Here is a 267,030-nt window from a genome sequence, read left to right on the forward strand (position 1 = left end):
GTATTCCCATCTCCTTAAGTGTGTGTGTGAGTCACTCAGTTGTGTCTCACATGTGTTTGAGACCCCATGGACCATAGCTTATCAGGCTCCTCTGTCCATGGAATTCTCTAGGCAAGAGTACTGGAGTGGGCGCCATTCCCTTTTCCAGGGGATCTTTCCGACCCAGGGATTGAACCTGGGTCTCCCGCATTGTGGGCAGATTCCTTACTGTCTAAGCCACCAGGGAAACATTTTCCACAATTTGTTGTGATCCCCACAGTCAACAAAAAGCAGACTGGTGGCACCAGTAGTAAAGAACCCGCCTGCCAATGCAGGAGACATAGAGATGTGGATTCAACCCGTGGGTTGGGAAGATCCCCTGGAGGAGGAAATGGTAACCCACTTTGATATCTTTTCCTGGAAAATCCCATGGACAGAGGAGCCTGGCAGGCTACAGCTCATGGGGTCACAAAGAGTCGGACATGACTGAAGTGACTTAGTACCAAGACTTTAGTGTAGTCAATGAAGCAAAAGTTTATGCTTTTCTGGAATTCTGTTGCTTTTTCTATGATCCAGTGCATGTTGGCAATTTGATCTCTGGTTCCTCTGCCTTTTCTAAACCCAGCTTGTACATCTGGAAGTTTTTGGTTCATGTACTGCTGAGGCCTAGCTTGAGGGATTTGAGCATAGCCTTACTAGCATGGGAAATGAGCACAGCTGTACAGTAGTTTGAACATTCTTTGGCATTGCCTTTCTTTGGGATTGGAATGAAAACTGACCTTTTCCAGTCCGGTGGCCACTGCTGAGCTTTCCAAATTTGCTGACATATTGAGTGCAGCACTTCAACAGCATCATCTTTTAGGTTTTTAAATAGCTCAGCTGGAATTCTATCACCTCCACTGTCTTTGTTTGCAGTAATGCTTCCTAAGGCCCACTTGACTTCACACTCCAGAATGTTTGGCTCTAGATAAGTGACCACAACATTGTAGTTACCCGTGTCATTAAGACTCTTTTTGTATAGTTCTGTCTATTCTTTCCACCTCTTCTTAATCTCTTCTGCTTCTGTGAGGTCTTTACTCTTCCTGTCCTATTTATATTTAAATACACTGACATTTAAACATAAATACTCTAAATAGAATTAAACTTTTTCAGAAATAGTGATTTTCATTTTTGAGAAAAATATATTTAGTAAATTTGCAGTTATACTTTTAATACTATTTGCATTTTTGAGAAAAATATATTGAGTAAATTTGCATCAATACTTTTAATATTACTGGTTAAACAATTGTTTCACTGATGAAAAGGAAAATATCTTATAAAATTCGTTTTGAAACTCAAAGTAAATATACAAAAATGAAAGTATTTATAATAGTGGAATAACTTTTTATTTTCTAAAGATTCCAATATTTTGTGATAAAATTTTCTTCTAAAGTGTTTCCTCCATCCATAATTTTAAACTTGAATTTTTGTTTACTGCTAATTTTTCCATACTTCCTTTTAACTATTTCTCCAAAGAATCTTAGTTAAAAAGTTGATCCTTCTAAAGGTTTTGTACCTTCTCTATGAGAGTGTAGCACTGGGGGAAATTTTTTTTTATAGAACATTTGTAACTTACATTTAGATATGATCTAACTTAACATATGACAGAGTGGCTTCACTTATCTTCCCTGGTGGCTCAGAGGTTAAAGTGTCTGCCTCTAATCTGGGAGACCTGGATTTGATCCCTGGGTCAGGAAGATCCCCTGGAGAAGGAAATGGTAACCCACTCCAGTATTCTTTCCTGGAGAATCCCATGGACAGAGAAGTGTGGTAGGCTACAGTCCACCGGCTCGCAAAGAGTTAGACACGACTGAGCGGCTTCACTTACTTACTCACTTAACTTAACTCAAGTGAGACTGAACAATAAGTGAAACTGAAAGTCTCTCAGTCGTGTCCGACTGTTTGCGACCCCATGGACTATATAGTCCATGGAATTCTCCGGGTCAGAATACTGGAGTGGGTAGCCTTTCCCTTCTCTAGGGAATCTTCCAAACCCAGGGATCATACCTGGATCTCCTGCATTGCAGGCAGATTCTTCACCAGCTGAGCCACAAGGGAAGCCCAAACAATAGGTAAGTAACTATTAAACATATTAAAAATACATGATTCTTATTTCAAGAAATTCAACTATGCTTGGTATTATCCAAACCATACACCTGAGGGCAACTTAGTAGTTTTCCTTTTTCTCTTAATCACCCACCAAGTCCTGTGCCATTCTACTTCCTAATAGAAGTAGAAACTTGTCATCTTTTTTTTGCTTTACCCCCTACCACTATTGCCTTAGATAAGACTTCCATCATTTCTCTCAAGATTATAGACTCTTATCTACTCCAGTTCATTTTCTCTACTCTTCTTGACTGAACATAAAAAACACAGGTTTGATAATGCCTCATGCTGCTTAACAGAGAAGGCAATGGCACCACACTCCAGTACTCTTGCTTGGAATATCCCATGGACAGAGGAGCCTGGTAGGCTACAGTCCATGGGGTCACTAAGAGTCGGACACGACTGAGCGACTTCACTTTCACTTTTCACTTTCGTGCATTGGAGAAGGAAATGGCAACCCACTCCAATGTTCTTGCCTGGAGAATCCCAGGGATGAGGGAGCCCAGTGGGCTGCCGTCTATGGGTTCACACTTAGTCGGACACTACTGAAGTGACTTAGCAGCAGTATGCTGCTTAAAATCTCTGATACATTTAGATCTTTTGATAGAGGACTATGTAAAAATGAAAAGCCATGTTTTTAACATATTTAGGATATGAGGTAATGCTGACTATGTTGTAAGTGGAAAAAAATTCAATTATTAAAATGAAATAAGAGGCTATCCCAGAACTTATCTTCAGGTTGAAAGGCCCAACAAGAGTGTCAAGTGTAATGACAATAATAAGACCGCCCAACTTTTTCAATGGTCAAAGGATCTGAATAGACATTTCTCCAAAGAAACTATACAAGTGGTCAATAAACACACAAAAAAAGATGCTTAATATCATTAGTCAGTAGGGAAATGCAAATTGAAACCACAGTGAGATACCATTTCACACTCACTAGGATGGCTATAATTAAAAAAAAAAAAGTATTGGTGAGAGTGTAGAGAAAGCTTCACACACTGCTATTAGGAATATAAAATGGTACAGCTGCAGTCTGACAACTCTTCAAACAGTTGCTATTTGATGCAACAGTTTCACTCCTAGGTATATGCTGAAGAGAATTGAAGACAAATCCACACAAAAACTTGTATATGAATATTCATAACAGTTATTCACAATAACCAAAAGTGGGAAATTCAAATGTCCATCAGTTGATGAATGGATAAAAGTATGCATATGGTGGAATATTATTCATCCATGAAAAGGAAAGAAATATTCATCCATGTACTAATGTATGCTACAACTCTGATGAATCTTGAAAACACACTAAGTAAAGATAGTCACAAAAGACTACATATGTATGATTCCATTTACATCAAATTTTCAGAATAGTCAAATCTATAAAGAGAACATATATACATTATTTGCCTGGGGCTGGGAGGTGGGGGGAAAATGGAAGGGTTGATGGTTGATTGCTGATAGGATTTCTTTGGGGGATGATGAAAATATTCAAAAATTGATTGTGGTTATGGTTGCATAACTCTGGGCATATTAAAAACTATTAAGTTGTACACTTCAAATAAATGAATTATATGTGAAGTACATCTGAATAAAGCTGTTGCAAAAAAAAAAAAGATACACCAAACAAATATGAACCAAAAAGCTAGGTGGCAGTCTTAATTATTGACAAATGGAATTTACAAATGTAATTATTGACAAATGTAGCATTGGTTCCAAAATCAGATGAAAATTAAGAAAAAGGCTTATTTTGCTTGTTATGAATATATATTCACAGTTTAAAATATTAGCTACCAAATCTAATGGTGTATTTTTTAAAAACATGACAAATAGGGTTTATCTCAGGGATACTAGGGTGACTCAACATCAGAAAATCTATCAGAGTGATAGACAAAGAATGACATAGAAAAACATGTGGTAAGGCTTCATACCTATTTATGAAAAATCTAAACCTCAAGCTATCAATAGAATAATTTTAACTTGGTTAAAATTCATATATAAAAAATATGCACTAAATGTAATTCTTAGTGGAGAAATGTTGGATTAAAATACATTTTCTTTGAGAAATTGAGACCGGAATGCAATGAGGAAGCCTAGTGTAGTAGTACAGATTCTGGCTAATACTATAAGGAATGATTAAAAAAAACTATAATGTATAAGGATTGGAAGAGAAGAGGGAAAAAAACTCCTTTGCAAATAAAAAATACCTGAAAAATCCAACAGTTAGCAAACTATTCGAACTATAAAGCGGTTCAGCGAAGTTGCCAGAGGACGGTCAGTCTACAAAAATGCAAACATCATTTAACAAAAGCAAAAGTTAAAAACTATCCCAGAATTGACCAAGATTACAGGATATCTATTTGAAAGTGAAAGTGAAGGTCGTTCAGTGGTGTCTGATTCTTTGTGACCCCATGAAATTTTCCAGGCCAGAATATTGGAATGGGTAGCCTTTCCCTTCTCCAGGGAATCTTCCCGACCCAAGGATCGAACCCAGGTCTCTCGCATCACAGGCAGATTCTTTACCAGCTGAGCTACAAGGAAAGCCCAAGAATGCTGGGATGGGTAGCCTATCTCTTCTCCAGTGGATCTTCCTGAACCAGGAATCGAACAGGGTCTCCTGCATTGTAGGTGGATTCTTCATCAGCTACCAGGGAAGCTACTATATGGCCAGAGAACAATGCAAATAAATAGAACTCAGAGATAAAGCATGGATTGCCAACATCCACTGGATCATGGAAAAAGCAAGAGAGTTCCAGAAAAACATCTATTTCTGCTTTATTGACTATGCCAAAGCCTTTGACTGTGTGGATCACAATCAACTGTGGAAAATTCTGAAAGAGATGGGAATACCAGACCACCTAACCTGCCTCTTGAGAAATCTGTATGCAGGTCAGGAAGCAACAGTTAGAACTGGACATGGAACAACAGACTGGTTCCAAATAGGAAAAGGAGTACGTCAAGGCTGTATATTGTCACCCTGCTTATTTAACTTCTATGCAGAGTACATCGTCAGAAACGCTGGGCTGGAAGAAACACAAGCTAGAATCAAGATTGCTGGGAGAAATATCAATCACCTCAGATATGCAGATGACACCACCCTTATGGCAGAAAGTGAAGAGGAACTAAAAAGCCTCTTGATGAAAGTGAAAGAGGAGAGCGAAACAGTTGGCTTAAAGCTCAGCATTCAGAAAATTAAGATCATGGCATCCGGTCCCATCACTTCATGGGAAATAGATGGGGAAACAGTGGAAACAGTGTCAGACTTTATTTTTGGGGGGCTCCAAAATCACTGCAGATGGTGACTGCAGCCATGAAATTAAAAGACGCTTACTCCTTGGAAGAAAAGTTATGACCAACCTAGATAGTATATTCAAAAGCAGAGACATTACTTTGCCGACTAAGGTCCGTCTAGTCAAGGCTATGGTTTTTCCAATGGTCATGTATGGATGTGAGAGTTGGACTGTGAAGAAGGCAGAGCGCTGAAGAATTGATGCTTTTGAACTGTGGTGTTGGAGAAGACTCTTGCAAGTCCCTTGGACTGCAAGGAAATCCAACCAGTCCATTCTGAAGGAGATCAGCCCTGGGATTTCTTTGGAAGGAACGATGCTAAAGCTGCAACTCCAGTACTTTGGCCACCTCACGCGAAGAGTTGACTCGTTGGAAAAGACTCTGATGCTGGGAGGGATTGGGGGCAGGAGCAGAAGGGGATGACAGAGGATGAGATGGCTGGATGGCATCACGGACTCCATGGACATGAGTCTGAGTGAACTCTGGGAGATGGTGATGGACAGGGAGGCCTGGTGTGCTGCGATTCATGGGGTCGCAAAGAGTCAGACACGACTGAGCGACTGAACTGAACTGATTGATATGGCAACTTAATATTTTATAAAGGTGACATAATGAAAAAGGAAAGTTTCTTCATTAAGTTATTTAAAGGATTCTAGCTAACTATATTTGAGAAGGAAATGACAACCCACTCTAGTACTCTTGCCTGGAAAATCCCATGGACGGAGGAGCCTGGTGGGCTACAGTCCATGGGGTCGCGAAGAGTCGGACACGACTGAGTGACTTCACTTTCACTTTTCACCTTCATGCATTGGAAAAGGAAATGGCAACCCACTCCAGTGTTCCTGCCTGGAGAATCCCAGGGACGGCGGAGCCTGGTGGTCTGCTGTCTATGGGGTCACACAGAGTGAGACACGACTGAAGTGACTTGGCAGCAGCAGCAGCTTACTATATACAGAAAAACAAAACTAGATTTCTTAAATGATAAATGTCATTCAGTTGATAAGCCTTGTCTAACTCTTGTGACCCTGTGAATTGCAGCATGCCAGGCTTACCTGTCCTTCACCATCTTTCTGAGTTTGCTCAGACTCATGTCCATTGGGTCAGTGATGCCATCCAACCATCTCATCCTCTATTGTCCCCTTCTCCACTTGCCCTCAATCTTTCCCAGAATCAGGGTCTTTTCCAATGAGTCAGCTTTTCACATCAGGTGCCTAAGGTATTGGAGCATCAGTCCTTCCAATGAATATTCAGGGTCAATTTCCTTTAAGATTGACAGGCTTGATCTCCTTACTCTCCAAGGGACTTTCAAGAGTCTTCTCCAACACCACAGTTTGAAAGCATCAATTCTTTGGTATTCAGCCTTTACAGTCCAACTCTCACATCTGTGCATGACTCCTGGAAAAACCGTAGCTTTGACTATATGGACTTTGCTGGCAAAGTGATGTCTCTGCTTTTTAATACACTGTCTTGGTTTGTCATAGCTATTCTTTCAAGGAGCAAGTGTCTTTTAATTTCATGGCTGCTGGGACTGTCTGCCTTGATTTTGAAGCCCAAGAAAATGAAATCTGGCACTGTTGCCACATTTTCCCCATCTATTTGCCATGAAGTGATAGGACCAGATGCCATGATCTTAAATGAGACTAGCTCTAATTTAGAGATGGTAAATGGCTTCTTAAACTTCAAAAGTATACAGTATAAGGCATTCTGGTCACAAAAGATCTATAGATAAATGACAGACGGAAGAAAAAATACTTGGAATCAATGAGTGGGTAAATAGACTATAGAAGGAATTCTGCAAATCAATAAGGGAAAATACCAATGGAAAAATTAGCAATAAATATATAAAGGCAAATTTCAGATGAAACCCACAAAAATTGTCAAACTTCTTAGCAATCAGAAAAATGAAGACTTAATCACCTTTTAGAATTAAAAACCTTTTTGGACTTAATCATATCTTTTAGAATTAAAAAAATTAGGAAATTAAATGATACCAAAATGTTGGAGACACGTGGGCACAGAGGAACCCTACTACACTGCTGATGGCAGTGTAGACACACAGATACAGCTATTCTGGAGAGCAAAAGCACGTGTTCATGTACCCTCTGACCTAGCCATTACACTCTGCGATGTGATAGCCCAAAGATATTTGCATCCAGGTTCATTGTTGGGCATTGTTTGTGCTGTCATAGAGTAGTAGGCAAATCTGGATATGCATCCCTGGGAAACAGGTAAAAATGTGATGGATGTACACCATGAAGTATTCTGCAATACTTAACAAACCACCAACTAGATCTATATACTTCAGACATATGGCTTAATCATAAAAATAAAGTACCCAATGAAAATAGTAAGAAATGGAATGCATGTGTGGGAAAACCATTTATATAAATTTAAAATATACAAAAAGCAATTCCCATTTTGCAAGCACATACAGATGATTATATGTGTTAATCACCATAGGGTGGTTGCCTAGTATGGAAGGAGAAAGTAATGGAAGAGGGTTCAGAAACAGGGAGAATGAGAGAGGGAGAAGAGAAAGCAAAGACAATCATTTTAACAGGAAAGAAAAGATCACATTGATGGGATATTACAACCCCATTTCTGCAGTTTGTGGGTCATCTGCTTGGCAGCTATATGGTGGGTGGGGTTAATGACGACCTCCTCCAAAGGGGTTACGCCACAGGCTGTGTCACCCAGGTAGCTGCAGCTTTCCTTCCAAGGACACTCCTATTCCATACCTATGCCCCTCATGACTTTCAGAGCTTCAGGCTCCGGTCCTTTCATCAATCTCTAGCTCCATCACAACTTCATTCTTTGCAATGAAGCCCCATCCAAGCCCAGAAATGCAACTGCAACCCACACAACAAACCACACACGTGTAAGTGTTCTGTCTACTGCCCCAGACTTCCACGACCTCTGCCTCACCTTCCTGATAACAACCACACCGTGAACCAAAGACCCCTGCAACAGATAGCCATGGCTCCTGCTACCACACTGATTATATTCTTTGCAGCCGAAGATGGAGAAGCTCTATACAGTCAGCACAAACAAGACCAGGAGTTGACTGTGGCTCAGATCGTGAACTCCTTATTGCAAACTTCAGACTTAAATTGAAGAAAGGAGGGAAAACCACTAGACCATTCAGGTGTGACCTAAATCAAATCCCTTACGATTGTAAGTGGAAGTGACAAATAGGGTCAAGGGATTAGATCTGATGGAGTACCTGAAGAACTGTGGACAGTTTCTTGACATTGTACAGGAGGCAGTGATCAAGACCATCCCCAAGAAAAAGAAACGCAAAAGGCAAAATGGTTGTCTGAGGAGACCTTACAAATAACGGAAAAGAAGAGAAGCGAAAGGCAAAGGAGAAAAGGAAAGATATACTCATCTGAATGCAGAGTTTCAAAGAATAGCGAAGAGAGATAAGAAAGCCTTCCTAAGTGATCAATCCAAAGAAACAGAGGAGAACAATAGAATGGTAAAGACTAGAGATCTCTTCAAGAAAATCAGGGAAAACAAGTGAACATTTCATGCAAAGATGGGCACAATAAAGGACAGAAGCAGTATGAACCTAACAAAAGCAGAAGATATTAAGAAGAAGTGGCAACAACACACAGAAGAACTATGGAAAAACAATCTTCATGACCCAGATAACACGATGCTGTGATCACTCACCTAGAGCCAGACATCCTGGAATGCGAAGTCAAGTGGGCCTTAGGAAGCATTGCCATGAACAAAGCTAGTGGGGGTGATGGAATTCCAGTTGAGCTATTTCAAATCCTAAAAGATGAGGCTGTGAAAGTGCTGCACTCAATATGCCAGCAAATTTGGAAAACTCAGCAGTGGCCACCAGACTGGAAAAGGTCAGTTTTCATTCCAATCCCAAAGAAAGGCAATGTCAGAGAATGCTCAAACTACTGCACAATTGCACTCATCTCACACACTAGCAAAGGAATGCTCAAAATTCTCCAAACCAGGCTTCAACAGTACATGAACCATGAAATTCCAGATGTTCAAGCTTTATTTAGAAAAGGCAGAGGAACCAGAAGATCAAATTGCCAACATCTGCTGGATCGTAGAAAAAGCAAGAGAATTTCAGAAATACGTCTACTTCTGTATTGATTACACCAAAGCCTTTGTGTGATCACAACAAACTGGAAATTTCTGAAAGAGATGGGAATACCAGACCACCTTACCTGCATCCTGAGAAATCTGTATGCAGGTCAAGAAGCAAGAGTTAGAACTGGACATGGAACAACAGACTGATCCCAAATAGGGAAAGGAGTACTTCAGGGCTGTATATTGTCACCCTGCGTATTTAACTCACATGCAGAGTATATCATGTGAAATGCCAGGCTAGATGAAGCAGAAGCTGGAATCAAGATTGCTGGGAGAAATATCAATAACCTCAGATATGCAGATGACACAACCCTAATGGCAGAAAGTGAAGAGGAACTAAAGAGCCTCTTGATGAAAATGAAAGAGGAGAGTGAAAAAGCTGGCTTAAAACTCAACACTAATATACTAAGATCATGGCATCCGGTCCCATTTCTTCATGGCAAATAAATGAGGAAACAATGGAAACAGTGACAGATTTGATTTTGGGGGGCTACAAAATCACTGCAGATGGTGACTGCAGCCACAAAATTAAAAGACACTTGCTCCTTGGAAGAAAAGCTATGACCAACCTAGACAGAATGTTAAAAACTAGAGACATTACTTTACCAACAAAGGTCTGTCTAGTCAAAGCTATGGTTTGTCCAGTAGTCACGTATGGATGTGAGAGTTGAACTATAAAGAAAGCTGAGCACTGAAGAATTGATGGTTTTGAACTGTGGTGTTGGAGAAGACTCTTGAGAGTCTCTTGGACTGCAAGGAAATCAAGCAAATCAATCCTAAAGGAAATCAGTCCTGATTATTCTTTGGAAGGACTGATGCTTAAGCTGAAACTCCAATAATTTGGCCACCTGTTGTAAAGAGCTGACTCACTGGAAAAGACCCTGATGCTGGGAAAAATTGAAGACAGGAGGAGAAGAGGACGCAGAGGATGAGATGGTTAGATGGCATCACCAACTCGATGGGCATGAGTTTGAGCAAGCCCTGGGAGGTGGTGATGGATAGGGAAGCCCGCATGCTGCAGTCCATAGGGTCGCAAAGAGTCAGACACGACTGAGCAACTGAACTGAACTGAACAGGCCCATTGGAGGGTTTGAGAACTAATCATAGGCACATGGAAAACTATGCAATTAAAAGAGGTGGGGGGTGATTTTTAACTCTAAGGGGGAAAATTGTATGAGAAAAGAAATGGAATTATAGTATACTGTTTGACCCAGTGGTGAATAATATTTATGAAGTCATCATGGAGGTACAATATTGATCTAATCAAAAGTTGTAAAACTATGTTAACATCAGGGAAGGGAAGTGGAAGGGGTGTGCAAATGCTTAGCTTCCTTTTCCACAGTAAAAAGTTGGCATTCTTTCTATGGAAAAATCAAGAAAATAGCAAGGTAAGCATATTATCAATATTTAGAAGTATGTAAGTAAATCACCTGCCAAAACAGTTAAAAGCTGAAAGTGATCTCCTCTAGAGAAGAAAAGTAGAAGAGAAAGGAAAAGAGATTTCTGTTTTTATTGTTGATTTTTGTTATATGTGGGCTTCCTTGATAGCTCATTTAGTAAAGAAGCCACCCGCAATGGGGGAGACTGGGTTTGATACCTGGTTTGGGAAGATCCCCTGGAGAAGGGAAAAGCTACTCACTCCTGGAGAATCCCGTGGACTGTGTAGTACATGGGGTTGCAAAGAGTCGGACATGACTGAGTAATCTTCACTCACACCTTGTGGTAGAATATCAGGATAGTTTTGGCTGCAAATAACAGCTCAATTCAAATTAACCAAATGAGGAACATACTACCTGGCATAAGTTCAGAAGTAAAGCATTGCCAGGGTTGCTAGCAAGAATGCAAATTCTTTCCATTTTTCTGCTCTGCCAGTTTTCATCTTGTCAGGTTCAAGTTCACAAGATGACTACAATCAGCCAATAAGAACATCCATACTCAACAATGTTTAATGGGAGAGCAGCTTCTGATACTTTTTACTTTGCTTCTGATACTTGATACTTTGCTTTTGATACTTTTTATTAATGTTTACATATATATACTGAGAAGCCTTGTAGCAAGTGTCATTGGCTGAAATTTCATTGTGTGCCCAAACCAAAAACAATCACTAACAAGAGGAATGCCATCACCACCAACTGGCCCAGTCGTGATTCATTGCCTTTGGGGCTGAAGATAGCACATGCTCCTCGGAAGCACATGGGTTCAGAGAAGGGTGTGAAAAAGTAGGTTGGGGTTGATGAATAGTTGTTCTTCAACAGAAAGACTACTTCAATTCTGTGTATGTGTTATTTCAAAACAATTTTCGTTTTATCACTGAGTCAATATTTGTGAGGGAAGGATTAACTTGCATGGTTTAATCAACATGCATTAAATGCAAATTATTACATCTTTATCGGACTGTTGTTTAGAGGGGAGGTAGACACTCAAAAATTAAAAGGAAAACTACTACATATAAAACAGACAATGTCCAACTACATAGCACAGGGAACTATATTCAGTACTTTCTAATAAACCATAATGGAAAAGATTGTGAAAAAGAATATGTATGTAAAACAGTCATTTTCCTATACACCATAAACTGACAAAACACTGTAAATCAACTACGTGTGTGTGCTTGATAAGTCGCTTCAGTTGTATCCAACTCTTTCTGACCCTATGAACAATAGCCTGCCAGGCTTCTCTGTACATGGGATTCTCCAGGCAAGAGTGCTGAAGTGGGTTGCCATGCCCTCCTCTGGGGATCTTCTCGAGCCAGGGATCGAGCCCTCATCCCTTATGTCTCCTGCTTTGGCAAGTGGATTCTTTAACACTAGCACCACCTGGGGAGCCCATAATACTTAAATAAAATAAAATTTTAAAGAGAAACTGAAAAATGTGTCAGATGAGTTTTGTGGTCTTTTTGGCCAAGTTTGCAACACTGATTGCTTCTGAAGTTGGTAATATTATTTGAATTAATTTATTATTCAATTTACTGACTCATTAGTAAATACATCTCTCAGATCCACAAGCTAACTCTCAGTTATCTAGCTTTGAGGTTACTCATCTTATGTCTTCTGCACTTTAGTGCTGCCTGGGTTTTGTGCTTTTCACTAGCCATTACCTTTTTGATCATGTGACATGTCAGAATTAAAATCATACAACTTTGCCGCCTCATCACCTTTCATTCCTCCCACTTTTACACTTGTGCATCAGCCAAAAGAAACTGCTTGAAATCCCTGAATGCACCATGAAAATAATGTAACCACACTTTGCATCAGTTTTGTTATATGTAAAATGAAGATCAGTTCAGTCCCTCAGACGTGTCCAACTCTTTGCAACCCCATGAGCCGCAGCACGCCAGGCCTCCCTGTCCATCACCAACTCCCGGAGTCCACCCAAACCCATGTCCATTGAGTCAGTGATGCCATCCAACCATCTCATCCTCTGTCGTCCCCTTCTCCTCCTGCCCTCAATGTTTCCCAGCATCAGGGTCTTTTCAAATGAGTCAGCTCTGCGCATCAGGTGGCCTAAGTATTGGAGTTTCAGCTTCAACATCAGTCCTTCCAATGAACACCCAAGACTGATCTCCTTTAGGATGGACTGGTTGGATCTCCTTGCAGTCCAAGGGACTCTCAAGAGTCTTCTCCAACGCCACAGTTCAAAAGCGTCAATTCTTCAGTGCTCAGCTTTCTTTCTAGTCCAACTCTCACATCCATACATGACCACTGGAAAAACCAAAGCCTTGACTAGATGGACCTTTGTTGACAAAGTAATGTCTCTGCTTTTTAATATGCTGTCTAGGTTGGTCGTAACTTTCCTTCCAGTGTGATAAAAACTTCATTGTCTGCCATTATCTGTTCTCCCTTTCCATAGTATGGAACCCCTACATTTTAGGATGGGGATGTAATGTCCAGAATAAAGATTGTATTTTCCAGAGTATTCCTTAACTGTTTGAGGTTATAAGATTTCGTTGAGGGACTTCCCTGGTGGTTCAGTGGCTATGACTCCCAGTGCAGGGGGCCCACGTTCAATCCCGTGCCGGTGCCCTAGATCTCACACGCCACAACTAAGAGTTTGCATGCTACAACAGAGATCAAAGATCCCATGTGCCGCAACTGAGACCAATGCAGCCAAATAAATAAGAAAGAAAAATAAATATTAAAAAAAAAAAGACTAGTTTGGGTTGGGAGTTCCCTGGTGGGCTGGTGGTTAAGATTCCAGGCTTTCACTACTGTGGTCCAGGTTCAGTCCCTGGTGAGGGAACTGAGATCCCACAAGCCATGTGTGGCATGGCCAGAAAAAAAGACTAAATTGGGTTAATGAAACATATGTAGAACTTCCACAAAACGACAGTTGAGTTCCTTTGCTCCCTTCGGTCATCTGGAATGTGGTGTGATGGCTGGAGCTCTAGCCAACATCTTGGACCAGGAGGATGAAGGCCTAGAGTAGTTGGCTAAAAGAAACCTGGGACCCTGAGGTTTTATGGAGAAAGGACCTATTAAACTATCATTTAAGCCACTGTTATTTTAGGTCTCTGTTATAAGCAGTGGAACCTGATAACGCTGTATAAACTTTTTAAGATTGTTCAAAACATTACATGAACTGACATATGTCAAAGCTTTTAAGGCAGTGTCTGAGAATAGAGTGAGTGCAAAGTAATATAATGTTATAGACTGCAAGGAGATCAAACCAGTCAATCTTAAAGGAAATCAACCCTGAATATTCACTGAAAGGACTGATACTGAAGCTGAAGCTCCAGTACTTTGGCCACCGGATGTGAAGAGCTGACTCACTGGAAAACACCCTGATGCTGGAAAAGATTGAGGGCAAGAGAAGATGTGGGCAACAGAGGGTGAGATGATTAGATAGCATCACCAACTCAATGGATATGAATCTGAGCAAACTCCCAGAAATAGTGGAGGACAGAGGAGTTTGGCGTGCTGCAGTCCATGGGGTTACAGAGTCTAAGGGGACTGAGTGACTGAACAACAGTGAAACTATTTCCATGATATGGTAAGGTTGTTCTACCTGCCTGGGGGTTTATTTGGCAAACTTGTATTTGTTCTTAAGCCCCAGATCAATCATTTCTCCTCTCTGAAACTTTCTGATCCCCACCCCGGGAGGTAATCATTCCTTTGCTTTATACCGGTTCTTAATCTTTTTTTTCTCAATACTTTTATAGCAGGTTGACATTTCAGTTTACAAATTTGTCTCCATACTAAATCACTTTTTCTCATTCAAAACAAAACAAAAACAATTGGAATCCTCTCTCAATAAACATAAAAATCTCATGGCTCATGTGAATTCCAATACTGCCCCTAAACTTATTACTGCCCCTAAAGCTTTCCTGGTGGCTCAGACAATAAAGAATCTGCCTGCAATTCAGCAGAACTGGGTTTGATCCCTGGGTTGGGAAGATCCCCCAGAGAAGGGAATGGCTACCCACTCCAGTATTCTTGCCTGGAGAATTCCATGGACAGAGGAGCCTAGCAGGCCCCAGGCCAAGGGGTCAAGAAGAGTCAGACACGACTGAGAGACTTTCAATTGCACTTTCAAATTTATTACGTATTACTATGCTAATCCTGCAACCCCCTCCCCACTCCCCGCCCTGCTGCCTAAAGACCCTGATGCACCACTCTTAAAGGAGACATACTCCTCCTCCCCTCTCCTGGCTGACTCAACTGATGAGTTAAGATGAATGCCTATTGAACTGGACACTGTGGCAGATGATGCTGGAGGAAGAGATTTGGTCTCATCCTTATAGGGCTTGCACTGTGCTAGATGAGACAGGGTCTCTAATAAAAATAATAAATGTACAGAGTGAACAAGTAGGCGGGAGGAGAGTGTGATTCATTCTTTTCTCAGGCACAGGTTAAGAAAAGATGATGCCTGGACTGTGTTTGGAAAGAAAAATAGTTTACCCGATAGACTGGAGATCAGGGAGAGAACAGCAAGGAAGATATATCAGGCAGAAGGAATAACATGTGCACAGGCGCAGAGGCATAAAATTCATGGTTAATTTTAGTCATGAGCATTGGACTAGGGGCTTTCTGAGATTCTATGCAAACGCATTCACAAAATATTTCAAGGGGTGAGCTACCTCTGCAGATGGTTCATCACACATCTTCTGTCTTGATTTTTCACTGCTTTAGTCTGAGGGCTGTGTTTCCCTGAGCCTCTTTTCTGGACTCAATAACACGATATAATAGCTGAAATTGTTAATTTCTCTTCTGGAGAAATATCCCTTGATATTTTCTGGAGAAAATCAGGGCCTCACTGTTGATTCACCCTGCAATTGTGCATATTCAGAAGCTCTTCATTCTAAGGCTCATGCTCTTCTCTGACATTCAGAGCATTTGCAAGATTACTTTGTAGAAACTTAGCGGTTAGTGCTTAGCTTTCCTTTTCTAGTTAAGAGCAGGTTGGTTAGTTTTCTACCCTCTGTCTTTAGTCCCTAGCCTAGGGACAATGCCCTGCTCATTTAGCCTTAGTCATCCTGTGTTTGTTTTTTTGATTCCTATAGCCTCCTCATTGATTAAACTAGACTGTATTTATAAAGTTCCTCTCTGTGCTTAGATTTCTCTTCTCTTGGCGGGAACAAAGGCTGCATATTTCCTTGCTGCTGCTGCTGCTGCTAAGTGGCTTCAGTCGTGTGCAACTCTGTGCGACCCCATAGACGGCAGCCCATCAAGCTCCTCCATCCCTGGGATTCTCCGGGCAAGAATACTGGAGTGGGTTGCCATTTTCCTCTCCAATGCATGCATGCATGCATGCTAAGTCACTTCAGTTGTGTCCGATTCTGTGCGACCCCATAGACGGCAGCCCACCAGGCTCCCCTGTCCTTAGGATTCTCTGGGCAAGAACAGTGGAGTGGGTTGCCGTTTCCTTCCGGGCTTTGCAAATAATGCAGTTTGGCTCAGATGTTGAATGAGCTCCTAGAAAGAGGTTTAACCCAGTACTCTCTCCTTGGAGACCTTCAGTGGCTATGAGTCTCACAGTGCACTGGACCTGGCATGATTTTACTGGCACCTGACTGGATAGAGCTGCCACACCCCACCTGGCAACTCCTTTTAAATTTGGATTGAGTTTTGTGAGCCCTGAAGGCTATTTTGGATCCAGGCACCAACTGTAAGCGCCTGCCAGTACGGGGCTCTCTCTGCTTCCTTTGTAGTTTGCTCACACACCTCAGCTGTTACATATAGATTACAGTTTACATTTCTAACTGTACTATTAACTGCCGCTACCATTTGTATTGGCCAGAGCCAAAGAACTGAATTATTAAGAAGAGAGTCTTGGGATTTCCCTGGCAGCCTGGTGGTTTAGACTCCGAGCTTCCACTGCAGGGGGCACGAGTTGAATCCCTGATTGGCGAACTATGATCCCACCTGCTGAGCAGAGTGGACAAATAAAAGAAAAAGAAAAAAAAGGGGTGCGTTTTGTGAATGCTCTCTCCTCTTCACCAAGCCTGCTCACTTGGCATGGAGTCTTTGATAAGGTGCAACTTTGAGTGCTGTGTCCTTGGCATCATCAGAACCACACACATGTAGCCAACAATAGATCTTTAGCTCCTCCTAGATTCGGAGTACTTATTCCCTGCAGGAGTGTGGTCCCTTTGCTTCTCTTTCCTGCCACACCTGTTTTGATACAATCAACCACTTGCTCTAGGATCTAGGTCTGATCCCCGACCCTTCAGAGAGACCTATGCTCTCTGAAGCAGTTTTAGGAAGAATCCTCCAGGCAACTTTGTGCAATAGCAACCATTAATCCCAAGAGGAAACAGAGGACACAGGAGAAAACAGAGATTTGCAGAAGTAAAGTTACTTATGGTTCCAACATTAAGAACGGGAAGTAGCTGGCTTCTGTTCTGACCTGCTGACATTCTCAGAATTGTAGGTAGGAGGCTGTAATGTGATCTATGTGGTTAACAGTGTGGACTCAGATGTCAGATTGCCTGGGGTTAAGTCCTGGCTGTATTAGTTGTTGCCTCTGTGGTTTGAGGGACAAGTCACATAATCTCTCTGTGTCTTGGCTTCCTCATCTGAAAAAAAAAAAAAAAAATGGAGCAATTAATAGCCTTTACCTTTTCGGTTGTTCTAAAATTTAATGAGGATACAACTGAAGCAAGTAGCAGAGTGCTTGGGACATGAAAAGTCCTTGATAAATGTTAGTTATCATCATCATCATTGTCATCAGTGGAACTGAGTTTGTCAGGTAGTAGAAGTCAGATAAAATGAGGCCCACGATCGTTCGTCACTGATCACACAAATTTGTTGCTTCCACGGTGTTTTTCAGTGTTCACAGAACTTTCACATTTATTATCCTGTGTGATTCCATCACTCTATTGGCTGGTGTAGTCAGTTATGCCATCTTCATTTTATGGAGATATTCAACCGTACTTAGTGAGAGTTATGTGCCAGGCACTGTTATGTTCTGTAAACTCAAAGATAGAAAGATAGCATGGTTCCTGCTCTAGGTCAGTAAGAGCTATCTTTGGGAGTGGGTTTTGAGAGGCCTTTTCTGTTTCTACACTTTGTTTAAATTTATATGATAAAAATATATTAACTTTATGGTCAGAAAAGTACAAGGTGTGGCATGGGGGATGTGTCTAATGGGGAGACAGGGGTGCAAATTACTAATTATAGTACAATTGTCACAGCAGAGGTGCAGATAAGGGTCAATGGACATGTAGGAGTTTCAGGAGGAAAGTCGGAGGAGTGGCATTTAACCAGGGACAGGAACTTTAGGAAGTTTGCAAATGAAGAGAGGAAGATATTCAAGCAGAGGAAGCATGAATGACTGTATTATAGCTTGAGGAAATTATGAACCATTCAGTGTTGCTTGACACAAAGTGAACAGCAAATGATATAAATGGCAGTGTGGGGCTTCCCAGGTTGCTCAGTGGTAAAGAATCTGCCTGCCAAGCAGGAGACGCAGATTGGATCCCTGTGTTGGGAAGGTCCCCTGGAAGAGGAAATAGCAACTCACTCTAGTATTCTTACCTAGGAAATCCCATGGACAGAGAAGCCTGGTGGGCTACAGTTCATGGGGTCACAAAGAGTCAGACACGACTTAGTGACTAAATAGCAGCAGCAGCAACAGTTGGCAGTGTAGACATGGGGGCGATTATATTCTAAAAGGCTAAAATTGTCAAACCAATACCAATATCAGATCTTAAGTCTTTTGACCCAAGTTTAGCATATTTTCCATTAAACCATGCTGACCCTTCTACAGAGCAGTTTATCAAAGGTCCCACTCTTTATTGATTTGCTAGTGTGAATTTAAATTCTGAACTAAGAGAATGGGAAAAAATTTCATATAGTCACTAAACAACTCAACTCTGTCTTTCCTCTCTTTGGGGAGACGTGCCTATTAGAAGATAATTTTCTCCTGAATTCCATCTCTTCATTTGACAATGAAAAGAGCTATGAAATTTGGAAAAGAGCTACAGTTCATTCATTCTTCAGATATGCACAGAGCATAGATTCTACCAAGCAATTTGTTCTAGTGCAGATATCCTTTATAAATTCACAAAATTTTTAAAAGTCTAAATTTAATTTTCTTTGATACAGTGTAATCCCACTTCTCCTTTCATAAGATATATAAAATCCAAAGATGTATGGACAGCAGCCTTTCACAGTTAAAAGCTTGCTTTCTCCATGTGACAATAACTACCTTCAGTGTGTTTAACACTCTTTGCTTCTACACCCCTGTCCCCAACAGAGGGCATCAGTCAGCCTAATGCACAGCAAACTGGTCATCACGGATTCTTCCATTTGGGGTGACAATGCTTTTGCTTCTGATGCTCTCTACCCAGGGCTCCTGCTGTCTGGCAGAAGAGAAGGGAAAACACACTATTACCTACACTGCACTACACTATTAGCGCCCTCTCTCGGCTTTTCCTACCTAAAGCACTATCCTGTCAATTTGGCAGGACTTTATTAGTATTCCAAGGGCTTCCCTGTTTGCTCAGATGGTAAAGAATCTCCCTACAATGTAGGAGATCCGGGTTTGATCCCTGGATCAGAAAGATCCGCTGGAGAAGGGAATGGCTACCCACTCCAGTATTCTTGCCTGGAGAATTCCATGGACAGAGGAGCCTGGTGGGCTATAGTCTGTAGGGTTGCAAAGAGTAGGACATGACTTAGTGGCTAACATTTTCACTAATTTTATTAGACTACCAAGGGTTTTCTGAGCTCCCCAAATCCTCGTCGTTAATATGATCCTATGTTACCAGCAGAGATTTAGTCTGAATTCATCCTAGGGATGTTATCATCGTTCTGGCAAAATTCACGTCATTGAGTGTTTCTTTGCCATCTGTGTTCTACTTCCTGCTTGTTGGAACAAGAAGTGCTAAACTATTCTTTCTCATCAGTGACAACACCCACTTCTGGGGTTAAGTTCAATCTTTTAAACTATAGCCAGAAGCATGGTCTTTTACTCATATACTCATTCATTTATCCATTTTTTGCCTGTTTATTCAATGCCAGCCACTGGCAGCCTTAAGTAACTACCTGAGGCACAGTGCTGGACAAAACAGAAAGACCCTTCCATCATGAATCTTCTGACCTAGTGACCCTGATGGGGGGTGGTAGTAAAAGTGAAGAACAGATTATTAATTGAGAATGGGAGGAAATGGAAGCATTTACACTTGCCATCATTGTAACTGATGCATTTTAAGTAAAAAGTTTAAACACATTTTAATTGTTATAGAGGAGCGTGGATTGCTATTTTCAATTTTATTAGAGGGAAGGCAATTTACTGTCTCTTAACAAATTGCAGGAGAGTCCATGAGAATGGGGCTAGTTGTTTAAAGGATAACTTGTTCCTTAAAACACTAAATATGGTCCATATGATCCAGCAATCCCACTTCTGGGTATATGCTGTTGTTCAGTTGCCCAGTTGCGTCTGACTCTTTGCGACCCCACGGACTGTAGCATGCCAGGCCTCCCTGTCCCTTCAGTTCAGTTCAGTTGCTCAGTCGTGTCCGACTCTTTGTGACCCCATGAATCACAGCACGCCAGGCCTCCCTGTCCATCACCAACTCCCAGAGTTCACTCAGATTCATGTCCATCGAGTCAGTGATGCCATCCAGCCATCTCATCCTCTGTCGTCCCCTTCTCCTCCTGCCCCCAATCCCTCCCAGCATCAGAGTCTTTTCCAATGAGTCAACTCTTCGCATGAGGTGGCCAAAGTACTGGAGTTTCAGCTTTAGCATCATTCCTTCCAAAGAAATCCCAGGGCTGATCTCCTTCAGAATGGACTGGTTGGATCTCCTTGCAGTCCAAGGGACTCACAAGAGTCTTCTCCAACACCACAGTTCAAAAGCATCAATTCTTCAGCGCTCAGCCTTCTTCACAGTCCAACTCTCACATCCATACATGACCACAGGAAAAACCATAGCCTTGACTAGACGGATCTTAGTCAGCAAAGTAATGTCTCTGCTTTTGAATGTGCTGTCTAGGTTGGTCATAACTTTTCTTCCAAGGAGTAAGCGTCTTTTAATTTCATGGCTGCAGTCACCATCTGCAGTGATACCATTTCCCAAAGTTTGCCCAAGTTCATGTCCATTGCATTGGAGATGCCATCCAGCCATCTCATCCTCTGATGCCCTCTTCTCCTGCTGTCTTCAGTCTTTCCCAGCATCAGGGACTTTTCCAATAAGTCAGCTGTTCGCCTTAGATGACCAAAATACTGAAGTTTCAGTTTCAGTATCAGTCCTTCCAACAAGTATTTAGGGTTGATTTCCTTTAAGATTGACTGGTGTGATCTCCTTTTTGTCCAAGAGACTCTCAGGCATCTTCTCCAGAACCACAGTTCAAAGGCATCAATTCTTCAGTGCTCTGCCTTCTTTACAGTTCAGCTCTGACAGCTGTGCATGACCACTGGGAAGACCAGAGTCTTCTTGACTATACGGACTTTTGTCAGCAGAGTTATGTCTCTGCTTTTCAACACACTGTCAGGTTTGTCATAGCTTTCCTGCCAAGACAAACACCTTCTGATTTCATGGTGACAGTCACCATCCGCAGTGATTTTAGAGCCAGAGAAGAGGAAATCTGTCACTGCTTCCACCTTTCCCCCTTCTATTTGCCATGAATAATGGGGCCATCTCACACGCTAGTAAAGTAATGCTCAAAATTCTCCAAGCCAGGCTTCAGCAAAACGTGAACCATGAACTTCCAGATGTTCAAGCTGCTTTTAGAAAAGGCAGAGGAACCAGAGATCAAATTGCCAGCATCTGCTAGATCATGGAAAAAAGCAAGAGAGTTCCAGAAAAACATCTATTTCTGCTTTATTGACTATACCAAAGCCTTTGACTGTGTGGATCACAATCAACTATGGAAAATTCTGAAAGAGATGGGAATACCAGACCACCTGACCTGCCTCTTGAGAAACCTATGTGCAGGTCAGGAAGCAACAGTGAGAACTGGACATGGAACAACAGACTGGTTCCAAATAGGAAAAGAAGTACGTCAGGGCTGTATATTGTCACCTTGCTTATTTAACTTGTATGCAGAATACATCATGAGAAACGCCGGGCTGGAAGAAGCACAGCTAGAATCAAGATTGCCGGGAGAAATATCAATAACCTCAGATATGCAGATGACACCACCCTTATGGCAGAAAGTGAAGAGGAACTAAAGAGACTCTTGATGAAAGTGAAAGAAGAGAGTGAAAAATTTGGCTTAAAGCTCAACATTCAGAAAAAGAAGATCATGGCATCTGGTCCCATCACTTCGTGGGAAATAGATGGGGAAACAGTGGAAACAGTGTCAGATTTTATTTTTGGGGGCTCCAAAATCACTGCAGATGGTGATTGCAGCCATGAAATGAAAAAGACGCTTGCTCCTTGGAAGAAAAGTTATGACCAAACTAAACGGTATATTCAAAAGCAGAGACATTACTTTGCTGACTAAGGTCCATCTAGTCAAGGCTATGGTTTTTCCTGTGGTCATGTATGGATGTGAGAGTTGGACTGTGAAGAAAGCTGAGCGCCAAAGAATTGATGCTTTTGAACTGTGATATTGGACTGCAAGGAGATCCAACCAGTCCATCCTAAAGGAGATCAGCCCTGGGCAATCTTTGGAAGGACTGATGCTAAAGCTGAAACTCCAGTGCTTTGGCCACCTCATGTGAAGAGTTGACTCATTGGAAAAGACTGATGCTGGGAGGGATTGGGGGCAGGAGGAGAAGGGGACGACCGAGGATGAGATGGCTGGATGGCATCACCGACTCAATGGACATGAGTTTGAGTGAACTCCTGGAGTTGGTGATGGACAGGGAGGCCTGGCGTGCTGCAATTCATGGGGTCACAAAGAGTTGGACACGACTGAGCAACTGAAATGAACTGAACTGAAATGAATGGGGTCGGATGCCATGATCTTAGTTTTTTTAATATTTAGTTTTAAGTCAGCTCTTACATTCTCCTCCTTCACTGTCATCAAGAGGCTGTTAAGTTCCTTGCTTTCTGCCATTTAAGTGGTATCATCTGCATATCTGAGGCTGTTGATGTTTCTCCCACCTTATCTCGATTCCAGCTTGTAACTCATTCAGACTGGCATTTCTCACAATGGCCTCAGCATATAGAATAAAAAAACAGGGTGACAGCTGACAACCCTGTTGTACACCTTTCTCAATCTTGAACCAATCAGTTGTTCCATACAGGATTCTAACTGTTGCTTCTTTACCCACATACAGGTTTCTCAGGAGACAGGTAAGATGGTCTGGTCTTCCCATCTCTTTAAGAATTTTCCAGTTTGTTGTGATCCACACAAAGGCTTTACTGTAGTCAATGAAGCAGAAGTAGATATTTTTTGGAATTCCCTAGCTTTCTCTATCAGAGAAGGCAATGGCAACCCACTCCAGTACTCTTGCCTGGAAAATCCCATGGATGGAGGAGCCTGGAAGGCTGCAGTCCATGAGTTTGCTGAGGGTCAGACACGACTGAGCGACTTCACTTTCACTTTTCACTTTCCTGCACTGGAGAAGGAAATGACAACCCACTCCAGTGTTCTTGCCTGGAGAATCCCAGGGACAGGGGAGCCTGGTGGGCTGCCATCTATGGGGTCGCACAGAGTCGGACACGACTGAAGTGACTTAGCAGTAGGAGTAGCTTTCTCTATGATTCAGTGAATATTGGCAGTTTGATCTCTGGTTGCTGTTCCTCTCTAAACCCAGCTTGGACATCTAGAAGTTCTTGGTTCTCATAATGCTGAAGCCTAGCATCCAAGATTTTAAGCATTGCCTTAGTAGCACGGGAGATGAGTGCAATGTCTGATAGTTAGCACATTCTTTGGTACTACCCTTCTAGGGAATTGGTAGTACTAAGCTCCCAAGTCCTGTGGCCACTGCTGGATCTTCCAGATTTGCTGACATATTGAATGCAACATCTAGATGGCATCATCCTTTAGGGTTTTGAATAGTTCTACTGGCATTCCATCACATCCGCTAGCTTTATTAACAGCAGTCCTTCCTAAGGCCCACTTGATTTCACTCTGCAGAATCTGGCTCTGGGTGGCTGACCACACCATCATAGTAATCTGGTTAATTAAGATCTTTTTTGCGCAGTTCTTTTGTACAGTTCTTCCATGTATTCTCTCCATCTCTTCTTGATCTCTTCAGCATCTACTAGGTCTCTACCATTTATGTCCTTTATTGTGTGCGTCTTTGTGTAAAATGTTCCCTTGATATCACCCATTTTCCTGAAGAGATCTCTAGTCTTTTCCCTTCTGTTGTTTTCTTCTAGTTTTATACACTGTTCATTGAAGAAGGCCTTCTTGTCTCTCCATGCTGTTCTTTGGAAATCTGCATTTAGTTGGATATACCTCTCTCTTTCTCCCTTGCTTTTTGCTTCTCTTCTTTCTTTAGCTATATGTAAACCTCCTCAGAGGGAAGGGCTTCCCTGATAGCTCAGTTGGTAAAGAATCTGCCTGTAATGCAGGAGACCCTGGTTTGATTCCTATGTCGGGAAGATTCACTGGAGAAGGGAAAGGCTACCCACTCCAGTATTGTGGCCTGGAGAATTCCATGGACTGTATAGTCCATGGGGTTGCAAAGAGTCGGAGACGACTGAGCGACTTTCCCTTTTAGAGAACCACTTTGCCTTCTTTTGTTTTTCTTCAGGATGGTTTTATTTGCTGCCTTCTGTAAATTATTACAAACTTCCATCCGTAGTTCTTCAGGCATGCTGCTTACAAGTTCCAACCCCTTGGATCTATTCATTACCTCAACTGCAAATTCATAGGGGATTTGAATTATGTCATACCTGGCTGGTCTAGTGGTTTTCCCTGCTTTCTTTAGTTTAAGCCCATATTTTGCTATGAGATGCTGATGATCAGAGAGAGCCACAGTCAGCTTTAGGTCATGTTTTTGCTGACTGTATAAAGCTTCTCCATCTTTAGCTATAAGAATGTAATCTATTGGATTTCAGTATTGACCATTTGGTGATGCTCATGTGTGAAATCGTCTCTGGTGTTGTTGAAAAAGGGTATTTGCTATGACCAGTACATTCTCTTGGCAGAATCAGTTAGCCTTTGTCCTGCTTCATTTTGTTCTCTCAGGCCAAACTTGCCTGTTACTCCAGGTATCTCTTGACTTTCTATGTTTGCATTCCAATCCCCAATGATGAATAGAACATCTTTTTTTGGTGTTAGTTCTAGGAGGTCTTCTAGATCTTCATAGAACTGATCAACTTCAGCTTCTTCAGCATCAGTGGTAGGGGCATAGACTTGAATTACTGTGATGTTGAACAGTTTGCCTTGGAAATGAACCGAGATCATTCTGTCATTTTTGAGGTTGCATCCAAATACTTCATTTCAGACTCTTTTGTTGATTATGATGGTTACTCCATTTCTTCCATGGGATTCTTGCCCGTAGTAGTAGATATAATAGTCATCTAAATTAAATTTGCCCATTCCTGTCCATTTTAGTTTATTGATTCCTAAGATGTCGAAGTTTATTCCTATCATCTCCTGCTTGATCATGTCCAGTTTACCTTGATTCATAGACCTAACATTCTAGGTTCCTATGCAATACTGTTCTTTGCAGCATCGGATTTTACTTTCATCACCAGATACGTTCACAACTGAGCATCGTTTCCGCTTTGGCCCAGCTGCTTCTTTCTTTCTGGGGCTGGTCGGAGTTCTCCTCTGCTCTTCCCAAGTAGCATATTGGACACCTTCAGACCTGAGAACTCATTTTTCAGTGTCATATCCTTTTGTCCTTTTATACAGTTCATGAGATTCTCATGGCAAGTATACCAGGGTGGTTTGCCATTCCCTCCTTCAGTGGATCACATTTTGTCAGAACTCTCCGCTATGAGCCATCCATCTTGGGTGGCCCTATACAACATGGCTTATAGCTTCATCAAGTTATGCAAGCCCCTGCTCCATGACAAGGCAGTGATCCATGAAGGAGATATATTCCAGAAGAATCAGAAGCAGGATCTTGAAGAGATATTGGCACCTCTGTTTGTCACAGCATTATGCAGTTGCCAAGAGGTGGAAGCAGTCCACCATTCAGCTGTAGACCAATGAATGAATAAAGGAAATATGATATAAACATACAGTGGGACTTCCCTGGTGGTCCAGTGGCTGAGAATCCACCTGCTGATGCGGAGATCACGGGTTCGATCCTTGGTCTGGGAAGACTCCACATACTTTGGGACAACTAAGCCTGGGGCACCACAACCACCGAGTCAGTGCACCCTCAAACCTGTGCTCTACAACAAGGGAAGCCACTGAAATAAGAAGCCCATGCGCCACAGCAGAGTAGCCCTGCTTTCTGGAACTGAGAAAGCCCTCACATAGCAATGAAGACCCAGCGCAGCCAAAATTAAGGAAACAAATAAATAAAAATTTAAAAAAGATCCTGCTTCTATCCTCCAAATACATTAAAGAAAATACCATACAATGGGATATTATTCAGCCTTAACAAAGACGGAAATCCCATCATATGCTACAACATGGACAAACTTTGAGGATATTATATTGAGTGAAATAAGCCAGTCAGAAAAGGACAAATACTGTATGATTTCTCTTATATGAAACATCTAGAACAGTCAAAGTCATGGAAACAGAAAGTAAAACGGTGGTTGCCAGGAACTCAGGGGAAGGAGAAATGAGTTGTTTGATGGCTAAAGAATTTCAGTTTTACAAGATAAAAAAATTTTAGAGATCCATTACAGAATAATGTGATCATGGTTAATATATTGAACTGTACACTTAAAAATAGTTGAGGAAAAGTTTTGTATTATGTCAGTTTTTTGCCACAATTAAAAATTTTAAGAGGAAATTTTAAAAAGTTAACATGGTTACCATGGAAACAACTATGGGTATGATAGAAGCAGTCGTGAGTTGGGGTCAGCTGGAAGACTGAAGTTATAAACCTAGCCTTGCCAGTTCCTAGCTGTGTGACTATGACCTTGGACTTGCATTTAACCTCTAAGTCACAGTGTCCTCCCTGATAAAATGGAAATCATGTCACTGCTTCGAAGAGTTTTGCAGGTAATCATCTTACAATTTAAAAAATTGCACTATTTAATTTTTAGTGTTTATAAAAAGGTGAGTTTTTCCCAAAAAACTCAAGGAAAAAAAAAGTTCTGTGGGGGTTAAGTGATATAGTGAGATGATGTCTGTGCAAGTTGGCAGACCTAAAGCACTCACTGTTAGTTGGTATGAGATGGGTTTCTCTATTATCTGGCTTCCCCACTGTGGCATCTGGCCATACCTGGACTTGGAAGGATGTTGAGGCACTGTGTGAGATAACTGAGCATCTCTTTTCCATTTGTCCTGCTATTTTCTTCAATTCCAGGTTACAGATTTTAAGAATAGAGCGCCTAACCTGGTTGCTGATCCTGTTACCAGCAACCATTTTTTTTCCTTGGCTGCACCAGGAAAAATCTTTGTTCCCCAATCAGGGATTGAACCTCCACTCTCTGCAGAGGAAACACAGAGTCTTAACCACTGGAACACCAAGGAAGTCACTCAGCAACTGTTCTTCTGACTTCTCTCCAGGCAAGTTCTACTTGCCTCCCTTTTCTTATTTTAGTTAATCCAATCATCGAGCTGGAGAGATTAAATACAAGCATGAGGAAATAGAATTGCAATGCAAGATAGTGGGATAACTACTAAGACTCTTAGAGTACTGGGACTCCTTCTTTGGGGAATGGAAGGAAGGGTTGGCCTTTCTGATGGGAGGAAACCTCACTGAGCAAAGTTGGGAGATAAAAATAGATGAGAAAAGTTTAACGGACAAAGAGCATACAAGTCTCCTTGAATTAATGAGCTTGAATGATGAGAAAGAGGTACAGATAATGGGAGGGACTTCAGTAGAAGCTAAGGGTACTGGATTTTGTGCAGTGAAGAGTTTAGTCATTTCAGTTTGAGAGTGGAAGTTTGATCTGTTTAGTGTGGGTTTTAGATTAAAATGATTCTTGGACCTAATGCAATTACAATAAAATCTCGATAAGCTATTTAGGAGAGCTATAACATGATTCCAAAATTCAACTATGCAAGTCATCAGGTGAGAATAAGGAAGAAAAAGACTTAAAAGTCTAATGAAAATGGACTTGTCATGACAATAAATGATGGTGGGAAAATTGGTGATTTATAACAAATCAATTTAGGTTCTTATTTTATACCATATGCCAAAATTAATTCAAGCTCAATTAAAGGATATAGTATAAGAGAGGAATAAAAATTAGAAGATAATGTTGATAAATGTCTACTTTCTGAATGAGAAAGGATATTTTTGGACATCAGAATCTCCTGTATACTGCTGGTGAGATTGTAAATTGGTACACACATTTAGGAAAGCAGTATGCCCCTATCTGGTTGAAGTTGAAGAGGACATACCCTTTGACCTGATGCCTCTTCCAGATATGCACACTGGAGAAACCACAGTACACAAGGAGATGTGCCCAGGAATGTTCACAGCACCTCTGTTCAAGATATAAAATGCTGGGAAACAATCCAAACATCACAAAATACGAGGATGAATAAATGGCAGAACATGTGTAAGTAGAATGCTATATAGCAGGGAAAGTGAATGATTCAAAGCATCTCTATCAACATGGTTAATATCATGTTGAGTGGATAGTTACGTTACAGAAGATAAAGTACAGTGTAATACCAATTATATGCAATCCTAAAATATGAAAACTAAAGAGCCTCTTGATGAAAGTGAAAGAGGAGAGTGAAAAAGCTGGTTTAAACAACATTCAAAAAACGAAGATCATGGCATCTGGTCCCATCACTTCATGGCAAATAGATGAGGAAACAATGGAAACAGTCACAGACTGTATTTTCTGGGGCTCCAAAATCACTACAGATAGTGACTGCAGCCATGAAATTAAAAGATGGTTGCTCCTTGGAAGAAAAGCTATGACCAACCTAGACAGCAGAGACGTTACTTTGCCAACAAAAGTCTGTCTAGTCAAAGCTATGGTTTTTCCAGTAGTAATGTATGGATGTGAGAGTTGTACCATAAAAAGGCTGAGTGCTGAAGAATTGATTCTTTTGAACTTGGTATTGGATGAGACTCTCGAGAGTCTCTTGGACTTCAAGGAGATCAATCTTAAATCAATCCTAAAGGAAATCAGTCTTGAATAGTCATCGGAAGGACTGATGCTGAAGCTGAAGTGCCAATACTTGGGCCACCTGATGTGAAGAACTGACTCTTTGGAAAAGACTCTTATGCTGGGAAAAATTGAAGGCAGGAGGAAAAGGGGACGACAGAGGATGAGATGGTTGGATAGCATCACTGACTCGATGGACATGAGTTTGAGCAAGCTCCTGGAGTTGGTGATGGACAGGGAAGCCTGGTGTGCTGCAGTCCATGGGGTCTCAAAGAGTTGGACACATCTGAGTGACTGAACAGAATCGAAAATATGAAAAAAGTACTATGTGATGTTTAGGGACATGTACTTAAATATGACATCATGAGAATAAAAGCCTCCCAGACTCAGGGTCATGATAACCTTTGAAAAGAAAGGACATGTTGGGAGACCATTACATAAGAGACTTCCACCGTAATTTTTTTTTTTTTTGACCAAGTCATGAGGCATGTAGGATTTCAGTTCCTTGACCAGGAATTGAAACTGGACCCTCAGCAGTGAAAGCTTGGAGTCCTAACAACTGGACCACTGTTTAAGGGAATTCCCTAAAATGTTTTGTTAAATAAAATGTAAGATGATGCCTATTCTTTATAAAAATTAAAACAATATCTCAATATATAATTTAAGCTTTATCATCTTCCTCTGAGCCATGCCCTCAAATATTCCCTGTTAATGGTTCCAGGTATATTCTTCCATATCTTTTCTAGATATCTATATACCTATCTATACATCAGGTTTCTCCTAATATAAATGGGGGGCTACCTTATCTAAAAAATTTTATGATTCTTGCTTTTTTCACTTACTGCCATAGACACCTTACCATATGAGTGCATATACATCTCCCTTATATTTAATAGCTACATAGTATTCCATAGTGCTTCCCTGGTGGCTCAGAGGTTAAAGCGTCTGCCTGCAACATGGGAGACCTGAGTTCGATCTCTGGGTCAGGAAGATCCCCTGGAGAAGGAAATGGCAACCCACTCCAGTGTTCTTGCCTAGAGAATTCCAGTATGAATGTACCATAATTTATTTTACTATCCCTCAACTGATACATATTTAGTTGTTTATATATTTTTGCCATTAAAATTCTGCAATGAGTATCCCTGGTAAACCTTAGGAGTGATTTTGTTTGAATTATTTCCAGAGGGAGGAATTTTTAAGGCAAAGACTTTTTAAGAATTTATGCTTAGCAATGAAAGAAATCCCAAAGGAAACCTGGTATATTCCTGTATGTAAATCAATATATAAAAAATTCATATAAGTAGATCATAAAAGCATTAAAAACTGTAATAGAAAAATAAGCAATGAACACTAACAAACCATTTGCAGGAAAATAAATATAAATGACTACTAAATATGGAAAATATTTTAACTATTCTAGCTCTATAATTAAAGAGATGAAAGTTATAATTAGTTTCAAATTTGGGACCTATCAACTTAGACAAGATGAGAAAGGGAGTAATAGTTTTGGCAATGTGGCAGAACTTAATCAAGGACTTAGCAAATACTCTTCTCCCCAGACCATTAATTCCACTATTATAAATTTAATTTGAGGAAAGAAAATCAAAGATGTCATAAGCAGATAGTCATTGCATGTATCCTGGGGTAACGGCTCCTTTTCTTTTTTTCTTTCTCAGCACACATGGAGACAACAGAAAGCCTCATCGCTCATTTTGTGCAACAATCCTCTGATGTCCTGGCCACAGCTGACAGGACCAGCCGTGGGGAGGACCTAGGTTGGACCAGAGTCCCCTCCCCAGGGAGTCTAGCCTAACTTCTGGATACTGTCTTAAATGGAGACAGTGAAAGCGTGAGAGCTTGATCTGCCTTTTTGCACCATGTAGCCTGGTCTTCAAAGAAAGTGCCTCTTTAATGAGAGAAAAAAATAGAGTACAATCACAGCAAGGGACAGAAACAAAAAAAGACCTCAGGCTTTCCAGTCCTGCTGCTAGTCCCTGTCTGCTGAGGCTCTGTGTTCCCGCCCAGAATTTTAATAACAATTCATCCCCTTTCACACCAGCTAAATCCCTGATAAGGCTCCTGCTGCTCTTTTATTGTTATTATTTATTTTTATTGCAGTATACACTTTGCTGTACAGTAAAGTGAATCAGTTATACGTGTACATATATCCACTCTTGTATTTTAAAAAGATTTATTGTTTGATTTTATTTTTTTGACTGTAGTGGGTCTTCGTTGCCGCATGTGGGCTTTCTCTAACTGGCAGAAAAACGGAGACTAGCTGTGATGCATGGGCTTAGTTGCTCCGCTGCATGTGGCTTCCTCCCAGACCAGAGATTGAATTGGTGTCCCTTGCATTGCAAGGCGAATTCTTAACCAGACCACCATGGAAGCCCATATCCACTTTTCTTTAGATTTCCCTCCCATTTAGGTCATCACAGAGCATTGAACAGAGTTCCCTATGTTATGTAGTAAGTTCTCATTAGTTATCTATTTTATACATAGTAGCATGTACACATCAATCTTAATCTCCCAGTTCATCCCACCCTCCAGGCCCCTGCTGCTCTGACTCAAGAGAGAACCTAGATTCTACCTTGTTCTGCAATATCCCAGCACACAGACAGTGAAGGGAAATGAGCATCCTAATTCCTAACTCTGAAGGTGGACTGGGGAAGAGGATAAGGAATGGAAGGAAGAATTCAACATCAGTTGAGCACTTATTAATACAATGAAAATAATTTATATGACTCATTTGGATATTTCCTGGCTATAGTAACGAATACTTTAAACAAACAAGCAAACAAATAAGATGCCGAGCCAGGAATGGATGAGAGTTCTGAGTGTCACAAGGTTTAGCTTATATACCACGCCCTCTTTTTCCTGTATTATTTTTCCATTTCCTAGTCACATGGTTTTACACTGGACTCAGATGGTAAAGAATCTGCCTCCAATGAAGGAGACCTGGGTTTGGTCCCTGGGTCGGGAAGATCCCCTGAAGAAGGAAATGGCACCCACTCCAGTATTCTTGCCTGGGAAATCCCATGGAGAGTGCAGCCTGTCCATGGTGGACCACAGTCCATGGGGTTGCAGACAATCCAACAAGATTGAGTGAGTAAAACTTCCCTTTTCACTTCACTGGGCTCCCATAATAATTAACTCTTGATCATAACTTCCTATAATACACTAGAGTAATATTACTTACTACATCTTATTCATATTTGAATTCCCTTTGAGCACAGAGTAGTTACTTAAATATTTGGAATGAACGCACAAAGGAATGATTAAGTAAAATGATGGAAATTTGGTTAGGAACGTTCTCTGATATTAAGTGTTTGAAAGGCTTATTGAAATGTACTGACTTTGATGATGATAATGATTTCTCTTGAAGCTAAGCATTTGCTCCCATCTGCCTCCAAAGCCAGTGAATTTTAGTTAATTTTAACTTTTCCTCTCTAAAGGTCAACACAGCTGGAATTTTATATTCTGAATGAGTCTCTTCCAATGCTTGTTCTTCAAAAATACTTTTTCATAAATAGTTTGTTCCAGTTGCCAACTGATTTGTTAAGCAGGTCACTAACCATCCAAATCTGAGAATATAAGCTTTACTGACTTTGAAACCCATCAGACAGAACTTTTTCAAATATTAGAGGTGGTTGCTGCCATTGTCCCTGTTTCAAAGCTCTTTAAGACTAAGGTCTCCAAAGCAGATCTCTTCAATAAGAAGGTTGATTTGGAGCCACACTGCAACCTAACTCCACCAGCAAAGTGCGCTTCTCACCAAAGACAGAATGGAGCTTCTTTGTTGTTTTGGAAAAAGGCTTGACTATCAAGGGAAATGAGTGAGAAAGTTTTCATGTTTTCTATATATTCTATAAAGCACTATATACAAACCAGATTGTATAGACCATTTCCCAGGGGAGACAGGCAGTAAAACAATGAATTTCAGTGCCTGTCTTCTAGTCTTAACTCCTGCCCAAATTCTGCCACTTACTAGTTGCATGATTTTTGAAATAAACGTTTCTGTGCCTTAATTTCTGTATCTGTAGAATAGGATAAAAGTACTTGCATTAAAAGGTTATTTTAAGAATTAAGAGAATACATGTAAAATGTCTGCTCTGATTCCTCACTTATAGAGTGGGAGTTCACATTGATGATGATGATGGAAGACTTGATCCATTGTTCATACCATTTCTTTCTATATGACACTGTATAGGATATTTAATCTCTGTGTCTTATTAGTCTTTCCTTCTGTAAGATGGAGAAAATAGTAGCCTTGTATTCAATTACTTGGCCATATCATTAGCAAACAAGGATTTAAAAATAGAGGTAACTTGGTACAGTGTGAAAAGGCCTGGCCCCTGGAAGAACTGGATACAAATTGCGGTTCTACTAGCTACTAGCTATGTGGAACTGGACAACTTCCCCATCTCATCTTTCTTATTTATAAAATGGAAATAATATACATCTACAGAGATAGGATTCAAATTAAGTAGTGCACAGGAAAGTGAGCTAAATTGCTATGCATGTGTTTGCAGTTATTATTACCAGTATCATACAAGATTGAGTATATTGTCCTTATTGTTGTTTGTTTTGATAACAGTGTTTTCAGATTTAAGTTCTCACCCTGTTAGTTGTCTTGTCCATAGATAACATTTTAGCAGTGATTAGGGCTTCCCTGGTGGCTCAGAGGTTAAAGAGTCTGCCTGCAATGCAGGAGACCTGGGTTCAATCCCTGGGTCGGGAAGATTCCCCTGGAGAAGGAAATGGCAACCCACTCCAGTATTCTTGCCTGGAGAATCCCATGGATGGAGGAATCTGATGGGCTACAATCCACGGGGCTGCAAAGAGTCGGACACGACTGAGCGACTTCATTTTCACTTTTCACTTTTACCTCCTGTTCATAGGTTTTACCCAATTTTATTGATATCTCGGAAGCAATGCTTGCTCTCTATGATAGGTAAGAATCCTGGATGCAATATTCAAACATAGGCTACACTTCCTAAAATATGGCCTGGTGTCTTCAGTGATACAGTAAAAAATAACCTACTGAAAAGCAGCAGTTTGCTAAGAATAAAGCTTATTTTCGTGTTTGGTAGGTCACTGCATTTTCTCATGTAGGTGTATTCTAAGGAAACTTAACTCTATAGGTGTAGTTCTTAAAGATATCTGCTTTGAATTTAAAAAATTAAACCCAACAAATAAATTTCACTTGGTAAATTACATTATGAAAGAATTTCTGGCAAGTTCACTTTAAATAATTTCCTCTCATGCATTGGATCAGAGTTCACCTAAAGATTTCATCCCATAGAAAACCCCAGATTCAGGGCCTAAGGAGTAAATTGAGGCTTGGAGAGGGTAAATAACTTGGCCTTGCATTATTAGTCAGGATTCTTTTGGGTGTAAGTTATAGAAATTCAATATCAAAGTAGCTTAAACAAAAGATAGACTTCACTGAATCATACAACAGAAATTAGTTTCTGACATAGCTGAATTTAGCAGCTCCAATCAGGTGGTTAAAACTCAGCATTTGCCAATGTTTTCCCCACAGTATTGGCTCCCTCCAGGATGGAGGAGAGGAAGGGAGATGGTCAGAAGTAGCTCCAACTTACATAATTTCTATGGTTTATGATCCTAAAGAAAAAGAGGCATTACTTTCAGTTTTCACAGAGTAAATCTTGCGGAAGATCCAGGTGATCCCCTTGGGTTGTGTACCCATCTCTCATGGTTAACAGTTCCACCAAGACCACATGAAGTGAGGAGTGTAGTTCTCAAAGGAAAAGTGGGTATGGATGGGAAGCCAATATCCACCACACCAAGGCTAGGCCATTACTAGAAACAGGCCTAGGACCTCAGTCTTAGTGCTGTTCTGAAGGTTACAAGGAGAAAGAGAAATAGGTAAGCTTAGAGAAAAATAGCAGAGAAGGCAATGGCACCCCACTCCAGTACTCTTGCCTGGAAAATCCCATGGATGGAGGAGCCTGGTGGGCTACAGTCCATGGGGTTGCTAAGAGTCGGACATGACTGAGCCACTTCACTTTCACTTTTATGCATTGGAGAAGGAAGTGGCAACCCACTCCAGTGTTCTTGCCTGGAGAATCCCAGGGACGGGGGAGCCTGGTGGGCTGCCGTCTGTGGGGTCGCACAGAGTCAGACATGACTGAAGCGACTTAGCAGCAGCAGCAGCAGCAGCAGAGCAAAATAGTCTACACCTCTTTTAAAGGTATATAAATTAGAAATGAACATAAAGCTCTGAAATGATGTTAAATCAAATGATTAGTTTTTATTACTTTCAAAAGTATGCAGATATTGTACAATGCAAATCCCTGTTATTGCTAATGAAAGCTGCCAAACGTACATGATAATTTAGTGTGGAAATGGTTGAAAAGCATGTGGCTCATTTCCTTGTTCCTTGTATTCTTTTTATCCCAGAAGGGTATTTCAGAATATAATTTTAGCGGGAAAAAAGACAAAACCTCTTAAAGGAAAATTTCCAAATGGATAAAAAGTATTGAAATGCGAAGACAGTGGATGATTATGGTAATAACTAGTTTTTATTGAACAGTTAACATGTGTCAGGCACTATAGTAAGTGCACACATGAATGCATGCCAAGTCACTTTAGTTGTGGTCTCACTCTTTGCCGTCCTGTGGACTATAGCCTGCCAGGCTTCTCTGTCCCTGGAATTCTCCAGGTAAGAATACTGTAGTGGGTTGCCATGCCCCTCTCCAGAGGATCTTCCCAACCCAGGGATCGAATCCATGACTCTTAAGTGTCCTGCGCTGGCAGCCGGGTTCTTTACAATAGTGACACCAGGGAAGCCCATAGTAAGTGCATCATTGTTGTTCAGCCCCTCAATCGTGTCTGACTCTTTAAGACCGTCTAGACTGTAGCACCCCAGGCTTCCCTGTCCTTTACCATCCCCAAGTTTGCTCAAACTCATGTCCACTGAGTCAGTAATGCCATCCAACCGTCTCATCCTCTGTTGCCCCCTTCTTCTTTCAATCTTTTCCAGCATCAGGGTCTTTTCCAATGAGTCAGCTCTTTGCACCTGGTGGCCAAAGTATTGGAGCTTCATCTTCAGCATCAGACCTTCCAATGAATATTTAGGGTTGATTTCCTTTAGGATTGACTGGTCTGATCTCCTTGCAGTCCAAGGGACTTTCAAGAGTTTTCTCCAACACCACAGTTTGAAAGCGTCAATTCTTTGGTACTCAACCTTCTTTATGGTCCAACTCTCACATCCATACATGAATGACTACTGGAAAAATCATAGCTTTGACTATATGGATATTTGTTGGCAAAGTGATGTCTCTGTTTTTTTAATACACTGTCTAGGTTTGTCATAGATTTTCTTCCAAGGAGCAAGTGTCTTTTAATTTCAAGGCTATAGTCACCATCCACAGTGATTTTGGAGCCCAAGAAAATAAAGTCTCTCAATGTTTCCATTGTTTCTCTATCTATTTGCCATGAAGTGATGGGACCGGATGCCATGATCTTTGTTTTTAGAAAAGTGAACATGAAAATCACTCAGTCATGTCCAGCTCTTTGCAACCCCATGGACTATACAGTCCGTGGAATTCTCCAGGCCAGAATACTGGAGTAGGTAGCCTTTCCCATCTCCAGGGGATCTTCCCAACCCAGGAATGGAACCCAAGTTTCCTGCATTGCAGGCGGATTCTTTACCAGTTGAGCCACAAGGAAACCCATCCTGAGCTTTAAGCCAGCTTTTTCACTCTCCTCCTTCATCAAGAGGCTCCTTAGTTTCTCTTTGCTTTCTGCCATTAGGGTAGAGTCATTTGCATACCTGAGGTTATTGATATTTCTCCCGGCAATCTTGATTCCAGCTTGTGTTTCATCCTGCCCAGCATTTTGCATGATGTACTTTGCATATAAGTTAAAAGAGCAGGGTGACAATATACAGCCTGATGTACTCCTTTCCCAATTTTGAACCAGTCTGTTGTTCCATGTCTGGTTCTAACTGTTGCTTCTTGACCTGCATACAGGTTTCTCAGTAGGCAGGTAAGGTGGTCTGGTATTCCCTTCTCTTGAAGAATTTTCCACACTGTTGTGATCTACACAGTCAGGTGCTTTAGCATAGTCAATGAAGCAGAAGTAGATGGTTTTCTGGAATTTTCTTGCTTTTTCTATGATCCGGTGGATGTTAGCAATTTGATCTCTGGTTCCTCTGCCTTTTTTAAATCCAGCTTGAACATCTGGAAGTTCTTGGTTCATGTACTGTTGAAGCCTAGCTTGGAGGATTTTGAGCATGATCTTGCTAGCATGTGAAATGAGTGCAATTGTGTGGTAGTTTGAACATTCTTTGGCATTACCCTTCTTTGGGGTTGGAATGAAAACTGACCTTTTCCAGTCCTGTGGCCACTGCTGAGTTTTCCAAATTTGCTGGCATATTGAGTGCAGCACTTTAACCTTTGAAATAGCTCAGCTGGAATTCCATCACCTCCACTAGCTTTGTTCCTAGTGATGCTTCCTAATGCCAACTTAACTTCACATTCCAGGATGTCTGGCTCTAGGTGAGTGATCACACCATCATGGTTATCTGGGTCGTTGAAATCTCTTTTGCATAACTTTATTTAAATCTGATGACTATCCTGAGTTAGGAAGTATTCTGTTCATTTACAGGCCAGGAAACCCAAGCTGTGAAGAGTGAGAAATCTGGCCCAATTGCTGGCTCTTGGCACTGGAATTCTGCCTTGAGTATAGTATCTGATTCCAGAGTCTGTGTTCTCATCATTATAATTATAATTAGTTACAACTTTGGTCCATTTTTTTTGTGGCTTCCTCTGTAGCTCAGATGGTAAAGAAACTGCCTGCCATGCAAGAGACATGGGATTGATGCCTGGGTAGGGAAGATCCCCTGGGGAAGGGAATGGCAACCCACTCCAGTATTCTGCCTGGAGAATTCCATGGACAGAGGAGCCTGGCAGGCTATACAGTCCATGGGGTTGCAAAGAATCAGAGGCAACTGAGCAGGCACACACATTAGCCCATTTAATTGTATATAAGTTGACTATTTTACCAGCAAAATTGCATTAATTTGTCTTTTAGCCTATGTGAAAGAAAATGCACTTGAAGCATAGGCTTTCTCGTTCCCTGTTTTTTCCCCCTTTTTTGTTAAATTTCCTTCCCCATCAGCAACATAGGGTCCCTCTTCCTGTTTGATGCATTAGTGACCAAGGACCTCTCACTGCTAGGGATGGAACTGGAACAGCTAAATGTTTTAAATCTCAAGCTATAATTATACACATTAATCACATGAAAAGCCATGCATAACCTATGACTTTTGAGGTATATCTGAAAATGCAACTGCACTGTTTAAATTGTGACCCAAGAAAATGTCACTGCTGAGGGTGTTTCCTGTGGAGGTAAATGTTGTTGAAACAAATATAGCACCAAATTTTCTTGTCTATGTAGCTGTGTATATAATCCTTTTATTGCTTTCTTAAGACAGCAGCTCTTGTCTCAGGCTTTTCCACTATTCTTCCCTTTTAGCTCACAACCAGCTTCATGTACCCTCTATCCCCACTCACAAATTGGGCTCGTGTACCTCTGATGGTACTTATGCTAAGATGACACCTCTGATGGTGTCATCTTATCAGCATAAGTCTTTGTCTCCTGTGGTAGTAGTTTAGTCATTCAGTCGTGTCTGATTCTTTGGGACCCATAGACTGTAGCCCTACAGGTTCCTCTGTCCATGGGATTCTCCCAGCAAGAATACTGGAGTGGGTTGCCATTTCCTTCTCCAGGGGGTCTTCCTGACCCAGTGATCGAACCTGAGGACACGTGTTTCCTGCAATTGGCAGTAGGGTTCTTTACCGCTGAGCCACCATGGAAGCCCTTTCCTCCTATACTTGTTGATAATTGTTTTGATGATACTTCTGCTTATTATCTTAACGCTTCTTTAGTTCACTAGTCAGTCTGGTGAACTTCTCTAGTTCACCAGAAGATGATAGTCTACATCTTCCAGTCTCATCACATGGTCAGCTCACTAGTAGATTCATGATAAGCTCAGCCTTGGTCTGGGAACTGAATGCTTTCATCTGATACAATGAACAGTGTTTTGTCACTTGATGATGGCTTCCCAGACAATTATAATGTATTTCTTTGTTGTTGTTTTTATATTTTTGTGTAAATGTCTCCAAACTTTTTTGATCATTCATTTCCATCAGCATATTTTGGGGGAGCAATTATTAACCACATATATGTATATTTATTTATAAAGTATATACATATGCTACCAGCATTAGCTAATAACTCAATTATACTATATGTTCGGGATGAAGTTCACTGTTAATGACAGTGGATATAAATCCACATTCAGAATCTTCTTGATGAGTTTGGTATTTTTTCAAGCCAAAATTTGGTTGAATTTATTATATTAATTTTGAAATGTAGCTGCCAAAAAACTTGATACTATAAGATGTGTCAGTTCTTCCATTTGCTTGTTTTCCTGTGGTTTCACTGCAAAGAACCCTGTAAAGCAACTTGGATATTTTCTGTGGATTAGTTAGGAAATGACAACCCACTCCAGTATTCTTGCCTGGGAAATCCCATGGACAGAAGCAGGCTACAGTCTTTGGGGTCACAACGAGTCAGACACGACTGAGCAGCTGAGCTCAATCATGAGTTTCATTAAACCTAGGTAATATATTCAGTAACTTCTCTTAACTGAACCGAGCAAACCGCAATAAGTCATTACATGTTGACAGAGATTGACTGAGTGGGACTACCAACTGCCAACCCCTGAAAATGGGTAACTCCCACCTTTCCTTGAGGACATCTGTGCTGTTCTAGGCCAAGAGATCATTCCATGGACTGGGTGCAGGATCACTCATTATATATATAAAATATGTAGAATATTAGTTTTTCTTTTTTGATTAGAACTAGGCATAAAGAGGGAGAAGGCAATGGCACCCCACTCCAGTACTCTTGCCTGGAAAATCCCATGGACGGAGGAACCTGGTAGGCTGCAGTCCATGGGGTCACGAAGAGTTGGACACGACTGAGCGACTTCCCTTTCACTTTTGACTTTCATGCATTGGAAAAGGAAATGGCAACCCACTCCAGTGTTCTTGCCTGGAGAATCCCAGGGATGGCGAAGCCTGGTGGGCTGCTGTCTATGGGGTGGCACAGAGTCGGACACGACTGAAGCGACTTAGCAGCAGGCATAAGAGATGTCCCCACACTTTTTACTCCTGCAGCCCAAATGGACTGGGTTGACTTTAAATATAGTCACAACCTAAAAGTTGAGAGTCATATTTTATTTGGTGGGAATTTTTAGGACTTTAAGCCCGGGGAAACAGCATCTCAAGTGACCCTGAGAGAACTGCTCCGAGGGTGGGGGGGGAGGAGTCAGGTTATATAGAAGTTTCCAACAATGAGCAGGTGGTTTAAACATCAAAAGATTATTAATTAAGGAAAACCAGATAGCTCATGAGTTTGAGCAAACTCTGGGAGTTGGTAATGTACACAGAGGCCTGGCGTGCTGCAGTCCATGGGGTGGCAGAGTTGGACACGACTGAGCAACTGAACTGAACTGAGGATATCTCAAGTTAAGGAATTTAGTGCTTTTCTATATATAGGAAGATGCAAGAGTCTGGGTTCACTGAAATCACTTCTTTCATTTACATCTCAGTTATCTGGGGCCAGTATCCTGCATTTTTCGCATCTCCCCCCTCCCCCATCTGCTCCGCCCCCCCCCCCCCCCCCCCCCAGCTCCTCAGTGCTCATCTAGGGAATGACTGCAGCCTGAGGGCTTCCTGGGGGCCCTCCCGGCTTAGAAATTCACATTTGGAGAGCCAAAATAGCTGATGGTTGTGACTCCACGGTTTATTGATATGGCAGGAAATACTCCATTTCTCAACTGCTTTGTACTCTCCTGGAATATACATACCCCTTGGATGCCTGGACCTCCTTTAGAAACTATCAGTTCAAGGAACAATCTCACATAGGCAAGGATTTTTCCATTTAAAAAAACCTACTCATTTCAGTTACTCAGCCATTTTATAGAAAGTGAAAGAGTTTTGAAATGAATTGTCTTTATAGAGATCCATAATTTGCAAGCAAAATCCCCACTCTACAAAATGTGAAATATTCTAAGCAACAGCTGTGAGCATTTCAAACAAGCACTACTCTTTGACAGTTCAATTGTTGCCAAGGGAAACTGAGTTGGTTTAAAAATCTTCCCTGGTTTAAATTCTGCATTTACCCTAAATCAGAAATTGAGCAAAGAAGTACTGCATGGCTGGGACACTGAATTTTTCATGAAGACTGGTATGGGAAATTTAGATGTGGAAATGCAAGTTTCTTGAAGGTGGGAGGGAGACTGGTATTCTAGCCAGTTTTATAATGCTTAGGGGAGATGGAACTTTTCAGAGCAAACACAGACACTATAGTGGCCAATCATCTGGAGCCAGTAGGGGAAACCAGCTTCCATCTAAGAGCACCAACTTTTTCCGCTTCCTATATTTTTAATGACAAATAATTTTTTTCATTCAAGACTCATTTTTGGGGATATGCATAGAAATTTGCAACACTTGAGTGTTAACACAAACAAGAGAAATAAAAGCATTTGTTTTTCCTGCTGTTAGTTGTATGCATGGGACAGTTTTACTTACATGGAAAACATGATATAATGCCAAGCGGAAAAGTTCAAAGTCTACAGAAAGGAATACACAATCAGGAACTTCCCTGATGGTCCAGTGGCTAAGACTCTGTGCTTCCAATGCAGAGGGCCTGAGTTTGATCCCTGATCAGGGAAAGATTCCACATACCACAACTAAGAGTGTGCATGCCACAATTAAAGATCCTGCATTCTGCAACTAAGAACTGGCACAGTCAAATAAATAAAAATAATTAAAAAAAAAAAAAAAAGGAATACACAATCAATTTTAAAGAAGAAAATGCTGGAGGGAAGTACACCAAAATGCTAACGGTAGTTGTCTCTGGGTTGAATGATTATAAATGCTTGCTTTTTTTTTTCCATTATCCAAGTTTTGAACATTTGGTACCTTGGCATTTGTACTTTTTTTTTTTTTTCATCCTCTCAAAAGACGAATGTAGCATGCACTCGAACAGAGCAACGGTTCAAGAATATTCTCTGGTAATGCACCACTTCGGCTGTTCACTCAGTCGTGTCCGACTCTTTGCGACCCCATGGACTTCACCACTTGGCTTAGGGCTCACTAAGAATGCAACCATGTCTCTAAATATTTAATCACTTGTTCTAGGTAGAGTTAAGTGAAGCCTTCGCCACAAACTCTTTCGGATCCAACTTGCCAATTAAAAGCTCCCAAACTCCCACGGTTTGGAGCTGGGCTTCCCTGAGCTCTGTGCAGCGGGTTAGCCCAAGCGGCTGTTCTCAGTAAATGATCTCGGGGCTTAGAGACAGCGTTCCCACCTGTCCGACCTGGCCCCAACCAGGCTTGCAGCAGCTCCAGGGAGCTGACATTCAAAATAGAGGTTCAGGAAAAAGGAGACGAAGACGAGAGAGAATTCGAAGCGATATCCAACCCTTGGCCGGGTCCCAGGGGTTCGGATTTCGGTGCCAGGCCTCCCACAAGGTGGAGCGGAGAGCGACTGCTGGGGGTTTACTGCCGCGAGCCGCGAAGGGCCCATTTACACGAGCAGCGGCGCTGGTTCCCGTCGCGAGTGCACTACTCAAGCCCAGAAGGGTCAGTCTCGCGGCTGAAAGGGGAGGAATCGAGGGCCGGGGATTACCCGACCCTTGCCCTCGGAATCCTCAAGTTGCAGACGACCGCCGCCCAGAGGTTCCGCACTGCACAGAAACCCTTCGTATTTATGTCCGCTACACAGCTCCCGAGCTTTAGCAGCTCCAGTTAGGCCTAGTCGCTGCAGCAGCTCTTTTCATCGGCCTACCCTACGGTTTGGCGGAAGCGGCGGCAGCGCGGCCTGAGAACGCGGCTGCATCCGGGTTCTTCTAGCCGTAGTCCAATCCTCGGTCTCCTCTCTTCCCACCCTCCTGTTTCCCCGCCCACCCCCCCCGCCGCCAATCCGCGATCGGCTCTCAGCCGAACATGCTGACAGGGGAGTGAAGGCGCACGCCGACCAATGAAGCTTTGCTTCCCGTTTGAAGTTTCCAGTGAGTGGGCGCCGGAGGCGGGCGCTGCTGGCGAGAAGGTTCGGTTGCGCGTGTGCCATGGACTCAGCCGCCCGGTGATATTGACAATAGGAGAGAGAAAGGGGCATTGACGGGGACCCACCGCGGGTATCAAACTGAGGCTCTGGCAGCAGCGGCTCCAGCCCCAGCGACTCCTCCTCTTTCTCTTTCCTTCTGCTGCTGCTGCGGCTTCAGTCTTCCTCCCTCCCTTCCCCCCTCCCCTCGTCGTCGCTTCTGCCGCCGGGTCCGAGGCAACGAGCAGAGGCGCCGCCCGCCGGGAATGTGAGCGAGGAGCCACCGGCGGAGCCGCAACGGGGTCGGTGCCGATTTGATGGGACGGGCCCGCGGGGGAGGATCGTGAGGCCGCTGCCGCCGCGGGAGCGCTGAGGTTCAGGTCCGGCTGTGAGGCCTAGAGGCGCCGCCGCCGCGGAACCGGAGGGACGCCGCGCCGGACAGCCGTCGCCCCGGGCTCCCTGCCGCTGTCCGGACCTCCCCCTGCACGTCCCTGTCCCGCCACCCGCCCCCGCTGCGGCCCTCTCTCCAGTCTCCCGCCCCTCCGAAACCACAGATCATCTTTGGATTCTTCTCCAGAAGCTTCAAGGTAACTTCGTCCCTCCAGCCTCGCGGCTTGTCTGCTTCCTTTCCTCCTTGCTTGCCTCTTCCCCGTCCTCCTGGAGAACCCGCAGGGCACCGGCCTCGGGAAAGGCCTGGCCCGAGCTGGCGAGGGGTGCGGTGGGATGAGGCGCGGGAGAGGGAGCGTCGGTCCCACTTGTCTGATTTACCTGCAATTGCTTCTGATGTTGTCTCTCGTTCTGTTTGCCCCCTCCCCCTCTTTTTCTCCACCTTCCGGCACTGGAGGCGTATTCTTGTCCCCCTTTATCCACTGATGGAGGCGGAGGGGGGAGGAAAGGGGGATTGGTGTAGTGAGAAGGATTCTGTAGCAGCTTAGCTTCTCCAGGGCTTCGGGTAGTGGGGGGATGGGGTGGGTGGGAGCAAAGGGAGTATGTGAGCATCCCTACAGACCAACCCCTTGTCTGTCTTTCTTCTCCACCCCAGCACCCCCTTTGGATTATCCTGAGCCTTGGAAATGCCCTGTGCCTGCTGATAAAGCTTGGGCGCTCTAGTTCGGGGCGAAACCTGTTTCCCCGGGCTTCGCACCGACCCGCTGCAAAACACGTTCAGTTCTGCAGCGCTTTAGGGTTGGGATCCTTGACGTTTATCCTGGGCCGCGGGCATAAGGGTCAAGTGATTAAAGAAAAAAAAAATTTTTTTTTTTGCTACCAGTAACTTATCTCTATGAGACGTGAAGAATAAAGGGGAGACAAAACGAGTGATGGAGGAACAGGATTTACGGAAATTTTGTGTTGTGAGGGTTACATGTAATCTAAACAACTCACATACCAGATTGGAAAAGAAAGCTGCCCCTAAATTTACAACATACGAATGTGATGTGGAGCTTCTTGTAGATGCAGTCATTATGAGTTTTTAAGTGATCTTACTTCTGCAGTCGTTCATGCTTGGCAATTATCTATCACATTGTATTTGAGGCTAAATTAGGTAGATTGCTAAAAAACTTTTTTTTGAAAAGAGCCAAACGGGACTTCAGCATCCCAAACCTCAGCACTATAAGGTCTTGTTTGTTCTTGATTTCTGTTTTTGTTATTTTTGCTCTGTCAGAATTCTGCTAATCCAGGTAACTTTTTATTCTCACACGTTCAGAAAGAAACTCCCTTACTCTTTTATTTAGAGGTTAAAAACCACTCATGTTATGTAGGGATGCCAGGTGAGTGATTGCATTTCAGCATTTCCACTATGTGCCTTATTTCTATTAAAGACTGCCATTTATTTTACATGGGGCATGGTGGAGCCTCTGTGCCATGGAAATGAGGGCATCTGTTTAAATTGGTGAATGAAACTGAGCTTAATGCTTGTTACTTTTAGGAAATAGCCTTCATTTTAATAATTTGAGAAGGTTAAAGAAAATCTCAAGGAACTGTTCTGTTCCATTGGTTTGATGGAATGAAAATTAATATTTGATGATGAACTTCAAGGGAACTCAACTTTGTTGTCTAAGTAGGCTGTGAATTTAGGTTCTTACGTCAATTTTGGTGCACAATTTCATCATAGTTTTTAAGCTTTAGTAACATCAGATGGCTTCTTTCAAAAAGACTTCTTTGAAATGATTTTAATTATGCCCTTTATGTGTTCTGTTTAAAGTAATCTAGCCTGTCTTCATTGGTGGTATGGTGTCGTTTATCTTAGCTAGGACATTGCATTAAAAAGTCATGCCTTGTTAGTTCAGAAATTGTAAATTTCACCTTGCTGTGATCCATTGGTGTAGATTCTTGAAGTACCATAAGGATTTCAACTCCAGAGCCCATTCATAATATTAAATATCTTGGGAAAATGTATCGATGGAAGTTTTCCAGTTGCAGAATAGCTCCAAAATTAATTTAGGATCTCAAGATGAGAAGAGCTGTGCAGTTAAAAAATGAGTACATGGCTTAGAAGAGTTTTTTCAGGTATAAATGAACATCTTTACCGCATATTGTAGAAGCAGCACAAGGCATTAGCATTACAATATTGTTTATATAGTACTTATATTCTATTTTCCACCAAGTTTTTCTGTTTTCCCATTGAATATAGAGCTGTTAATTGATTTTGCTCCCCCCCCCCCCAATTCCCATTTTAAAAAAAAGTGTGTGGGAGTTTTAGAATTTGTGTAACTCACTTGTTTGCTTCCACCTTGGGGGTATGTGGATGATACTTCTTTCTCTTCAGTAGGGATATGTCCTCAGCACCAACTACTCCTCCATCAGTGGATAAAGTAGACGGATTTTCTCGGAAGTCCGTCAGAAAAGCCAGACAGAAGAGGTCGCAAAGTTCCTCACAGTTTAGGTCTCAAGGCAAGCCTATTGAGTTAACACCTCTGCCGCTGCTAAAAGGTAAGGCTCATGACCAGGTGATGGATTCCTTTTCAATTGATCTTTTTATATCTGTATATAATTTTCTTTTTGTAAGTTCCATATTTGTTAAAATTCTTTGTTGCAAGTTGAAGGAATGGGAGACTTTTCAGACATGTTTTAGACAAGTTATTGGTCTGTGACCAGGTATACCCACTCCCCCTTTTAGAGGGCTCAGTTGAACCTAAATAGCCATGGACAGATGAAAAAAAACTTATTACCAGGATTATCTCTAACATTGATAAATAGAAAAACTAAACGCCACAGAAACTTTAAGATGTCTGGGTCTGTGTTTTTCTTTTTTTCTTCTGTTGAGATTTAGATGTATACATTGTATGCAATGACACCTATAAATTGTATAATCTTAATCACAGGAAGTAGTAGAGGATATGGTACCATTAACTTACATATAGAAAATGATACTTGAAATAATTCTTTTTTTCAAATTGAGAAAAAATGGTCAGTAATTGATTACCCGCATTCTTGTTTTCAGATAGTACAAATAGGAAATGGATTTGATGATCATTCTTGTTTGTGGAATTAATTTTGGATAAGTTCTTATGAGAACTGTTTTTTTTTTCTAAATTAGACTTTATTCTCAAAGGAAATTAAAAAACTTGGTTTCCTTTAAGCTCAAAGGAAATAAAAAACTTGGTTGCTAGTTAGTGCACATTTATTTCTATAATGATTTGTGAAATTGTTACAAAGGTATCATAAGAAAGGTATCATAAGAAAAGCTGGAGTGGGACTAGAAAATGTAGTGGAGGATATTTCAAGCTTCCGTTTTTCCCATAGGAATTTATGCTTATGTTTTTCCCAGTGTAAACTTAAAGTAGGTGGACATGAAATGAATATTGATTACTGTAGAGATGATATATCTATAGTTAATGAAGATGAGCTCATATGAGTTTGGTGGAGAGAATTTTTGACTAAAGATTTTGCTGGTAAACATGAAAATAGTCTTTATAAGACTTTGAAAGAAAAATGAAAGAAAAACTTGCTAGGGATAAAAGTAGCCATGCTTGAACTACAAATTTGGGAAATATATTTGGGTTCTTTACTAATTTATTTACTCTGAAATGGACAGGTGATAACTACTATCATCTCTGTCTTGCAAAGAACTTTATTCTGAGGAAGCAGTTTAAACTTTCTTAGAACAGATTTAAACTTTGTTGTATTAATTTCTTGGGGTCCATGGTAAACATTTAAATTGGAATTTAACTGACCACTCAGAGCCATGATGTTGGGTCTTGTGAGTAGTGAAAGAGGCGCGCATGAGGCAGATTTGGCTCATGTTTCAACACTTTGTTGTTTCTTACCTTATTTAAAAAAATGTGGTAAAATATATATAACATAATGTTGGTCATCTTACCTGTTTTTAAGTATGCATTAGGCATGGCATTTACCTTTGCGTTGTGAAGGCATCCATCCCCATCTCTCATCTCCAGGACTTTTTCATCTTTCCCCAACTGAAATCCTGTGTCCATTAAATAAATACTGCCTCCCCATTACCTCTGCCCCTAACCTCTTTGCAGCCCTCATTCTACTTTCTGTCTGTGAATTTGAATACTTTAGGTATCTTGTGTAAGTGGAATCCTACAACATTTGTCTCTCTTGTGGTTGGCTTATCTCGCTTAGTGTAATGTCGTGAAGATTCATCCATGTTGTAGCATGTGTCAGAAGTTCTTTCCTTTTAAGGCTGATTAATATTCCATCACACATACACACACACACACTCACTCATGCACACAAAACTTAATGTTTCTCCACCTTTTGGTTATTAAGAATAATGCTGCTATGAGCATGGGTGTATAAATATCTGTTTGAGTCCCTGTTTTCACTTCTTTTGGGTATATACCCAGAAGTGGAACTACTAGGTCATATGTTTAATTTTTTGAGTAATTGCCATGCTGTTTTCCACAGCAGCTGCACCATTTTACATTCCTACCAGCAGTGCCCAAGGCTTCTTCCAATTTCTACACATTCTCACACTTACTCTTTTCTTTTTTTGATAATAGCAGTCATAATGTGCATAAAGTGGTAGTTATTGTGGTTTTTATTTCCCTAATGATAGTGACACTGAGCATCTTTTCATGTGTTTATTGGCTATTTGTATTTCTTTTTCTCATGTTTTAAACGTAGTCCAATAGTACTGAAAAATTTCCAAGATTTCTACTCTCCAAAAATGTGATTTTTGTGAACTTGTATATTTTGCCAGCATAGGAGCATTGGAGAGCAACAAGATCATATAATACTAGATACACCTGCAAGCTTAATTCCAGACAGGCTAAAAGTGATTCTTGTGTAATAAGCACGTTTGGGGAAAATATTTAGGAAGCATTCCGTGAGATAGATTTCCACAGCTGTAGAATAACAAAGAAGTAACAGTCATTTACAGATTTTAGAAATGTGTGTATGTTCTTGGTGATTATAGTGAATGTAGAGAGTTTGTTGAATGACATTTGTTGTTCTTACAATGGATTAACTTTTGTTTGTGTGGCTTCTTACAACTTTAGGAAGTGGTTTATGAACATAATGAAAATGTAAGATGAATTTCTTTTCTTTTTTTGCCATTTCCTTAGGAAAAACCAGAATAAATTATATATGCATGCCAAAGGCTAGCTACTGATTTAATTTTCTATAGAATTGTTTTGACTGACTTAGAAGGCTTGAGTTAATTTTATTTGGGGGTGTAATATAAAGTACAGTTGAATTTTGGGGGTTGCTTTAAAGAATAAAGTAAAAAAATGTCTTTAAGGTCTTTAATTTTAGGGGAGTTTGAAAATGGAAATTGTATAAACATCGTAATTATGAAACATTTTTAACATAATTTTTGAAAGCTCAAAAATTAGGTATTAATTAATGATCACTTATTTTGTGTGTTTTCCCTATAAAAATGTTTATTATAGACATCATAGTATTTGAGTGACTTAGCTCAGACGGTAAAGCGTCTGTCTACAATGCGGGAGACCCGGGTTCGATCCCTGGGTTGGAAAGATCCCCTGGAGAAGGAAATGGCAATCCACTCCAGGACTATTGCCTGGAAAATCCCATGGACAGAGGAGCCTGGTAGGCTGCAGTCCATGGGGTCGCAGAGAGTCGGACACAACTGAGCGACTTCACTTCACTTCATAAGTAACACTACCATTATTGCCTAGCATTTTAAAAGTCTCTTTATTTGCAGAACTGTAAAAAAGTGAAAGGAAACTTTCATCTCTTTTGCTCTTTTTCCAATAGGTGGGGTTTTGAAATTTGTATCAGTGATTTTATTTTCTGCAGAAAGCAGCACCAGCACGTAATTCTGTCTGTGTTAATATATTAGAGTGACCTGGCTTTTCCTGCAATTGTGAAATTGCAGGATAGACCTTGACATATAGACATCTGAATTTTCTCCATGAAGTACTTCTGAAAGTATTTTCAGAAGGTTCTAAAGTTTTTAAGCTTGAAGGACTTTTCCTCATTTTCCTGGTAAGGGAAATTCAGTAGCGGTTGAGTGCCTTATGAGCCTCATAAGAAAGTAAAGACTTTGATGCTTTCTGGGTACCTGCACAGCAGGACATGAAGCAGACTTTGACAGGTACCTAGGACGAGATAAACACTTAGGCAGATACACACACACCCATGAATAATAATTGCAATAATAATAATAACTACTAGGAGTTATTATCTGGTTAAGTGGTTTATGTTCTCCACCCACTCCTTATTTCCTTCTCTTTTTAACTTTAAACGATTATATAAATTTAGATTTGAGGGAAATGTTTTTGAAAACTACCACCTTTTTGAAAATGTGATTATAATGAAAGTGGCATCATTGTTGCTAGGCTCACAATTCATCATACATGTCTGAGGCATTTTGCTTATAGTTTGAACAGTTGGTATCAAACATTCCAAAAACTTTGATGCCTGGAGGTGCTATTCCGCAGAAAGAAACTCTTTGCCTCTTGATATTGAAACCTTTAGATGGATAACATTTCTGTGACACTCATTCTCTAATTTTTTTTTTTTAACTTTAGGCTTATGATTCAGCATACATTTTTATTTTATAGGGTGACAGTTTGTAAGGACTTAAATAATTTCAAGTTAAAATTAGTTTTTGTGCTTTTGAAATTGTTAGATGGGATAATTCCTCTCTTTCATTTGTATCTGGTTTGTGTAGTGTATAGGAAAATGCAGATAGAATTCCCAGTTTTTATAATGGTCTAGGGCTCTAAACTGTATTTATGATGAGAATGATTGCCTAAGAAATAGCGTCCTTGATTTTAGTGTTCACCTTCCTCTGTGGAGGTTATGCTACAGTGTTGCATGGGAGGAGGTACATAGGCTTTGTTTCCTGCAGGAGTTCTAGCTAACTTCTAGCTTTGTTGCCCAGGGCAAGCGAGTTAATTTCAGAAAGCTTGGTTTCCATATCTATCAAATGGGAATGACAATAAAAATCAAGAGATATGGCAATACCACATCCAATACATTACTAACTATTGTCACTTAACTGAGATTTCAGAAGTTAGATATGAATAATGTGAAATCATTATTTGACCTTTTATATTTTCATAGCAAAAAGTTGAAACTGGAAATGTCTCTGAAAATTAGGAAACAAGAGCATAGTTTTGTGGTCATGAACCTCTTTCAATCCCCAAATGTGAAGAAACAGTGTGCAAATATGTTGACTTTAGTAGACTAGTTATTTTAAATATCTTTATCTGAAGATTTTTTTACCTTCTGCATTGGTATCCTGCCACATATTTGAGTGTAATGCTTTTTTATTTTTTAACTTACTAGTGTTTGGAGTAGATAGTAGAGTTATATGGTTCAAATTTTGAAAAATACAAAAGGATATGTAATGAAAAATCTTCCTTCCAAGTTGGTTTTCCTAATTAGTTCCCCTTCCCAGAAACAGGCAGCCATAATATACTTGTATTGCAGGCATAGGCTTTTTTAAACCCTTGATTTAATTTGAAATGCACTGAACAGACTGAAATTATATGCACATTTTATATGCATATGTCCATTTTTTTTTTTAAAAGGGAGGATTGTATAGCATTTTTCAAATTCTTGAAGGGGTATTGGAATCAAAAAAGGTTAAGAACCATTGATCTAGTGATCTAGTTTGTACCTTAGATTAGTGATGTATATTCTTTATTTTCTTTTCCATTATGATTTATTACAAGATATTAAATATAATTCCCTGTAGGGCCTTGTTATTTCCTTGTTTTATAGTAGTTTAAATCTGCTAACCCCAAACTCCTCTAATTTATTACCCGCCTCCCTTTTCCCCCTTTGGTAACCGTGAGTTTTTCTTCTATGTCTGTGAGTCTGTTTTATAATTTGTGATTGATATATATTCCTTAGGCAACTAAATTGTAGTGTGTGTGTATGTTATGTGTGAATGGTTTTTAAAAAATAATCATAAGCTTTGCTTTTGAACCAGAGAACATCTGTAAGTTAATAGGTGTTATGTTCAGCTTTGCAGCGTTTGAAGCAATGTGGTAATATTTTTCTTTGGGAGAAGAAATTATAAGATTTTGCACAAAACCAAATCTCAAATTACACTGTTATCATGTGTGAAAGATTACAGTAGTTGTAGTGAAGAGGTATTTCATTCACTTTTAGGTGGGAATTTATCTATCTTTCTTTATACATATATGTATAAATCTCTCTCTCTGTATATATATACATATATGTATATCTGTATATCTATATATAGCTAACTATGTCTATATCTATCCTAATAGTCTGTTTCTGTAGAATAGAGAAAATTCCTGTACAGAGTCTTACGTGGGCCAATATAAATTGAGAGTAAGCATTCCTGATTTGTGAATGATTTAAAAGTAGAGTGGCAGCTTGCATTCATATTCATCCCATCTGAGTATGATAATTACTGCTTAATTCTTAACCTAGGGTTCATGGATTTCTGTTTGGGGATAGGGTGTATGTGTTATAGACGGGCTTCAAGGTTCTAAGAACCTCCTAAAATTTTATGTGAAGTTTCTGTGTATGTGCATTTTTTTTTTTTTTTTTTTGAGGACAGAGTTCATCGCTTTCATCAGATTCTCAAAAGATTTAGTAATCATTACTGCTCTTTCCCCAGAGTTAAGAGCTTCTGGCTTACACTAAAAGATCGGGAAATTATTATTATTACTGTTTTTCCTGTGTATCAGGTTAGCTTTGTGTGTGCACAGATGCATTGGATACTTATCAGTAAATATTGTAAGCTTTAAACAGAATTCATCATAAAGTGGGTCTCTCCAGGATATAACCCATCCAAGAAATAAAAATGAATTAAATTGTGAAATAAAACCTCTCATAAGGTGAGGTGGTCCTTTTCTACTTAGAACCTTCTTCTCTTTGTATCATTCTTCAAATTTCAGCTCAAATGGGACCTTCTTACGGACCATCCTGCATCACTTTAAAAAATAATCTTTGACATTTATATCATTTTATTGTTTTTTAGCATCATATTTATAACCTGAAGTTATTTTATCTTTGTTCACTTGTATGTTATCTGTTTCTCATCCCCCATGAGAATGTAATCTTTAGTGTGAATACCTAGTTTCGCTTATCTCTAGGGCCTAGATCAGTTTGCCTCATACATAGTTGGTATTCAGTAAGCATTTGTTAGCAAATGAATGAACATTGTTAGATCACAACATTGAGATTATTAGTAATAGCAGTATAGACATTTGTTTTTCCTTTCTAAATATTAAAATTCTTCCCCTCAAATCCAGGCCATGCAGATTTTAACTAGTAATTTACACAAAATAGTAAACTTGTTTAATGAAGATTTTTCAGTTTTAAAGGATCAAATTGCTAAGTGTTCACTTAAAATGCTGAGAATGGGTTTATGTTCTGTGTAATTCTGCGTGTTTCAGGTTAAAAACAGAAGTGGTATCTTGTGGAGAGAGAATAGAGTGGATTATATGTAAGGTAGACTAAGAGTGATTCCTTTTACTTAGGGGATTCATCACTTTGATTTTGCACAAGTTAAGATATTAAGTACAATGAAATTTATTTTTTCTGCTGGAGTTTGGGGACTGAATTATGAGCTGATCAGATCATCAGATGTTCTTTCTTAATATAGTCTGAGCGAATATCTGATTTATAATGGACTTTCAGAGCAGTGTTTTATGGTCAAATTTTCTCATCTTTAAAACTTTCATTTTACAATAATGTTAACTCTTAATATTAATTAGATTTTGTAGTACTTGAAAAAGAACAGTAAAGTTTCCCCATATTCCATAAAGGCTAACTAAAGTAATTCTTTGATTTGTTTGCCAATGACATTCTCTTTTACCACTTAAAAATACTTTTCTACTTTTGGTATTGTAACATTTTATTTAAAAACCCAGGGATCTTATTTTTATTTTATAGTACAATTATGCATAAAGAACTTATGCATATGTTAACTGTATATTATTATTGTTACCTAATATATAAAAGTATATACCTAACATATGTTACTTGAGGGAGGCAGTTACCCTCCCTGAGGTAAGAATGGTCTCGGGGGTCACACACACGTAGGTTTGAATTCCAGGTCCTTCACAGCCATGTGACTTCTGACCATTGGCTTTATATCTTCAGAACTGGGAGTGTATTAATCTGACCTAAGAGAGTCAGATTAAGTACCATCAGGCAGGTAAAACATTTTGCTCAGTGCTGGGGACATTGTAGGAATTGAAGAGTATTAACTATCACAATTATGGTAAGAACTGCGTAGTGGAAAATGCTTACCAGTGTATTCAGTTGATTTTTTATTTAATTCATTACATGGATTATTTCCACTTAGGTAGAAAGATATGGAGTGAGTGGAGCTATGAGAATTAGACTTTAAAAGCAAAAGAGGGAACTGGTTCCTGTGGAACAATCTCAGCATTATTGTTGTCAGTTTGAAACCAACTTCTCATTTCAGGAGTAAAGAAGATGGCTAATGTGATTATTTTCAAGGGAAATTCCATTTGTGGAGAGTTACCCAGGAGAAACTATTGTTAGGTAAACTAATTTTGGAAGCTGTCTAGTAGGACAGGATTTACAAACTTTTTCTGTGATCGCTTACTCCTGTCAGTAAAAATAACATGTATTTCTGTTTATATATTATATATATATATATACATGTGCTATTATGTAAATATATAATGCACGTTAAGAACATACACAGACATAGAAAATTAAAAAGGATGATACTGAAAAATATAATGTGTAGATGTTCTTAATACTTCATTTTTTAACCTCCTTTTTCCTTGCCCGCCCTCCCAGCACATTCACTGGCCTTGGCATCTCTTTGTTTTGATGTTTTGCTTTAAAGAGAGAACCTTCTTTTTAGGTTTGGAGCCTTGTTAAATTTATAGCATTTTGTTTTGAGCCAGAAAGAGTTGACACTGAACCCAGATGTGGAGAGTTGAATGTGAACACTTCTTTCTTTATCTTCTTGAGGTTTTTGAGTTTATTGCACCTAAAAGAAACAAAATCTAAATGGACGATTTTGCCAGTTTGAATATTGTAGATGGTTTCTTGTTGAGGGCTCTTTGCTGTTGATGGGTAGGTTTCACAGGGCTTGTGAATTTAACCCTCGTGAAATTCCAGGCAGTATTTTGTGTCTCTGTGCAGATTTGATATTTTTCTGGGCATTGGGTTTAGAGTGTTCATCAGATTCTCAAAAGGAGTTTCTCCCAAAGGCTAGCTAGCAACCATTGCCTTGGGTAGTGGGTGTCCATTTACTTAGAGCAGAGAGAGAATTTGTCATATGACCCCTTTCTATAGAAGGGAGATCTCATGTCAAGAGATTTCTCCTGCCTGTGTCTTCTGATTTTTAATTCTTTTTGGTATCAAACAGAATTTTAAAAGATGTTTGAAGGTAGAAGTTGCTACGTGACTCCAGTGTGGTTGGTTGGAAAATTTTTGATCAGTGTCTTTTGAAAAATTAAGATGAATGAATGTAATTACCATTGGTAAAATTGAGAGTGCCTGTAAAACAGCATTTTCTCTGGAACAGTTTTAGACCAGGAAGAAGTTGGGTGGAGAAGCTCAGGTTATCTTTGCTGGTGAAGAAATAATTTAGTAACCAGTGAAGCAGAAGAGAAGCACTCTCTCTTGGTTCTGCCCTGTGTTGGGCGACGTACCACATGGTGTTGCATTGATGCTTCGCAACAACCCGAAGAGCATGGGATGTTTGCCTTTGGCAGAGGGTAGAGAGAGCCCGAGTTGGGGCCCCAAGCCCATCTGGTTTCAAAGCCAAGGCCTTCTCCATTATATGCATTAGTGGTAGATGAACACAGGTGGGCCCTGGACCTAACAACTGTTTTGCTCATGCTATGCTAAGATGACTTCCTAAGTGAATCATCTTACTGCCTCTTGTAAGAACCCTGAAAATTGTGAGGAGATGAGGTGATAAGAAAGAGAAGCAGAGAATAGAAAAGCAGGGAGCCGCCAGGCTGGGAGGAGCACTGCAGTGATGGAGAAGAGTCGAGGAATTAGTAGCAGGCCTCCCAGACTCAGCTCCTTGGAAACGCCAAGGCAGTGCCACCGAGAGGCAGACAGAAAGGGTAGTTGGTACCTCACGGTGGCAGGGAGAGGGAAGATGCCTCCCTGGACCCCTGTTGTCACTGTCACCGTGAAGTCCAGATAGTTAAGAGTTTGATAAACAGGTAGCACTCTTGCCATGGTGGGTTTTTTTCCTTTTTTCTTTTTCTGGCTGCACAGTGGCATGTGGGATCTTAGTTTCCTGACCAGGGATTGAACCTGCACCCGTGGAAGGGTGGAGTCTTAACCTCTGGACTACCAGGGAAGTCCCTGGCAGTGTTTGTTTTTTTTTAACCATTCATCTTCCCATCTTTGGGAATTAGCATATTGTAGGAAAGGGTCTTGGGTTCAAGCCTCGGGTGATAGTTCTAGCTTTGTGAATTGAGATCAGGTATTTAACCTCCTTGGAGCTTCAGCTTCCACTTTTGTAAAGGGGGACTTGTACATCCCAAGGTGGTTGTGAGGAATGAGTTCGTGTGGGTAAACTGCTAATGTGTGGTTGGTGGCTTAATAAATAGTCCTTCGCTTGCTTTCTGTTTGCCATTGATCTTTCTTTGAGTCACTCCTGTGGGCCTGCATCATGTTTCAGAGTACACAGTGTTGTGAAGGAGGAGATCTGGCAAAATTCCATCCACTTATGTAGGCACCATGAAAGACTTTTTGTCTTTTAAAAAAATTTTATTTGTTTTTAATTGGAGGATAATTACTGAACAATGTATCGGTTTCTGGCATGCATCAGTGTGAATCAGCCATAGACACACACATGTCCTCTCCCTTTTGAACCTCCCTCCCACCCCATCCCACTTCTCTAGGTTGTCACAGACCACTGGGTTGACCTCCCTGCACCATACAGCAAATTCCCACTGGCTATCTATTTTACATAAGGTAATATATATGTTTCAGTGCTGCTCTTTCAATTTGTCCCCCCTGCCCCGCTAGCTGTATCCGCAAGTCAAAAGACTTTTATCTTAAGGTGAGGTTACATCTTAATATAATTAATTTGTGGTTACCAGTGTCTGGAACATGGTTCAAAGTAAAACATTAAAGCATGAAAAAGAACTTGGAGAAAATTGGGACTTGCTACCATTTCAGGAAAAGTGCTATCTTCTGACAGGAAAGATACAGGCTTTGAAATTAGCCTTTCACCGAAACATGCCCAGAAGACCCCCTCCACTGAGGGGTTGCACCTTAACCATACCTTATAAGGGTATACAGTGAGGGTTCAGCATGGTTCCAGGCTCCCAAGGAGCTCTCAGTGTATTCTTACATTAGCAGTTTGGAAATCACGGCCAGACTGTACCTTCCACATTGTAAAATTGTAACACTTTTTTTGAATGAGCATTTTGAAATTTAAGGACATTTGTAGCAAAAATGATGCTTCTTTTAAGGGTCAGAAGGCTGTTTCAACCTTTTGACTCATCAAGTTAAGTTTTCAGAAAGTTATAGTGATGAATCAGAAGGACTGGTGTTTTACCTTAATTTGTGAGCAAAAGTCAAAATGACTTGAAAGCACATTGATACAAGGGACTTTCTAAAAGTAAAAGGAAGTTTCAGTACTCTCCATTCCACCTTGTCTTCCATGCATCCATTAATGTTTGCCTCTTCAGCTACATCTACATGTGTTAGAACCAACTGTTAGTTTTAATGGTACCTAGTGATTTAGTCGGAGAAGGCAATGGCACCCCACTCCAGTACTCTTGCCTGGAAAATCCCATGGACGGAGGAGCCTGGTGGGCTGCAATCCATGGGGTCGCTAAGAGTCGGGCACGACTGAGCGACTTCCCTTTCACTTTTCACTTTCATGAATTGGGGAAGAAAATGGCAAGCCACTCCAGTATTCTTGCCTGGAGAATCCCAGGGATGGGGGAGCCTGGTGGGCTGCTGTCTATGGGGTCGCACAGAATCGGACACTACTGAAGCGACTTAGCAGCAGCAGCAGCAGTGATTTAGTAATGGCAACCCACTCCAGTATTCTTGCCTGGAGAATTCCATGGACTGTAGCCTACCAGGCTCCAGGCTACTGTTCATGGAATCGCAGAGTCGGACACAACTGAGCGACTTCACTTCACTTCAGTGATTTAGAAGGGCTTTCCTGGTGACTCAGAGATAAAGAATCTGCTTGCAGTGTAGGAAATGTGGGTTCGATCCCTGGTTGGGGAAGATCCCTGGAAAAGGAAATGGCAACTTACTCTAGGGCTTCCCTCATAGCTCAGTTGGTAAAGAATCCACCTGCAATGCAGGAGACCCTGGTTCCATTCCTGGGTTGGGAAGATCCTCTGGAGAAGGGATAGGCTACCCACTCCAGTATTCTTGGGTTACCCTTGTGGCTCAGTGGGTAAAGAATCTGCCTGCAATATAGGAGACCTGGGTTCCATCCCTGGGTTGGGAAGATCCCTGGAGAAGGGAAAGGCTACTCACTCCAGTATTCTGGCCTGGAGAATTCCACGGACTGTATAGTCCATGGGGTTGCAAAGAGTTGGACGTGACTGAGTGATTTTCACTTCACTAGTGTTCTTGCCTGGGAAATTCCATGGACAGAGGAGCCTGGTGGGCTATGGTCCCTGGGGTCCCAAAGAGTCGAATATGACTTAGGGACTCAAAACAACAGCAGCAACAACAGTGATTTAGAAATAAAATACATCTCACTTTAAGAAAGGATTCACTGGTGGCTCAGTTGGTAAAGAGTCTGCCTTCACAGTGAGAGACCCAGGTTTGACCCTTGGGTCAGTATGATCCACTGGAGAAGGAAATGGCAACCTACTCCAGTACTCATGCCTGGAAAATCCCATGGATGAAGGAGCCTGGCAGGCTACAGTCCATGGGGTCACAAAGAGTCGGACATGACTGAGCGACTTCTCTTTCCTTTTCTTTGCTATGCTAAGTCACTTCAGTCGTGTCTGACTCTGTGTGACCCCATAGACGGCAGCCCACCAGGCTCCCTCGTCCCTGGGATTCTCCAGGCAAGAACACTGGAGTGGCTTGCCATTTTCCTTCTCCAGTGCATGAAAGTGAAAAGTGAAAGGGAAGTCGCTCAGTCGTGTCCGACCCTTAGCATGGACTGCAGCCTACCAGGCTCCTCCATCCATGGGATTTTCCAGGCAAGAGTACTGGAGTGGGGTGCCATTGCCTTCTCCTCCTTTTCTTTAAGAGAGCTTATAGATGTTTTAATCAATAACAGTTAAGATGAAGTTCTAAAACTCAGTCACTTCAGTCTGGGATATGACTGGATCTTGGAGGTCTGTCTATAACTTTTCAGGTATGAGGAATCTTGACGTAACCTTTGGCTGTTGAGAAAAGCTTGTGCTTTACTACCTAAACTTAGTTATTTCTTAAAGATTTGAATAGAGCTATATTTTATTGTGTTTAGACTTATAACTTAACATTGTAAAAGGCATTTTAGCTAACGGTGGAATTTTAGGCATTTCTGGTGTAGTGGTATGTTCTAGAAGTGGTGTATGCTTTAAATACCCTTGGCTTATGAGTGGTAGGTCCTGTACTCATGCTCTTGAATTTCGGTGAGATCTGAATGAAATAAATTGTGTGCAGGTATTTTTCAATGTGTATATGAAGCAAATACCTATGAAAAGAGTCTGCATTTGACCTGGCTAAATCAGTCACATCCAAGGGACTTAAATTCTCATTTTTGAAGTTGTTTTGTGGGCTGTTTAATTCATTTCGTTCATTTATTCCTTCATTCATTCATCAGATTTCTACTTTGTGGTGTGATGTACTAGGCACTGTCTTGGGAACATGGTGATGAGCAAAACAAGAAGACTGATGAGGTGCTTCTTCTCAAAAGGCTGTTGTAGCTGGAGGTCAGAGACTGATGGAGCTCTTCAGGTTGTTGGGCCAAATAATTCAGGCTAGGTTAAAGTTTGGCCTTGATCCTGAGGGTATTTGTTGTCTATTGTTGTTTAGTTCTGTGACCCCATGGACAATAGCCCGCCAGGCTCCTCTGTTCATGGGATTTCCCAGGACATTTCCTTCTCCAGGGGATCTTCCTAACCCAGGGTATTTCCTGCAATGGCAGGCAGGTTCTTTACTGTTTAGCCCCTGGGGAAGCCCAGGGGTATTTGTACATAGCTGTAAATATACAATGATAGAATATATACATCACCTGTAAATAAACCTCCTACTCAGTCACGAGGAGTATTTTCCCCTCACGTTTATATATTCCCTTAAAAAAAAAAAGCATTTATTTGTTTGGCTGCATTGGGTCTTGGTTGTGTCATATGGGGTCTTTTGTTGCAGCCCACGGACTCTCTAGCTGTGGTGCTCGAGCTCTGGCGCGCACTGATTCAGTAGTTGGGGCTTGTGGGCTTAGTTGCCTTGCAGCATGTGGGGATCTTCCTGGGCCAGGGTTCAAACCCGTGTCCCCTGAACTGGCAGGCACTGGGCCACTAGGGAAGGCCTTTGTGTTTAAATATTCTTGTGTTATGCTTTAACTTTTATTTTGGTTCCATGTGATGATTAATAGCATTGTAATTATTTTGAGGTAGTCTTATTATTGGAGTTGGAATTTTATAAAGTTCTTTTTCTTGTCATGGTAACATCATGCTTGTCATTTTCTGACACTGAGATTTCTTTGAAAACAAATCACTTAATCATTACTTGCTTTTTAAAAATTTTTACCAGTTTACTTTTAGACTATAAACATGAAATGTACAAAATGGAAAAAAGTCCTTTTAAAACTAAATAAAGTCCACTTGTAGGTCCAACCACATGCTCTATAGATGGCACTGTGTTATTAAAGTGCGTGGTTTTAAGTTTTCATGTTTTAATTCACTCTTTTATGAACTGCTGCTTGGAATAGTGGGGGACATGATACAGTAGATTTAATTCATTAATAGAAGAAAGGTTTAGAAAGATTAGAGCTAGATGTACTGTCAACACCACTTGAAGCTCATTAAATGAGAATGTAACCAACAGTGAACCACAGTTAGGCAAAGCAGTTAACACTGGTAAGCATTATGGTTACTGTGAAGATTGGGAAAAACAAATAATGGGAAGTATTTTAAATTTGACAGATTGAATGAAGTTAAAAATTGAATCCACCTCTTTATCACTTGCTAATTTTAGATTTTCCCGAGCTATTATGATTTAAATTATTGGGTGTTATCTGTGCTGAGTTCTGTGGGTGGTGAAAATTGAGTGGAGTGAGTGCTTTTCAGTACCAGTGCTTGAAGCAAAACTGGATTTGTGATAGTTTGTGATGTCTCAGACTCCGACTTGTGGGAGTGTACAACAGAATAAATAAAAGAACTGTAGAGTTTGGAGATTTTGACAGTCAGAACTTGAAGGACCACTCTTGTGCATCAGTGGTTAATGAATTTCAAAATGATTTTAGAATCAATGTACACTCCTCTAAGTGCAAATCTATATTTAATGTTAGCATGCTCTTGGTGAAATTATATTTCTTTGCAGTTTTACTTACTGGAATATTTTCTTTTAGTTGTTAAAATAACACTTCACCTTAGTATATTTCCTGGCTAGAAAGACACCCCCTTTTTATTCTGTACTATCTCTTAAGGGAATAATTTCTTCACATCAGAGCATCGTAGTTAAGAATTGATACTCCTTTCTCCATAAATACAAGGATAATTGTGTAGTTATTTGCCCTGCTTGGTGAGATAGTTGTAATGTTTTGCTTGACTCATGTGGAAAAGATGAGAGATCAAGAACTTCTCCACAGGATGGTTTTGAGTGTTGAAGGAGTTAATTTAGCTAATGCTCTGAGTAGGGCCCAGCTCATGCCGAGTATTATATAAATGTTAGCTAGCTTTGTCATTGTTGTTATTGTTATTATCATTTATTTATAAATAGTACTGAATTGTATCTTAAGGCTTGGGTTTCAATTGAATCCTGTGAAGATGATCTATTTTTGTATACCATGTTTAGGAAGTGGGTGTTTTGTTTTTTGAAATCTATTTAGTCTATACATAGACAAAATTGTTTAAGCAAAACAGTGTATTAGTAAATGTATTACATTTACTAATGAACTTTAAAGAACATTTAAAATGAGTTTTTGAGTGAAGAAATATTTGGAAGCTGTAAAAAAAAAAAAAAAAAAAGATTACTGAACCCAAGGACTAGTCTAGCCAAGAGTGAGCTGCATTGCATTATGATGGATGCTGAAGCGTTGTGCTCACCTGGCTTCCCCAGCTGGTGTGCTCGGTGCTCGGAGGGGAGGGAGGCTTGGGGAGCTGCATATGTGTGATGACACTGAACACTGTCATGTGAAACATCAGGAGGGATCGGAGGTGGTTGCTAAATGGAGTTAAGACGTTGGTGGATGCTACCTGGACAGATAGGAAATAGTTATCAACCTAACATCTTTCATTTCGTGGGAACATTAGAAAATCGTAAAAAACCAAAGCAACCCCCCAAAATCTAAAGAATTTGCTAGGAGTTTTGCAAAAGTATCTTTGGAGTAGGTAGTTTAGAGTATGAATTTCAGGTGTGTTAGAAATTTTCCTTCATCTGTGAGTTTTTACCTAAAGCTGTTTTTATGAACTGAGATTATGGATTTGTTATGTGTGTATAATTTTGATTAGCAGGGAACTTGTATTTAGTCTTTCTTCAGGCCTAAACCTAGAAAGTTTTTTTTCCCTTTTTCTTTCCCATGGGAAGTTATGGTTATTACAGTGTTCAGACCACTCTTTTCTCATGAGATGGTAAAGAATCTGCCTGCCACGCAGGAGACCTGGGCTCGATCCCTGAGTGGGGAAGATCCCCTGGAGAAGGAAATGGCTACCTACTTCAGGATTCTTGCCTGGAGAATTCCAGACAGAGGAGCCTGGCGGGCTACAATGGGGTCACAGTCAGACTTGACTGAGAGACTAACAGAAGCCTGGAAGGTTTTTTCCCTTTTTCTTTCCTATGGGAAGCTATGGTTGTTACAATGTCCTGACCACTCGTTTCTCATACATGTCTCACGATGAAGAGTTTTCCCATTGATATGTCTTCAGTTTCTGTTGAGAAATAATGAATTCAAATAAGTGACTGTGAATTGAAAATGTTCATGAAAACAGCATGTACGTACATTGAAGTAGGTATATAATGAGGGAAACCAAGGCCCTAAGAAATTACTGGCAGTTCAAAGTTCAATAAGTGGAGTCAGATTGGAATGCATTCAGAAAAGAACTCTCTCTTCCGAGTGACCTTTCTCCTTGAACTGATAGATGATGATGATTCTGTTCTACCTTGATTTCTTACTGTTTATCTTAAATATTTAAAGTAAAGACTCAAACTTGGAGAAATGAAAGCTTCAGTCAAGGCAAGGCACTTTAGGTGTATACTATACTGTTTGACTTCAGCTTTGTTGAAGCAAGAGACAGTTCCTAGACTTTTTCCCCACCATCTGTTTAGAAAAAAATTTTTAAGACACATTTTTGACATTGATTTTTCCAACTCGGTTTCTCTTGCTTAGTTTTTTTTTTGTCTTTCAGGTGAGTTTACTTCAGGCCGTATAGAACTAGCTGTGACTGGGTCGTAAGTACAGAGGTAGCATGGGAAGCTAAGGAGACTGATGATCAAGACACAAAGATGTTGCATAGCCAGCAAGGTAGGGTTATGGGAAGAGGCTAGGTTTGTGAGCCAGCCAGCCTGACGCCTTGGAATTCCGGCCAGTTTTCCTTGCAAACTGGGTGACTCTGGGCACATAACCTTCTCAGAGCCTCAGTTCAGTTCAGTCGCGTCCGACTGTTTGCGACCCCATGAATCGCAGCACACCAGGCCTCCCTGTCCATCACCATCTCCCGGAGTTCACTCAAGCTCACGTCTATCGAGTCGGTGATGCCATCCAGCCATCTCATCCTCAGTCGTCCCCTTCTTCTCCTGCCCCTAATCCCTCCCAGCATCAGGGTCTTTTCCAATGAGTCAACTCTTCACATGGGGTGGCCAAAGTATTGGAGTTTCAGCCTCAGCATCAGTCCTTCCAATGAACACCCAGGACTGATCTCCTTTAGGATGGACTGGTTGGACCTCCTTGCAGTCCAAGGGACTCTAAAGAGTCTTCTCCAACACCACAGTTCAAAAGCATCAATTCTTCGGTTCTCAGCTTGCTTTCTAGTCCAACTCTCATATCCATACATGACCACTGGAAAAACCATAGCCTTGACTGGACTCAGAGCCTCAGTGTACTCATGTGTAAAGTGTTGATAATACCTGCCTTGCAGGATTGGTTTGAGCGGCCATGTCTACGATATGCCTCGACCAGTACCTCCCGCGTGGCAGACACTTGCTGATTGGCTCTCGTCGTGGTGTTTCCCACTTTAGGTCAGGGACCATGTCCATTTGTGATTGTATTCCCACTGTCTAGGGTAGTGTCCCTTCACATTGTCCCTGTTGACTGAGTACCTGTTGAGTTGAAGCCATCCTTCAGATAGGAAAGGAATTCTTTATGTATGTAAAGGAGCGCTGACTCATTCCTTTTTCTTTTCTGATTTATTTCTTAAATATTCTTTTAAACGAATGTACGTATATATTTTAAATGAGACTTTTATGTAACATAGTTGTTTAATAAACTGAACATTGCTTTAAAGACAGATGTTTATGACTATGCTTGCCCTGGTTAGGTGAAAAGGTGCTGCTTTGGATAGAGCGCAGTCTGTGAAAGGATTATCTAAAGTTGCCAAGTGCTTTGAAAGGCTTCCTCTTCTGGTTTTATCTTCAGTCTCTTCAGCTGTGATTTAGAGCTGTCTGTGTCTGGTGTGTTGGAGACATAGCGTGAGTGCTTATAGAGTGAATGAATATGTTGATGGTTCAGATATCAGAATTTTGTGGGATCTTCATTGGGCACTATTTATTTAATCATCTTTGCAAAGCAGAGAGAGTATGCAAACATTAAATGAATTTTAGTACCTTCTTGACAATAAAACCACCTCAGTTTCCTGTCATATCTTAAGTGTAGACCAGACAGAATTGCTGGTTCACAGCAGTTGCTGCTGACACTAACCCGGCACTTTACTGCTCTCCTTAAAATTCACCATAGAGAAGTTTCCACTGGGTTAGCACCTAGGGCCTGAAAAGCGTCACATTTGTATAGTCTCCTTTGGGTGGATATGTGGGGGCTGTATGAGTGAAAGAGGGAGCTGCAGGAGAGAGTGTGTATGTTCTCTTTTCTCTTGTGTTGGCCCACTTTTCTTGTAGGTATTTATGTCATCTCAGATGCACTGGTTCTGGCTCATTTGTGATTAATGAGAAGAAGTGCTGTAAGAGTTACTACTCTGCTCCTCTGTGTAGTTTCTCTTTTCTCTTTAATGGACTTTTTTTCTTCACCCAGTCTGTCGTTTGTTTGGTGTGTGTTCAGGAAAGCTAAAAAGCTTATTTTAATTCTAGCCTTAAGCTAACATAATTAAAAAGGAAAAGTTTCTGTTGGTTATTGCAGGAAGCCCTCCCTACTTGTGCTCCCCGCCTCCCACGCCCTACCATCCGTATATTTTTTAATAACTCAGGAAGAAGTGAGTTTTAGGTTTTCCATGTTTCTGTCCCTTCATTAGTGAGTATAATTAAGAGGTGAAAGGATTTGATGTGGCTTGCTAAATTTTTGAGTAACATGAGAAGCACACTGAGTGGTTCATATTTTTGAAAATCTGTACAGTATTTGGGAACAGTTTCTTTTACTGGAAACTTTATTTTCTGGGCTGTTCATTTTTCTGTGCATACTTTGATAAGACTCAGGGTGTCTGTCCTTGTTCTTTATACTTGAAAGGAGATGCAATGTATATTCTGAATAGACCAGCCTGTGACCCTGGGAGGCCTTTCTTTGGTGAGCGTAGCTTCAGAAACAGAGGTAATCAGAATTTGTCCCCAGGAATTTCCTTTCTTCCCGGAGACACATTTCCAAACGTCAAATGTAAACTAAGCCCATAAACTTTGGCAAGTGCTTTCCTTTAACCATCCAAATAGTTTCTGTTTCAGTTCCAAAAAAGGTAATTTGCCCCCTCCCATTAAATCCTTAGGTGTTCAGATTAAAAAAAAAAAATTTTGTGAGGCAGAGTGGATTATTAACAGTGATTATCTTTGGGGAAATAAGAGGGCTTCACTTTCTACCTTGACATTTTCAAACTAGTGAAAGTAAGCAAGTGGGAATAAAATGATCCATTTAACATCGGTGATCGTTAGATTAAGCCTTTATATAGTTAGTTGTAACATGAGAAAACATATATAGGAGTTTATCCATATAGCGTAAATGCTTCTACTGAAAGCAGTTAATAGTCGAAGTATTATTTGTATGTATGTATGTCTGTCCTTCTATCCTTCCACCTTCTATCTACCCATCTGTCTGTATCAGTCAAGAAAGAGTGATCTCAAGTTGTGATCTCTTTAATATAATTGGTTTCTTTTCTATAAGGAAAGAGTTTTAATTATTCATCTGTCTAGACAACCTTGAAAAAGTATCATTTTTAATGTTTAGAAGGGAGGTAAAGTACTTTGTAATTTTCAGAAATGGTGTGTAGGACATTGCAGAGAAAAAGTCTGTTGGTGTGAAATCTTTTATTCTCACGGTTTTCTGAGATGCTTATCTTGGTGATTTTATTTCACAAAGAACTCAGCTCCCTGAGTCTCATAACACCACACTTTAATGAGCTACACAGTAATTTGTGACTTGTGCTCTCTCCTTTTTAATCAGCTTATCACTCATCAACATCATACCCATTTTGTATCGATTTACTTTACAGTTGAAACTTTCGTGTAATGCCATTAGAGAAACCAGGAGAGCTTAGTGGTTTGCTTTCAATTTGGGGGATCAAAAGGTATTCAGTTAGCTTTTGCTGTTTAACAAATGATTCCAAAACTTGGTGGCTTAAAACAGCCATGTAGTTAGCTCACCATTCTTTGGTTTGGCAGCTGGGGTCGGGTTCAGCTACATGATGGTCCTGGCCTCTGCTGGGCTCACTCTTGCACCTGCAGTCAGCTGGTGCATAATAGTGTCATTCGCATATCTGATCGTTGGCTGACCATTGACTGGCTGTGGCTGCAGGGGTGTCTGGGCTGTGTGGACTCTCACCATGTAGCAGGTTAGCCTGGTTTTCTTTATGTGGTGGATTGTGGTGTGCTGTGAAGCAGTGAGAGAGGGCAATCATTAATGCTTCAGTACTTTTCAAATCTCTTACGGTATTTTTGCTGTTATCTTATTGGTCAAAGCAAGTTACAAGCAAGCTGAAATCCTAAGGGTGGAGAAAGACTCCACCCCTTTGTGGGAGGAGCTCTAACGTTGTATTGCAGTGTCATGAATACAAGGAGGAAAAGAATTTGTGGCATTTTTGCAGTCTGTGAAAGATAATCGGAGGACTTCCGGTCTTGGTTGTGGAATCTACCACCACTTATGGCCCTACCTCTGAGTCCAGACCATAATCACCTTTTGTCTCCTAAGAGGTCCCCTGCTTCCACTTTTGCCCCTATATTCTGCACAACAGTCAGAGCAGACTTTTCAAAATAAGAGTCAAATCATGTTTAAAACCTTCTATTCACTTCTCACCTCTTTCAGACAAAATTTAAACTTCCTACTGTGGCTGTAAGACTGCACGACGTAGCCCTTTCTCTGACCTCTTCTTACCTCACTCTTCTCACTCACCCTGTCCAGCTCCACTGCCCTTCTGGCTGTTTCTCAGATACACTAAACTTGTTCCTGTCTCAGGGCTTTATCTTTGCTCTTTCTCTGCCAGATATTCTGCATGGCTCCTCTCTTCACTTCTGTTAGACCTCTGTTTATATCCTCTTTGCAGAGAGGCCTTCACTGATATCCCCACATAAACTAGCATTCTTTCCTACCAATCTCCAGCTGGCATTATTTTACTCCCCAGCTCTTATCATCACCTGATGTGTGTTTATTTCCTCTCTCCTCCAGGTAGAATGTAAACTCCTTGAGGGCCGAGATTGAGTGTTTATTCCCAATGACTGGAACAGTGCCTGGAGCAGGGTGTATGCTCCCCGAGCCTCAGTGGAATGACCATTAGGTGATATTCATCACTGGGCCTTGTTGATGGCTGTTCACTAGACCTAGTGTCATCTGCGTCCCATTGTTTCTGGGCTGGAAGCAGCCTCTCTCCTCCCCTTGCCTGATGCTCAGCTGGACCAGTGTAATGATATTTAATGAAGTAGTCATTCAGTTTCCCTTAAAAAATTTTAAACAATCTAAATATAATGATTTTTGGATCATTTTTCTTTATAAATACCTGTATGGACTCAGGAAGATAATCATTCTCTTTTATCCTGATGGTTTATGTAAATACATAAATATTCATTCATTCATTTTTTTTTTTTTTTGGCAGAAGGTGGCAAACAGCAAACTCTCTAGGCTAAACGGGGAAGTTCAGCTGTTGTGGTGTTAATACCTTTTTTTTTCCAAAGATAATTGTCAGAGTTATTTGTTAGAAACTTCAGAGGACCTCACAGAGAATGACAGTACTTCCTGAGAATTGTTAATGACAAGAAAAATGCTCCTACTTAAGTGACAGAACAAATAAAGAAATAGCAGTTCCATACTTTTGTTTCCAAGACTATATAAGTTGTTTTTTCAAATACAAGTAATACATTGAAATAATATAAACTATCATTTGCTGGTGGGATGAATGACTACCTTCTTTATATGTTCATATTGTCTAAAGAAAGTACTACTTCTGCAAACAGTACATTTAAACCTGGGAAATAAAATGGCAAAAAATCAACAACACGATATTTTTATTAAGAAAATCAAGCAGGAGAATGAAATAGAGCCCATAAGTTCTTCTCAAGAGACATAACAGATCTTGAAGACTGCCAGGATGCCCAGAATGAGAAAGAAGTCTAGGGTAATTCCAAAGTCCCAAGCTGGGAGGGATACAAAACAAGAAAGAAATTTGGGGAGAGTTGTATTCTGTTTTGGACCTAAGGAGTTTGAGGAACCTGTAAAGTCCAGTAGAAATGTATAGAGAGCCGTGTGTGTGCGCTCAGTCGTGTCCCACTCTTTGTGACCCCATGGCCTGGCCTCCCCAGTCCATGGGATTTCCCAGGCAAGAATGTTGGGGTGGGTTGCCACTTCCTTGTCCAGGTAATCCCTTCTTCTTGCACGCTGGGAATTCCTTCCACCCCCAAGCCCCCTTCTGTTAGGACTGTGTACCAAATTCAGGTCCTACTGAGCCACACTTCCCCTGCACTTTAGCTGACCCAGGCATAGGGTTGCTGTCCTTCGAGTGTAATTTGTCTCAAATGGCTTTCCTGTAGCCGCCTCTAGGCTTTGAATCTGAGTTCAGTTAGTCCACAGGAGTTTACCATCTGCAGGTATTTGTTTGTAACAGAGTCAAACCTCTAATTTGGAATAATGAGATGGGACGGGGCTGAGTAGGAGGAAGGGCATCTGGCTTAGTGAAACCTCTGAATTACAGAATACTTAAAAATAAAGACAATTATATGATTCTTAAATTATAGTGCGTATGATACACTAATATATAACTGAGACATAATGGGCTGTGCGAGCAGCCGTAATGGAAATATTTGCCATTCACAACAGGGCTACAGAAAAAGCTAAGAATGGTAAGCAGCAAAGTCTTTGTGAGAGTTATTTGACTCAGAATTTGAAGGCTGACCTAAAGAACCTGAGCACTCATAAATTTCCTGAAAGCTTTGATTTGAAAATATCATTGATTTTTATATAGAGTGTTCTTAATTTATGAAGACCTGAAAGGGTGCAGGTATGGACTGACTTGTATTTGATTGTAATCACAATCTTCAGTGGGAATGTGGAAGAGGAAAAGTTGAGACAGGAGGTTTCACTGCTTCACCTTCCTTATTTCTGGCCATTCAGGTAGTCCTCTGTGGAAACATCTTCTCCCATCCCAGAAGGTGGGTGGGTACATATTAATTTCTGTTGCCCCAAAGCTGATTGAGTTAGGAAGCTGGCAAGCAAAACAAGATGGGGTTTTAAATAATTTAGTGAAAAGAGAGTGCTCATAATGGCAGCAGGGACTGGGGACCTTTTCTTCACTGTGGCTTCTTATGATGGAATGGCCAGGATGAAGAATATGCACTTTGGAGACAGGCTACAGTTTTAGTCCAGTTTTTGCCATTTACTGTTGGAGTGATCTTGGGCTTCCCAGGTGGCGCTAGTGGTAAAGAACCCACCTGCCAATGCAGGAGACCTAAGAGACGTGTGTTCAGTCCCTGGGTCAGAAAGATTTCCTGGAGGAGGGCATGGCAACCCACTCCAGTACTCTTGCCCAGAGAATCCCCATGGACAGAGGAGCCTGATGAGCTACAGTCCATAGGGTTGCACAGAGTTGGACACAGCTGAAGCGACTTAGCACACACGCACACATTGGAGTGACCTTAAGTTATTAAGATCACTAATCCTAATAATCTACGTCTCAGTTTCCTTTGCAATAAAAAGGAGGGTGCACATAGAACTTGTATTTTAGACTTGTTGTAAGGAATAAATGAAGTTAATATATGCAAAAGACTTAATACTAGAAAAGGCATATAATATATACTCATCAAGTACTGGCTAATTTATAGAGAAGGCATACTTTCTCAAGTATCTAGACAAGTGATGGTATCAGAAGGGTTTAGAAATGGGCAGCAGGCTATAGTCTTTTGTAAGTTTAGGGCCCTATGAAAATATTGAAGATGTGCAGTTTAGTCTGTGAGAGGGACAGGGTGAGGGGCGACAGGGAGAGGGCAGGGGGTCACAGCATTCACAAGGCCTGTGGCTGGGGTGGGTAGCCAGTGGTTTAGCAAGGAATGGGCAGGGCCTTTGATGTGTGCAAAGTGGCTCTGAAGAGAGGAGTGTGAGGTTGTGTGAAGAGAGAAGAACACATGCATGATAGTGGGGACAGAGCTACAGAGCAGGAGGAGGACACTGGTGTGTGAGCGGTGTGTAGGGGACAGGGGTGGGAAGGCAGGGAGTGCAGTAAGGACTTGCAGGCTTCAATCTGGCAGTTGCCTTGGATTCCAAAGACACTTAGGAGCCACTCAAGCAAGGCCTCTACTAGGAGGGGTGGTACAAACTAAGGCTCTCCTATTGGCATGAGACCAGTGGTGTAAGGATCATGCTTGAGTGTGTCCACTCAGGTACCTAGCCATAAGAGAATTACCCTTGCCACAATCCTGCAATTTCGTTGAAGTTTTGTTTTTTACTTTAAAAATTCAGAGATTTTTGCATTGCGTAGGATCTTCGCTGCTTTTAATTCTCAAAATGGGTGTTTTTAGTAAAGTTTATGGTTCCAGGGAGATGTGCCATGTTTATCCTATGGCTTCTGGAAGACACTCGCACTGCCCTCCTTGGATCAATCCAGGAGCAAGGTAATTAACAAATAGGGCATTTGGAATGTGAGGACCAAGGGGCTTTAGGAGGGCTTCACCCTCAGCAGGCAGGCCTTCGTTACTCTTCTTCCAGACCTTGTAGGCCCCAAATTCTTTTCTTGGGATCTTTGAAAGTTCATTGACCATGCTCTAGTGCTTACTGCTTCCCCATCTTTTTTTCCTCTTCCCTTGGCTTAAAATATCCAACCTCTTATTGCTTTTTTCAAGCACCTTTTTTGAGGTATAATGTATATATTATACAATTCTCCCATTTACAGTGTTCAGTTCAGTGTTTAGTACATTCACAGAGTTGTGCAACCATTGCCACCCTCTAATTTTGGAAATTTTTATTCCTCCTAAAAGAATCTGTGCCTGTTACCAGTTACTCATTCTCCTTGCCCCCACCCCTGCCACCCCTAATTCTTGGCAACCGTAATCCATTTTCTGTGCATAGGTTTGCTTTTTCTATTCATGTAAGTGGAATCATACATTATGTGGTCCTTTGTGACTGACTTCTTTCACTTAGCAGGTTTCCAAAGTTCATGATGTTGTGACATGTATCATTGCTTCATTCCTTTCTATGGTCAATCATGTTCCATTGTAACACATTTTACTTATCCACTTGTCACTTGATGAACATTTGAGTTGTTCCCATTTTTTGACTTTTATGGATAATGTTATGTTTTTGTGAGGACATGTTCTCAAGTTTTCTTGGGTAAATACTTTAGGCGTAGTAGTAATTCTGTGTTTAACTTTTGAGGAGTCGCCAAACTTCTTCACAGGGGTGTGCCATTTTGCATTTCTGTTAGTGATGTATAAGGGATCTGATTTTTCTATATCCTTGCCAACACTTGTTACTCTTTGTCTTTTTGATTAGGGCCATCCTGTTGGGTGTGATAGGCATTTTTCTGATGGCTTGTGATGTTGAGCATCTTTTCATGTGCTTTTTGGTCATTAGTATATCTTCTTTGGAGACATTTTTGTTCAAATCATTTGCCTATTTTTGTTCCTTTGGTTATTGAGTTGTGAGACTTGCTGTAATATTCTGAGCACAAGTTTCTTATCAAATATTTTCTCCTGTACTGTGGGCTGTCTTTCACGTTTTTGATGGTGTCCTTTGAAGCAGAAAAGTTTTTTATCTTGATGAAGTCCCACTTATTTGTTTTTCTCTTTCACTGCTTGTGCTCTTCTTCCTGCTTCATATTCCCAAGCTTGTTGGGATAGGAACAAGAGAACCTGGGTTTTAGTCCATTTTTCCAGTGATGAACTGGTTGACATTTGGCAAGTCACTGTCTATTTGCTCTGCTTACACCTGTCTGTCCTCCACAAGAGATCTTTTTCTAAAAACTCCACGGTGATCATGTAACCTCCCTCTTCACAAATGTCTGTTTATTATTGTCCGTAAAGGATAAAGTCTAAATATTTAAGACATTTATTTAAAGTTGGTCCTCTAGCACACATCTTTCTGGATATGCTGAATACCCCATCAGTGTTTAAATCTATGCTGAATATTCTCACCTGCATCTCAATCTGTCATACCCTTTTCCTGCTTCATAACTCTGTGTGCTTTTTTCTTGACTGAGAAATCTTTCTCCATCCCATATTCCTCTTTATTTAGTAAACTCCCTACTTTAGTCTTTCAAGATCTATGGCAAATGTTCAATGTTGTGCCCATGCAGTGCCTGGTACACAGTACATACGTAGTAAATAATTGTTGAATAAATAAATGAATGAAACATTACCTTTTCTTGAACGCCTCACCAGATTTTATTCAAAATTGTAATTTCTTCTTTCAGACTTCTAGAGCATATACTTTTTTATGTCTGATATTCCCATAGTTTTGTACTTTGTGATACTTTTCTATCCCACCCAGTGATCCCTTGGGAAGCAGGGGCTATGTCCTCTATGCTCCCAGCTGAGTTTCTGCCAAGTGCAGCAGGATAGCTTAAGGTTGTTGGTAAATGTTGCTGTGAAGGGACGAGTTTCTCTGGGGAACTCTGTAAAGTGTAAGAGGGTATATAGACTGTTGATTCTCAGCTTTTATGAACCAGGTTATAGAATGATTGTAAAGCTGGTGTAAAAGGATGTGAGGAGTTAAATTCTCAGCCAAAAATACTCCTCCAGACTTTGACAGAGACTGTTTGGAGACACGCCAGCTCCATGGACCCAGCCTCCCTTGCCTAGTCTTTTGAATGTGGGGGAGGAGTTGGGGGAGTGAGTGAGAAGAATACTTGAGTAGATAGGTGGTTATTATTAGGGTTCTCTAATCCCCACCCTTTATGTGGATTTCCTCAATTCTAAAGAAGTTACTACTTCTTAGATAATTAAAGAAGAGTTTAATTATCTTTTTAAACTTAGCGGGGTGTAAAGCTGCTTTTGGCTTCTTTAGAAACTTCCTTGGGAGTAACCAGATTATGTGATCCTGCTAATGCTATGATAAGATCTCTTCTAGTTCTGAGATTTCATGGTTCAAGACTTTGTTTTGAAATATTTCTAGATTAGTCCTCAGTGATCTCTGTCTTCTTATCCTAAGTCATGCAAGACATATTTATGTGTACTGCACCCTGTCATTCATTCATTCAGTAGACCTTCTCCTGGGAACGTGCTAGATGCTGGAGTGACCAAGGTGACTAAAACAGCATCTGTTTAACTGCATTTATTGAGCATATGTTTTATACTATGTCCTGGGGATGATGTATGAATAATACAGGCAAAGCTCTTACATTGCACCGGTTGTTGTTGCTTTTCATGGGTGTTGGTTTGCTGTCCCTAATTAGATGGTAAGTTGTGTGTTTTGTATCTCATTCCCTCAGTCATCTTAATACGCTGAATAAATAGTTTGCAAGAATTACCTGATTGACTTCTTGGATAGGGTTCTTTTGATTGATTGCCAAGAAAAATTCTACTTGCCAAGAAAACACATGAGCTGTTTGGATAAATCAGAACTTTGAAGTTTATAATCTATACAATGTGTCCAGGTCTTACAAGTAGTAAGGTAGGTAATGTGATAGGAATAATCTATACCTGTAGTTGAGTTTTATTTGGAAGAAAAAATTGGGAATAACTTAAACTCCTGGGCTTTTTACCCAGATTTCATTTCCTAGTAAGGAACTTGTATTCAAAGTTTGGACTCAGGATCCTGGCATGTGACTTTGGTATTGCATGCTAAATCAGAACTTCAAAGAGTTTTTCTGTTTTGTTTTGCTTTTGAAAACAGGGCAATGCCCTTCTTAGTAAAGTAGAATCTTTTTGTTTGCTTGTTTGAGTTGTATTGGGGTTTTCCCAATATTTTTTCCTTGCATTCTGCTTTTAATAAGGGCTTTCAGAGCCCTCATGCAGTTCTCACTGGTTCATTATTTAATACCTAAGAGGACAGAGACTATGATTGTATCTTTTGCAAATACTTTCTCCAATCCGTAGGTCATCTTTTTGATTTGTTGATGGTTTCCTTTGCTTTGCAAAACCTTTTAAGTTTAACAGGTCTCATTTGTTTATTTCGGCTTTTGTTTCCTTTGCCTTAGGAGACTGATCCAAAAAGGTATTACTATGTTTTATGTCAAAGAGTATTCTTCCTATGTTTTCTTCTAGTGTTATGAATTCTAGTCTTACATTTTAGATGTTTAATCTGTTCTGAGTTTATTTTTGTATCTGGTATGAGAAAATATTCTAATTTCATTATTTTACATGTAGCTGTTCAGTTTTCCCAGCACTACTTATTAAAGAGTTTTCCCTGTTGCGTAATCTTGCCTTCTTTGTCATATATTGACCATAAATGAGTGGGTTTATTTCTGGGCTGTCTATTGTGTTCCCTTGATCTATATGTGTGTTTCTGTGCCAGTATCATACTGTTTTGATTACTGTAACTTTGTATAGTATAGTCTGAAGTCAAGTAATGTGATACCTTCAGCTCTGTTCTTTCTCAGGATTGCTTGGCTATTCAGGGTCTTTTGTACTTTCACGCTACTTTTGCATTTTAATCTTCCTACCAACTTTGTATGTGGTTGATTTACTACAATTACTGTGTTTTTGCCATTACCAGTGAGCTTTTTCCTTTTGTACCTTTCATGTTTCTAGTTCTGGCCTTTTCGTTTTTGCTTAGAGACGTCCCTTGAACGTTTCTTGTAAAGCTGGTTTGGTGGTGCTGAACTCTTTCAGCTTTTGCTTATCTGTAAAACTTTTGATCTCTCCTTCAAATCTGAATGAAATTTCTTGGTTGTAAATTTTTCCCTTTCAGCATTTTGCATATATCATGCCACTCCCTCTGACCTGCAAAATTTCTGCTGAGAAGTCAGCTGATAGCCTTTGGGAGTTCCCTTGTATGTAACTTGTTGCTTTTCCCTTGCTGCTTTGTATTATTCTCTTTATCTTTAATTTTTGCTTTTTTAATTACAGTGTATCTTGGTGTGGTCTTCTTTGGATTGATCCATTTTGGGGCATTTCTGTCTGTTTTCTTTCCAGGTTAGGGAAGTTTTCAGGTATTGTGTCTTCAAATAAGGATATATTTTCAGTTCCTTTCTCTCTTCTCCTTCTGGGACCCCTGTAATGTGAGTGTTGGTACCCTTGATGTTGTCTCAGAGGTCTCTTAAACTGTTCTCATTTCTTTTTATTCTCTTTTGTCATTGTTCAGCTTCAGTGAGTTCCACTACTCTTATCTTCCTTCCAGCTTGCTGGTTCATTTCTCTGTATCATTTAATCTACTGTTGATTCTTTCTAGTTTTTTTTTTTTTTTTAAGAAAAATTCATTTATTGTATTCCTCATCTATTTTTGGTTCTTCTTTATATTTAACTATTATTAAAATTTACTATTGTTAATATTTCTAATTATTTGTTACAAACTTCTCACTCTGTTCATCCATTCTTCTCCAGGGTTCTTTGATTATCTTTACCATCATTGCCTTGAACTCTCTATTGTGTAGATTGCCTGTCTCCACTTTTTAATTAGTTCTTTGGGGGGGTTTATCTTGTTTCTTCATGTGCAACATGTTTCTCTGTCACCTCATTTTGTCTGATATGCTGTTTTTATTTCTATGTATCTGATAGGTTGATTATGTTTCCTGACCTTGGAGAAGTGGTAAGAGATGTCCTGTGCATGTCAGCAACTCATTTCCCTCTGGTTACCAGGGCTGTTTGCTTTAGGAGTATCCCCTGTGTAGGCTGCATGGGTCCTTCTTTTGTGGTGGGCTGACTACTGTGGGCAATCTGGTAGGCATGACTGGCCCCCCAGCCTGGTTGGTTGCCAGGCCTTACCTTATGTGGAGCCTTGATGGCCATTGGTTGGTGGGTGGGACCAGATCACAAGGTAGCTTGCTATGGAACCCCAGGGGTTCCTACAACTAGTGCGGGCTCACTGGAAGGCAGAGCTGGGTTCTGGGGTGAGGGGTTATAGGGTCAGGGTTCCTGAATCCAGTGTTGGCCTGCTGGTGGGTGGGCCAGTTCCTGTCATGGCTGACTGCAGGTTTCTGGGAGTTCCAATGCTAGTGCTCGCCTTTTGGTGAGTATGCAGGATCCTGGGGTGACTGGCTGAGGAGTTTAAGATATTTCAGAGCTAGTGTTTGCCCGCTGGTAGGTGGGTCCAGGTTCCAAGATCCCCTGGCTGCAGGGCCCTAAGGGTCCTGAAGCTGATGTTAGCTGGTGTTAACCCACTAGTGGCTGTGGCCGCTGGCTGATGGACCCAAGGTTTGCCAGAGCTGGTGTTGGCCTAGTGGTGGGCAAGATCAGGGCTTTGGGGGTCCTAGGGTTTTTGCCAGCCCGCTGGCATGTTGGATGGGTCCTGGTAAGGCAGGCTGTGAGGCTGTGGTGGTCTTGGGCTTGTGCCTGTCCACTGATATGTGAGGTTGGTCCCTGGTCTAATGCTGGCCTTCTGGTAGGCTGAGCCAGGTCCCGAAGTCTCTGACTATAAGACCTGGGGGTTGCAGAATTGGTGTGTTATTGATGGGTGGGGCTGAGGCCCAGTGGGGTTTGAGGCTGATGCCTGGTCCACTGGTGTGTGAGCTGGGTCCTGGGCCCTATGGTGAGCTGGGTCCTGGGCCCTATGGTGAACAGGGCCCATGTTCAGAGCTATGGTTTCAGGGGGATTTAAGGCAGCCTGACTACTGGTGGGCGGGGCTGCATCCCTGCCCATCCAATTGCTTGGCTCAGGACTGGTGCAGACAGCCTGGTAGGCGGACTAGGTCCCCAGTGCTACTAAGCTAGAGGGAGGATTCCAAATGTTGCTGGCCAGCACCAGTGTCCACACAGGAGAATGAGCTAAGTGATGACTGCCGCCAGTGTCTTATGTCCCCAGGGGGACTCCAGTTGCCTCCTGTGTCTCTGGGAGGTTCTCCAAGATCAACAGGTGGGTTTGACCCAGTCTGCTTTCACATTACTGCCTCTGCCTTGGGTTCAGAGTGTGTGAGGTTTTTGTTTGTGCTCTTTAAAAGTGGAGTCCCTGTTTCCCATTGCTCTCTGGGTCTCAGGAAAGTAAGCCCTGCTGGTATTCAAAGCCAAACATTCTGGAGGCTTGTCTTCCTGGTGCAGGATCCCTGAGGCTGGGGAGCCTGATGTGGGAACTCAGCCCTGTTGCTTCATGTGGAGAACCTCTGGAATTGTAACTATCCTCCTGCTTGTGTGTTGCCCACTCAGGGGTATGGGTTCTGATGATGGGTTTCGACTCTACTGCAGCTCTGCCCCCCTGCTTACTTGCGCTGTCGGTTGTAGGTGATCTCTTCTGCTAGATTCTGGTCTTTCTCATCAGAGTTGCTCTGTAAATAGTTGTAACTTTGGTGTGCCTGTGAGAGGAGGTGAAATCAGGATCTTCCTACTCTGCCATCTTGCCCAAGCTCCTTGAATATGTAATTCTTGATATGTGGTATGTATTGGTCATTGGACCGTTCCCATATACTGGACTGCCTTACCTGCATACTCTTCAGGGTTCACACATAGAGCTTTGCAGATTTTACACTCGCTGCATAATGTACAGTGTTTTAGTGCAAAAAATAGCCCATTTCTCTTATTAATATTTTCAGTTCCTTGAAAGTAGGAATAATCTTAGATTTTTATGTTCTCCATAGTACCTAGTTAACTGTTTATGTTCAGCCTATTTCTTCTGATATTTTTATCAATTTCATACAGCAAAAATATGGTGGTACTGTTTTATCTTTTATTTAGGAAATAATTGTAATAACAAATGATTGAGGATTAGTCACAGTCTTAAATTTGATGAATGTTCTTTTTTAGTTTTTAGAGTTCTTTTGCCACCATTGCTTCATTTTCATTATAATTTAATATGTGATGAGTAATGTTTTAATAGCCATTAAAATTAAAGAACTATTGATTGAATGTTGTCTTATGAAATATACAGTTGCTAAAGATTATTTTTACGTAATGATTCCAGTTAGAAGCCTTAAGCTAAGTTTTTCCAAATCTACCCCTCCACCACCTTCCAGATATACAGATTATTCCCATGTGAATAGTTGAATGTGTTTTTTGGTCTTCTTCTGAAAAATAAAAAAGAAGAACAAAAATGGCAACTTTTTCAGTTAGATAAGTCACACATATATCATTATAGAAAATACAGATGAACATTATAGAAGGACATAAAAATAATCACCTCTACTCTCAGCTCCAGAGATGGTTACCATATCAAACATTTTGTTGTTATGTTCTTCAAGCTTTTGGTTGGGTGGGTGACTGTTTATATGGGCTCATGGTCTTACAAATCATTCTGAATTAATTTTTAAATTGATCTCCCATTTTTTGGGGTAAGGGCTAATTCTATCCTATCCACAACTATAAATAATTTATGTTAATTTGCCTTTTTTTCAAGTCACATCAAGAAATTGACTTAGCCAACTAGTAGTATGTCTCTTGGTTAGTTCAGTGCTTGTTGAGCAACAAGACTGAAATACAAAGAATATAAAGCAGTGCTACTGGAATATTCGGTCATTGTCTTCTGCTTCAAAAGACTACCCGTTTTGGGAACCACTGACTTTTTTTTTTTTTTAATATTGGAAGTTGAGCCAAAACATTTTGCTTGTAGTTTGAGGAAAAAGAGGAGGATCATGGTTTATGACTTAATGTGTACATTTCTCCAGTTCTCTTCTTACCCTCCCATCTTCCTGGCAGAAGAAATCCAGGTTAACTGCTGACTCATGCCAGTACAAAGATTTCTTATGTTCATAGAAGGAGTCTGGGGTAGTGGAAGAGAACAGGCTTTGGAGGTTTGCTGGTTTTGCCCTGTGCATGACCCTTAGCAAGAGCATAACCCTTTTGAGTCACAGTTAACTCATCTATTGGAGTCTGCTTCAGTGGTCATCTCTTCTGTTTTCCTGGCTCTCTTTCCTTACGTCACGTTTCATTTGGTCTTCATGGCATGTGAGAGAGTGAGGAAGATGAGGATTATTATCATTGTTATTTAGGTAAGGGAAGTTATAGGTGTTAGGAGGCAGGCCCTCTTGCCTCTAGCTGTGGTACCCTCTACTTTATGATGTGTTGATGTTTCCATTAAAAACAAAAAGAACAAAAAACAAAACAGAACTTAAAATAATTTTAGATTTAAAGTAGCAAAAGTAGAGAATTCAAATTGCTTTCCCTAATACTAGCAATTTATATAACCATCATCTCCATTTTTTTCTACTGAATATGGTTCAGTTTTGAATAAATATTTCACCACCATCTTTTCATTTTATTTTATTTATTTTGGCTGTGCTGGGTCTTCGTTGCTGTGCATGGGCTTTCTTTAGTTGTGGAGAGTGGGACATGGGGTTCCTACTGTGATCGCTTCTCTTGTTGTGGAGCAAAGGCTCTAGGGTGATTGGCTTAGTAGCTGTGGCTTTTGGGCCCTAGAGCTCAGGTTCAGTAGTTGTGGAGCCTCAGGAGCTTAGTTGCCCCACAGCATGGGTAAAACTTTCTGGACCAGGAATCAAACCTGTGTTCCCTGCATTGGCAGGTGGATTCCTATCAATTGCTCCACCAGGGAAGTCTCATCTTTTTCTTTTTTTGAAACAGCGTTATTTAGATAAACAGTTTATTGAGATAAACCTGAGGTTCTGAAACTGCAGATTCAACCAATTGTGGTTTGAAAATATCCAGGAAAAAGAAAAAATTCTAGAAAGCTCTAAAAAGCAAAACTTGAATTTACATGCTGGCAACTGTTTACATAGCATTTACATTGTATTTACAACTATTCATATAGCCATTTACGTTTTATTATAAGTGATCTAGAGATGATTTAAAGTATAAGGAAGGAGGTGCATAGGTTATATGCAAATGCTGTGCCATTTTGTATAAGGAATTTGAGCACACATGGATTTTGGTAGGTAGATGGGGTTTGTGTCCAAAAACCAATTCCCTGAGGCTACCATGGGTTGACTGTGATACGCATACCATATAGTTTACCCATACAATTCACTAGTATTAAGTGTAGTCACAGATTTGTGTAACTATCACCAACAGTCTAATTTTAGAACATTTTTATCGCCTCAAAAATAACCCTATACCCATTAGCAGTCACTTTCCTTTCTTCTTTCTACCCCTTTCCCCAAGCCGCGGGCAGCCACGAATCTACTTTCTGTCTCTTCTAGATTTGTCTAGATATTCTGGACATTTCATGTACATTTTCTACCATCTTTGTTATCTTGTTAGCATTTTCTATACAGATTCCAGAGCTTCACTTCCTGAATTTAAGTCCCTTACTAGAACCTAACCGTGAACTTGTCATTTAATTTCTCAGCCTTGATTTTTTAGTTTGTAAAATAAAAGATAATTATAGTACATACATACGGGGTTTTAAGAATTAAATGAGTTAATGTGTGGAAGGTACTTAAAATTGTACCTGTCCCCAATAAATACTGTATAAATTTTAGCTGTTGTTACTGTGGTATGATCTGTCATATTTCTAATTAATTCATTTTGCAGTCTTCTGTATTAGTATTTATTGTTTATGTGCTGTTAACAACTTACGTTAAAGTGTATAAAAGTCATTCAGGTCAGTTTTAACTCCAGAGTTTAGAATTTAGTTGTAAACTATTTCCTGTCACAAAGACTTAGTTGGTTAAAAAAAAAAAAAAAACAACTCCCCCAAACATAAAAAACCTGCAACATTTTGCAGTGTAATTATGCATCTTCATTTGGCACCTTGATGTGTTTATTTGAATGGGAGATGATGCACCCATCTGATTTTAAAGTAAACTAAATCTTGGGCATTGGTTTCTGAAAACCAAGTTGGACTTCATTAAAGGAAGTTTGTTTCTTGGAAAGTTGTGTTTGAAATTGATTTTTTGGACACAGTTATTTTTCATAGACTTCCAAAATCCAAGAGGAGATATGTTCGTATAAGAAAAATTCACAGTGCCCAAAAAGCATATCCACCACCACCACCATTTCCATAGATGGGTAAACTCTGAGGCTCAGTTAAAATGATCTGTAGGATAGTAAAATGAAGCGTGAGAAATGTCTGTTTAAAGTAGTTATCTTTGTCAAAATAATTGTTAACATAAATGCAAATCACATCTAGATTAGGACATTCAAGAGGGATTATGAAATACCAGATAAGACACTAGAGATGCTAGGCTAGAAATCAGAAGTTCTGGGGCTACCACTTGGTATATCAGTCAGTTGAATGACCTGGAACATGCCACTTAATGTTCTTTGGGTTTTTTCACTTGTCAAATGAGACAGTGGGTCCCGAATAGATGGTCTCTTGGGGCTTATCCAAAGGGAAAATTCTTTGGTTTATTTCTCATTAGTAACAGACAAGATGCTAGCAAACACTGATCAATTTCCTGTGCGCTATAAGGGAAGGATAGGGCAGAGAAATGACTAAATGTGTGTTGTTACTTCTCTTTCCCCATTCTTGTAATTGCTGCCACCTTTCTTCTAGTTTCATGGTGAAGTGGCTGTTTTATGATTTGTATTTATGCATTTCTGCAATGTGTTTGTCTCTCTCACTAGCAGCTCTGACTTGTGATACCTTCAAAGTCTTGTTAAGATTTTAGTTACAGATGGTCTGGCTGAGCAGCATAGCTCAGGACTAAAATCAACCTTCTCTCAGTGGTGGAAACGGAAGCTGGCATGTCCCCTGTTCTAGAGTGTCCTGAGGCCTTTCTGTGAGTAATTGCATTTCTTAAAAATTGCCTATGAAGAAAACGCTTGTATGTAAATGATTTTTGTGACTAATTTTTAATTTAAATTCGGAATTGCAATTTTAGAGGGAAATAGCATATTCATGCCTGACATACAATAAACTGTCACTTCAGATTCCAAATGCTTAAAGAGCTATACTGTTTGTACCTAGGCAGTTTTGTGTTTCCTATTCTCTGCCAATGGTTCACCAAATGTGACCTTCAAAAGATGAGGGATATGTAGTAATTGTAAGGGGTTCAGTCATCTATGCAAACCCCTAAGCTATAGACTAAATAAATAGGCCTTGGTTATAAATGTATTGTACTAGTATTTTTCAGATGTTTATAGGTGCTTGTGATTAATAAAGCATGGATTTATTTAAAAATACATATTGATTTCAGAAAAACTTTGTCCTTGTATTTTCCTGAACGATAAAATTACTAGCATGTAAAGATCCCCAAACACTGTAAAGCCTTGTAAAAATTCATATATGTGAAGCTTGGAAAAACCATGTCAAGAAGGTAGTGACATGCTTAGATGAACCATCTGATAATACATATTTGTTTATAAATATGTGTATTAAACAATTTCTGTCTTAAGTAAAACAACTTAAGCAAGCTTTGCCTTTTCACTTAATAAAACCCACAGTATTTGTCTCTCTAGTGGATTTAAAGCATTGAGTCTCAAGACAAAATGACAAACATTCAAAAAAGCTCTCAAGACTTGATTGATACTAACTAAAAAAGCCATCTAACTCATAAGGAAAAAATACTAACTTCTTTTCTAAGATGATTATTTTGTTGACCGAATGATATTGTACTTAAAATAAGACATAAGCCATAGAAACTGAATTCAGTTATTGCCCAAAGTTCACCAAATGTATTGTTTTCTAAGTGAGTAAGGAAATGAGATTTATTGATATTTGTGACGAAGGAAATATGGAACAATACCAGCTGGTACCATTAAACCAAGTGTGTTTTGGCCATGATAGAAGCAGTGTTTTTTGACAGGTTGCAGTGATCGAGTTACCTTTCTAGTTTCTGGGTGAACTTTGTGCCGTTTCCTGTGTTTATACCCACCCGGTTCCTTACCCCGTACACTTAGTTACTTTTGGAGAATGAAGGAGTGTGGTTTATCTACAGATGGTGCTTTACCTTGATGGTGTCAAGAAAGAAGAGGATTATATGTAGCCTTTTGATGTAGACCCAGGTTTTATGAAATCCCATGGATCCAGTCTTCAGATCCAGTATTCTAATTGAATAAAGACCCTCAAGGTTCTTTATTATATTGTTCTTTCAGTGGAAAGGAAATAGTATCATGCTGACATTTATGCATCTCTGTATAAAGTAATTTAGTAGTGATAATCATATCATCATCGTTACAGTCACTAAGACATGTCCAACTCTTGCGACCAATGGCTTCTCTGTGCCTGGGATTCTCCAGGCAAGAATATTGGAATGGGTTGCCGTTTCCTTCTCCAGCGGGATCTTCCTGAATTGAATCTGGGTCTCCTGCATTGCAGGTGGCTTCTTTATTGACTGAGCTATGGATATAGTGTATTTGAGATAAATGCCCTAATAAAGGTTAAACTATTGTGAAAAAATGGGAAAACTTAAACAGGAGGGAATACAGTTTATTTTTACAACTTAGAATGTTCCATTTAAAAGCAGTTAAACTGGTTAGAGCTGAGGGTAGAGGGTGGTGTGCTAAGATGGTTTAAAGGCCATAGCTATTATGGTTCATGCTTGACATTTTGTTTTGAAAAGTGTCTGCTCGTTTATTTTAGAACCAAAAAAAATTTTTTTTGAAAAGTACCTTTCCTACTGTGTACCCAGATAAAATAGTTTGTTACTCTAAATCTAGAATTGAGGTTTTAATTTTTATTATCAGTTCTGTCAGTCCTTCAGATGTTTGACTATTCATTGAAGATTTAAGTAGAAGAGGAAAAGCCGCATCAATAAGTATGGATCATTTAGATCAATAAATTGAAAAGTAAAATTAGAATAAAATTTAAATTTATATAAGATCAGAGTTTGCTAAATTAAACAATAGAACATTTATTAACATTTCATAAAAATTAAAATATTGTGCTAAATTAAAATACTTCTCTCTATGTTCTTAGTTATCAACTGACTATAATTCAAGAGGGCATCTTGGTGAGATTTCTTACCTCTTTGGAATTGACTTGGCAAAGTGAATTAAGCCTTACGTGACTGCTTTGAAGGCTCAGCAATGTCAACATTATGTGGTCGGCGAACTGCACTCTGATACATCCCAGTGTGTGATACAGAATTATCCACAAAGCTTGATTCATCAAAAAAGTGACATACAGAAAAAACAGTTTTCAATAAGCCTTAAATTTGAAAAATGAAGATAGCCCAAGTCTAACTTTAAGTCTGTGTCTTGAAAATTATTAGTGGCTTAAAAGAGCACATACTTGTTGAAAAAATCAAAACAAATCAATAAGTATATTCTTTCAGACTTTTTTCTGTCTGTATCTACACACACACACACACACACACACCCCCACACCCACACACACACCCACACACACCCACACACACATACATGAAGCCATACTTTCTCTCTCACTATATATATTTATTTGTCCATTTATTTCCCACTTAAAAGTTTGTCTTCTTATTGTTTTTTTAAAGAAAAATGGCTATACAGTCTTCCAAGGTGTGAATATACACTAGTTTATTTAAAACTATTTCCTTATTGACATTTGAAGTATTTCCAATTTGTTGTTGATGTAAACAGTGCTGTGGGAACTGCTTTATGCAACCCTCTCCTTGTGTAGAGGTGAGTATACCTGTAGGGTAGATTCCTAGAGGTGGAATTTTGAGTAAAAAATAAAGTTTGGTAGATGCTGCCAAATTGCTTTACAACTTGCAGTCTACATTCCTAGAGAATACCTGTTTTCCAACAGTCCCTGGATGTTAGTCCTGTTATTTTTTGCTAACTATATGGGTTGTGTGTGTGTGCGCATGCTAAATCACTTCAGTTGTGAAGTGCCTCTTTATGACCCTATGGACTGTAGCCCGCCAGGCTCCTCTGTCCATGAGATTCTCCAGGCAAGAATACAGGGTGGGTTGCTATGCCTTCTTCCAGACAGTCTTCCCAACCTACTTATTGATTCTTTGTTTCCTGCGTCTTCTGCATTGCAGGTGGATTCTTTACCACTGAGCCACCAGGGAAGCATAAACTATATGGGTCACAAAGTGGTATCTTCAGTTCAGTTCAGTCGCTTAGTCGTGTCGGACTCTTTGTGACCCCACGAATCGCAGCATGCCAGGCCTCCCTGTCCGTCACCAACTCCCAGAGTTCACTCAAACTCATGTTCATTGAGTCAGTGATGCCATCCAACCATCTCATCCTCTGTTGTCCCCTTCTCCTGCCCCCAATCCCTCCCAGCATCAGAGTCTTTTCCAATGAGTCAACTCTTCACATGAGGTGGCCAGAGTACTGGAGTTTCAACTTTAGCATCATTCCTTCCAGTGAACACCCAGGATTGATCTCCTTTAGAATGCACTGGTTGGATCTCCTTGCAGTCCAAGGGACTCGCAAGAGTCTTCTCCAACATCACACTTCAAAAGCATCAATTCTTTCGCGCTAAGCTTTCTTCACAGTCCAACTGTCACATCCATACATGACCACTGGAAAAACCATAGCCTTGACTAGATGGACCTTTGTTGGCCAAAGTAATGTCTCTGCTTTTGAATATGCTATCTAGGTTGGTCATAACTTTTCTCCCAAGGAGTAAGCGTCTTTTAATTTCATGGCTGCAGTCACCATCCGCAGTGATTTTGGAGCCCCCAAAAATAAAGTTTGACACTGTTTCCACTGTTTCCCCATCTATTTCCCACGAAGTGATGGGACCAGATGCCATGGTCTTAATTTTCTGAATGTTGAGCTTTAAGCCAACTTCTTCACTCTCCACTTTCACTTTCATCAAGAGGCTTTTTAGGTCTTCTTCACTTTCTGCCATAAGGGTGGTGTCACCTGCATATCTGAGGTTATTGATATTTCTCCCAGCAATCTTGATTCCAGCTTGTGCATCTTCCAGTACAGCGTTTCTCATGATTTACTCTGCTTATAAATTAAATAAGCAGGGTGACAATATACAGCCTTGACGTACTCCTTTTCCTATTTGGAACCAGTCTGTTCCATGTCCAGTTCTAACTGTTTCTTCCTGACCTGCATATAGGTTTTTCAAGAGGCAGGTCAGGTGGTCTGGTATTCCCATCTCTTTCAGAATTTTCCACAGTTGATTGTGATCCACACAGTCAAAGGCTTTGGCATAGTCAATAAAGCACAAATAGATGTTTTTCTGGAATTCTCTTCTTGCTTTTTCCATGATCCAGCGGATGTTGGCAATTTGATCTCTGGTTCCTCTGCCTTTTCTAAAACCAGCTTGAACATCTAGAAGTTCACGGTTCGCGTATTGCTGAAGCCTGGCTTGGAGAATTTTGAGCATTACTTTATTAGCGTGTGAGATGAGTGCAATTGTGTCATAGTTTGAGCATTCTTTGGCATTGCCTTTCTTTGGGATTGGAATGAAAACTGACCTTTTCCAGTTCTGTGGTATCTTATTTTTATTTAAAACCACATTAAGACAATAACCATCTGAGTTTAGGAGTTAGAACATCATGTCTTCTGAATAATCATTGTTAGTTAATCTAATAAAAATGTTTACCAATTAAAGTAGTTACTAAGACAGGAAGCTTTAGTTCCACTATAGTTGAAGAACCTTGTGTCTGAAGCTTGGCTGGTTCCGATCCCTAGTGTACTTCATTAAATTGTGACCCTCCATGTTTGGCCATGTCAGAGACTTTCTCAGAAGTACTTCTTACCAGGTGTGCAAGACCAGCAGTTTGAGTACAACTTGCCACCCTACCTACACACGGGGAAAGTTGCCTCTGATTTGGTGTAACTTTTCAGGTGCTTTTGCTCTCTACCAGTGATTCTTGACTGGGGACTTTTTTTGTCTCCCAAGGGACCTTTGACAGTGTCTGGAGACCTTTTTGATTGTCACAGCTCGTGTTATGGTATGTGGGAAGGAGGTCACTGCTGGCATCCAGGGGGTGGAGAGTCCACAGATGCTGCTAAGTATCCTACAATTCACAGAACATTGCCCACAGTAAGGAATTTTCTGGCCCTAAACACCAGTAGTGTGAAATTGAGAAACCCAGCTCTATTCAAAGAAGTTAGGGTGTTTAGCCTTAACAGCTATTTGGTTTTTTAAAAACTGTACCCCCATTTCTTGCTGCTTCATGCCAAGTCTGTCTTTAATGTATCAGAATTTTTTACTTAGAGTGGCTTTTGGGCGGATGACCATCTGGTTAGCCCTTAGCCACCTTTGGGGACTTTGTTGTTAGAATGTCTAGCTTCGTCATGTTTTGCTCAGAGGTAGAGACAGGCAGAATCAGGCACAACTTGGCCAAGTAAAGCCTGGTATAAAGAGTCGACTTCTAAGTTCCATTGAGGAGACTCTGGTAGTTTCTGTCTTGGAATTGGCTATTTTTATTTTGCTGTTATTTTCCGCTTAAATGGATAAGTAAAACACCCCCCACCCCACCCCCCGCCACAAACAAAAACGCAAAACCCAATCAAACAAAAATCCCCCCCTAAACAAGAACAAAACACCTGAGAAGGAGAGAGCCTAAAGTAATTATCTTTAGTTCACATTTCAAGTTTGTACTTGACTTGGGTTAGTGCGAAAGAAAACGAACTGGTGTGACCGTCCGGTGTGCATTTCCAGTGAAGAGGCTGGGAGAGTCCAAAAGAATGTTTTGAGTCATCAGATCCTTTTAAAATGCCAGATTCTTTCTGTGGGGTTAATTTAAACCTGTTGTGACCCTTTAAAAATTTTCACAAGAGGCCTCAGAGTCATAATAACGTGGAATACTGCTTGTGTAGTAGAAGTTTCTAAAGGGCATCTTTATATTTGGCCACATTTTTTACATGATTAACCATCATGTAAGAGAAAAACAGATAGGAATTTTGGAGTCCTTAACAGGAAAGAACAGTTGCTTAGGGTAGAGCCTCTCATGGCAACATTGTTTTTTGAATAAAAAGAAAGCTCTCTGATTGGAAAATAAGATATTTTCTTCTTTCTTATTTTTCTGTGACAATTTAGGTTTAAGCTAAGTGTATGGAGTGTCTGTGAAGGTGTAACAGTTCAGTGTGCTATTTACTTAAGGTTGCCTGCACTTCTTGTTCAGAGGTAGTAAGCTGTAAGTCAGGTTATTGAAGAACAGAGAATGACTGGATTTCTTTTATGATCACAGAGTAGAATGGTTGTGGGCTATTGCAGTTCCAAAGGAATGGCAAGTTTTCCTCTTTGCTTTTTGTTGTAGCAATTTGTCTCCTTTGTTTCTTGTGTTAGTTTAGTGCTTCCCAGTAAAAATAGGATGCAGACCTCAATGTGAGTCACATCCATAATTGAAAATTTCCTGGTAACTAGATTTTTTAAAAAAGAAAAAGAAACAGATAAAATTAATTTTGATTTCAACTCAAGGTATCTAAAATATCATCTTAATACCTATATGATATAAAATGAATTATTTCTGTTTTTCATACTCAGTCTTTGAAATCTCATGTGTTTTTTACACATTTATAGTACACCTCACTTAGAACACCTGATATTTCAAATGCTTAATAGCTACATGTGGGCTACTGTATTGGACTGCACAGTTGTTTTTTGTTTTTGTTTTTTTACTGAAGTATGATTGATGAATAGAAATTATATGTATAATTAAAGTGTACAATGTGCCATTCTAATACTTAAGCATTGTGAAATTACCAGTCAGGCAGTTAACATATCCATCACCGCACATAGTTACTAGTGTGTGTGTGTGTGTGTGTGTGTGTGTGTGTGTGTGTGAGAGAGAGAGAGAGAGATGAGAATACTTGTATAAAATAAATTATTTGTTACAGACAAAAGTGAGTTTGAGACAACTCAGTTCTACTCATGTTGTGTGTTGGTCTCATAGGGGCTACATGGCACAAATACAATTAAATCTAATTCCAAGAGGGCAGATATTATTGCATCCTGTAATCTACTTAAGTGCAGTAAGAGAGTTACAAGCAAGGGACCCCTGCACTTCAAAGGCAGGGAAAGATGACATCAGGTTGAGCAAATCACCAGGAAAGGTTCATGACCTTTGAAAATGACATTTGAGAGGGACATCTAAGGATGGATGGGGATAGAGCCTGGAGGGTTATGGGACCAAAACGAGGCGAGTGAAGACTTGCTTGAGGTCTTTTAGCTGAAACACAGGTAACAGTTTGGGGCTTAGAGTTTATACAGGAGAGAGGAAGGCAGGAAAGCAGAGATAGGATAGGAAAGAAAATGAAAGGGGAAGGAAATGGTAGAGCATAGTGGATCTCATGATTTCTAGTTTCAAATTCTGCTATATCCCAAATGATGGTGTTGGTAAGCAGTTTGTGATGAGAATTTAGTGTATTTGCACAAATAAACTAAATATGTAATTTAGTATACATTTCAAGGGGTTTCCCAGGTGGCGCTAGTGGTAAACAACCTGCCTGCCAATGTAGGAGACTTAAGATCTGTGGGTTCTATCCCTGGGTTGGGAAGATCCCCTAGAGTTAGGGTGTGGCAACCAACTCTAGTATTCTTGCCTGGAGAATCCCATGAACAGAGGACCCTGGCAGGCTGCAGTCCATAGGGTTATGAAGAGTCGAACATGACTGAAGCGACTTAACATGCACACATGCCTACATCTCAAGATAAGAATGTTGCCATATATAGATAATAGATCTTTTTGTATGAGAGAAAGGTAGAGAGAAGAAAGAGAGACTTACTACTGAGAAGTGTGTGTCTTTTGGTATTTGTTAGAGAACCTATTGTTTGTGCAAATATTTTCACTTATAAGAATCATGGAAGAAAAATTGCTTCCTGGTGAAAATGTTTAAAGTGTGTGTATGTGTGTGTTCATGAAAGAGAGAGTGGAAGACCCAGAAGTGAGTAGAGCACAAGGGGGAGAAAGGTGAGGAGGAGAGGGGAAAAGTGAGAAGGGGAGTTGGAGAGGATAGGTAATACCAAAGTGTGACGAGGACATAGTTTTTAGAGGAAGTGCCTTTGGGAGGCTTCTCTACTACAAATGTTTGTCAGTATTTACACAACCATAGATTCTTCACAAGTTGTTCAGTTGCTCTCATTTGACTCGTTGCGACCCCATGGATGGCAGCATGCCAGGCTTCCTTGTCCTTTATACTATCTCCTGGAGTTTGCTCAAATTCAAGTCCACTGAGTCAGTGATGCTATCTAACCCTCTCTCATCCTCTGCCACCCCATTTACCTTTTTTGCCTTCAATCTTTCCTAGCATCATGGTTTTTTCCTGATGTAAGCCAGCTTTTCACATCAGGTGGCTAAAGTATTGGAGCTTCAACTTCAGCATTAGTCCTTCCATTGAATTTCAGGGTTGATGTCCTTTAGGATTGACTGGTTTGATCTTGCAGTCCAAGGGACTCTCCAAAGCCTTCTCCTACACCACAACTCAAAGCATCAGTTCATTGGCGCTCAGCCTCCTTTATGGTTCAGCTCCCACATCTGTACATGACTACTGGAAAAACCATAGCTTTGACTATATGGACATTTGTCGGCAAACTGATGTCTGCTTTTTAATATACTATCTAAGTTTGCCATAACTTTCCTTCCAAGGAGTAAGCCGTCTTTTAATTTCTTTGTTTCAGTCACGGTCTACAGCGATTTTGGAACCCAGGAAAATAAAATCTGTTACTTTCTTACTTTTCCTGTTTCTAGTTGCCAGGAAGTGATGGGACAGTATGCCATGTTCTTAGTATTTTTCATGTTGAGTTTCAGGCCAGCTTTTTTTTTTTTTTTTTTTTTTCATTCTCCTCTTTCACCCTCATCAAGAAGCTCTTTAGTTTCTCTTCACTTTCTGCCACAAGGGTGGTATCATCTGCATATATGCATCACAAGTTATATATCACTAATAATAGAAACACCTGTAGATTTTTTCCCTTGCTTTTTAAAAAAGTAAGAAAAACATGGAAAGAGCACTCACATTTCATAGTCATCTTGTTGAACTAGGTATGTAAAAAAAATGTTATTACTTGAATACCGTAGCAGTAGCTCTCTTCTGCGAGGCAGAAAGATTTAAGCCAAAATCTTACAAAAGGAGCTGATGCTTCCTTTGGACGGAACATTTACTTTTATGAAAGCAAGGCAGGTGAAAAGGCTGTTCAAAGAAATGAATGGTTGAGTTTGGATATAATAATGGCTTTAGGAGAAAAATTATTTTGTCCTTTCTTTTAAAGTGCTGAAAAGTTTTTATTTTTAAAATAAGAAATGTGGTTACATTGTCCCCTCCTACAGGACTGTTTTCAGGGGTGCTCCCACTGAGAAAGATGAGGCAGCTCTTTGCTGCCTTGGTCTCCTGCAAATTTAAAATAGTTTATTGGCTTATCTATTTTTATTATGAATTATTGAAATCTTAGGCTATAAAAATTCAACTTGGTGGTGCCCTGGTAGTATTTTTAAACTTCCGATATCTTTGACTAGTTTGAGAACACTGTGAAGGACCCAGCAAATATACTTGACCTAGTTAGAACCTTGTTGTGTCTGGCTTTCCTGATCTTTTGAGTAGATTCTGAATACTTTTCTTTGGTTTAAATTATAACATTGTTTCTTGTGGTTCTGGAAACTATCTGTAATAGCCTCCTTCTTGTAGTTGCCTCATTCTTAAGAAGTTCCTTTTCTGCTTTTGAGTAATTGTGTTTGACACTGTGCACTTAGGACAGGTAAAAAAATATATTAGTAGTTGTGTTGTTGCAGGCTGCTTCTTTCTGAAAAAGGGAATGGTTAGAAGATTTCGGTGCTCTCTTTATAATTGATATACTTATGTATGTATATATTATGTGTATGAGAGAGAGAGCAGAAGAGAGAGAGGGAGGGGAAGGGAGGAGAGAGAAAAAGATTGATAGTATCTATTCTGATACCTTCAGCTGCACCTCCCAGACTGTTCAGTTTATATTTCCAGGCTAGAATTTTTTTCTAATCCAGATCTGTGTTTCTCACTACTCCATGGTCCCTTTCACAGGTCCCTTACATTGAGCGTGCCCCAAATCTCGTCTCTTCTGAATGTCCCCATTTTAGGGGGTGGTACCTTCATCTCCAACGTGGCCTCCACTGCGTCTGTTTGGGCCCCGTGTCTTTCTGCTTCTAGCTGCTCAGTAGATGTTTTGAGTCTGTCCTGTCCTCTCGTTTCCCCATCACTGCCTCTGCTTTTTCATTTCTTTCCTGGCCCCACACGAAGCTGCCTTTCTGAGCTGCCTGTGTGAGCTTTCTGTAGCACAGCTCTGTGGTAGGAAGCACCCCCTCGAAGGTGGAACCCCCTTGCTCTGACCCCTGCCTGCCTTTCTCACAGCTGCCTCCTCCCCCATCACGTCAGCCGTGGCTTCATCCTGGGAGGCTGCCCGCTCCTAGCTCTCCTCTTCCGGTCACGGCACATGCTGGTCTCTGGGCATTGAGAGCCCATTGTCATCTCATGCCTCTGGCCAACTTCTCTTGATCTCTCAAAAATTGGTTCAGATGTTCCTTCCTCTGGGAGGCAGAATTAAGGGCCTCCTCCTCCTTCCCACTGAGCCTTGATCAGATCTCACATAGTATGTGTTATCACATTGATGTCATAATTAGGTAAATGTCTGTCTAGGCCACAAGTCTGTGAGCTCATCCTACTTAAAATTATAACCCTGCTGCCTTTCCTGTTGCTCTTTCCTTGCTTTCTTTTTCTTTTTCCTGTTGCACTTATCCCCCTTTAAAATACTAGCTAATTTTCATGTTTATAATGGTATCTGTGCTAGAACATAAAACCCATCAGGGCAGGAATCTTCATCTTGTTTGTTCCCTACTGTATCATCACTGCCTAGAGCAGTGTCCAATGCACAGGAGGTACTCAAGAAATATGTGTTGAAGGAAATATGCCAGGGTCCAGCTCACAGCAGGCATTGGATAAGTTAAACTGTTGATGAAAAGTGTATTCTGTTAGACTTGCCAGAAGGTCTATGCCTGTGCCTTTGTGTGGTACATAGAAGTAAATATAATTAAATACCTTTCAGGATTTTTATGTGTTCAAATAGTTGTTTTATTTTGTAAATGGCTGACTTACTTTGTTAGTTTCTTTGTCCTTGTCAATGAGAGATATTTTGTGCCAGCATATATTTACCCCTCTTTCTTATATAAGCCAAAACTCAACAACTAAATAACTAAGAAAATATTTCACCAAAACTCATGCTTTGAGAATACCATCTGTATGGCATCCAGGATCACACATGCCTGATGGCAGCAGTTTTCAAGTATTTTTGCTCTATAAACCTGACAGAATTTTGTAGAACATTGAATTTTTGAATTGATTCTGACAAGTTTATCTTGTATGTTTAGACAATTGCATAGCGTGTAATTTCCAGGATGTTGTAAATAGTGACATTTAGAGAATGTCAGAAAGAGAAGTTGGATGATGCGTATATGGGGATTTATTATACTGTTTTCCTTTTAAGTATATTTTAATACAAAACACAAAGTAAAACAAGACAAAGCAAAAATTCTCTGTGGAAAGTTTTTTCACATGTGTATTCTGGTTTTAGCCCATTATCCTTTGATGCTACTAATATTATTAGTCTTAGTGCTATTAACGAATTAAGGCATTCTCTTAGGTTGAACCAAGTGAAATTGCCTATATTTCATATAGACCTAGGATAAATTTTGACATATTAAAAAATTAGTTTTATTTAATTCAGACTAACAATATTTGATAATATGTATTGGTTTTCTCTTCACACGTTTCATTTTTCTAGTTGGAGAATTTCATTTTACTAGCTTGATGGCTCAGGGAGAGTTTTTTCCAGGCTTTTTAATCCTTATAGACAGTATTTTTAGTTACGATTTGTCAAAAGGGTTTTTAATTTGATGTCAGTGTGGTGCTAGGTGTTATTTAGATTGACATGTAACCGTGTCTTACTCTGTTGTATCAAAGACTGCGTTTTGTTCAGCTCTTGATTCCTAAGTGTAGGCAAACAAACGGGTCAGTTCATTTAGCGAGGTGTTGAGTGAATAGAAGAGACCGTTTGGGGCCAGACAGCTAGAGCTGTCACCTGAATAGTACTTGACAAGTAGACTTTAGAGGGAAATTAATCTTCTAAAGAGCTCAGAGTCTGTATGTCTCCGTGTGTTTTTGTCTTTGTTGTGAAGTATGGGAATAACAAACTGGAGACAGATACTGTTCTTAATGTTTTCTTTAGCCAGAAGGAGATTAGGATCTAGAGAAGATAAGTGATTTAGTCTGCTCTTACGCCAAATCAGGGATAGAGTCAAGTTCTCATGGATTCTCATACCCTAGACTGAGTGTACTCAGAGTGTGCTTGTTGCCTTAGCCAGCTTGGCTGTTGTCACCCAAGAGATTCCTGGCCCTCTAGTTAAATGTGTTACTTACATATTTTTTAACTTAACGTAGGGTAAATATTAAGCATTTAATGCATTTTTTTTTTTTTTTTTTGCCTAGGTAGGTATCATATGGCATAAATTATAGCAAAACTCTGGCTTTTGTGATATATAGCACTAGCCTCTGAATTTTCTTTTTAGAGAGCTCAGTAGAGGGCTTTGCCCATGGTACAATTTGCTTTAGTACGTCAGCCTCACTGTAGAGAATCTCAGACATACGATTATTTTGTGGTATCTCACAAAAGAATAATTATGCTCAGAATCTATCTTGAGTTTATAGTAAAGTAGTGAATTTACTCTTCATTATAGTAAATTTTTGTGTTTTGGTTGGGAAGAAAAGTTACTATGCTTTAGAATTGCTAGACCATATGATTTTACTGTTGCTTGAGTTTTGTAAGGTGAGTTCCTTGGTGAACTTTTGAATGTATGTTTCAAGTTCTAGGTTTCATGTAGGTTCCATGTTTGTATTTTCCAAAGCAATAGTTGGAAGTTCAGTTCAGTTCAGTCGCTCAGTAGTGTCCGACTGTTTGCGACCCCATGAATCGCAGCACGCCAGGCCTCCCTGTCCATCACCATCTCCCGGAGTTCACTCAAACTCACATCCATCGAGTCGGTGATGCCATCCAGCCATCTCATCCTCTGTCATCCCCTTCTCCTCCTGCCCCCAGTCCCTCCCAGCATCAGAGTCTTTTCCAGTGAGTCAACTCTTCACATGAGGTGGCCAAAGTACTGGAGTTTCAGCCTCAGCATCAGTCCTTCCAATGAACATCCAGGACTGATGTCCTTTAGGATGGACTGGTTGGATCTCCTTGCAGTCCAAGGGACTCTCAAGAGTCTTCTCCAACACCACAGTTCAAAAGCATCAATTCTTTGGCACTCAGCTTTCTTCATAGTCCAACTCTCACATCCATAGATGACCACAGGAAAAACCATAGCCTTCCTTGACTAGATGGACCTTTGTTGGCAAAGTAGTGTCTCTGCTTTTGAATATGCTATCTGGGTTGGTCATAACTTTTCTTCCAAGGAGTAAGCGTCTTTTAATTTCATGGCTGCAGTCACCATCCGCAGTGATTTTGGAGCCCCCCAAAATAAAGTCTGACACTGTTTCCGCTGTTTCCTCATCTATTTCCCATGAAGTGATGGGACCAGATGCCATGATCTTTGTTTTCTGAATGTTGAGCTTTAAGCCAACTTTTTCACTCTCCTCTTTCACTTTCATCAAGAGGCTTTTTAGTTTCTCTTCACTTTCTGCCATAAGGGTGGTGTCATCTGCATATCTGAGGTTATTGATATTTCTCCTGGCAATCTTGATTCCAGCTTGTGCATCTTCCAGCCCAGTGTTTCTCATGATGTATTCTTCATATAATTTAAATATACAGCCTTGACGTACTCCTTTTCTTATTTGGAACCAGTCTGTTGTTCCATGTCCAGTTCTAACTGTTGCTTCCTGACCTGTATATAGGTTTCTCAAGAGGCAGGTCAGGTGGTCTGGTAATCCCATCTCTTTCAGAATTTTCCACAGTTGATTGTGATCCACACAGTCAAAGGCTTTGGCACAGTCAGTAAAGCAGAAATCAATGTTTTTCTGGAACTCTCTTACTTTTTTGATGATCCAGTTAGAATCCAGTTGGAAGTTAGGCTCTGGCTAATATTTAATTTTTCTTGATGGTATTTGACACACGTGTGTATAAAACTCAGATACCATTTAGTTAATATACTTCCTTTTACTTTTATTGAAAAATACAATTCACATAAGAATGAAACTATCCTAGAAAATCTAAGATGGTGGTTTTCTGATTTTTTTTGCCACCTCCAGTAAAAGGTTCATTTGCATTCTGGCTGCAATATATGGGCCTCTCCATAAATGCAACAGGGTACATGTAACCAGTATAAAAGTTAAATGAAGTAGAACTTATATTTCATATGTTGGATGCACTTGTTTATATTGTTGTTTCTATTCTGCTTCATTTACAAATATGTGCTGTTGCAGTTCCCTAAGTTGAGATTGAAAAAACAATGAAATGGTACATATTGTTATTGTACATGTGGTATTAAGTGCCTTCTAGATGGAATTTTGAAGAACTGTGTTGAGTATCAATTCCTCTGTTGATTATTTGTGTAATCTTCTTTCCTCCCTGCCTCCAGCATTTAATGGCTACTCTGTACCAGGCTCTACCCACTGTCTAAGGCAGATGCAGTCCTTGTCGCCTAGAAGGTTGTATTCATAATAGTAACTGTGATAACTGTCACCTGCTGAGCCACTTGGAAGGAGATTGGCCTAACACTAAAACCACTGTCTCCCACTTACTGAGCGCCTATTACTTGCCAATGTGCATTCTGTTTGCTTTATTTATCAGCTTGCTAGGAGAGTGGTAGAATTCTCCCATTGGATGAGGAAAGTGAGGCAACGCTAAGTCAGTGAGGGAACTTGGATTCTACTCTTAAGTATGACATTTCTTTATGTTCCTGCTTTTCACTGACCATCTGGCTTTTTTAGACTTACCCCCTCTAGGTTTCAATTTCCTTACTCTTAAAAAAAGGTTGGATGTTGGATATTAAGTTGCTGAAGACCAGAAGTTGCCATTTATGTGTTTTGCAAGTTGAAAACAATGGTCTCAGTGTTCAGTTCTACAGGGTAGGTGCCCACATCAGTGGTATTCAAATCTTTATTCATTTTTCCTTCTTTTGTTTTATTAGTAGTATCGACAGATGATCAAGTAATAAGCCAGATATTAAATTAAATTGAGCTCTGTCTTTTTTTGTTGTTATTATTTCCACCTTTGAGATGGGAAAACAGCCTCTAGAGTGTTTGAAGGATCTCAAAGCTAAATCATATTGATTCATTTACCCATGTTTTGCATAAGAGCAATATCACTTGGGATTCATTGTTTCTCTCATGTAGATTTTTGGATTTTTAACTCTAGTATACATGTTAATAAGTGCTTTTTTTTTTTCTTTCTGTAGGAGTCAGTAGTGGATAGTGACTTAACCTTAAGCTAACCTATACTTACGTTTTCTTTGAAAGAGCCTGCCTTAAAATGAGGATTTATTTGGCAGTTAGTTTTTACAGATAATGTATCTAACTTCTCTTTCCCTCGTTTTCCTAATTCCTTCTTCTCCCCTTCCCATTTCCTTTTAGTATTATTGCATTAAAAAAAATAAATGAATCAATAAAATAATAGAAGATGACATTTGTTACAAAGAGATAAAACTCTGGACGTTATCACTGAACTTGGCCTTTCTTTCTGAAAGCTTTGACTTGTTTCTTCCTGAGGTTTTGCTTATGGATCTGTTACCTTCTCTCTTCTCAGTTTCCTCTTGTTTTCCATATTCTTTTCTCATGTTTTTATTTTAAGACTTTATTTGATTGTTAGGAAGATTGAGTAATACTGGTAACAATTACTAGCATCTGTGGAGTATTCATCATGTGTCAGGCATTGTTCTGAGCACTTTACTTAAATTAGCCCATTTTACTCACACATGATGAAGAGAGAGCAGAGGCTGTGGTGCTGGGTTATTCCTAACTGCCAGTGTGACCTTGGGCAAAATGCATAGTCTCTATGGATCTTAGTTTCTCCTTTTGTAAAGGGGGGTGTATGTATGAGTATGAGTGAAAGTCGCTCAGTCGTGTCCGACTCTTTGCGACCCCATGGACTATACAGTCCATGGAATTCTCCAGGCCAGAATACTGGGTAGCCGTTCCCTTCTCCAGGGCACTTTCCAACCCAGGGATCGAACAGGTCTTTGGCATTGCAGGTGGATTCTTTGCCCGATGAGCCACTAGGGAAGCCCAAGAATACTAGGGAGGTCATTTCTGTAAACCACAGAGAACATTATCTGGTATGTTGTTGTTGTTGTTGTTGTTATCATTAAAGCAGATTGACAGTTCCTAGAATATATCAAGTGTTCAGTAAATGGTAGTTATTCTTATTATTTAATATTGTTTTATTGCATATTTGCTTTTAGATGCTGTATTGAGTTTGGCTGAGGCAGAGGTGAAATAGTAGTTTAAATGCTATCTTAATTTCTAGGTGAAATTTCTCTTTCTTATGAAATGATGCAGACGCTGGATCATGCCTTTGATCCAGATATGTAGTAGATATTGTGGACTTCATAAAGGATACTCCGGAGAATAGCCTGTTGAATTAAATGGGAAGTGGGGAGAAGAGACACTGGTGAAGTGGCATTTCAGGTTACAAATCTAGGGCTGTTTGAATCACAGTGTATTTCCATGCCCTGTGCTCTCTTATTTTCCTAGAGAGAGAATGTGAATAGCAAAGCATGGGGCCCTGAAAAGGGAAGCAAGAAGGTATCTCAGTGGAGAACAGAGAGAAGAAGAGGAGCATTAAGGACAAAGTTCTGGCACATTCTAATTTCGCCTGGGGCCTTTCTTGATCCTTTAGTTGTGCTCTGATATGGTGGCCAGTACATGCATGGTACTATGGAATGCTTGAAGTAAGGCTGATACAAATTGAGATGCTCTGGAAGTATAAAAATACACTGAATTTTGAAGACTTAGATATGAAAAAAGAATGCAAAAGATCTCAATATTTTTACACTGATTATGTGGTGAATGATAATATTTAGAAAATTTGGGTTAAAATGTCTTATTAAAATTAAAAGAAAGATTTGATACTTGTTAATAAGCATCTTAAAGTGAAGAGGTGTTGGATTTTTTGTTTGTTCGTTTGTTTTTTGGTGTGTGTAAGTCACAAAACAAACTCTAATGCTTTATAGTCTAAATGGTTCACCTTGTTCTTTAATTTTCAGCTATTACTTAGTTAAGTTTGTGTTAAATATATGATCTTATTCATGAATGTCATGAATGAGTAATTTATAGATTACTTTGAAGGGAAGGGAAGGGCAAGTCGCTGAGTTGTGCCGACTCTTTGCGACCCCATTGACTGTAGCCTACCAGGCTTCTCAGTCCATGGGATTTTCCAGGCAAGAGTACTGGAGTGGGTTGCCATTTCCTTCTCCAGGGGATCTTCCCAACCCAGGGATCGAACCCAGGTCTCCCGCATTGTAGGCAGACATTTTACCCACTAAGCCACCTTATGACTGCTAATTATTAATGGGTATGAAATCAGTAGAACTTCTAAGAAAGGATGGAAACACAGTGACCACCAACAGTCTTACAGTGATTTCTGTGTGCTCATTAGGAAAAATAATAGCATAATGAATGAACTGTCAGAATTGGCTTTCTGGTAGTACATCAGTGTAGTTGGGCATCTAATGCCTCAGAACTAATCATCAAAGCTTGGTTATTACTTGGGCGAATAGCTGAGTCTGTTGAGAAGTCACAGTATGTTATGTGATATTTGAACCAATTTTGGCAGGGATTTGAAACCCCTTAATTAAAGACTATATTACTGTAAACTTTGGTGGAGGGAGAAGTGGACCTCTTGAAACCTGTAAGACATGGATTTGAATGTGGTCCTTGTTAACTCTTATGTGTGTAATTTTGAGCAAATTGTGCCTCTTTGGTGCAACTCAGGTTCCTCAGTTGCAAAATTAGTATCAAACTTAGCCTAGCTCATAGTTTTGTTAGGATCACTAAACGAAGTATTGTATTTTAGAGATGCCTTAAAATGCTTCTGAGTACTATACAAATATACATTAATGTCAGTCCTCCTTTCAAATGCAAAGGCATTGTTTGAGAGTATTCTGACTGTAGCTTGTGTTTATGGTTTTAATTTTTTGTTTAGGTTCATCAGTGGCAAGTATAAGCTTTAAGTATCATGATCTTCTATTTTTTTTGACCACTGATTGAAATGAAGGATGTGTGAATTTGTGTCTGGCTATGTAGGCATAAGTAATGATAGCAGTGCTGTTTATAACACTATAGTTAAGCGTTTGTCAGAGTTTCCACTGTAAACTTTCCATTAGATTTTTTTTTTTTCTTCATTTTAGCTTGGCTTTCCTGTGGGGTGAAATTATAGAGGCCTGAGTGTTTTGGTTGGAAACTTTTTTTCTCTTTAAAATAGGGAGTGAATGCATGCTCTTAAAAACTTTTCCTGTACTTTGTTTTATTGTAAAGGTTTTAAAATACATGTATGTATTTTTCTTTCTATAATAATTAAAAATGTATTAGATATTTTCACTCTATATTCATAAGTAGTTTTTTTTTTGTTGTTGTAGTTTTTCCACTTAAAATGATCACTGTCTTCATTGTATTATCCCAGTTAAAAGGATGTAAATTGTTTTTATAAATTAATGATAAGGTCTAAGAATGATGTTTTGAACACCTGGATCCTTACTCCAAATTAAGAAAAACTAAACTACTTACAATTTTAAAATTTCCTTGACCTTCATCAGTAAAATATTCATTGATTTTTGTTTTTTTTTTTAGATTTTTTGTATTTATTTGGTTGTGCTCAGGTTTAGTTATGGCTTGTGGGATCTAGTTCCCTGACCAGGGATAAAACCTGGGCCCTCTATATTGGGAGCGCAGAGTTGTAACCACTGAACCTCCAGGGAAAGTCATGGTCTTTGTTTCAAATTTAAGTAGAGTGCAATGTATTAGGGGGACAGGCCAAGACTTAGAATGCCCATTATATTCATAGACCCTCTCTTAATGGATGTCATGTAGGACCTCGTGGTCTGGTCTCAAGACCATGCAATAAATAGGCAGGCCTTTGATTCAGGCAGGAAGGAATCCAACCCAGAGGCTCTACCCAACAGATGAGAGTGATGTATTATACCAAAGTCAGAATCCCTAAGTTTGAACTTGGCACAGAGCAACTGAAGGCAGGAATAGAGGCTGAAAACATACCTGTGGCTGATTCATGTTGATGTATGGCAGAAACCAACACAATATCGTAAAGCAGATATCTCTCAATTAAACATAAATAAATTGAAAAAAAGTTATGTTAATGGTGGGGCCACAGGGTAGGATTCCATAAATTCTTGGTGTTGTGTGGTCCTGCCTTTACTGTCGCTTTATTGAGATTACTCATCAAGGCTGCCTCCAGATCTTGATGGACACATGTCTGTCAGCAGCATCTGCTGCTTGTCCCCATTCTCCTTGGGGAAACATACTTTCCTTTGGCTTTTGTGACACTCTGGACATTTTCTTCCTAACTCTGGCTGTTTTTTCTCATTATCTTTGCTGCTTCTTCCTTCTGTCCTACACTTGCATGTGTTGGATTTTTCAGGCTTCTCTACTCACCATAGGTGGTCTCATCTATTTGATTGGCTTTAAGAACATTTATGTGCTGTTTGCTTCCATGTTTCTATCTCCAGCCCTGACCTTACTTCCGATTTTGGTCTTGTATGTCCAGTTACTGACTGGACATCTTCAGGTTATATGTCTCCTAAACACCTTTACCTTAACGCATTCTCAGTGGAACACTTGATTTCTCCCACCCAACTATTTCTTCCCTTTTTTGCTTGACAACTCGTCCATTCGCCCAGCTGTTCAAAGTAGACAACCAGCACTCACCATTGATTCCTGTTTCTCACTTTCAGGTTGCCTTCATACCCTCCCCAGAGAGCGGCTGCCGCCAGCAAGTGCTTTCGATGCCGCAACCAGTATATATCTCGAAGTCCACTTGTCTCCAGTCATTCTGGTGACTCCACGGCAGTAGCCTTTTATATACCGGTGGTCTGACTGGTTTCCCAGCTTCTCTTGCCCCCTTTCCATTCATTCAGCTCATAGTGCCCAGAGAAGTCTTTTTAAAAATAGAAATTATATGCTATGTCTCTCCCTCAGGGCTTTAACGTTGCCATGGGTTTTCACTGCATCTGGAATTAAAAACAAAGTCCACACCTTTTGCTCTTCGCTCTTCACCTTGGCTTTTTTCATGCAGTTTTCCCGGCATTACTAATTAAAATGTAATGTTGAAATCAATAGCATGTGGGTTAAACCTGCTGAGTTCCTAAGAACTTGAATGGACTTGACTTTTTTTCCTCTTTCATCTTGTCTCTTTTTCCTCTTGTTTCTTTTAATTTGATAAAAACCAAATCAAAAGCAAATTACAACCGGCCCTGTCCCAGTTCCCAAGTTTTTGAGTTCATTGCATATCTCTCAGACCTCTTTGGGAACTTGTTTTGTTTCATTAGCATCAGGAGAATTTCTTTAAGGCTATAGGAGAAGTGTTTTCCACTTGTGTGTCTGTCATAAACTGTTGGCATTGGATGTGGCTTAGAAGTTCTGCTTATTGTTATTGGTGACACTTCATCTTCTTGGTTCTCAGCTCCCATACTGAGCTTTCTGCCTTGTCATTGAGTTTTCTTTATCTTGTTTCTAGCCACTTTATGTGGAGAAGGCAATGGCAACCCACTCCAGTACTCTTGCCTGGAAAATCCCATGGATGGAGGAGCCTGGTAGGCTGCAGTCCATGGGGTCACGAAGAGTCGGGCAGGACTGAGTGACTTCACTTTCACTTTTTACTCTCATGCATTGGAGAAGGAAATAGCAACCCACTCCAGTGTTCTTGCCTGGAGAATCCCAGGGACGGGGGAGCCTGGTGGGCTGCCGTCTGTGGGGTCGGACACGACTGAAGTGACTTAGCAGCAGCAGCAGCCACTTTATGGTTCCATTTTTAACCTTCTGTGCTTAGTTCATCCCTTACTGTGTCGTTGAGCTTATTTATTTCTCTGGCTTTCACTTTTATGGGAAAACTCTGGAATCTCCATTCTCTAGCTTAGCCTCATGTTTCCAGTACCATCATGAATTTCTCCTCCCTTGCATGCCCTGGAGTTAATCTCATGCTCCATTGTCCCCCAACAATGACATACATGAGCTTCCCTTATAAATTAACCTCTCTAATGATTCTGCTTTTACCGCCAGTATCATCATTTTCTCAACCTGGAGACATTAGTAATCTTTGACTATCTTTCCTTTGCGTTACACGTAATATGACAAAAAAATTCTTTTGACCCCTTTGTTCCTGTCTTTTAAATGTATCTCAGACTTTCCTCCATTCATCAGTTGCCATCAGCATAGTATTGGCTGTCATAAATCTTCATGTTTGGTTTTGGTGACAGTGTTTTTGCTAACCTTCCTTCACACCTCTCTGAAACACTTACTGTGTTTGCCTCTGCTTAACAGATCTCTGTTGTCACCTGCATGAAACTCAGATTACTGTGCATTGTTCAAGGCCAGTTGAGGCCTGGTCTGTTTTAATTCTGCACTCTGTTTCCTACTCTCCCCAGTCAACCATGTCCGCTATCCAGTCAGTTGTACATTGTTGTTGGTGGTCAGTCGCTCTGTCCTGTCTGACCCTGCAATCCCATGGACTGCAGCATGTCAGGCTTCCCTAACCCATATTGACTCTGAGTTTGCTCAGACTCATATCCATTGAGTTGGTGATGCATGCCATTCAACCGTCTTCTCCTCTGTCTCCTCCTTCTCCTTTTACTACCTTCAGTCTTTCCCAGAGTTAGGGTCTTTTCCAGTGAGTAGGCTCGTTGCATCTGGTGGCCCAAGCATTGGTGCTTCAGCTTCAGCATCAGTCCTTCCAGTGAATATTCAGGGTTGATTTCCTTTAGGATTGACTGGTTTGATCTCCTTACTATCTAAGGGTCTCTCAAGACTCTTCTCCAGCACCACAGTTCAAAAACATAAATTCTTCAGTGCTTAGCCTTCTTTATGGTCCAACTCTCACATCTGTACATGACTACTGGAAAAGCCATAGTTTTGGCTATATGGACCTTTGTCAGCAAAGTGATATCTTTGCTTTTTAATATGCTGTCTAGGTTTGCCATAGCTTTTCTTCCAGGGAGCAAGCATCTTTTAATTTCATGACTGCAGTCACTGTCTGCAGTTATTTTGGAGCCGAAGAAAATAAAGTCTGTCACTTTTTCCATTTTTCCTCCATTTATTTGCCATAAAGTATTGGGACCGGATGCTCTGATCTTCATTTTTTGAATGTTGAGTTTTAAGTCAGCTTTTTCACCCTCCTCTTTAACCTTCATCAAGAGGCCCTTTAGTTCCTCTTCACTTTCTGCCTGTAGAGTCGTGTCATCTGCATAGCTAAGTTTATTCATACTTCTGGCATTCTTGATTCCAGCTTGAGCTTCATCCAGCCCAGCATTTTGCATGATGTACTCTGTGTATAAGTTAAATAAGCAAGGTGGCAGGTAGGGTAGTCTGGTATTCCCATCTCTTTAAGAATTTTCCACAGTCATGAACATCTTCTTATATTTCCCATATTATGTGCTTGATCTTAACCACTATATTCTTCTTGCCTAAAATGTCTTCTTCCCCTTCCTTTGTTTTTCCCTCGTCCCATTCGTGGTTCCCTTAAGCTCCATTGCCCTCAATCTGCCAGATGTCTTCTTGACCTTAGGCCCTGCCAGTGATAACAAAGGATTGAACACTCAATTTGACTCATCTTATCAAAACATATGAAGGATCAACAAATGTCAGGTGTTCTAGAACAAAATGCAACAGCTAAACCTCTGTGTCCTTACATTTCCTTGAAAAGTAAATTAAATCCAAACAGAAAGAATGTTGAAATCTTAAAGGTAAAGCAGCTCAGGTGCAAAGGAGGATGTTGGAAGGCCAGAGAACACTTGTAGTAATCATTTGAGAGACTTAACACCAACATAAAGGGGTCCTTTATAGAAATAACAGTCCAGCTAGAGAATCTGTATAACTCCTGGTACTTGCATTTTGTTTGGTCCAAGTAGAGGTAGATCACTGAACTTGTGCCTTTATTAAACATTATATTAAAGAATCTATTAAGAGGATTAACCTTTTCAGTTTGTCCCTCTAGTGCCATGGTCACCAACCTTTTTGGCACCAGGGATCAATTTTGTGGAAGACTATTTTTTGATGGATTAAGGGAGTTGGTAGGGTGGGGGATGATTTCAGTATGATTCAAGTGTATATTTTTGTGGACTTTAAAAAATATTTATTTATTTGGCTGCCCCAGGTCTTAGTTGCAGCATTCAGGATTGTCGATCTTCATTGTGACATGCCAGATCTTTAGTTGTGGCATGTGAGACCTAGTTCCCAGATGAGGGATTGAACCCCAGGCCCCTGGATTGGAAGTGTGAAGTCTTAGCCACTAGACCACCAGGGACGTTCCTATTGTGCACTTTATTTCTATTACTATTTTATCAGCTCCACCTTAGATCCTCAGGCATTAGATCCCAGAGGTTGGGGACCCCTGCTTTAGTTTATATTGTAGGTATGAGATGAAAAAACAAAAGTGGTTATTGATAAGCCAACTCATATTACTCTCTGGCAGAGGTGATAGAGTGTACAGGTGCCAGATTGTTTGAGTCTAAGGCTCAGTAGGGCTCCTTTCCAGCTGTGTGACCAAGAGCAAATTACTAAATCTCTCTGAGACTAAATTTCCTGTATGTAAAATGAGGATAAAAATGCCTCCTGCACAATATTATCAGTTCAGTTCAGTCGCTCAGTCGTGTCCGACTCGGTGAGACCCCATGAATCGCAGCACGCCAGGCCTCCCTGTCCATCACCAACTCTCGGAGTTCACTCAGATTCATGTCCATCGAGTCAGTGATGCCATCCAGCCATCTCATCCTCTGTCGGCCCCTTCTCCTGCCCCCAATCCCTCCCAGCATCAGAGTCTTTTCCAAAGAGTCAATTCTTCACATGAGGTGGCCAGAGTACTGGAGTTTCAGCTTTAGTGTCATTCCTTCCAAAGAAATCCCAGGGCTGATCTCCTTCAGAATGGACTGGTTGATCTCCTTGCAGTCCAAGGGACTCTCAAGAGTCTTCTCCAACACCACAGTTCAAAAGCATCAATTCTTCGGTGCTCAGCCTTCTTCCCAGTCCAACTCTCACATCCATACATGACCACTGGAAAAACCATAGCCTTGACTAGACAGAACTTAGTCGGCAAAGTAATGTCTCTGCTTTTGAATATGCTATCTAGGTTGGTCATAACTTTTCTTCTAAGGAGTAAGCGTCTTTTAATTTCATGGCTGCAGTCACCATCTGCAGTGATTTTGAAGCCCCCCAAAATAAAGTCTGACACTGTTTCCACTGTTTCCTCATCTATTTCCCATGAAGTGATGGGACCGGATGCCATGATCTTTGTTTTCTGAATGTTGAGCTTTAAGCCAACTTTTTCACTCTCCTCTTTCACTTTCATCAAGAGGCTCTTTAGTTCCTCTTCACTTTCTGCCATAAGGGTGGTGTCATCTGCATATCTGAGGTGATTAATATTTCTCCTGGCAATCTTGATTCCAGCTTGTGCATCTTCCAGCCCAGCGTTTCTCATGATGTACTCTGCATAGAAGTTAAATAAGCAGGGTGACAATATACAGCCTTGACGTACTCCTTTTCCTATTTGGAACCAGTCTGTTGTTCCATGTCCAGTTCTAACTGTTGCTTCCTGACCTGCATACAGATTTCTCAAGAGGCAGGTTAGGTGGTCTGGTATTCCCATCTCTTTCAGAATTTTCCATATTTTATTGTGATCCACACAGTCAAAGGCTTTGTCATAGTCAATAAAGCAGAAATAGATGTTTTTCTGGAACTCTCTTGCTTTTTCCATGATCCAGCGGATGATGGCAGTTTGATCTCTGTTTCCTCTGCCGTACATGTAAACTGCTTAGAGTAGTTACTGTCTCAGAGTAAGTGCTTACTAAGTTTTTACTATTATTACATATATGATATGGCTGGGAAATGGTGACTCATTGAAGATTTTCAGAAAGAAGTATTTATTGTGAAACAGGAAATGACTCTTGAGAGTGTCTTTTTTTTTTCATACCTGACCTGTCCTTGGTGACTCTTGTTTATTTTGCTTTATTCATTTATGAACAAGTATTTTTTGACATTGTTTATAGTGTTACAGATCCTAAAAGGACAGATTGTCTCTAGGAGATTATGGTATTTTCAATAGAAGATGGATTCTGAAAAATACTCTAATGAGGGGTGTGAATGAGGTTCTTCTGGCCCATCTGGATCTGTGAACCAGCTATACAGATAAAGCATCTGGTTTCATCGGAAGCTGGAAACATACACATTTTAGCATGTGCTTTCTGTTCCCACAGAGAATCTGGTGCATATTTTCCCAGTTTACGTAATATGAGAGTTTGTGAACTCTGGATGAATGTCATTCAAAACTCTGCTGAGCTTGCTGCATGTTAAACCCTTTCAAAGAGACATTATCCTTTGCTTTCAGTGCTTGGTAACTCTTAAGACTTTGGACTTCAGGAGGAGCAATGGCTTAGGAGCAATGACTCAAGCTATTGCCTGGTTAACTTTCCGTCCTAAAGGAGATTAGTCCTGGGGGTTCATTGGCGGGGCTGATGTTGAAGCTGAAACTCCAATACTGATGCGGAGAGCTGATTCATTTGAAAAGACCCTGATGCTGGGAAAAATTGAGGGCAGGAGCAGAAGGGGGCGACAGAGGATGAGATGGTTGAATGGCATCAATGACACAATGGACATGGGTTTGGGTGGACTCCGGGAGCTGGTGATGGACAGAGAGGCCTGGTGTACTGCAGTTCATGGGGTCGCAAAGAGTCGGACACGACTGAGCAACTGAAATGAATGATATAAACAAACAATGTGGTTTGTTTGAACTTCAGAATAGATATTTCATCTTTCTAAGACTGGGGCACAGGTGAGAGAAGGGAGAACTGGGTGAAGGCAGTCAAAAGATACACACTTAAAATTACAAGCTAAGTAAGTACTAGGAATATAATATACACATGATAAATATAATGAACACTATATGTGTTATGGGCTTCCCTGGTGGCTCAGACAGTCAAGAATCTGCCTGCAATATAGGAGACCCGGTTTTAATCCCAGGGTTGGGAAGCAGGGATTGGTTACCCACTCCAGTATTCTTGCCTGGAGAATTCCACAGACAAAGGAGCCTGGTGGGCAGCAGTCCATGGGGTTGCAGAGTTGGATGTGACTGAGTGACTAACACACACGTTACATGTGAAAATTGTCAAGAGAGTCAATCCAAAGAGTTCTTGTTACAAGAAGGGAAAATATTTTTCTTTTATTAACTTTGTACCTGTGTGAGATGATGAATGTTCACTAAACTTATTGTGATAATCACTTCATGATGTATATAAATTAAATCATTACGCTGTATACCTTCAGTTCAGTCGCTCAGTTGTGTCCAGCGTTTTGTGTCCCTGTGGACTGCAGAGTGCCAGGCTTCCCTGTCCATCACCACTTCCTAGAGCTTGCTGAGACTCATGTCCATCAAGTCAGTGATGCCACTCAATGACTGTATACCTTAGACGTGTCCAATTATATATAAGTAAAACTGGAAGAAAAGAAACATATTTTCTTTTTTTTATCAAGATGTGCTTTTTTTTTTTTTTCCTGCCCAAGATCTATTGATAAAACTTGCCTTATGATGATGTGAGTGGTGTAGATATAACTGGGGAGGAGGGGGCTCCAAGTATCTTGCCCATTTTGTTTGAAATGTCCATTGTTAAAATTAGACGGTCAAGTGAGGCCCTTTTGTTATTATTTATGAAATCTTTGCAGTAGTATAAATATGTTTCTTTATGGGTGTAAACCTGTTAGTCCTTTAGCATTCAGGGTAATCACCATATTTTTCAGAGGATAAGGCAGATGTTTGCGGGTGTGGAAAGGTCATGAGTGCACGGTGTGATTATGTGAAAATCCTGTCTGCCTCAGAGGTTGGAGATGGACTATAAAAGAGGAAGTAGAGGAATCTGTTCTCCACATTCCTGCTGCCACATGTAACTGTTCAAATTAGTGTCAAAGAAAGATTCCATTTTAATGTAAAATTTTCATACCTTTGGTTCTGTACAATGAAACTGCTTTTACATCATGGTTATGGGCCTATATTAATGAAACTGAATAGCTTGCAGCCTCAGTTTTCTTGTCTGTAAAATGGGATTATTAACGCCTGCCTTTCAGGATTTTTGCAAGATTTCAAGAGAGAACTCATGGAAGGACCCTGGCTGGAATATTTTAGGCCCTCGCTGAATGCTTTTTACTTTTCTGTCTCTTAGCCCGTGAAATTTAGGTACCTAATTGCATTGTTCTTATGTTTTTTGCTCTTATTTACATATGTTAATTTTTCTTCCCACCAGGCTGAATTTCTTTGAGGACAAGCATCATTTCTTTTTTATTCTCTGTAGTTTATGTTCCTATAGTATCTTGTACCTTTTCTTCATTGTGCAACCTGTTTTATATTTATTTACATGACTGTTTAGTTAGATTTTCTTCCTTTTTGGTCCGTAAGCTTCTTGAAGAGTAGAATCTTGTTTGATCGTCCTCAGAAATGTGTACTTAAGGCCTGAACTAGTGCTTGGCATATAAAAAGTGTTCTGTAAATATTTGTGGAATGAATGAATGAATGATTGATTATTAAATTAAACATACTAGATTCTAAGCCAGTTCTGTTCTGGGAAGGCTGAAACTACCTATCATATTCCTTCCAGACTTAGCCTGAAGCCTTGTAGGAGGCTATAAAAAGTTTGCAGAATTTTAACTAACACCTTAGACCTTTAAATAACAGAGTATGTGGAAAAGAAAAAAGGTTTACAAGGTACTTTGAAGTGGTTTGGTACTCAATGTTATTTTTGTGGGAGGTCAGTAATGTTTGTTATAAATATGTTATTGTATCTTTAAGTATAAATTACTGTTATTGCTTCTAGCTAATATTTATAAGTATTAACATCTGTGAGTACTAATGTTATTTTAAAATTCAGGCTTGAAGGACAACACTGTGCAACATTGTTTATTTTTCTTTCCTTTGCGAACCTGATTGTTTGGGAATGTGTGAGAACTGGGTGTGTCCGGGTCTGGGCAGTGCTCCTCCAGATGGTTGTATTTCTCATAATTTCTTGATTTTCTGTCCCTGATGCTCTGTTAGGCTCTCATACATTCAGTCAAATGCTGACTGTCTTCACCCTCCAGGATTGTGACACACTGCTGAAACATGTCCTGACAGCTGAATCATTTCACATATTGAATTGAGTCAGCGTCTTCACCTTTCTTCTAATCAAATTGCAATTTTATTTTGAAGTAATCTCACTGGATATTAGTAGATCAAAAGCTCAATATTATATTCTACAAATATGGCTTGCACAGTTAGACACACAGACACACACACACACATGCAGAAGGGGAGGGATTCATCAATTTATGTTTTTCATTTGTTAGGTATATTTTAAAAAGCTGATATTTTGGGACATTTTCCATGTGTCAGGCATTGTGTGAAACATTTTATGTATTATCTCATGAAATGCTTGAGCTCTCACTGTGACAAAGCTACTATTCTTAGATACATTTTGCAAAGGATTTTAAGGTTCAGCAGTGATTTTTAGCAACAGCAGTGTAGCAGCTAAAGTTTATTGAACACCTAAAGTGTTCCAGACATTGTTCTGTGTGTTTTTATTTTTATGCACTCACTTAATCCATAAGTCAATCATATGAGATAGTTAGTTACTACTCTTAAGCTAGTGGAGGTGATGGAATTCCAGCTGAGCCATTTCTAATCATAAAAGATGATGCCCTTAAAGTGCTGTTCTCAATATGCCAGCAAATTTGGAAAACTCAGCAGTGGCTGCAGGACTGGAAAAGGTCAGTTTTCATTCCAATCTCAAAGACAGGCAATGCCAAAGAATGTTTGGCACAATTGCACTCATTTCACATGCCGGCAAGGTTGTGCTCAAAATTCTCCAAGCTAGGCTTCAATAGTACGTGAACTAAGAAATTCCAGATGTTCAATCTGGATTTAGAAAAGGCAGAGGAGTCAGAGATCAAATTGCCAACATCTGTTGGATCATAGAAAAAGCAACAGAATTTCAGAAAAGCATCTATTTGTGCTTCATTGACTCTGATAAAGCTTTTGACTGTGTGGATCACAACAAACTGTGGAAAATTCTTAAAGAGATGGGAATACCAGATGGAAACACTGTACCTGCCTCCTGAGAAAGCTGTGTGCAGGTTGAGAAATAACAGAACCGAACATGGAACCGTGGACTGATTTAAAATTGGGAAAGGAGTACATCAAGGCTGTATATTGTTAGCCTGCTCATTTAACCTGTGCAGAGTACATCAGTGTGAAATGCCGGGCTGGATGAATCACAATCTAGCATCAAAATTGCCAGGAGAAATATTAACAACCTCAGATATGCAGATGATACTACCCTAGTGACAGAAAGCAAAGAGGAACTAAAGAGCCTCTTGATGAAGGTGAAAGAAGAGAGTGAAAAAGCTGGCTTGAAATGCAGCATTCAGAAAACAAAGTTCATGGCATCTGGTCCCATTCAGTTCCGTTCAGTTTAGTCGCTCAGTCATGTCTGACTCTTTGCGACCCCATGAATCGCAGCACACCAGGCCTCCCTGTCCATCACCATCTCCCGGAGTTCACTCAAACTCACGTCCATCGAGTCGGTGATGCCATCCAGCCATCTCATCCTCTGTCGTCCCCTTTTCCTTCTGCCCCCAATCCCTCCCAGCATCAGAGTCCCATTACTTCATGGCAAATAGAGGGGTAAACAATGGAAACAGTGACGGACTTTATTTTCTTGGGCTCAAAAATCACTGCGGCCGGTGACTGCAGCCATAAAATTAAAAGACGCTTGCTTCTTGGAATAAAAGCTATGACAAACCTTGACAGTGTATTAAAAAACAGAGACATCACTTTGCCAAGAAAGGTCTTTCTAGAAATGCTATGTTTTTTTTCAGTAGTCATGTATGGATATGAGAGTGGGATTATGAGGAAGGCTGAGCACTGAGGAATTGATGCTTTCGAGCTGTGGTGCTGGAGCAGACTTCTTGAGAGTCCCTTGGAGAGCAAGGATATGAAACCATTCAATCCTAAGGAAATCAACCCTGAATATTCATTGGAAAGACTGATGCTGAAGCTGAAGCACCAATACTTTGGCCACCTGGTGCGAAGAACCAACTCATTTGAAAAGACCTTGATGCTAAGAAAGATTGAAGGCAGGAGGAGAAGGGGACAGCAGAGGATAAGATGGTTGGATGGAATCATCAACTCAATGAACATGAGTTTGAGCAACCTCCGGGAGATGGTGAAGGCCAGGGAAGCCTGGAGTGCTGCAGTCCATGGGGTTACAGAGTCAGACACAACTTAGCACCTGAACAATAACTACTCTTAAGGGATTTCCCTAGTGGCTCAGCGGTAAAGAATCCACCTGCCAAAGCAGGAGATGCAGTAGATGTTGATTCGCTCTCTGGATAGGAAAGAGCTGGAGAAGGAAATGGCAGCCTGCTCCAGTATTTTTGCCTGGGGAATCCCATGGACAGAGGAGTCTGGTGGGCTACATGCTGTGGGTTTGCAAAAGAGTTGGACATGACGTAGTGACTAAACAATAACAACTATTATGCCCACTTTACTGAGGGAGTCGATAGACTGAGTCTCACCTCTGATTCTCTGGCTAGGAAGTGGCAAGGACAGGCTTGGAATCCAGCAGTCTGATTTTGTAGTCCATTGCCTTAACTGTCACCCAAACTGACAAACTGGCAAACTGCTCCAAACTGACAAGTGGCAAACAGTGGAGTCTGCTTAGAGCCCAGACCCCTGACTTCAGAGCGTGGAACCTGCAGCATAATCTCAGCCATCTGGTATATTGAATGTAGAAAGTTTCCACTTGTGCTGAAGGAGATCAGCGTAATGTGAAATTGTAAACATCTATGTAATGTTCCTTCAGAATTACAACTGACAGACTTTTGAGATAGTAGACTTTAAATGTCCAGTTTAGTGATATCACTCTTATTAACGCCAGATCTTATGTCTCACATTTGGTCTGCCTCCTTAAGTGGAAGATACAATTATAGAATATGTTTCCTAAAAGTCATTTTTAGTATAACTGAAGAGAAAATATTTGTATTACCCAGTGACATTAGCTAAGCCCTAGAGTACTGCATTGGTTGTAGAATGCTGAATTATATTTAGATTCAGTAAAAACACATGCTTAGAGTTTCATCATTAGCATGCTTATCTTTAGGTTTCAGTGACTCTTGCTACCTTTGGTGACAGATTTTTGTGGCCAGGAAGTCAGTAGCAAAGAAGGGAGTTATGTTGTAAATATCCTCGTTCTAGTTGGTATATCTTACTGTTCAGTGTTTTAAAATGTTTCTCTGCTCTGAAGCTGTTAAGCTTTCCAGATTCATTCTGTGTCTTTATAAAATCTTTGTATTACTGTTTTCTAAGTTTCCATTTTGGAATCATGCACTCACAGTTGTGTTTATACATACATATGTACATGATACATGAATACATACATGTAAATTCCTGCTCATTGTTTTATACTTGACTACTGTTTTTATACATAATAGGAAATAAGGTTTCAAAATTGACTTCATTTTTCTCAGTATGGTGTTTCAAATTTGAATTTTGGATTTCCTCAAACCTTATATATACATATATATGGGCTTTACATTTATCTTTAATTTCTATTCATCAAGTAATATCCTTTGTATGAAGTATAGGCACATTCCACAGTTAGTGAGGTGTACTACGTGCCATTGCTGGATTTTATTGTCCAGATTATGACTTTAATTATACATATACACTCTTTGTTACTGTTGGGATTAGAGGTCATTTCACTGTACTCTCAGTCCTGTGTCACTCTCAGGAGCTTAAGGTCTCATATTTAAAACTCCCAGCTGAAGTTCAGAAATAGCATCTCTAAGCTGGCATTACAACATTGGATTGATTCTTTTTTCGTATTTTAAATCTTTTTATTTTTTCTCAAATTTGGTGATGTCTTTGGTGTCAGCTGTAAGTTGTGAAATAGAGGAAATGGCTAAATAGCAGACATGGGCTTAATTGATATTAATGTGATGTCTGTCTATTTAATTTGTTTTTAACTTCATATCATACCATTAAAATAGCTGAGGTTCATCTCATTCTGAACTGATTCCCACTGATGTTAATCCTCAAAACAAATGGAAAGTAGATAGGCCATTTTTTATCCCTTGTAGAAGTAATCCCTAGGGAAGAGGTGGGGGGTGGTGGTGCTCAATTAACTGAATACTTGAAGTAATGCATTTTTTTTTTCTTTTGGTGGGGGAGGGCCAGCTGAAGGGTAAGTGCTTGTTGAAAAAAGCTATAACCCCTTTAATTTATTTCTTACTTTATACTCATGGAATAAATGAAAATAGTCTTTTAGAAGATTTTTGTTGCTCATATATTTGAACCTGGCTGAAATTTGGGCATCAACAGTGCTGACTCTTGAACATATCCCAGAAATTTGTTCTATTAGTTACTTTTTATCAGAGTATGATTTTCATGATTTACTCCTTGAAATCCAAATATAGAAAAGACAAATTATTGTTATCTTAGGGTTTTAAAGAGACAGCCTTTATTTAATTGAAGTTTGATATTATTAGAATAAAATTTCAAAAATTAATGTTTCTGAAAGCACTTCAGAATGTATTTTGTATATGTTTTTTAAAATATTAATGAAGATGAGCCAAAAAAAGCAAATGTAAGCCCTTCTATACAGAAAATAGTTTTAATAGGATTTTAAATGTCGAATTTATTCGATACTGTATGCTGTAGATACGATGTTTGTAAGGTAAATGGTAACTTTTTGAAAGTGCTTTTGGAAAGGACTGAACAGCCTACAGGACACTTGATTCATTTGCTCCTCTCTCCACCCTATGCAATACATTTTACAGGTAAGGAGGCTAATGCTCAGAAAGTAAGTGGCTTGTCCAGTGTCTTTTATAAACTATGAAAGTGTGATTCCACTTCAGAACTGGAAGCCTTGTGTGCATGCTCAGTTGTGTCTGACTCTTTGTGACCCCATGGACTGTGGCCCGCCAGGCTCCTCTGTCCATGGGATTCTCCAGGCAGGGATACTGGAGTGGGTTGCCATTTCCTACTCCAGGGACTGGAGTCAAGGCCAAAGTCCTTACTGTGTTTTTCAAGGCCCGACATGATCTCCTGCAGCCCCTCATCCCTTCCTCTTCTGACCCATCACCCCACTTTCCACTCAGGCTCCAGCCTTGTTTGCTTCTTTGCTGATTGATACTCAGATTCACCTGCACTCCCTGCTTCCATGGTCCCCTGGGTTTATTATCCCTCTGCTTAGGCACTTGCCCCTCAGATACTCTCTGATTACCTCATCTTCAAGTATTTGCTCAAAATCCATCTTCCAGGTGGCTCAGACGGTAAATAATCTGCCTGCAATGTGCAAGACCTGAGTTCAATACCAGGGTTGGAAAGATCTCCTGGAGGAGGGCATGGCAGCCCACTGTAGTATTCTTGCCTGGAGAATCCCATGGACAGAGGAGTCTCAGTTAAGTTGCTCAGTCATGTCCAACTCTTTGTGACCCCCTGGCCTGCAGCATGCCAGGCTTCCCTGTCCATCGGAAAAATCTCCCTGTCCTTTGGAGAGTCCAAACTCCGGGAGCTTGCTCAAACTGATGTCCGTTGAGTCAGTGATGCTATCCAACTATCTCATCCCCTGTGTCTCCTTCTCCTGCCTTCAATGTTTCCCAGCATCAGGGTCTTTTCCAATGAATCAGTTCTTCGCATCAGATGGCCAGAGTATTGGAGCTTCACATCAGTCCTTGCAAGGAATATTCAGGATTGATTTCCTTTAGGATTGAATGGTTTGATCTCCTTGCCGTTCAAGGGACTCTCAAGTGTTCTCCAACAGTTCAAAAGCATCAGTTCTTCGGTGCTCACCTTTCTTTATGGTCCAGCTCTCACATCCATACATGACTACTGGAAAAAACCACGCCGGGTGGGCTACAATCCATGGGGTAGCAAAGAGTTGGACATGACTGAGAAACTAAGCACAGCAGACAGCATCTTCCAGATAAACATTCCACTTAAAATCATACCCTCCAACCCAACAGGCCTCATCCCCCTTGTCGTACATATTCTGCCTGTCTCCAGCATATACCATACAATGTGTTTATTATTTTCAGTTGCAGTTATTTTGTCTCCTCCTTCTAGTATGTAAAGCTCTGTGAGAGAAGGGATTTTTGTCACTTTTCCTCCTTGTGATATCCCTGCAGTGTTTGGACCTCAATGAGCGTTCAGTGAATATTTGGAGAATGAATGCAAAGCCTGTGACATTTGCACCAGATCTCCCACTTTTCATTTATTAATGATATACTTGACAAGATTACTAGATTTATGCTTGCTATGAAGGGCATTCCAAATAATACTACTTCATTAGTTTCATGCATTCATCTTCATTTTAGATATTTTTTTCTGTTTTATTTTCCTCTCATCTGTGAAGATGAACCATTCTGTTTGATTTTAAAAGTCAGCCAGATTTTTTTTTTTTTTTGAAGAAAGTGTTAGAAAGTGAGACATAATCATTTTGGATAGTAATAGGGGCAGATGATTCAAATAACTTAGGTCTTTGTCAAGTAAGCTGCACTTTTTTTTTTTAATTCATAAATATTGTGTCATTAAAAACCAACCTAGTTTTAAAATTTTATTTATTTCTAGTTTTCTTGAGATATAATTAATGTATAACATTGTGTAAGTTTAATGTGTATGGTATGTTGATTTTTCTACACTTATATTTTGCAAAGTGATTACCACCGTGGTGTTAGCTAACACCTCATCTGGTCACATAATTACCATTTCTTTTTTGTGGTGAGAATATTTAAGATCTGTTCTTTTAGCAACTTTCAAGTATAAAATATATCCTTATTTAGTGTTACACCATGCTGTACTTCAGATCCCCAAAACCTGTTTATCTTATAACTAGAAGTTAATACTTTTTGACCATCATCTCTCCATTTCCTCCACCCCTTCACCTCTGGTAACCACCATTCGTTTCTGTTTCTTTGAGTTTGACTTTTTTAGATTTCACATATAAGTGGTAACCTCCAATATGTCTTTTTCTGTCTGACTTATTATACTTGTTCCATTTTAGTTTTAAAATTTGCATTTTGTGACTTTTGGTATTATTAAAATATTAGGAAATAATTTATTCTATTAAATATATTAAACTTTCCCCTCTTCTCCAGTATAATTTTTTTTCTAGAGGAATAAAGCTGTAGTTTACCTTTGAAAGTAGAGGAAAATAAGATTCGGTTGATAAAGTCAACCTGTATTATGTACCTATCATGTTCCAGAAACTTCTTTTGGGGGGCATTAAAAGAGGAACAAGACACATGATTCATTGGCTTGGAAAAAAAAAGGCGGTCCTAATGTAATGTGGCAAGTCCTTGAATGGAGTTATATATATAAAGTTTTATGGGGGATTTTTATGTTATGGGATTTCAGGACTTCATGGCTGCTATAAAGTGAGATACTCCTATACTCATGCAGGTTGTATGATTATCTTCTCAGCGTTTACAACCATCTAAATACAATTGAAATTAGTACTGTCATTACAGCTGAGACTGTTATCCATGCTACTAGAGAAATGTTGGAGCAAAGAAGTGATGTGGCCCAGAGGTTCCCAAACGCGGACGACCAGTGGAAGAGTTGTTGCTGGTACTGGGCAAAATGAAAGAACAAGTAGAGGGGAAAGCAGATTGAGAGAGAATACATGACTCTGTGTGTGTGTGTGTGTGTGTGTGTGTGTGTGTGTGTGTGTGTGTGTGTGTGTGTGCTCGCACATGTGCAGATGTGTATGCATGTGTGTACGTATGTGTGGAGAATTGCCACCCTCCTTTTTGAGGAAGGATTATTTTTGATTCTAAGTTTGAGCTTTCTCTTCTTTTTCTATCCTTAAAGGTCCTTTCATTTTAGGAAATTATAGTGGAAATAAGTGATATCTAGTTATTATTTTAGTGTCTTTTCCTGAAATAAAAGAAAGTCAACCTCTTCTTTTTAATAATTTTACTGGTAAAATCTTCAGAGGGAGCCGCTGTCAGGGATACTTTAGAACATTCTATAATTCTTGCAGCTCTTATTTCATTTTTTTTGACATAGCCCAGCATGCTTCAGGAATTCTTTTTATTGAAAAGGCCTTGGTTCCTATTTTCCTAGTCTCATCTCTGCAAATGGTAATGGACTGATAGTAGAGAGACTGTGTTAGTCAGAGGCTATGGTGCCTTCTACCCTGTAAATAAGTTTGGTGACAGAAACGTAGTCTACGTCCGTAACTAGGAATTTTTAAATGTTTTATTTTTCTTGTCCTGACAAGTTACAGTACATTAGACGGTCAAGCATGAGGGAGAACTGTGAAAAACTGGAAACATATTTATTAGAAGTTTTGTATTTGTGGGTGCATGTGTGTGTTTCCCATTTATTCTGATTAGAACACAGTGTTGAAACAATATGGTAGCCCTGAATCCTGTCGTTTTGGTGCTGAGGCCACTTTACTGCATTAGTGGAGACCTCTGGGTATTGCTTATAAACTAGCATGTATATTTGTCAGCTTTGGGGAAAGGATAACTGGAGAGATCCATGAAAGAGTAATAACACATGTTGATTGTCCAAATTTGGAAGAATAATTAATTTATTATTATTTAAAACTTATCCACCTACCATTGTTCGCTTATGTTAAAGTTTTAAAAATACTTGTAGAAAAGTGTATCAGATTTTCCTTTACTTTTAGATACTTTTCTTAAACAAATAAGCAGTCATGATAGTTCACCCATTGCGCCAGTGGTGGTGGTGGTGGTGGTGGTGAATTGCTTTTCTTAATCCCAGTCATCGTCATTGCTGTTGGTGTGTGCGCTGGATTAAGACTATCTAGGTTTGGATACTAGCTACAGCCCTTAGTAGTGGGTGATGTTGGGCAGGTGACTTAGCTGTCTAGGCTCTATTTTTTGTTTTTTGTGTTTTTTTTTTTTTTCCCCATCTGAAAAATTGGGATATTAATAGTGGCCATTCATAAGATATTCTAGGGATTAAATAGGATAATGTGTGTCAAGAGCTTAGTACAGTGCTTTGCAGTAGTAAATGTTCCTTATCATTGTCATCATTCTTTTAACCTTAAAGTATCAGTACTGGTCTTAACTGCCTTTCAGTTTGTTGTTTAATACTTAACACCTTGGTCGTCTTTTGATACTATTTTTTTATTGGTGTAGTAGTTCTATGTTTTTGAAGCTAAAAAAAGGTGTGTGCTAATAATCAGCAAAGTGTTTTTTGACCTTCCTAATAGATTGTGAAGAGTTCTGAAAGCAGCCAACTCTACATTCACGTATTTATAGCCAGGGGCAAGAAGGAATACTTGCACTGTTGTAGGTGTTGCCAGGGACCTTTGGTTAAAAACCAGAAGTTTTTACTGTTAGCTTTAAATAAACTGAGGGCAAATTTCAAAGGTGAAGGAGATGAAAGAAGGATTTTAAAGTGATTACTTTAAAAACCGTGGTCTTCAGCTGTGGTCACACATTGAAATCACATGAGACACTTTTATAACATATAAATACCTTGTAGTGGAAGCATCATCAACAATAAACGTTTTTGGAGCCCCTACTTGGAACACAGTAATAAAGTAATTGGGATGGTCAGATACTTAATACTTATTTTAGCTCACATCAGTTTCTTATTTGCTTATTTATATGGGACTGTCTTGTGACACCAACATGGTATGCTTGGGTTCAGTTTATAGGACATGAAGCCTACTTTTATTATTTGGTTCATTATAAGGATTTATAGTGGTCTTATTTTGGTGAAATATTATTGGCTATATCTGATTTTTTTTTTTTAAGTATCAAAAGCAGTTCCTAATAGAAGCATACTTCCATGAATAAAATAGGATTCGTTTTAGGTTTGTTTTTGAAGTAGGTATGACAAAAGTGGGGGCTTCCCTGGTGGCTCAGTAGTAAAGAATCTGCTTGCAGTGCAGGAGACCTGGGTTTGATCCCTGGGTTGGGAAGAAACCTGGAGAAGGAAGTGGCTACCCACTCCAGTATTCTTGTCTGGAAGATCCCACGGACAGAGGAACCTGGCAGGCGACAGCTCATGCAGTCGCAGAGAGTCGGACATGACTGAGAGACTAACAGTTACTTTAGGTATTTTACCACGTCTGCCAACAAACCGCACTTAGTCTTCAACGCTCAGGCAAGCTCTTCTCAGTGCTGTGAGACTAGTTTTCTGTAAATATATTCTCATATACCCATACAGATACAATGCTGTGACTTTGTTGAAGCTTTGAAGGGTCACGTGTAAGGGACTGATAGCGTACTTGGATGGGGATGTATTTGCCTTAGGGAAAGTTCTAAAGGAGGAGGTGGAGGGATCAGAGACCTCATTGACATGCTGAGTACTTCCTATTTTTTTGTTGTTTTTCAAGTTGGGGAAATAGATGTAAAAGGGCTAAAGGAGTAATAGCTTAGGGTGTTTTCAGGTGAAAGCATTGTTAATTTAGAATTTTCTTTCCCCAGATCTTTTGAATGGACATAACTGGTTATAAATATTATTCATTAGGAGCTCAAACAATGTTACTGCTTAACTTCCAATACAAACATGACCATTTTATGGAAATATTTATCTACATACATTTAAACAGCTTATGTGTAAATGCATTATCAGCCCACATCTCTTATTTTATTTTATTTTCTAGAAACCAATCTGCTTTCTTCCTGTGATACTGTGGCTAATGAATTTAATGATGTGGGCTTTATTTACTCAGTTGGCATATTTATTTGCAAGTTGCAGTGATTTTCAACAGTTTCGTTTAACTGGCATCCTGGAGTACCAAACCCAAAGGACATTGAGCTCATGTTTCATTTTTTCTGCCTTTGCTGCTTTTTTCTTTGCAGAGTCCAGAATTGAGTCAGTCCCTCAGAGAAGATGGGCTGATATTGGGTCCATGGTTCTGTGTCCCAGACTTTAGAAGGGGTGGAATAATGGAAGCTCTTGATTAGGGAGGAAAGAGTGTTCTTCCATTTATAAACAAATAATAAACATCCATCCCTTGAAATCATAATGAGGGTGAGTAGTGTGTGTGTGAATGTGTGTGTGTGCATGCGTGTATTACATGTATAACTAAGTGTGTGTGACACCCATTGACTATTCTTTAGATATAAGGAGAATCTTTGGCTCTTATTCTGAACTTACATCCTTTCTCTACTGTTGAATTCTGTGCCTGTTTTCCCAGTACTTTGGGGCTTGTAAATTTTAAAATTCTTTGGGTATGAACACCTTGGAGGTGAGAGTAATCATTTCGACTTACTAATGAAAATTGATAGGATGCTGAGAGATGGTGATAGAAAAAAGCATGTGTGAGAAAAAGACTTAATGCTGAAAAGGAAAGACAAGGACACTGAAGTTAGAAATGCAAGTGTCAAGATCGACCATTTAACTGCTCATTATCTTCTTGGGTGAGGAACATATTCTGGAAATCAGCTTAAATTCTACAAGTTGTTCCAGAATAGTGGAATCTGACCTTATGAAATCTTATCAAGCTAAGATCATTAGATCAGTTGACTCTTCCCTTCAAACAAATACCAACATTGGATGGATGAGTTGTTGTGCTAATGACCTTCATGGTATTATATAACTGCTTACTGATTCTTCATTATTTATGGTTATGATTTTATGGAATCCCTCTCCTGGGGGTAGGGACGGTCTGTGCAGGACAGAGGTTTCCACTGGAAGAGAGACGACACAAGCATCCACTGCCTGGTGTGCTTTGGGAATCTGCAATGACCCTTAGTTTTTCTAGTTTACATTCATTTTGAAATGTCTATAATTTTTTTTTTCTTCATCTAAGTTACTGAATGTTTCGATTTGGGAGGTGGGTAGTTTTGAGTTGTTAAAATCTAGTGTTACTGCATGTGGCCAAAATGTACTGCTTGTCTGATCTCTTTTTGTCATTTATGAGGTTTTCTTTATGGCCTAGTACCTGATCCTTTTTTTACACATTTCTTTAGAAAAGAATATTTGTATCTGCATCTGGGACTGGTTCTGTAGACATTAAACTTACATCACTGGAACCGTCTGCACGACTCAGTGTTTCATCTCGGATCCTGGCCAGTCCCACCGTTTCACACTCTACTCTTATATTCCGCTGGAACTAGGGAGGATGAGGGCAGGGGAGTAGGAGCAGCACAGCCATGTGGGGCAGTCTGAGTGCCGAACGAAGAGCCCTATGCTTGGACCGTTGTGAGTTAGGGCATCCTTCAGCACAAATGAAAACACAGTTTTTAAATATTGTTATAATGGGATTGGTTCTTTGAGGACACCATTCCCCTTTTTTCTTTGTCTTGACTCTCCTTTTTTTCTTCAGTCTTGATTATTTAAGTTCTTAAATTTAGAGGAAAGAGGTTATTTTAGAGGAATTTAGTCTGTGATAAAGGATAAACATAGCTTGTTGCTGTATGTGTTAATCTCTGGGAAATGGGCTAGAGGGGTTCAGCATCATACTTTATATTGAGGGCATGTTGGAAATTAATTGGTTGTTTTATTTCTGTGTTCTTCCTCTTTTCTCTTTGCGCATACCCTCTCTGTGGAATATGGTATTATTCCAGCATTTCATTGAGTTTGATTGTTGCACAGAGTGAAGAGTTCAGGCTCTGGAGTCAGTTAGCTTGAGTTTGAATCCTTTCTCCACTGCTTATTAGCTCTGAGAGTCTGCGGAGGTCATTGAATCTCATTGTGTCTTGGTTTTCTCATCTATTAAGTGGGAAATAGTACCTATTGCATAGGGTTGTTGTTGGGACTAAGTGAGATATAAAATATGTAAAATGCTTAGAATATTACCCTGTACTTGTATCCAATAGTGGTCAATAAATGTGAGCTATTATCATTATTGGGCAGCTGAATAACCTGCTTCGCATTTGTCTTTGACATTATAGCAATTTGGATTAAAAGAGAATAAATTTCAGTTGTTTAAAGAGGACTAAATGTTCACTGCCTGTATTTTTATAAATAGCCAAATGTGAATTATTTGAGTATCATTGCACTGACCACAAAGAATAATCATTGTTAAATGATGATTTGCTTTTTGGAGGAAAAACTGTCATTTATACATGCTTTTATAATTCATATGTGCTGAGTTAAGGAGTTCTCCTTGTACATGGCCTGGTTTTTAAGTTTTATCAAAATTATTGTATCAAAAATAGGATTCATTAAAATTTGTCCTGAAGACTTTAATACATTAATAAGCCTTTTCTTGTTCTCTGTGCAGCGTCAAAACTCCTCTTCCACTTTGAGGTGTGGGATCTGATTTAGAACTTAGAAGACTTCAGTAATTAGCCATGATGGTTATGTTCATTTAATTAGCCATTGGTTAAGGATATAGAGTCATGTTGATAAGCAGCCTTGTTTAGTTTTTGTTTGTTTATATAAACACCTGAAGGAGATAGCAATTAAAGAGAATGCTTGGTTTGTCTAATTTAGTCCTTATAAAGCTTAGATGTTTTGAAAGTGATTAAGTTTAAGGGAATAGAATAAGACATCTCATGGCTTAATTCAAATTCTTTGACGTGGCTTCCCTGGTGGCGCAGAGGTTAAAGCGTCTGCCTGCAATGTGGGAGACATGGGTTCCATCCCTGGGTCGGGAAGATCCCCTGGAGAAGGAAATGGCAACCCACTCCAGTATTCTTACCTGAAGAATCCCATGGATGGAGGAGCTTGGTGGGCTACAGTCCATGGGTCGCAAAGAGTCGGACACGACTGAGCGACTTCACTTTCACTAAGTCAATATGTTAGACTTTTGGGGGGACTTTGGGGAGTGGTGGTGAGAGGGGCAACTGGTTGAGAATACTTTCTAAATATGTAACTTGTTTTTGCTGAGAATAGCAGTGGTGCTGTATATCTTTAAAAATGATCGGCTATTTCTTGTTCCCTTACATCTGGTAGAGAAATGTGATACTTTCAGATACTGTTACGCTTCACCTAAAGTTGACATCAGTTTTGGGGGCAATGATCCATGAGGTCCCGGGTACATGGGCTGGCACTTGGGTTGTGGGTTGTGAGGAGGAGGGACCAAGTGGATCCTGTGACTAGCAGTCTAGCCCTGTCCACCCTCTGCTGGGGCTGCTGGTGACTGTGTAAGATGGGTGCTGTTAGTCTTCGCATTTACCTCCAGGAATCAGGTGGCCTGTGCTGCGAGGCCTTTGTAGTGCATTTCCTGGGAGATTGGCAACTGAGGATGGTTGCAAGTGACTGGACAAACATTGTTCGAGTCCTTCTTGAATCATACAGAGGAAAGATGGGAGTGTGGTTAGAGACTCGGGTCCTGTGCCTAGCTTCACAACTCTTCATTGTGGAACCTCCAGGATTGTCTCTAATTTTCTTTGTGAAAAATGGAGAATAATAATAATGATGCTCCCTGCTTACCTCAGAGTATTCTGAGGATTATGATTTAATCGCCTTGGATGAAGGCAGCAGAAGTTCTCTTGTCATAATATCATTGCCTTTCCAGAGAAGCTCCAGTTTGCTGGAATAATGTAGTGGAAAGTAGATAGAAGTGGGATGAACTATTTACCATTAGTTGGTGTCTTTCAAGTCCAACTGTGGGTCAGGTTTCCATTCTAGCTGGGGAATTTAGTATAAAATTTCTACATATTTTTTAGTGACACCAAACCAAATGTCTGACCTGCTGTTTGTAGGAAAAGAACAGATGTTTAAACACATTAATGAACATGTTAGTGGTTTTCACCCCTGTAAGAGAAGAAGGTGGGTCAAGAGGGAGAGCCTAGGAGAGCCTAGGTTTAGGTAGAGTTTGCTTGCATTGTCCTATTATGGATGTGCCCTGTTTGAGAGAGTCTATATTGCTTCATTCTGTTGATCTTTTGAGTGTCTTTGACAAGAAAGCTTCACAGATACCAAGCCAAAACAAAACAAAAAATATAAACACTCAACAACAGTTGCCTTAAATACCAAGGATGTCAGCGTGAAATTAAAGTGAATCAACTGACATTTCTGCTTTGAAATTTTTTAAGTAAAATTAATTTAAACCAACAGTGAAAACGTCTGTGTCTACCTTATAATGGAACGTTTGACCTTTTTCAGTGTTTTTGGCTTAAGAGTGTAGACATTGGGATGTTTTTGGTTAAAATCTGCTTCCCCTCTCTAAGGGCTCTGGGATCTTGGTTGGTCTCTGGTGGCGGAATAGCAAACGCTGCCCATTGTGTTGGAACCTGCAGGTTCTGAAGACAAGGTCTCTGCAGTAGTGGATGTGGTGTCTCCTCCTGTCCATGTGTAACTGTTTTAAAAGAACACTGTTGTCATGCAAATTCTTATTTTTTTGAGCTTGCTTTTGAAGTTAACTTTCACAGAGAATTCCTGTTACCTAGAAATTGATGACAGACTTACACCATTTCCTTTTTTTTTCTTAGACGTTCCATCCTCAGAGCAGCCTGAACTGTTCCTAAAGAAACTTCAGCAGTGCTGTGTCATTTTTGACTTCATGGACACGCTATCTGATCTTAAAATGAAAGAATACAAGCGCTCCACTCTTAATGAACTGGTGGACTACATTACAATAAGCAGAGGCTGTTTGACAGAGCAGACTTACCCTGAAGTAGTTAGAATGGTGAGTTTCTTTTTTTCGCCGCGGACACATGTAAGCACCTTCCATAAGGACGCACAGGTGTATTTACTGCAGAGTCAGGTCACAGGAGGTCACCTCCACAAATGAGAGCCAACCTCCTGAGAGCTAAGCACAAGTAGTCGGCACAATACTAGAATCTGAAGAGCATGATTTCATGAGAATGAAATACAGAACTTTTCACCTACAGCAATATTGGAGGAATCATTGACTTCAAAATACGAAACCAAGATTGCCAGAGTGTTACTGGATTTCTGGTATTGGGAAAAGAAAAGACACAGGAGAATCAACAAAAGTTTTAGATCTTTGTTCGAAAAATATACAAGCCTGTTGGATGCCTTGATTCCACCCCCCTCCCCGCCATTCATTGTGGTATATTAGAAATGGCTTTAAACTTAATGAAATTGTGATAGAACCTAGATAAAGCCTCTCTTGGCTTTATAAACTAATCATTCACTTTATAATCTTACAGTCAGGAGTGATGTCTTTCATTATTTTTGAACAGCTTCTTGTACTTTGTGTGGTCGTTAAAGAGTTATGAGAAGAAACATTATTAGTATAAGAAATTATGTTCTTATTGTATCAATAATTATATTAGATTTTCAAAAGCTGAGCCAAAATACAGTCTGCTGTTAGATTTTTGTGAGAGGGTTGCCTTTCTTGGCCTCCTAGAACATCCTGGGTCTAGAGAGCATAAGCTATTTGGAGGTGGTGGCGCTGGTCTACTAACTCCTGAAATTATGCTGAAGAGATCTGAGGGGGTTGGTGCATCATTGGGAAGTCCACTGGGGATCTGGCTCACCCTCTATGTACTGCTAAAAATGTACTTAGTCTTTTTGTGTAACTTGTATCACTCATATTCAACAAATGCAGAAAAGAGACATCTGAGATGGAGTAGTTTTGGTTAAAAATGAATAGTTTTCAGATTTGGGAAGGGACCTGAATTATCACAGCTTGAGGAACTATGACACATATATGAAGGTCATTTCAAAACAGCGTCCAGTATAGTCCTCAGATTCATATTGGAGTGTCTATTGCATTTATTTATTTACAGGAATGTAAAACAGTGTTTTGTACATTAACTGTTTACATGTTTACATTGTGGCTCTTGAGCAGTGGTTCTCAACCAGGGGTGATTTTCCCTGCCAGGGCACCTTGGCATTGGAGACATTTTTGGGAGCTGCAATCAGGGTTGGGAGAGGGGTGCTACCAGCATCTAAGGGGTAGAGGCCAAGAATGCTGTTAAACCTCCTAAAATGCACAGGACAGCCCCCGTAACAAAGAATTATCTGGCCTCAAATGTCAGTAATGCCACTGGTGAGAAACCTTGGCTCTAGAGTTGACCTGTTCTCCAGCCCTCTTACCCTGATGCTAGGATCTTCTTTAGTCCACCTGCTTCTTCAGAGCATAGTCCCTTGGTTTTAACCTACCTGTGTTCTCAGCCAACAGAGTTATCCACTGTTTATAACGTTCTTCTGCATCTTTCCATGGCTAGTCTGTGAATACTGAAGCATATCCAAGCCTATATGTATAAATATTATCTTTTGTAAACACACAAATGGTAGCATACTATACACACTCTCTGTATCTTGCTTTCTTCGCTTACGTAAGTACATCAGTACATACCAACCTGCCTCATTCATTTTTATAGCTGCATTTCATTGTGTGGATGTGCCATAATGTGTTTAACCATAACCACATGAATATCTTTGTACGCATTTCAGTTTGCCCTTGTGTGAGAACATCTATGTATTTGCGGATTTGTTCTCTAATAGCCTGTCTTTTCCCCTCTTCCTGGACTTTTGTGAATTCCCTGGCCCTCCCCACGCTTGCTTTCAAGAGCTGGCTTAAAGTGCTACCACTGGTTCCTGAAAAGTCCAGTGTTTTCTCCGTCCTTCAGTTCTACTACTTCTTGACAACCCAGCCTTTAGAATTTGTTCATTGGCTGCTCTTTAATCCTTTCAAACATTTATTTGATTTTTCTATTTAGATTATAAGTACTTGTAGGGGTCCCGGGCCTCTGGACCACAGACTGGTACCTCCTGTCAGATCAGCAGCAGCATTAGATTAGAAATAAAGTGCACAATAAATGTAATGTAATTGAATCATCTTGAAACAATCCCCGCCCCACCTCGCCCTCTAGTCCATGGAAAAATAGTTTTCTGTGAAACTGGTCCCTGGCCATAAAGACTGGGGACTGCTGAGTACTCCTAAGCAGGAACTGTCAGGAACATCCCTGTGACCTCTGTAATATCCTAGTCCAGGCCTACCTGGAGATTGTTGAATGAGTGAATGAAAGCGTATTCCCACTTAAAATAGGGGCATTTCACGCTCTCAAATTATGATGAAGATACTGGGTTTATTGGGTTATATCCAGTTTTAAACCCAGTATGTGGCATAATTAAAAAATTTCATTCATTCCTGTGAATCATCTTGGTCCTAAAGCAGCTTGAGTCTCAAAGGAGAGACCATTTTTTTTCTCTTCTCTTTTACCATCCATCTGTGCTGCGCCACCCGCCCCCGCCACCACCATAACCCTCAAACCTCAACAAAAAAATGTAAAAAACAAAAAAATGACTCCTGTCATTTGCTTCTGAATGTATACCTTAAAATGTACTTAAGTCCTGTTTTAGGAAGTATTGAATCTGTAGCATGCCTGCTATTCTAGGGCGTTAGATAATTGGCTTTCTAGATGATAGTTGAGGGTTCTTGGAGGTGTAATTTATTTTTCACATCTTGTGATTTGTGAAATTGCTACTAATTTTACATGATTCTTAGTCTGGGATTTACAGAGAAGGAAGTAGTATGGTAGAGTAGAAAGAGAAAGGGCTTTGAAACCACACAAACTTGAGTTCAAATGCCAGCTCTTGGCTCACTTACTTGCTCCATCACCTTGGACCGAGCCCTCCATCTCTAATGTCCTCGGTTTACATGAGGTGCCAAGAGATGGGTAGGATGGAGGGAAGAGTGGCTACAGTCCCTCCCACCCTGCTCCATAAATAGTCCACTAAGGAAAATTGTTACGCTTTGTTTGTACATCAAGGTTCTTACCACCTCAGATACACATACAATCTCTATAAGAAGGGTTGGAACTAAGTCCCTCCTTATCTTCTATTCCCTTCCATTTTGCCACCTGTGAGCCCCTCGTATGTAGAAATCCTGGTGCTGTTACTGCTTATTTTCGTCATCTGTATTTTACCTACCTTTTGGTTATTTCGTGAGGATTGGAGATGACATACGTGAAGCTCTTGGTATAATCCCTAAAGGGCTTCCCCAGTGGCTCAATGGTAAAGAATCCACATCCACTGTAGAAGACGGGGTTTCATCCCTGGATTGGAAAGATCCCTGGAGAAGGACATGGCAACCCACTCCAATATTTGTGCCTGGGAAATCCCATGGACAGAGGAGCCTGGTGGGCTGCAGTCCATAGGGTTGCAAAGAGTCAAACATGACTTACTGACTGAACAACAATAGTCCCTAACACATGGCCAGCGTTTAGTCAGTAATACTATTACTATACTTGGATGGTTTCATTATTAGGCACTTGACTTTATAAGCATTGGAGGAGCCCAGAGTTCCTGTTTGCTCTCTTGGCTAGATGTGTTCTATCCCACTGCCTCTGGTCCTCAGATTCTCTCATTCCAATCCTGCCTGTTGAATAGGCACTGTCCCCACCTGTTCCTCTTTCTTATTACTGTAAAATGAAATTGCTTCAGAAGGATTAATGAGAGAAATGGTGGTACTTTTAATGAAATATCAGTGAAGTTGATAGCTGGGTTTTACAAACGAGTGTGACTGATGACTTAAGATAGCATGTTCTGTTGTCAGCATTATCACCAAAGCCTGATGGGACTGTTCTGAGAGCTGCTATTCCTGTTAGGGTAAGAAAAGAGTGGCAGATGCAAGTAATCTAGGAGTTGGGGAACCCATTTCTAATATTTAAATAAAGTCTAAAGACTGTTAGAATTAAGAAAGAAAAATGACTCTTTATATGTAAACAAAATAAAACAATGTAGCATGTAACTCTAATATCCCCAGATAAAGTAGAAGCCACTGTCCTCATTTCTTATCTTCCACTTAACTACTGTGAGACTTGGGTAAGCTCCTCTAAGCCCCATTTCTCCCCTTGTAAATGAAGGGAGTTGGTGGTGGTCTCTCATGTCCATCCAGCTCCAAAAACTACCAACACATCTTAAGAAATTTAGAATGGATCCTGCCATCCTTAAAGTTTACCGAATATTGTCCGGAGTAGTTGCTTCTATTCTGTCAGTGGTTTCGTCCATGTTTTTCTTTCTCATGGGGTCATATCTGATGGGAAAACGAGAACCAGGACTGTTAGTTCCTTAGGCTTTGGCACATATTGCCTTGTGTCATTTCAAGTGTCAGGCTTCTGTCCTTGAGGCAGTGTTTTTACCACATTTATGCTCATGTTTTTTTTTCTGGTTCTGTTGCCATGCATCCATTTGAGAAATTTCCTAGCATTTCTAGCTCTCTCAAAGGGTCGGACATGACTTGCCCACTGAACAATAAGTAATCTTGGGTTAATTTTTTTATCCAGACTTAAACTCTGTCTTTTATACTCTTTATAGTCATACATCTTCCTTTTCAAAACCATCTCTGGGAAATAGTTCAAATATGAGAGGAAATCTTATGGGTGAAGGCATTGTTTTAATTAGCCCCAGGTAAATTTGTTGAGTGGTTTAGAGCCACACCTTCACATTTTAATGATTAAAAAAGGACAGGGCCTTGCTCTGTCAAAGTCTGGTAGAAAGGGCACCCATGTGAGCAAATAATATGTCATCCATTTTTAATAGAAGTTTGTAGAAGGCAACAAAGGAGCAGAGAGAAAGGGGGAAGGTAGGAAGGTCAGGGATGGCTTTACAAAGTGAGGAAAGCCCGACTATCGAAAACAGTGAAACATATTTTCCAGTGGTTGAAATAATGTTGAAATGAAAAAGAGAATTACATGATACAAAGGCATTCCCAAACCACATGATACAGTCAGAGGAACACAAACAGTGCTGTGTTGTTGTAGCGTTGTGTGTGTGTGTGGGGGGGGGGGGTGTCCTGGGGAGTGAGAAGAGGTGAATGGTGGCAGTTGAAGATGTAGGTATGGACCAGAAGGACCTGAAAGAACCTCTGGTTTATCTACACATAGTAGGTAACCATTGAAAAGTTATGAACAGGGGAGTGATACGGTCAGTTTTGTATTCTAGTGGCAGTGGGCCAGGTGGATTGGAGAGAAGGCAGAGAAGAATTGATTAGGGGCTTGTTGTATTAGAGAAGTTTTAGAGGTCCTGAACCAAGGACAGGGAGGAAGTAGAGAAGGGGAGGAAAGTTCAGTTCAGTTGCTCAGTTGTCTCCAACTCTTTGGGATCCCATGGATTGCAGTAGGCCAGACCTCCCTGTCCATCACCAATTCCCGGAGTTTCCTCAAGCTCATGTCCATTGAGTCAGTGATGTCATTCAACCATCTCATCCTCTGTTCCTTTCTCCTCCCGTCTTCAATCTTTCCCAGCATCAAGGTCTTTTCAAATGAGTCAGTTCTTTGCATCAGGTGGCCAAAGTATTGGAGTTTCAGCTTCAACATCAGTCCTTTCAGTGAATATTCAGGACTGATTTTCCTTTAGGATGGACTGGTTTGATCCCCTTGCAGTCTAAGGAACTCTCAAGAGTCTTCTCCAACACCACAGTTCAAAAGCATCAATTCTTCGGCGCTCAGCTTTCTTTATAGTCCATCTCTCACGTCCATACATGATTACTGGAAAAGCCATAGCCTTAACTAGACGGACCTTTGTTGACAAAGTAATGCTTTTTAATATGCTGTATAGGTTGGTCATAACTTTTCTTCCAAGGAGCAAGCGTCTTTTAATTTCAAGGCTGCAGTCACCATCTGCAGTGATTTTGGAGCCCCCCCAAATAGTCTGTCAGTGTTTCCACTGTTTCCCCATCTATTTGCCATGAAGTGATGGGACCAGATGCCATGATCTTCGTTTTCTGAATGTTGAGCTTTAAGCCAACTTTTTCACTCTTCTCTTTCACTTTCATCAAGCAGGGGAGGCAAGGATGGCATTTAAAAGTCATAATGGTCCAGTGGTTAATAATCTGCCTTCCAGTGCTGAAGACATGGGTTTGGTCCCTGGTTGGGGAACTAAGATCTCGCATGCTGCAGGGCAGCTAAGCCCATGCAGTGCAACTAGCGCGCCAGCGTGCTGCAGCTATAGAAGCCCACCCACTGCTGCAGTGACCGAGCCCGTGTGCTGTAGAACCTGTTCTCCACAATAGAAGTCCACGTGCTTCAGTGAAGCCCCAGTGCAGGTGCACACCACCCTCATTACGAGGTAAAACTGAAGCCACTTAGCGTTTACATTGATGTTTAGAGAGAGAGAAGGGAATCTCGGATAGCTTTGGAAAACAGGTAGTCTATGGAGCTGCTATTTGAGAAAGGTACAGCAGGATTAGCAGCAGGTTTTGGATGGAAGCTGAGTTGAGTTTTGATATATTATCTTTGAGGTTATAGGAGTCATTGATGGGAAGGTTAGAGATGATTATTCATAATTATCAGCTTGAGCGTAGGGCAGGGGAGAAAAAGAACAATTCTGGGACCCCAGGTGATAGCAGAGAATCATTGTGCTTCGGTGCAGTGGTTCAGGGGGAGCTAGTGGGTTGTATGTGAAGTGTCAGGAAGTTGAAGTGATGGCTGTGGATAATGATTGCACACACAGTAGTAGGATCTTGGGTGTACTATCCTCATTAGAGTAAAAATCCTATCCCTTCTTTCCTGAGTGAAGGATGTTTTATCTCATTGGTCATTTATTGTTATTATTTTCATATTTTCTCTATATATCTTGGCTTTTCTTGATTTTAGAGTCTGCTCCACTTCTGCTTCATTTTGGTTAAATATCTGTCTCAAATTACAGAATACATGGTTTGCCAAAGTGAATGTAATTTTAAGATAAAATACAACATTTTCTTCTTCTACTTGAGTCCTTTATATTGTTTCTTGTCCACACATTCGGTTTGTTTTGCCCACTCTGAAATTACGCCCTGTTACTTCGTTATCGAAGTGCTCTATCTTTTCTTTGGCCCTGCTGGGTCTTCGTTGCTGTGGGTTTTCTCTGGTTGTGACCAGCAGGGCCCGCTCTTGCTGTGGTGCCTGGGCACCTCCTTGCGGAAGCGTCTCTTGCTGGAGAGCATGGGCTCCGGGTTGCACGGCTTCCACTGCAGCACGTGGGCTTGTAGCTGTGACTCTTGGGCTTTAGAGCCCTGTAGGTCAGTAGCTGTGGCTCATGGCTTAGTTGCTCTGCAGCATGTGGTATCTCCTTGGACCAGGGATTGAACTGTGTCCCCTGCCCTGGCAGGTGGATTCTTAACTACTGGACCACCAGAAAAGCCCCTATTTCTATCTTTTATATGTGCTATGATTTAACTGGAAATCACCGCTCTGGTTAGCCTCTTAATAGACTAAAACAGTTTTGTGGAAAAATATGAAGTCCGCAATTTAAAGACCTGAGGGTCTCCCTACATGGACTCTTACGGGTGCTTTGTTAAGTTCATTGCATCCTTTCTAGGCTGAACTGTGGGAGATTTCTTTTCATAAAATACCAGCCATCTAAAAGTAGCCTTGGGAATGATAACTACCAGAGGGAGCATGAAATTTCCATTTTTCATCTTCCTGCATCTGAAGATGCAGGAAGATTTAGCTCTACATCCTGGCTGGATTTGTCTTGGAGGTGACCCTTTAGACCCAGAGGAGATAAGATCTGTAGGTGTGAGCCATTGGGTGTGGTGGGATAGGGGAGGTGGGGTTGCTTGCTGCTGCTAAGTTGCTTCAGTCCTGTCCGACTCTGTGCGACCCCATAGACGGCAGCCCACCATGATTAGAAATATAAATAATGGAGGAGAATTGAGTAACATCTGGGAAAGGCATTTAGAAAGTGATGAATTTACTGGAAAATTTTTAAGGATAGGATAAGTCTAAAAGACAGGACCTAGTAAATTAGAAGGTAAATAATTCATTGGTACTTTGAATGTACAGTGGTGGTGGCTTAGTCACTAAGTCATGTCCGACTCTTTGCGACCCCATGGACTGTAGCCCTCCAGCTGTTCTGTGCATGGAATTCCCCAGGCAAGAATACTGGAGTGGGTTGCCGTTTCCTTCTCCATGAGTATACAGTAGGTGCAGACAAATAACTGTTGATACCACTTATCACGAGGTACCTAGAATAGTCAAATTCATAGAGTCAGAAAGTAGAAGCCAGGGGGCCCGGGGGGGGGGGAGCGGTGTCGGAATGGGGAAGGGGGATGGGGAGTTAGTGTTTAATGGGGTCAGAGTTTCAGTTGAGGAATGTGAAAAACTCCGGAGATGGATGATGGTGAGAGTTGTGCAACATTGTGAATGTACTAGTGCCACTGAAGTGTTAAATATGGTTAAAATAGTTTGTTTTATATTATGTGTAATATAATATACCTTGTGGACTTTCACCACAGTTAAACATTTTAAAAAAAGAATTTCTTGTTATTTTGTAAAGACTGTAAGGTTATGATGATGAAGATTGCCAAAAGATATTTTTAGAATGAGATCAGGAAGAAATCACTGCTCAAGGTTAGGAGTAGATTGTTACCGTTTGTAATGTATCAGAGGGTAGAGAAACTGGCAGGCACTCTGTCCTGTTATTAAGCTATCACTCAGTGCTGCATCTGTTAATGCTCCTTTAATAGTGTTGTTTAGCATGTTTGTGTGTCCATTGAATATTTTTGTGGGGGTCAGTGGACCTCTTGATGTTGAGCACAGAATTTTGTGTGTTCTGCCTGTTTTTGTGGGAGAAGATCTGTAGTTGTTGGTTAAATTTCGAGACATAGTCTGACTCCAGAATGGTTTAAGCTCAATTTTCACATGTGCAGTGCTCTGCTAGGTGCTGCTCCCTAAAATATAGGCTGAGATTAGAGGGGAGCAGGGTCTTCCTGTTTATGGCGGTAACTAAAGATGAAGATGAAATTGTTAGAATGATTTCACCAGTGAAACCATCTGGGCCTAGAGTTTTCTCCATGGGAAGGTTTCTGGCAGTGAATTCATTGTTTTAAAAAATACATTGTATTGAAGTATAGTTGATTTATAATGTTCTGTTAATTTCTACTGATAGTAATTATATGTATCTCTCTATATATACATCAATTATGAATAGATGAATATATATATACACACATTATTTTCATATTCTTTTCCGTGATGGTTTGTCATAGGATATTAAATATAGCCCCCTGTGCTATACAGTAGGACCTTGTTGCTTATCCATTCTATATAAGTTTGCATCTGCCAGTCCCAAACTCCTAATCCATCCTTCCCCCACCCCTTCAAGTTTTAAAATACATATGTGACCTATTTAGGTTTTTTGTTTTCTCTTGTGTCAGTTTTTGTTGGTTTTTATAATGGTTTCACAATTAAGAATTGTGTTTGAATTACTTAATCCTTACTGGTTCTTCATAAAGATGTGTACTAATGAAAGATGACCAGCACCTGTACAACTTCCAGTGTTAGCAGCATAATTGTCTGCTGCAAATACTGTGAGTAAATTAAGTCTTCACAACAACCCTGTTGTATTATAGGTTATATTATTATTACGTGTTATTTTATAGATTATGTAAAGGAAGTAGAGAGAGGTTAAGAAACTTTCCTGAAGCTACTCAACTGGGTAACTGTCAGGACTGAGAATTGAACCCAGTCTGGCTACAGAGCTCATCCTCTTGACTGCTGTGCTGTAATACTCTCCTGGGATCAGTCTTTCTAATAAGAATGGAGACTAAAATCTCTAAACTTGGACTCTTGCCTCAGTACTGTGTCATTTTCCTTGAACCCCTCTACTTAAGTAATAAGCTTTGATGCTTTCCCTGGAACCTTTTCCTTGCTTGTTATTTTACCAAATAATAAGCTCTGAGGTTAAATGTTCATTTTTTGCTTAAGGAACATTCCTTTTTACTCCCTCTCCACCCCCCACCCCAAACCTCACTACCCTGTGTAATAACTATGTTGCCTTTGTTATTCTCAAATTAATTTTTTTCCCCTGCCCGACCACTGCCTCCCAGTAGACAAGTGATCATTGGGAGTGAGGAGGGGCTCAGGAGGAAAGCTTTGTAGTTCCAAACTCTCCTCTGTTCCACCCAAACCACAGTCCTTGAGATGGTCATATCCCCTAAGTTCACGTGCTCCCTGCATGGCAGTCCTCCCCCTCTCTCCTCATTAGAAACAAGAGGGCCATATCCGCAACCAAGGGATCCTGAAATTGCTTGGTTAGCCTGGATTTAGAGCTAGGAAGTTAGATATTTAAATGTCCTTTCATCTCTATGGCCCCTAATCCTTGGAAGTATTTACGATTACTTATAATTGTACAGCCTGCCTAGTTGTGGTCCTTCCTGGGTCAGTGATATAAACGGAATAACCTGGGCTACTTACTTAGCTGTGTGATCTTAGCTGAATCTTCATCCTAAGATTGTTAGGCACTGTAACTTTATAAAGTTATTGTGATGTGACTATTGTTATCATTTATGGTACTACTATTGCCACCTCTGTTAGACTTACTTTTTTCTTTGAATGGATTAATCAGTTTTTTGGTTACAATGAAGTCTTGCTAGCATGAAAGCTCTTTGTGTCATTAAGGTGGCTTTTCACATCTTTGACTATTCTCTCTGGGAAATCTTATTTTCAAGTCTGTTTTTTGGGATGGGGTATGGCCCTGTAAATCTGCAAGTGCCCATGTCTATATAATTATATTAGGTTGTCCAAAACGTTTGCTTGAATTTTTCCATAACATCATAGGAAAAACCTGAACAAACTTTTTGGCCAACACAATATATACATATGTATGTACTGTCCTTAGTTCACCTATATAACATTTTTTTCTGATATTACTTGCATAGTAATATCCGCACTGTATTAATAATTTACCACTTCTCTTCTGCAAACATTGTCTCCTAACATATCTGATAGGGATTTCAATGGGTTTAGTTTAATTTAACCATTCTGGGGAGCAGGTTTTAACTCAGGAAGCAGTGAGCTACTCATGATTGCTGTTTGCTTCATTTACAAGCTGTAGTCCCTCTGGCTTAACTGCTTCACAGATTGTTGAGAGTTTTCAATATACTTAAAATGGTTTGACAGCTGTGACTTGTCTAGCGCTGAACTATCCAATACTATGATTTCACTGAGATGAGAATATTCCTCTTCTGTCTCCTCCCTCCTTGCCCCCAGGCTGGCAGCAGAGTCTGCAGGATAAGTTACAGTACAGCATTCAAGTTTTGATTTCTCTTTTATCCCACCTTGTAATTTAACCTAGAAACTGAAAATATGGTTAAGTATGTGTAAGCAATACTTCTGGAAAAACCTGCCAAGAAAATGGATGACAAAATGATTGGAAAGTCCTGCCGGTCGTATATTTAAGTGGGTCCTTACCTCTAGCAGAGCAGCTCAATCGATATTAGTTTCTATGGCCCAGACTTCTCTTTACTGAAGGAGGACAGAAATGAGAGAGAGGGATTTATTGGTTGATTCTCTAAGGGAAAAGCCGATTACACCAAAGCAGTGCATTATTAGCAGGAAAAAGTGGAGAAAATGAGTGTCTTCCATGTGGAATTCTGAGAGACAGTGATACTTGAGGCAAGAATTTGGCAAGAAAACAGTGAGCAGGTCCTTTCCACGAGGTAGCTGGCCTCTGACCAATAGTAAAAGCCAAACTTGATCTGTAGATGAAAACAAGAAATATCCTATCTAGTGACTTCTGCAGAGAAAGTTGCCTCTGAAAAGTGAGGGGAAGATAAGGGACGTTATTCTATGCGGTTACAGTGATGAATAGAGAAGTGGTGGGGGTTAGCCTGTCAGTGGAGGAGGAACTAAGGGAAAGAGCAGAGCCTGAGGCAGAATTCAGGGAAGAGCAATGCCAGGAGAGGCGGGCAGGGGTGACACAGAGAAGAGAGGATGTTTCTGAGTAGAAATAGGACTGGGCATAACTACCTGGTACGTTGGAGAGCAAGTTTATTTTTTCATAAAATGGACAAGCAAGGTATTTTGGAGAGTATGATATTTCCTGGCCCTCCAGAAATGTAGGTTACAAACAGTAGGGGGGCTGGGCAGGTGCTTACATGAGCATACCATGGATTTTCCCTTCCTGAAGAAGTTAAGCCTTTTATGAGAATAGGGTAGAACATGCTGGAATAACCCCAGCCTCTTTCTTTTGTGGGACTTTTGGATTTTTCTCTGAGAAGTTAGAAAAATTTAGACAGTAAGTAAGGTGCTAGAAAATGGAGTTTTGTATTGTCAGGAACAACGCGGGGTGTCTCTTACGCCCTATTCTGGAAAGCAAGCGTAGTAATTTGAAGGATAAAATAATTGAAAGGCAGTGGTCTTTAAGAGCACATTTTAAATGGAAGCTAAAAGGGTTGGTAGACAGTGCCCCTAGAACCCTCTCTTGTTTTTTTTCTGAGGAACTTACATGCACACTTTTGCCTCCCGCTCCGAGACGAGGCTGGCACGCCTCTGTGTGGCTGGTGAGGGGGGCTGCCTGGATGGAGTGGCGTATCTTACTCAGTTTATTATGGAGAGTAGTATCTGGTAAAGAGTGATGTTCATCTCTGGTCAGAGGTAGGTCAGGTGTGTTTTTGTTTTCACTGCTCACCCTGTAGCCCAGGGCTTTATTTTACTAATGAAGGGTCACAGAGACAAGAGAATTACACACAGACACAGAGTAAGGGGCAGTGACAGTTTGGGCAATTTCCTGTTTATCTTCAGTAATTTTATGTAAGAACACAGTAGCCAGAAATGCCCCCTTAGGAGCCTCCAGTGTTTTGTGTGTTTTTTTAATTCAAAATTCAAGAGGTTTAATTATTCCTTTAGCACTGGCTGATTTTGAAAGTAAATCGTTGAAAGCAGATGTTAAAAGACTGTATGTGTTCTAAAAAAAGCCCCGCGTTGTTATTGTTTTATCAACTTGGGCACTGTGATTCTTGCTGGAATCACTTAACTTAGCAGTTTTAATAACTTTCTGGGATGTTAAGACCTGCAGTCCGTGCATAATGAAACATAGTGAAAACCTGGTGTCACAGGGCGAGCCTGAGTGTGGGGTGTGAGCGTTCGACTGCCAACAGCAAGACAGCCTGCTCTGTATTTATACACAGCAAGCACCATGACTATTGCAGTGTTTACACCTCTATTTTTGGATTCCAAGACTTAATATCAACAATCTTCACTTTTGGATTCACTGCTACATTTCCAATTTTGGAGACTGGTGCAATATAGTTGTCTCTCTGTGGGAAATATTTCCCTGTGATGGTTCGTGTGGGGATAATAGACTCTAGAGAGAATAAATTTGACATTATTGTCAGCATGTCAGCAGGTAAAAAGTTACCTCTTTGAGCAAAGTCTAGTCTTGAAATAGAAGCCTAATGGGAGTGGAGGGTGCATGGTTGGAATTTGTGGGAAATGAGATGGAGCCGCAGGGATGGCTCTAGATTACAGAGGTCTTGGCAGGCTAAGTAGAGGAGAGTAGGCTTAATCTCATGGATAGCAAGCAGGAAGTTGCTAAGGTTTTTGAATAGGAGGTGAAATGTAAATGATATACTAATTTTTCTTTCTCCTACCCCACAAGGAGAGCTTCCTGCCAGCTCCTTTGTGTGGCTTCTCGATTCAGCCCACGATGGCCAATGGCAGAGGACTGTTGTCCCAGTCCTGTCCGATGGTGGCAAACGAAGAGGAACTAGAGAAGAGCATGTAAAGGAACTCCCCATCTTCCCTATTTTTTTTCTATGCTCATCAAGGAAAGTTCAGAAACCAGAGGGAAAAATGATCTATAGTTCATTATTTAAATTCAGTCATTGCCCACATTTTGGCCAGTTTCCTCCTATTAGTTTTTTTTTAAATGAGATGTTTCCCTTAATTTTTTAAAGATATATGGAATATAATTTTAAGAATAGAGCTTAGGCAGTGAATGTTCAGTGAATTTAACAATTCTATTTACTCAGTAACCGTAACCCCAAATCTAGAACATTGCTGTCACTAAGGAAAATTTCCTGTTTCCTCTCATGTTTTCCCTTGTTAAATTTTTTTCTAATGTTACTATATGTATAATTTCTATTAAAATTTTTCTTTAGAATTATGACGCAAGCATGCTTTCATGTAGTTAAATATCTTTTAAAAACATCAGTCTAATGTCTGCCTCATACTCCATCTTGTAGATATACCATTGTTTACTTAGCTGTTTTCCCATGTGGAAGACATTTAAACTGCTTGCAAATTTCCGCTATGAGAAGTAACACCACCATTAACTCCAAGAGACATTATGAAGGAATAACTAAAATGACTTCTCGATAAGTTGCATAAAGGCAGATAACGAAGAGGAAAAGTTAAAGAAAATTCTCAAGAGTTAGAATGAGGAAGGTGAAAGGAGAATTCTCTTTTATGGGGAAGTGGAGGATGTGATTGGTTTTGACTGGAGTGAATTTGACATCTACTGAGAACTACTTTGTATACAGTTGGAAATAATGGAGTTAAGGATATCCTAGTGCCTTGGAAACAGAAATCATAGAGAAAAGGTAACAGAAAACTGAGACGGGAACTTCCTGCTGAGGATTCAGCTTTGCTCCACCTTGAGATTTAGTGATGATCTCTCTTTTGAGATGTGTGTACTTGTTCCTTGGGTGAAATTGATGACTTTGAGGCATTCATTGACTTCTCTATTTAATATTCCAAGACCCAGAATGTGCTTTGCTTTCTGTTCTGCTTCACGCTGAGACCTTTTACTGCGATTGGTGCTAATTCTGAGAAAGCAAACTTGATGTGGGGGGTCTCTCACTCTTCTTTGGCTGAGGTCAGAGCAGGTGCCATTTAATTTTCTTGACCTTCTACTGGATTCTTTCCCACTAATGGAGGGTTGATGTATTAGCCTAAGGAAATTGCTTGAATTTGCAGAAGTTATTGAAGAATGGAAGAAATAATTTTGTAGGAAATGATGGCTAACTTTTGAGTAAATAGCAGGAATTGAACACATGCACATATGCAGAGTACATCATGAGAAACACTGGGCTGGACAAGCTGGAATCAAGATTGCCGGGAGAAATATCAATAACCTCAGATATGCAGATGACACCACTCTTATGGCAGAAAGTGAAGAGGAACTAAAGAGCGTCTTGATGAAAGTGAAAGAGGAGAGTGAAAAAGTTGGCTTAAAGCTCAACATTCAGAAACTAAGATCATGGCATCTGGTCCCATCACTTCATGGCAAATAGATGGGGAAACAGTGGAAACAGTGTCAGACTTTATTTTTTTGGGCTCCAAAATCACTGCAGATGATGACTGCAGCCATGAAATTAAAAGACGCTTACTCCTTGGAAGAAAAGTTATGACCAACCTAGATAGCATATTAAAAAGCAGAGACATTACTTCGCCGACTAAGGTCTGTCTCGTCAAGGCTATGGTTTTTCCTGTGGTCATGTATGGATGTGAGAGTTGGACTGTGAAGAATGCTGAGTGCTGAAGAATTGATGCTTTTGAACTGTGGTGTTGGAGAAGACTCTTGAGAGTTCCTTGGACTGCAGGAGATCTAACCAGTCCATTCTAAAGGAGATCAGTCCTGGGTGTTCTTTGGAAGGACTGATACAGAAGCTGAAACTCCAGTACTTCAGCCACCTCATGCGAAGAGTTGACTCATTGGAAAAGACCCTGATGCTGGGAAGGATTGTGGGCAGGAGGAGAAGGGGTTGACAGAGGATGAGATGGCTGGATAGCATCACCAACTCGATGGACATGAGTTTGAGTGAACTCCGGGAGTTGGTGATGAACAGGGAGGCCTGGTGTGCTACAGTTAATGGGGTCTCAAAGAGTCAGACACGACTGAGTGACTGAACTGAACACGTCTACTTCCTTTATCTCTGAAACCACACAGAAATTACTAAAAGGAAATAAAACCCACAGGAAAAAAGTGAAACGGAGAGATCTCAGAATCAACATTTTGGAAACCATAAAGCAAATGACCTGGTGATCACCACCAAGGCTGATTAGAGAAAGCTGAATTCTGGTCCATAGCAACGATAGTTTGGAAATTGCCAGCTCACACTGCATTAAATCCAGAAGGTGCAGAAAGGTACTTTTCAAAGTAAGGGTGCTTGGGATGAAAACAGACTTGGTGGACCGTCTGTATAAGATATAGCTGGAACTGCTTCTCCCAAACCAGGCAGCCAGATGACTGCTCCTCCCAACCCGCAGCAGAAGACTCTGGAGAGGCTAAACTGGAAGGAATCTGAACTCAGGGGCATTGGTTCCGAGCAGCAGTACCTTTCTGAAAGCAGGGAAGTGTGAGTGAAAAGATCCTTAACCCTCTTCCCCACTCAGCTCCCAGTTCCTTTATGCCATTATTCTGGAGGTGGATGCTTCTTCTCTGGAGACTTAGATAAGCCCGAGAGAAAAGATCCAAAGGCACCAATAAAAGGAGCGTTCCTGGGCGGGTGAAAGGATGGCTGTGGTAAGGAAGTAGCCCAGCCAGTCTCACTGTGGGGGAAGAAGCCCACTGCCCAGTGCCATCCTCTCATACAGGTCTCCCATTTTAATACGACTGGGTGCGATGCTGAGTAATTTTGCGATGCTGCACCAATTTTGTGGGTTTAAATCCTCTCTTCAGGTTAGTTTTCCAAGATTTTGAACTTCATGGCAATGTACATGGAGGGGTTCAGCTCAGATGTCTTCCTCTTTCCCTTGCACCCCCTACCCTCCAAGTCTCTTTTCCTGCCACTGGTCTTCGCAGTCTTCTGATGAGCGTAGGTCAGGCAGAGTGGAGCAAAAAAGCAACGGCCTGTCCTTCACACACTCTCTCCCTTTTGTCTCCTTGTAGCTAAGTGTTGATGTTATTCCTCAAAACTGCACCTGGTACTTGTATTTGATCTGTGTTCAAGTTCTGTTGACTGTCTGTCCTTGATCTCTCATGGACAGATTGTTTCTTCCTATACAGTTGTCAGTGCTCTGATCTTTCTAGAAACCGATCGTCTAAAGGGGTCAAATTATTTTCAGAAAAATCCAGTTACATCTGTTAATCATAACAGTTATCAGCTACTGCCACCACCACCAGCAGCAGTAATAACATCAGTGAAAACAGGTTGTTTTTTTTTTCCCCTAGTCTGTGTAATCTGAATAGTGTGTGTACCTAGTAGATTTTGAAAGGAAAACTTGATTAAGGAAATATTGATATAAGTAAAAATGTTGGTATCCTTGTGAGTTAGGAAAATGCCTAAGATTTCTATTACTCTAATCTTTTGAATTTGGCTGGGTATTTAAAAACTCTAATTGGGCAATATAAGTGTTTAAGCTTCCTTTTGTTGTTTGTTTTGTTATTTGTTACTCTCTTTCTTCAACTGATTGCTAAGCTGCTTTTTAAATTTTTTTTATCATTTAAAAATGTTCTTTCTGCCTCATTTCAGAAATCAGTTTTAGTAAAATAGCTGCTATATCCTAGAAAGCCCTATTCATACAGATTTAAAATATGATGGTGAATGGGTAACAATAATTAGGTTGTAATCGTTGACTTTAGAAATCTTTTAAATCCTCTTTTAGATTTCTGGATCTTGTAAAACAAACTGTGCAACTGTCTCACGGGCATATTTCTTAATCTCATGGAAACAATGCTCTCTGTCTTGGTTCTGGTTTGGTGAATGTGTTCTGAAAGGTATAGAGCTTTGTCCACAAAGATGATTTTCTGATAAAAATGTGAACAGCCTTACTGGAGTAGCCTGATACACCTATGTATCACAGTATTTCAGTCCTTATTGTGTTGCTAAGACCTATGCTTGTGATCTGTGTGGAGGTGGTTTTGGTTCAAGGAATCATATTCTAGTGAGCATGTCTGGAATGATAAGTTGGGGAAATGCTTGTCTGAAACTTCTAATTTCATTGACACTTACCATATTTAATATATTAGAAAATAAAATGACACCTGTAGTGGATGGCTCATAATCTAAGAAGTTGTTATACTGATTTAATTACATTTCTCCTCTTTAGAATTAGTGCTAAGGACTTGTCTTTATGTTAGAATAAGATTTTAATGATTCCATGAGTTAGATGTAAGTTTTAAATAGCCTTGTCCATTCATGTAGACAGTGAGGTTTAAAAAGAAAATTTGTACCTAGTCTGAAGTAGAGACTACAGGAGATTTATTATAATTAAAAGACATAGTTTGCCTTTCAAAGCATTGATTGAAGGGATTGCCAATGAATTAAATTAAGTGCTAATTGAAAGTTTAAAATGTTGCCATTTGTTTCCTAATCAGAGCATCAGTTAAAAAGATAGTTTATCTTCTGCAGTTTCCTTGAGCATAATTACAAAGGCTTTGGGATTTCCCCCTTTGTTTTTATTTATCTGTAATTAAAAGGGGCTGAGAGTCAGGTTTGGAAGGTTCTTTATAATTGGGATCACTAAGAATTCTTAAATTTGGTGTTACCAAAAGTAACTTGACATTATATATGTATATGTTGTTACTTTCATGTTACAAAAATTATATAGCATAGCAAGGTGTACCTAAGCAAATTTTGTTAGAATTTCATTTCTTACAGTTTGAATGTTTAATACAAATTCTAGTATGTTTGGAAATCAGTCTTCTCTGTTCAAATGTCTGATTTATAGATTTAAAGTAAGTTTTATTTCAGTTTACATTTGTATTTTGGATGTGATTATTTTTAAAAATTGCATCTATGGCAGATGTTGATGAACTACTATGAATTTTCTTTCGAAATTTAGTTTTAGTATATCTATTTAGATATATCTTTTGGGCTACCACAGAATACTGTGAGAATAATGCATGATGACCTAGTTTCAACATTGAGTTTCCTGGGTCCTGCCTCTGCTTATAAATACTCGATTAAACCATTTGTTTCTTTTTAATACATGATAGATTATGGAATGATAAATGAAGAACTGGATGAAAACCTCAGGGATATTATTGAAATTGTTACTTACATGAGGTCTTGATACAAATTTTGCTAGAGGAGTGCCAGAGGAGTAATGGCGTTTTGAATTTTGCTTGAATGTTCTCTGCTTAACATCATTCATATAGCTCTTTTTTATTAGAAAACTTACTTCTTAGATGTAATCCCAAGAAAATTTATTTTATAGTTATGATGTCATTTTTTGTATTTATAGCTAGGATTGCATAAGTATTTGAAACTACAGTTTCACAGATGAAAGGGGGAGAAACCTTTCTGATGTTAATTAGCTTACCTGCTTTTATCGAAGATAGATGACCCTTAATCATCTAGAAAGTATTATTTTAAAGCACAGGGAAGATAATTTAAGTTACCTTGTTATACTGTGGTAGAACTGTCCCTGATCACATTACATGCCTGGTTTTCCCAGGCCTTAAATATTAATAGTGCTAACAAATATATAACCAAAGGAAATAAAAAGTATTCCTTTAATACCTTTAAAAAGTACTTTTTAATATTCGTTCAAGTTAAATAGGTGTTTGTTTTTTTTTAAGCAGTACTCAACTGTATTATCCTTACCTTCTGTTTTGTTCATTATTAATACTGGGAGATATTTAGTGAGTAGTTACTAGGTGCGTCCACATTCTGTTCTTTTATGCTAGGCTAGTTATTTTCCTTAAGCAATAACAATAGCAAGATGTCAACAAAAACCGTGGTGTAAAGTTAGTAGTTTCTATGGAGAGAAAGAGATTGAGGATATTGAGTTTTCCTGCAGTAATTTAATAAATTATTTAAAATGCTAGTAGTTGTATTTTAATATTGCAGGTTAAAATGAAATAAGTTGTTTAATCAAAAACTGATGAAAATATGCCTAAACAATTATTTTGCTAGATGGGCTATGTACTTAGAAACATTTTAGTCTTCTCTTTCACATTTGGTCAAGACTTCTAACTTTATTTCTTTATACCGAAGTTAACAGCAATCAGCAAGAAACCAAAGAACTGAAGAAACAAGAGAGCAGCCAGTCCCTCCAAGCAAGCTGCTGTCGGGTCCTAGGCCTTGCCTGGCATCTCCCGCTTTCATCCTCTTCCCCAGTGTGTTACAGTGCCAGTTTTGAGTTGCTACTGAGTTGTAACTGGTAGAGATTCTTAATTAACATTAGTATTATTTTAAGGTTGTTGGATTTAGGAAATAAAAATACAGGGCACCTACTTCAATTTGAATTTCAGATAAACAGTGAATAACCTTTTTTAGTCCCCATGTAGTGTGTGGGATATATTTGACCAAAAAACTGTTTATGTGAAACTCAGACTTAACTGGTAACCTATATTTTATCTGGAAACCCTATTTGTTTCCATTTTTTCTATATTAGGTTCTAGGCATTCAGAAATTAGGGATTCCCAGGTGGCTCAGTGGTAAAGAATCTGCCTGCAAAGCAGGAGACCCCGGTTCAATCCCTGGGTCAGGAAGATGCTCTGGTGAAGGGAATGTCAACCCACTCCAGCATTCTTGCCTAGAGAATGCCATGGACAGAGGAGCCTGGTGGGCTGTAGTCCATAGGGTCATAATGAATTGGACACCACTGAGCAACTTACCACACACATGCCCATGCTTTCAGAAATGAGTAAAGAGCCCTAGAGGGACTCAGAAGCTAACTGGGCAAGGTGAGAAGGGATGTGAGGAGCAGGAACACCAGAGAGGAAACTCACAGTCATCCAGGTGTTTGATGATGGGGCTGTGAACCGGACATCAGGGGTTCAGAGCTTGCTTTATTTCTGTGTTAGTGCCGGGTAAGGGCATCAGCTTGAGTCTGAATGCTCTCAGAAAAAGAGTGTCTGTGCATGTCATTGAGGGCCACTGGCAGACCAGAAACCTAAGAAGGGGGTGATGGGAAAACAGAGTAATAAAAGTGGTAAACAAACAAAAACTGGTGAGGGGAATTAGGGAAGAAAGAGAGAGATATAAAGAGGCAGGTCCATACATGGTCGTCAGGGGCAGTGGTAGAGGTGAGATGTCAAACAAAGAACCCCAAGAACCCTCTGACAGATCATGGCACTTTTACCTTGAAAAACTCGCAAACTCGTAGGACCTCACTTTTCTGATTTCTTACAGTGGAACTGGATTTTTTTGTTGCTGTTACGTTGCTCAGTCATGTCCGACTATTTGAGAACCTATGGACTACAGCACGCCTGGCTTCTGTTTCCTTCACTTTCTCCTGGAATTTGCTCAAACTCATGTCCATTGAGTTGGGGATGCTATCCAGTCTTTCATCCTCTGCTGCCCTCTTCTCCTTTTGCTTTCAATCATTCCCAGCATCAGGGTCTTTACCAGTGAGTCGGCTCTTTGTATCAGATAGCCAAAGTATTGGAGCTTCAGCTTCAGCATCAGTCTTTCCAATGAATATTCAGAGTTGATTTCCTTTAGTACTGACTGGTTTGATCTCCTTGCAGTTCATGGGACTCTCAGAGGTCTTTTCCAACACCATGGTTTGAAGGCATCAATTCTTCTAAGCTCAGCCTTCTTGATGGTCCAGCTCTCACATCTGTTTATGACTACTGGAAAAGCTGTAGCTTCTTTTACTATACAGACCTTTGCTGGCCAAGTGATGTCTCTGCTTTTTTAATACACTGTCTGGGTTGGCCATTGCTTTCCTTCCAAGGAGCAATCATCTTTTAATTTCGTGGCGGTAGTTACTGTCCGCAGTGATTTTGGAACCCAAGAAAGTAAAATCTGTCACTGCTTGTGCTTTTCCCCCATCTGTTTACCATGAAGTAATGAGACTGGATGCCATGATCTTAGTTTCTCTAATGTTGAGTTTTGAACCAGCGTTCTCACTCTCCTCTTTTCACCTTCATCAAGAGGGTCCTTAATTCCTCTTTACTTTTTGCTCTTTGAGTAGTATCATCTGCACATCTGAGGTTATTGATATTTCTCCTGGCATTTCACATGATGTACTCGGTGTGTTAAGTTAAATAAACAAAGTGACAATATACAGCTTGGTTGTGTTCCTTTCCCCATTTTGAACCACTTATCTGTTCCATGTAAGTTTCTAAGTGTTGCTTCTTGACCTGCATACAGGTTTCTCAAGAGATAGATGAGATGGTCTTGTATTCCCATCTTTTTAAGAATTTTCCACAGTTTGTTGTGATCCACACAGTCAAAGGCTTTAGCATAGTCAATGAAGCAGAAGTAGATGTTTTTCTGGAATTCCCTTGCTTTCTCTATGAACCAGCAAATGTTGGCAATTTGATCTCTGGTTCCTCTCCCTTTTCTAAATCCAGCTTGTACATCTAGAAGTTCTCGGTTCATGTTCTGCTGAAGCCTAGCTTGAAGAATTTTGAATCTAACTTTGCTAGCATGAGAAATGAGTGCAATTGTCTGGTAGTTTGAACATTCTTTGGCACTACCCTTCTTTGGAATTGGAATGAAAACTGACCTTTTCCAGTACCGTGGCCACTGGTGAGTTTCCAAATTTGTTGCATGTTGAGTGCAGCACTTTAACAGCATCATCTTTTAGGACTTTAAATAGCTCTCTTACTAGTCTCTAACAAGATCTGATTCTAAAAGCATCTCAGTGGAATCACCTACCCTAGGTTTTCTGTCTTTGAGGAGAAGTTTTAACATCCGGATTTAATGCCTGTTTCTCCCATTCCCAGCTTTGCTTTCTGTCCTTATCACTGCTTTCTAGAGACCAGGCTAGTGCCTTCAAGCCTTTAGTTTGGTCCAACTTTCAGTGTTTATTTTAATATTGTTGAAATGAAAATGAATTAAACTTACCTCAAAAACACTTGTTTCTTAATTTTTTTGTTGCATTGACCCCAGTATAGATTAAAATAAAATAGAGATAGTATACTTTAAAAACTTTTGTTCATTTCTGGTAATTCCTTATGAAAGAAATAAAACAGAAGGCTTAGGGCTAGAACCTCATACATTTAAATGTATTAATAGTGACAGTTTGTGACTTTATAAATACCTGGATGCATTTTAATCTAGCTACATAGATGCTTTAAAATTTCTATGCAGTGAGGAGTGATGCTGATGGCTACTTGTGGTCACGATACATTTGCATAAACACGCAACGCCAGTTCAGTTCCGTCCCTCAGTCGTGTCCGACTCTTTGTGACCCCATGGACCCGCAGCACACCAGGCCTCCCTGTTGGTCACCAACTCTTGGAGTTTACTCAAACTCAGGTCCATTGAGTCAGTGATGCCATCCAACCATCTCATCCTCTGTTGTTCCCTTCTGCTCCCCTCTTTAATCTTTCCCAGCATCAGGGTCTTTTTAAATGACTCAGCTCTTTGCATCAGGTGGCCAAAGTATTGGAGTTTCAGCTTCAACATCAGTTCTTCCAGTGAACATTCAGGACTGATTTTCTTTAGGATGGAGTGGTTTGAGCTCCTTGCAGTCCAAGGGACTCTCAAGAGTCTTCTCTAACACCACAGTTCAAAAGCGTCAATTCTTTGGCACTCAGCTTTCTTTATGGTCCAACTCTCACATCCATACATGACTACTGGAAAAACCATAGTTTTGACTAGACAGACCTTTGTTGGCCAAGTAATGTCTCTCCTTTTTAATATACTGTCTAGGTTGGTCATAACTTTTCTTCCAAGGAGCAAGTGTCTTTTAATTTCAAGGCTGCAGTCACCATCTGCAGTGATTTTGGAGCACCCCCTCCCCCATAAAGTCTGTCACTGTTTCCACTGTTTCCCCATCTATTTGCCATGAAGTGATGGGACCAGATGCCATGATCTTAGTTTTCTGAATGTTGAGTCCTCTTTCACTTTCATCAAGAGGCTCTTTAGTTCTTTGCTTTCTGCCGTAAGGGTGGTGTCATCTGCATATCTGAGGTTATTAATATTTCTCCTGGCAGTCTCAATTCCAGTTTTTGCTTCACCTAGCCAGCGTTTCTCACGATGTACTCTGCATATAAGTTAAATAAGCAGGATGACAGTATACAGCCTTGACATATTGCTTTCTTGATTTGGAACCAGTCTGTTGTTCCATGTCTGGTTTTAACTGTTGCTTCCTGACCTGCATACATATTTCTCAAGAGGCAGGTCAGATGGTCTGGCATTCCCATCTCTTGAAGAATTTTCCAGTTTGTTGTGATCCACACAGTCAAAGGCTTTGGCATAGTCAATAAAGCAGAGGTAGATGGTTTTTTGGAACTCTCTTGCTCTTTCGATTATCCAGTGGGTGTTGGCAGTTTGACCTCTGGTTCCTCTGCCTTTTCTAAAACTAGCTTGAACATCTGGAATTTCACAGTTCATGTCCTATTGAAGCCTGGTTTGGAGGATTTTGAGCATTACTTTACTAGTGTGTGAGATGAGTGCACTTGTGTGGTAGTTAGAGCATTCTTTGGCATTGCCTTTTTTTGGAATTGGGATGAAAACTGACCTTTTCCAATCCTATGGCCACTGCTGAGTTTTCCAAATTTGCTGGCATATTGAGTGCAGCACTTTCACAGTGTCATCTCTCAGGATTTGAAATAGCTCAACTGGAATTCTATCACCTCTGCTAGCTTTGTTCATAGTGATGCTTCCTAAGGCCCAGTTGACTTTGCATTCCAGGATGTCTGGCACTAGGTGAGTGATCATACCATCATGATTATCTGGGTCATGAAGATCTTTTTTGTATAGTTCTTCTGTGTATTCTTGCCACCTCTTCTTAATATCTTCTGCTTCTGTTCAGTTCAGTTCAGTCACTTAGTCATGTCCAACTCTTTGTGGGCCTACGAACCACAGCACACCAGGCCTCCCTGTCCATCACCAGCTCCCAGAGTTCACCCACACTCATGTCCATTGAGTCAGTGATGCCATCCAACCATCTCATCCTCTGTCGTCTCCTTCTCCTCCTGTCCTCAATCTTTCCCAGCATCAGGGTCTTTTCAAATGAGTCAGTTCTTTGCATCAGGTGGCCAGAGTATTGGAGTTTCAGCTTCAACATCCATCCTTCCAGTGTACACTCAGGACTGATCTTTAGGATGGACTGGTTGGATCTCTTTGCAGTCCAAGGGACTCCCAAGAGCCTTCTCCAACACCACAGTTCAAAAGCATCAATTCTTCAGTTCTCAGCTTTCTTTATAGTCCAACTCTCACATCCATACATGACTACTGGAAAACCCATAGCCTTGACTAGACGGACCTTTGTTGACAAAGCTCCTGTTAGGTACCTATTTAATTGTTACCTACTTAATAATCCTTTTAAAACCTGGCGTGTAAATCAGAAGTTACTGCCATGATAAAGGAAGATTTAATGGAAGCATATTTATTATTTTGAACAGTGGTCTTTAACCATTTTGGAGTCTGAAAGTCTTTTGAAAATATGATGAAGGCAACTGGGTCTTTTCCCAAGTTGGACTCACACATACGCAGTGCTGGCTAAGACTTCAGGAATTTAGAGAACTGTCCTCCTCACTTTCATCCAAGGATGGCCCAGTTTTAAACTCATGATTTTGCAGCTCGGCTGTATAGTTCACCTGGTCCATTCATTCAGTCCTTCAACCATTCATACATGAGGTAGATCCTAGACATTGTGAGAGGCCCTGATTTTTAACTCTCCTGACAATCATAATCTTTTTCAAATTCAAGAGCTTGTTTTTATCTTGAAATTAAAGGCATAATGCACATACCACATGTCTCTAACTTGGGCTTTTTATGCATTTAGAACTTACTTGGTGTATCCCAAGAGGATGAACAGCAGCTACTGAGCTTCATCCATATTCCTCTTGCTTTAATACAGCTTTTCTTAACTTCCTTTTAGTTGTTGTGCTGTGTGATCAGTCGTTTCCGACTCTTTCTGACCCCATGGACTGTAGCCTGCCAGGCTCCTTTGTCCACGAGATTCTCCAGGCAAGAATACTGGAGTGGGTTGCCATCCCTCCTCCAGGCAATCTTCCTGGTCCAGAAATGGAACCTATGTCTCTTGTACCTCCTGCATTGGCAGACAGATTCTTTATTATTAGCACCATTTGAGTTATCCGTATCTGCTCTTATCTGTATAGTTACAGTTGACAGCATTATAGCTCAGTTGGTAAAGAATCCGCCTGTAATGCAGGAGACCCCAGTTCAATTCCTAGGTTGGGAAGATCTGTTGGAGAAGAGATAGGCTACCCACTCCAGTATTTTGGGGCTTCCCTTGTGGCTCAGTGGGTAAAGAATTCTCCTGCAGTGCAGGAGACTTGGGTTCCATCCCTGGGTTGGGAAGATCCTCTGGAGCAGGGAAAGGCTACCCACTCCAGTATTCTGGTCTGGAGAATTCCATGGACTGTGTAGTCTATGCGGTTGCAAAGAATAGGACACGACTGAGCGGCTTTCACTTTCCTTATGGTCACATCATCTTTCCCCCTAAGTCTGTATTTCTGACTTCTCTTTGTGCTTCCATATAGTGATTGTCTTTAATCTTGTGCAGTGTTCTACTGAATTGACATGCTTCTCTAATGTTGGACTTAAAGGTTATTTCCAGTTTTACACTTTTGGGAGAATGTTGCAAATGACTACTTTAAATAGTTTTTTCAGTCTTGTCTTAGATTAGTTTCTTAGGATAGATTCTCAAGGATGGGAACAATGGTTCATTCAGTCATGACATTTTTATTAAGCAACTATGATGTGCCAGGCAGAGTGAAAGGCTGACTTGATTTGCTTTGACATTCTTTCCATTTGTTCTAGACAGCTACTTAATTAGTTAAGTTGACTATTAATTGTCCAGCCCAATAGATCCTTGCTTCCTCATTACTCATGGTGAATGTTTAGGAGTACTAAGTAAAGCATTGTAAGGAAGGCAGAGCTAAAGAAGTGGCATTGTGTGGCTAAGTGACATGTACATGCCTTTAGAACTCTTTGCTGTTTGGATTGCTTACACAATTCAGCATTGTTTTGATGTGATAATAATTGAGAAATGAAGCTTTGACCAAAAGAGAGGCTTAGAACACTGTGCAAAGCTAAGCATCTTAGGTTAAATAACCTAGGCTTATTTAAATCAGTCAAAAATTTAAATTGAAATTTGGTTAAAGCAAAAACATACAGTTGTATTATATATCCAGAACTTTATTTTGTGAACATTTATTGGAAGACTCATATGTGCCAAGAAAACAAATGTGAATATGACATTGCATACTCCTAATTAGTGGGAAGAGACAAATATGTAAGCAAGTATTTGCTGCAGCCCAATATTTCCTCACCGTGAAAGAGTTTGAACGTCAAAGAATACAGAGGAACAGAAGTTTCTGTGTCTTTTTACCCAAGTTTTTTTTTTTTTTACTACAGAAAGTGTGTTTCTTTTCTCTCTCCTTTCTCTTTCTTTTTACAAATTAATTTTTATTGGAATGTAGTTGTCCTTCCTTCTGTGTTTTACTTCTGCATCTTGTGGGAAGGAAAATAAAACTTGTTACAGAGTACAATAAATATGAATGACGTAGCTGAGAGGAAAACTCAGCTTCTGCAATAAACGTGTAGTTGAATGAAGATTCAAAAGCAAGCAACTAAAGTCACTGGTTTCTTTGTAAACATAATTTCTAAAAATCTTTAGAAGGGACGAAAGTAAAGTAACTGTGTGTGCTATACATGCTGTAGTTAGTCACTGCAAAAATATTCTAGAATGATAATTTTATTTTTCAGTCATTTAAGCTAAAGAAGAGCAAAAGAATTGGTCTACCCACTCTTTTAGAACACTGGGGTGGAGCCTGACAGCTTGGGTTCAGTCATAACTGCTGGTTACTAACGATAACCTCAGCTTTCAACACCTGTGCTTCTATTTCCTCAATGGCAAATTGAGGGTAATGATAGTACGCACTTTATAGGGCTTCTGAATCCAGTAGATTCTGCTCTAGAGGAGGATCTTGGTCCTCCTTAAGCAGCATTTGCTGTTTGGTCATCTTTTTTTCCTTAAGACACTCTTTTCTCCTAGCTCTTAAGATCCTCAAACTCAAATCTTTTTTTTCTCCTACTTCCCACTCCTTTCCATTTGTCTTTCTTGTCTCCCTCACACCCATGTCTGGTTTCTAAATGTTGGGTATCTGAGGGTCCTTTCCCTTCTTTCTGTTTATTCCTTTCAAGAAGATCCCTTAATCCCATGGTTTCAAATATCTTTACTTGCTGATGAGTCTGTATAGGTCTCCAGTCCTGACCTGTCTGCCTCTGAGGTTACAGGTTCATGTGTCTGGTTGGCTCCTGGATATTGCTCTTTTAACATATTTCTAACTGGATCTCTGGATGTCCCCACTAAAGCCAGCAAACAAAGGAAACATTTCCCTTTCCCAGTCGTTTTCATCTTGGGTAAATGACCTTACATCTATGACTCATTCATTCTCTAGTCTTTCCTTTCGTTTACCCCATACTTCCAAGGCAGCAGCAAATACTACCTCCAGAATATATTTGAATCAGTCTATTTCTGTCTGCTCTGCTAGCCATCGTCATGTCTTGCTTCTTTCATAGGCTTCTAACTTGCCCCCCTCCTGTCTGTTCTATACGTAGCTGCCAGAGAGATTGTTTTAAAAGTAAAAATTGAACTGTATCCTTTTTCTGTTTAAGATCCACTAATGGCTTCCCACTGCACTTAGAGTAAAATCAAGTCTTTCTATAGCTTACACATCTGAGTTCAGGAACCATATGTGGAAGAAAGAAGAAAGAAAGTCATTCAGTTGTGTCCGACTCTTTGTGACCCCATGGACTGTAGCCTACCAGGCTCTTCCATCCATGGGATTTTCCAGGCAAGAATACTGGAGTGGGTTGCCATTTCCTTCTCCAGGGGATCATCCAGACCCAGGGATGGAACCTGGGTCTCCCGCATTGTAGGCAGACGCTTTACGCTTTACCATCTGAGCCACCAGGGAAGTCCAACCATATCTAGAAAATAGGGATAACTGTGACTTTAAACTAGAGTATAAACTCCTGAGGGCACAGATTTTTATCTAGTTCATTCACTTCTATTGTCCCACTGCCCAGAACAGTGTGTGTTCGTAATGAGCATTTAACACTTATTTGTTGAATGAGTAAACACATTCAGATTATGTGAGCCTTTCTTTTTCCCTCTTTCGGAACAACATATTATAGTCTAGTATTTTCTATATTATATAGAAAGTTCAGCAAAGGCTTCTGGTACAATATCTACCCATCCCTGCTTTGTTTCTTTTGTGTTTGTTTGTTTGTTGGCCCTAAGGCTCCAAGATCTTAGTTGCCCAAACAACTATTGTACCCTTGTGCTCTGTAGTGAAAGCTCAGAGTCCAAACAGTTGGACCACCAGTGAATTCCCTCCCAACCCCTGTTTTATTTTTTAAATCTGAGGATGCATTTGAGTCATTAGGAGAGGATAGAAAAGTAATAGAACAAGAAACGGAAATTGGAAGGAACCCTGGGAAGGTCACTGCAAAATAGTAGCAGCAGCATTTAAAAAAAATAAACATTTTACCATAGAAATCTTGGATTATGTGCAGAAATAGTAGAATAGTATCATGAATTCCTATCTCTTCATGGCCCACTTTCAACAGTTGTCAACTCATGGCCGTTCTTTGAGCCTCCAGGGTTTAATTTGGAAATTTCCTGTGGTAAAAGAGTACCTGGTTTATAGAAGTTTGTATCACAGATACCTTACCCTGGTCATTGTTACTATTTTACAAACCAGCTGAGAGCAGATTAGATATGATTGTAAGGACTCTAGGTTCTGAAACATTTTTTCCGATTTGCTTTCTGTAAATGCCTGAAATTTACCATTAGTGTGACTGTAAACCCGCAAATTGTGAATAAGCCTGAGAAGGGAAATACATGAAGCCCATTAGCAGTTATTTGTATTTTAGTGTAAATTGATTAATGAGAAGCTTGCTTGACTGGAAAGGAAATGAAGCACAAGCTTTGATGGAAGGCATAAAATCACAGGGGCCTGGGGTGGAGATGGCATTGTAAGCACTAGGAATACTGTTCAAGAGGGTGGAAGGTACTGCTCTATTTCCCAGCTTTTCTTGGAGCTGGTCCTGGCCTCAAAGCTGGGTCTCCTTCCAGTTTGGTGGTGTTCTTGTCATCTGGGTTCCTTTTGACTGGCCGCAAAGACCTTGTGTAAGGCTGCCAAGGAGGTGATTCCATTCCAGCTAACTCTGCTACTTGTTTATTTTTAGGTATCTTGCAATATATTCAGAACTCTTCCTCCTAGTGACAGCAATGAATTTGATCCAGAAGAAGATGAACCTACCCTTGAGGCATCGTGGCCACACTTACAGGTACTTTGAGCTAACATTTGTTCTAAAAGAAAGATCCATTAATCCATGAGCTCATTAGCATGGGAATTCTTTGACAGCCTTTATTCACCAAGAAATCAGATTAAGTGTACATTACTGGAAAGCTGGAGAATGCTTTTTATGTTTCTTACTCTTGATAATTGGATGCCCAAAGAATAAAATAAAAAGTATTATAATGCTTTAGGGTGGCCCCTCCTGGGTTGCACACTCAGCCAGCAGTTTTTATTAGTGTTTGTGATCTTCCCGCTGGAGCCTCAAACAAGAACAGAACTATTTCACGTTAATATTAGTTAGATGTGATTAGGTCACAGAGTACATACCTCATTTTCAGCAGTTAGGTACCCTGGGGACTTTGAATGCCTGTCTTCATGATAACCACGAATGCGTTTCTTTAGCCTGGAAGGACAAAAACAAATTGCATTAGCTGTTTCACAGTGTCGTAAGGAGGAGCAATAGCTGAGAAAAAGCTTGTGTGAAGGCCAGTTTTGCTCTGTTGCACTGAGAAGGCCATGTTTTCCAATTGCCCTCATGTGCCAGGACAGATGAGGATCATCCCTGCATCTTCTTTCCCAGCATTAAGCCCATTTGTACTGTGTTGAGTTATCCACACCAGCCCTTCACCATCCTCCTTCCCTGGCTGCCTTCTTTCAAGACCAGACTTTCTCAAATGAATAAAATGAGGAAATGTGAGTACAGTGAACCTCAAGGCCAGTTTTTCCATTCAGTTAGGTTGTTCTCCAAGGCTGGGTAACAGCTAGTAAGGAGGGAGGGAATGATGGAGAAGAAATATGACCTTGTACATTTTAACCCGAGGCAGAAGCCACTGTGTCTTTGTAGCAGTGTGCTTATGGTTACTGGTTGACTTTCTGAAGGGCAGGAAACTGTAGCAGGGAGAGAAGGCCTAGAGATATTCTAAGGGTTTATTTTTTATCCCTGCTTCAGAATTTTTGACATACATTTGCAACTTTCCCTGTCCTGCTTTGGCAGCTCAAGGTTGCTGCAGATATATATGTAATGCTCTTTCGCCTAGTTATATGGAGAGCTTTCAGGGCTGTGTTTTCTCAGCTCTCACCTAGGCATGTCATACATATATATTCCTGCTGTGATTGCCAAGTGGAGTAAATTAGTTAAAACCCTATAGTTGATTTAATCATCTTAGATGCTTGATTTTTTTTTAAGGTGCCAGACATACTTTCTGCAGTCTGAGAAATTTGGGAGACTATTTGTGCTTTTCGTGGTGGATCCCAGATTGTGACCCCCCCAAAAAAGCAATAACTCTTTTGAATGGATGAGTGATTTGTCATGTCTTATTCTTCATGCTTGGCATCAGGTCACAGAGGTGCAATATCGTCTGGAAGAAATTTAAAAAACAAACAAAAAGAGATAATTTTCTCAGAAAAGTCCCTCATCGTGTAGTAGAAAAGACAAGGAGGGAGATGCCTTCAGAGCTTCAACTTTTGTCTAGTCTGCATTCTGCAGAAGAGACAGTAGACCATTTTTACCATTTGCAAGAGCTTTTGAATACTCTAAATTATGATCACCATAGATATAAATTTCCCCTAAAGTATGATAAAGTTTAACTCAGTATTTCAGTTAATCCTTCCTAAGCTTAATGACTCTATAAAACGTGGGACTAAATTAATTTCTAAAGCTATTAAGCTGAATTCCACCACCACAAATGTCAAGCTTACACCGTGTCATTAGTACAGAAGCATTAACCATTAGTTCATCTGAAACTCTTAAAACCAAAGCAACAGTGAAGACTGATGCTGAAATCTGTGTCCTTGGAGAGCTAAAGTAGCAAACTGTGTTCCAGAACAGTCTGGTTTCATCTCTGTTGACACGTGTTTCAGCCTGTAGTCCTCTCAGCCCTTCTTCAGCTCAGGGGGAAACATGACTTAGACTGGATCAGGTTCCCCGAAGACTCAGTCATAAGGAATCTGCCTGCTAATGCTGGAGACTTGGGTTCAATCCCTGGATTAGGAAGATCCCCTGGAGAAGGAAATGGCAGCCCACTCCAGTATTCTTGCCTGGGAAATCCCAGGGACAGAGGAGCCTGATGGGCGATAATCCAAAGGACCGCAGAGAAGTCAGACGCAACTGAGCACACACAAACACACAAAGAAACTTACATGAGAAAAGATTCTAAAAAAGAGTGAATGTATGTATATGTATATCTGTATATGTAACATATATATGTTATATATGTAACATCTGTATCATCTTGCTATACACCTCAAACTAACACAACATGGTAAATAAATTATACCCCAATAAAATTTAAAAAAGAAAAAGAAACCTCTTAAAATTGACAAAGCAGCCTTCATTCATAGCAAAGGTCAAGTCAGTAGGCACTCTTGCCTTCACTCTCTTTGGCTTTCTGGATGCCTTTGTACTGGTTCCTGACTTGTCTCATGAATTCTGTTTTCTTTGTGCATTCTGACTCCATGAATCAGTCACACTGAAAGACCCTAGATGGATGTTTCAGAAATCTCCCTTTCTGTCCATGATGGGTCTCTCTTGTTGCAGTGATCCATCACTACTATTCAACATCTTACTTTATGATTGATCAGACAACTGATTTTTCCTAACCCAAACTGCATGTTCTTCAACCTTTTCACTTTTTCGGAACTCCAGCATTTGCAGTGTGCTGCTGCTTCTGGACCACATTTTACAAGGAAACACAGTGAAGTTGCTCAGTTGTGTCCAACTCTTTGCAATCCCTTGGACTGTAGCCTACCAGGCACCTCTGTCCATGGAATTTTCCAGGCAAGAGTGCTGGAGTGGGTTCCCATTTTCTTCTCCAGAGGATCTTCCTGACTCAGGGATCGAACCCAGGTCTCACACATTACAGGCAGACGCTTTACCGTCTGAGCCACTGGGGAAGCAAAACACAGGAAGTTCAGTTCAGTTCAGTCGCTCAGTCGTGTCCGACTCTTTGCGACCCCATGAATTGCAGCACGCCAGGCCTCCCTGTCCATCACCAACTCCCGGAGTTCACTCAGAAAAGTGTTTATTACCAAATCTCTGACAATAATAGAAAGTGAAAGTGAAGTTAATCATGTCCAACTCTTTGAGACACGTGGACTGTAGCCCACCAAGCTCCTCCGTCCATGGGATTCTCCAGGCAAGAATACTGGAGTGGGTTGCCATTTCCTTCTCCAGGGGATCTTCCCGACCCAGGGATCGAACCCAAGTCTCCCACATTGCAGGCAGATGCTTTAACCTCTGCACCACCAGTAAAATCACACTGTGGTTGTTGGGTGGTTGGCTGTGTTTTTGCTCCAGAACACTTGGATTTTAATTTTGGCTTATACAGTATTACTCATAACAAATTATGAATCTTTGAGGATATTTAAAAATAAGAAAAAATGTTAAATCTACCCTATATGTTTTGTTTGATGTTTTCAACAGTATCTTTTAAAAGATACCGATAACAATTGGTATCTGGCATCCCATGGTTACCATGGTTATTCTTTGCATATTTTTTGAAATTTGGTCTGTATTTCTAGTAGAATATGATTTTGTAGGACTTCCATTTACAATTAAGGGGTTATTTGTAATGTTTTACACTTGAGACTGAAAATCTGGAATACTTAAGGGTAAAGCATCTGCCTGCAATGCAGGAGACCTGGGTTTGATCCCTGGGTCAGGAAGATCTCCTGGAGAAGGAAATGGCAACCCACTCCAGTACTCTTGCCTGGAAAATCCCATGGACGGAGAAGCCTGGTAGACTATAGTCCATGGAATCACAAAGAATCGGGCACGACTGAGCGACTTCACTTTCTACGTTCCTTGGAGAATTCACTTACGTGACCTTGAAAAGTAATTTATTCTCCCTAGTCCCTAGTCTTTTCCTTTAGAAACTCAAGGAAGATTTTCGATTCTGAGGTAAAATTGGTAAAAAAAGAGAGTATGCTTATTAATAAATGTGTCTGAAGTATTTCCACCAAACTTTTTTAAACCATAGCTGCTTTCAAGAAGGGAGAGGACACTTTGCCAATCCCACCAGAAAGCCCTGCCAGCCCACAAGTCAGGCCTGGAAGATGGAAATCTCTCCATTCTGTGGGAGTCAAAAGAGAGATGAAACCCTCTTTCCTGAGTTATTTGAATAATGCTGATGTAAAACTATTGGTAAAACTGTAAGTTGAAAGATTAGTATATTGAAGAAAAGAACAATTCTAACAGGGCATGTTTGAACTCGGGCATTAGTATGACTAGAAGTACTACTTGGCAGTGTTCAGATCACAGGGAGGAAGTTTTTCTGAATCTAGACTTTCAGAGAGCAAAACAGAATTTAATAGAAAATTAAAATGCTAATGTAAATGTAAAATGCTGATGTAAGTGTTATCTTAGAGTCTAAAGTCACAAGATCCCTATGTGACACATTTAGTTTAGTGGTATCTGCAGACCATTAGGGGGATCCTGAGATGAGATTTTCAGTGGCCTGCAAAGTCAAAATTAGTTTTATAATAATACTGCTTTATTCTCTCTCTTTACTGTGTTGGCATTTGCCCTAATATTTGTAAAAACGATGGTGATTTCCTTACTAGCACAAATCAAATGTCAAACTGACTTAGTAGTTGCCTTCTCTACTGCCATGCACTTAGAATTTTAAAAAATCCAATTTCAATTAAGAATGTCCTTGAAGAGCAGCAAAAATTATTAATTTTATTAAATCTGGACCTTTGAGTACACATTAAAAATAACATTCTTCATGGTGAAATGGAAAGTATGCATAAAGCCTGCTGAATCAAGCATTTGTGTGATTGTCTGAGCTGCAAGTTAAAGTAACTATTCATAAAGTATCATTTTTACCTGAAAGAATACTTGACAAACTGTGATTGTTCCGACTTGGGTATTTAGTAAATGTTTTCTGTGAAACAAACAAAGAAAACAATTGTTTTCCCACTGATAAAATTAGAGCATTCAAGCAAAATTTAGAATTAGAATTTTGGAAAGCTTGTGTCTATCCTTTGGAAAATTTGTATCTGTCCTTTGTTTGTCACCTTGAGCTTTATAGCTCCCCAAAGCTTCAAGACTTAAAAAGAAATTGAAGATATTAAGGAATGTTAATTCCTTGGAGATATTAATGGAGATATTAAAGACTTTTATTGATACTGTGTAATAAAATGTGTCAACATTTACAGTAACTCAGTGAACTAATGTTTTCCAGTTGACCAATGAATGATGTTAAGTAACCATGAATGGGTAAATATCATCCAAAGTGCAAGATAGATGATTGGAATTTAGTGTAACAGTGTGAAAAATTCATTGATATGGTTTCAGATTCTTAAATGCAGCTTTAAGAAACGACTGTCATTCTGGTATAGTATCAAAGAGTATCCACAATTATGTAAAACAAAAAACTGTGAAAGTACTCTCTCTTTTTCACAGCAGTAGGTTTGTGTATAACTCGACTTTCTTGATATACTTTAGCCAAAGCAACATATTCTAACAGCTTGAAGATAGAGGCAGATAAGAATCTGTCTTCTAATATGTCATTAAAGAGATTTATAAAAACAAAAAACAATATTCCTTTTCATAGTAACTTTTTTGAAAAGTAAAGTTTTTCACAAAAATATATTAGTTATGTTAACATGTGATGTGTTTTATTCTGAATAATAAATATATTAAAATATAATTTTATAATTATAATACATTTATAAAATAAATAAAAAGATATTAAAATTTCTGTGTTTATTTCTACTTCTATATCTCATGTAAACAAAAGCGTTTTAGAGTCTTCAGTCATTTTTCATTATAAAAGGGTGAGACTAAAAAGTTTGAGAATCCTGTTTTAAGCGGTAATGACAGTAGTAGTATGTGTTAGCCACTGTGCAGGGGCTTTATGTATATATTATCACATTTAATGTTAGGGATTATCATTTGCATTGTGCAGTTGAAACAACAGACTAGGGTTACACAGTAAGGAGTAGAGTTAGGTTTTCAAACCGGTATCTGTCTCTTGAAAGTTCTGGTTTTAACATACTGTGGTATATGTGCTACACCAGGATTTAATGTATACTTTAACATAGGTTTATTTTGTAAAGCGTGTGAACAGTGATCCCACACTGTTTATCAGAAGTTATTTGAGGTTGACTCTGTGGATGAGAATATTCTTAACTCTTTGTGAATGAGAATATTCTTAACTCTGCGGATGAGAACATCCTGACACGCTCTTATATATTGTTGTTGCTAGAGGAGCTTAAATTTCCGTAAACTTTCTGAAAAGAAATTGGTAATGAATGTTGATAATCCTGACATGTTTGGATATCTTTTGATCTAACAATTCCCCTTTAGAAATATTTTCTCATGAAATAATTTAACAAGTGCACACTGATATATGTTATATAAGGTACATTGTGGTGTAATTTAATAGAGTAGTAATTTAAGAACTATTTACATGTCTAAGCAGAGGGTATTGGTAAAGTAATTATGAATAATGGAATTATTTATTATAAATTATCTATAGTGGACTATGTTTCTGGCTACTAAGAATGGTGGCGTAGATATTGTTGGCACAAATTGACCACAATATATTGTTTAAATGGTAAAGATAGTTTGAAAACTATATTTTATATATGTGTATATGTGTATGTATATACATACATACATATATTTATAGTACATTGATATGTTATAGAGCTATAAGAAAATTGGTAGTTTTATACATTAAAATGTTAACAGTGGTTAACTCTGAATGATGAGATTTAGGGAGGTTTATATTTGCTTTCTTAGGCTGTGCTTCAGATTATAAATTTAAAAAGCTAAAAATCATAACAGCAACTGTGAGCTGCAAGAAAGGCTAGCACTGCTAGTTGATTGATATTAAAACACACTAAACCCCTGTCAGTTTTAGTATTAGAGCTTTTTATGGTTTTTAATACTGTTCTCAGTGAATTATAGTCTGAAATTAACAATAATCCATTTCTTGCAGCTTGTATATGAGTTTTTCATACGGTTTTTGGAAAGCCAAGAATTCCAACCCAGCATTGCCAAAAAATACATAGATCAGAAATTTGTATTACAGGTAAGTATATTCTTGTCATTGTATGTATTTGTTTTTCAGTTGATAACACTTTATCTCATTTGCTGTAGATGTTTGTTAAAAAATCTTACGGTGACAGTTATATCAACCCATAAACAAATATATATATACATAAATTTATTATTGCCCATTAAAAGTAACAGGTACCTCTTTAATTTATTGTACTGGAAATTACATTTTAAACAACAACAAATGCTAATGCCTAAATCCCTGCAATTTTCTTTCTTAAAATGTAATTATAAAGGAATTTCACTTATATAACTCTAGTTTGTGACTCTTTATATAATTTGAAAACTTCTATTTGCATAAGGATTTTAAACTATTTCACGCATCTGTTAAAACTGAGTAGGCATGGTCTAGAGCATAAGTAAGCTTTAATAAGTAATCAAAGTCAGGGTACTAGTAAGCTTTCATAGCTAGGAAGTAGCACAGGTTAACACTTAAGATTCCCTTGAAGAGATTAACTGTCACCTATCTGTTTGGAACTTCCTACATATTTTTCTTGAATGTCATTTTACATTTTATAATTATGGATCATATCTGTTTACTCCAGACCTGAAGTACGTTCATGGTGCTCTTGTTGACAGTCGTCTGTAAAAATGGATACTTGAGCCAACTGGTGTATGGATTATTGTAGCTTGCTTCTCTCTAAGTGATTAATGAGATGCCTTATGTAGAAAAAAATAAGTATCTCCTAGTGAGTCAATATTGGAGAAAGCAATGGCAACCCACTCCAGTACTCTTGCCTGGAAAATCCCATGGGCAGAGGAGCCTGGTAGGCTACAGTCTATGAGGTCAAGAAGAGTCGGACACGACTGAGCGACTTCACTTTCACTTTTCACTTTCCTGCATTGGAGAAGGAAATGGCAACCCACTCCAGTGTTCTTGCCTGGAGAATCCCAGGGACAGGGAGCCTGGTGGGCTGCCGTCTCTGGGGTCGCACAGAGTCGGACATGACTGAAGCGACTTAGCAGCGGCAGCAGCAGCAGCAGCAGTGAGTCAATATGCAGAACTTCAAATATAAAACATTCCTTTGGCAGGAAATTGATCTTCTGTGTCTTACTGGATAAAGGTTGATGACTCAAGTAATGACCTCATTCCCCTTTCTTAAATTAACACCTTTAGAATTCTGGACATATGAGGCTGAGCAGTTTTGGAAAAGTGAGATTTGATATTTGTTGTTCAGTCGTGTCCAACTCTGTCACCCCATGGACAGCAGCATGCCAGGCTTCCCTCTCCTTCACCATCTCCCAGAGCCTGCTCAATCTCATGTCCATTAAGTTGGTGATGCCATCCAACCATTTTGTCCTCTGTCGCCCCCTTCTCCTCCTGCCTTCAGTCTTTCCCAGCATTTGATATTTAGAGAGATAGATAACTAAGTAGATTGATGGTTCACTGGGCAATAGGTAGATTGGTCCAGGTCCTTATCCCAAAGAGGTAAAATGCATTTCAGGCAGAACAAAAAACAAAACGTAACAGATCTGTGTTTTGTGTTGGAAAGTCCTTGCATTTCTACAGCACTGTATAGTTGTCAGAGCACCTTTATATGCATTATTTAATTTGATGTATATAATAATCTAAAGCAGATATGGCTATGTTTTATGCCCATTTTGTAGATAAATAAATCTGAGGTCTAAAAAAGGCAACCAGATTCCCCACACACATGTTCTGTTCAGGTTTCTGTCTCTTACACCATGATGCCTCCCTGTGAGTCCCTTCACTATAACTTGGAATGACTTCAAGGCAGGAGTAGCCCCCATCTCTCAACACTGATGAAATGATAAGGTTCTCTTTTATTTATGATGAATTAAAGTGCCCAAGAAGATCAGATAATTATTCAGCAGTAGACACTGTGTTTAGTTGACATGGAAACAGTAAATCCTGCAATCTTACTATGAAAGTCAGTGCTTTACTTACATGGAAAACACGCAGGGCCCAGTCAGTGTGCTCTCCGTGGTCGATGATACTGATGATAATAAAGCTCCTAAAATTAAAACATCAGAAAAACCCAGACTTGGAAGGGACATTTTGGTTTGTCTCTTCTAGTTCTTTATCCATTGAATCAGTTTCCTTTGAGACCCTGATGAGGGGTAACCTCTGCCTGCTCTTTTTCAGTGAGGAAGGGCCACATACTTAGGCAGGTTCTTCCCTTTTTGTTAGAAAGTTGTTTTTTGTGTTGAATCTCCCTATACCTCATATGCCTTTGGCCTTATTTTAGAGTCCCTTAGTGTATCATTAGCCCAGGCATAACCTTTGAGGTCCTAGAACACAGCTTTTGTATTTACCCCTCACCACTTTTTCTCTAAAGCAGCAGTTACAACTCAGATGCTTGTAGGCTTCAGACAATAGGAGGCAGACCAGCTGTTACTGAAGGGAGTTTTGACTATACCTTTTTCATCAGTTCTTGCTAAATAATGTTTTTTTCCAAGAGAAGTTGTTTTCTCCCCAATTTGTTTTTTTGGTGAAATTTTCTGTTAGTTTTAAAATCCTATTCAGAGTGAATTAAAGCCATCTGCCCAGCTGTCAGTGTTCGTTCTCTGCTCTAGACTGAGTCCTTAGTATCTGTCTCATTTGTTAGTTTTTGAAGTCTTCGACATGTGTCCATTTGTCTTTAAGGATGACATCTATATCTGAACACAGAGCTCTGAGCTCGGTCAGTCCAATGGAACTTAGAGTCGGGGTCTGCATTCCTTGTCTGGATGCTAGGGTTCTTAAAGGAGTCCTCTCATTAGCTCTTCTTGCTGTTCTATGACACTGTTAATTTAGGTTGATAAGCTTATGGTCTTAACTGACTTTTTTTTTTTTAACTTTTTTTATATTGGGATATAGCCAGTTAACAATGTTGTGATAGTTCAGGTGGACAGTGAAGGGACTCAGTCATACATATACATGTATCCATTCTCCCCAAACTCCCCTCCCATCCAGGCAGCCACATAGCATTGAGCAGAGTTCCATGTGTTATACAGTAGGTCCTTGTTGGTTATCCATTTTAAATATAGCAGTGTCCAAACTCCTTAACTATCCCTTTTCCCTATCATTCTCCCTGCCGCCCCCACCACAGCCATAATTGACTGACTTCCAATTTAGTTTCATGCATTTTGTCATAAGCCCATTTTCATTTTCCCTGGTTCTTGTTCGTTTTGCAGTTAGCTTTTCTATCTTGATATAGGATCTCACATATATTCCTAGGGAATATCTTATCTCCCAGCCTTCTGAAGTCTTTCTGGGTCTTGATTCTGTCATCAACCGTTTTCACTCTGCCTTCCATCTGTATCACATTTGTGACTTTCTAAATATGCTAGCTATTGGCTTCATTAAAGCCACTGATTAAAATTGTTAAACTAGGCAGGATGGAGGATAGAAGCCTGTGGCGTGCCTTTAGCAACTTCCCTTTATTTTAGCACAGATTCATTAATCAGCAGTCTTTGAATTCCATCCTTGAGCCAGTTAGAAATCGACAGTAGAATTTCCTCCTCCTCTGATTCCAAATTTTTGTTTATAAAGAGAGTCAGAGAGAGATTTCATCCGATGCAATGGTAAAAGCCAGGACTTCATGTTTACAGGATTCCCCTCCTCTGTGGGCCTTGGAACTTTATCATAAAAAGGAAAGCTGGAATTCTCTGGCGGTCCAGTGTTTGGGATTCCTGAGCTCTCATTGCTGAGGGCCCGGGTTTGATCCCTGATCAAACGTCACCACTGAGTGGCATTTGAATGTAGTCATGTGACTCAAACCATTGCATCGTGTTAGAGATGAGCTGTCATTCTATCAGCTTCCATCTTCCATATTACCCTGTTCATTCATGTTGGTAACCTGTACAATTGGCCTCCCGTTCCTTTTCCTTCCCTACGTTTGCCCAGCACCTTCTCGGAGAAGGGACTCAACTGTCTACCTGCTTCTGACATTCCTTCCTTGGACCTTTGGCCCCAACCTGGGACCTTCTGGCAATGGTGAGCCTTTTGGAGTTTGAGACATTATTGCTGAGATTCTGTCCTGTTATCCCCTGTCCCACCCTCCTTCCCTCTTCCTCTGACCACCAAGCCTTAACCGTTCTTGAACTGGCAGGTCCTTTGTACGTCTGTGCTCTGTTGTCAGCTTATTCATTTTGCACACCCTCGCTTTTCTCTACCCCACGAACTTGCATGGTGCAGCCTGGTTCTAGTGTGTTTCTCTTGTGACATGGAAATTTTTTCCCTTTTGCAAATCAGAATGACACTTCCCTTATTCCTTTTCTTTGAGCAGATATCTTATTCTCTGTGAATTCTCATAGATCTCAGAGAGTTTTGGTGATCTTAATGCAGAACTTTTTTATTCAGTTAAACATAATTTATTCTAGTTACAAGATTTATACTTTTGGTAGTAGCTAGCTAGATTCTTTACAGTCTGATTCCTCCATCCCCTAAAGCAAAATAAGAATTGGGCTATTTTAGAATGATGTAATGGAAAGAAAGCTAGAAAGCTCTGGATTTGAACCCTGACTCTCCTGTGTATCTACTTATATTTTAGGAGCTGAGAATATGACTGTGGCATAAGAAGAAACTGTATTCAAACCCTGGCTTTTCTGCCTACTTGCAATGTAACTTTCAGCAAGTTAATATACTTGCTACCAAGCATGGATTTCCTCATTCATGACATAGGGATAATGGAATAAGTGAGATACTGTTCGGTAAAATAGAATATACCCCAAATTGACAGCTGTTAGATTTTCTTAATTGTATTGGCACTACAGATACGAACACAGGCTCCTTACCTTCAATCTTAAATAGGTACTGAAAACTTGTGCAGATTACTGACTGTTCTGAGCCTGTGTTTTCTTCAGTAAAGTGACAATAACAGTCGTCTCTCTTATAGCAAGTTAAAACAAAGTAGTAGGCTGTTATGATGCTAAAATAATGTGACTTACATAAATGTCTGCTAGTATCATATAGGAGGCCTAATATTTGCTCATTAAGTATGAATTCCTCTTTTCACATCCTCATTACATTACCTGTCCACATTGGCAGAATATCTTATTTTTCTTGATTCTAATATTAGTTTTATAATTTCCACCTTTTGAAATAATTTAAAAATTTATGAGAAACTTATAATAAAAATTTACAAAGAAGCCTTGTATAAATGCAGAAATGTAACATTCCAAGGTGGGAAGGCTTGCCATCAAAAAAATGTCCATAGAATCTACAGATTAATCTGCACATTTAGTGCACTTCTAATTAAAATTTCAGTGTGTGTGTGTGTGTGTGTGTGTGTGTGTGTACACACACTTCAGTAGTGTCTGATTCTGTGCGACCCTATGGACTGTAGCCTACCAGGCTTGTCTGTCCATGGGATTCTCCAGGCAAGAATACTGCAGTGGGTTACCATGCCCTCCTCCAAGGGATCTTCCCAACCCAGAGTTCAAACCCACATCTCTTACGCATTCTGCATTGGCAGATGGGTTCTTTACCACTAGCACCACCTGGGAAGCCCCAAATTTCAGTAGTTTCTTTACTTGAAGATTTCAGAGTTCATGAAATAAAACATTTTTGAAAAAGGAAATTAATGATACTTTATTAGACATTAAAACATACTATGCTACTGCTACTGCTAACTTGCTTCAGTCGTGTCCAACTCTGTGCGACCCCATAGATGACAGCCCACCAGGCTCCGCCGTCCCTGGAATTCTCCAGACAAGAACACTGGAGTGGGTTGCCATTTCCTTCTCCAATGCATGAAAGTGAAAAGTGAAAGTGAAGTCGCTCAGTTGTGTCTGACTTTTCGTGACCCCATAGACTGTAGCCTACCAGGCTTTTCCGTCCATAGGATTTTCCAGGCAAGAGTACTGGAGTGGGATGCCATTGCCTTCTCCGAAAACATACTATAAAGGTATATTAATTATAAAAGTATGGTATGGGTACAGGAGACTAGAATATAATAGAGATTTGGGTAGAAAAGACTTTTTCTTGTTAGGGCTTCCCTGGTGGCTCAGATGGTAAAGAATCCACCTGCAATGTGGGAGACTTGGGTTCGATCCTTGAGTTGGGAAGATCCCCTGTATGCCATAAAACTCATAAAAATGCACAAATGAATAGATAGGTACCTGCTACTGCTAAGTTGCTTCAGTTGTGTCCGACTCTGAGCAACCCCATAGATGGCAGCCCACCAGGCTCCTCTGTCCCTGGGATTCTCCATGCAAGAATACTGGAGTGGGCTGCTATTTCCTTCTCCAATGCATGAAAGTGAAAAGTGAAAGGGAAGTCACTCAGTCATGTCCGACTCTTTGCGACCCGTGGACTGCCACCTACCAGGCTCTTCCGTCCATGGGATTTTCCAGGCAAGAGTACTGGAGTGGGGTGCCATGAAGAGGAGATCTGATGGTATTCTCTTAATGCAGATTGTGACTGAGCAGTTCCATGAGAAATAGATATGTACACAAAGCAAAATATACAGGGATAGTGAATGCACCATTGTTAATGATTATTAGAAAATTGGAAACAGTTTGAAAGTTCCTTAGTAGGGGGTCAGTTGAATAAACTGTGGACATTCATTTAACAAAATATAGATCACTGAGTAAAAAGAATGAGATAGAGTTACACAGGATCTGTTTTTAAGTGGAATATGCACAGTGTGGAACAATAAAATATTGTGAACCTGAGTCTGTTATTTTAGAGAAAAGATGATTTGTCTATGCAATAAAAAGTGTGAAAGGAGAGACAGTACATTTTTGTTAATTATCTCTTAGGGTGTCAGATTATGTATGATGATCTTTACTTTTTAATTTTGGTATTTCTCTATTTTTTCGTTTTAAAGTATGAACATGTATGTTGTAATTAATAAGAAGAGTCAAAATATTTCCATTGCAACTACATTCTCATTTTGTTGCCTTGCATTTTTCATAAATGTCAGCTGATTCTGTGTATTAACTTTCCTAAGGCTACTTTTATAAGACTGGGCCATTCTTTTACACTTAACATTTTTTATGTGTCCATCCTTTTATCTTCTGTGTATGTCCTTTTAAAGTCTGAATTTCAGTGGAAAGCTTCCTGTGTTTCCTAAAAAGCCTCTTTCAGTAACTCTTTTTTAATTGATAATTCCTCAGCAGGAAGCAAAATAGATTAGTGGCTAACTATGAAGAGGTTTGGATGCAGGCTCTGCCATTTTCTAGTGTCTGACCTTGGGCAAATTACATAACCGCTCTGTGCCTCAGTTTCTTCCCCTGGAAAGTAGATCCAAAATATCCATAAGATAGCAATTAAAAGGTTGTTGTGTAGATTTAAAAAGTATATTCATGTGTAAGTATGGGGAATAATTTCTGAGCACTGGAGCTATACAGTAAACGTTACACTGCTGCTGTCACTACTGTTTTGTTAGGATCACCTCTTGTTTTGAGAAGTTTCTTTGTGATTATTTTCTAGAACAGCCTCAGTCCCCAGAGTTATATATTAGTTTGTGATGTCTTACCTAGCATGTTACCAGTTTTTTGAGATTTAACTTTTACCAATCTGAAAAATCAAAAAGCCCTCTGGACTCTGCTTGTGTGATTCTTCTTTGGCTGTTGGTTTGCTTGTTTGTTTGTTTTTTAAAGATGTTTAATATGGTCTCTTGTCCTTGAATTCTTATCATTTCCACTTCACCAGCTGATTTCTTCTAGTCAGTGTTAGAAGTAACTGGTGCCAGGAACGTGTACTTTTTTAGTATGTAAGAACCAGGGAAAGCACATTCAAATCTTCATAGAGGCCAGACAAGTGATATAGAATGTAGTAGTCTGGGTTTGACAGAGAGGAGTTGATGGAAACAGTGGTGACCCCGAGAGCTTGGACCCTGCTGCCAGTCCACTCTGGTCAACTGCTGGCTAATTGCTAAGTGGGCCAAGTATTGCTAGATTCTTTTGATTTTTTTTTTTTTTAGGAAAACCTGGAAGTCTAGATTTTTTTGTGGGCCAGTCAGAAGTATCTGTGACTTGTACCTTTGAAGGATCTGCTGTTTTTTTATTTCAGAATGGACTTGTTGTTCAGTTGCTAAGTTGTGTCCAACTCTTTGTGACCCTGTGGACTGCTGCACGCCAGGCTTTCCTTTCACTATTTCCCCGAGTTTGCTTAGACTGACGTCCATTGCATCAGTGATGCCATCCAACCGCCTCATCCTCTGTTGCCCCCTTCTCCTCATACCATCAATCTTTCCCAGCATCAAGGTCTTTTCTAATGAGTCAGCTCTTCAAATCTGGTAGCCAAAGTATTGGAGCTTTGGCTTCAGCACTAGTCCTTTCAGTGAATATTCAGGGTTGCTTTCCTTTAGGACTGACTGGTTTGATCTTCTTACTGTTCAAGGGACTCTCAAGAGTCTTCTCCAGTACCATAACTCGAAAGCATCCATTCTTTGGCACTCAATCTGCTTTGTGGTTCAATTCTCACACCTATAAATGGCTACTAGAAAAACCACAGCCTTGACTCTGTGCATCTTTGTCGACAAAGTGATGTTTCTGTTTTTAAAAATGCTGTCGAGGCTTGTCACAGGTTTTCTTCCAAGAAGCAAGTATCTTAATTTCATGACTGCAGTGACTGTCCACAGTGATTTTGCAGTCCAAGAAAATAAAATCTGCTACTATTTCCACTTTTTCCTCATCTGTTTGCCATAAAGTGATAGGACAACATGCCATGATCTTAGGGTTTTTTCATGTTGTTTTAAACCAGCTTTTTCACTCTCCTCTTTCACCTTCCTTCAGAGTGGCTTAGTTCCTCTTTGCTTTCTGCCATTAGAATAGTATCATCTGCATATCTGAGGTTGTTGATATCTCTCCTGGCAGTCTTGAGTCCAGCTTGTGATTCATCCAGCCTTATATTTTGCATTATGTACTCTGTATAGAGGTTAAATAAACAGTGACAATATATAGCCTTGACGTACTCAGAATGACATATTAACTAGCTTAAATTTCATACTAATTTTTGTTAAATCTAAGTTTACATAACCTTTAGCATTTGTTATGTACTTAATCTAAATCTTTACATAAGGAAGCTGTCAGAGACTTCAAAGATAGTCGATTGATTACATGGTGCACTTGTTTCCAGGGTAATGTTGATTTTCGACTTAGGTAACTTTTTAAGCTATAAGTGTGTGGGCTTGCCTAGACTTATGAAACAACCTTGTCTGTTCCCAATAAAAATAAATTTTACCTGCGTTAGTTGGGCAAATGGTTCGTTTATGACGCTTCGCACCCCCAAGACCAAAAATGAATCACCAAACCTTGAATTATTTCACTGGGTGGGTTATTGTGGCAGGAATTGAGTAGTGAATTTCTAAAGACTGCTTTCAACCACTCTGCAAGTCTGAAAAGTAGTCAGTGGTTGCTAAGAGACATACTATTCAGGTATCTCCATAAACATATGTACTTTTGGAGATGGCTGGCTAATAACTTGTTCCTCACATGTGCAGTTATATTTAGCTGAAAGGTGCTGTAATTTTCATGCAAATTATGCAAATCTCCCAGCCTGTCCTTGATAGTGACCTTTTGTTATTGTGTTTTAAAAACTGAAGACAAATTGGACACAACATAAAACCAACTTGTGAAAAAATTTTAGATTCTAACATGAAATAAAATTCACAAACCTTGAATCTCAGCCCTAATACAAAGAACTATTTTCTAAACAAGTTCCTTGAGTGTGTCAAAATGTTTACATTTATCTCTCAGAGTCTTTAGCAAATAAAACTTGAGAGTTTATTTCTACCAGAAATTTTATCAGATAGCCATTACCAGTGAACAGTAAATTACCGTATCTCATCTGTCCAACCTGTAACTCAGAAACCTAAAAAAAGGATTTTACTGTTCTGACTCCTGCATCCAAAGCCAGCTTGGTGGGGATGCAGCTCATGCTGGGGCAGAGGGCCCTGTGCTTAGAAGGCACTTGTTCATGGTTTAATGCTTTGCTGTTCTTGTCTTGAAATTCTTAACACTTTTTGAGCAAGGAGTAAGGCATTTTCATTTTGCACTGGGCCCACAAATTATGTAGCTAGTCCCTGCCTGTATCCCACTAAGAGCATCGTTATGTGGCATAACCACTCTTTCTTGAGATGCCCACCAGATTGATTGTCTTAAAATTTTAAATCACGGGGTTTTCTTGAGTCAGGATAAACGCTTGAGGGAGAAAGAACGGGCTTCTCTACTTTGTAGGAAAAGTGCTGAAATGAGGAAAATAAAAGCATGTGACTCGGTGGAGTTGTTCATGTTAGTATGACTTATATCTTTGAAATTTTTGTACTGAGTTACGAAGTTCCTGAAGTCAGAATTGCTACAAGCTTATAATGTAAGCTTGTGCTCACTGTACTTGCATACTGACTGCCCCATAATTAGTGCATTTCATATGTTGGTCCTCTTGAGTTATGATACATGGGAGTCAGGCTGCCGCTGGCTCTTGTTTCTTGGTTCTTGGCTCTTTTCTCCAGGTGCATTTTTACTTGATCGAGGTGAAGGTATTAGGAAGATAGTATTTTTTCATGTAGCAGAATTTGTTGTTCAGTCACTCAGTCATGTCAGACTCCTTGCGACCCCATGGACTGCAGCACAGCAGGCTTCCCTGTCCTTCACCGTCTCCTGGAGCTTGCTCAAACTCATGTCCATTGAGTCAGTGATGCCATCCAACCATCTCATCCTCTATCTTCCCCTTCTCCTCCTGCCTTCAATCTTTCCCAGCATCAGGGTCTTTCCTAATGAATTGGCTCTTTGCATCAGGTGGCCAAAGTATTAGAGTTTCAGCTTCAACATCAGTCCTTCTAATGAATATTCAGGGTTGATTTTCTTTAGGATTGATTGGCTCGATCTCCTTGTAGTTCAAAGGACTCTCCTTGGAGTCCATCACAACAGCTCAAAAGCATCGGTTCTTCTGCGTTCAGCCTTCTTTATGGTCCAACTCTCACATCTCTACATGACTACTGGAAAAACCATAGCTTTGACTATACAGACATTTGTTGGCAGAGTAATGTCTCTGCTTTTTAATATGCTGTTTAGGTTTGTCATAGCTTTTCTTCCAAATAACAACATAGCAGAATAGCTTAAGTAAAGCCTAACATGTAGAGATCTGATTTTAGTTAGGTTTGAAACATTTAGAATACTAATTTCATTGATTATACTCTTTTCTTTACATGAAATAGAGCTGGGCAGTTGCTTCTTTATTGCAGAAGAGGATAATGGCTTTTTGTTTCAAGTCTTTTGCTCACACTTTATAAAGAAAAATAGTAACTCCTGCCTGATCCTTCCCCAACCTAAAGTCTCATTCCCTGGAAGTAACCACATTCAAGTAGCTGTTCCCTCGTATGTACCTCAGTACTTCTAAATAGCGTTCTTAATGTTGTTTCTTGATTGTTTAAAATCTGTTCCTACTATAAGCTATTACATGTCTGCCTCTATATCTCCCTCCTGTCCATCTTTCCAGTACAGTCAGAAAATTTAATTAAATCAAATTGTAGTATTTTACAGTCAAACAACAGGACTGTGTACATGTTGTTCAGAGCAGAGGCACACAGTATGCCATAATGACGTTTGTTTTCTTGTAGGGTTTTTTTAACCCCCTAGAATTAGTGATTTTTCACTTGCCTGCTTCCTTTTGTAGTGGTCACTAGTTCACCCATCAGTTCTTCGAGAGTGTCACACAGCTCTTAATCTGGCCCACACTGGTATCTAGTTTTTTGTCTTTGTGTTTTCCTTGGAGGCCGCCTTCCCGGAGCCCAAGTCATCCTGCTCTAGGTGGCACTTTTGGCTGTGTCCACCGAGGCCATCCTGGGGCTTCCCTTTGCCCCTTTCTGACTGTGTCTTTACTTGCTTCATTTCCGTTCATTTTGGTGGCTACATCCTCTAGGTGCTTCCGAGGAAAGCATGGATGGGATGTACATTTTTCGATACCCACTTCTCTGAAAATGTCTTTATTCTGCCCACGTAACTTGATTGACATTTTGATCTGCTGGTTTTCTTATCTTCTTTCTTCTGTATACTCTATCATTTGGTTATACTTTCAAGCTAGATTTGCTCACTTTAATGCGCCAGACCTGTGAATTTCTAAGCGTGCTATTTTATCTCCTGAATATTCATCTGTAATAGCATTCTGTTTTTGTTTCAAAGATCTAGTGGATTTGTTTATTTTGAGGATGTTGCAGATTCTTTTATTTTCAGTTTTTTCCGCTCTTGCGCTGTTTCCTCTGGATTCTTTATGATTTTTTGGGGGGGGTTCTGTATCTTTTATGTTAGAATCTTTGGTGATCTTAGACTATATTCGTAGTTGTTGTTTAGCTGCTAAGTCGTGTCCAACTCTTTTGTGACCTTGTAGACTGTGGCCCACCAGGATCCTCTGTCCATAAGATTTCCCAGGAAAGAATACTGGACTGGGTTGTCATTTCCTTCTGCAGAGGATCTTCCCAACCCAGAGATCAAACCTGCGTCTCCTGCGTTGGGAGGCAGGTTCTTTATGACTGAACCACCAGGGAGGCCCTATATTCATAGTTAACACGTTAGTTTTTAAAAGAAGACCTCTTAGAATCTGTATCTCTGTGTGTGTGTGCATGTGTGTGTGCATGTGTACACACATGTGTAAGTGGGAAACACTTGGCATCTTGGGCAGAGGCCTTGCCACTTAATTGAGAAACCTTCAGATATTAGTATATCTGTAGCTGTTTCCTCTTGGGACTGTCCATTTCCCCCATAAGGAACTTTCTAACCTCCTGCCTCAGTCAGAACTAAGAGCTTAGTCAGGGAAGGGCCTGGCAAAGGTAACGCTCTTCAGCATGCAGAATTTTATTAAATCCCATTGTTTTTAATAAGTGTTTTACTTCAGCCTATATCTGATGTCTTTAAGACTAGACTTGCTCGTTTATTCTCTCCAGGCCTTGACTGTAAATCTTCAGTAAACTGCATGGGACAGAGGATCTGGGAGATCTTGTTACGCTTCCTCCAAACTTTCAGTCAGTTCTCCTGTTTCTAGCTCCTCACAACCTTGCCATCAAATATATCTGGTGCCTTCAGTTCTTATGCCTTTTAAGGGTTCTCTGGTGTGAACTGGCTTGCTTCTTGTTGGCTTCCCTCCCTGCTGGCAGAATGGAAAAACACTTAGCAGAGTGGAGAAAGAGGAAATCTAAGATAGTTACCTCTTGCCATCCACTTTCCATCCTTGAGAGGTGTGCAGATTTGTCTGATCTGCTCCCCACTCCTCTCTGCCCGGTGGATTTCTTGCATTTTTATTCCTTTACTCTCATTTCAGGGAGTGTTTAAGAAGACAGAGGTTCAACCCCTCTAGTCTAACTGACAGACCCTGACTACCTTTTGCAATTTGTCCTTTATGTTTCACTGTAGATTTATGATGAGGTTCAAAGGAGTTTGTTGGGCTAAGTCACTGGGCACTGGTTTTATAAAGTGGGAGACAGCATGTTGACAGGTGTGTCTGTGCTCTGTAATCACCTTGGAAACTTTCCAGCTTCATTTCTTTGACAACAAGTTGCCTGTTACATTGTAGAGAGCACAGTCTACCTAGGCATTTACAGATACTGGATTATATTTTTCATAGCTTTTTTATGTGGGGAGTATTTGGAAGTTATATATGACTATGCACACAAATATTACTTGGTTTGGGAAATTAAAACTCATCCCACTCCCTTCTTTTTGGGCCTACACACGATTCTACCTTTTCTTTTGCCTCCTATATCATGAAATCATTGAGTGTGTTCCGTAGCGCTGCAGAAAAGTAGTTTGTATACTACAATTCATCTTTCTCAAAGAACATAGTATATATATATTATTTGTGCCTTTAAGACTGGCTCAGGTTAGGTGCCTGGTAATACATTTTCTTTGAGGGCCTAATGAAAACGCATTGAAGTGAAGTCACTCAGTCGTGTCCGACTCTTTGCGACCCCGTGGACTGTAGCCCACCAGGCTCCTCCATCCATGGGATTCTCCAGGCAAGAATACTGGAGTGGGGCGCCGTTTCCTTCTCCAGGGGATCTTCCCAACCCAGGGATTGAACCCGGGTCTCCTGCATTGCAGGCAGATGCTTTAACCTCTGAGCCACCAGGGAAGCCAATGAAAACGTATTAGTTAAGTAATTTTTGTTTAATTATTATATGTTCATCAAACTCTTAAGATTAACAGTACATAAGCATGGTTGATTCAAGTTTTGCTAGCATTACACCCCCTCAAACCTTCTTCTGTGTTAGTTACAAATTACTCATTGAGCCTTTTTGCAACACTTAAAAATAGAAACCAAATTAAAAAATAGAACTCAAAGGTTACTTATTTCTGTTAACACGGAATGGAATGGGTCAGTTAGAAATCTGTCATTTTCTGCAGGTAGAGGTAAGAAATAATGAACCCATGGAGCCTTTTTTGCCCATAGGGCTCACATCTTTCTTTTACTGTTTCCTGTGGAACTGTGTAGTTGACTTTCTCATTGCTTTCCTGTGGGCTCCAGGTTTGTTGGTGTGTGTGTGTGTGTGTGTGTGTGTGTGTGTGCACACGTGCATGTACCCAGCAAAGGAGATGGTCATGGTCCCTGGTATATACAGAGATTGGTTGATTGACTGGCTGGTTGATTGTATGACTAAGTAAGCAGAGAAATGGCAGGTATTTTAACCACATCTTCTGTTTGGATAGGCTGCAGGCGAAGGTATGTACTATTGAATCTGCCATGAACACTTTCTTCACCTCTGGCTCCAAATTTTTACATGGATGTCACTTCGTGTAGAAGTCTTACCTGATCACTCCACTTCTCTCAACTAGAGTAGATGTTGCTGCTGTGTATTTATCTAGTATCCCGAGTCACTTGCCATGTATTCCTCATTACACTAGGTTCTGTAAAAGCAGTGTCTGTATTGCTCATCATTTTGTCCCTGACACTGTGCCCAGTGGCTGGCGACATGCTCATTTGAAATATTCAATTTTTGAATGGATGGACGGATGACATTGTACAGTCAAAAATTCTGTCTGGCTCACTGCTCAGTTTTGAAGACTGTTGTTCAGTTTGTGGTTTTTTGCCCTGTAACTCTGTCTTTTGTTCAGACAAAAGTAGATGATTTATTTGATTACTGCCCACCAAGTTCTTCTGCTGTCAATCCCAGCCTCAGTCTTTAATTACCTGAAATTATGTTTAAGTGTGTCTTGACAGCTTTTTTTTTTTTTTGGTAATTGGGTAGTCTGCATTCATTTGTATGGTATCTATACGCTCATGAAATGTTTTGCTATAAAGTTAACATTAGAACTATGAGTTCTGTTTTATTGCAATGATAATGAAGGTATGAAGAATTAAAATTCAACCCAGTCTCCAAGTTTGTTCTTCGGGTAGAGGAATATTCCTATTATCATTAAAAAAAAAAAAAAAAAAAGCAGTCTTACTGAAATATGATTCATATACTGTAAAATTCAGCCTTTTAAAGTTTATAATTTAATGTTCAATATATTCTACAGAGTTTAATCATCACTGTCATATAATTGCAGAACACTTTCTATCATTTCAAAAACAAATGCCATACTCATTAGTGGTCACTCTTCATATACTTTCTGTCTCTACGGATTTGCCTATTCTGGATATTTCAGTGAAATCATACACTATGTGGGCTTTTTGTGTCTGGCTTGTTTTGCTTGGCATGATGTCTGAGAGGCGTGTCCATGTGGTGACGTATTTCAGTACGTTATCCCTTTTCATGCCTGCATAATGTTCCGCTGCGGCACACTTTGTAGCAGTTGATGGGTATTTGGGTTACTTTACCTTTTGGCTGTCGTGAATCGTGCTGCAGTGGACATTCATGTGCAGGTTTTTGTGTTGCCATATGTTTTCAGTTCTGATAAGATGTGATCTTATCAGCCTTCAGTTATTGTCTTTAGATTATAAATGATTGGAAGCTTGAAAAATGTTATTCATGTATAACATACATACGGAAATCATAAATGTTCACACCAGTGAGTATTTATAAAGTGAACATACCCATGTAGTAAGATCCAGGATCTCAGAAGAGAGTGTTGCCAGTGTTTTGGGGAACTTTTTGATGTTTGCTTTGGTTTAGGGTATCTCAGTTTACTTGTATGCTCTGGGAGAGCTGAAAGCCTAGCTGTATCTTTGAAACATAAGCTCAGTGAATGGCTTATGCCACAAAAGTGTGGTGATTGAAATAATGGACTCTAGGGTCCCGACTGCTTGGGTTCAAATTTTAGTTCTACCACTTCTCATCTTTGTGCCCCAATTTCCTCTTCTTTAAAATGGGAATAAGACCACCTTATAAAGAGTATTAATGTAAGTAGGTTGTTTAGAAAATTGCCTGCTGATCATACTAAGTGCTATATGTGTGTTACCTAATATTATAATTACTGTTCTGATTATTGTTCTTTTTGTGCATCTCTTCTCTATAGAGTATGAGCCCCTTGTCTGACTTACTTATCCCTGCATTCCCAGAGAATAGCGCTGTGCTTGTCACGTAATAGATTTTTAATAATGTTTTGAAGAAGGAAGGAAGAGATTTTAAATAACAAGTGGCAGAATTTCTAAATCCTTTGCTGAAACCACTTTGACAGCTACACTATTTTTTATTTACAACAGCTTTTGGAGCTGTTTGACAGCGAAGACCCTCGGGAACGGGACTACTTAAAAACAGTCTTACACAGAATTTATGGCAAGTTTCTTGGTCTTAGAGCATTTATCCGAAAACAGATTAACAATATTTTTCTAAGGTAAGTGGAGGGAGGAGAAGCAAAGTTGATGGTTTTATAGAAGTATTAAGTAAACCTCAAATATTTGAACATAGCATACTTTTTCTTTTTTTCCTTCTCTTTCCTCTCCTCTTCTCCCCTTCCCTCCCCTTTTCTTTCCTCTCTCTTTTTAGGTTTGTTTATGAAACAGAACACTTCAATGGTGTAGCTGAACTGCTGGAAATATTAGGAAGGTAAGCACATTTTCAGCTCATTGCTAATCTCAGGTGAGTATTGTTGTGATGGTTAGGGTCAGATGGTACGGGGAGCCGCGGCCCCAGATCTTACTGTATGTACATCAGGTCTCAGTTGTGCTTATAGCATCTTTCCCAACTGACTCTACAAAACCTAGTTTTGTGTTCCCCTTCTTTCATAATTATGCATTGCTGATTATTTTGGAATGACAGAAAGAGCCAACAGTTGAATCATTATTCATCCAATCACCGTCAGACCAGTTACTCAAACAACTTTTTCTTGTCAGTTTCGTTTCTCTGCCATAATTTTTGAAAGCAGGTTTATGAGAAACTAGAGGGACATCCCTGGTGGCACAGTGGGTAGGAATCTGCCTGCCAGTGAAGGAGACATAGGTTTGATCTGGCCTGGGAAGATTTCACGTGGCGCGAGCAACTAAAGCCTGTGGGCCACAGCTCCTGAGCCCACGCTGTAGAGCCCACAGGCTGCAACTGCTGAGCCCCCATGCCACAAGTGCTGAAGCCTGCACACCCTAGAGCCTGGGTTCCGCAACAGGAGAAGCCGCCACAAAGAGAAGCCCAGGCACTGCCACCAAGAGCAGCCCCCGCTTACTGCGACTGGAGAAATCCCGCACACAGCAAGGGAGACCCAGCACAGCCAAAAACAAATAAACACATTATTTTAGAAAAATTAGAAAGATTGCCATTTTCAAAGGGTCCATGTACCAGGTGTATTTCTTGGAACGGCTGCTGCCTGGAGTAGTGAAATGAATTGGGGAGAGACAGCTGTTGTTGGGTTTCCACACACAAGGGAGTGTAATGTAGCTGGACAATGTGATTACTTAGTCTCTCCTCCTAATATGAGGAGAGAGAGAAGGTGGAGTCACTTGGTTCCCTTTAGGACTTCCCATGGGTGGGCTTTATACCCTCGGGTATTCTTCGCATGAGCAAATCTCAGGGATAGAAAGAAACTGTCTGGAAATGGAAAGGGTCATCAGTGAACCAGGTCAGCGATTATTTGGGGAAGGATAAGGGAGAAGGAAAAATACAGAGTTTTGATACAAAAGCTTTTGGGAACTATGTATCTAAGTGTAAGAGCTCAAGAGCCTTTGCTGGGAGATCAGAAGCAAATTTCTTTCTTTTAAATTCTCTTTCTACTTAGAGATATTCTTTCAAGCAACTGAGAGGACTTGAATGCCACTGGGGTGGGTTTTGGTTTGTTCTGGATCAAACGTAAACTAATTTGGATATAGCCTGATCTCATAAGAACAGCATCTCAATTTAGCTTGTTGTGGTAATAACATCACGAATTCCTGTCTCTTTTCTTCTTCCCAGTATTATCAATGGCTTTGCTTTACCTCTTAAGGCAGAACACAAACAGTTCCTGGTGAAAGTGTTGATCCCTTTACACACCGTCAGGAGTTTATCACTCTTCCACGCCCAGGTAGGATTTTGTACAACTACTTTTGGAAGCAAAATAAAGTTTGTAAACCCAGTGTTTTGTTGTTCTTGTTATTTACTTAATTTAAACAAACAAAAGGCTTGTGAAAGCTAAAAACATTCCCCAAAGCAAATAAAATGTGTATATATTTGCCTGTGTGTAGGAGAATCATGGGGATTATTGGGAATTCTTTCTTAAGTGGGAACAGCAGTTGCTTAATCATCTCATTTTACAGAGAGAACTTAGATAGCTGCCCAAGTTCATAATCATATATTCAGTGGGTTGCATGTGATAAACATGTAGATGGGCTTTTCAGATTTAGACATTTGGAGGTATGTAATCATTCTGGAATATTCTCAAATCTTTTAGCCCATCCTCATCTTGCGTTAGTCTGTCCTTGCCCCTTTTACCCCCTCTTCTAGGTTATTCACCGTTTTTTTCTCACCTCCATACAAATAACACTCTCACAAGAAAACAAATCAATCAATATTTTCACTTTAGCCTCCATTACTTTAAAAGCATGCCCTGTGTAGTCCCCCTCATTCTAATTTCCCTGCTAACACTGCCTTGCATGGTAAGCATGTCACTAGGAGGTAGATACATGATATCATGGCATTTTAGTTTTAGCATTTCAAACCTCTGACATGCCCCCTCCCTGTAATGGGAATGTTTTGAGTTTTCATAAAAATGTAACACATCTTTCACAGTAGTGTTCCTCTTTAAATGTGAAATAGTATGTTTCGAGGAAAAATTAGCCCATATGCTTCTAATTTAGAACACCATCAAAATGTTGTTTCACAAGAGTGGATTTCTTGTCCAAGAATCTTTCTGAGCCCCTTTGCTGATCTCGCCTTGAGTTTTTGAAATAGGATATCACACTTCATGATCATTAAAAAAAAATTCTTATCTTGGTGAGTTAGCATCAGATGTAGAACTCTTCGTGTTTATTCAGGGTTCTATCCATGGCAGGTACAGCCTTTTAAATCTTTCCATGAAACTATTTCAACTTGCATGTGCCATTTCAGGTGGTCAGCAATGTTTTCAGTTAAGTGCCTGCTTCTCAGATAGGACTTTTCTGGAACCACAGTAAAATCCCATATTGTTAATGTTCCAGCAAAGAGAAAAGAAACCCATGAGATGTAGCTCAAACTCTATGTAGATGAGATACTTTCAGAATATACTGGATGTGGTATTTCACCTCTGCTTTTCATTAACTGACTACTTCATGTCCCAACATTCTTTTTAAAAAAATTTCCCTGCTGCCTTATTGGTGTCAATCTTTGGCTTGAAAAAGTAGCTTCTTATTTTCCTTTATATGTATTTTATTTTTTAAATGAATTGAATGTGAAGTTATTAAAACCAGACTCTGGAAGCTTTTTAGGGCTTTTTAATAATACATCTTTGAGCCCTGAGCATATAGAATTTCTAATTTTGTCTTGTCTTTGCTTGTTTTTCCAGCTGGCATATTGTATAGTACAATTTCTGGAGAAAGATCCTTCACTCACAGAACCAGTAAGTATTTTTTCTGCAATTTTGAAAAACTTCAGAAAAACCACTTTTCATGGAGTATATAAGAAAAATGAAGTGCAATTTGTTTTTTTCCTTTTCATTTTAGGTTATTAGGGGATTAATGAAATTTTGGCCCAAAACATGTAGTCAAAAAGAGGTAAGTGTTCAGTGTCAGTGTGTTAATAGCTTACTAGAGCGCTGAGATAATAGGCATCTATAAAGAGGCATTATCTTAGCTAATCCTCACGGTAACTCAGAATAAGGCAGGACTGTAAATATTCTCATTTTACTAGTTAGGAAATTGATGTTTAGGGGTTAAGTAGCCTTCCTGGGTACGCTGAGTTTAGGTGATTAGGCCAGAGCCCTCCCCCCCGATTCCTGCACCCTGGGCCTTTATCCTGGTCTGCCCACTGCTGTCCGCTTCCTAGTGACCACCTACAGAGGATGGAGGTTTTGCTGTCACTGTTGATGGATGCTGTAGCAACCTGCCCAGATACCCACTTTAAAGCATCATGGGGGTGAGATCTTACTATGCACAATCTTAAAATATATCGCAGACCTTTAGTTTCAGCTGTTCACAAGTGGCCCTGGAAATCTCTGGTTTATAATCATTTGTACTTTTGCCAAGACCTCACTGGGCATGTGCAGTGTGAGGTTGTGGCGGAAGCGAGTCTCTTTGCGAAGTGAGCCTAGCTGGGCACCAGATCTATACCACCTTTTCTGAAAGATTAGAAACCATGTGGAAAACGGCCCGGAAACAAAGGTCAGCAGTTGGTTTTCTATTTGGAGAGTGTTTTAGAAGAAATTCAGAATGTTTCTTAACAAATGGTAAGGCTCGACTATATTTCACTTTTGATGGAAACACCCTCCTTCTCAAATCAGCTTCAGTTCGCCAAAGCCCTCCTTTACACATTTTCAGAAACTCTTTTAATTTCTTAATACCTGTTAGGTAAAATTAAACTAGCCATTGCTACCCAGATGCATCTTAAGATACGAAAAGATCATTTTTCATATTTTAATTGCATACTTAATATTTTTCTAGGCAGTCATTTCTTCAAACCTAAATAGGAAAATGGTTTTTATTTCTCTGTCAGTTTTCCATTATATTTAAAACAAGTAACTGTACTATTGATTTGGCTCCATTTTGTGATCTAAAAGCTCTGGTTTTGGAAGCACAGGGTACTGAGGCAACGAGATTCGTTGTGCTCAATAGCGAGCGAGTCTGTACGTATGTACGGGTAAGCGTGGAGAATGGGTCAGTGTGTGCTGAGGAGTTTAATGTGGCATCTGTCTGTGACTAAATCTGCTCACTGGTGTGCCTCTGACTTCGTATGTTCTGTGAACCGGTGTCTCCTAGAGGAGCACCTAGCTCATAGCACAGGGCTGTAAATGTTTGGCACATATCTGCCTGTGCTGCAGTGGACTTTGTCCATCATGCAAGAGGGCCACTCGCCCACCATTTTAAGAATGTGGAGGAGGGGAGGCAGGCCCCAGCGGGACAGTCCCGCCCCAGGCAGGGCCCTGCTGCAGCGCGTAAGTGCCCCCTGCCTTATGTAATAGATGTAGCACGTAGGGTATTTTTTCCAAAGTAAATAGAATCACATCTTCAATGCTCTAGGAAATTTGTTCTTAACAAGTACCCTCCAGTGGATTTCTTATGAAAGAAACATCTAACATAAGTTAAACTCTGATTTGTTCATGTTCAATTTTATGCATAAATTTTCACTGTATTAAAACCATGCAAAACTCTCGTTTTCCTCATTGTCCATATAGATTTTTTAATCAAGCACCTGACACTTGGTGTTTTGCGTGTTACTTCTAGGTCATGTTCCTTGGGGAGCTGGAAGAAATACTGGATGTGATTGAACCTTCGCAATTTGTTAAAATCCAAGAACCTTTGTTTAAACAAATCGCCAAGTGTGTGTCTAGCCCCCATTTTCAGGTTAGTTAAAAAGAGGGCACGAGCCAGAGTGGCTTGTACAACATGTATTATTTTGGTCAAGTTTTATTTCTGTTGGAAGAAATGTAATGGATACTAGCTACCTAATGTTGTTATTCGCTCTTTTTTCACACGATACTCATACTTTTGATAATCACCACCTTCATCTTGAACTCTTGCTACACGACATCCACTGTGACGGTGCATTTTGTCTAGTAACTTGAATTCTCATGACCACTCTGCAGGCAGGGCATTATGACTTTTACAGATGTAAACACTGACCTTCAGAGTGGTACAAGAACTTGTCTCATATAAAATGGCTGAATAAGAGGTGGACAGGTAGGGCTCCTATGGTGTGTAAGAGAATGGTGAATAAAGCTTAAGAGAAAAAAAGAATGCTGACCTTCTTTACTGTGTTAGATGTTTCACATACCTTACTCCTGAACTTCAGATTATCCTATGAGACTCCCCCACTCCACTTTCTAGATGAGAAAAAGGAAGTTCAGAAAATGATCTGTTGAAGTTCCCAAGAGGGAGTGAGGAGTCACATGGCATAGCTTCTTGTGAAAGCCTGTGACCTTCCTGTGGCACCAGTCTGCCTCCTTGTGGCCACTCTGAGAGATTACAGGGAAGGTGAGCCTGGGCAACCCTTTTCTCCACGGGGGCCAGTTAAGTTGTGCTGTGGAACCCACACTGGAGAGAAGAAGGTGGTCCAGGGTGAAATGCATTAGGGTTTCTAATTTGGCCGTCTCATCAAAGGTCCAGATCACAGACCTAGAGAATTGACTGTTTATATACTGCCTTTTGATTAGAAGAGATTGTTCAGATTGCAGTTGGCAGCGCAAAGCCCCACCGCTAGCATGATGGGCTTGATGGTAGGCTTCCCTCTGAGCTGTTATTATCTTGCATAGTTAGAGACACTGGCTGCTGTTGTTCTAATTTTTGACCTAAAGACATCTTTAGTATATCAAGTCAGTAATCTAATGAGAACCTTGCAGTTGTACCACAGATCCAAGGGGAAAAAAAAAACAAACATTCTATGAACCATCACATTCAGATGACATGACACATGTCTGGATTTCTTTGAAAATGCAGGACCCTCTGTAGATGTTTTACATATTACACATGGCCCTTGGTACTCAAAAACTTGGATTGTTTACCTTATTTTTCAGTTTTCATTATGTGTTTGGGGTAGTGGAGGGCAAAGAGCCAGAGTCTCTTTCCAAATGAGCGGTATCAGGACGACTTAGACTCAAGTGACGCTCAGAGGCATCAAAGGGAGACAGAGTGTCTTAATCCACTGGGTCTGTGTCTTGTACTTAACAAAATACCGCAGACTGGGTGGCTTATAAACAACAGAAAACTTTTCTCAGGGTCCCAGGGGCTGGCAGTCTGAAATCAGGGTGGCAGCATGTTTGGGTGAGGGCTCTCTTTTAGGTCACAGACTTCTTGTTGTATCCTCACGTAGTAGAAGGGGCTAGGGAGCTCTTGGGGGTCTCTCTGAAAAGGCGCTAATTCTATCATCTTTGGCGGTTAGGATCTCAATGTAGGAGTTTTGGAGGACACAAACATTTAGACCACAGCAGATTTCCATAGCGCTTCCCAGGTGGCACTAGTGGTAAAGAATCCACCTGTCAATGCAGGAGATGCAAGAGACATGGGTTTGATCCCTGGGTTGCGAAGATCCCTCTGGAGATGGGTATAGCAACCCACTCCAGTATTTTTGCCTAGAAAATCCTGTGGACAGAGGAGCCTGGCAGGCTACAGTCCATGGCGTCACAAAGAGTTGGACATGACTTGAGCACACATATGTCTGTGTGGCTTAAAAGATAGGAATTGCTTTCTCATAGTTCTGTAGGCTGGAAGTCTGAGATCAGAGTGCCAGCATGGTCTTCTGCTGGGAGGGTTCTTTCTGGCTTATACATCTTCTCACTGTGTCTTTGCATGGCCTTTCCTTGCTGCATGCTTGAGGAAAGAAGCAAATCTCTCGCTTCCTCTTCGTACAAGGTCACCAAGCCTATCTGATTAGGACCTCACCTGTATGACCTCATTTAACCTTAATTACCTCCTATCTCCAGATGCACTCACTCTAGAGGTTAGGGCTTCAGCAAATGAATTTTGTGCAGGGGGTGGGGACAGATTTATTAAATGTATTTAAATGAAGCATAATTTCTTAATCGGTATAAATAGAAGAAGCAACTCTTTCCCTTTCCCCATATAACTGCTCTTAGAGTTTTTAGTGTGTTTTTGGGTTTTGTTTTTTTTCTTTTGAGACTTTGGTTTACTTTAATTATTACTGTTATCTTAGATTGCTTTTTAGATTTTTTAGGCTTTCTTAAGCATTCCTTTGAATTCAGAGATTCAGTTGGTAAATGTGGCAGTCAGAAAAAAGAGATCTGAGATAGCAAGTGCATGTACATACAGCCCTAAGTCCAACTGAGTGCCTTCCTCCTGGCTTACCCAGGTCAAAGGAGGGGACCAGAAATGAACTCTGGAAGGAGTCTGGGCACTAGACTCATGTCTCAGTTTATCACTGACACGCAGTGTGACTGTAGCCAGGTTCCCCATCTCTCTGAACCCCAGTGCCCTCGTTTGTACAGTGGTACCCACTCCTTGGATGGTGATAAGGATGACACATTCTGCCTGCAGGCTGGGCATAGTCTCTGGCCAAAGGAGGTGTTTAGCAAATGTGCCTGCTCTTCAGGGATGGGCAGCTGCGCTTTCTACAGCAGCTATTGACTGAAGGCCAGCTGCATGCTGGGCCCTGTGGTTGATCTGAAGTGTGTGGGATGAAAGAGGTGAGCCAGGAAGGGAATTAAAGTGATGGGGGAAACAGCATGGCATTTAGAAGCAGGGTGAAGGTGTCTGATGCTTGTGAGCTATGTAGGGAAAATGTGGAATCAGGAGAATAAATGTGTTAAAAGGAGAATAAAAATAAGCAGGTAGCAGATCTTCTTTTTCTTTCCCAAATTGATTAACCAGTTTGGAACTTTGTGAAAGATTTTAAACCCACAAAAATGTAAAGTGTGATTAATACTTAATTTTGTACTTGTTTGAATGATACTAAAATAGTCTTAATACTTTTTTTGAAGAGGTTATAATTTTGTTTTATCTTTGTCTTTTTCTCTCTGTTAACATTTTCTTTTTCCTTTTCTCAAAGGTGGCAGAAAGGGCACTCTATTATTGGAATAATGAATACATCATGAGTTTGATAGAAGAAAACTCTAACGTCATCCTTCCCATCATGTTTTCCAGTCTTTATAGGATTTCAAAAGAACATTGGAATCCGTAGGTTTTCACAGTTTCCCTCTCCCCCTCTTGCCTCCTCCCTCCCTCCTCCCCTCCTCCTCTTCCTTCCTTCCTTCCTTCCTCCCCGCTCTTTCCCCACTCCCTCTCTCCTTTGGCCTCTCTCCCTCCTTCCATCTCTTCTGCTTGATAAAATGTCTTGTATGCATGCTGTGTATCAGATGTTGTGCGTGCTGCTGAAGATACGCGTGTGAAAAGGTAAAATGTCTACATTTTAGAAATTCACTGACTGGTTGGGGAGACCCACAAGGAAACAGATTTTTTATAAACCAGTGTTTTAAGTGTTGTTGTGTTCACGTGTCTGTTTATTTGAGGGCATCTCAACCTGTCTTTGAATATTGCTGAGATCTTCTGGGGATGCTCTGGATCAAGTCGAGAGATTTGTATTATATTGATGGGGGTGATGATGCTCATACTGAATCTTAAAAGAATTGGGCAAGTGGATGGGATGAGGGTTAGTCCATTCAGATAGTGGATTTACCCGTCACCTAAAAAGGCACAAAAGGTAAGAAGCACCTGTCGTGTTCTGAGTCCTGTGAATTTGGGAGGGCTGAAGCACATGGTCATTTGAGAAGTTTGCTGGAAGACTGGGTCAGAAAGTAGAGTAGTGCCCACGTGAGTCTTCACCAAGTAAATAATAAGGAAACACTAGAGAGCTGTAGGAAGGGAAGTGGTCTGAATTGATTTGCATTTTAGCAAGATCCATTTTTTTTACAAAGCAACTCAGTCATTATACATGTTTTGTAGAGGGAAAAAACATTCTTGAATGTTTTTTATCATCTAGTTTTATGAAAGTTAAAGCATTCTGTATTTGAATGACTTTACATGTTTCTCTGTGACATAGAAAACTGAATGTGGCATTAAAAATGAAATATAATTCAGTATTTCCATAGTATGTTTGTCTACAAGTTTTGCATACAACTGTAAAATATCATATTTCTCACTTTTCACATTTGTCAAATTTGTGACTAAAGCTTATAAAAATATAAGAGCTGGCAAACAGTTAAATCTCATTATGTAAGTAGCCTCTTGAGAGCCTAGAGTGGTTCTAGCACATGTCCTTAACCGCTCAGCAGACTGTATTTGCCTTTTCTCCATCACAGCTCCCTCACTGTCATATCTGAGAAGGTCTTTCTTTTCAACAAGAGACAGCTGAAGTTTCTCTTTTAATGAACACAGGGCAGAAGCAATACAGTAAATCCACTTATAAATGTTTTAGAAACTTCAAACCCAAGGAATGCCTTTTTCAGTGGTGTTGGAAAACACGCAAAATGGAAGAAATGTTGTATAGTTTTGCACAGGGAAGTGTTATTTAGATTCTAGTCTTAAGATACTCAGCTTGTCATGGTAGAGTCCTCACATTGCCAAGAGCTTATTCTTAGACTTGATAAGCATGGGCAGCCATTTGGCTCTTGAGCTGTTTAGTGTTCTATTCGCTGATAGCAGCCATCACCAGCTAGCCAGTTACCTTCAGCCTGTGCGTTGAGTCAGCAAGAGGACTGATGCAAATCACTACTAGAAATCACTACTGCCCAACTTACAGGGGGGGCTTGGTATCATCTTTGAATATGAATTATAGATATATAAAATTTGTTACCATAGAAACAGCCTTTGATTTTGATGAATTATGTATTTTATCACTTTAGAAATAAAATTCTATGCAAATTCAGGTCTCAAAGGTTGGTCCTGCCACAAGTGTTCATTTTTAGGGTGAAGTTGCTTTATACTTGCCTTTTTATTCATTGAAATTAACAAGTGCCCATAGGCAAGTCTATTCTGGGTACCAGTGATTAGAAGGGCAAAATTAGATTTTCTTTTTCTAATCCTGCCAACCCCTCAGAAAGATCTCTTGTCTAAAGAATGTAGCTCTCTTCATGTGGAAATGAATTGTAGGTCATTTCTAGTTCCAACTAAGAAAGGGATGGCGACTAGGCAGTGTGAGCAGCTCACTCAGGTAAAGGTTGTACATCCATTTGCTTCGAGCAGCAACCCGTTACATAGGACTGACCAGCATGTTCCTTTCTCTCTCTGCTTCCAGGGCTATTGTGGCGTTAGTGTACAATGTGTTGAAGGCGTTTATGGAAATGAACAGCACCATGTTTGATGAGCTGACAGCCACATACAAGTCAGATCGTCAGCGGTAACTTTTTAAAGCTTTTTTGTCAGCTCTGCATAAAACTATTGAGTTCTTTCTTTGCTCTTTGCTGAATTTGCCTCTTTGTACCTGAAATCCTAAGCAGCACAATTTTATTTATTTCCATATTCATTTTTGCATATGCATTAGCTGTGTCTTTATTAGTGTGCCACTGGGTAACAAAGTGTCATTTTGGTAAAGGCTGCTTTCCTCCTTTCCTTCCCTAATGTTTCTCTTCTGTGTCCAGGTTAGAAGCCTGCCTCATAACTGGTATTTCAGGCCCACATAAGGGGATCATCAGGTTGATAGCCATCTGGATTCACTCCCATTCTGAACTAGAATGGGGCTGATTTGTCCTTCACTCCAGCAGCTTCCCTGGTGGCTCAGAGGTTAAAGTGTCTGCCTGGAATGCGGGAGACCCGGGTTCAATCCCTGGATCGAGAAGATCCCCTGGAGAAGGAAATGGCAACCCTCTCCAGTACTCTTGCCTGGAGAATCCCATGGAGGGAGGAGCCTGGTGGGCTACCGCCCATGGGGTCACAAAGAGTCGGACACGACTGAGCGACAAACTACTAACTACTACCAAGAGCAAGAGAGATGGGGCATGGGTTTTTCTTTAGCTCTTTGACCTAGAACTTAACTTTCTATACTAGAACTCAGCACATTCCCGTGATTTAGAGGGCAGTGCAAAGAACAAGGAGATAAAGAGTATTATGCAAATCTTGATACATTTAAGGTCAAAAGGGAGCAGAAACCAGTTGAACTCATAGTAAATGCTTCTGGTTTCATGGATCTTTCTTGATTTTATTTACGTGATTCTTCAATTTTGTTATTTCTCGTTCAGTATATTCACCTTTCCAAAAGATGTGTCTTAGTCTTTGTGGGCTGCTATACCACATTATAGGTATCTTGTGGGTAGCTTCCAAACAACACAAATGTTCTGGAATCCAGAAACCCAAGAGCATGGCGCCACCATAGTTGGATGAAGGCCCTCTTTCTGATTCAGATCTGGTACCTTCTCACTGTGTCTTTGCAAGGTGGATGGGGCAAGGGGTCTCTGTGGGGTCTCTTTTATAAGAGCACTAATCCCATTCATGAGGGCTCCACCCTCATGACCTAATCACCCCCAAAGGCCCCACCTACTAATACCATCACCTTTGGGGTTTAGGATGTCAACATGTGAATTTGGGGGGCACACAAATATTCAGACCCGACTTGATGTACTTGGAGAGGTTGAGGAAAGTCTGGAGAGCTAGTTAGTAGTTGAACCGCTGGGTTGACTTTTCTCATCCAGAAGAAAATGTCAGCTTTGTGTATATTATAAAACCATAGACTTTCAAGGATCCCAGTGTTCATACTCAGGACCTGGCTAAACCTCCTGAGAAAAACTGTCTGTGGTTCCCTTGCACCTTTTCCTGGCTTTTAATATGTTACTTGGATTTTAGATAAAAGCAATGAAGGGAAAGGTTTGGTGGCAGGGGACAGAGGATCATCATAGTGATTTTTAAAAAAATTACCAGAGCAACTTTATGGAATACGAAAAGTATTTAATAATAGAAGAGACTTGAGTTCTTTTTTAATACCACGTTGAGGTAAAAATCAGTTATTGGATATGTTGTACCAGACTTAACTGTTAATTTACTATATTTGTAGTTGTTTCAAATCATTAAATTTATAATAACCCTCCATGTTTCAAACTTAAAATCTTTAAAAAATGTTATTTAAGTGAAGGAAGTACAGGGCAAATTTTCATACTGTGATATACCAGTAAGGAGTGCATTGTACATAAAATCCTTCTTTTTATAGTAACAAAAACCCATTTTTATTTTCCTAGTTGAATAAGAATTAAATCTGTAGAAATCCATTAAGACTACTGAAGACCTATTTCTAAAATATTCAAATCATTTGAATTAATTTCATTCATTTTTATTGAATTGCAAAACTGTTTTATGATCATTTATCATTTAAACTAAATAGGTCAGACTCTTGGAAAAGATAATTAAGTGCAAATAAACACTATGAAGCTGACTATGACAGTCTGGTGTTTTAAAGTGATTTATAGTTAGTGGACTTTCTTTATGACAGAAGGATTATTCAAAAACTAGTATTTCGTCTAATGAGCAATACAAGAGTATACTTAGTAGATGGATATACTAGTTTTTCCGTGGATATAGGAGGAGAAAAAGAGACTAAAGAGATTTATTTGGTATTGTCTGACAAGAGCTTCTCTGGTGGCTCAGATGGTAAAGAATCTGCCTGCAGTGTGGGAGACCTGGGTTCGATCCTTGGGTTGGGAGGAGTCCCCTGGCGGAGGGAATGGCAACCCACTCCAGTATTCCTAGCTGGAGAATCCCCATGGACAGAGGAGCCTGGTGGGCTACAGTGAGTGCATGGGTCACAAAGAGTCCCAACGAGAAATGAAAAGATTTATTTCTAGAAGGCAAGAAGTTAGTAACTGTTGCAGTTCAGATCAACATTTTCTAAAGTATTACAAATCTGAAAATGGTGGGTGGAATAAGTAACTAACACTGACGGATACATGTGTCAACATTAGTGCTCTGTGAAATTGTAACAGGGAGTTTGACATTATCCCTAGTATGACAGCGTAGTGAAGTTTTAAACTGCCACCTACAGGGAGAGAGAAAAGTGGGAAAGAATAGGGGTGACAGAAGCTATATCGGAAATATTTAGGGTTTTTGAAGATAAAGCTGTCAGTATAAAAGATGTATGATAACTCAGCAAAAAGTTTACCTAGAAGAAAAGCCCCATAGGGTAGACTGCATTGATTGCTATACAACTCTTGATCAAAGACTGGTGAAATGCCTCAGTAACAAGATTATGAATGTTTAATCATGTCCGCTCTTCATTTAAACTGCAAATTAGGGCGATAAGAACCTAACATATATTGAAGCTGTTTTTTAGTTGAATAAAGTCTCTAAAGCCCTTGCTTACTATCTTCCTCCTCTTCCAAGTAAAAAGATCAATATGCATTGAAACTCAGCAGGATCAGCAGAATTTACTTTCAAATCAGTATTCTATGATAACATTTATTTAGACCTAATGTTGGGCTTCCCTGGGAGTCCATTGTTTAAGAATCTGCCTTGCAGTGCAAGGGAAACCTGTTTGATCCCTGGTCCGGGAAGAGCCCGCATCCTGCAGAGCAACTACGCCCATGTGCCATAGCTGCTGAGCCAGCCCTCTAGAGCCCGAATCACAGTGACTGAACCCACGCGCTGAATCTGCTGAAGCCCAGGTGCCTGGAGCCTGTGCTCTGCAACAGGAGAAGCCACTGTGCTGGGAAGCCTGTTCCACCACAACCAAGAGCAGCCCCCGCTCACCACGGCCAGAGAAAAGCCTGCGCGGCAGCGAGGGCCCAGCGCAGCCAATAATAAATAGACAATGAATCTTTAGACAGACCTGCTGTTAATCCCTAGATTGTACTGAGAAACCAAAAGTGATAATTTACCAAACAGCTTTGCTTTGCAGTTAGATAGATATCTAGGATCCATAATGGTTGGAGAATTATTGCCCTATAAATAAAACTTTTCAGGGTCAAAGTTACCAAGTAGGTAATTGTTTGAAAAACTGTTATGCCTACTAAAATTCATATTGTATCAAGTGTATTTGAGCCAGTTAAAACTAGTTGCAGTGAACGGCTTAAATTGCCAAAATACTAATTATAAAATGATGGAAAGGGGATGTAAAAGTCTTTAGATATTTCTAGAGGTATTTTGGTGGGGGGGATGAAGATTAATTTCTGTTGCTGTAGACAATCTACAATTTAAAAAAATTGGTAATGACTTAAAAAATATAAGGCAGTGGAATTATATATACATTTCACTTATGTGAATTTCCTTCCCTGAATAAATATACTGTACTACAGTGAAGTACAAAAGTCTTGCTAAGTGAAGTCAAATTCTTCCCAAGTGAAGTAGAGCCACTGTTTTTAGGAATTATCTGAATTTATGGATTCACAAATATTATCAGGTGTGCAGTTTACTGGTTCATCACAACATGAAGAAACTAGGGACAGTGTAGTGAGTTATTTTTAATAAATATGAATTTATAGTGTTCCCATGGGTTGCTTACTTACTACTTCATTGATATTAAAGTTAACATCTTTTCTTTTATAAAAGTATGGTAATCTAAAAATGTCCTTGGCAAAATAAAATTCATTTACCCTATTTTGAACATCTAGTTTTTGGGAAAATTTTAACCAAACAGTGAAATCTGAAGTCTGTAAGTCACAAATTGATATTGAGCCAAATTCGAAGGCTTGGAACATTAAAAATTTAATAACTGATAATACTACCAAAGTTCTGTTGAGAATTAAAACTGAAATTATAGAAGAAAGGATGTTTAATTTTATATATAGGTATAAAATTCATAATTTGGTTTCTGTGGTTTGATATTTTTAAGAACAAGATTCTGCTAAAGACTTTACATACATATAATGTAGAAAAAATGGACTGTAATTAAAGAGGAAGTATGTTTTCTTGACTTACTACATTCTCTATATCAGTGTCATCTCTAGCAACCCATTTGAGAAACTATTCAGAGAGAAAAAAAAATCAGATTTGAACTAGACCCAAAGTAAACATGCCATTGGATTTAGGGTAACAGATACTTATAAATGTTGGTCATTTTTTTTTTTCTTGGTATTTTGAAGTTAATCTTCCTTATTAAGCTAAGTGTAAAGGAATATTAATGTGAAATGAGATCTTAAAATATTCTTGTCATTTCCTACTCTATGTTGTTTCTACATATGTGTCAAGGAAAAAAAAAAAGAGCAGAAAACCCAAAAGATGAAACACCTACAAGTTTAATACCAGAGTTTTCAGAGATATTTAAAAGACTGGGTTAAAGTATGTCCAAGGGGCAGTTATAGTTGGATAATCTTTTTAAACTTTCTCAGTTGTTTACCTTATATTCTATTTTTTTTTTTCCCCTAGTGAGAAAAAGAAAGAAAAGGAACGTGAAGAATTGTGGAAAAAACTGGAGGATCTGGAGTTAAAGAGAGGTCTTAGACGTGATGGGATAATTCCAACTTAACGAAAATAACGACAACAACATTACTAACCTGTGGAGTCACACATTTATGTAGTAGAAGATGGAGCAACAGTTTTCTGTATTGTGCAACTTTACAGTAGATTTCACATTTGTTTCATTATTACAACAGCACTGTATATACCTGTCTCTAAGTAAAGGAAAAAAAAAAAAAGGACTTCAATCCAAAGTTTGGACAGTAGATGGACTTCTCAGAACTTGGCAAACGTAATTATTGTTCTAACCCTCTTTTAAAAAAAAAAAGCAGTCTTCAGAGGTCTGTTGATGAAATTGCTATATTAAAATTCCATTATTGGGAGTTCCTTATTTATCATTAGCAGAGAGTATGAAACAATTTTCAAATGTGAACAATCTTAAATTTAGCTTGTCTTTCTGCTAAGCTGTTAAATGTATTTATAGTAAAGGAAGGAAAAAAAAAAAGACTGTCATTTCCTTATAAGTTTGTATAACATCCTCCTCTGGATAACTTGACTGTAATTTGACATCTTTTCCTTTTGCACATCTTCATGAGTTGAATGTGGAATGGGGCTATGAATTATAAAGGTCCCGTGTTAAAAGGTTTGTTTACTGGAATGAACATCTTTCCAGTAACCAGGTAGTCCTGGTACTCCTTTAGTTTTAAAGTCAGGAGTAAAAGAGAACAGGTGATAAACATAGTAGGGAAGGGAATTTTGGATTCATGCCTGAGTTTATGGTGAATCCAGATCAATGTCTTGAATCCTTTGAAAACAGGCGCTGGGACAAGCTAGGGTTCAGTACCTGACCAGTATTAGTTATGTACATCATTGAACACACAAACCAGAGATGTTTTAAAAATGTCAGAAGACATCCTTTCGGACCATTTGGAAATAAAGACAAACACTGAACAGTGCAGCCATGAAATTGATTGCCAGGATTGTGAATCTAATTGGGAATAGAGTTGAGCAAACAGCTTGGACTGTTTGGAGTTGTTGCCTTACTTTTTAATATGTATTTATAAAGTATTCCAGCAAAAAGAGGATGTAGCCTCTGGGGAAAACAAACAAACATATTACAGTGTTTTTTTGTAGATTCTCGTTCTGTATCCCATCACAGCGCCAGCCCTGTTTTTAGCCAGAAAGGATTCAGGATAAACATTATTATGCATTCTGAATTGGATGCGTATTCCTAACTACTGTATTTGTTACCAAAAGTGGTTCTACAAATGCTACTGAAAAAATCTGGAAATTCCTAATGTCCTGAGTGTTAATAATAAAGTTTAAAAATGCTTTTATATCAAAGGTGCATTGTGACCAAATTGTTTAAGAAAACAAAAAAAAGAAAACCACAAAATCTAGGGCTGTATTATAGATATATCTTACTGGCTCTCTGCTTTGTATTTGAAAGAGGAATCTTACATCTTGGGGAGTTAAAATGCTGATAAAACTTGTGTACATTGTGTACGTAACCTAATGCAGTTGCATTATCATGTACTGAAAGATATGTGTTTTGGGATTTATTTCCAGGATGCTTTTGCTTGTTATGGACATGGCAGCAGTGAGTTGATAATCCTAAACCATCCCTTCCAGCAGTATTCGTGATATGGAGCTGATTCTGCGTTCATGTGTTGAATTGTGATAGTAACAAACAGGAACATATGAACTGTTGTTGCTCTTAATAGAAATATGGTATCAATATGGGCTTGTATATTTTATTCCTTCCATTTAAAATATAAGATAGAATATGCAGTTTATTCTTTATAAGAAAAAAGGAAAAAAAAAGAAGCCACTGACCTTTCTCCCCTATCAAGTGTTTCAGGATTATCAGGTCACAGTTTGTGCATAAAAAGTCAGCCAATTATGGACATTGTCATCTCAATACCTTTGTAAAACAAAAACAAAACTTGGCATTGTTAATTCTGAAAAAGAAACAGCAGTAAAAAAGTCATATGCAATATCAAACACAACATGGTTTAGTGGAATTAATAGATTTTCTTTTTTTTTAAAAGAACTTTAATGGGGATTCAATGTAAAGCTGGCAGAGGCTGCCAAAGATGAAAGAATTTACTTTAAAAGTGCTGGAGCAAAGGTGCAAGTTCAAATGCTAAAGATAAAAATAAATTTGTAACAAACCATCTCCTTCAGCCCTTTTGATTTTAGCCCATGAGTTTTGACTTTGCTTTATATTTAATTTTGACAGTATGAACTTTTGTTTGCTATCAAGGTCACAGGTTTATGAACTATATCTCTGCCCGTTAGAATGAAACGCAGTCATTTGAAATAAGAAAGACCAGGATTCTTTATTGCACCTTACCCTGTCCTCAGAGTTAAGGTGAAAGCTGTCCCGATACCCGTGATGTCAATTTCGTATGTTGAGCATTCCAAACTGAGAAGAATAAAGCCAAATTTTAGACATATTTAAAGAAGCTATTATAGATATATGTCTAAAATTCATTGGGCAACTTCTGAGAAGAAACACTGTCTTTTCTATTTTAACCAGAAGTGACAATGTGACATCTGTCATGTTGTATCCAGTGACGCAGAGTAACTGAGGTAACCTGACTGTTGCACTATGTGACATATTTAAGGACGTACTTGCTGCATTTGCAGCAGCCCTCTCTCTTTGTCCTTTCCCACATTTCTGCTGTTGCTGCAACTCGAGTTAATTGTGACAAATGCATCTCTGTGTTATAGTTTGTTTGCTTCCTAATTTCCAGAACTATATATAAATATATTTTTAAAATAGCAAATATTGTAGTTAGTGAGTGATGATCACTCCAACCTTATCCCTACCATATTGGTTTCAGGGGTAGGATTAAGAGTGTCTTTGGAAGAAAAACAAAAAATGAAAACAAAACCCTGTGGTTTAGAAGGATGCTGAGGCCTTAGGCTGTGGGCCTAGAACAACCATGTGCGTGAACTGACCCATCTCACTTTGAATCCAGCATGCATTCCTTTTCTCACTGTGCAAGTGTCCCCAGTTTTCCCTCAGTGTTTAGTTTTCGTCCTTTGAAATTTTATTATATTTTGCTCTCCCTAACATGTTTTTTATAAAATAAAATAAAAAATAAAAAAAGTGAGATATAAGTACTACCCTCAATGCCTCTGGATACTCGCAAGCAGGGTTATACTCCTTCATCTTGGGCTCACTTGCCTAAATGGAAGGGTTTAATTTATTTTGTACCTCCTTCTATGCGTGGGACAGTCCAGGGTGCGGAGCCAGGAACTGCTTATAATTGCACCTGCTATACTTAAATGTATAGCCCTAGGCTCAATCACACTATGGAAAGAAAAAAAAAAGTATATTTAGAGCTTTAAAAGCTTTTTTATTTTTTTGTCGGGACTGGGGGGTGGTGGGTGGGAAAGGGAAGATGTATGTATGTTATTGGCATTTTTAAGTGTTCAGAGGTGGGTTTTTTTTCCCCCCTTTCTGTTTTGTTTTTTTTTTCCCTTCAATTGAATGCACTGACCTGGCCCAAGAAATAAAGAGATTCTCTCTTTTGATGCTATTACCGATGTTATGACAAATGACAGTCACCTAGAACCAAAAAGGTGGCACCAGACATGATCAGTGATATTTTATTTGCACATCAATATTTTTATTTTTATATTCTGGCTCAGCTGCTTCTCTAAGTGGAGTTAAGGAATGAGCCACAAAGAATTTTTGTAGTAGCTATATTGGGAACGCATTTTATATTTCTCAGTGTTTAATTTTGAAACTCGAAAAGGATGGTGCATCTTGAGAGAAAGCTGAGCAAATCTTAATCTAGCGGAATGTTAATTTGTGCTGCTTATTGTGCACGACTGCAGCAGTAGCATCTCTCTTGGAAATAAACATCCCAGATTATGACGTCTGTGAATATAGGTTTCCTTTTCTACTCTTTCCCTTCCCTCCCCCGTCTTTCCTTCTTTCCCTTCTCTTTTCTTTACGTTTTTGGAAATCACTTATTGTATATAAGTTGTAATCCAGACCTCATGTATCAATGGGGAACTTTCAAATATAAATATTACCAATACATTTTCTGGTGGTTGTCTGATTTTTGATTGAGGTATAATGAGAATGACATGTCCATTGCTTTTGGTTTGAGGATTTCGCTTTAGCTTCATACATCTTTCGGTATTTTAGTATTTCATTGTTTTAGCAGGAGAGGGCAGCAAAAGTTCATTTTCCCTGTTAGAAATGCTGTGGTTCATGACTGGTTTTAAATTTAGTTGTGTGTGTGTTTTTTTAAACAGCATCTGTTTGTGGGTAGAGGTAAAAAAATGAAACATTTTTGATATGAAAATTTGCATATGAAAATTATAGGCTGATTCAACCAGACAGTGAAGACTTCTGATCCACATGAAATTTAAAAGGCCACAAAAGAATCTTCTGGCACTAGCTAAAATATGCTATTTCCTTTTCAAACAACAAAATGCAAGCTGAATCTTAAAACAACACTTGGAGTTTAAAATGTCTTTCGTTGGAAATGATTTACTTTCTTCAGAGTGGTAACAGAAACAAAAATGAAGGTACTCCCAAAGGAAAATGTAACCTTCCCCTTTGACAGATGTGTGAGAGGTCCTGTACTGTGGGTGCGTCCTAATAAAGAAGCAGTGAAGAGTTCTCAGGCGCCTGGCTATGTGTGTTTGTTCATCTGTTTCTGACCTCTGTGACCTTTCTGAACCATACAAATAGTAGATTTGATCAATATAAATGTGAGACAGGTTGGTATGTTCAGGCTTTCAACTTGAGAAAATCAGTTTGTAATTAGGGTGGGCTTCAGGGTCTATTGCTGGATATGCCCAAAACTTGGTGGCAAAATTGAAGTTGTTTATTTTGTTCACAAATGTACGATGTGGGCGGGACTTGGCAAGAATTCTTGTCTTTGCTATTCAAGTGTCAGCTTGGGTTTATCAAGGGGGACAGGAGCTCTCCCTACCAACATGGCTCACTGGCATGGCTGGCCAGTTGGTGCTGGCTGTTGACTTGGGGTTCAGCCAGAGACCTCAGTTCTTCTTGACACAGACCTCTGTATGGGGGTGCCTTCCTTTACTTCCTCAAAGTATGAAAACTAGGAATGAGCGTTTTAATCGACAGGAGGTGGATACTGCCAATTCTTTAAAACCTGGGCCCAGAAACTGTCACAGCATGATTTCTGTCATATTCTGTTGCTCAGTGACAAAGTCTGCTCAGATACAAGTGCAGTGGATGTGGGCCCTATCGCTATGTGATGAGAGGAATGTCATCTGTAGCCAGCCATGGGATACTTTCCTTGTAAAGCATTTGATTTAGGTGTGGTTTACTCTCTGGCTAATTAGACTTGGAACCATGTAGAGGTAACTAGTTAATGTTTCATGTTCAGTTAAACTAAGTTGGGAGGGGGAAAAAATCCTTGTACATTCAGTAGTTTTCTGTTTCAAAGCATGACAATTTTACATCTGAAGATCACCTTGGTAAGTCACTTACCAAGAAGAAACTTGTAACAAACAATTTTAGGGTTCATAGAAATATGAGTTGATTTCCATGGAATATCTAACCTTTTCTATAACATTGCTTTCTGTCTGATAATGAAGCAAAATAAATGTATGATCCAGGTTTTGTTTGTTTTAGCCAAGACTATGGAAAAGTATGGAATAGTTGACCAAGACTATGGGATTAGGGGAATTAAAATTTGCTTGTTTCTGATTATGATACATGTTCATTGTATATTCTTGAGAAGGAAGATTTTTAAGAAACAAATTGAATACCTATATGCTACTCCTCATACCAAAAAGACCATTAAAAGTCATATACATTCATTGATTGACTGGACCAATGTTAATGGATTACCTCTGTCCAGAGTTTTGCCCATCCTCCATTTTCCCATTTTCTACATCTTTATTGTCTCGTTTAATTTTGTTCACAGTCTGAATTAATTATACGATTTGTGTCAGATTTTGCTGCTACCAGATGATATGGGGCCTCAGAACCAGATGGATATCAGTCACGGCCCCCTTTGTTCTCCGTGAAGGTCTTCAGGCAAGGTGTCTTCAGCCAGTGTCACCCAAGATGACCAGGGACTTGGAAGACAGAGGCCCCTGGGATCATTTGGCTTCTGACATTTATCAGCGGTGTGACTTTGGGGAAACTGAGCTAAGCCTCAAATTCATTTGTAAAGTACTTATTTTTCAGTGTTGTATTCTATTAGGCAGTATATGTAAAATAGCATAAAGTATGACACATGGTAACCTGAAAAATATTATTATGTTTGATGAATACTTTATTAAACCCAAAAGTTAAACCCACAGCAGAAGAATGGAAGTAATATAGATTATTAAGCAGAAATAAAGTAGAGAATAGAAAAACAGAGAAAAATGAAACCAAAAGTTGGTACTTTGAAAAAACCAGCAAAATTAACAAACCTTTAACCAGATGGACTAAATAAAAGAAGACTCAAATTACTAAAGATCAGAAATGAAAGTGGAGATATCTTTGCTGATTGTACAGAAATAAAACACAAGAGCACTGTGAACATTTGTTTGCCCCCCCCAAAAAAAGAAGAATTGCGTAGTCTAGATGAAATGATTCAATCACCATGAAATAGAAAATCTGAATAGACATAATTAGTGAGAGGATTGCACTGGTAATCAAAAATCTCCCAACAAAGATCTTGGCCCAGGTGGCTTCACTAATGAATTCTACCAAACATTTAAAGAAGAATTAATACCAATGCCTCTCAAATGTTTTCAAGAAATCAAAGAGGAGGGAACACTTCCTAACCCATTTCTATCAGGTCAGTATAACCCTGATACCAAAAACAGATGCTATAAGAAAGTAAAACTAAAGACCAATATCACTTATAGACATCGATACAAAAATATCCAGCAAATTGCTAGCAAACAGATTCAGCAGCATATTAAAAGCATTATTCTCCATAACTAGATGGGATTTGTTCCTGGAATGCAAGGATGGTTCAACATACAAAAATGAGTCAATGTAATGTACCACATCATCAAAATGAAGGGGAAAAAACCCAACATAGTCATCTCAACTTATGCAGAAAAAGCATTTGAGAAAATTCAACACCCTTTCACGATAAACAAAAAAATAGAAGGCAATTACCTCAACGTTGTAAAAGCCACATGTGAAAAATCCATAACATTGTATTCAATGGTGAAAGACTGAAAGCTTTTCATCTAAGATCAGGAAGAAGGTGAGGATACCTGCTTTTTACCACTTATATTCAACATAGTGCTGGAAGGTCTATCAGAGGAATTAGACAAGGAAAAGAAAAAGCATCCAAATTGGAAATAAGTAAATTTATTTGCAGGTGGTATGATGTTACATGTAGAAAACTAAAGACTCCACAAAAAGTTGTTGCAACTAATAAAGTAGCAGAATACAAAGTCAACACACCAAAATCAGTTTCATCTCTATACAATGAACAAACTGAAAAGGAAATTACAAAAACAATTCTATATACTATTAGCATCAAAAAGAATAAAATCCTTAGTAATTAATGGTGAAAGACTTGTACAATGAAAACTACAAAACATTGCTGAAAGAAATTAAGACATAAATGGGAACATATTCCATGTTTATTGATTGGATTACTTATTATTGGCAAAATGTCCGTGCTGCTGCAGTGATCTACAGATAGAATGTAATCATTATCAAAATCCCAATTGATTGATTAATAAAAGGATTTTTTGCAGAAATTAAAAATCCATTCTAAAATTTATATAGACTCTCAAGGGAGCATGAATTGTCAAAACGATTTTGAAAAAGAACAAAACTGGAGGACATACTTTCTGATTTTAAAACTTACTATAAAGTTACATTAATCAAAACAGTGTGGTGGTTTTGGCATAAAGCTATACAGGCCAATGGGATAAAATTGAGAACCCAGAAGAAACTCATATATGGTCAAAAGATTTTTGACAAGGTTGCCAAGACCATTTGATGAAGAAAGGAAAGTGTTTTCAAAGAACAGTGCTGTGAAAACTGGATATCCACACTTTGAAGAATGAAGTTGGGTCCTTATCTAACACTATGTACAAAAATAACCTCAAACTGAATCAAGGACCTAAATGTAAGACCCAAAATAATAAAACTCTTGGAAAGAAACATAGGACAAAAGTTTCATTGTACAACATTGTACAATATTTGACATGACTTCTTGGACATAACATCAAAAGGTCCAGGTAACAAAAAATAGGTGAATTAGATTTCATGAAATTTTAAAAATTGGTGCATCCTAAGATACTATCCACAGAGTAAAAAGGCAACTCATGAATGGGAGAAAATATTTGCATATTATATATCTGTAAAAGGTTTAACATCAAGAATATATGGAGAACTTTAAAAAACTCAATGACAAAAAACTTTAACAGCCCAATTCAAAAATGGGCAAGGATTTAAATAGATATTTCTCCAAAGAAGATAATAACTGGCCAACAAGCACATAAAAAGATACTCAACATTGCTAATCATTAGGAAACTGCAAATCAAAACTTCAGTGAGGTATACGTCCTCATACCGATAAGGATGGCTGCTATCGGAAAACCAGAAAACAAGAGCTGGCAAGGATGTGGAGAAACTGGGTCATTTGTGCACTATTGATGGGAATGTAAAATGATACAGCTGCTTTGGAAACAGTATGGAAGTTCCTCAAAATATTAAAAATAAAAATATCATATGATCTGACAATTGCCCTTCTGAGTATATACCCCAAAGAAATGAAAGCAGGGCTTCAAAGAGTTATTTTCACACCCATCATTATTCACAATAGCTGAAATGTGGAAGCAACGCAAGTGTCCACCAGCAGATGGGTGGATGAGCAAAATGTGGCATATACATGGAATATTAAAGTGAAGTCGCTCAGTCGTGTCCGACTCTTTGCGACCCCGTGGACTGTAGCCCACCAGGCTCCTCCATCCATGGGATTCTCCAGGCAAGAATACTGGAGTGGGTTGCCATTTCCTTCTCCAGGGGATCTTCCTGACCCAGGGATCGAACCCAGGCCTCCTGCATTACAGGCAGACGTTTTAACCTCTGAGCTTTCAGGGAAGCCCCACATGGAATATTATTCAGCCTCAAAAAGGAAGGAAATTCTGAAAGATGATACATCATAGATGAACCTTGAGAACATTATAGTAAATGAAAATAAGCTGGTCACACAAAGGCAAACAGTATTTGATTCCACTTAAATGATGTACTTAGATGAGTCAAAACCATAAAGACAGAAAGTGTAATGGTTGTTGCCAGTGGCTGAGAGGAGGAAAGAACGGGGGTTATCTTCTAATAAGTATAGAGTTCCAGCATTAAAAGATGAAAAGAGTTAAGAGGATGGGTGGTGGTGATGGTTGCACACTAAAGTGTACAAATGACCTGTACATGTAAAAATGATCAAAACGATAAATTTAATTTTATGTGCATTTTACCTCAATAATAAAAAATGCTACTAAACCATTTTCCACAGTGGATAGGACATTTCACACTCTTAACAACAAGGTATGAGAATTCCAGTTGCACCACATTTTTGCCAACATGTAGTGGTGTCACTTTAAATAGTTTTAGCCATTCTGGTGAATGCATATAAAGATATTTTATTGAGGTTCTCATTTGTATCCTCCTGATGACTAGTTATATTAAACACCTTTTTCATGTGTTTTTGGCAATTTGTATATCTTCTTTTGTGAAGTGTCTGTTCAAATTTTTGCCCGTTTTGCTTTATTGTCCTGTTGACCTTTTTATTATTGAATTGTAGGGTATCTTTATGTTTCTTGGATAATAATTCTTTGTCAGATATATGTTTTGTGAATATTTTCTCCATACCTTATGAGGAAAAGATGTAAATATCGATGAGATTTAATTTAACTTTTTTTCTTTTATGAATACTGTTTCTTATGTCCTATAAAATCTTTCTCTCTTCCTACTTCCTTTCCTCCCTCCCTGCCAGTCCAAATTATACTTTTATATATCCCCTATGAAAGCTTTATAATTTTTGCTTTTATGTTTAGGCTCATGATTCATCTTGGATTATTTTTTTGTGCACATCTCTGGCTATTTTCAAAATTTCCTTTATCTTTTGTTTTCTGTTTGCTTCTGATGTGCCTCATGTTTTGCTTCATATTTATCATGCTTGGAGATTACTGAGCTGCTTTAATCTCTCCATATTTACCTATTACCAGATTTGGTAAATATTTTGATTGTTATTTTTCAGATTTTTTTCTGTTCTCTTTCTTCTGGAACACTAATTACAGGTACTTAAATCTTTGTTATCATATATCACAGGTACTGTTCATTTTTTATTAATAAATTATTGAGATATAATTCACATAAATTTAATCATTATATTTACTTTTTAAAATTGGCCATTTAAAAATATACTATTCACTGACATTTTGTATATTAAAGATATTGTACAGCTTTCTTTTCTATATCATTCCAAATATTTTCACCATCCCAAAAGAAAACCGCATAATCTTGAGGTAACCACTTCCCATTCCTCCCTCCCAACACCTGTTAACCACAAATTAGCCTTCAGCTTTATGCATTTGCCTATTCTGGATATTTCACATAAATGGAGTCATATAATGTGTAACCTTTTTGTCTGGCTTCTCTCACTTGGCATATTCCTTTTGAAGTTCATGTTGTATATATCAGTACTTCTTTCCTTTTTATTGCTGCATATTTCATTATATGATAGACCACATTTTGTTTATTATCAATTTATTGATATTTAGGTTGTTTTCACCTTTTGGCTATTGTGAATAGTGCTGTGATGAGTGATCATTATGAGTTTTTGTTTAAATACACGTTTTCAGTCCTTTCAGTAAATAAGGTTGGAGTGAAATTTCTGGGTCATATGGTAATGCTATGATTAATTTTCTGAGGAACTGTCAGACTTTTTTTCTACAGTAGCTGCACTAATTTACACTCCTTGAGCAATGCATGGGGGTTCTGATTTCTTTCCCTCATTGCTAATGCTAGTTGTTTTCTGTTGATTTTATCTATAGTCATCCTAGTCAATGTTCTGTTCATTTTAAAAAATATATCTTTTTTCAATGCTTTTTAAATTGATAACATATTGATCTTCCTCAAGTTCTTTTTCCTCTGTCATCTCTGTTAACTGTTATGCTCATGTAACAAATATTTTCATTTTAGATACTATATTTTTTAGTTTTAGAATTTTCTCAAGGTTCATTTTCTGGAGTCTAGTCCTTTGTCGAGATGTCTGTCTTTTCATTCACTGTATGTTTTCCTTAATATCATTGTGTATCATTATCATAGCTATCATAAGATTCTTTTTGCAGATTCCAGTATCTGGAACTTGTCTCTCTTAATGGCCTTTTTCTTGAGAATTTGTCACATTTTTCTGGTCCTTAGTATGTTGAGTAAATTTGAATTTTTTCTTGGATACTTTAAATTTTATGTTATGGGAACTCTGGATTATGTAATATTTGTCTGAAGAGTATTAATTAGTTGTAGCAAAAACTAATCTGGTGGGACTCTGCAAACTCTATCTCTTCGTAAGTAGCTCATATCATTGTTCAGTTGTTTTATCCTTCTCTGGAGTTTGTTTCCTGCGTATGAGGGTCAGGTGCTGGTCATAGATTTGGGTTAGGTTATGCACACAAAATTTTGGCTTCTCCTCTCTAGTGCTGTCCTTTCTGTGATATTACCCTCACTTTCCAATGGCTGTGGTTGCCCTGCACTCTGTGGTTCTTTAGGGCAGAAAAACAGCTTTTTTGTTGCGTTCTACTTGTGTTCTCCTGCTTCACCTCGTATTGACCCTCAGGCTAAAACTTATAAAATTGGAAGATTTACCCAGTGTTGTCCTTGTTTCCCAAGTGTTGACTTTCCTACAGAATATGCTTTTTAGTGCTTTCCAATCGTTTTCCTTTCTCCTCTGTGTGTAAGTCTCTGTATTTTTGCTGCATTTCCCCATTTTTATCTGCATGAAGAGGTCTAGGAGAAATCTGATCATATATTCTTAAAGCAGATTTTCCTTCAAGGGCTATAATTTGGAGACATATGATTCTCTGCCTCCCCCACCCCAACATATTCTACGTATCAGGCATGGTACTAAGTCAGGTAAGTATTTCCCATACATCAGTAATTTATATATCACTGCCATTAATTTTGCCACTTTAATATTACACTTGTAATGTGTTAGCTTATTTTTAAATGAATCATATTTTCATTCAATTTTTTTATTCGCTTTTAAAACTTTTTATTTTGAGACAAATTGAGACTTATACAAGAGTTGAAAAATATTATCATGAATTCCTGGATACCCTTCTTCCAGCTTCCCCTTATGTTACCATCTTCTATAACCAAAGAGGATCCTTGGCACAAGTATCCTGGATGTAATGCTGTCAACTAAAATATAGAATTTATTCAGATTTTACTAGTTTTCCCATTAATGTCCCTTTTCCTGTCTAGCATCCAATTCAGGACTCCATGTTATAAGTAGCTGTCACGTCTCCTTAGTCTCTTCAACTTGGTGACACTTTCCCAGTCTTTCCTGATCTTTCATTACTGATGCTTTTGAACAACACTTGTAAGTCATGTTTTAGAATGTCCCTCAGTTTGGGGTTTCAGATGGTTCCTTATGATAAGATTGAAGTTAGAGGCATTATTTGAGGATATTGATAGGATGCTTCAGAGATGATGCTCCTCCCTCAGTGTGTGATATCAGGGAGTACATGGTGTCACTGTTTATTATTAGGCTAGAGAGAATATTTACATACTCATATTAATGCAGTCCCTGATTACTGACTTAATTAAAAGAATGATACATTGGGAGGATGGGAGAGGGGAGACACAGGTTGTGCAAAATTAAGCTGAATCTTTGACAATGTTTGTGGAATTTCCAAATCAAGAAATAACAGCATAAGCAATTGGACATGTGGAAGCAACTACTGATCGCTTGCAGACATAATATAGGTAATATTAGCTAAACGTATTCAAGAGGAGAGAGATCATGAAAAAAGGCTTAATTGTCTTTTATCAAAGTATCAATGTCTGAGAAATAGGTCAAATAAATAGTGTGTATTCTTTTTTCACAAACTCAGTGGAGCAGACCTACAACAACCTCCAACGCAAGTTGAAACATGCCTGTTGGTATAAAAGGGGCTTGCTTCAGACCAGAGTGATTATATATGTATGGATAGAGCACATCCCGGTCAAGAATTAGGCTGTAACAGGTTGAGTTGATATCCCTCAAGATGCATAATTCTTTTTCTGAGATTCTGAGAATGCAGGGGTCAGGAATTGACCTCTGCCACTGATTAGAAAGAAATCTGGCACAAATAACCTTCTAGTTTGCTTGAATGAGGAAATTTGAACATCAGATGGTGTTAATTAGGCATTTACAGGCTATTTCACTGACACAAAAAGGATATTATCGCTGTTCCCCCTTGTACTTCAGCACCTGGAGTGTCTCAGACAATAGCGAATTCACATAACGAGCAATGTGAAATGGCAAGTGATTATGACTGAACAAATTGAGCTTGTGGAATCTCAGAGGCAGACTCATTTCCTCCTTACAACTCTGGAATAGCCCTGTCTCTTTGGAAAGCCTGCTGCTTGTTCCAGGAGCTTCAGCAATCCAGGAAGGACCGCCTGGAGAAGCCCAAGAGGGGCCAGTCAGGAGAGAGAGAACTTTCATAATTTCTTCTGCAGACTCTGAAAATCCAAAGGTCAGGAGGCATCCTTGTGGGGGTGGAGTCCTGTACTCTTCTTATGGCTAATTTGATGAGGAGTCATCACAGGGAGAAACCTCTGAAGATCCATAAAACACTGCATGAATGGTTCAGCTGAATTATAGCAGTGGGAGAGGGAAGGGAAGTGCTGGGGAGAATCATTTTAAAAGCTCATGAATAAAAAGTATATCAATTTTGCAGGCTTTATTTTCACTATGAAATTATATGTACCCTTTCATTTTTACTGCTTCTTGAGCTATAATATGGGGTTTCCCAGGTGGCGCTAGTTTTAAAGAACCCACCTGCCAATTCAGGAGACATAAGAGGCACGGGTTTGATCCTGGGTCAGGAAGATCCCCTGCAACCCACTCTGGTATCCTTGCCTGGAGAATCCCATGGAAAGAGGAGACTGGTGGGCTGAAGTCCACTGGGTTGCAAAGAGTCTGACATGACTGAAGCAACTTAACACGTATGCACATCCTTGCAGAAAAGAGTACAGATGCTACATGAACAACTCACTGCATTTTTTTCTGTTTTCTTTAGAGAGATAAAAGCAAGAAACCAAAGTGAGACATAGAAGATAGGTTGGGAGAGACTGCATTCTGCTGTTACCATCTGGGGACAAATGGCTTGATGCTTTGATGTACACCTGATAACCACGTATGGCTGCATCTCCTTGAAATTGTCTCCATGCTGCTAAGGACCAACCAGGATCACCTCAGGCTGACCTCCTTTGAGGATACCCATAGCAATGGAAGTCCTGCCAAGTTTGGCGCTGCACCCAGCAACACCTGGGAAGACAGTAAGTCTTCAGGTACAGGCTATAAAAGAAATAGGACTATGAGAGATTAAAGGAATCATTACAAAGTCTCTTCTATGGTTTCTCCATGAGCTTCATGGTTTGTTTCCATCCCATGACACATCACTGATTCAGATAAGTGAAAGAAAGCCTGAAGAAAAGGCAGTGGATTGCTCTGAATATCAGATCATGTCAATATTCTTCCAAAAACCCTTTCCGTGATTACTTGATATACTAGGAATAAAGATTAGACTCCCAAGTGTGGTGTACAAGGTGCCAAGTTATCTGGCACCACCCAGCTCTCTGGTCTTCTTGCCTGCTTTCCCTTCCCTTACTCATTGATCCTAGCGCCATTGGCTTCCATCTTCTCCTTGGCTCTGCCTCAGGACTTTGGCATTTGCTGTTTCCTCTGCCCTTGGTACTTTGTGTTGGCTGCTTCTCGCTTTTTAGTTCTCTGCTTAGATGTCATCTCATCAGTGGATTCCCATGACTGGTCTACCTAAGTAAACAAGTCCCTTCTTCTGAATCACTCCTATCTCATAGTCCTCTTTATTTACTGAATTTAGCTTCTCATAGCCTGAAACTACCTTTTATTTGTTAACTTTTTTTTTACTTATTTTTACCTCCCCTTTCTAGAAGGTCAGTTCAATAGGGGAGACTTTATCTGTCTCACCGATGCCTATAAACTAGCCCTGAGAATAACAGTGCCTGGCAGGTAGTTGGTGCTCAGTAAGTCTGTGTTGAATGAATGAGTAAATGAATAGTGAACAATATGCATAATAAACATATCCATTACACTAAGGTTTCTGTGAGGAATGAGCCTATGCTCTTCTTTGGAAGCCCCCTGGGGTCTTGAGTATAGAGATCTGAGCACTGTGCTCTACCTGTAGACTTCTGCAAAGCCCAGACTAGCTTACTGAGCTCTGTATTAGTTAGTTATTGCTGTGTGACAACTTACCATAAACTTAGAAACTTTAGAGACTTAAATCACATTTATTAGCTCCTAGTTTTTCTGGATTAGGAGTCTGGGCATGGCTTAGCTGGGATTTTGCTTGGGATTTCGCATCAGGCTGCCATCAGGGTGTAGGCTAGGGTTGTGGTCTGTTTGTTCTCAAGGACTGATGGGGGAAGGAACTGCTTCCAAGCTCACGTGGCTGTTGGCAGAATCCTGTGCTTTGCAATTTTAAGGCTAAAGGCCTCAGTTTCTGGCTGGCCATTGGCAGGGTGCTGTCCTCAGTTTCTAGTTGATTGTTGACCAGTGGCTATCCTCAACTCCTTGTTATGAGGGTCTCCCCCATCTGCCTGCTCACTACAGTGAAGACAGCAAGGGAGAGAATCTGCTACAAGATGGATGTTCTCATCTTATGTCATGTGGTCACAGAAGTGACTCTCATTTCTGTTGCCATATTCTAGCCTACAGCAAGTCACAGGTCCAGGCTGTACTCTTGGGGAGGAGATGATGTGGAACAGGAATGCCAGGAAGCAGGGCTCCTTGGATCATCTTAGAATCTGCTTGTCACTGTCCATAATCTAGCTCCCAGTGGTTTACATCCTCTTGGTGTCCTCCCCACCCCCCGAAATACATCCACCTCCTTCCAAGAGGAGCCACGAGTCTCATCCCATTTCTCATTACAGCATCTGTTCAGAGTCCAGCATCTCGTTCTCCAAATCCGAAAGTGCACTTTGGGTAAAATTCCTCTACAATGATGGATTTTTAAAACTAGAGAGACAACTTATCCACCCCTTGTCCCTGCAACCTACAACTGTGGAATATAGGCAGAGAATGAAGGCTATAGATAGTTCTGTTCAAAAAGGGTGAAATGGGAGGTACAAAGGGGTGTTAGGAATCATTCTCATTGGCCCTGTCCTTTGAGCTCTTGGTTTCATCCCCTGAATGATCCTTTTTTTTTTTTTTAAAGTGAAAGACGGTTCTCTTTGTAGCTTAATAGTCCTATTAGCCTACTTCTTGTAAGTAGATTTTGTGAGTTCAAATGCCTCTTTTCACTTAGTGGTGGTGATTTAGTCACTAAGTCATGTCCCACTCTTTGTGACCCCATGGACTGTAGCCTGCCAGCCTCCTCTTTCCATGGGGAGTCTCCAGGCAAGAATACTGGCATGGGTTGCCATTTCCTCCTCCAGGGGATCTTCCCAATCTAGCGATCGAACCCAGGTCTTCTACGCCACAGGTGGTCTTCTGCATTACAGGCAGATTCCCTACCGACTGAGCCACTAGGGGTTAATCTCTAGTTCCTTCGGTCCAATCTGGCAGTACTTTTGCTAAAATTACTTTTTTGAAAACATAATGGGTCTTCCTTGGATTCCACTAGGACCGGGGTTCATTTCATTGAATGAATCCACACTCAGATCTTTGTGAGGTAGCCCTTCTCTACCTGTGCCCCTGGTGCAATGGCTGAGATAGGAGGCTCCTAAGATCCCCACTGAGCTTCCTTGGTGGCTCAGCTGATAAAGAATCTGCCTGCAATGCGGGAGACCTGGGTTCAATCCCTGGGTTGGATTCTTGGTTTCGTTCAATGACTGGTGTGATTAAGGGAATCTGGGAGACACAGCCTTGGTGTCCTGAAAGGACATTTTGTGTGACTGAATACTCTTCTGCAACTCTGATCTGTCTTGAGATTTTAACAAAAGGTGTATAGTCACGTTCTTGGCTTTTTTTTTTTTTTCTGTGCCACATTTTCCTGACAGTGCAAGGAAGCTATTTCTTAATTTTAGCATCTTTCAACATACAAAAAGTCTAATAATTTTAAAAAGTCATTAAGTCCTGGTTCTTGATTTAATAGTCATCCCCCCCTCCAATTCACTGGTCTCTCAGTGCATTTTACTATTGTACAAATGGCAAGAAGAAGCCAGATGGTATCTTCTTTATTTTGCTTGGAAATCTCTTTGGCTAAATAACCAAGGTCAATCCTTACTTTTTTTTTTTTTCATGTAACTGCAGGAGACAACTTTGTGAAGCTTTCTGCCACTGCACTGCAAGCACCTCCCGTTCTCCAGTTTCCAGTAACTTGTTCCTCACTTCCTTCAGAGCCTTAACAAACAGTGTCTTCAAGTCTCTTCTACTAACAGTCTATTGGAGTCAATTTAGGTTTTCTCTCTCATGTGCCTCAAAAGTCTTCCAGGCTCCAAGACCATGCTCATGTTTGTTATGGCAGGACCCCACTTCTACATACCCAAATCCATCTTAATAGATTTTCTGTATGCCTTCCACCAAGCTGAATTAAGGGAAGTTAATAGTTGACTCACTTTGATTCCCTAAGTGCTGAGTAAAACCTCTCATACTGGTGACAGTTACCTTTTAGGACAAGTTTGTTGCTGTTGTTCTGACTCTGTTGTTCCATCATCATGGAAAGGTTTCTTTTCTCTTCATATTCATATGCCTGTGGGGTTCCATCCCTCTGCTGAGCAGATACAGCAAATTGAAGCCAAGCCACTGGGTGAAGATTTGGGCTTGGGGTTTCTGGAAAGCACTAGCAGCAAGGAGGACATAACTTGGTGTGAGTGGCCTAGAGGGGTATTAGGGATGGATCATTTGGTGTTGGGTTTGTGCTTTGTGATTGTCAACCCATTTGAAAACATGTTTTCCCCAGCATGTGTTCCCTCCAGCAGTCTGACCTTTGAGAGGATGATGATGGTGATGGTTGTTCCCTAGGGTGGCAGCCAGGCTGTCCAAGCATCCTGACACATGATAAAGATGCTTCAGGCTAGAAGGCCCTCATGGCAACCGTGTTCTGCTGCCAACAAGTCAGGCTGGCCATGGGATTCCATAACTTTGTCCACTCCTGGGGGCACACCCTGAAGGTGAGCCTTGGGGTCCCAGGTTGGGGTCCTCCCAAGGCTCAAGAGGGCTGCTTGGCATTCATGTTTGGTCTCTACTAAACTGGAATGTTTCTCTTATGGGAAATGCCAGGATGAAAAATCTATAGACATTTGAGTGCCCTAAGGATCATGCCTGTCTAACTTGGTGTGTATCTCATGAGTTTAATTCAGTGTGATTTCCTGAATGCCACAGGCATGTCCTTATGTCTTAGTGTCCTAACATCTCAGTTGGCCAAATGACTCATTCTTCTGCTTGGGAAATTGCTACTGCATCTGCAGCATCCATCCTTACACATGTTTCCATTTCATTTAGGTCAATATGTTCCTCAGTTTCAGCCCGGCTCCTATTCTCCACTCTCATGTGAATATATTCTTTGTCTTTTGAAAGAGTCACTTTTTACCTTTTTATTAGGAAAGTGCCCTCAATCGTGAGTGGCCTTGCTTTGTAGTTATTCCTAAGAGCCTTTGTCCAACTTTCTGATCAACTTTAGTTAAAACTGTGTTTTAATTTTTTGGGTGGATAGGAGGCAAGGCTTCCAGGGACAGGGTTGTATGGTTAACAGTAATTTCAGCTGATGTGGGAAAGAGGCAGTCTTAGAGTCTCTTGCTTAGTAGAAACTGCCAACTCTTAAGAAAAAACAATACAAAGGTAATGTTTATTTTATTAGCTCCATTGGAGTAGGTTCCTATTCAGGTCAAGTTGTATCACATTGTTTTTGATCATCAAGCCTTCACTGTCACTTGTCCAGAGGCAAAGGATATATCCAGCCAGAACTTGTGAATGTAACCCTACATGGAATGGATCTTTGCAGAGGGAATTAAGTTGAGGATCTTGAGTGCTATCACCCTGGATTTAGGTTGGAACCTAAAACCAATGAGAAAGACAAAGGGAGGTGCCCTTAGAAGAGAAAGACAAAGGGAGACAGAGACACAAATTGGTCTCCTTAGAATTCTAGGATGAAACATTAGAAGCTAGAGGGATCAAGTTGTTGACTATGGGATCAGAATACAAGTATGCTTATACTTTCCTCCTGATCAGGTGGTGAAAGTCTAGGTTTAAGAAGCAGCCACTATGAAGAACAGTATTAAGGCTCCTTAAAAAAGTAAAAATACAGCTTTCATATATCCCACTCCTAGGCATATATCTGGAGAAAACCATAATTCTAAAGGATGCACAGGAAACTCTACTCAATGATCTGCGGTGACCTAATTGGAAAGGAAATCTAAAAAAGAGACGATGTATGTATATATATAACTGATTCACCTTGCTCTACAGCAGACACTAACACATTATTGTAAAGCAACTATACTCAAATAAAAATTGGTTAAAAAAATCACACACCCAAAAGATGCTATTTTTAAACTCTGTGCACATGAGTGTAAATAAGTACTAAAAGCAAAACTAAAATGCTAACAACACAGATGAAATACAAGTGAAATAAACCACACATGAGAACCTTAACAAACAAACAAACAAACCTTAACAAACAAACCTTAAGAAACATTCATGTATGTGTTCAGTTATTCATGAAAGTGTAGTTTGTGGCGGCAGAAGATTGGAGACATTGAAGCAATAGGGGAATAAAGGACGATGCCATGGCATGGCATGTAGCTGGTAATAAAGGATGAGGGGGATCTCTATGAAATGATAAGGTGAAATCTCTAGGACATATTATTGGATGGAAAAAGCAATACTGGAAAGAGTTTATACAGTAAGCTTACTTAAAAAAAAAACAGAGGAGAAAATAAGATTTTGAGTGGTATTTCTCTGTATTTGCCTAATGAAATACTGTAAAGATAAGTAAGACATTAATATAAATGGTTCCCTGTAGTGAGTGAGGGCAGAACTGCATGAGTGGGGGACAGGGTGGGAGTTAGACTTCTAATGTTGATTTGCTTTTAAAACAATGTAAATATGATATTTTCTCAAAAAAAGGAAAAAATTAATAAGACTGAGCCTGCCAGGCTTCTCTGTCCATGGAATTCTCCAAGCAAAAATGCTGGAGTGAATAGCCAGTCTCTTCTCCAGGGGATCTTCCTGACCCAGTGATCAAACACTGCATTACATTCAGATTCATTACCATCTGAGCCACCAGGGACGTCCAATAAGATTTAGGTTCTCTCTTTTTCAAATATAACATGTAAAATCTATGATATATAGTAATATAGTGTTGCTGTTGTTCAGTTGCTCAGTTGTGTCCAACTCTTTGCTACCCCACGGACTGCAGCATGCCAGGGTTCTCTGTCCTTCACCATCTCCCAGAGCTTGCTCAAACCCGTCCACTGAGTCAGTGATGCCATCCAAACATCTCATCCTCTGTCATCCCCTTCTCTTCCTGCCTTTAATCTTTCCCAGCATTGGCTCTTCACATTAGGTGGCCAAAGTATTGGAGTTTCAGCTGCAGCATTAGTCCTTCCAATCAACATTCAAGGTTGATTTCCTTTAGTATTGACTGGTTTGATTTCCTTGCAGTCCAAGGAACTCTCAAGAGTCTTCTCCAACACCACAGTTCAAAAGCATCAATTCTTTGGCGCTCAGCCTTCTTTATGGTCCAACTCTCACGTCCATACATGACTACTGGAAAAACCATAGCTTTTACTAAATGGATCTTTGTTGGCAAAGTAATATCTCTGTTTTCATATGCTGTCTAGGTTGGTCATACCTTTTCTTCCTAGGAGCAAGCAAATTTCATGGCTGAAGTCACCATCTGCAGTGGATTTTGGAGCCTCTGATTTTGGAGTCCAAGAAAATAAAGTCTCTCACTGTTTCCACTGTTTCCCCATCTATTTTCCATGAAGTGATCGGATTGGATGCCATGATCTTAGTCTTTTGAATGTTGAGTTTTAATAATATATATATAAAGCTAGATATATCTACATATATATATAGTCTATCATTTATGTATCTAGAATTTTAAAATTCAGCCTGACAAGCTAGGTTTTTACTTAGAGTAAACCCTTGAGAATATGGATGTCTAGAGAGAAGAGAGAGCATTGGGTGAGGCTGGTGAGGAAGGTGAGGGAGTTATGGGCTAGATAACACATAATTTCAAGTTGCAATAAAACATTTGGATTTTATTCCCCGAACTATCCAAAGTTACTGAATGAATTTAAGAAGAGGAAGGACTGAATATAATTTCTATATACCAGTTTGGCTGCTCAATTTTCTGGCCATCTCACTGATAGAGTAAACTGAAGTTCTTTGCAACTCCCAATACCATATCACAAATCATTGTGAACTGACCATATTGCAGGGCAAAACATTTTTGAAACTTAAATAAAACCCAACAGCATTCCATTCAGTTCAGTTCAGTCGCTCAGTCGTTTCTGACTCTTTGCGACCCCATGAACTGCAGCACTCCAGGCCTCCCTGTCCATCACCAACACCATTTACAGATTAATAATCTAATATATAGACAATTCTTTCAATTAAAACAGCTTTGCCTGAAAGCTTAAGAATTTGATTTTGAGATTCAGGGAGAAAACTTGGTAATTGATGCCGGTCAATATGTTACTGACTTCATAAACATGAATGCAAGTTGGTGCTTGCCCCATTAAAAAGATATTGAGATGTTTTTCATTAATACTACTATTAATAAGTTTAGGTGAAAAATGATGGTGATTTGTAGTAATCAACCAAAAATCAAATTTCTCTTTCTTTCTCCCTCATCCCCATCTTTCTAGTCCAGCTTTAGTCTATTGTGTTTGTAGAGCAGTGCTTCTCAAAGACTGTAGGGCAGTGTCTCTTGGACCCGGAGACCCTTTTAGGAATCTGCAAGGTAAGAACTATTTTCAGAATAATATTCAGATGTTATTCACTCTTTTCACTGTGTTGACATTTCCACTGGTAGTGTAAAATCAATGGAAGATAAAAGTGCTAAATTAAAGCAGTGTACATCAAACCATAGTAGTAGTAATTGAAATTTTCACTCAGTTTAAAAAATAATGCTAGTTTCAATTAAGAATGTCTTTCATAAAGCAGTAAAAATGGTAAATTTTACTAAAATCCTCAGGAAGATTCTCATTCCTTGAACAATTTTAATATTTGTGTGATGATATGGAAAGTGTATATATAGCATTTCTATTATATATTGAAATATGATTATCTTGAGAAGTAGCACTTGTTTGACTGAGTTGGGAGTTGAATTAGCTGATTTTTCATGCGGCATCATTTTTACTTGAAAGAGTGAAAGACCAATTGTGGTTCCTTAGCACTGGGTATTTGGCATATATTTTCTGCCAAAAATTTCAAGTGAACCTATCACTTCAAGGAAAATAATTGATAGTGTTGGTTGGCAAAATGAAATTTGAGATTTTAAGGGAAAATTAGAATTTTGGAAAACATATCCACTACTGTGAGCTTGTCAGCTTCCAAATAATTTAAAGACTTTTCTGATCAGAGTGCTGGTTAAATTAATGAATGTGATTTTATTTTTATGTTGTATGATGAAATTTATGAACACTCAGAACATTTGCACAATTCAGTCAACTAATGTTTTCTAAATCACCAATGCAGTATATCAGGATATCATGCCTGGGTAAACTATTTGAAGTGCAAGAGAGACAAATGGATTTTAATGTAACTCACTACAAAAAGTTCACTGATGTAGTTTCAGATTCTACGTTACAAACCAACCTTAAAGAAACTACCATTTGTTGAGCTTTGGTTTAGTACCAAAGAATATGCTTTATCATCACAGTAATATTTTCTTTTTTTGGATCCATCTTCTAGGGTAATGGAAATAAAAACTAAAATCAACAACTGAGACCTAATTACACTTAAAAGAGAATCATTAGAGAATACAAATTAAAACTATAGTAATGTATCTCCCCACACCAGTCAGATTGGCATAATTAAAAGGTCTATAGATTATAATTGCTGAGCAGGGTGTGGAGAAAAAGGAACCCTTCTACACTGTTGGTGGGAATGTAAATTGATATGGCCACTATGGAGAAGAATATGGAGGCTGTTTTAAAAAACTAAAGATAGAGCTAACGTATGACCCTGCAATCCCACTCCTGGGCATATATCTGGAGGAAACCCTAATTAGAAAAGATAAATGCACCCCAGTGTTCACAGCGCAATATTTATAATAGCCAAGGCATGGAAGCAACCTAAATATCCATCAACAGATGAATGGATAAAAAATGGTGCATATATTATATATGAATGAATATGCACACACGTAATGGAATATTACTCAGCCATAAAAAGAATGAAATCATGCCATTTGCAGCAAACTGTATGGTCCTAGAGATTATCGTGTTAACTGAAGCAAGTCATATGGAGGAAGACAAATATCATATGGTATCACTTATATGTGGAATCTGAAAAATTAATACAAATGAACTTCTTTACAAAACAGAAATAGACTAACAGACCTAGAAAACAAACTTTTAGTTACCTAAGGAGGATAGCAAGGAGGGGTATGGGGGAGGGGAGGGATAAATTAAGAATTTGGGATTAACATACACACACTACCATATATGGAATCAATAAATGATCAAAGACCTACTGTATAGCACAGGGAATTATATTCGATATCTTATAATGACATACAATGGAAAACAATCTGAAAGAGAGTAGCTGTATACACCCATGTATAAATTGGGTGTACACTAGAAACTAACACAGCGTTATAAATTAACTATAATTTAAAAAATGTTAAAAATAAACATCTGAAGAGTATTAAAATATTTCTCTCATTCCCAACTATGTATCATTATGAGACTAGCTTGTCTTCATATACGTCAACATAAACAATGTGTTACAACAGATTGAATATAAAAGTACCTTTAAGAATCCAGATGTTTTTATATGCCAGCTATTAGAGCAACTTGTAAATGAGTGAAACAGAGCAGTTTTTCTTACTACTTTTTTTGGGAAAATATATTTTTTCCACAAAATGTGTTATTTATGTTAACATGTAATTAGCTTTTTATTGTTATTTTGGAACTAATTAGTAGTTGAACATTAAAGTATATCTATGGATACGTGCCATGAATGAGAATGAAAGGATGAAATGAGGGTGCAAGGTAGAAATGAAAGGATTTAATAGTTAGAACATACATAAACAAAAGCTCTTGGGAGTCTTCAATTATTTTTAGAGAATAAAGGGATCCTGAGATCAGAGTTTGAGAATCTGTGGTCTAGAAAAAAGTCTGTGTTCCTCATGTGCATTCCAGTATTACTCTTGTTCTCAATGATTTCATGTGAGAAAGTCTTTAATTTCAAAATTCTCATCTGAAGCAAAGTACAAACTAATATGTACATAGGACAATGATTGAGATATCTAAAATTTTAAATATTACTCTTGGTAGTTTATTATTCTCTCTTCCTGTAAAAAGGGGTTAACATCACCAATTTTATGGGGCTGTTGCTGGGACAGATGATGTATGTAAAGTGCATGATATGATTCCACTTGTCTGTCAGTGTTCTTGATTATCATTTTTCAAGTAGGTGCATGTGTGTGTGTGTGTTAGTTGCTCAGTCGTGTCCGACTGTTTGAGACCTCACCGACTGTAGCCTGCCAGGCTCCTCTGTCCATGAAATTCTCCAAGCAAGAATGTTCGAGTGGGTTGCTGTTCCCTCCTCCAAGGGATCTGCCAAACCCAGGGATTGAACCCTGGTCTCCCACATTGCAGGCAGATTCTTTACCATCTAGATGCATAAATATCCTTAAATGAGTTTATCTGGGTCTTAAATTCCTCTCTGATGTCTTTGTTGGCATGTTTCTGTGTGGCATCTGTAGTCCTGCAGCTCTTCCTCTCATCATCAAAGGAAACTTCCATATAAGGAGTTTTTTGTATATATTTCTTCATGTCCCATAAGGAGAATGAGTCAAAGAAGCAACCTCTAAGCAACAATTATTGCTTTTCTAAACAGACTAAGTGATGAAGACTTCTATAGAATATTCCTTACAGGGAACTGGAAAACTTACTAGGATACCACATTATCCTAAAGCCATCTTGGAACCTTAGTGAATTTGAGTGACAAGTTCCTAAGAGGAGAGATTATGCAATTCTATTACTGCCCTGAAAAATCCCTACTTACAACCTTTTCTTTTCCGCTCCACTTGACAAATTATTCCTAAAAACCATTGCCCATTACTATTATTTTCCTGACTCATCGACAACCCCTCTCAAAAATCCTTGGCTGTGATGTCTGAGATTTCAGAACAGTCTGGCTCATTATTGTGTAACTAGAAACCAGGTAATGAAATTTCTGTTTGGCTTAACTACCAGGGAAAAGATTGTGGAGAAATAAGCCACCTGCAGTCTTAGTATTTTCCTTTGATCAAATGTCATGAATAATAGGAATTCTGATTTAGTTGGGAAGTTGACTAATTAGCACAGAGTTACTATGTTTTTCTAAAGTAAACAAACATGTCTTTTGTTGTCTTTTTACAGATGGGCTTTTAAAAGTTTTATATTTTAATGATATGGGTTTCATTACTATTGATGACATCTGATTGGCAGCTTATGAACATGAATTAGAAGAAGATTAATTCTCTAGGGGAAACTTTGGAAATGACTGGAAATTTTTTTTGTTAATAGGTAGGTATTCTTTCTAAGGAAACCTTCCCAGTACCTAGTCATGGAAGAGGTGAGATAGAAACCCACTCAGAGCCTGCTGGAGAGAAACTGAATAATGGAGTTGGAAGAAACTTATGTAAAGTGGGTTTTTCCTTATTAGCTTATTCTAGGCTCTGAACATGTTGGCTTTGCTTGCCAAAGTGCTGACTAACTTATTCTAAGACTGGGTTATTGAAGTATCTTGCTTTTCTGTCTTCCTTCTCTTGCGTTCTGATATTTGTGTATTTCATTACTCATTAACATTTATATCAAAGGATGAGATTATAACAGAGAAGAAATTGATGGCAAGATGGAAGTCTGACAGTTCCTTTCAGCTTGCCTTTCCTCATTTATAAAATGAAAATGATAATATTCCCTACTTCATAGGATTGTTCTGAGGATCAAAGAGATAATATAGGTAGAGTGCTTAACATAGTGGCTGGTACAAGGTAAGATCAACAAATACAAACTGCAAACCATTCTGTGTGGGCTTCTCTGGTGGCTCAGACAGTAAAGAGTCTGCCTGCAATGCAGGAGACCCAGGCTCCTTCCGTGGGTCTGGAAGATCCCCTGGAGAAGGAAATGGCAACCCACTTCAGTATTCTTGCCTAGAGAGTTCCATGGATAGAGGAGCCTGGTGGGCTACAGTCCACGGGGTCCCAAAGAGTCAGATATGACTGAGTGACTAACACTTCCCCTTTTCACTTTACATGAATTAGTTTTATTGATTTCTTAATAAAAAAGAAGAGGGGGTCAGATTATTGGCTGAAATGAGGCTTAGATTTTATCTCTGTTTACATCAGTTCCTCCTAAATTAGCTGGTCAGCAATATACTTACGAACCCTCCTAAGTTCTTGTGCTTCTGAACTTCCTGACCTAAATACATGACTATTTCAATTTAAGTGAATTCAGTGCTACCTTCTTGTTGCAACAACATCGTGTGAGTTACAGCTGGCAGGTGAGGGATCCCACTCTGCTGGTCTCATTGTAACAGGTGGAATAGGGCGGCAACTAACAGAAAATTGGACTAACAATGGCTTAAATACTGAAAATATTTATAAATTCACATAATAAGAAGTCTGAAGGTTGGATGCAATGACTTTGATCTTATCACACCACTGTCCTTAACACGCTGGTTTTCCTTCACAAACTTTTCTCTTGCTTACTAGATAGCTGCCTCAGTTCCAGGCATCATGTCTTCATGTTACTGCATCCAGAAGAAAAAAGAACAATTTCTCTTTTTAGGTCTCTTTCCCCTAGAGGGGAGATTCTTCTCTAGAAGCCTCCCAGCAGCCTTACCTGCCCTTGCTTGGGTTCCCCAGAAAGCAGAGTTTGAGTGTCAAAGTCTTAGATATTAAAGGGTCAGAGCAAAGGAAGCAAAGAAGTATCCATCTGAGACAAGAATTAACAAGGATGAATAATAATGGTGAATTCTGTCCAACGATGATCCTATGTTCTAGTGTATAAGCCCCCCCCATTATCTCTGTGTGTGTGCACATGTGTGTGTGTACATTCATGGTGTATATGAATTCATTCATCCTTTTCTTTCATACGTCATAAATTCAGTATGTACTGATGAGCATTGCCTATGCCGGAAGCTGGGCAGAGACAAATGTGACCTGGCCCTTGCTGCAAGGACTCCATGGCCTCTTAGCTCTCCCTTGTCCGCATTCCCTCATCCAGTTCAGACTCCTGCTTCATTTCCCAACTCACTTTGTCTACAGCCTCTCAGGCCCCTTGCCTTAGAGCAGTCCTGAAAGTGAAAAGTGAAAGTGAAAGCCGCTCAGCAGTGTCCGACTCTTTGTGACCCCATGGACTATAGTGTCCATGGAATTCTCCAGGCCAGAATACTGGAGTGGGTAGCCTTTCCTTCTCCAGAGGACCTTCCCAACCCAGGGATCAAACCTAGGTCTCTGCATCACAGGTGGACTCTTTACCCACTGAGCCACAAGGGAAGCCCAGAGCAGTCTTGGAAACCTCCTAATCTTGCCTCAGTCTGACTCTGCTTTCTGCAGTTTGGCTGAACTTGGTCCCTGATTTCTTTTTTTTTTTTTTTTTTTTTACATGGTCCCTGATTTCTGCCGGATAAAGTCAAGCAGACCTAGGGATTAGTTTCTCTACTAATGCATAGTTTCAGTCCTATCTGAACTAGGAAAAGTTGTGATTCTTTTGAACCACTTTAGGTTGGATATCTCTGTATATATCCTTATGGGATATATACGTATATCTCTTATGGATGTTTAAATCTTCACTAGGAGTTTGCTTTGGATGAAAGAAAACTTAGAGCTGAATTTGTGCCTTGTTGTAGCACATGAGCAGAAGCCCACTATGTGTACAGAAGGGTACACCAGAAAGGGACGAGGCTGCCTGGCTGAGGGGCGAGACTTCCTGTGGCGAAGCCCTGTTACAGAGGATGAAGACCTGGGCTGGATTCTCCAGCTCTGTCCCTTGCTGGTTGTGTTCTGGGGCAACTTGTACCAAATTTTCTGGCTAGTAAATTTTCTGGCAATGTTGGGTGTCTTCAAATCTTCTCCAATTCCCTCTCATTTATTACAAAATTAGTGGAATTTTTTTCATGAAATAGCTTACAAATGTTGGATAATATTTAGACCCATGTCATGTGAGTAAACAGTAGCCCTTTTGAAGAAGATACCCTTGCAAGATAATTAGAAGCAAGAAAGTTTTACTCAGAGCCTTACTCTTTTTGTGTTAGAAACAAAATATGTGCCTTTGCTATGGTTGTTTGCAGCCTCGAGTGCCGAGGGTTGAGAAGGAGGCCAGCTTACAATAGTTTGGATGTATTGGATATTGAGAAACTAGCATTTTCAAGGCATGTGAAATATTCACCCCAAAATGGCTTAATACAGTTAGTGACAACTCAACAGCTAATCAAAAAGAAAATAATTATATGAGATGTAAAGCATCTCACTGCAAAAGGAGTCACTGTGAAAAATGATCAAACATTTTCTAGGGAGGCTACATTAGAAGTTGATTTGTGCTTTTGCAGCAGGTTACGTTGGATGTTGTAACATTGTTGAAATGGTAGACAATACTTCAGATGTTTTTCAATGTCTCTTTGGGACTCTCTTTGCTAGGAAATCACCTTAATGTCAGAGTTGTGACCAAAGCGACTTTTAGTGGAACTATTGGTTTACGAGTGTAGGTATCTGCCTGGTGATATATTCTCAGTAACTTACAACCTGGCTGATTTTGCTGACAAAATACTTTCTCCTGTGTTGAAATGCTGCCTTTCTTCATACTGCCTGAATAGGAAGGATATGACCTTTAATTACTGTGGAGGAATATGGTATTTTGTAGATGCTTCATGTTTTGATACTGATTTGTGAAAAATGCTCTCTAGTGAAATGTGTTTTGCACTGCTGTTTCCATCTCCTTCCCTCAAGAAAGGGTTATATTTGACTCTCTTTCCCCCAGTGCTTAGTCTCTCCCAGGAGGAAAAGTTTTGAGACAGCTCTCCTGTCTACGAGTGGTACTTTACTCAAGACATCAGTTCAGTTCAGTTGCTCAGACATGTCCAGCTCTTTGCGACCCCATGGATTGCAGCATGCCAGGCTCTTCCATCCATGGAGTTTTCCAGGCAAGAATACTGGAGTGGATGTATGTGTAGATTTACAGATAATTGAGAAAACACCTATTTTTCCTATTTTACTAAGAATTTAAATATTTTTAATTGGGAATAACAGTTATATTTATTTTATTACATGCTTTTGCAGCCTATGTTGAGATGACATCATGTGTTTTTCCTCCTTTGATCTATTAATATGGAGAATTATATGAACAGATTATTTCCTGTTACTGAATCATCCTTGTATTTCTAGAATAAACCCAACTTGGCGATGGTATATTATTTGTTTAGTATGTTGCTGGATTCAATTGCTCAGTTTGTTATTTTTATATCAGTATTCATAAGAAAAATAAGATTATAGCTTTCTTTTCTGGTGCCCTCTTGTCCTGGTGTTTGTACTAGGGCCTTTGTAAGGGCACTTTATGCTGGCGGAAAGAGCCACAGTATCGTGCAATGTTGCAGCCACTGCAGGTTTCACTGGCTTTGTGGCCACAGTTCCAGCAGCTCTCTGTTGACTCTTCCTGCTTGTTTATGAAAGGCATCCTCTGCAGCCTGCCGTTTGATGTCCGCTATTGTCTGCTCCATTCGAGCTCTCTTGGTTGCAGTCACTTCAAAGGCTTTTTGCTCTGCCTCAGCAACAGCTTTCTGTACTTCTGACATGGCCTGAATTTTCACCTTATTCACAGCTTCAGTCTTTTTCCAAAACCCCACAGATACATATCCTGTTCCAGCCTACTGTTGAATTCCCGCGGAGAATCATCGCTGAGAGAATCTGCGCTCCCAGGACTGTGCTGCCTGGAGACCACCTCACTCCCTGTTTTCCTCATCTCTGTGTTTTCCTTGAATCGTCTTTTCCAGTAGTTGAGTTCTTCACGGTCTGCTTCTTGACAGCGCCACAGGGCTGCCATGGAGCGCCTTGTTTTCTCTGCCACTTCCATAATGCAGCTGAGGGCACGATCAAGATGTTTCCATTCATCAGCCCATTCCCTTTCTGTCAAGTGGTCTACCAGCTCATCTTGATAGCCTCCATTTAGACTAAGACTGTGGTGTCTATCACGAACTTCTCGATGTTCTATCATCTTGCTGGGCTCACAATATAGGTGGGAAGTTGCGATATCTTCTAAGGTGTAGTGCTGAAGAGGCAGAGGAGTAGGATGGAACTGGCCCCCAAGATTCATGAGGGGTACAGGGAGGGCAGGACTGTGCCGGGGAGCAGGGCTAATGGTACACTCTCTTGGCAGGAGGTTCAGGAGCAATTGCGTCTCTTTCAAAACTGCTCTCTACCCACCTCTCTGGACTGGGCCTTTTTCCATTTCCATGCACTTCCATGAGCAGCTCAGAGGAGTCAGCAGGGGACGCAATACTTGTGCTGAGCAGACGGTGTTCATGCTGAGCCAGGTACTGGGATGGGGTCTGCTTGGCAGCCCAAGGGCAGTGCAGCAGTTCGAGCTGCAGCAGAGGCAGGTTGGCCTTGAGGAATGGAATAACAAAAGGACAAAGAGGAAAGTTTGTAGCCTCCTGGAGCTTGCAATGGAATTCTTCAACTGTTACTGTTGAGTTGACCAGTGCTAGAACAAGAGTCCACACCTTCTCCCCCGTCTCAGGTGAGAGGTCATTGCCAAATTGCTGCAGAGTGGCGAGGAAGTGTTTCAACTTTCTGAGCTGCCCAGCACCACAAGTGGCTGGCAACTGTTGGTTAGTTAGTGCAGATGATGTGGAAGAGGCAGGACCGCTGTTGAATCTTTGTGGTGGTGATGGGGGGCTGTTAAGTGTAGGAGGAGAATGGTTGATGCCATTGTTCAGTGCTGTAGGAGTGAATGACACAGGCTTGGGTCTTCCGGGATTTATTGGTGGAAGGGGTGGCATGGTGGGAGGTGAGGATCTTGACTATATCTTCACTTCAGCTGGAGAGCCAGGCATCGCTGGCACCCTTTTGTCAGCACCAAGCTGGAAAGCGGCCGTTCCAGGGATGCCCACCATCGCCCAGCGCTGCTGCCGCACACCTCTGCCTCCATTCACGGCCTGGGTCCCTAGCAGGCACTTTGGAGGTGCTTTCCCACATGCTACAGTCTTTATAATAATTTTAATTGATAAATACTTTTCCATTGTGTGGCTGGACCATGGTCTAACACTTTCTTATCCTTGCATGGTTAGGATATTTCCTGTTGCTATAATAGTTTGTAAAATAATGCTACATTAAGTCCACTTTGCAAAGTTGTATCCTAATTTTAGATCTTTTTTCCCCCTCTAGGATAAATTTCCAGGAATGAGAGGGTAGAAAACTTTCTATGACTTTTAAGATCTATGAGCAAATTATTTTCCCAAAGATTTGTACTGATTTACAGCATCTCCATAATTTTGATGTATTATCTGTACAACATTCTTGTCAGCACTGGATGTCATTTATATATATATATTTTCTGTTGTCAGGTATGGAATAGCAACACAGACATCTAATCTCCAGGCTCAGGGGCAGAACAGTGAGGAGAGCACTTTTCCATTAAACGCTGACTCTCCCACTGAGGTTCCGGGGTTGATATAATCGCTGTTGTTTCTTGGGTGTAGAAAGTTAGTCTGAGCCTGGGACCCCAGCTCTTGCCTGCATTGTACTGACTGAAGCCAAAGCCCAGTACTCAGATTTGGTCACCTTTTTGTTTTTATTTTTCTTTTTAGGTAACATTGATCGGGCTCTTATAAATATGCCAAATACAAATTCTTAGCTGCATTTGTTTATTACCAAGAGGACCCCTGGGTGGGGACTATGAGGACTTCTATGGGCAGATAGAGCAGGGGCCTGCTTCTGGTGGCCTGTTTTGAAAGACAAATGCCTTTCAGCTTGACTTTCTCTTCAGTTCAATTTAGTGACTATAAACACGTATCACTGTCTTCTGAGCAGGCTGGCTCAGGGAGGGGAGAGAAATCTTGGCTCTTTAACACTGAACTTGTGGTTCTTCCCCAGTTAATCTGTATTAAACAAAACAGCACTTGCCACCTCAGCAGAGAAGACCTCTTATTTTTGTGAAATCAAAGTGCTCTGTAACCATGACGAACTTCCAGTGTCAGTAAACTATCCTCAGACAGAGGCTCTGATTACAAAAGCCTCATAGAATAACCATGCTGCTGGAATTGTCACACAGGCGCCCTCCCCAGGAGGGGGTCTGATCACCCTCTACAAGCTGGGGCCTTAGACAAGGATTAACTGAAGAGCAGAAACCAATCAGGACCCTTTCTATGGTATTTAAATTTAGTTGTAAGAGTGAGCACAACGAGAAGCTACTGCATGGTTCAGGGAACCCTACCCAGTGCTCTTTGGTGACTAAATGGGAAGGAAATCCACAAAAGAAGGGTTATATGTATATGTTTATATGGGGTTCCCTGGTGGCTCAGCTATGTGCATAGCTATATGTATAGCTGATTCACTTCGCTATACAGTAGAAATGAATACAACATTGTAAAGCAATTATGTGTGTGTGTTTGTGTGTGTGTACTCAGTCATGTCTGACTCTTCGCAACCTCATGCACTGTAGCCTGCCAGGCTCTTCTATCCATGGAATTTTCGAGGCAAGAATACTGGAGCAGGTTGCCATTTCCTACTCTAGGGGATCTTTCCCACCCAGGGATTGAACCCACATCTCTTAAACCTCGTGTACTGGCAGGTGGATTCTTTACCACTGTGTCACTTGGGAAGCCCACTATACTCCAAGAAAAAAAAAATTTTTTTTTTTAAGTGAGCACACGCAGTTCAAAGAAAGAGAATACCCTTGTTTTCATGATGATGGAATAAAACAAGTGGCAGAATCTAGAAACCAGATTTCTGTTCTTAAGTAAGTAAAGAGAACGAGGCGGGCACAGGGAAGAGGTGTGTTCCTAGATTAAAATTGATCTTGAATGACATGCTAAAGCCTTGTACCTCCCTGAATTTGAAACACATCAGACTTGCTGTTTTTGTCTCTTCCATAAACTATGAGTTTACAATCATTATTTAATAAACATGTGTTGAACATGTAGAATATTATAGAATATTCTGAATTGTGTATTTAATCCTACAGACATGAATAAACTAAGATTTTGTCCTTGCCTTCAAGCTCACTGTGTCTCAGGCAGGAAAAAACTGTACACAGATGTAACAGTGATGGATGTTAGGTCAATGAGCTGTGGGAACCCTAAGGAGATAAATGCTTTGGTTCAAATGAACTAAGTACTAAGCTCTGAGGCTCTTTATATGACTTCTTGCCCCTTCAGTTCAGTCACTCAGTTGTGTCCGACTCTGTGACCCCATCGACTGCAGCATGCCAGACTTCCCTATCCATCACCAACTCCCAGAGCTTACTCAAATTCACATCCATTGAGTCGGTGATGCCATCCAACTATCTCATCCTCTGTCATCCCCTTCTCCTCTCTCCTCCCACCTTCAGTCTTTCCCAACATCAGGGTCTTTTTCAATGAGTCAGTTCTTCACATCAGGTGGCCAGAGTATTGGAGTTTCAGCTTCAGCATCAATCCTTCCAATGAATCAGGACCGACTTCCTTTAAGATTGACTGGTTTGATCTTGCAGTCCAAGGGACTCTCGAGAGTCTTCTCCAACACCACAGTTCAAAGGCATCAATTCTTCGGCACTCAGCTTTCTTTATAGGCCACTCTCACATCCATACATGACTACTGGAAAAACCATAGCTTTGACTAGATGGACCTTTGTTGGCAAAGTAATGTCTCTGCTTTTTAATATGCTGTCTAGGTTGTCAAGTATTTAGGACCAAGTAAATGACATTCTAATAGATCTTACAGAACTACCAGCAGAACTATTGCTGGTAAACTTTTAGAAGCATGAAGGGTAGCAAGAGAGCCAAGAAATGGACAAACGTTGCCTACAAAAACTAAAAGTGAATTATTGAAATTAGACAGGTAAGACTGATAGCTGTACCAGCCACTTTGGAAGGCAATACTTATGGGTGATCACCAAAACAGTCATGTCAAACTAGATAAAGAGCACATAGAGCACATTGATTTCAGAAAAATGCCTAAAATGTCTTATTTTTAATTTTTTTTTTGGCAAGATGAAGGAGAGGCAGACGTGGGTGGTGGTCACTAGTGATATTTCAGGGGCTGTGTTCATGGCCTCATCTGTTTTCCCCTCTCCCCTTGAACCTACTCAGGAAGATGGGACCATTCAGTTCAGTTCAGTTCAGTCGCTCAGTCATGTCTGATGCTTTGCGACCCCATGAATTGCAGCATGCCAAGCCTCCCTGTACATCACCAACTCCCAGAGTTTACTCAAACTCATGTCCATTGAGTCAGTGGTGCCATCCAGCCATCTCATCCTCTGTTGTCCCCTTCTCCTCCTGCCCCCAGTCCCTCCCACCATCAGAGTCTTTTCCAATGAGTCAACTCTTCACATGAGGTGACCAAAGTATTGGAGTTTCAGTTTTAGCATCAGTCCTTCCAATGAAAACCCAGGACTGATCTCCTTCAGAATGGACTGATTGGATCTCCTTGCAGTCCAAGGGACTCTCAGGAGTTTTCTCCAACACCACAGTTCAAAGGCATCAATTCTTCGGGGCTCAGCCTTATTCACAGTCCAACTCTCACATCCATACATGACCACAGGAAAAACCATAGCCTTGACTAGATGGACCTTTGTTGGCAAAGTAATGTCTCTGCTTTTGAATATGCTATCTAGGTTGGTCATAACTTTCTGTCCAAGGAGTAAGCGTCTTTTAATTTCATGGCTGCAGTCACCATCTGCAGTGATTTTGGAGCCCCCAAAAATAAAGTCTGACACTGTTTCCACTGTTTCCCCATCTATTTCCCATGAAGTGATGGGACCAGATGCCATGATCTTTGTTTTCTGAATGTTGAGCTTTAAGCCAACTTTTTTACTCTCCTCTTTCACTTTCATCAAGAGGCTTTTTAGTTCCTCTTCACTTTCTGCCATAAGGGTGGTGTCATCTGCATATCTGAGGTGATTGATATTTCTCCCAGCAATCTTGATTCCAGCTTGTGCTTCTTCCAGCCCAGCGTTTCTCATGATGTACTCTGCATATAAGTTAAATAAGCAGGGCGACAATATACAGCCTTGACGTACTCCTTTTCCTATTTGGAACCAGTCTGTTTTTCCATGTCCATTTCTAACTGTTGCTTCCTGACCTGCATATAGGTTTCTCAAGAGGCAGGTTAGGTGGTCTAGTATTCCCATCTCTTGAAGAATTTTCCACAGTTGATTGTGATCCACACAGTCAAAGGCTTTGGCATAGTCAATAAAGCAGAAATAGATGTTTTTCTGAAATTCTCTTGCTTTTTCCATGATCCAGTGGATGTTGGCAATTTGATGGGACCATTGGCCAGTGTTTTTTTTTTGAAGAATTGAAAGAACTGGATGAAAGTGAAAAAAATACTGTTTGGAGTTCAAAGAAGGTGTCATATTAATGAGCATTTATCCTGTCTCATTCTTCCCTCTTTGACATTTTGAAGCCATAATAAGGTCCTTGGTGGGGGGAGCTTTGGGTAGGATGAAGGAAAAAATTATGAAAACTTCTTTATCTCTTTTTCCTCTTTATTTAAAAAATATATAAAATTTTAGCCAAGAAATACATTACATGGTTAAAAACTCAAATATTCTACCAAGAGCTAGAATGAGAGATGGCATCCTCTGGCTGTATCCCATCCTATTTCCAAGTTCAGCTCACCCTACTTCCAAGTTCAACTATCCTAGAGTAACACTTTTCAACTCTTTTTCAGCTGTTCCATTTGTCATTTACTTCTCTATTTCTAAGTAATATGCCTATATTGCAATTTCTAGATTTATAAATTTGTGATGGTGTTTATTGACTTTCTATGATGAAGATGAGGGAGCAGGGTGGTATGTCATCCATTTATATAACAGCCCCCTTCCCTTTTCCCCATCTTCACATATGGTCCCCTTATACCCTTCTTCTCAAGTTCGGGTTTGCTGTTTTCTGGGCCTTTTTTGACTATTATTCTGGATTCTCTTCAACTCTCTCCTGCCTTGGATCACTCATTCCCAAATTTGATATTTTTCTTCTTCCTTTATTGACTTCCTTGTTTATATTTCTTGGTTGCTTCCTGAGAACAGGCACATTTGAGATGTTGCATGCCTGAACATTTCTTTATCCTACTTTTATGCTTGACTGAAAATGTGTCTGGGTGTAGAATTTGCTAAGATGAAGATACTATTCAATAGAATTTCAAAGGTATTTTTCCATATTACTGTGAAGGAGCTTTGGTGAAAAGAATATTATGTGTTCATCAAATTTATTTCATCTTCTTCGTGGGCAAGACTGCCTCATTTCTCAGCCTTGTTTGCAGTTAGGTCAGAGCCATGAGACAGAGTTATGGTGGGGTATGGGTGGGAGTGGTGTGCCTACTTCAGGCTTGCACTGGCTTCCAGGCTGGCTCTTTCCCATCCATGGTGGTCTTCCAGGCCACACCTCAAAGATGATGTCATCGCAAGATGGACCCTCTGTCCCTTAATGATAGCAGAGCCCTGCCCTCAGCTTCTGCTGATGGTGAGTGATTTTATTGTGTTCAGCCATTGAGACCTGGGGACTTTTGTTAGCTAATCTGATTGACAGGCAAATCCTGTGTCATTCTGATTCTAGTTCCTTCTTATGTGACTTGTTTTCCATGTGACCTATTTTTCTCTTTGGAAGATGGATGGAAAGAACACAGCATGGATACAACATCTGAGCACATGCCTAAAGGATTAGTAGGAATCTGTTGGGCAGAGGCAGCTGTATAAGGTGGGGCACAGCAGAGTGGTGGTATAATAGAGTCTGTTTGAAGAACATTGAAAAGTCTGCACAGGAAGTCACTTGTTCATTCATTCATCCATTCTGTAAGTATTTATTGAGTGTCTATTTGCTGTCAGGTATAATACTGCATGTGTGAAGTACCCAGTTGCTTCAGTCCAACTCTTTGTGACCCCACAGACTGTAGCCTGCCAGGCTCCTCTGTCTATAGGATTTTCTGGGCAAGAATGCTGGAGTGGGTTGCCATGCCCTCCTCCAGGATATTGTCCCAATGCAGGGATTGAACTCATATCTCCTGCAGTGCAGGGAGATTCTTTACCACTAGGCACCACCAGGGAAGCCTCAGATACAATACTAGTGGGTAGAAAAACAATGACCCCTATAGATTAGTGGTAGAAGTAGAAATGTAAAGAAAAATTTTAAAAATATTTAGATACTGTCAGAGAAATATAACATAGTGGTTGAGGGCATGGGCTCTGGACACAGACTGCCTAAATTCAAATCCTAACTCCATTACATTTCTCTGTGTGACCTTGGGCAAGTTACTTAACTCCAGTTTTTTCACATGTAAAATGGAGATATTAACATTAGAGCAATATCCTTGTTGTGAGGGTTAAAGGAGACAATGACAAGAAAGTGTTTAATACGTATTGAACAGAGAGTAAGACTAAAAACATTAGCTGTTATTATTATGTGTGAATAGAGGCTGATGCTAGGAACTTTTATAAGCTATGTCAAGCCTGTCAGGATACAGGCTGTATCCTGTAGACTTAGAGATTATTTCCAAGCAGAGATGAACGACAGACTCATTTTTAGTGCCTTGTCATTCTGCTTGTCTTACAAAACTCAGTTTCAAGCGAATAACAATTTTCCTAAACTCTTGTCAGCCCATTACATGGCTACACTGAACAACAGGCTTGGGGCATATTCACAAGTTCCTATTTTTATTAAACTGACACTGGCATCAAAGTTCATCCTTATTTACTAGTTTTGATTCCTTAAGGCCAGAGTAAGTCAATGTGAGTCAAATTGTTTCCTTTCATTGCATTTCTTAGGCTACTTGTGATTTGATTCACTGCTTGGAGACATTTGAATGCACAGTCATAGAACCACAGAACGTCAGGGCTGGAAGGGGCGTCAGAGACACTCATGCAAACCCCTCACTTTGCAGATAAAGAAACTGAGGGCCCTGGTTTATTTTCCTACTGTCAACAGTGTTCCTGGCAGTGACTGTTAGTGTTTGAGGGTGATAAGCAATCGTGACTTTCTCCTTGCTCTGAGCTTGGGACTAACAGAAAGATAAGACACAAGAATCTGACAGGAGGAGGTACAGATGCTGAATTTCCTACTGAAAGGGGTTGAATTAGAGAGCAGGCCTTGACCTGGCCTTTGCTCTGACTCCAACCAACACACGGGACAGGCACTGATGGTTGTCTACCCGACACCAGTAGGTGCCCTCTCTTGTCAGCAGAGCTGGTCTTCCACGGTAGAGGCTGGAAATGCCAGGCACTCCCATTCCCAGCCTTCCTTACAGTGAAGCCATGATCGTGTGGCCTGATTCTGGCCAATGCGATTAAAGAGGAAACCAGCAAAAAGTGTTGGTAAGACCTTTCCTCTCTTAAAAGAGAAATGCTGTGACAAGGTACTTTCTTCTTCTTATTCCTCCTCAGCCTGATTTTTTGTTTTTGGACACTGTTGCCTAAGGACACTAAGTTTGGAGTGGGGCAGGTCATGAGGGCAGGCAGGTCAGCATGCTGGGGATGGCAGACCAGGAAGATGGGCAGCACCCAGGTCCTTGATGACAATGTTAAGCAGCCACACCAATGCTGGATCACCCTGACTCTGGGCTTCTTGTTACTTAAGCTCAAGTATGCTTATGACACCTTCATTGGTTTGTTATTTGCAGCCAAAACCATCCCAGTTGATAAATCTACCTGAACTCTAAACCTCCAAGATGTTGAGTCACCATATTTATTTTCCAATCTCATCAGTCGATCAGAAAAGAAACACAGGTGGGGTGTAGAGTAGAGAGACAGAGGCATGAAGCGTTCTACTACTGCTACTACTACTACTACTACTACTACTAAGTCGTGTCAGTCGTGTCCGACTCTGTGCGACCCCATAGACTGCAGCCCACCAGGCTCCGCCATCCCTGGGATTCTCCAGGCAAAAACACTAGAGTGGGTTGCCATTTCCTTCTCCAATGCATGAAAGGAAAAGTGGAAGTGAAGTCGCTCAGTCGTGTCCGACTCTTGGCGACCCCATGGACTGCAACCCACCAGGCTCCTCCGTCCATGGGATTTTCCAGGTGAGAGTACTGGAGTGGGGTGCCATTGCCTTCTCCAATGAAGCATTCTACCCATCCTTTTCCCTCTTGCCGAATGCAGACAAGTGAGAATGGGAGATAAGCATCTCTCCCCACCCTGATCTTAACATTGGAAATTAGAGTCTAAAATACAAGGGTCTTCTAATTTTTGAAGAGTTAGACCCATGATTTTACATGACAAGCAGAGCTGAATTGAGAGTGAGTGTATTCTGATAGCAGTTCTAAAGCTTCACACTTTCGGCTCAGCCTTCTGAAGGCCTCACCGGTCTTCAAGGCAGTGCAGAAAACAGCACCAACAGCAGTGTTAGGCATGCCTGAAATACGCATCTTGTTTCCAGAGCCTTGGACACGAACAATGCAGAAAGGATGAACCTAGCGACCACATCTTTGAGGCACAGTAATTTCATTATGAAGTTTCCTTCTTTACTTTTGCCCCTGCGGGGAGAGGATTATTAAAATTATGTCATTACCCATCAGGCTGTCAGAAAAGCCCAAACTCCTTTGTCCAAAGAGAGCTGCACAACAGCAGAAGTGATCGAAGCAAAGAGCTGGCTGCCAATCAAATCTGGTTTCCATAGTCTCCACATTTCTTTGAGGAGATATTTCAAGCTGCAAAGAAGGAAAATGTTTTTTCCTTTCCCAGTAATTGAAGTTAGTCATAAAACTCAGCCGAGCAGACCACGGTGCCAAGGTGTTCCAAGAAGCAGATATGTGTGCCCTGCCTGACCACTCACATGGAGGACTCTGTTCCGATTGGTGGGGGGTGGAAGCCATCAGGTTACTACTGTCCTGTTATGGGAAAGAAGATAATGGGAAGGGCCCTGCTCCCAGGGCCTAATCCTTCTAGAACTTCTTGTTGCCTGTGTAAGTTCACAGCCCCTCATGTGGACCCCTCTCTGCACTAACTCAAAGCTCATGGCATTTCATGGTGACACCTGCACTCGCCACTGAACTCTCATTTAGAAACCGAAAGGCAGATCTTATTGGATTGACTGTTTGCTTTTCCAGAGATACTTGCCAGACTTTAATGGAAGCTAAGTTTTGAGCTGGGGAAAAATGGGGATAAGTGATATTTGGCATTCTCCACAAACACTCAGTTCTCCTCATTTAGCTCAGCATGTATTGCTTACTCTGTAAAGCACTGGGCTTGGAAGATTGAACAGGAGAGTGATGGGGAACTACTTGTAGGGGTTGGAGACAAGCGAACTGTTCATGAAATGAGCTGCACTAGGGGAGGCATGAGGAATGATGAAAGCACATGTCTTGGGTGCCCATCTCAGACTCTGAGGATCCGGGAAGGCTTCCTGAAAGAAGCTAGCAGTGAAGTCAAGTCCTACAGGATGAACAGGGGGTGAGGCAGAGGTAGGGGTTGGGGAGAGGAAAGGGCAAGTGTGATGGCCAGATGGGAGAGAGGGTGGTCCTTGGCTCATGCAGAGAGACCCGAACTTGAAATGAGAATGGGGAGAGGCTAAGGAGAGAGCTTTGTTAAAGAGCTTGTATTTTGTCTTCGGTGGCACAAGAAGCAGTGATGAGTTTAAACCAGAATGAACGAGTCATATTTAGACTGACATTTAGAACAGATCTTCCCAGGTACAGTGAACAGAGAGTCAGAGGCATTAGTAAGAAGGGTCTTCAAGGGTTTTGAATTAGGAAACTGAGTCACAAGGTATTTAGGAGATAAAACTGATAGAATTGTGCATGTTGGTGGGTAGAGGTGCAAGGGGTGGGATTGGGAGGTACTTAGAATGAATCTCAAAGGTTTCATTTCAGAGATGGGAAATGACAGATGAAGTGGGTGGGAAAGACCCTAGGGAGAAAGATAAAGAACTTTGTTTGAGACATAATGAAGTTAGGATGTTTCTATGACATCAAATGGGCTTCCCAGGTGGCGCCAGTGGTAAAGAATCCACCTACCAATACAGGAGATGTAAGAGATACGGGTTCCATCCCTGGGTTGTGAAGATCCCTTGGAGGAGGTCATGGCAACCCACTCCAATATTCTTGCCTGGAGAATCCCATGGACAGAGGAACCTGGAGGGTTCTGGTTTATAGGGTCACAAAGACTTGGACATAACTAAAGTGACTTAGAATGCACTCATGCACATGACATCAAATAGAGAGATCATGTAGATAGTAAGGAAATCAACAAATGGTACTAGATGGTATTATACTTAATATCTGAGCTGCCCTAATGGCTCAGGCAGTAAAGAATCCACCTGCAAAGCAGGAGACCCAAGTTCAATCCCCGGGTCGGAAAGATTCCATGGAGAAGGGAATACACTTAATATTCAGGCTGTTTCAGCTTCAAATTTGGGGCATTAGTTTGCTTTCTATCCATGGCTTCTTAACGCAGAATCATGGGTTTGAGACTCTTTATTCAGCTCTTAAAAATCTCAAACTGCTTCTCTAATTCTTGGTCAGCATTTTGCAAAGGTGGGTCCCTGGTTCCAAGAGACACCTAGGACTCAGGCCCACGGCTACAGAGAGAATTGGGTCTCAGGTCTGCCTTTGATATACTGCTATTCACTCTACCCATAGCCACCATGGCCTCAAGATCTCATATTGTACTTTCCTTCTCCTCAGGCTTTGCCTATCTAGCTTATCTTTTAGACTGGTGATTTTGTTTTTTCAAAGCCCATTCTTTGTTATTAAATTCTTCTATTCCCTTGATAATTTTAGCTTCCCATCTCTGGACTTGATTGTTCACTAAATGTCAGGGCCATCTCTACTTAGAAAAAATTTCTCCCCATAATTTATTTTAATGTGAGCTCTTCAGCGAGGTTAAGGTAAGAAGCAGTGATTCAGTCAGGCAGATTAGTGCATTTCTAAAGACCGAGACTCTCAAGTCAAGTAATTAGGCTCAGCAGATCAGAAATCAGGTTCTAGATAAATAAGCGTTTTGATAAATTCTGAAAAAAAAATATCATCTCTTTAATGGACTCCTTGCTGCTTTAAGCTTTGAAATTTCACATGCATCAGCTACACGGCTCAGCTGGCAAGGCCTCAGATGTTGCCATAAAATTGATCTAAAGATCCCTCACTGTAGGCCCAGGTTTCTCACTGGAACAGCCTAAAAAAGTGGCTAAAGCAGGCGGTTACAGGAAAAGGCGGTCAGAGCTGAATTTGAATCCCAGCTCCATCACTGACTAGCTGGAAGGCCACAGTCAATTTGTTTAACTTCTTTGGGCCTCAGTTTCCTCATCATAAAGGTAGATAATAATACTTCACAGGATTGTTGTTGCTGTTGTGAGAATTAATAGTCATGCCACATGAAAAGGAAGGAGTTCAAATAATTATTTCTTGCCACTGAGTATCAGCATCTATGCGTTAGACCTGCGCTGTTCATTATGGTGTAAGTAATTCTTCAGCACTTGAAATGTGGCTACTTTGAACAGAATGTTCTGTCAATTATGCATATCAATAGAGATTAGACCAAAGACTTAGCATAAGAAAAGGATGTAAAACGAGTATGGAGTATTTAATGAATAATGTTTTATCGTGTTTGAAGTGAAGTGAAAGTCGCTCAGTCATGTCCAACTTTTTGTGACCCCATGGACTATACAGTCCATGGACTTCTTCAGGCCAGAACACTGGAGTGGATAGCCTTTCCCTTCTCCAGGGGATCTTCTCAAACTAGGAATTGAACCCAGGTCTCCCACATTGCAGGCAGATTCTTTACAAGTTGAGCCACCAGAGAAGCTCTTCATAGTGTTTACATGTTGATTATATGGTAATATTTGGTACAGCTTTATTTCTGGCACTTAACACACTAGAATTAATTATTATAATTAATTTCACCTTTTCCTTTGTTTTCTTAATATGGCTACTAGAAATTTAAAATTGCATATGCGGCTTGAGTTCTTCTGCAATTGGACGCCTCTGTTTTGGACACAGGACTTATCCTTAAAGGACTTCTAACATAGCAAAGCACTCACCAGCTGGTGTCTCTCTTCCAGTCTATCTCCTCACTATGCCCACAGGATCTTTCTGAAGCACAGAATGTTTCTTTCTGAAACTCCTCCTTTATGTTGGAATAAAGATTGAGCATTTCAGAGTGCCTGATCTGTAGCCCATCTTCTGCTACCATCCTCATTCCTGTCTATCCTCCTGAGCACTCTGCTCAACCATGATGACTCCTTGTAGCTTCTTGAACTCACCGCATCCTCTCCCACATCTTTATGATTCATTCAATGAATAGTTTTCAATAATTAGCTGTGAGCCAGGTAGTGTTTTAGGCCTTGGATAAATTGCAGTGAACAAGACAGATGAAGAGTCTGCTCTTTTAAAAATTTTTTATTGAAGTATAGCTAATTTACAATGTGTTAATATCTGATGTACAACAAAGTGATTCAGTTATATATATACATGAATTCTTTTTAATATCCTTTTCTATTATGATTTTTTGCAGGATATTGAATATAGTTCCCTGTGCTATACAGTAGGACCTTGTTGTTTATCAATTCTATGTTTACTACTTTGCATCTTCTGACCCCAAATTCCCACTCCATCTCTTCCCCCACCCCCTTGGGAGTCATACATCTGTTCTCTATATCTGTGAGTCTGTTCTGTTTCATAGATAATTTCATTTGTGTCATATTTTAGGTTCTACATGTAAGTGATATATGGTATTTGTCTTTCTCTTTCTTTATATGATAATCTCTAGTTGAATCCATGTTGCTGCAAATGGCAATATTTCATTCCTTTTTATGGCTGAGTAACATTCCACTGTATATATGTGCTATATTTTCTACTCATTTATCTGTTAATGGACACTTCGGTTGTTTCTGTTTCTTGGCTATTATGAATAGTGCAGCTGTGAACATAGGGGTCCATGTATCTTTGTGAATTATAGTTTTGTTCCAATATCTGCCCAGGAGCGGGATGCTGGATCACATGGCAACTCTATTTTTAGTTTTTTGAGGAAGCTCTATGTTGTTTTCCATAGTGGCTGTACCAGCTTACATTCCTACCAATGGTGTACAGTTTTCCTTTCCTCTATGCCTTCTCTGCTGCTGCTGCTGCTGCTGCTGCTAAGTTGCTTCAGTCGTGTCTGACCCTGTGCGACCCCATAGACGGCCTCCTACCAGGCTGCCCTGTTCCTGGGATTCTCCAGGCAAGGACGCTGGAGTGGGTTGCCATTTCCTTCTCCAATGCATGAAGGTGAAAAGTGAAAGTGAAGTCGTTCAGTTGTGTCTCACTCTTTGCGACCCCATGGACTGCAGCCCATCAGGCTCCTCTGTCCATGGGATTTTCCAGGCAAGAGTGCCCTCTCTAGTAGCTGTTATTTGTAGACTTAAATGATGGCCATTCTGATCAGTGGAAGGTGATATCTCGTTGTAATTTTGATTTGCATTTCTCTAATTATTAGTGATGTTGAGAATCTTTTCATGTGCCCTTGGCTATCTGTATGTGTTCTTTGGAGAAATGTCTATTTAGGTCTTTTGTTCATTTTTTTGACTGGGTTGTTGTTGTTGAGTTGTATGAGGTGTTTTTATATTTTAGAAATTATTATTTTTGAAATTCTTGGTCACATTGTTTACAAATATTTTCTCCCATTCTGCAGGTTTTTTCATTTTGTCTATAGTTTCTTTTGCTGTGGAAAAGCTTATAAGTTTGATTAGGTCCCATTTGTTTATTTTTGCTTTTATTTTGATTGCCTTGGGAGACTGACCTAAGAAAACATTGATATGATTCATGTTAGAGAATGTTTTGCCTATGTTCTCTTCTAGGAGTTTTATCGGAGAAGGCAATGGCACCTGACTCCAGCACTCTTGCCTGGAAAATTCCTTGGACAGAGGAGCCTGGTAGGCTGCAGTCCATGGGGTCGCTAAGAGTCTGACACGACTGAGCAACTTCACTTTGACTTTTCACTTTCATGCATTGGAGAAGGAAATGGCAACCCACTCCAGTACTCTTACCTGGAGAGTCCCAGGGACGGGGGAGCCTGGTGGGCTGCCATCTCTGGGGTCGCACAGAGTCGGACATGACTGAAGCGACTTAGCAGCAGCAGCAGGAGTTTTATGGTGTTATGTCTTATATATAAGTCTTTAAGCCATTTTGAGTTTATTTTTGTGTATGGTGTGAGGGAGTATTCTAACTTCATTGATTTATATGTGGCTGTCCAACTTTCCCAACATCACTTGCTGAAGAGATGTTTTCCTATTGCATATTCTTGCCTCCTTTGTCAGATTAATTGGCTGAAGGTGTGCGGGTTTATTTCTGGATTCTATTCTGTTCCATTGATCCATATGTCAGTTTTTATGCCAATACCATGCTGTTTTGATTACTGTAGCTTTGTAGTATTGTCTGAAGTCTGGGAGAGTCATGTCTCTGCTTTGTTCTTTTTCCTCAGGATTGTTTTGGCACTTCTGGGTCTTTTTGGTTCTATAAACTATTAGAATTATTTTTTCTAGTTCTGTGAAAAATGCCATGAGTAATTTGATAGGGATTTCATTAAATCTTTAGATTGCTTTGGGTCATATGGTCACTTCAACAAATTAATTCTTTCAATCCAAGAGCATGGGATATCTTTCTGTTTCTTTGACTCATCTTCAGTTTCCCTTATTAATCTTACATAGTTCTCAGCACACTTTTCAGAGTATTTTACTTTTTTTCTGATGTGTTTTTAAAAGGTACTTTTAAAAAATATTCTCTTTTTGATATTTCATTGTTAGTATAAAAAAATGCAATGGATTTCTGTATGTTCATCTTGTATCCTGCCTGCTACCTTGCTGAATTTGATTATCAGTTCCAGAAGTTTTTGTGTGAAATCTCTAGGTTTTTCTCTATATAATTTCATGTCAAAAGAGACTGCTGTTAACTCCAGTGGTGGAGTTAATGTGTGATTTTCTCTGCCTGAAATGAATTCTCTCCCAACTCACTGGAGTCACCTCAATAGGAAGTCTAAGGTCACATAGGATCCTTTCTCCATTTTTATTGCTGCACTTACCGCACTTAATGGTATGTTGACTTATTTTTTAAGCTTCTGGTTCTTTTGATTTCCTAGCAGTAACACTTAAAATTAACTTCTTTATTTTTTCTTAATGCAGAGTACTTTTTCATTAAAAAATTGACATATAATTGACATATGCCTTGTAATTGTTTTAGTGGTATGACATGATGGCCTGATACATATGTGTATTATGAAATGATTACCACATTAGTTTAGCATCCATCATTACACATAGTTACAAAACTTTTTTCTTGTGATTAGAACTTCAACGTTCTACTCTCACACCAACTTTCAAATATACAATAGTGTTGTTAACTATAGGTCATCATTATGAACATTATAGCCACAGGATTCATTTATTCATCTTATAACTGGAAGTTTGTAGCTTTTGACTACATGCATCCATTTGCCCATCCTGTAAATAAAATGTTGATTTATCTTTTAATCAAACTTTTAATTTTTATATATTTGTAGATTCATTTGCAGTTGTAAGAAATGATACAGAGATATTCTGTGTCCCATTCATCCAGTTTCCCTCAGTATCTTTTATACTTAAAACTGTAATATAATAGTATATTGTCAGGTATTAACATTGATATAATTACCCATCTTGCTTACATTTACCCAGTTTTACTTAGATTTCCCAGGTGGTGGCAGTGGTAAAGAATCCACCTGCCAAAGCAGGAGGTGCAAGAGACAAGGGTTTGATCTCTGGGTTGAGAAGATCCCCTGGAGTAGGCAATGACAACCCACTCCAGTATTATTGCCTGGAAAATTCCACAGGCAGAAGAGCCTAGTGGGATACAGTCCATGGATTTGCAAAGAGTTGGACATGACTGAGCACACGCCTCAACTTATATTTGTGTATATGGGTATACTGATATTTAGTTCTGTGCAATTTTATTACATGTTTTGTTCATTTATTTACCAACACAGTAAAGACAAGAACATTTCCACCATCACAAAAATCCTACATTTGCCCTTCGTAATCACATCCACCTCCTTCCTATCTCCGAGTCTCCTCAGTGAAAAGTGAATGTGTCGGTTGCTCAGTAATGTCTGACTCTTTGCAACCCCATCGACTGTAGCCTGCCAAACTCCTCTGTCCATGGGGTTCTCCAGGCAAGAATACTAGAGAGGGTTTTCATTCCCTTCTCCAGGGGATCTTCCCAACCCAGGAACTGAACCTCCGTCTCCCACATTGCCAGCAGATTCTCTACCATCTGAGCCACCAGGGAAGCCTTGACCACTGGCAACCCAGTTTGTTCTCTATCTCTAGAATCTTATCATTTCAGGAATGGTATATAAATGGAACCATATGATAAATATCTCTTTAGGACTGGCTTTTTTCACTCAGCATGATTCCTCAGAGATTCATGAGTTGTTGTGTGTTTGTTCCCTTTTATTGGGGTATGATTCCATGACATGGGTAGACCACAATTTGTTTAACCATTCACCTAGTAAGGGAAACCTGAGCTATTTCCAGTTTGGGGCTATTATGGATTAGGCTGCCATGAACATGTATGAAAGGTTTTTTTGTGAATATAAATTTCCATGACTCTGGGATAAATGCCCTAAAGTACAACTTCTAGATCATATATCTGTTGGTTTATTTATCGCCCTTGCTAGATTTTGACTCTTTGGGGCAGGTTCTTAGCTCTGTTCATATTTGCATCACATTTACTTAGCATGTGTCTGACACATGGTAACAGTCAATAAAATATGGAAGGACAGAAAGAAGGAAAGAAGGGATAAAGTCAAGAAAGGGAAGGAGGAAGGAAATCTATTATTACTCTCAGCTGTTAGCTATTCCACTTTCCCAACATCATCTGTTTGTTTTTAAATGAACCCAGTGACTCCAGTGCTGGACAGTGCCTGGCACATAGTAGTTGCTTGATAAATATGTGTAAAGTTGTGTAACGAGAACTCTGGAGAGTAGAACAGCTCTCCACGTCTTCACTCTCCTATCACCCTGCTCCATTACTCAAGCGCGAGCATGGGTGCACACAGACATATGCCCTGCACTCTGGGGCTGTGATCCTACGAACCTTTTCTGGAACAAAGCCAGATAGCTAACAAATGAGGTACTGTTGCTCCAAAACTTAACTAACAACAACCTTGGCCCTGTGCGACTGCCTAGGGAATCACAAATGAAGGATTTGGGGACCCAGCCGCTTTGTGGACTCATTCCAATGAGAATACAGGATACACTTGAAATAAAGAATGCTTCTTTGTGACTCATTAAGCTCCTCTCTGTTCCTCTCTATTAGGCATGTGTCTGCCATGCCCTGCAAAGCTATGACATTCAAAAGTGGAAGAGTCAGGCAGAAATAAAAACATTCCGCTTCAGCGCCTAAACCATGTGGCCCTTAATCTGAAATAAATCTGTGACAACTGACAGACAGTTGTGGAGAAAGGCTTGACTTGTCCTAGTAAATCACACATTGGCTTCATTATTTTTAGTCTCGTTAAAAAAAAAAGTTACCATGGCAACTGCACCATCATCTAGGGCAAATGTTATCTCTCTAAATCAATAAAATGAAGAGTCCCACAAATACCCAGTGCTTTGAAAGGAAGAAATGACTTTTCAATAAGACTCATTTCTTCGAGACTTTGCCATTCAACTACATTTGTAATCCAAGATCTTCTTCTCCATCTAAATAAGGGATATTGAAAGCAACATCAAACTTTGAAAAGTCCAAGGCTGACCTTGCTTGTATCTGTTTACAGAAAATTGTGAATTCTATCACTTCCGTGAAACACATAGCTTCATTTGTGGCTTTTTAACCCATCCTCAGGAGGCATCATGCTAATTAATTTGGCCCTTGGACACAGCATTGTGTATTCTGAGAGGACAATGAGGAGAAACATATCAGAGCTTACGTGTCTTTTCTCCACTCTTAACAGATCATTGTAATCGATGAAGCAGACAGCTGAGTTCCTGGGGGCTCTCACTGAGTTACCTGCGGTATGCCGGGTATGCACTGGTTGGCTTAGTTACTTTGGCTCTATTTTTGGTCAGAACTGAAATTGTTTCAGAGTATTCATGAAGATTTCTTAATACATGAAAACTTGTTACTGTGGTACACATGAAGTATGAGTTTGAATCTTATAAATTAAATCTGTCAGGCTTTTTTCCTGCGTGCTCAGTCACTCAGTTGTGTCTAATTCTTTGCAACCCCATGGACTATGGCCCGCCAGGCTCCTCTGCCCATGGAATTTTCCTGGCAAGAATACTGGAGCATGTTTGGGAACGCATGTAAGAATTAAAGATTTTAAAATTTTAAAAATAAAAAAAATTAAAAAAAATAAAAATAAAGAAAAATAAATTATGACCTCTTCTGGAAAAAAAAAAAAAAAAAAAGAATACTGGAGCAGGGTGCCATTTTCTGCTCCAGGGGATCTTCCCGACCCAGGGATCGAACCCACATCTCTTGTGTCTCCTGCATTGGCAGGCAGATACTTTACCAGAAGTGCTGAAGCCCTTTTCCTACTTAAAAAGCGTTAACTTTAATGTCAGATCACAGCACTATAGGCTGTGGGAAAGCACAGTTGGTACCCACCTATGTCTCCTGGTTTCAGGATGCCGAGAAGGTCTTCTAGCCCCCAAAGACTTTATTTCCTCTATTTTCAGACTTGTATTTTTCCTGCATTTAATACCTTTGAAATCAGGATATGCCTAATAATGAACAGACATAATTTTTTATTGGCGGCTTCTTTTTTCTTAGGGGTACACATAATGACAATGGGGAAAAAGAGTAAAACATTTATTTCCTGCTTATGAGGTATCAAGCACCGAGATAAATAATTTCTAGACATTATTTTGTAGAATGCTTATATAAACCCTTTGAAAAAGGCATTTTCAGTTTTGTAGAAAACTGAGATTCAGTGGGCTATGAGAATTTCCCAAGATCACAAGCTGGCATGCATCAGAGTCAGACGAACACAAGCCTAGATGTCTTTATTATAATATAAACCTTCAGATTCTCTACCTGACTTGCTTTCAGCTTGTTATATTCATAAATAATTTGCAAATCTTTAAGTTCTGGTGCTAGAAAACGCCTCATGAGTTATCAGGTCCAACCCATTCATGTTGCAGATGAGGAAACTGAGGCTGAGAGAAGTGACTTGCCCAGTTCAGTTCAGTTCAGTCGCTCAGTCGTGTCCGACTCTTTGCGACCCCATGAATCGCAGCACACCAGGCCTCCCTGTCCATCACCATCTCCCGGAGTTCACCCAAACTCACGTCCATTGAATTGGTGATGCCATCCAGTGATCTCATCCTCTGTTGTCCCCTTCTCCTCCTGCCCCCAATCCTTCCCAGCATCAGAGTCTTTTCCAATGAGTCAACTCTTTGCATGAGGTGGCCAAAGTACTGGAGTTTCAGCTTCAGCATCATTCTTTCCAAAGAAATCCCAGGGCTGATCTCCTTCAGAATGGACTGGTTGGATCTCCTTGCAGTCCAAGGGACTCTCAAGAGTCTTCTCCAACACCACAGTTCAAAGCATCAATTCTTCAGCGCTCAGCCTTCTTCACAGTCCAACTCTCACAGCCATACATGACCACAGGAAAAACCATAGCCTTGACTAGACAGACCTTAGTCGGCAAAGTAATGTCTCTGTTTTTGAATATGCTATCTAGGTTGGTCATAACTTTCCTTCCAAGGCAGTCACAAAAGAAGTTGTGCCACTGAGAATCAGTGTGGCTGAACCAGGGAAGAGAGTTACCAGGCTCTTGCAGTGTTTCCATCTCCTGCACAGGTTGTGCACTGCTGGTCCTCCCTTGCCTGGGACTGCCCGCTCTGGACCAGGCCTCAACCCTTCAGGTGCTGACACTCAGCTCCTCCCTCCTCTGTTGTCATGCTCCCCTAGACCTCAAGATGATTGCTCTCATACGCCCCTGCTCCCTGCTCCCTGCTGCTTAGCCCCAGAACCTACATCTTGTGACTCATCCTCCAAGGTAACAATGAATCCAGTGAAGACAATGTGACAAGATGAGAGAAGATTCTCTTGGACCTGTGCTTGGAGACATTGCTCATATCTTTGCTGTATCAAGAGAATGACTTTAATGGTGGGAATATCAATGAAAATGGAAGGGAAGCCTGTAGATACAGATTCTGAGATGTTTTGTGGGTATCAGGGTCTTAAGTAACCCTTGAAATCACACAGCAACCCTCTCACTGCCTCTAGAGAGGCAGGTGGCATGGCATAGTCCATGGATGGCAAAAAAGTAGCAGCCATCTACCAACCCCTTTTCCTACACTCATGATGAAGTTGGGGGTCCACAGCTTTCTGTCCTAGGAATGGATTCAGAGGCCTTTCTTTTCTTATTTATTTATTTAGCTTATTTTTTGGTGGTGGTGGGTCTTCGTGGCTGCATGTGGGCTTACTCTAGTTGCAGTGTGTAGGTTTCTCACTGCTGTGGCTTCTCTTGTTGTGGAGCACAGCAAGCTTCAGTAATCGCAGCGTGTGGGCTCAGAAGTTGCAGCTCGTGGGCTCTAGAGTGCAAGCTCAGTAGTGGTGGCACGTGGGCTTAGTCGCTCAGTGGCATGTGGCGTCCTCCCAGGGCAGGGATCAAACTGGTGTCCCTTGCCTTGCAAGGCAAATTCTTATCCACTGGACCACCAGGGAGGCCTGAGGCCTTTCTTAACAGAGTGTTCCAGGTGGTGCCATCGATTGACTGCAGTTGATTACAGGGATGAAACAAACTGATTTGCCATCTCAGTGTTTCCAAAGGCTTTGGAGACCGAGAGGTTACAAAATAACCGAGCCTCCATTTCTTCCAATGGAAAAAGAAGACAATATAGTTTGATTGACATAACTGATACAAGATTTAGAGGTAACATATGCAAGAGCCCATTAGGTACCATGGAGTCTGGTACTCAGCAGGCGCTCAGTGACTATAAGTGGTCATTCTTATAAGGTCACTGCTGATGGGGAGCAAGCAGAATGCCACAGCCCAGCTGGAGAAGAAAGGCACTTCTTGGCCTCTCTTTGTTGTCTTTCTTTATCTTGTGACATTGCAGACACAGGTATGTATGTTTCAGGTCTCCTCCAAAAGGGTTGAACAACCTCAGGTCAGGATGGCAGCTCACCACCGATTGGCTCAGCAAGTTAGGACAATCACGTCAGGTAAGCAGTCTGTCCCTATAGTACCCCAGGTCTGGTTATGCTACTCACAGTCTGAAGGGCTGAAGAAAGTCCTTTATTCCAAGCCTAGTTCGATTTCTATAAAATATATATGGTAATCTGACTCTAGAGATAGGTATATTGATGATATAATGATGGATTCACTAAGAGTCATTATATATTTTGAAAAAAAAAAAATCAAACCCTTAAAGAGTAGCAAGTCTATTTAAAGAACACCTTTCTTTGTAGAAAATAGAAATGTTTCAACTTTGTTTGGAATCATATTTATTTAATGTGCATCTTAAATGTCTTAAAATATGTCATTATTAGCTATGATATGTAAACTCCTAAAGGCTAGAAAGATGTCTGTTTCATTAATTTTTTTAGCACACCCACAGTAATGCCATGAACAATGAGATTTTTAATCCATTTACACGCTACAGTTGCAGACTGGAATATAAACTGTGTCTCACACTCATAAAGAATACTATATCATTCTTAGTTTAAACTTTAAGAACCAGAAATTGAATGAAGCAGTTCTATTACAACAGCATTGAATATCCTTACATGCAGCACAGATGGATAATTATTGGTTTATTTTAATTTTTAAAGTACCAATATTAACCAAGTTTCTATGAGAGAAGCCTGCCCAAGTAGAAAATGTGAAAGATGCTGAAAACTACATGGAAAAAAATAAAAAGGCATTTTAAGTCCCATGCTGGAAGATAATCATGTTGAATACCTTAATATTTGTTTCCTGTGTGATTCATTTTAAGGTGTTATTAATATGCTCTAGTACTTAATGCATTTTAAGACATTCAAATGTTTCGTACCATGATTTCCATCCTTTCAGTTAGTGATCCCATGTTCCTCCCAGGAAGAATGATTGTTTTGTCATCTTTCAATGCATTGAAATGTGTTGTGAGTTAAAGGAAAGAGAGCTGTGAGCAGCTGGTGACTGCCTCCTGTGGAGAAGGAAAGTTGTTACTGCAAAGGAAAATCTAATCCATCTTGCCCCAGTGCACTTGGTCTTCCAGAGCCAGGTGAACTACCTTTGACTGTTCCCCAGGATTATGTCACCCACCAAGGTAACTTTCTTTTTCAGTAGGCGATGTTAAGAAACAAAACAACACCCTTTAAGTTAATCACTTTTGGAAAATAGAGAACGGCTTTATATTCCAAGGCTTTGATGTGTTTAGTGGTTCCTGTAAGGCTCTGCCTCCCTTTTCATTTTGATTGACAAGACCTTTCCTATATATTTGAGCAATCAAGCAGCCCAGTCACAGAGGGTAGAGGCATTTACCCAGAGCAAACTTGTACCACTCACTGCGACTTTCCAAAATCTTGAGTACAAGTTTCAGCTTTACAGGCGAGTCAGCTCCAGTAAGATCAGGTAAGTGCTTCTCCGTACAGGAACTTCATTCTGCCTGAGGGTAAGTCCAGAGAGCCTTGCTAAGGTGACAGGTCAGGAGTAGGAACTGGGAGATAAGTTTGGGAATAAATAACTCTGCAGTCTAAATCATAATGAATTGGGGGTGTTCTGTAAGTGGAGAGTCCACCCTAATTGCAGCATTCAGGTATGTCTGTCTGGTGGGCCAATCATGAAAGAAGTGATTCTGGCTCCTGAAAAAGCACAGGAAATGATCAAGACCCAGGAAAGACCCTGATGCTGGGAAAGGTTGAGGGCAGGAGGAGAAGGGGGCAACAGAGGATGAAACGGTTGGATGGCATCATCAACTCAGTGGAAGTGAGTCTGAGCAAACTCAGGTGGATAGTGAAGGACAGGGAAGCCTGGCATACTACAGTCCATGGGGTTGCACGATTGAGCCACCAAACAACAATAGAGAGGATAGACAGTAGATTGGTATTTGAGTGGGGCTGTGATGCTTTCCATCATTCAGATTTAAATTTAGTCACAACAAGATGCCTATTACAGGTGAGGCGTAGATCAAAGGGAATTTGTATCAACTAGGATACATTTTTATCAATGGCCACCAAGTCGGATGTGAGAGCTATTCTGCATATCCAAGTTTTATGGCTTTGTACTGGGTTGGGTTAGTAACAATACATATGGGGCATGCAGTTATTATTTATCTACCCCTCTCCATTTCTCATCCATGACATTGGAAATATAATTTCGAGTGAAGCATATAGCATGATACCAAATACCTTGGATCTGAATAAAAATAATTCGTGTGTGTTCATGTATTATGTTAGGATATGGATAACTTTTGGTGTTAGTCATATTCTGTATTCATTCTGAAGAGATTATTGGAACAAACTTCTTTAATGCACAAATCCAGCAGTTGGGATACCATAAGGAAAAGCCTTAGGATACCCTTGAAGGGTTGAGTGTCTAGTGACCTGAAATTCTAAGGGCAATGTCCCGTTGATAGTGACAAACACATTATCCATTGAGGTTGTTTTCATTGTTGTTCAGTGGCCTGGTTGTGTCCGACTATTCGCGACCCCATGGACTGCAGCACACCAGGCCTCCCTGTCCCTCACCATCTCCTGAAGTTTGCCCAAGTTCATGTCTATTGCATCGATGGAGGTAGCTAGATCCATTAATGCATTCTCCTTCCTTTTCCTCTCGGAGGAGCAGCATGAGGCTGGTGTGCATTTTCCTTGGCCCCATGGCCCTCCTGCTCCTGGCTGGCTGTGGCTGTGTCATCAGCACCTCCAGTGGGGACCTGCGCACATTTGTGGGCTGTGCAGTGAGGGAGTTTACTTTCCTGGCCAAGAAGCCGGGCTGCAGGGGCCTTCGGATCACCACGGATGCCTGCTGGGGCCGCTGTGAAACCTGGGAGGTGAGTCCCAAAAGAGGCTCTGGTGGCAATGCCTTCATGTCGCTTGGACTGATTCTAAAGTACTCACTTAAAAAAAAAATATTTCTTTATTTTTGGTTGCGCTGAGTCTTCATTGCTGTGTGCTGGCTCTCCCTACTTGTGGAGAGAAGGGACCACTCTAGTTCTGGTGTGGGGCTTCACTGCGGTGGCTTCTCTTGTTGAGGACTAGGGGCCCACGGTGCATACTTAGTAGCTGTGGTACTCGGGCTCAGTTGCCTGAAGCATGTGGGATCTTTCCAGACCTGAGATAAAACCTGTGTCCCATACATTGCAAGGCAGATTCTTAACCACTGCACCACCAGGGAAGCTGAAGTACTAAAGTTCTTAATGAAACGAGATAGAGCTGGGGTGTCTATACTTTGTTATGGGTTAAACAAATAAACAAAAAACAACTACTTGGAATCTTCCAAAAATAATCTGAAAGAAGTATGATATTGCCCTTCTAATGAAGGGCATTGATAAAATTAATAATTTGATTGACATGGTGTCTGTCTACTTGGGGATCATCTCTGGGAGGCCAAGATGTGCTGTTTTTCTGCCCATTTTACAGATGAAATGCAAGAATTCAGTTGGTAGCTGACTGCAGAGTCATGCAGGGAGTCAGTGGAAAGTTCGGGATAAACTCCTGGTTCACGCTTATAACCCAAACTCTTCCCTGTGTTCCTCCCCCTTTAAAATGCCAGCCAGTTACCAAGTAAGGCCCTAAGCTAAGCAGCAGGTGAGGGCGTGTCCTCAGCCCCTCCTTCAGTGCCTTAACTTCAGCCCTGCTGTCTTCTGTTCCCCTAGAGTCATTCCTGGGTCCCTCAGGGATCATCATTGACAGGTCTATTAAGGCTCTTTATATACAATTATATCCAGCTTTTTCAGAGACTGTACATTTCAAATGGGATAAAAATCTCGATCAAAGTTAGAATGCTATTAGGCTGAGAGGAGGAGATGTTTGAGGGGTGAGGAGACAGAGTACCTTTCAGTGCCCCGTAGGATCACACCATATAGTGACTGCTGCCTCTGCCCACTAGGGCCTGACTTGGTTCCTAATGAAGTACTAGCTCTGATTTTGTCACCCTGGCTCCAAAACCTTTAATGATCACCCACTGCTGCAAATTCAGTAACTAACTTTTAAGGTCCTCAGCAATATGCCATCTGCCTATTTTCCCAGGCACTGCACATATTATTAGCTCTGCCTAAGAGACTAGATTTTAAAGGTTTTATTCAGTATTCCTCATGAAATCTTACTTTTGGTCGTTTTCTCATATTCCTGCTCACATTTATTCCTTGGTGCCTGTCTCCAGAACCAACCCCTCTAAGCCTTTTCTGACTCTCTGTTCAGCCCATGACCATCATCTACCTTTTTCATCTTATTTCCTTCTCCACCACACATTACTTTTTAAGTTTTTTGAGTGGAGAGGTTCATTCTTGTGCCTTTCACAACTCTTGTTAAAAGACATGTATAAGCAAGGCATTCAATAAATGTTGAATTAAAAGGGATGAATCCCTTCCTGGAGTTATACATCTTCTCATCAAACTGAGCCCATTTAGAAGCCTGGTGGCTCAGCTGGAAGAATCTGCCTGTAATGCAGGAGTCTTGGGTTCAAGCCCTGTGTTGGGAAGATCTCCTGGAGAACAGAATGGCTACCCACTCCAATATTCTTGCCTGGAGAATTCTATGGACAAAGGAGTCTGGTGGGCTACAGTCCATGGGGTCACAAAGAATCGGACACAACTGAGTGACTAACACTAAGCTAGAAGTCCATGAGCACTATGAAAGGACACTGCCATTAGGAAAAATATCCTTCTATTCAGGGACTCAGAGAGCAACCTGTTATCATTTGGATAAAGTTATGGCCCTATGATTGGAATTGGATTATGGTAATGAAACCTGTAACTTAAGTGAAACAACTCCACCAAGTTAGCTTCATTTTCCCATCATTTGGGGGCTTGAGACATAATAACAAATGAAAATTCATTTGTTGCAGATACTGTGGCTGTCACATGACCTCAAACTTATGTGAGAAACTTTCTTGTGTTCAAGGCGTGGCCTGGCAGTGCCCTCCCCTGCTCACAGCCTTGTCGGGGCTATTTGGAGCTCTTTCTGGGCTAAAATCTCAAACTACAATTTCCCTTTAATTGAACACATCTTCTTTTCCCTTTATAAATCAACGAATGGCTTTAACTGGGTAGTGGTCACCCACAGGAGGTCAGAGACTGTGCTCTCACTGGGGAAACGGAAGCACTGAGACTATTACAGAGCAGGAGTCTCCTTAATGTCAGGCAGCTTTTATGTATGCCTTTATTGTGGTATGAAAATGGAGGCTATGTCTAGAAAGTAAATAAAAGAATGAGGTTTATTTCCCCCACAATCTGAAAGTTTCTGACTGATAAAGCACTTATTTTTGGTAAATTTAACTGGGGAGCATGTCTGAAAATAAGGATATTCATGATGACACAGTGGCTGGATTTACTCTGAAGGTGGAACTATTGCTGAAAATAGCCTTTGCTCGTGGCCTAGGTTTAGGGTAGCTAGAATTAGCAAATAACCAAACCAATCAAGCCAGGATGCCAGTTACATTTGAATGTCACATAAACAACCTTTTTTTTTTTTTTCATTTTGGTATAAGTCTATCCCATGCAATATTTGGGACATACTTATACTAAAAATTGTTGTTTATTTGAAACTCAGATTTTACTGGGTATCCTGTATTTTATTTAGGGCTTTCCTGGTGGCTCAGAGGTTAAAGCATCTGCCTGCAATGCGGGAGACCTGGGTTCGATCCCTGGGTCGGGAAGATCCCCTGGAGAAGGAAATGGCAACCCACTCCAGTATTCTTGCCTGGAGAATCCCATGGAGGGAGGAGCCTGGTGGGCTACAGTTTTATTTGGCAATATTGCCTGGGATTCCAGATTACTGAAGATAAGAGGACATGAAGCAAAGTGAGAAAGGATAAAACATTATCTGAGAAATAGTAGGAAGAAGTTGATATTGAACTTAACTCTTCTACATGGTCCTCATTGAAGGCAAAGCCATATTCCCATGACATGCATGTAAGATCTGCATCCTGGACCTCCACTAAACGTATTTCATTTGCCTGGGACAAATGAAAGTGTTGTCCTCTGAAAGCTTGCTAGTTGTTATTTTTATACTACTTTCTTACTCTTGTAATTGCTCTGATAAGAACAATAGATTATACTTACTGAACCTTACTTGGTGCTAGTCATCTACCATCTTACCTTATCTCCACAACAATGCTGGGAAAGTAGGTATTTTGTTTTACAGATGAAGAAACTGATTTTCCAAGGTCTCCAACAAGTGGCAGATCAGGGATTCAAGCTTAATAGGTCTGACTGCAGGGTTTGAGATGTGCATAGGGCACTAAGGAATCTGCCTTGCTCTGTTTTTCTTTTATTGATTCAACAGGTGGTTGTTGAATTTGCTTTCTACTGGAAGGGAAACAAGTAAAGGAATTAACAAGTAAAGAAATAAATAACAAGCTAATCTCTCATAGTGATAAGTGGTACCGAGAAAATGAACCCGGATGGTATGTTCTAACGGGTTTTCTGTTTTCTGCCTGTGGGGACAGAAGCCCATTTTGGAACCCCCCTACATCGAAGCCCATCACCGAGTCTGTACCTACAACGAGACCAGACAGGTGACGGTCAAGCTGCCCAACTGTGCCCCTGGAGTCGACCCCTTCTACAGCTACCCTGTGGCGGTCCGCTGTGACTGCGGGGCCTGCTCCACTGCCACCACGGAGTGTGAGACCATCTGAAGCTGGTGTGACCTGCAGACACAGCTGGAGGGCGCCAGGCTCACGGATACACCTGCATGGGCAGCATGAGCAGCTATACCCCTGAATTCAAGGACTGTTTAATTTTGACCCCACCTATGCAGGAGGCTAAACATCTCCCTTCTGCCCAGCTCAGGCACAAGGCTGAGGCAGCATATTTATGCTAAAAATGCAAATCAGTATTTGTGCCTTCCCTGACATAATTTCTCTGGTTCACCCACTACAAATTAAATTTTCTTTACCTTGAGTCTCAGAACATAACTCATATATCATAACCCACCTCCAATATGGATTTATAGTAAGCCAATATTTTAAATGCTTTGGGCATAATTAGGAAATGGGGCTAGAAAAGCCTTTAAATTCTCATGTCTTATTTAATGACTGGTCTCCAAGTAGATTTATGATCAAAGTGCCAAGAATTAATAAAAACCAATGCTTTAGTCCTCATGCCCTCCAAGAACATCCAATTGCAAGCTCCCTTAGAACTTTCTTTTCCTTTTAACTGAGGGATTACCAACACGAGATATAGAGACTGCTCAGATTAAAAAAGGGAGGGCAACAGTAGCTCAAATTGAAAGGTGTCTGGATTTAGGGGATTCTTTTCCCAAGAAAAATTCCCGAAGTCCCTTTTAGATCCTTGGTAAAGAGACTCTTTTGTGATTAAAAACAAACAACTAACTCAGAAAAAATATGTAATCAGAGCTATCACTTGATTTCAAAAATTTATGAAACTAAACTTATGCATTTAGACTCAAATGGTACTTCCCCAAAGCTATGTCCCAGATTATCAGAGTCACAAATATTCTTTACCAAAGAGTATATTTTAAATTGTAGTTTTTTAAACTCAACAGTGTTCTGTGTTTGTAGGGGTAAAACTGCACTGCTGACTCAGAGGAAAAAGTCTGTGATTGTCTAGCTCTTGCCCTCTCTAAAATCTTACAGCAGCTGATTCTCTGTGACTTTTTTTTTTTTTTTTTAAAACACTCTAATGTTATGCAGGTGTCTTTAGTTCTGACATTTTGGGGGTTGAAATGAACCTCCTTCCTTTTTCACAGTGCATTGGGAAGATCTATGTTAATGACAATAAAGCATTTCCTCTGTCTTTTGAGTTCATGAAAACTTTCCAAAAAGTCTCTTTTGTCTTTAATATACTTGGAATTATAACAACAATCACACTTAAAATGAATTGCAAGGTTATTTTTACTTGTACATTTAGGATGTCATATTCAGTAAGGAATACAGACAGATGACAGGGTACCATGAGTCCCAAAGGTGGCTCAATCTGTATTCTCATCCCTGGCATTTCATCACTAGGAATCAGGGGTCCTCCTTGAATGAGGAATCAATGAGTCTCCATGAAAACAGTGAAGCAAATGCTAGGATTGATGGTCTAGGATTGGGATGCTGAGGTGGATATCCTAGAACAAAGGGCACGAGCAAAATCCACCCAACCTTCAGATCTGTTAGTAGACAAGAGGGTCACTCTAAAGTGAAAAGTATGAGTGCCTGCCGCCTCCACTGGGGTGGAGGAAGGGGATTAGGGATAAGACTGGATGGCACCACTCAGAAGTTTTCAACCAATCCTTCAGAACTTCCATCAGGAGTTTCTGGGAGAAAGAGCTGCTTCTAAAAGAACCTTGGTGGGGGGAAGTGGAAGTAGTAAGGGCTTGCCAGAATTTGAGAAAAAGTGACTGTAGCAGGTGGTACAGTGGTAAAGAATCCATCTGCCAGTGCAGGAGATGCAAGATACTTGGGTTCAATCCCTGGGTCGGGAAGATCCCCTGGAGAAGGAAATGGCAACCCTTTCTTGCCTGGAAAATCCCATGGACAGAGGAGCCTTGTGGACTACAGTCTATGGGGTGGCAGAGAGTTGGACATGACTGAGCATTCAGCATCTGTAAGGGTCCTGGTGGGAAACAAATAATATACTACAGTGGGATATTGAGGAGAATTAAATGAAGAGGCTGTTTACAAATATGAAGACAGAATTAAGGAAACCAACTAGCGGGTGGTGAGACACTCTCAAACAATTGGGTGAAGCTGCGGGCAGCCTAGGCTGGAGGACCAGGAGAAAGAGTGATTTTCAGATCTCAAAGAGAACTGTAGGAGAGGGATTCTTTGACAGGGGTTGTGGTTTTTCGTAGGAGGATGTGGCCACTACCAATATGAGGCCTGGGAGGGAGGAAGGTGGTTAGCAAATACTCCAGCCTCACTCTGCTCCTGTGCCCTGATCTGCAAATGGGAAGGCAGAGAATTGGGGAGCCCATTGGTTCAGCTCATAAATGCTGGCCACCCCAAGAAGCAGGTTGGAGAAAGGTGGGGAGTGAACCTAAGGGGGCCAATGGATAAAATCCCCAGAGGTATCTTTGGGAACTTTAGCCAGAATGCCATAGGTAGTAATGCTGGCCTCAAGAGCCGTAGGAGGTGCTATAGCAACACAATTGCTAAGACTCTGCTGTGATGAATTGGTTTGGGGTGAGTGTGGAAAGGTATGTATGGGTTAATACAACATCAACATCTGAGAGATATGGGAAGCATGGTAATGATCAGGACTGTAGGGATTGATTGGTTGTTAAGTGCAATCAAAGTACTTGGGGCTTGGCATGAAAGACACATTTGAAGAGATTCTCTTCTCCTGAAGATGGAGGGCAGAAGGTGCTGAAAACCAGGCCTCAGGCCTAATCGGATAAGTTGAACTGATGAGTTGAATCATCAGAAAGGCTGAGTCTCTCACCCTGGCAATCTCCTGTCCTTAAGTTCCTCCCAGGGAAGTAGCGGGTCACAGAGACTGCTTTGGGGACAACCCCTGGATGAGCTTGAGGCTTCCTCACCAAAAAGGCTGTTCCTTCTTCCTAGAGGAGGCCAACTTCCTGGTGCTTGGAGACCAGGTTGAGGCCCCATCTGAGGAGGCTGCTTTACATACCACCCGCAACCCCTACGTGGATAATTAGGGTCAAGACTCAGGGTGACCCGGCTGGGGAAGGACATTCCCTCTGGTGGGAGGAATGAGATTTTCCATTGAAGGAACCTCGGGGCTTGACTAAAGCAGAGAGGGATCAGGGAAATGTGCTTTGGAATGGATCTTGAGGGTGTCAGATGGGAGGAAGGAGAGGGTGGCAGAATATAGGCCTGTATATTCCCGGTGCCTCAGTGGTAAAGAGTCCACCTGCAATGCAGGAGACCTGGGTTTGATCCTTAGGTCAGGAAGATCCCCTGGAGAAGGGAATGACTGCCCATTCCAGTGCTCCTGCCTGGAGAATTCCATGGACAGAAGAGCCTGGTGAGCTAAAGTCCATGGGGTCACAAAGATTTGGACACAACTGAGCGACTAACACTTTCTCACTTCAAGAAGAGCTTCTTGGGCATTCTCCCATGACTCAGGACTAGCATCTTCACTAGGGCACCTGGATTTCATTCCAGTGTGTGTTTGGGCTGGCTCCCTAAATCTTGGGGGAAATGGTGGCTTACATGAATGAAGAGAAGGTGCCAGATTATCCTGGCAGAGTATTTGAGGACTAAAGCCTCAGAGAGGGGCTCTGATATGTTCACCTGGAGAGTTCAGAAGATCCTCCCTTCATTAAAGCGATGAGGAAGGCACTAGTGAGGGGCTTCTGCAACACAGAAAAGCTCAATAGTGGCTGTCCTTGTAGACCAGGGTTGATGGGCAGGAGAAACTGGGGCTCCTGGTCTCAGCAGAGGTGAGAGGGGCCTGGAACAGCAGAGACCTGGTGGGGACATGTAGCTGCCAGAGGCGAGGGGGACGTAATTGCCTTAACAGGAGGAGGGTTCTGAGCCGCAGGATCTGCGGTGCTGGAGAGGAGTCCACGGTGTTCCCAGTCCGTGGTGCTCCAACAGCTTCTACGGTAAATATTTATTATAATCAGAAATGTTATTAATGAAAAGGAGGAAAATGTCAGTCAGTGATAAACTTGATTTTTTTTCAAATCTCCTCTTTCCTTTTCCTGTGTCCCTCTTTGTCATTCTCTTTTTCTCCCTCCTTCGCTTCCACAAGTTTTTATGAATTCTAATTTTGTGCAAAGCATTATGTTTGGAAGTACAGATATAAATATTGCTACCATTTATGGATTTTTTAATTATAAACAGGACCCTTTATATATATATATTTAAACTTTTAATTTTTATTGGGGTATAGCTGATAAAGAAACAATGTAATAGTTTCAGATGAACAGTGAAGGAACTTAGCCATACATACACATGTATCTATTCTCCTCCAAACTCCTCTTCCATTTAGCCTTCCACATAATATTGAGCAGAGTTCCACACGCTATACAGTAGGGCAGGACCCTTTATATTAATTCTTTGTAACCTTGTGTAACTGTGCTCATAGGCATTGTTATTGCCGAAGCATTGTTAATGCCATCGCCATTTTACAGATGATGAAACCAAAGCTCAGAGAGGTCAAGTAACCTCCCGAAGATCAGACAGCTGATTGGCAGCACATGCCAGGTTTTTCTGACCCAGAACCAAATTCTTTCCATTGGAGCACGATGGCTTTTTGGAGTGTTCCTCCTGAGTTGTTCTCGCCTGGAGAAGTCTTTGAGTTTATTGATGTCAGACTCTCTCTCACCATTGATTAGCATGTCTGCTGTCTCTCCTGGAGGTAGCTCAGTGCAAGCTTGGGTTGTTTTATGGAGACTGTAGTTTTTCTCTAGTTTCCTTTATAACCTCTAGCAAGATAGTGCTTTGCTATAACTCAAACCGAAGTTTATAACAGGAGAGACCGAGAGAGAAAAGGAGCAGAGCCTCAAAGGGAAATTCAAAGAGACTGCTGTAGAGATGACGGTGGTATGCCCTCGGCTCGTCTCCCAGGCAGTGTGAATGCTGGCAGAGATGGTGGTCCATGCCTATTGGTGGGGGAGGGGCTCTAGACAAAACTGACTCGCAGCAGCTCCTTACTCTTGGAGACACGTTTATTTTGCAACTAACAAAAGGTAAGGAGAAGGGGAATTTCCTAGATTTTGTTTTTCCCCATAAGAGTGTTTTTCAATGGAGAATGTAAATGCTCACAACACATTCTACTTCTGGGCTTATTAGTTGTGCTGATTGAATTTGCATTTTCCTTCTTCCCCTGATCAGGAAATGAATGAGCCACCACAAAAGCACCATATTCTGCTGTAGCGACTCAACTCTTCAAATTAATTAGGTTTTAATATAATAAAAAACATTTCTGAGATGGTAAATAAACTGTACATCTAATAAAAAATAATTGCATTTCATCAAGTTTTCCAAGAGGACTGATTATCTTTTTCATTCACGAGACATTTTCTTAAAAATAATATGTAACGTTTTGGTTTTCTTCAACATGTTAAAGCAACTTATGAAGAAGTAACTTTAAAGGGATTCTTTGGAAAATTCTAAAAATTTTATTTGCTGATGAAAATTTCTACTAGAGAAACAGTTTGCTCCTTATTGGTGAAATGAATCTTCTGGCATTTTCTTTTACACTGATCTTCCTTTGTTTTAATGAACAGGGTTGTTGGGAATCGTGGACAGGGAGATCTAAAAGGCTCAGTGGCTGGTTGTTGTGGTCCTGGAGTATCTGAAGGGGAGGCTAAAGACCTCTGAGGAGGTAGGTGATGTCTGAAAACAGAGGAAAGAAATGGAAAAAGGATGAGAGGAAGCGGAGCAGGTGCACAGCACTGTAACCGCTGGTGGAAGTAGAGACCTGTTCCAACGTTAAGGAGTTTAGAGGGATTATTCGAGTCTCTGTTCCAGGTCCTCATTAGCAGGAGAAAAGTAAACGTTTCCTAAACTCTTTGGCTTTATTTTTGACTCTAAGTTCCTCTGACTGTAGTTCTTTAGCATACTGAGTAATCGAGTTTAAAAAAAAAAAAAAGGCTTCCTGATACACAAGATCAATTATATGCTTTGACCTTGACTGTGGACCATCAGGGCTTCTGGAAAGTCATTCATACCCCCAAACACACACACACCCTTCTCCAAAAGAGAAAAAAACATTTTGCTTTAACAAAAAATATCAACGTGGGCTTGATCTCTGGGTCGGAAGATCCTCTGGAGGAGGGAATGGCAACCCACTTCAGTATTCTTGCTTGGAGAATCCCACGGACAGAGGAGCCTTGTGGGCTACAGTCCATAGGGTCGCAAGGAGTTGGACACCACTGAAGCAACTTAGCATGCACTCACGCATCAATATATTACCAAGACGATAACTGTAATTTTTTTTTTTTGGTGATGCTCAAGGTATGGTTACCAGCAAGGAATAAATATAACTATCCCTAAATCATAAATAATGAATGACTTAACTTGAAAGAACATTTATTCACAATCTCTTGTTGTTTAGTTACTAAGTCGTGTCCAACTCTTTTCTAATTCCAAGGACTGTAGCTTGCCAGGCTCCTCTGTCCGAGGGATTTTCCAGGCAAGAATACTAGCATTGGTTGTTATTTCCTCCTTCAGGGGGTCTTCCTGACCCAGGGATCAAATTTGCACCTCCTGCTTGGGAGGTGGATTCTTCACCACAGTGCTTACCTGGGAAGCCTACAATAAACTCTCTATATATACAATAAAGGATACTGATGAATTATTAATAGTCATTGCCTCCATGAAGTACACATACAAAATTATACAATTGAAATGGAAATTTAATCCTGTGAGGTTCCCAGTTCTTTGCATAGGAAATACATGAACAGACCACACTTCCTTGACCTCACTCTGTTGCTCATGCAGAGGTTATCAATACATGGAGAGGTGCACCCTTGAAGGAAGGTGCTCTAAGCTTCTAGGCTGTTCTGAACCCCCATCTTCCATTACCCTCTTGGCATCCGTATATCAAAACTAAAATATTTCGAGGGACCGATTTTACTGAGCGGAATGATGACATCCAGCATTTTCAAATATGTTGGAAATGGCTTTAAGAGGAAGATTTTGCTCAGCTTTTAGCTCCTATTTGAGCAAGCTGAGGATGCTAATGTTAAAATATCTCCCCACTGAAACATAAACATTAGTTAATGAGAAAGTCCAGCTGAAATTGGTGGCAAATTTCAGCATGAACAAAATCTGAGCCACCTTCGAGACGAACCAAAAGGAACTAATGTTCCGTAATTTCACTCAAACCTCTCTCTACGCTGCAGGCTGCTGGCCAGCAGAGTAGAACAAGCGGGTTGTGACCAGAGGCTGCTCTCCTTTGGCACTTGATTATTTCAGCGTGCTTAATTCAGTAGAGGACTTCCCACTTTCTTGGACTGGGATTTTGTTTTGCTGTTGCAATAAAGAGAGTGAGAATCAGACATTTAAAAATGATAAGTAAATGGATTCTTAAAGAGAAATTTATGTTGCTAGTGTTCTTGTCCTATTAGTTTCTTATGAGGAAGATAAAACAGGCTCTATTTTGTGGCCTGGGGAAGGGAGTGAATGGGTGGGGGTGCAGGGCCCCAGGAGGATACACAGCCCCTGGTATAAGAAGTGCTTTTTTGGCAGCTTGCACCAGTGGTTATCAGTAAGAGGCTGTAATAATGAAAATCGTCTTTAGTGAGATTCCGTTTTTGGATTTGGCTAAACTCTTGCAAGAATGCTAGCTGCTTTGGGTAGCCAAGCTGCTCCCAGATGTAAAAACTGTCCCAGTTTAAAAGCTGTACCCAATTTAAGGATATCTTGGGACACAGGTGGTTCCTGCAGCCTTGAATGTGAAGGAACGGCTGACTGACAGGACCAGAATCGCAGCCACAGGGGCAGAAGGTGGTCCTTTCCAGAGGAGGTGGTCCCTTAGTGATGGTACCTGCGTAATAGCTTCAGTTTCTTATTCTGGGATGGAATCACTGATATTGTAGCTGGGAAATTAGTAGGCCATTTGTAAGTAAAACAGAAGCGGTGATCCTTGTGCACTTTCTTTGTTTGAAAGTAGGTATGATTTTCCTTCAGGTCTTCTGGAGCAACAATGGAATGTGAATAAGATAAGAGGCTTAAGCATGTGTGTGTACAATTTTCAATTTTTAAAGGGCTCTTGTACACAAGGTGGGATATGGGTAGGGTTAACAAAGCATGGTCCCCTGTGACGTTTAGTAAAAATGTGTTGCATAAGTGATGACAGTTCTGGTCTGTGCTTAGAGCAATAAACATCTAAATCAGGGGGATGCCCTTCGTAGAGGTCAAGTTGTAGTCAATCTTTATTCTGGCCTCTAGAGAACTGTCTAGAATATTATCTTAAACAGTGAAGAATGAAGTTTTATGCCTCAGAAATTTGTTTTATCTTCATTTTATAAGTTTATAATGTTACATGATATAAATCTTTCTTATTTCTTGACGGAAAATCATTTTGGAGGTTTTTTTCTCTCCCTTACAAATGCCAGAAAGACTTTCGGAAAAGAAGTTCTTGAGATTTATCAGATCTTTCAAACCAGATGCTGCTTTTCTGCTCTGAATTCCAAAACATGCTGTTTCTTTTACTGTAGCTGGGAAGCACATGAAAAGTGAAAGAAAGGACTTCTGAAAGTCTTTTTTTTTTCATCAAGTAAATGTGGACAACTCAAATATTAGCCTAAGATAGCATCAGAGAGATAGGTGAAGCCGATGGTTTCATCTGGCAGCTATATGTTTGGGTGTAAAGACTAATGATAAACTTGGTTGTCTCACAGGCCAGTATTCTCAAATTTTAAAGTGCACACAAGTCACTTGGGGTCTTACTAAAATACAGCTTCAGATTCAGTAGGTCTGGCCCAGGACTGAGCTTCTATAGTCCTAACTAGCTCTCAGGTTGTGCCCATTCAGTTAGTCCCTGGACCACACTTTGAGTAGCAAATTTCCCATTCTAACAAAGGCTAGAGAAGGTAGTTTTCTTGAGTGCCTGGTGAGGATATTCTCAGATAACCCAGAAATGAGAGTAGGAAAAAAGACTGTATAATGAATTAAAGTCAGAATACAGCACAAGATAAACTTGAAGGTTATAGTGCAGGAAATGACATTTTGTTAATTACCAATCGTGTACACAGAATAGCCATTACAAAGAAGCAGATGGTAAGAAAGCCGATTTGCAAGCAGCTCAGCCATGCTTCCCGTGTCTATCATTTTCTCTGCCGAGATTACCTGAGGAGGAATGTGGACTGTTTCCATCGGGATAAAATTCTCCTGAGATGTACTTAAACAGCAATTACTGTGTACTCAGAGCAAACAAAACAATTTAAGCCAGGTGATGAGAAGAATGCAGAATTCATTAACCTTCTGCCCACAAGCCCTCTGTGAGAAAAAATCCGATTGCTTACAAAAATTGATTTAAAAAAATAGCAGGTGGTGGCACTTTCAGGTTTGTATTTACAAAGCTGTCCCAAACATACCACCTGCTATGAAAGAGTTTCTGTTTTTTCTTTAAAGAATTAACATAAAATAAAAAAAGACTTGTTCAGAGTCTCTCGGAGATGAAATGTGCTTCCAGGCAAAACTCAGCTCTGGGTCTTGGGGACACTCTTCTCAAATTACTCCAGACATCACACCCCTAAAACACTGATCAGCCCCTGTTCATCCATGATAATTGCATATACCAAGAGGCTTGGAGGACATGGCTGAAAATTCAACAAAATTATACCAGCTACATATCATAAAGGTTTTGAGTCACTGCGGAACTCAGAACAAAATGAAATTTCCATGGTAGAACATGTTTAAAACATGCACAAAATGACTCTAGATTTTAACAGAATATTCCCTAAGGAGGAAAAAAAAACATAGATTGTGACCAAGATTAATCATGCAGCTTTTCCTCTAATTTCTTGTAGTGGAAGTTAAAAGCCAAGAACTGTTACTGAACTTGCATCCCACGAATTCACAGATGAGCCAAACCCTCCTTGACTCATTCCTGTCCTAACCCCAAGAGATCTCCCAAGAGCAGCGCTGAGCCTTTAATGCTTAATGAGCTTGTGCGTAGAGTTTGGTGCTTTAATTTCTTTTTTGCTCTTTGTTGAAGCGCCATGAATTGTTGCCTTATCTCATATTTTTGTACTCTGTCATTGCTGTTGTACATTTTAGTTTTCATTTTGGAGTTTAGAAATGTTTTATTTTAGAAAGGTAACACCGTTGTCCATTTTAAATGCAATCTTCCTATTTAGAGTTATTCTGCCAAAATAAATAAATATTCTTCATACAAGTAACTGTCTTTCCAGATATTCCACAGTCATCCTTTTCAGGTTTTAAGTCATGTTCATTTTCAATGAAACTTTCAAACTGATTTATTCACTCATATTTCTTGGTAAGCTTCCTTTGCCTGCCTGCTCCATGTTAGAAGGTTTGAGGAGGATGAAGAAGAAGGTTTGAAGGGAGATGACCTCAGAGGAGGTTTGAGAGAGATGACCTGCTTCGCTATTAAAGACCCAGAGAGCGCTGTCCAGCACAACATCCATTTTTAATGAATCACGTGGTGGTATTATCTAGGATTATTACACAATTAATTCTGTTGGCTGATTCTGCTTAGAGACCCAGAAACATAGAATGCTGTTCATGAGAATGGTCCTGCTTTCTTCCCCATGGCCCTAGAGACCAGGCAGAAGTTAGGGATTCTCCAGGAGGACTGTCAGGTGTGTGTTTTTGCCTCGTGTTTGGTTCTAGGATTTTCTCCCTTCTCTAAATGTTTCCTTTTTAAGAGTACCTAACTTTCTTCACAAGAAGTTTGGTTTCTCTGACCTCTCTCACTCTCTCTTTTTCTGCTTCTAATGGTCCTTGAAATGAAATGTTTTCTTGAGTTTTCCTTTGTACTTGGGCAGCCTACTCAATGACTCTTAAGAAAATAGCTGGTGACCTGTGGTTCTCTCTGCAGAAGAGAATGCACATTTTGTATTCTGGCCTCTAAACACAGGGGTAGATTTAAAAATGAAGACATAAGATCATCTCCAGCATGGTGTCAAACATTCCTTTAAAGCTGAACTTGATTTTTAATCTTCCATCAATTTGGTCTTATGGATGAATCTGCATTTATGAAAGCAATCAGTTCAGTTCAGTTCAGCTGCTCAGTCGTGTCTGACTCTTTGCGACCCATGAATCACAGCACGCCAGGCCTCCCTGTCCATCACCAACTCCCAGAATATTGCCTCTTTAAAGGCTGACCTCAGGTTATATTGGAGAAGGAAATGGCAACCCACTCCAGTATTCTTGCCTGGAAAACTCCATGGATGGAAGAGTCTGGCTGGCTACAGTCCATAGGGTCACAAAGAGTCGGACACGACTGAGCAACTTCACTCAAGCTATATATTTCTTGAAGACCCTCTACTTTGTGAGGTTATAGGAACTAACACTCCTAAGGATGATATGTATGTTATCTTCATATTCTGGGTTTTATGAAAGCTGTGCGTATGGTTACAGGCACTTCATCCGGTACTTCTCTTACAGACCAGAAATCTTCCAAATGGTTCTCTGCATGTCATGATCAGACATTGAAATCTCCATACTAAATCTCTCTTCCTGTCATATGTGTGTGACAATTTTTGGTTTCCCAGTTTAGTGCTTTCTTGTTGAGAGTGCTGCAGTTACTGCATTCAGCAATTGCTCTTTGGGTATAAATTTTCTTGGCAGAAAGCAGCCCAGAGTTCTACTGTTAACATGGTTCTGACTTGGGTCTTCCAAATAAGTCCATTAATTCTACCAAACAACCAACCATCTGATTGAAAAAAAAAAGAATCCGTCAAACTAGCTACCTGATCAAGCCATGAAATTGAGATTATATTACACTGTACATGTGTATCTTATTATAGTGGCCCATGTCATATATTTGAGATGTGGTTAGGATCTATAGGATACACAGATGCAACTCAGGTAATATACCTACAAAACTCCAACTTAATATGTTGATAATGAGTAGATTCTAGTATGAAAGTGAAGTGTTAGTCGCTTAGTGGTGTCCAACTCTGCAACCCCAGGGACTGTAGCCCGTCAGGCTCATCTGTCCATGGAATTCTCCAGGCAAGAATACTGAAATGGGTTGCCATTCCTTTTTCTAGGGGATCTTCCTGACCCAGGGATCGAATCCAGATCGCCCGCATTGCAGGCAAATTCTTTACCGTCTGAGCCCCCAGTATAGATTACAGTATGGAGATAAAAGACATTGGATGGGAAGCAGAAAAGCTGAGATCTGTCCAGCTTTGTCACAACATATCTCTTTTAACTCATCTGGGCTTGTATTTTCTCATCTGTACAATAAGGAGATTGGATTATAGCTTTTCTATCTCAGAAAAGTCAAGACTACACCTTCAGTAGCCATCTGTTGCCCCTTCTTGACTTTGAAGATGGTTAGACCTTTAAAGGGTCCTTGTTGAGATTTCTATGTCTTTTAATAGTTAGTTTGAGAATATAGTTTTATTCAGTTTTATGGCAGAAAACTATTTTTTTTTAGAGATATGAACTACCTATTGCCATGAAACAGGGAATACATGATTAATTTGGTGGAATGACATGAACTCTTTTAGGT

The 267,030-nt window shown here is 40.1% G+C and overlaps 2 protein-coding genes and 1 pseudogene across 3 annotated transcripts; 2 read left to right on the forward strand and 1 right to left on the reverse strand.

The window, feature by feature from the left end:
• On the forward strand, positions 43,220-199,940 carry PPP2R5E (protein phosphatase 2 regulatory subunit B'epsilon). Of its 2 annotated transcripts, none has more exons than XM_005685955.3 (14): positions 43,220-43,815; positions 45,996-46,159; positions 125,672-125,868; positions 155,938-156,039; positions 162,998-163,090; positions 179,642-179,772; positions 179,925-179,984; positions 181,317-181,425; positions 182,881-182,934; positions 183,038-183,088; positions 184,754-184,873; positions 188,031-188,158; positions 190,215-190,316; positions 195,263-199,940. In XM_005685955.3, the coding sequence occupies exons 2-14, from the start codon at positions 46,003-46,005 to the stop codon at positions 195,360-195,362; spliced, it is 1,404 nt and encodes a 467-aa protein (XP_005686012.1). In that variant the 5' UTR covers positions 43,220-43,815; positions 45,996-46,002; the 3' UTR covers positions 195,363-199,940. The 2 variants fall into 2 exon arrangements, with proteins under 2 accessions (XP_005686012.1, XP_017909570.1); XM_018054081.1 differs by having other exon boundaries at positions 45,999-46,159.
• Positions 225,201-226,782, reverse strand: LOC102174481 (annotated as a pseudogene).
• Positions 250,582-254,591, forward strand: GPHB5 (glycoprotein hormone beta 5). The gene is made up of 2 exons (XM_005685954.1): positions 250,582-250,785; positions 254,403-254,591. The coding sequence occupies exons 1-2, from the start codon at positions 250,582-250,584 to the stop codon at positions 254,589-254,591; spliced, it is 393 nt and encodes a 130-aa protein (XP_005686011.1).

This window comes from Capra hircus, chromosome 10 (assembly GCF_001704415.2).
Source record: "Capra hircus breed San Clemente chromosome 10, ASM170441v1, whole genome shotgun sequence".
Lineage (NCBI taxonomy): Eukaryota > Metazoa > Chordata > Mammalia > Artiodactyla > Bovidae > Capra > Capra hircus.

Excerpts from the sequence above, each read along its gene's own strand:
- PPP2R5E (XM_005685955.3), top strand. The coding sequence starts at position 46,003 with ATGTCCTCAGCACCAACTACTCCTCCATCAGTGGATAAAGTAGACGGA. Across the intron at positions 46,160-125,671 it reads ACCTCTGCCGCTGCTAAAAG|ACGTTCCATCCTCAGAGCAG; the intron begins GTAAGGCTCATG and ends TTTTTTTCTTAG. Across the intron at positions 179,985-181,316 it reads CTGCTGGAAATATTAGGAAG|TATTATCAATGGCTTTGCTT; the intron begins GTAAGCACATTT and ends TCTTCTTCCCAG.
- GPHB5 (XM_005685954.1), top strand. The coding sequence starts at position 250,582 with ATGAGGCTGGTGTGCATTTTCCTTGGCCCCATGGCCCTCCTGCTCCTG. Across the intron at positions 250,786-254,402 it reads GCCGCTGTGAAACCTGGGAG|AAGCCCATTTTGGAACCCCC; the intron begins GTGAGTCCCAAA and ends CTGTGGGGACAG.